The sequence below is a fragment of the Antennarius striatus genome, chromosome 23 (genome assembly GCF_040054535.1).
Source record: "Antennarius striatus isolate MH-2024 chromosome 23, ASM4005453v1, whole genome shotgun sequence".
Classification (NCBI taxonomy): domain Eukaryota; kingdom Metazoa; phylum Chordata; class Actinopteri; order Lophiiformes; family Antennariidae; genus Antennarius; species Antennarius striatus.
In genome coordinates this window covers 11826313-12089518 of record NC_090798.1, presented here as the reverse complement: position 1 = coordinate 12089518, position 263206 = coordinate 11826313, and the positions used below count along the sequence as shown (strand labels likewise).

The window sequence follows — 263206 nt, the reverse complement described above, 5'->3', positions numbered from 1 at the left end:
AATAATTGAAATAAGTTATTTTTTGCCACTTTTTTTTTGGGGGGGGGGCTGTTTTTTTCTTTGAGCTGTGCCCATCAGGCTCTGGCATCATATTTTTCGTGGTATCATTAGTTCCAAAGAAAGCACCAAGGAATGTGGAAAGGGAGTAGTGCTGCAAAAAAAAACAAAAAGTACAACTTTGGGGGTACAGGCGGGGTTGCATTCCTTGTGTTAGGGGGGGCTCGGGACTGTACAGAACATCATTTCAGCCTCTCGGATGATCAAAAGTGTAAACAGATATTTGTCATCCAGCATCTGGTCCCTACATGAGGACGGTGGCAGCTCTTTGACGGCTGTAATGGTTCCTTTGCTTCATCGTATCATCCGTCGTTTCTTTTTCCCCCTCTTCCTCTTCATCGGGGCGGGGGCGGCAGTGGTAGAGCCGGTCCAATGTTCCAAGATCAGCGGTTCATTTCCCGCTACTGCTCAAAAACACCCGGGGTGTGAGCTGACAGTGGGAGGTGTCAGCACACCTCCGAAGCACTGCCGAGGCCCCGTTGAGCAAGGCGCCGTCCCCCTTACATGTTGCTTATTTGGGGTAGTGCACAAAGGGGTTGCCTGCATATATTATATATTTTATATATATATATATATATATATATATATATATATATATATATGCATGAGTTTGATTAAAAGTTACTTAATTTCCCTTCGGGATCATAATAAGTATATAAAATAAAATTACAGTAACTTGAAAAAATCCTTGCTGGAGGACGAAGAGTTGAGCTTTCAACTTATTACAATATGTAATTTCTTTTTTTTTTCCCAGTGTATAATTAGAGGATAGATATACTAAAACAGTCTTAACATATAGATTGTATAAAGAATACAGACCACTTATCAATGGCTTCATTGATTATGGATGAAAAACCTGTCCTTTCAAAGTAAAACCTCAAGTCTGGAGGCTTCTGAAACATTTATGACTACCTCCATGGGGGGGGGGGGTCACAGGTTCATGACATTCATCTATTTTCAGAGATATTGCTAAATGCACATCTTGTGGGGGGAGCTGGCCCAGTATGTTCAGTAATGTTCACTATGGATATAATATCTACAGGGAAGCAGCCAGCGGGAGCTACAAGCTTACTTATCCCCGCTTCCAGGGAGGCCATTGACCCAAAGATGGTTATTTATCGTTCACACTGAATTCTCATGAATAGAAGTAGTAGAGTCTGGATGCTATTGGAGGGAGTTTGTCTCACATCTCTGGCTCATTCCGACCATCCACAGTGTCTAAACACAGCAGCCACGCATAGAGGACAAATATTAAACACTATGAATTAACAGATTAGCAAAAACAGATCTTTCCATGCCAACCTCACTGCGCTTTCACTTTATGCTCCTATAATTTATCGTAAATTCTGTCTATTCTTTCATCCTGGACCCAAAAAATCCAGCGTCCACAACAACAAATAAGCAAATGCTCATTTGGGGAAAGCATTAGCAGAAATAATTACACCTACCTATCTATTTCTATGGCTGCACTGACAGGGGCACAACACCATAATTACCTATTTAGGCTGACTGATTGCACTATGCATGAGGGTATAAAGTGTTAACTTACCGCACTTGTGTCTGTTTGGAGGATAACAAATTCATCTGGGGAGTTTAGTCACACCTGCATGCAGGATCTCGATTCATCTGGTTATTTTTTTTCCTCTTTTATTCAGAGTGGAAGCAAAAAATGTCCTGTACTTGTTCTTTTCTAAAGCTTTTCATCACAATGAAATGTGTGTGTCCTTGTGTTGGAAAAAAGAAGTACACGCTGAATAAAAGTGTACCGTGAACACTAACAGTGGTTGTTTATTGTATTAAAAGTCATAATTCAACCAGGCTGCACCGAATAGTCCTCCGATCACGGGCAGAAGACGCTACGAGTCGTCTGTCAAAGTAATATCAGTGATATCAAGCCGCTCATTTGCAGGTAATTATCTTTAGCGATGCCATACTTTAAAGCTGTGGTAACCCAGCTTCTAGGGGCAAACTGTCAATCATTTTTAGTAGCTAATGGCTCATTCATTAGAAATAAACAATGATGAATTTTAAAAAAAATTATATATTTATTTATATCAGCCCTAATTGGATCATTAAGACACGTCATTCAAAAAGGCATTATATGGAGGATATACAGGAAAAGCTTCACATGTGGCACCTTTCAAATAACTCTTACATCAGCCCAGTTTTACTGTAAATCATTACCACTTATGTAATTTAGCATAGAATGGACTAAAGTTCAAGGCCCTTCCTGCTGTGAGTCAGCAAACAAAGCCCTGAACTATATTTACATTTCCCGACAGCATATTGAACCATGACAAAATGTGAAATCCTTAAATTTCCTCTTTGGCGTAACTCAAAACTCATCATATTAATTCCCTCTCAGTGGTTTTCTTTTACTTTTAAAAAGCAGAAGCAGACTTTGAAGGTAACTTCTTTAAATGCCTACATATAAGTCAATCAGCTCCTGGGGCGCTCCATCCTGATGCAGCTCAGAACAAAAAAAAAACAAAGATGAGTGCTCGGATACCGCGGGCCCGGGCCCCGGACTGGCCTTGGGAGTAACAGAGCAAGCTACAATAACAACAACAACCTCAGCAGAAGAAAGACGGCATCACGGGGGGGCTCAGCTACAAAACACGTGTCTTGTTAGACAAAGCCAACTGTCAAAAACAACCTACCTTCAAGTTGTTTGGTTTTCACCCATCAGCACGTCTCAGGGCCCAGAGGTTCATTCGACCGGTTGGGATCTCACACCTGGCTCATCCCTATCACTCTGACACCGTGCACACCTCTGACGCTCCACTTCCCCTTTTACCTAGAGTCATAAACTATGCAAATGACCTTTGCTGATCCTGTCGTAGTGACTGTAGCCACAGCGATGCCGCTGCTGGGCTGCACACAGGTGGTGTACACGGTACAGCGTGTTCCCTTCAGTTTAGTCCTGCAACAGGACGCATATGTCTGAGTCTTGTAGGCCTTGACTGGGTCGTCTCAAGGCGTCAGATGGGCGAACGGCAGCAGCATTTCACCGACTTTTTGCTGGCTTTTGTTCATCTCGTTGGGGGAATCTCACAGGAAACTCTATATGCTAGTATCCTCTTGACTGAGCATTAATTATTAATGAACGTAATCAGTCCTGGTGTTGTTTAGGAAGGTTAGAGACCTGATGAGATGATAGGGACGAGTGTTTATTTGTGACAGCGATGACCCAATGACCTCAACAGTGAAGGGCCACTTGGAGGTAGCAGCCAAGAGAGAGATTAATAGCATCTATATGTTTGGGAAATAAATGGGTTTAAGAGTTAATTAAACCGGGTCATTAAAAAGAATAGCAAATGTAGTCTGGGAGGGTGAGATTATGTGGATAATGTGGGTGTAGGCAGGAAATGAAGGGTAATCTCGTTTCTTGGTTCATTATAGAGGAGTTCAGCAGATCCTGTCTGTCATTTTTAGAATAATGCTATTTCTAATTAACATTTCCGAAATTTATTGGGAGAGAAAGAACGAAACAAAACAAAACCAAACAACAACTTTCCTCTCCTTGAATGCCTTTGCAGACTAGAGGTCGAAACTTTTTCTGTCCCTCACAATCACCAAGGGGTCTCGCTCATGAGATGTAAGCCCGTAGTCTCAATTCATTACACACTCGCGCTCATGCAGCCCAGGTGAAACCTCGGCTGCCCAACCGTAATTGATTCGACTAATGAAGTGCTGCAGCTCAAAAGACGCCGGGCTGGTGAAGTACACCTGCTGTTCACGGGTCAGTCAGGCCAGTCCAGCCATATTAATGAAAAACAAGGTTTGCATTTGCAAAAGGCAATACCTTGTAATTTGTCTTTCGCATGTAAGGAACAAACTGTAATGGGAACACAACGTGAACCTGTTTAGAAGAAATGAGCCCAGGGCCACAAGCGAGGGGATGAGCAGAGCGTCAAACTAGTGCAAAAGCTATAATAAAAGCAAATATTCAACATAGCAAATGTTTAATTTAATAGTTTCTATCTCCAAAGAGCTCAACATCAGTACATTATTTACTGTCTGCGTGGAATGATGGGTAAGCTATTTCTTATTCTGTGGAGGAAGTCAGACAAACGAAATAATTTAAAAGCTGAAACTGTGCTGCAGCTTTACCGCAGTCTAGATGCATGGTAAATATCACTCCGACATTAAATTCTGTATCCACATGGAAAAAAAATGGAAGATATGTCAAATAAATCAGGGAGAAAACGGCTTATTGTGCACTGCTATATACTTAGACAATCGCACAAAGACACCCAAAGCATTCAAACCTCTAATCATGATTGAGCCATTCCATTTCTGGTGATAAAAATCCAAGCAAACTACTGGAAGGTGTGTTTCTTTTTCAATCCTGCCTGATTTTTATCGTCTTCTCGATGGAGTCCAGGAAAGTCAACTTATTTATACGGGTCAAAGTTCAAGTTGGCACTGGTTTTTTAGCTTGACCTTCATTTCCTTGCATTTCATTGGCGATCGATACAAAAGCAACGCGATCACAGACCTGTATCCGAGTTGAGCTAGCCTTCCCTCTAGAGCCAATTCCCTTTTCACTCCGGCCTTTACGATGTCATGTCTCCTGTTTATAATTTGAGGAGTTCACAGAGTAGAGAACATTGGATGGACTGGACACAGTGACAGATGGTCTGATGGTTTTCCGTTGTGTGTTATCTCCTCCTCGGAGCAGGTGGGGAATCGAGGAGATGACCAGGAAAGCCTTGAAGAAAATAAATGAATGTATTCCTCAACAGATGCCGCTTTCTCTTCCTGATTACTGGCCATGGGAGTGATTGTGTTTTGAAGTCGGCCTTCATCGCCCACACAGATATGCTTGGACGATGTATGAACGGTGGAAACAGTTGATGAAAAAGTAAATAGAAGCTGAATAGTTAAACTTGTGGGGCTAAACAAAACTTGAGGTCATGTGACTACAAAATAAAAGAAATACCAACAAAAAAAAGGTTTGTGTTAGCAGCCTGGCTAAAAGCTACTTACAGCTAAAAGGAAATCAGCCAGTGAGTTTACATTTCATTCTTGAAGCTCATAAACCTCCCTCAGCCAACAATGGGTGTCAGGGGTGACACACTGTACCCCTTTTCAACAAATTAACATATTTCCATTTGGTCTTAATGAAAGGAGATGCTTTGCTCAAAATACCACAACGGTCAAGCATTCTTAACCTTCCTCAATAGCCTCTTTCAGATGGGTCGCACTCAGCCTCGTCGAGTGCCTTTGGCTTCAAATACTTAGGAAACACATCTCAACCGGTCTTGGCTTCTGTGTCGACTCCAAAGCACCCATGAATGTTGAATCGTCAGACTCCAGATGACCAAAAACTGGGGAAAAATGTCATGTTTGAATGAATGGTTAAGGATTAACATCATACTGTAGGTTATGCAGGTGTGTTTGGCCGCATTAGGACCAACCCACTGTACGTGACGTCTGGGTACAAGCATTGTCTTGGAATCTTGAGGTGGGCAAAAGTCTTCTCCTTCCAACTTTCCGTTCAGGGGTCGCCACAGCGAATCAGTTGCCCCAATCTAACCCTGTCTTCTGCATCCTCTTCTCTCACCAACTACCTTCATGTCCTCTTTCATTACATCCATAAACCTCCTCTTTGGTCTTCCTCTAGGCCTCCTGCCTGGAAGTTCAAAACTCAGGTGGGCAAAAGAACATAACATAAAGTATATAACTGACCTCAGCAGCCCATGAAACCCTGAGCTGCTTTCTTACTTTACAGTTTACGGATAGACCCTCCAGACACCCGGAGGGTTTGCCCTGAATAAGGCTGTTCTTCTTAATCTGTCTCCTTTAATCCAGCGTTGGGGAAACTGGACCTACCAAAATAAGGAAGTGAAAAGCAAGATTACTCAAAATGATAAATGGCCGACAAAAGCCGCGGGCCACAGCCAGGTGCGACAACTGCTGCCACCCTGGCAAACAGAACCACAGACACAACAACTGTGCCAATTAGCTTTTTTGCCAGCGATTTGATGGGGCCAAAGACAGCAATAGTTCTCTCTCCAGTCGTTTGGCTCGCTGTTGCTGTTGTATGTATGAACGCTTTCATCACACTGAAAGGTTGTTAACAAATCTATTGGGATCACTGCTGCAATCCAGACTAAGTGTAAGAGTGTTAGCACTGGCAAAAACACAACTCGCGCACACAAATGTGTCTTAAAACTTATCCGAAATGAAGAGCTACCTTTAATAAGTTCAGGAGGAGAAGGAAACAGCCCCTACACACACATTTACAGGCCCAGCTCGACTATTCCATGACCGGGGTGAGTCACACAGATTTCAACATCACCAGGACGGATGGATTGTTAGAAATTGTGAAACAGTTGAAGTTTTAAGCATTTTTTGGAATGTAGCTGCAGGGTTGTCAAACACTACCTGAGATATTCATGCCAAAATGTTAGTTTTGCAGTCTGTGAGCAGATTGAAGTGTTTTTTTTGGTGTGTTTTTTACATGGAGGAGGAAAGACTGACATTTTGAACTGGGGTTGTTGGGTAATGAAGGGACCACACTGGGAGCGCTTGGCCTTGTTTTGACTTCACATTTGAACACTGTCTGTTGATCCTAGTCCATGCAGATACACAGAGGGACCCGGCACAGCATCCAAAGATATCGTTTTAAAGGTGTGAAACGACATGTTTGGTTTTGAATTCATGGGTTGCAGGGCTGGTCTTTTCTTTACATCTGGTGGCTGAATTGTGATCTGGCGGCAGATCCACTCGTAGACTACAATTAATTGAGCAGAGAAATGTTTGGAGACTTCTAAAATATATGCCTGATCTGGATAAGCACAGTCGATTAGTCGACGATGAGGTTCTTTAGGTGGAAAAGGTGAACCTATTGCATTCTTCCCAGGAAAGTTCACATCTTGAACAGATCACTATTTCCACGTTCTGCTGAATCTATTATTCTCATGTGTGGTCAGTTTGCGTCTGGGCTATTGAGAGTTGAGACATTTCTGACTCTGCTGCATAATACATAAAAATTTTGACCGAGTTTGACCTTTCGACACCTCATTCATCAGGTTGAGGCTATGAAACCATTATTTTCTGCTCCGCTTCAGTTGTGGGTAAAAAAAATAAATAAATTTGATAAAATCTTTAACCAAAGATTATTGCAGCTGTTTTCTGTATTTTTAACACATTTAGGTGACATCCATCGCTGCAATCATATCTCACGTGATTACAGTTCATTCTGAAGCCAACATTGAGTATTCAGTATTACTGGGAAGCAGCATTTGCCCACAGAAAACATGAAGCTCCACAACTTTGATGGAATTGTGTTACAATCTGCACCACAGCTGCTGTCGTGGGTTGAATTATTTCATGCTGAATGTTCCAGATACGTCCACCGTCTATACTGTACACTGACCCCCGGCCACGACGACAAAACGTGAAGGTGCTGCAAATCATTTCTTTACAGGGCAAAATAAAAACAACAACTGATTGCGTATTGATCACCGCGGAGGGAAACAATTACGGGGCTGCATCTTGTCGCTGATCTCGCCGCTTCACAGTACCCCAGTGCTCATTGTGAGAAGAGATAAAGGGACCCTTTTCAAGTGTTTCAAAAGATCTTTTAAATGTGACAGGATGATGAGGTCACTGGGAGGCTTTGCACTCCAGAACCTTATTAAAAGTATGAAAAGGTGCAAGGCATGCACTGGAGCCATTCAACGGATGAAAAGTTTTTCCAGAGGTGGCATTTTTGTCTGCAGGAGTCATTATTTGGACAAAGATTGAATGTCTTTGTCAGCGATATCGCTTTGATATCTTTGATTTATTATCAGGTTATCCTTGCAGGTAAATTAGGAGAGCCTTCTCGCGGTACAAATATCAAATTCAAAAGAAAATATCAACCCACCTACATTCAGGAATACCAAGTAGTCATGGACGGTCTTCAATTGGTGAGAAATATATCGCAAAATGTTTGTAATTTCAATTTCTACTCTTTTTCTTTCCTTCCTTTTTCTTTCCATTTATTGTGTAATACGTTTATTCCATTGTGTTTCATTTTTCTGGTTCAATATTCAATCATGCCGAAAAAAACAACAAAAAGGAGTACTGGTTTGAAAAATGGGATCTCATGTTGAGGAGAAAAAAGAAAAATACACGCAGGTCTTTGACATCTACATAAAACACACTCACTTTCTTCTGATTGTATTAAATCCAAATGCAGTTTAAAGGCAAAAACCTACCATGGGGCTTGATTTGCACACCATACACAACTTTGAAACCGGCAGTATTTACTATACAATAAAGCCTTCAAAGTGAATAAGTGTTTTAATTTGGTGAGTAGTGTGCTATACTCGCTGTTTATGGTTGGACGTCAATAGAAATGGCGGGGTGCTAATGGTGGGCCATGTTCCTGGAGTAAGCACTCCACCAACGGAGACACAAATGGACACGTATTAATGTCAATTAGTGCAGCAGTCAAAGCAGCTGTTAACCTGCTTATCAAAGCTTTTAAAAAGTACAGACAAGTTGGTGTTCTTCATAGAGAAGAGCATTAAACCTTTCTGCAGCTGCACGTTTTGCTTTAACGCCTGTCGGAGGAGGTAAAGTCAGAAGGTAGTAATAGCTAAGTAACTATTGAAGACCGAAAAGAGCGTTTTCATATCGCATTCATCTTGATTTATACAAGAATTAATTTGTAAAGTAGGAATTAAATGGCTTTTTTATGGCCACCCTCAGACTTTCAGTAAAAGGGGTGAATATTTGATGTGAACCCAAGCCCCCACCCCCCAAACAGGGGATCTGATCTCCAACTTTAGACCACCTGTGCGAAAGGGATTTTTTAAAAACTTCTGGGTCTGGATTTCTTGGCAGTGCTGCTTTTGTGGTGAACAACAAAAAAGACTTAATCTATCCTGCATGTGTTCTTTGGAACCACTAGACTTTTATAACCCAAGCATTCAAGGCAAAACGTCAGCGTGACTCAGCTTCACTGAGTTCCATCTGTAAAAACTTAAAACGTAAAGCAATCCTGAATAATCAATAAATGTATTTCCCCTCAACCTATTTTTTTTAAGACAATATGGCTTAGGTAACACAGAAGCAGATGTAATAAATTCATCTCAGTGTGATGCTGCAGCCTTGGGCTCGAGATGGAAATACAAGAAATTGACTTGTATCATTCGTTTGCTGTATTCGAGAACAAGGAGCGGCGTTGATTCACCCCCCAGCATGAGGGAAAAGAGTCAATATTAGGTGGATAAACTGGCTGCAGACTCCTAATAAGGACTAAAGGTTGACAACGCAAACTGGAGAGGTATCTGCATGCATGGCCTTTCCCCCTGCACTTCACAGAACAGTGCTTTACTAGCAGAGTGCTGGTGACTCCACATATAAGTCATTCCCTGTCATGTAAATATACGGTACAGGCGTATCTGCAATGCACCACGGCCCTACGCTGCACGGGCGATGGAGGAGATAAAGCATTGTAGAGGAAGGGTTCTTAACTAATTCAATTTGAAAAAAACAACAACAATAACTTTTATGCACACAGTCAGAGTTTCATAAGATCAGATTTAAGCTGTTGTTGCACAACAGCGTCTCTGTATCCATGCAGGTGAATGAACTCATAAAAAGATCGTTGACAGGTTTGGTAAACTGCCATAACAGTGTAAAGCAAAAGGTCGACACAATATATTTTTATTTTCCATTCGGTACCATTACAACATTTCTTTCATGACATATTTTTATCCATCAATCTCTCAGGTTCCGGGTGACCGTGTGTTTCCTGGAAGCTCTGACCTTGCTCTGGAAGAACAAGGCAAAATTCTCTCTCATTTTTGAAACATCTGATTGGTGATAAACTGCTACGTAACAAGCAATAGTCAAACCAAAACTGTGTAAAAGCTGCGTGAAAACACACAAATCGATCACAAGAAATTCAAAAATACCAGCGCTGTCACATCTGATACCGATTACATCCATCCTGCACTCCACTCCGAATCAATGACTGATAATATGCTGCATATTTTGCAGTATAGACTTGCAATAGTTGTCCAACAAAGAAAAACGATGCCATCTCCAAGAGATATGATCAACATTTCATCAACACCATGAAGCCTGGAATCAAGAAACATCATTTATATCTGCTGTTTACATCCTGGTACGAGTCATAATGGAACGATGTGCATTGATCCAACAATACACCCAAGTATTTTATTTATTTGATGCTCAGGTACGACTGTAAAGATTTATTAGACTCCAATCTAGATGGATGGAACCCTCTGCATGATCCATATGCTGCCAAGACTTTTGTGTGATTTCATTGATCAATATTTGGCAATGGTAGCTGGTCAACAAATGCAGCAATGCACCAAAAAAAAAAAAAAGACTTTAAGGAACAAAACTATAGCCTCACCTTGGGTAAGCAAAGAATAAGATTGCAAATAGAAGCGACAGAAATGATGAAGAGGAGTCAGCTGAGGTGGTGGAGGTATTTGTTTAGGATGGCCCTCCCCTGGGGAGGTATTCTTGAGCATATCCCACTGGGAGGTAAACCCACAACACATCGGATGCATCATATTTCAAGTCCGGATTGGGAATGCCTTGGCGGAAAAAGCTGCAGAAGCCTGCTGGGGGGAATGAATAATCTGATGCAAACAATGCAATATTAAAGCATCGGCTTTTTTAAAAAGAAATGTGAATTCAACTCATTTGTTTAGTCTGAATGCCAAGACAAATTAAATTCTAACGCTTTATTTTGGGAACCACGTACAGTATTTAAATTCTTGAGCCATTTTGTCGACAAACTATTTGTAACAGATCTAACATCCAGGAGAAAACCAGCGCCGCTCTTGCCCCTCCATCCGTTCGTTTGTCCTCCTCAGCCGTGTGATTGCCCACAGCAGTGGCAGACCTGAGAGAGGAGTTTAACTCTATTTTGAGCCTCCAGACTTCAGTGTTCCAATCCAGACCCAAATAAACCTTTCATCCACATCTCTTGACAGTAAAGCCGCTGCTCCGACATAAATATTTAGCCCTGCCACTCTCTCAATATTGGATATGTCACCCTCCATTGCCTGTACCATGGACCAATGTCAAACTCATTTTGCCTTTGGTGAATTTTTTGCACCACGAACGGTACAATTGCTTTTTTTGAGAACACGATGCCATCCATGAGAAGAATTTCAAAGAAGCTGGCCGGGGTGCAATTTTTAAGACTCTACTTACTGTGCTGTAAAACTGTCATAAAGGCATGAAGTACATAGAAGCAGACCCATTCTGGAGGGCGCCGGCTCAGCCGACACCTCCCCTTGCCGTTTGTTGAAGTTTGGCGACCTCGCGTTAATCCCATCACAGCAGAGGTATAATCAGCCAGAACAACTGAAAAACACCTGTGCAAGAGTGCGGGGGACTTTTTCATGACAAACGGAAAATAAGCTATTTAACACGCTCCAAAACATCTTTCTGTCTTCACACCAATTATCAGTCTCTTGACTATTTATATGAGAGTGTTTTCCCATTTACCCGTTTTCTGTTTGTCTGGCCCATTATCTTTTCAGATTGCCAAAGAGAAAAAAAATTAAAAAACAAGGTCCTTTTAGCCAGACTGCCAAGATACCAGGACTGACAGGCAGAAAGAGAAGGACGAGGCGAGGAGGGCTTTATATTGCCAAACACAGCGACAGCTAATTTGGCAAAACAACCTGCGCCTTGGCGGAGCACCGTGGTATTTCAACCAGGGGAAGAGAACTTTACATGAAATGTCAGGTTAAACATTGACCATGACAGGCTGACCATCAAGGTAATCTATTACCAGATTCTGATAATGGCGTCGCTCTCTCCGATTCTCCAGCGCCAACCCTTGGGCTTTGGGAGAGGTGGGACGACTCTGACTGATGTGAGCGATGACTGTGAAGATGAATGACTGTTAGCGGAGCCAAAGGGAACACATTGGGATTTAATACACCACCTTCACATTCTCTTCACAGTCCAAGAGCCAAGACGGACCCATCTGCTTCGGTCTTTGTTCCATCAGGTGCTGATACTACTGAGGCTTCTGCAAAGGGATGTGCAATTGATTGCAATTTTATAGCGTTAATACCTAGTTAAATAAGATGTATAAAGAGATGCACCCTGGCAACACTGCTGTAAAAACTTCATTGAGCAATGTTTGTAATAATCATTAAACTTGGACCATTTTTAATGGAATGAAGCGAGGGAGCGGATTAAAATAAAGGTAATTAACCGTCTATGGCATCAGAAGTATGATGTTGCTTCTCTCACTATATATATGTATTCATACAGAGCTTCTCCATCAATGGATGAAACAAATCAAAAGCAAATTATGCATGAAGCCTGAACGCTGCCGGTTACATTACCATGAGACCTGCGGCCAGGCAGTCTATTCCGACAGCTATGGCCCATGCTGGCTTAATTATACATATCAAATCAAGCTTTCAAATGTCTTGAGTTAAGACTTAAATGTCTATTAACATTCCCACACTCCGATTTATGAGGATGCAAAGCGTTATGTTCACACAGGCGTTGACCTCCCTTTGTGCGCCATTTCTACATCCGAAGGACGTGATCATGTGCAGAAACCAGGCAAGTGGAATGGCAGGTAGCTCCATGGGCAATTAGGTGGGGAGATATGGATATAGTTGATAAATGGTAATTCTGTTTTTAAGGTACTGCAGGAGAGAAAATGCTTAATGTGTTTCAACTCTAACTTAAGCAGCACTTTAACATGTCTCTCAAGACATCTTTTGTGCTGATTAACCTATAAAATTTAGCAATGCTCTCAAATCGTGTGATTTCTTTGGTGTTGCAAATCAATCAATCAATCAATCAATCAATCAATCAAACAATCAATCAATCAGGAACCTTGAGCTTTGTGGTGCTTGCTATGTAGTGGCAAGCATGTCACGTCACCACCTTTTTCTCTACTATCCCTTTCCTACTGCTTTTCCGTTGCAAATCTATATTCTGTCATTGATCTGTCCTTTTTCAGCAGTGGTGAAGAAAGTGAACAAAATGTGATGCAATTTGGGTTGAAACTGAGAAATCTCTCATTTAATTTATATGTGGTGCAACATATACGCCGGAAAGTCATTGGCACTTAGACTTAAGATCAGAGGGTGTCCTGAGCAACAGCAAGATATACTGTATATCTCCTCTTACTTTAGAGTCCAGACACTGGTGGTGGTGGCTGATGAACCTGAGGAACTATGAAATTGGAGAATCTTGAAGACTGGCTGATATGCATGAAGGAATCAGAGGAACACAAAGAATCTAAAACGACATTAGCATCACATTTAGATAATTCAGCTTTGCGTCTCAGTACTTTAATCACTCAGGGTTAATTTATTTCTTAATGTGCTTCTGTAACTCGTTTGATTTAAATGCACTGCTTTTCAAGCTTTAAATGTATTTCTACTCTTACTTATGCAAAAGATCTGAATTCTTCTGCTTGGATTTCAGCATTTTTATATTTCCCAATCTCATATGCAAACAGCAATCATTCATTTAGCATTCATCAGAGAGCAAGTCAATAACCAAACACCGTTGGGCGCATCAATATAAGGAGCACGGAGAAAATTACTGAGTTATGAAGGAATGAAAACATTATAAATCCATGCTGCAATCAACTCTACAAACTATTGCCGTTCATTAGTTACAGATGACACTTGCTGTCTGCTTGGTTGGTTACTCTGTCCTTCAGAAAAACAAATGATATAACACCCAATAATCTGTGATCATGCCTTGGGCTTGATCATAATGGATGCCATGTGATTTTTTCCTTTTTGTGCTGTATTGTTAAAGAAAATGTCAAACATGATTGATTTTTATCTGCTGTCTAGAAGCCTCTGCAATTTATTACCAGTGTTCATCCAAATTTAATGTTAACCTAGGGCTCTTTTACATGGCTGGTTAGCACTCTACAGCATGTTCTTCTGGTATTCTGAAAAGAAGTAGCCATGCATGGATGGAATATAATGAAATAACTGAATGCACAATGCTTCTTTCCTTCAGCGCTGGATAAGGACAAGACAAGGATACAATCAGCGCCTCTCAGAGTGCATACAGGCATCCAGACTGGTTGCTACCCATCAACCCATTTGCTCCTAGCATAAAAACAAGTCGATTTCCTTTTCTATGGAGCGATTTGAGCTGTCAGGATGCTCCTCAGGCAATGATCTACATGCCTTCATTATGTGAGGGCACACACATGTTCCTTCCTCTTCTTTTGACGCGCTTCAGTCACTCGGTGAATCTAATCTCTGAATATCTTAGCACATTCAACTAAGCAGGCTGCGAGCAAAACCTGGCTAACAATAAAAGACAAAAGCAGCAAGAGAAGAGAAAGAGGAGACCGAGCTGAAATTCAAACTCCCCAAACCACTTTGTTTCCTGTCATCAGTATTCTGGGTCACTCCGAGACGCTCGTTTATTTATTTTTATTACGTGACTCGCTCTCCATTCACAAGGTCTACAGCTTTTCATATCACTCCATTATGATGGAATGTTCCCATTGTTCCTCTCTGGAGATTAAACTCCATGAATTGTCAATTTGAAATAAAAAATCTGAAAAAAAGAAGAAAAAAAAAAGACTCAAAGAGGAGATGGCAAGTGAGTCAGAGAGGTAGGATATGAGGGGGGGGGGGAAACTGGAGGAAAGATGGGGTAAGGGAAATGGGGGAAAAAAGAGCGTTGGAAGAGATGGGGCGTTCCAACATGTTGTCAGATTTGCCTTGGGTAAGGGAACAAGTAGAGACTGTGAAAATGTTGTGAACGCACCTTGGGAAAAAAAAAAAAAAGGGAAAGAAATATTGGGAGTGGGCAGCCGAGCATATCTTTTTTTTAGTCCTCCAAGCAAAACAGCCACCTTTGGAAGAAAAGTGTTCTGTACATTTTCTGCTACAGGCGGTTGGAAGAACCATCAACCAACACATTGTAAAGTGCCACAGGAAGCTTGGGTGAGGAAGGTTAATGAACCCACCTTTTCCATCATACTAGTGGCCGATTTTATGGGGGAAGAGTTAATTACTTGTGACAAATACACCCTTGCTTGGACAAGCCGCCATTTCTGCCAGGCAGCCTGTGAAGGAAAACATTTTTCAAAATGCAGTTATATTAGCCGTGGACTCGCTTAATCAGTACCCTATACAGAAATTGGCATAACCCAACAGGATCAACATGGAAAATACAACCCTGGATTTGCTAACAATACATGACAGACCATAAAAAATGCAAAATTCACAAGATCTGACACTGATTGCATGCTGCTCCCAGTGCAAACACTATACCACTCGCCATTACTTGCCATTATGCCTCCTCTCTCTGGAGGGAAACAGTCATGCGAAATGACAGACGTTAGTCCTTTTCAGCTCCCATCAACTAAAGCCTTCGTCCCCCCCCCCAACATCCTCGCATCGACTGAGCCAGGGGGGCTTTTTTTCTTTCACACATTGCAGAAAAGGTGGTTGGAAATGCTAATAAAATAATTTGCTTCCATCTCTCCCACAAGCACCACCATGATTAAAATGACATGCTTTCCAGTCCCCCCTGTTAACAGCGTATTGACCCCATTAATCACGTTGCTAAACGCCGTTTCCTTTTTTCCGGAATGGTCAGTTAGATGAACCGTTCGCCGGATGCACGTGTCGACGAGCGGCGAGTCTGAATTAGAATTAAAGAACTAATGAAGAATATGAAGTTTTAATAATTTACACCATGCTGGTTCATGATTGCGTTCAATGTTCCTAGCAGACACCATGGAGACTTGATTGCATATAAATGAGGCATTAGCCGTGTGACTAAATAAATATAAAATCAATGTCTAAAACCATCCGACACCCAAAGGAAACGCCTGTAATGTATGTGGAAGGATGCCAGGAATATAAGGAGAATTGTCCTCATCAAAAAAAAAGTGTTGTGTTATGTGAATGCAGTTTAGCTCAGCCCGTAAGGAAGACTGTTAATCCTCACAGATGATTCATGCTTTTGTGTAATCCAGAGGGAGAAAAAAAAAAAATTATAAAATGTCTGTCTTAAAACAAAATAAAGCAGTGATAATTAAATTCAAGCAGTGTAATGGCTGCATTTGGATTGAAATGATGGAAAAGCAGTACTTTTAATAGCTGGACGTCGGCCTTTTAATGTCTGAGCAGCGCCACTTTCAGCTCCCAGACAAATTACCAAGAAAAACGTAGCTATTAATTATGCATGCGATATTGGATAAAATGTAGACGACAATTGTGGATTTGAGTGATTTGCTCTGACAATAATCTGATGAAAAGGTATCAGGAACAGGTGAAGAGAACAGTTCCAACACGGAATGAAGGTGTTTTTTTTCACATTTTTGAATCCATGCAGCATTTTTGTAGAACTTGAGCTCAAAGTTGCGATGTTGTTGCAGAATTCATTCGTTATGCACATCATATTGCGAGGACCTCTGGGACCAGCGCTTTCGGCTGCATAGAGAGGGTCTGATTCATCTGAATTACCCAAAATGCAAAGGTGTTGATACTACTGATGACAAAATTCCACAGAAACTAAAAAACACCTTACATTTTTGCTCCCCAGATCTCTCAAAAGCATATTCATCTGCCATGAAGAGATGTCAAAAGATTAAATTAGCCCATAATTTCATTCCCGGTGCATCAAACAATCAGAATGCATTCAAATGTACACTTTAATTTAATCAATCCTCTTAATGTCTTGGGGGGGCCTTTGGGGAACGGCTCTTAATTGACACTATTTGTGCAGGAATACTAAATAAGGAAAGGCATAGATTGCCTTTATAGCTCTTTTAGTAGGACAAGCATAATTATGGGAATACAGACACAGATGCTCTGGGTGATATGATGGCATCAGAAGGCTTACTTAATTTAATGCAGGCACATCATTTGTCCTACGGGAGCTTTATCCTAAATGGAGGAGCTTATTGCAGATTTAGTTAGATACTAATTTCAGTCATCACTCATTATAAAGGACAAATGTATAGGACATTCATGAAAGTTTGATGCAACGTCTTCCCAACTTCACGGGGTACATGATTTGCCTGACAGCATTTAGAATGACATGTTATATTAGTTACTATGCAAAAAACTTCACCCAAAAACTTTCATTTTGGAGTAAACTTAGAAAAAAATAGGTTGTCACACGTTCATCTGTACATTCCTCTCAGATATGAGAATCTCTGGACGGACTGAAGCAGGCTTTCCATATTGAAGGCCTTCCATCATCTTAAATTGCACCCAAGACAAGGCCATTTGGTTCACTCATATATGATCTACGGGAAATGGCGCAACCATCAAAGGATCAAGAGACTTGTCTTGGTTAGGTCCTGTAGGGGAGGAGAATACCACAGCTGTCCATAGTATTAGATATAAATAAATAGCTGCACTTCTGAATTGAAATGGGCCATAGTAAGCTTTGGGGTCATTACTTTAAATTAGATGGGAGGGGATTTTGACTTGAACTCATATCTCAAGAGACAATGTAAGGTCACGGCAGTTGAACGGATGTCACGGCGACACGGGAAAAGGCATTAAGATCATGGATCATGTGTTGGTGGTGGTGGATGGATTGGCTGGCAGAGTTTGTTGGTAGATCCCTATGCAAATGCAACTTGGACATAATTTACTTCACAAACTGGAAGTCTGGCAGCAGAAAAATAAAATGGATGATTGGCATCTAGGGAATGGAAGGCGATATTTAAACTCAAAAGAAAAGTGTTGACAGAACAGAACAGATAGAGATCTCAAAGTGTAAGTTATTAGTATCAAAACAGTGTGAATATGTCATAAAATATCCCAAGTTGCATTTATGAGACAAAACATGACATCCATAGGGTCCACTAAGCTTTCAACGCTATTACCAAAATACTTTCAGCAAAGACGGGAGACATTTTTGACAACCTGCTATTTATCTGAACCAACCATTTCTAAAACCTGACAATGACTTGAGCCTTTGCTTCCAGTGTGCGAAAACAAAAAAACCCATAAAGTCTCGCCACCAATGCGGTTGGTGCTGTTAGAGAAGACAGGTGCGACCGACAAGCTAACACAACAGGAACTATTTTCTCAAGAATGAGGCAATTAACTGTGATTGAAATACATTTTTTCTGTAAAGCGCCATAAGGAGTTCTCCCAATTACCTAAAAAAAAGCACAAGTAAAGATACACGATGCCATCCAGAGGTGTTGTATTCAACAAAGATACCTCAAAAAAGACACCATTAAATCGACTATCTTTGTCTGCTTGTTGAACAGTCTGCAGTGGTGAATGTAAAACACATCATCCGTCATCATTACTTCTGTCACAGGGACCCTTAATGGATCAGGTTACATTCATGTGATTATAATTACAACACGGAATAATGATTTGTGTATAAGTGGACAATGGAGTCCCTCCTCAATGTCGAACCTCAGCCATGATAAAATTACAAGAAAATCTGCAGAAGCAAGGCAACCGATTCGGCTGAACTGGATGGTGCTGAGGTAACTTTGGTGGTTTCTTAATTCCCTTCAGTCTTTCCTGCTTCATCCAGTCATGTGGGGACAGTGGTGCTACCTTGCTTCTCCCCATGTCCTCAGTGGACCTGTCAGCATCCACATATCATCTCATTCCTCAAACACAATGTGCACGACTTGTACCCACTCAGCAAGGAGGGGATAATGCGTTGCAGGGTGTCCATTATCAGGAATTAATTAATCTATTATTGCTTAAAAAAAGATACTTCAAAAGGAGCTTGTATCACGGTCATTTGCCAAAGAAAAAGAGAATTAGACCATTAATCCCCATTATCAGGCTTGTCCTGATTTGCCCCTTCATATTCCCGAGCCAAAGCCCAAGGGAAGATTTGCACGTAACTGCCACACCTATTGCTAGATTACCATGAATAACTTATATAGTTTGTCCCTCCTGTAAAATCCAGCATCGACTTTTTCTTTCTTCTTCTTCTCCTCGCTTCTAATCCCAATCAGGGAACAGAGACCTTCTCTCATTTAAGAGCAGGATTAAAACTTTCATTTATGATAAAGCCCACAGTTTAAACTGGCTTAAACTGGCCTGGAGTCATGCTGCATCAGGTTTAGGCTGCTGGGGGACTTCCCACAATGCACAGGGGCTCCCTAGTCATCATTTCCATCTCAAAACGTTCATGCACCATTATTTCATGTAATTCAGTAAATCTGAGTTTTTGCAGGAGTCTTGATAGGTAGTTAGGGTACGAAGGGTAGGTAGAGATATATATAAAATGTATGTGGTTTGATATACGTTTAGATTGATAGCTACATACTGTATAGAATTCAGATAACTATAGATCATAGATCATAGATATGTCGATGATAGATGTCTATACATAGAGACTGATGCATCGATGGAAGATTTCTTTATTCAAATCTAAATCTATTCAGTTCATGATTGATTTATCTCCAAAGCAGATGCCTTATATTTTAACAGTATACTGTACATCAGTGGCTCCCAACAATGCATCACCTTGATAACAGTTAGTTACACAGGAAAATGTATGTCCTCCATTCAAGTGTAGTATTTCATGCAGAATAAGTGCCAATAAATCTAATATTTGCACAAGTAGTTACTCAGCAGGAAAAAAAAAATCAAACCGTGGCACAAACCAGCTCTTCCTCCCTCTCCATTTGTGTGACAGTTCAATTTCCTGTGCAAAGCTTTAATTTGGAGCATCCTCTCTACGCTTTATCTGGAATTTAGATCTTACAAGGTCATCCAGGCATACAGAAGAAAGGGGGCCATTGTGCTGATATTCATCTGCAATGCGATTTCTCATTTTACCCTTGTGCCGCCACACACCCGAGCGGAATAAAGCATATTTGCAGAGGGTCATTATTTAAAAAAAATAAAATAAAAAAATCTGTGTTCTCCTCCAGCTGCCAGTGGGCATTTAGTTTTGACAGCTGTTGTTCAAAATGAACATTAGGCACAGTGTAATAAAAAATAAACCTCATCTCTACGTGACCTACGTCCCACCCGCACAATGAGATTTCAGAAGTAGGCGATGTCGACTTTATTGAAGAAAAATAAGCATTTCTGAATACAGTCGACATTTTTTAATGCTACACCTACTAGAGAAAATCCTAAAAACGCATATCCAAGGTTCAAACACTTGGACGCACACACAACAAAAAAACACACACACACACACACAAAAACAGAAATAGTGTTTTATTGATTGAGAAATGCGCTTAAAGTAATTGCCTTAGGTCAATCTATCCAGATAAACTGTTTTCTTGCTTCATTAAAGGAAACCACAACTTCTCCCTCGGTCATTAAATGTGAGTTATTGACTTCCAGTCCCTTGACATTCTGATACAAAAGCAACGTCCTACAGATTTTAGATAAACTGATTGTGTTTGCTGCCCTTTTGTCTTGTGAAAAATGTCTCTGCCGGACTCTACTCCCATTCGGTTCGGCCACGCAGTGTCCATAAATGCGTTTATTTTCAAAGAGATGGATGAATGTGACTTACGGCTCGATATATTTCCGTTTGGAGCAGTGATGAGTGGCAACTGTTTTATTTTTTTGTGTGTTGTTATGAGTCACATCGTTGCAAAAATCAGGTCATTTGTCTGATGTGGCCAAGGCTCCATCGCCGGCAAACCAGCTGATTTCCATTCTTTGAATCAAAATCAATCTGCAGGCATGACACTGCTCCGGTTCGACGGACCGCAGGGATCGCCATGTCGGCTCTCGTTTTCATCAAAAGGTGTAGTGCTGTCGAAGACGACCGCAGGTGAATTGAAAAGGAAAACCACAGCATATCATAGCTCAACAACAACAACGCAATTTTTTGAGAGCAGTAAAACTGGGCACGGGGGTTCACCGGTGTGTGTTACGCTCAGGTTACCGAGATGAATGGAAATCAATTGCTGCCCTGAAGGTAAGAGAATTTATTCAGCAAGTTCAACTACTATGAAAAGCGACGGGAAACAGTCATTCTGCAGTTATTCTTGATTTTAAAGTATTCCGTGATCCAACAATAGGAAAGAAAATAAAAACATTTCAAGGCTTGTGCTTCATCAGAGCCGTGATTATTCAGTAAAACTTGCTTTTTCCTTTCTCCAACAAACATGTCATTGACATCATTATTATTTAAGATTACTGACAGTTTGACTATTTTAATTAACAATTTCAAAAAAAAGGAGAAGTGGGGAATTGGCAATTTGAGAGCTTTTGTCGAAATCTAACCACATAATCATTGCGCAAATCATCAAACTCAGAAACTAAAAGCTCACTTTTGCGAGCTTTAGTCTTGAATGTCTTGGAGTTCAATACAGGAAGGATTCTTGTTCCCCAAGAAATCATCTAGCTTAACCCTCCTGTTTCCAGTGAGCATCTCTACAATGTCCAGACTCAGCCAGTCGTTATGTAACACTTTACAGCGTCATTTACATCTAATCGTCGGTGGCTACGTGCTAACATCCACAACCCAATATTAGCACTGTGCCCCATCCAGCTTCCTGCAATGAAAGCAGATGTGTACACATTAGTAAGAGCATCCCTTTAGGAGATCTCATTAAAGTTGTGGATCACAGCAGAGTCCAATCAACAGTATCCACAGCCAATCCAGGGGAATTCATTGCTATTATCACATGTCGAGTTTTTTTTCCTTCTTCGCTCTGAATGGTTCTGTGATGTAAAAGCCTTATCTCGCTTCTCAATAGCAATTTTTTAGAAGGAACACTGATTATAATCCAGTGAGACCACGGGATTAATGGATTAGTGCGATCATTAGAGCCACGCAGAGCGATCTCGCAAATTAAGATCAACAAACTGACCACTTCCTTCTGTCACGTTTGACCCAAACATTGACATCAAGTGGGGGGAAATATCTGCAGGTTGGACATGTGAAGAAAAATAAACGTGTTTGATGGGTTTATGATGCCGGGGGTACGCGTGGGACCACCGGGCCTAATCTGCAGCGACACTATCGCCAGAGTCTATCTACAATATGCTGATTCCATCATAATAAAGAAAATTGGCTCGATCCCCGAGAAGAGGGGGCCCTAATAGAAAATAATTCTGCCCTTGAAACACTCAGGGCCATGCTTTGATTAGATGATGCTATCTTTGTTTAGACTTGAGCATCTGGGCCAGCACCATGTGTTCATATATTTAATTAAAATACCATTGCCTGATCTGACAAAGGGTACTTATCTCATCAAAGTGCTCACCCCGGATTTTTTCTCTTAATTCAAAAGATTATCTCCGTTGATTGGCCAGAGTGGTGGGATGGATTGGGGGGGGGCACAGAATCTATTGGCTTGTCAGGATACTGGCTCGTCGGCTGTCCACCTTGACTGCGAGCCAGATATCATCGCTCGGTGCCATCTGGCTCCGAGACAGAACTCTTTTACCTTTATCGTCACAATTTTATCATTCATCGAAAGGCGTTTGAGAGCATAATTATGGTTGTTACGGTTGTCACAACCTTGTCACGACAAAATATGGATTGTCGACCTAGCAAAAGTGACCTTTGTTTGCTTACTGAAACAGTCTAGAAAAGGTAAACGCCCTGGTGGCACAAATGTAGCGCTGCTGAATTAATTTCTCAATGCACCAGTCTTTTTCTGAGAAATTAGGTTGAATACATCATGAGCAGCAGGCTATAAATTAATCAACCAACAGTTCAAAATCAAAGGACAGCATCCAATCCTCACATTGAGAAACTATGTCATGCAATGTTTGACATTTTTTTTGCATTAATAATTTAATCCGCAAAAATGGTTGTTGCTCACTGGTCGCTTTTTCTTTTCTTTTTTATCAACCAACTCATCAATTATTCACATGACATTGCAGTGATATTTGTAAAGCAGTCACAGTTTCAGTTGCACATATCGCCACGCTGGTACTCTTGCAACTAGGTGGTTGCCTTGGAAGCGATGCTATAAATTACTCAGGGTGCATGAAGGTGTTGCTTGGCGCTCACCTTTTGCCTTTGCACGAAGACGTCACTCATCACTCGCAGTCTCCTTGCAGACTTGTATTTATTCTCACCACATAAATTCTTTAATCTTAAGGGTTTTTTTGCACCACGTTTCTATAATTAAATGGTTCATTTTGGCATGATTGTAGGAATGTTGTTACAGCTTATGTGTGTGCATGCTTACAATGTTAGCATGCGAGCAAGAAAGATGCCGTGTCCTTGACACGTGATTCTTTTTATTTTGAAATTTGTTTTGGTAAAAAACAAAAAACAAAACGCAGTGCATGAATCAGCTGTATCTGGGTCTCAAAGGAACCCAAATCGGACAATGGGGTAGGTTACAAAGGCAGGCTATGAGAAGAGAAAAAACAAACAATAAAGGACAAAAAAAACGCCAGTGTGCTACAGATTTTGATCATAAATCAAAAGCTATGGAGTCTCATCAGTGTTTCAAGGTTAATATCTCAACTCACATCCTGATGGCAAATAAGCCTGCAGCTGAATCGACATGCGAGAACATCCAAAAAATTAAGCAAGAGGTGAATTACATTAGTCTTTCTGGTTATGTACTCTGCAACAAACTCTAGCCTGTGACCCGCAGTAACACACACATATTCCCGGGGCGGCCATTACTGTTTTCCTGACCGGCATCCCAGCCTGTGCACCGAAAAATGATCCTCTAAATTAACTCGCTGAGGATTTTTGTGAATGTCATGTAACCCATTTCCCCGTGGCGTAAGGGGCTTGTTTGTTCCTCCGGGGTGTGAGTAAGTGTTGTGATACTGTCAGGTATTAAAGATGTACAATGGGTTTTATGGCTCATCCCTTCTGTCATAAAACAAGGCTGTGATGGGATATGATGAAGTGCATTTATGAGAGGCCAGAAGTGACAAGGGCGACTGGAAGCGGGTTTAAGATACAGAGAACATGGGGGGTGTGGGAAGTTATTTATAATGGAACATGATATATGAAGTATCAAACATATCACATAGTTTTCACTGCAGTTTTATTTAGTACCATATTTATTTGGCAGAAACATGAAATCTATCCATCAATTTATCTATTTTCTTCCCCTTATCAGGGACAGAAAAAGAGCAGTCAAATGCTAATCATGATTTTGTACGATTTATCCGAGTCCTCGTTGCAAAGCTACCTCGCTAATGAAGAAAAAAAATTAGAACAACTCTGAGAGTCACCACAAAACAAGGGCCCAGTGAGTCTATGCAGATGATAAGCAGAGCTACGGGTATAACTTCATGTTTTTACACAGGTTCCAGACACATAATGGGACGACTAAGGGCCACCGAATCTGCAGCGTAAGAAGAAAGATATGAGACTTTTGATCAGGATCTGCCCTTTGACTCCCGGATAAAGCAAATGTATCTCTCAATGATGCCAGAAAATTGCTTGTGACCTGATACTCTGTGGAGATGTGACCACGTGGTATTGGTGCAGATAGAGGAATGAGTGACCAGTTTAGGGTCACCCTGTTTGAAGGCTTAAAGGTAGAAGATGTTACTCCCTACAGATCGTCAAACAGTCAGCGGTGAATTGTCAATTTTGATTGATTAGTCCTAGCTAAAACTAAGATCTGTCAGTCTCTAGTTGGTTTGTCATGTCCTTTAGACCCCTCATACATACATTTATAAGTATATTGCAAGTTTTACAAAGTTCTGTGACCTTTACTTTGTCAGGAACCTTAAGCTGCACTCCGACCAAGCTTTCATATCTCAAGTACAATCCAAGCCCCTGGTCTCGAGAACCCAAAGTGGCAAACATCGACAAAATCCCCCTCTATCTTAAATCAATGTTATCTTGACTAAAAAAGCCTGCCAGGCATTTGCCGTTATGTGCTGAGGCTGTCAAGTTGTCCCAATGCACAAAGCTGCAGATGACAGTGATTCTCCAATCATTCAGAATTCTACCGAGCATTTGACCATTGATTTTCCACCAAGGAGGTGATATATAGAACACTTTATGCATCACATCTGAGGGGCTAATGCTAATGTTCGCATTATTTTCCAACATCATCTCAAACTATTGACTCCTCACAAGTGGACCCTTTGTTTTTATCAACCTCATCTCTAGACTTTCTTTTTTCTGAGATGCAGACCTTAAACCAAACAAGAAACAACTGAAGTTGGTCCAGCAAAATGAAGGTCAAATAATAAAGTGGGTCCATCATAAAAATGTACGATGATTTCATATGGACAAGATCAGGTGATTTAATATGAAGTTATATTAAAGATAAAAGCACATAAATCAATCGAGAATTGGGCGATGTTGGGATCACAGACTGGCTAAGTGCTGGACATGGGATTGAGGTGAGTGGACGTCACCCTTTTCTGTCAGCAGCAAGGATATCTCCCGTCACGTGGATCATCGAATGAAAGCTTCGACCGGACCTCAAAACGTGCCGCTCTCTTTTCATCAAAAGCATGTGCCAGTACCAGTAATTTATGTTTGCGAGTGTGACAAAAAAGATTTGAGCATTGGGTTGCATATTGATTCATTCTGGTTCTCCGAAGTGCTCTACCTTAAGAGCATTGAGCACTTGTCAACACGTTGTGGTCAAGGAGGTGAGCAGAAAACCTTCAGCAATTACGCTTTTCAGTCTCAAGTCGGATGGCCTTGCCAGTAAAATCAATACATGTGTGCTGGTCAGAAATGCTATAACTTGGGTTAACAGCACCGATAACGGATATCTGATGTAAAAAATATAATACTTGCTGCAATCTGGTTAATTTTATGTGACCGTAAATAAGCGGACGGTATTATAAGTAACTCAAGCCAATGGGAAGTGAGTGCTGATTATTCACAGTGGCATTTTGTGCCGCGCAAGCATGTTCCTGAGCAGCAGCGGGGCCCCCGAGGAAGCTTATGAGCTTGTGTAACAACTCATTAATAAAGTGGATAGAGACCAGAGTCACATCTTCAGCACATTTCATGAACTCATCCAAGTTTGCAAGACGCCAGTCAAGATGATGCAGCAGAGATGACCAGAGACCGGACCTACTCCCTGTCCACCCAAACCATATATCCATAAGGGACGGATCCTGGCTCAGAAGCTGCAGACTCTCGCCTCCCCCAACCCACTCCCTCCAGCCAACTTCATCCTCTGACGCAAGACTCCCCACTCTCTCTGGCAGTTTTTTACAATGACTCAACCATCAGTCGCCATGGGATAGAGTCTTGCACTCTTACTGCAATCTACATGCAAACGTGGCGAGTATAGAAAGCCTGTGAGTCACCAGTCACTAAAATGTACTTGCGTGAGTGTGTGTAGGGGGGGTTAGTTCAATTCACTTTCTAATGCATGTGTTTGAATCCATGTGTGTGGCTTTAGAATGTCATTTAATTTGCTCATTCAATCGTGATCACACCTAGTGGTGATCTAGTCGTTGCAGCTTCGTATGCATATCGGAAGACTGGTGGTTCGTCTTATCTAGAGTCACCAACGTCTACTGCATTGGGTTTTTTTTGGATTGTAGAAGGAAGTCAGAGTAACTGGACGAGAAGACTCTTCAAACCCAAGCCATGTGATATTCACATTACTACAATGAAACTACACCAATTTAAACCAAGTAATCCTCCTACGATCAAGCTCCCAAGACTGAGTGAACAAGATCTGAGCCAAAACACGAGGAGTCGACTACTCTACGCGGTTAAACGTGAAGCCAAAGAGCTATTCAGGAGTTGGTTGCTGGCATAAAATTTGCCAGGTGGATGACAACATCTCCAAAGGGAAGCTCATGTTGCTCTCCATTATCTGGAAATTTAAGTTGGAAGATTTTGCTAGCTGGAAAAAATTGGCAAGTTAATAGTTTCCTCTCCCTGGTGGTCGATAATCGCTTAATATGGCTTTGAAATATTTTCCTCGCCCCTCCAGTTTTCTTCTGCAGTTCTGCAGCAAATAACCTCTTAAACTGAAATCCTTTGGGCTCCAACATCTTGAATAAGCATCATTTGAGAAATGTTGGTGCGACCATTGAGGAAGTGAACTTTGCTCTATAAATGTGCACGGAGATTTGCTAAGATTGTAAAAGACTTAAAATGAGAGTATAAAAATATTCAGCTCATTTTCTCGAATGCATTTTTTATTTAGTATTTGAAGCTACATTTATTCATTTTTGGCCAATTGTTGGCATCAGAACAAACAACACTTTTGTACTATAACTTTAAAAAGTTGCATTGGCAACGGTCTGAACAAATGGATGCTATTCTCACATCCAACGTGGAACAACAGCATCGATTTGGTCCACAATTTGCTGCACTTTTAGGTCCACTTTCTGTCTTCACCAACTCCTGAGAGAAATATCTGGCTCTTATTGAATGCTCCATTATGTTCACTAGCTGGCTGCTAACTTGGTGCATCATTTGGTGTTGGGGAGGTTGCAACAGTTCATTTATCACATACCAAAGACTTCCTTCTGCAGATGGGAACGACGCAGTCCACACGATGACGGGTTTTTTGAAAACGCAACTTTTCTGTTGCGTTTACGCCATCTGTCCACACAACAACGCAGATATCCGGAACGAAAATGTAACTTTTTAAAAACGCTGGCCGAGGTGGATTTTTAAAAAAATGCTGGGTCTGCTTTGTCGTGTGGACGATGTATCCGCGACTTTTTAAAAACGCTGACGTCTTGCCTGCGACGAAAACCGCTGTGACGTCATATTTACGGGCCCGTGTGTTGTGACAACAAAACAGGGAGGATTCCTATTGGATAAAATTTGACTCAATACTGCCACCACATGGTTTGGCTTGCTTATAGCCGTCTTCGAAAACACACTGCTGCGTTAACGTGTTGTTGGAGATTTTTTTGAAAACGCTGTCGTGTGGACGCAAATCGTTTTCAAAAATTTGCGTTTTAAAAAAAATCCCTCAGTGTGTGGATGGGGCCCAAGTAAACCAAAATATGAAGCAAAAACAATGAGCTGAAAGACACCAAAACACGATTACTGAAGGATGTTATATATTTATTAGTTTGCAGGTGTTGCCTGGAACAAGGCTTTATCAGGGCTATATGTGCATCTAGTTTCAAAAAATACTGAATAGTAATGATTGTTTTGTCGTCAAAGATAAGACAATCATTGGCGGTCTGGTTTCTTCTCTTAGATTCAGATACTTAACTTGGTTTATTGACTTATCCAAACTGTACTCACATTTTGGCTACGGCACAATGCATCCTTAATGAAAACCTTCTAGCCTGTGAGCACCACATAGCGTCTTTTGTACATTTTATTGATCCCACTGGGAAGTTCCCTCTGACCTCTGTCCTTGCCTTTGACCCACTCCAGACCAGTGACCCACATCTGCATGTACACTGGAGGAAACGGTCCTCCAACCACCAATATTCCTTTACGTCGATGACACTCTCTTTATTTGATCAAATATTAACATCTAATAATAAAGTGGTGCCTCTACTTACGAAATTAATTGGTTCTGGAATAAATTTCCAAGTAGAAAATTTTGTCGTGACGCGTTTCCCTTGCAAATGCCCTAATTGGTTCCAAGCCCCCCCCAAAAAATTCAGACATAAAAGCTTAAAAATGCATCAAAACATGTAACAAATACATGTTGCAATTAGATTATTACACAATGAAGTAGTTGTGCATAAGGAAAAAACAAAGAATAAAGAATAAAAAAGATGGTTATTTACCTTTTAACTGCTGTCCTCATTGTTTTTTGCCCCCCCCATGAACAACAGAGTGAATTCCAGTCCTCCTTCTGAACTTCTCCAACCACCCACACATTGCCTTAAAGTCCTTAAACTTCCTTTTGTTTTAATAACGTGGTGATTGTAGATGCATCAACCAAACGCATCCCTTCCTCATGCTTTTCTATGATCTCTTGCTTTGTTTGTACGGACAAAAAACCTCTTTTCTTCTTTTCTTCTCCTCTTTTCTCCGTCACTTTCTTGGGGTCCATAGTGAATACTCTAAAAGTTAATATATTTACGTTAAACTATCAGAACACCTCATGGGTTCAGGCCGAATGAGGAAGACGCTGCATAGACGCCTATCTAGCACCACAGAGGTCCCTCTTAGCCAATGGGACGCCAGGATGCTAGGTAACAGCCAATGGCAGAGCAGCTATGAGAATGTTGCGTTCAGGAACCTGTGGGAGATTCGAGTATCAGCCGATACAGTGTTTTTACATTACTTAAATCGAAATTTCTTTCGTAACAAGGGGTAATATTTTCCTGTTCAGGCGTTTCGCAAGTAGAAAATTTCGTAAGTAGAGACATTCGTAAGTAGAGGTTCCACTGTACACGCAAAACAGTTCCCAAGACTAAGATGGAGAAGGGATACTCACCTCTGTTCGCGTCTTCTGAGTCCAGGTGACTTTCTGACTCCTGTCTAGCTTATCACAGTCATGTGAAACATGCAGTATCAGCAAAGAATTAAGTGGTTACGCCAGCGGTGATATTGAAATATTTATTACAGCTTATGAAATCACTGCTTCTATTGTAAAGCAGACCAGAGCATACAGAACACATCCACTGTTGCTGGGCCAAAAATTTATTTTTGGCACTAAAATGGACAGAGGGCTAATGAGAGATATTGATTATTAATTAAAAAAAAAAAAAAAAAAAAAGAACAGATTGATCCATCACCTGGAGATCCTTCGCTGTTATTCGTAAAAAATAAAATAAAATTAAAAAAATAAAATTGAAAAAAAAGTTCCAAGACCAAGACAAAACACCAGAACGTTTGTCATAGCTAAGTGATAAATCTTAATCAGCAATTTATTTGTTGGTAAACAAGCTTCACTGTCACAACAAATATTAGTTATGAGGTTATCACCTTGGAAACCATTACAAAAGGAATAAATAAGAAGCCATAATCATAGCCAATAATTAAAACTTATCCGTGTCACTAAACTTACCAGCCTGTTTTTATCACTGTTCATTTCAACAAATAAATAAATGTGTTTTTTTTCGAAGAAGAAAGACATTTTCAGTTTTTTTCTCACTCCAAAAGCATTTTCTTTAGTAAGTAGAACAACAATCTTTCTTTATTCACACAAGCACCTATTACTAATCAATATTCTTTTTTGATTTATCTTCGAGAAGCACAATTTGTTGTTTGAATGCCAATACCGATGCAAAAGAAAAATCTTTCTGAGACACCTCCTGATTAACTTACTCCTCAACAGTCTTTTTATTAAGATTCCTGCTGCCGAAACGGTAAAAAAGGGGTAAAAGAAATCAACTAGAAGTAGAAAAGCGACATGAAAACAAGAGTGAACGTCTGTCTGCACAATAAGAGATTTTTAGATTTGTTGTGATGTGTTTTTTTTTTTGTGTGTGTGTGTTTTTATGCTTCTATTTAGATGGTCATTTCTTCGAGAGTGATAAAAGAGGAAAACAAAAACCAGTCTGGTACCAGAAGCCCAGAAAGGGCAGCACAACAGAACAGAATTGCTCCTAACCACTACATTTACAGAGACAAAAGGTTTTGCTCGGAACAAAAAAAAGCATACTATTATGTGCAATGCTAGTCATCTGTACAATAACATAGAAATATCTCATAATTCTCATTAGTTTTTTTTCTCCCTCTTTTAACAACTGTTATTACAGTAAAATGAAAGAAAAGAATAGTTATGCCTGAAAGCATACGCTCGATAATTCCTCCATGGTATTGTTCAACATGTGTTTAAATGTATTTTTTGTGTGTTTTGTTGTCATTGAAGGTACACTTCTGCAAAAAAAAAAAAAAAAAAGAAAGAAAGCAAAGTGCTGCAACTCACCAAAGAGGAAGAAAAACTTTCAAAAAGTCAATATAGATACAGAAGTATAATAAAATAGTCCTTTTTTTCTTCAATTTCCCATTGATTCTGATGAAGCCTATTGACTAGACTTACAGAGTTTGGGGTTATGCAGTTGCTTTCCAATGTCGGGCTATTTCTCTGAGACCTAAAAATCCTGTGTGGGGTAAATGTCTCTTTTCACATTGAGACAAAACACGTCAAACCACACAAGGTTTGGAGGGGGGAAAAACATCAACAGATTCCCGCAAACGTCTAACAACAGTTACAGATTTTTGCCCCCAAACGGAACGATTATCAACTGGCTTGTGGTCGGCAACAGTAAGAGTACAGTTATGTGCTCCGCGTCCAACTCGGGGGACACAGAATAAAAAGAAAGGCTACCACTGCCAACGACTGATGTAACAAGGGGGGGGGCAGGGAGAAGAAGTGGACTACAGTAGAAGAAGGGACACCGGAGCAGTGGAAGGGTTTTGGGGTCTATAGGCTGGTGACCAGGTGCGAGGGCTCCTGGTGGGCCTCTTCCGGGGATAGATCCTCTTTGTTTGGGGGCATGATGAAGCCGTCGCTGCTACCCCGCCCGAGGTGGTAGTAGGATTGCAGCTGATGGAGGTGGTTACGCGAGCCCAGGTTGGGCATACTCTTGTAGTAAACATCATCCAAACTGGCCTCTGGGCTCTTGGCGTCGCCGCCATCCTTGGAGCCGTCGGCAGATTCCGCGGAGACGTCGGGCAGGCCGGAGAGCATGGGCATGCTGGTGTACAGAGAGTCTCTCTGGTGGCTATGGCTGGGCGACGAGCCCTCGTCTTCGGTGTGCTCGTTCGTGAGTAAGGGGAAGAAACTCTCGCTGTTCTCCTGGGGGATCCTCCGTCGAGAAGACGACGAGGTGGTGGCGGAGGTGAAGGGATGGTGGGGCAGCGGCAGAGGTGGCGGCACTGACTGGTGGAGGTGATTGTGAAGGTTGTCCACCGCCTGCAGCGACGGGGGCGGTCTTTGGGGCAACAGAGGAGCGTTAGACTCCTCACGGATTAGCTCCAGACCCAGCCCTTCGTCGTGGTGCGGACCAAAGCCAGAATGTTCATCCAGGCTCAGCGGGACATTCATGCACATCCCCATCCCCATCCCCAAGCCCATCCCGTAGCCACCGTCCTTGCCACCGTTGCTAACATTGTTGACCAGCTTATTCATCAGGTTACGGTTCTGCTCGGTGGAGCGCTCGTGGGAATTGTTGAGGTAGGAGGGGATATAGTTGGAGGTGAGCTCTTTCAGAATCTTCTTTTCCAGGGTGGTCTCCTTGTGGTTGTAGCCCCGGTCAATGATCTGGACACAATCGCTCATGTACTCAGCACTGGCGATGCTGTAATTGTTGCCATGGTTACCATTCAGTGGTAGAGTATCCATGACACTTGTATCCCGGGCATTGTTCAGGATTCCCTCTGGAATGACAAACATGGGTTGGTTGGGGGGAGTAGAGTGGAAAGAAAGAGTAGGGTGAAGTTTGATAAGATGTAATTGCAAAAGTTAAATGTCAGCCATTTATTTTACAAACACAAACTACACTGTGGCCTTTCAATTTCTGAAATATGTTCTGACCCTGAGGCACTTTCAGCATGAAAATATCACTCGTCCAATTTAAGGTATATTTTAGGGAATAATATCTTGGATGAGACAAGAAAAAAATGTAAAAAAAATTCTGGATAGAGCTAATAAAACTTACCTTGTCACAAAAGAACATTTTCAAAAAGTCAAATTATTCTATGGCAGTGATGAAAACACTGATATATGTGCGGCACAAGAAAACAAAGCTTATGCAGACAAAAAAAAAAAAAAGCATTGCCATGCATTTAACCATGCAGTGAACACAAATCACAGCAACAGCAAGTAAGTCTGAAACCCGGCCATATTGTCCCATATGAGCATCAAAATGTGGCATCATAAAACCAGGGGGTAAAAATCAATTCATTTCATATCTGAAGATGAATGTGTCACAATTTCTCTAAATCGACTCTTTTCTCCTTAGCATGAACATTTAGATTTGGTATTTCTTTGATCCGACTAGGCCAACATCAAAAAGAGTTTCACGATGGTTGAAACTCGCCAAAGATCGTCTACTTTGGTCTGACCTCCCGACAGTTTCGACGAGGCGTGTTGGGAGACCTTCACGGAGTGTATTAGCTTCATCAAAGGGAATGAAAAGCAAAGGATGTTCAATATTCACCAGAAAGAATGCAGATCAATTTCTATCGATGTGTCCTATGAAATGTTGAGGTGAGTCTGAAAGTTGTCTGTAATTGGATTAGCTGACTTGTAGTAGCAAGTAGCAAAAGTGCCGGTTGGTATTCGCCTGTAAAAACAGCCTCTTTTAAAGATCTAATGGCACCGACTACAGCGAGATGTACAATCCTGGATGTGATCCGAAATGATTTTTCCACAGATCTGTTTAAAATGGGTCGGGCCGTCGTGATAAAAAGGATGCTATTACTTCTAAAAGGTACGGCGCTCTTTTTTCAGTACCCCCCCCTCTTTTGTCAGTACTGAGTAAAAAGAAAGTAAAAGCCAAAGTCAATTACATTTGATAAGCAATGTTTAGTTTGACTCCCATACTTGTCTCTCTGTAGGGCTCTTTTAGGGACAGCATGAGGGAAAGGAAAGAAGAAAAACACAATAAGCATAACAGTGACAGGTAGGAGAGAAATGTTGCACAAACAGTATGCCGATGATGCATCAAGAAAATGTTTCTGGGATGCAAATTTTTTTTTTGCATAGCCACAGAAAAGAAATCACAAAATATCTATTAACAAATAGAACTTCTTTGTTCACCCCAAGATCAGCAGCGTAATACACAACCCTGGCGCTTTTCATCAAACGCGCCAGTAAATCTTCAGATGTATTAATATTTTCATCCTTTCGGATATTTCTTTTACATCTAAGGCAATGTAAGTGAATTACGGCCCTCTGTCACGAGCCCCAGTGCAGCGCTCTTTATTGCAAACATAAATTATCCACTGATCTAAGATCAGTTTTACGTGAGTTTCCCAGGTTTACAGACTCACAAAGTTTCCGTGAAGTGAAATTCATGGTTGGGGGGGGGGGGTCGGGAATAATAATAACTGCTTTTTGCAGAGTAAACAGTCGTAATAGTCTCACAGTTAAGTGCATTTCTTGTTGACTGATTGCAGATGTGTTATTATTGGGGTTAAATTCTAGTATTTGAACAAATCAAGAATTTAACACTAAATGAAGATCAATTTTATATGGATTCAAATTTAGAAGAACTAAAAGATTTAAAATTAAGCCAGTGATTTTAATAAAGTTCTATTAAAATACGCAGAAAATGGAACTATAATAAAAATAGGAAATTTTACGCATGAAGTAATCTAGACACGAACAGAATCCAATCAATTGCAACCCTCATGTTTGCTCATCGTACTTAATTGTTAATACAAAAATAAATGATTTTCATTTTAAATCCTAACACAAGATTAGATTAAATAGACACAACATTGTTTGACAATCCCAACAGCAGCAAAATACCAAAACAGACACAGAAGACATTTACACACAAGCTTCACTGACGTTAGAGCACATTTAAATCAAATGACTGGGAATGTATCCGGCTCGCCGAGGCCACCGTTTTTTGATCATTTTCACATTTTATGTGGGACAAAAAGCCTGATTGTGACTCGAAAAAAGTGATGAAGAGCCGAGATACAAGTCCACTGAAAAACGCCACAGCAAAACAAATCTGTGAGGTTTTTTTTGCGATAAAGCCAGAGTTTATTTAAAGCTAACACAAAACACGTAGGGCAGTGTTTTTCAATTGTAGCCCTATAATAAAAAAATGTAAAAAATTAAAGAAACCCAGAGTGAACGGGAGGATTTGGGGTCAGTTTGAAGCTGTTACTTTTAAATCGTCCAATCCCAAAGTTGTTTCAGCGACAGAAAAGTTCACTTCCTGGTTTCTCCAGGACCAGACATTAAAAGACACTGCCCCCGCCACAACGTTAAAGAATGAAAAGAAGCTAGCACACCTTGTGTGTTGTACATGCCCAGAGGGTTGTTATAGACTGCCGATTCCCCAAGCAATGTATTATAGGGATTGTTAGTGCCATGAGGACGTAGGAGTGCATTAGGTATAAGATGGTTAGCCATAGCCCCTGGAGCAGCCAGAAAGAGACAGTCAGACAGAAAAAAAAACAGGAGAGAACAACAGAGTAGAGACAGAAAGAGGGAGGTGTGCAGGAAGGAAGAGAAGAACATACATATCAGTTGGGCAGATGCAGCAGCAATGACAGCCGTTAACATCCAAATGATCATTAATGTGAGACGGCTAAGCTACATGGAAGCGGCGCAGCTGAACCGACATGGCTAATGGAACCCCGATGGATGTCCTGCTCACGTTTAATTCTGTCCATTACTTTTTTTTTTTTTTTTGTGCTCCACATACAGACGGAACATTTGTGCTAACAGACATATGTTACAAACAAGCACGGACACGGCTAACGCAACACATGTACAGATACCTGTCAAAGATTTTGTAGCAGAATCAAAAACTACCAGCATAAATTAGCAATCCTAAATAAGAACAAGAATCCCATGATGCTTTGGTTTTCATTTCGAAGAAAGAAACCATTAAGCTAACTGTTGCTATGCTCTAAATCAGTATTATGAGAAAAAAAAAGCATGTCAGCTACGCCAACAGATTGAGCTACCAATGGCTAATAATGCACATGTGTGAAACTCACGGCCCGGGGGCCAAATGTGGTCCCGTCACATCATTTTATGTGGCCCTCGAGAGCATAAAAGGTCAGTGACCAAAAACTACATTTCCCACAATGCAGTAATTAAGCCAGTTTTACCTTTGACAAAAACATTTTGATCAAAGTTAATGTCCTAACTTGTGTCTGATGTTATTTTTCTTTATTGATTGCAAATGTAATGTTTGTAACTTGAGTAAGTAATGAATTCAGAGTTATTAAACATTATTTAGTAATCACATTTATTTCACTTTACATTAAGTTTGACAGCCCTGCTGTAAAGAAAAAAGAAAGCTTATCCCTGATCTTGTCATTTCCCTGATCCTGGCATCAGAATTAACGACGACATTGAACGGTAAATGGAGAGTTTGAAAGCCTTGCAACCAGCGAACACATGGTCACTTTCTTGTGAGTTTGATTGCAGAGGTCAAAGATCATATTTTGTGTCACCATCTTACGTGGCTTTGCTGAAAAAAAGCGCTGAATGCGGCGACGTGTCCTTTTCTTATAGTGCATGTGGTTTTCTTTGTGCTCTAGGACGGCCTTCGTCTCTCAGACAGAATGGAATCTATATCTTCCACTTACGCTACCCTGAATGAGTCATCAGGTTCCCTTCCATCCACCATGACACCAAAGCCGCCTTCATAGTCAAAGCCCTGTGATTACCTCCACATTCCCTAATGTTTGTTTGATAAAAACAATTTATTTTTGAACCTCTAGATGCATTATGCAAAACATCGAGCGTGCTGAAAATATTTCTGAGTCATTTCCTGTTTACAAGATTTTTTCCCTCCGTGTCAACATGACGCGACGTTATTACTTTAAGGCGGCCAAATCCGAGACTCATGCATACATCTCCACAGATAAACATATTTTATTTGAGGTATGAGTGTGCAGTAATTTTCTTCTCTGGCAGCACGCGGTACTCCTAATGCTACTGCAACAGAGAAAACTTTTTTTACAATGGCTTGTAAAAGTTAACCTTTTTCATAGCAGAAGTGTTTCCTCTATTTGAAAGCTTTCACTTTTTATTTTGTTTGCTTTTAGTATTAATTAGGTGTATAATACTTTTACTAGGGAATAAAAAGGTCCTTCAGATCCAAGAAAACACATCCTGATGACTATTTCCCCACAGATATTGTCTGCATTTAATAAATTTGCAAAAACCAAACTAAGCTGAAGTGCTGTAATAACGTCAAATTCTGGGATAAATTTAACGTGTTATCAAGATAATTGTATGATTCCGCACTCGGCATGAGTGTCAGCTGCAAGGTTTCAGGATATGGTGGGATGGCAGGAGGGGGAGGGGGGATCACCAAGAAATATATTTGCATCTCAACACATCATTCGTTTAAGTGCAATCCAATTTGCATCTGCTTCTTCTGATATTCGTGATGGCGAAACACTTTGAAAACTCTCATCTATGTTGTTTTTTTGAGCAGATCCAGCCTGGTGAGAAACCGGGGGGGTGGGGGAGGGGTGGTGGAAAAACAGCTTTTTAAAATAATTTCTGCCTTCCATCTTCCGCCTTTATGGAAGATCCGTGTTTGCTCGTCTTCGACCCCCTCGCCTCCCCGGTTCCCATCCAGCTTCTCCCACAATGAGTCTGTTGACGGGGTTTTTAAACCGAGTGCTTAATTATTGATATCCCGACACTTCCTCCCTGTGTTGAATATTAATCCATCACTGTAACTACGCATTAGCGTCGACGCAAGCAGAGCGTGTTCAGAGAGGAAGCAGCGTGGAACTCTTCATCAAGAGATGCGATGTGCGAGGAGGGTGTTGGGGTGGAAGGGATGGGGGGCCGCCAGCGCTGCTGGTATGGGAAAACTTGAAATAGACCTACTTGATATTACCTTAAGCCTGAGAAACTGACATTCAGTCACTACTCCTGTCAGAAGCATCACGGTTAAACGCTTCAGTAGATGTTTATTCTGAGAGGGAATTCCACTAAATTGATTTTAGGTTGCTTTTCAGCAGTTTTCCTGAGAGTATGTACACTTTTACGTTCAAGGTTTGCGTTTTCAGATGACATAACGTGAATAAAAGATGAGTGTCTCTTTAAGGTTGAGATTAAACTGAATTCTTGGTAGAAATAATCTGTAATGCCTCAAAAATAAAAGATGAACGAACAATATTTTGTTGCCAGCGCGACACCAAAGGACACTCCTTTCATTTTCCTTCGTGTTTAGGAGAATTTATTTATTTATTTAAATCCAGGCAAAATCTCAGGTGTACGAGCGTTACAGTACTCCAATCACTTTAATATTTGGTGATAATTATCAGCTGAATTGAAGAGTTTTTTTTTTATTTCTTTTAAATTGCAAATTATTTAGATTATGTCAGGAGAAGTTGAACGATATCTCGACATGGGTCGTTTTTTTTTTTTTTCCCCAAGTTGTTGCTGGAAGTTTAATATAATTCTGATACTGATAAAGAGTCTCGAAGTGGAAAAAGTATTGCATCGGTTGTTTGTGCATCCAGGACTCATTTAAATAAAGATCTGCAGCTGGACGGGGGGGGTACCTCTGTTGAGGGACGCGGAGCTGTTGATGTCTCCGGTCATAAAAGACGACTCCGACTGTTTTCTGACGGTGTCGTTCCACATTCGGCGAATCCGGCTCTGTGGAGACAAACAAACACGTCAAGACATGTTTTACGTTGTGACGCAATGAAGGCTGATATATGACAGATAAAGAGCACTGAAACCCAACTCCGATTAAAGATGATCATTAGTATGAGGACGGGTGAAGTCAATAATTATGTCATGTCTCAGGTAGCGAAGGCTCGCTTCATCCTGACTCATTATGATACAAGATAAGGGCGTCCACATCCAACCGTCGCGCTGATGACTTTTTATCGAGCGGCTCAGTGGAATATTCCAGATTATAATAAAAGAAGTTTAGAAATAGTGAAATAATATGCGAAACATTCCCAAACAGCTTCCCTGAAGCAATGATCCCAGTTTAGTACGTTTAGCATCATTTATAGTTCTGTGAGGTCTTTAGTCATCTATTTAATTTAAAAAATAAAATAAAAAATTAAATATCATCTTTACTCCACTAGAGCAGATTTCAGGCCTAAAGGGATGAGTTCAAGAGTAAATACATGAAACGAAGCAGCACATTTAAGAAATGTTTCTTCTGTGATTGCCTTCGACACCTGGAGACAGGTTTCAGTTTAATTAAGTCATTTCCACCACCGTTAACTGAATTGGAGCGGCCCCCGCAGCGACTCGTCTGGTCTATCTCAAAAACGTTACCATCAAAAGGTGAAATGTGGCGTTTGAACCCGTTTCAGCCCACAGAGGCTAAATCCAACGAGGATAAAAACACCCAAGTGAACGGATCAATACCGCATTTTTGAGATCAGAACGTCAATTTAGGCACTTCTACATTGACCTCGGGTGACTTGTTAGCTTCTTATACGTCGTTTTATTCCGGTGCTGGAGGCACAGATGGGTCGCAAATAACACCACGGCTTCTTCTAGTTGTTTTTCAGACGGATAAAAATGATTCACAGTCAACGGATTCGCATGCACTTTGCTGATTACACATTTATTTCAAAATACTAAGAGTTAGCGACCACGTCTCTCTGAGTGTTTCCATTCCGGTCTCGCTCATATGGAGTCTCTGAGTCTTGTCAAGGCGCTGTGTATAATTAAACACTTTGATCTGCAGGCGGAATCCAGCTTGCGTCGTGGGTTGCCGACGAGCGCTCGACTCTAAAGGGACTGTTTATAATTGAACATTGGAAGAAAATCAAACTCTATGGATATGATGTTCAATTATAGTGTATTGTAGCGATCAATGTGGGAGGAATCCATTAACAATTTACCTTACAGGGTGATTCGCCCGTTGTGCACAGAATTTGGATAATTGTGGAAAGACAAATACACATTTATGAGCAAGTCTTCGTGACATTTGAGTGTCGCTCTACTAAAATGTTCAGTCATAATAATCAGCTCACCGGATTTATGAAACAGAGTGATGCTGTGCTTGGCATACCTATGGAGGAACCTTTAAAGGTTAAAACTTGTGACTCAGCATCAGTCCAGAAGAAAACTTTTCTAAAGATGATGTTGAAAAGAGCGGCAAGTCAAAGTACTGTATTTTTCCGCACTATAAGGTGCACTGGGCTATAATGCGCACCTTTAATAAATGGGCTATTCTAAACAATTTCATATATAAGGCGCACTGGATTATAAAGCGCAATGGATTACAAGATGCACTGGACTATAAAGCGCACCTTCAATAAATAACCTACCCTAATGTTTTTTTCGTATATAAGGCACACTGGATTATAAGGCACACCTTCAATAAATGGCCTATTTCAAACTTTTTTTCAAATATAAGGCTGGTTTTGAGAAAATTTAAGGCTTGTAGGTGTGCCTTATAGCGCGGAAAATACTATAAAGAAGTTAAAAACCAAAAGTCGCTGCACCACCTGAGATCCCGTGGAGTAGCGTCCCGGAGCGCGAGAGGCGGTGCCTTTTCCGGAGCCGATGGAGCTGTCCACGCTTTTCCCGCTGCAGCAGTGAGTGCGGAGACATTTCCCGTACTCCTTACGCACCTGCGTGACACCAGAGGGTTAAACCGCGTCCAGCCAGGACAGACTTTGGGGTGGGGGCTTGACTCCGATCCACAAACCTTCTTCTGCAGCACGCAGTGGAAGATGAAGATGAACATTCCCTGCAGGGAGTTGAAGATGGTGAACAGGTAGGCCATGACCACCGTGCTCTCGTTGACGTACATCAGACCGAAGGCCCAGGTCAGCCCCAGCAGGCAGAGCAAGGCGATGGCGCCGATCACCCAAGATCTGGAACGGCAGCAAAAAATCCATCTTATAAAAAACTCCTTCAGACGACGTTAAACACTCTGAGAAACCATTTAAATCTTAAACAAAATGTTTCGTGAGAATAAATGGAGGATTTAAAAGTCACGCCTTTAACTCAGATGTGTGATCCCGCTGAATGATAATTAGTCGCAATAAATCACTTTAAGTTTAATCAGCAGTTGTAAATCAAGCTTTTTCTATGGCGCAAGGGGGCGGTGGGTGTGGGGGTACAAAACAAATGATGGAAGTGAAAAAATGATGAGAAATGGATCAAAGTTTTCATTTTCTGAAGCTATCTTTCTACCTTTCGTTATTTGCCCTCTGTCACGCCACTGACGGATTTAAAAGCGAGCAGACGATGACTGAACAGTGGAGCCGTGCGTACAGTAATGGAGGTCTGTATAAATGGAAGAGTAACAAGCATGGCATTTTCATTACAAGACTATTTACATGAGTATATTACATATTGGATTGTATTGCCTGAGGGTTGGGATAAGTGTCTTGTAAATTCTTACTTGAGCTGAAAGGTTGCACTGAGATAAACGCCCTTGAGGACGCCGAGCCCATTCCGATTGAAGGGCTCTATCTTTGTGGAAGCACCACAGAGAGAGGCAGCATTTTTCTTTTGCTTTCACCTACACCCTTTTGGCATTTTGGCGACCGTCTGTACGCAGCAGTGGACGAGGAATACTGAAGATTAATATCACATTCATCCGCGGCAGCCAGCGTGGGGAAAGATCTCTTTAAATCTCTGAAGGAACCTGGTGTGTTTTCCTCCTTCGGCCTCTAATGTGAGAACAATGACCCACGCTGGAATAACCAGGTTACCTTAATTAAATATTGTGAGGACGATTTACAGCACATGTGTCAAACTCAAGGCCCGGGTGCCAAAAGTGGCCCTCCACATCATGTCATGTGGCCCACGAGAGAATAGAAGGTCAATGTCTAAAAATAAATAGGTCAAAAGTGTGCTCTGACCAAAAACTACATTTCCCACAATGCAGTCATTCAGCCCATTTTAATTCTGACAAAAACATTTTGAACAAAGTTAATGTTTGATGCTATTTTTCTTTATTGATTGATAGTTTGATCCTTGATTGATGGAGTTCTGTGGGTTTAATAACCTGTCAAATTAAAAGGATTTATGTTATAAATATATTTTTTTCTGTGTAACTGTAATGTTTGTAACTTCAATAAGTAATAAATCCAGAGTTATTTAAAGTTCAAGAGTAGTTACTTTTAATTTTACATTACATTGAGTTACATTTAGTTACATTTATTAGTTACATCCGGCCCTTTGAGGCGTCCTTAGATATTAATTAGGTAGAAACCGATTCATGTGTTTCATTACTTGTTTTAGTTACTTGTCTCTAACTGCTAGAAGAAGCTAACCAGTGATATACCAGGAAACAGGTGTCATCTCAAGATAATCCGGTTCTACCTGACCAGGTTGTGTACGTGTTAGATGGGGGGGTTTCACGTTAATGCTGCCTTCAACACGACTGAGCGCTCCACAATAAATCACATTAATGTTTCAGGAAGCGGCGAGATGGATCCGCGTCGCTGACTGATTTTTATTTATTTGTTTTTATAATGGAGGAGTAAAATGAAAGATGGGCACAGATGGAAACGGACCCTTTCAGTTTTTGTTTTGTTTTGGTCTTACTTGATCTCAGGTTTGTGATCCTGTTGGCTGAATAAACGGGACAGGGACAAAAAAAATTAAAAGTCATGTACAAATAAAGCAGAAAGAGGGTTGCATTCCATAATGTGTTGAAAAAAACTTATATACACAAGGGCAGGAAGAGGAAGATGACTTATTTTGCCACAGGATCTGCATCCGTACATCTGGTTCGGACATCGGGGGAGGGATTTATTACTGGTTTACTTGCGATGTGCATAATTATCTCCAGTTCCCGTCATAAACACTGGCAGACCTTCACGTTTAAACGCTATAAATGGGCCAGGTGTGCAGCAAAATAAATGATTTATGAATTCACCGGGGCGACCATTAAACATCATTTTCCTGGGGCCGTCTTAATGACCTGGCGGGAGAGGTACTTCATCAAGGCGACTGCCCCCCCCACCCCCCCACCCCAACCCCCACCCGGAATGGACACAGGAAATGCAAACGGTGAACACAAAAGAGAACAAAAATACTGTCCCTCCAAGCGGGGGCCACTTTGTTCAAAGACAGGTTGAGAAAGGAGAAAGAAGTTCATCGAAGAAGACAAATTAGGAAGCAGATACAACTTATTTTGCACATGGGGGGGGGTGGGGGAGGGCTGAAAATTTCAGTTGAATTTTATCCAATCAGAATGCTTTCGTTACCAAGTTCAAGTAAAATAAATGTAATGTTTAGTATTTTGTAGAAAGATTCTACAAATATTCTAAATATGTCACATTATGAGGCAAGGTTACGTAATGTCACAATTGGGGCACACAGACTCATTTTTACCCATGATTCAACAGGGCAGAGGTAGCTTTCTCTATGGGATGATGAGAAGGGGGAAAAATAAATAAATAAAATACATCAAACACAAATATCAATTCTATTCTACACCCTCTACTGAGAAACGGTGCATCTTACCAGCGCCATTCCACAATAACACATCCATCATAATAACGGTAGCTAAAGACAAAGAGGAAGCAAAACGGGGAGATGGAGAAACAGAAAAAAAAAAAGTTAAAAGATAAACACAAGATTAAAATAAGACAGGATGTGACTGCTAATCAAGAGAGAGTAAAAATACAGTTGAAGGAGAGATGAAATGTTCAAATTAAAAAAAACAGGGCCCCCGGATGATGAAATCTGAACTGAAAATGTGACATCAAACTGCAAAAGGGGGAACAAAATAGCAGGGAGATGAGACAAAAGACACACTTCATTATGCTACGCTCGATTAGCGTAATTAACCCGAGGAATTATATTTAAAGAAAAAAAAAAAAAAAAAGAGTTCACCTTGATGCATTCATAGAAAAAAAAACTCTTTTCTCTGATGATGTTAGGAAGCTTTCGGGACAATGAGGAGAGTCGACTTGGATGTGTTTGTGTACGGATTGTTGTTCAGCCGACCGACGCCTTACGGCCGGCGTTCCGATCGCGTTTGCGTTTTGTTGAGTAATGGGTCTAGACTGGAAAACGGCTCCAGATGAATGAGGCCTGACAACGGCGGCGAGCTTTCTACGATTTTACGACGGTCAACTGAAATATTGCAGACTGTTTCAAAGTCAGTGAGACTCAGGGTGGGGGGGGGTGGGGGGGTCAGGCGGTCAAGTTGTTCGTTAGATTATAAAAGGCCGGGTGTCATAAATCATTTGACACCCGCCGAGAGAGAACAGTCGATATTTTGCCGTGCAAAAAACGTATCTCGCGATATCGACGATGGGAAGAAGAGTATATAAATGTTTCAGGACGTGTTCGCATTTTTTCCAATGTTTAATAAAAGTGATCCAAGAACTCAAACCTACATTCGGTTGATTTTCCACATCAAGCCTCGCCGGGCTAACCCCAAAATGGTTTTTGTCTCTGGAGCGGCTGCATTATTCTCTAAACATAACCCAATTTCACTTTATTTATTTTTTTTTCATCGCTGCAAAGTGCACATCGCTGACATTTCCTTTGTTATATGCCAGAATGAAATAGGACCAAACACCCACCCTGTTATATCACAGAATGTAATGTTTGTTTTTTTAAGTGAAAGAAGTGACAGCGAAAGGTTCCCTACATATTTATAGTCACTGTAAAAGATGTCAAAGTATGTAGGTCTATATTATTAATATTACAGAACAGTACTTGTCGATGAAAAGTCTATGTTGGACGTCTTGGTTGAAATGTTGAACCCCCTTTTCGTGACTGATCAATTTATAGGAAGATTACCCTGTTCCCTCACATGAACACAAACAGGAAGTCGCCATTGAAGTTCAGATCCCACCCATTACAGAGAGTTACAGACCCAACTTTTTTAAGCCACTCTGGCTTAAATGTCCGGACCAATAAAAAACCCTTTTAAAGACTCTATCTTGACGTCATTTTGAAGGTTACAAAACTAAATAATTTTACATCATCAACAACATGATTATTGGAAAAGCTTCCATTTCCAACAAACGCTTAACTTGATCCCAATTTTAAATGAATCTTTTCTTTAAAAGGTAAACGGAAAGCACTCGTGATTCTATAATGTCATCCGGATGTTCCCACTCGTGACATGGGGGGGGGGGGGTAATTACAGTTTCACAGTACTGAAAACTGACAAAACAGAAAGTGAAACCAGGTCAACAAAACCTCAGAATGTCTCTCTATTTGCACATATCATGAGGATTTAATGAAATAAAATAATGCTTCCAAACGCTGCTCGGTCCTTAGCCTGTTATCATAGTCTATTAATATCTTGGCTACCCTGCAAGGTAATTATTTCTTGTTACCATGATAATCATTGTTGTCTTTTTCGGTGCTTTTGTCAGTTGGCATATCGGAGCCCGAATAATTAATAACGGACCGCATTGCCAGACCGATTCAACACTTCTATTGTTAATGCAACCACGGAAGAAAACTCTCAAGTGTGAAGTCGAGGTTGACGACATCCTCAAGGCAACTTTCAGAAAAACTGTGCAGATGTCTCTTTCTTCAAAGAGATGTTAGGATGGCCAGTTCACCTTTAATAACGACATCCAGGTCAGGTGTGTGTGGTCAGGTGTGTGTGGTCAGGTGTGTGTGGTCAGGTGTGCCAACTCACTTCCGATAACCGCGGAGACGCGACGGAGTAGCTGTTTGATTTTTAACCCTTTCCGATGTAATATTTCAGCGTAATGGGAGGCGCTTACCTAGCCGTGTCCGTGTTCACCACGCTAGCATAACGTGTTGAGGACTTTAAGTGCTTTTAATAAGGTTTCAAAACATCAGAGGGGAAGAAGCAAGATGAGCGAATTGCTGAGGTACAAGAGAAGGTACACGAGAACCTCGCACCGGGGGTTCATTAACCAGAAATGAAACAGACATGACGGACTTGATCGGCCGCTGAGCCCCCGTTGCACATACTGTGAGAAAACGTCACAAGGAAGCGCTATTTCTAGAGGAATTAAAAGATCCTGGTGATGAGAGTGTACTTACTTGATGTTGTCCAGGCAACCGGAGTCTGGTTTCAAGATGGCCGTGTGATGGAACATCTTGTAGAGAGCAATGCCCAGGAAGATCACATTAAGCTGTGAGACAGACAGAGGCAGTTAGAGAGAGAGAGAGGGGGGAGTTAAGCTTCCATGTTTCCTGTTTCGGTCCCATTCATTTTAAATCAGAACACTTTGTAGCACAAAGCTCGGTTGCCCACTTTGCCAAACAGAGCGCAAAAATCATAGTAGGAAAGTAGAGTAGGAAAACGGTGAGACAAGACAGCTGCGTCTTTTTCATTCCTCTGATTTATTCACAATTGTCTCATCATATTCACACTCAGAGGAAAACTACAGGGAATCACTACTATGGCATTAGCTGTTTCCAGATCTGGGAAATTAAATATCCAGCAGCGGTTTACAATTTTAAGCAGTTTAAAAGTTACGGGAAAAAAGGTGAGATTTTATTTTCGAAAATGCAAACATAAGTTTGTCACTTTTTTGTGACATTTTAATTAATCTGAGAAAATGTCTTATTTTTTGTCTGCTGGATATAAAAACAGACCAATTCTTTTTGTACCTCATTATTTTTCTTTTCTTGGTGAGTCGGGAATCATAAAAAAAGAAAAAAGAAAAAAAAAAGTCAAATCTAATAACGGCATGGGAGTCTTCTCAGAACGACTTTCCAAAACAGTAATTATCTCGCTTTCGCTCGCTTCGCCGCCGTTTGCAGGTTACATTCACCTATTATGGGGTTACTATAACAAAAAAAAAGATCTTCTAACTGCTTATGATGTATCTTTGTCTAAACCCGCGCCGATTTTCCCAGAGGCGGAACTGGATGCGAGCTTAAGCCGTCTTTTCCAACATAGATATTCTTGTTTGTTGAATCGAAGAAAGAAAAGGAGTGAGTCATGAGACGCATGGAGATGTATTGTGAATGATTAAACCAAACTAGAGCGTGAAAGTGCATTACTCGTGTTTTAGGATTTCGTATTTCAGCTTGGCAAGTGGGATTTGTTGGTATTCCGCGATTCGTGCCCTAAAGGACGGGAATATTTACAGTTTTAAAGCTGTTATGGATATTTAACAACAGAACGGGAAACTCGACTCGCTGATGGCGCAGTATTTATTATAATGATGGCTGATCGGTGTCTTGGAAAATGAGCCAAAGCAGTATTTATAGCCTGGCATTCACTTAAATACTTAACACCAGCCTGACACCAGATTTAAAACAGTCGGATCAATAAATGAGCTGTATTTTTTATTTTTTATTTGAAGTAGAAGAAGAAAATTATGGCTGTCCTATTAAGTCGACACACACCGTGTGTGTCCTCTTTGCCAAAGGAGGGGGGTGATGGAGAAAGGTACTAGAAATTGGAAGTGGTGCAAAATCAATCATAATTGCGGTGCAGGATTACTCCAGCGGTGCATACTGAGCAGAGTTCAGATGCCCCCCCCGTCGCAATATCACCGCTGCACCCCTCATTCGTTTTTTTCCGGACGGCTCCGTGCCCGGAGGTGGAATGTACGCTCAACAGGGCAGAGAAAAGAGGGAGGACAGGAGAGATCTCTTTGGACCATTTAAGCAACGACCCCGCAGGCTAAGTAGGGTTAATGAGCAAAGCGGGGCGGTTGGGGGAGGGTGGCGGGGGGTCAAGCTTACCATAATTATCAAGGTTGCGGGTCCTATGAAACTCCAAATGAAGTAGGTGTCCAGGCGAAGCCAGCAACTGCAATGAAAGAGATGAAAGCGGGATATGGAGTCAGAGAAACGATGGTTAATGTTGGGGCGAGTTGTGGGGGAGTTGGGGGGTTGTAGCTTTATACTTATGCTCAGAGGATATTCATCAAATGTGAGGCTTCAATGAGAGAGGAACCGACACTTCAAAAACACAGATTCACCCCAAGGGGGGAAGACTTACCACGATCAGAAAGAATTTGGCCGTATTGGAGCTCGTAGTGAAAACGACAGCAGTAATGATGTACTTCCACGGCCGCGACTGGATGAAAAATCTAAATTTAAAGGTATAAAGGGATGGAAAAACTAAAGGTCTAAAAAAAATGAACTACAAAAGATTCACAAAGGCCACAATTTGGGTTTGATTCTGCTTGAATCTGACAGGTGAAGGTAGGAAATTACTGTCACAGTGTATTACTACCACTCACATCATTTCACTCCAAAGGAACTAGACTGACCGCTGATCCCGACAGACACGGCCACGCGCGATCATTAAGCACTCAACGTGTACTCCGCTTTCTCGTTAGCCATTCAGACACCGAAGAACTGCTATAATTATACCAGTTGTTAATAAAATCGCCCTCCCGACCTCGCATTTAATATGAAAACATCACGGATGGCCTGATCCTCTTTGCTGGGCAAAAACTAAATACAGAGCAGAAGCATCGGGGGCCGGTGGAAGGTGACGAAGTGTCTTTGAAATGCCTGAAGGAAAAGAAAACTTGATTCATGACCTGCGGTTGAATTATTAATCTTTTAATCTCCGCCCCGGTACAGAGGACAGACGGCTCCATTTTTGGACACTGGAAAATTACAGTTCCTACGATCTTGTTGTCGCACAATGTCACGGTGAAGGGAAATGGTAGCGGCTACAGATCGATTGCGAGACAAAAAATTTGCATCTCCAAAATAAGCGCAGTTAAAAAAAGTAGGTCTTGATTCCGTGAAGACTATCTGGAGACAAGTTGCAATGATCCGTGATATAATTGTAATGTCGGGAAACAAAAACGAGGCATCTCCTGGATCTAAAACCACAAAGCCGACAAACAGAAGAGTCTTTATACCAGAGATGAGTTTGTAAATTCTTCCTTTTTTATTGCCACCATCCTCGGTGACAAACAAGGGATAATACCGAAGTAGATGTGGCGGCTGTTCCTTTGTTGTTCTTTGGACTTGATATGCCTTCTCCTTGCTGATATCAATGGATGAAGGCGACGCAGAAAATACACACATATGGATGCATAAAGAAGTGAACAAGCGCCAACAAAAGACGCACGGAATTCTGGGAGCTCATCAAAGCTCACAGCTCCAAACGCCACTGATATAAATTATGCTGGCGGTTCCATTGTTTGTTGTTGCCTTCGACTTCTTCAGATCATAGGGAGATTTTTAAGACATGGTGGGTGGTGGCAGCTGGAGGCTTTCATTTTTGTTCTGCCTCCTCTAACTTCCCCATCTCTACTCGTGTCATTGTTGTGTTTCTCTTTTGGATCACATCTACTTCAACTGCTCCCTCCCTCCTACCTCCCGATGTGCCACTTTGCACACCACTCCTCAAGTAACTATGCAATAAAAGCCACAATTGTGTGACATTCACACCCCAAGCCAACACCTCAGACTTGATATTCTTGCATTTGCTCCACCAATCTGCAGTGACATGACACTGGGTGTTCTCAAAGCTGGAGTGCTAAAATGGTCATATTGTTGGTATAAGAGTGAACTGACGACTGAATGAGAAGTGAAGCAGTGTGAAAATATTTGTTTGCTGCTTCTGTGGGAAGTCCTGCAGCACAGTCTGCCTTTAAGGATGATTTTCAAGACATTTTGACTGTAAGTCATATCGAGGAGAAAGGCTAAGATGATTAGCTCCCTGGTCTGAACCTATCCTGTGTCCTTTTGCTGATACTACTCATTATGAAGAGGTTCAATTCAAGGCACAAAGGACTACAGCTGAATGCATTGGGAGCCTACCTTTTGAAGACCTTGCAAGCTTTTCTAAGGAGAAAACCAGATGAGGGTAACAGTAACTAGATCATTGGAAAAAAACAAACAAAGGCAATCCTACCAGCTGGGTTTAGAGCACTTTGATATATCACTTTCATTTAAGCTGAAAAAATACACAGGATTTCATTTTTTTCCCCCTCAGGGCAAAACACACTCATTGGAATCGGACAATGGTGACATGCCTTGCTCAAGGGCAGAATGGGAGTGTTGACTGGGGCCTTCCTATTGCAGGTGACTTCAGACTTATCTCTAACTGGCACAAAGCCCGTAGGTAAGTCTTCAACTAGAAATCTTTGACCTTATTTGACTAGGAGTCGTGGACTAGAAGTGTTTGACTAAAAGTCCTCAACAGGCAGTCTGCGACTAGAAATCTTCAACTGAACGTCTTCAACTAGAAGTCTTTGACTAGACATCCTCGAGTACAAGTCTTAAACTAGAGTCTTTGACTAAACATCTTCGACTACAAGTCTTTGACTAGAAGTCTTTGACTAGATGTCTTTGAATAGATGTCTCTGACTAGACATCTTTCATGAATAGTCTTCAGCTAGAAGGCTTTGACTAGAGGTCTTTGACTAGACGTCTTTGAGTAGAAGTCTTCGACTAGAAGTCTTTGAATAGGAGTCTTCAACTAGATGTCTCTGACTAGAAAAGCCTTTGAATAGAAGCCTCTGACTAGATGTATCTGGATAGAAAAGTCTTTGACTATATTTCTTTGACCAGACATCTTTCACTAATAGCCTTTGACTAGATGTCTTTGACTAGAAGCCTTTGACTAGAAGTCTTTGACTAGAAGCCTTTGACTAGGAGTCTTCAACTAGATGTCTTCGACTAGAAGTCTTTGACTAGATGTCTTTGACTAGCAGTCGTTGATAAGACGTCTTCAACTAGACTCGAGCCACTTTTGACAACTAAGTGTCGTATGTTTCTGTGAGTGAGAGTGCCCATGATACTGCTGCTTTCCCAAATCAATTTGCAGCGGGACTGTGTGTCCCTCCCCAGCCTTTCGCTATTCACTACGTGTCACGCCTTGTCTCTTCCCTCATCCTTCAAAGGCAGCGTATAATTGTTCCACCGGTGGCAGGCTTTAATTATTCACATGATGCCAAAGCTCAGACGGTGGCAGCTATCACCTCATCCATCAGGAAGAACTGCCGGTCCACGAATACACACTGTCTGCCAGTTGAGTGTGTGTATGTGTGTCTGTTTGTGTGTGTCACATATTATATGATAAACATCACAGGGGCGAACTGCTGATGCTGGTCTTCATTATTTTCAGTCTGAGATTAAGTGAGGAATGGAGGGCGATCCTCCACTTGTCATTACACTACTTTATAGACCACTTTGTGTTTTAGAGCAAACGACTGGGAAATTGTATCTCACGCTGCCCCCGCGGGAAATAAAAGTCAGTCTCTGTTGTTTCCCATATTTTTGTTAATCTTACTGTCTGTCACTCTCCCGTCTCATTTTGTGTATGCCCGCTCTCCCTCCATCCTTGTGATTTGTGCCTCCCCAAATGCCGAAGACGTTAACGACAACAGCCCGACATCCATCCGGCAATGCTATCGCCTGATGTTAGCATTTTTCACTGTCAAAACAATGTCAAATCAGCAAAGAAGGAAATGTACGGCGCTTGAGTAACTGTTCTGCTTCATTAAAAGTTGATGATAAGTAGTAGCTATCAGAGCATCATCTGCAAGAATGATAACACCCCTCAAATTAAACAAAAAGACAGACTGAAGGGTCTCTAAAACCTCCTAGTTAACTCTCTTTATTTCATCAAACTAATATCCAAATCTTCCAAAATTTCAAAAGTATGTTTGTATTTTGAGGCAAAATTCCAATACTTCTTTGGTAACAATGCCAAAAATTGCAACAAGGAGAGGTAGACAAGCTTATGGTATATAATTTATGAATGGTTTGGTTGGGTAGGATTAAGTATATAAAAAAAGGCTTATAATTATTTCTATAATAGAAGCAGACAGGGGATCTGTCTACTGCTTGGTCTCATCGACTGCCTTTCATCCTCACTTCTCCTCAGTACTGGAAACAACACATCATTGTATGATTTCATTTCACTCCATTTCCCCCTGAGTCCTGTCCAGAAGAAGGATGAAGCTGGTTGTCTGGGTTGACATAGTTCATCAACAAAAACAGGAAAACTTTTCTATTTTGGAGACAGTACACAGATCCTGTGAAGTTCAAACGAACTAATACACTTTTGTGAGCTTCAAAAATGAATGTCTCCAAAAAGATCTTTTGCGTGTTACATCTGTAGAATTCCACGTCGATCACAAAGTACTCACATTCTGTCAGTGCCGTAACTGCGATAGTCCACCGCCGCGGAGACGGCCACGATTAGAGCGGGAACGCCGTAGCCCACCAGGTAGAAGTAACGTCGGCGAGAGTGCTCGCTCTCGAACACCTCCACCAGCATGATGTAGAGCTGCACGCCCTCCAGGAACATCCACGTGAACGCCGCCAGGAAGAAGAAGTGGAGCAGGGCCGCGAAGACGGCGCAAGCAATCTGGGAAAAAGCAAAGTAGGGAAGCGTGAGTCTTTAAATCTTTTCTCTTTTTTTTTACTAATACGACAAAGTGCATCATCTGAGTGACAGCTCTTTCTGACCTCTGTGCGTTTGCATCTTTCCAACAATTAGCATTGCTAAGCTTTGTTTGGCTGAAGCCACTGGATGTTTGCCTGTAGTGACTGGCAGCAGAACGCTGCAGCAATCCAGCCAATGCGGTCTTGTTTGCTGTAGCTGGCATGGACGAAAGAGAGATACGAAGAAGAGAAGTCCAAGAGCCATTTGGAGCTCACTGTATTTTATACTTAGGCCAAGTGCGAGCACATAATGTGGTTACACACTTCCCGGCTGATAAAGATATCTACCGGCTAGGCGAGGAACCAAGGCGACCGTCATTACCATGTACGCATGTTCCCACACACTTTCCAACAATAATAAGATACAGTACTGCCATGAATTGATCTAATTATTGGCACAGTTGAACATAACTAGTGTATTTTGTCACCTAAATGGTTTCAATTAAACGACTAAAAGGTTGAGTGGACATTAATTGCAGTCGAGGAAAGTGATCTGAGAGCCGAGCTGTGAATCACACCCATAAAATGTTATGGAAGGGAAAGGTATAAGCCAAAGCATTATCTTTTAACTTCACAGGGACATAGCCTTGTGGAGGAAGTCTGCCGTGGAAGTTTTCATCCCAGTGGTGACGGTGAAATCCAATGAATTGGGGCTGGGGTTGGGGATGAAGATGTATTTCATTGTGTGTAGATGTAGCATTTAAATTAATCGGAATTCACCTGCTCCTTAAATTACCTTCCAAACAGAGTGGGATAATCTGATCTAAACTGCCAATAGATGTATTTAAACGACTATAGGCAATAAGATATATTCCAGTGTTCCCATTATATATGTGTAGATGTACAGAACATTTCATACTGTGCTCAGAGACTCGCTCCAGCTTCGTTTTTTTTTCCTGAAGAGAGTAAAGATAACTGTCTATTTTGCCTCATTAGCAAGTAAAAATGTCACAACTGAGAATGTGTAAGTTGAATGAAGCCTTCTTCCATCCTGTATATGTGTCACATTTGTCTGCAGCGAGCCCCAACCTGCTAAGGCAGCCGAGTAAAGAAATGTCATCCAAAGTGCAGCCATTACATCCCGAAGATGGTTTTGTATCGAACAGATGACTCTGAATGCATCTCTAGTACTTTGTAGAGGTCCTTTAAGTCGATATGACCGCCTTGAAAACCCAATGCAGATCCAGACTCCAGCTTCTGGCAACGTTTCTGAGGAATATCAGCCCATTTCTCATCGGTAATGACCCCAGAGGTCTGGAATATTCCTGCTTCCCCCGCTGCAGTCACCTTCTTCAGATCACAACACAGATTTTCAATGGAGTCCAGTCAGATGACGCCCCCTAGAATGAGCCAGGACTTGATGATCCCAATTAGACCTCGGAGTCAGAGTCGTTCCTGATCCTCCAAACACCATTGTTAATCAAAAGGTCTGAAAAGTTCCAGTTTGTTTTATTGGCTCCATAGAAGACCATCCCAGAACTTCATTGTTTTAGCTTGACGTGCTTGATCTTGATCAGGTCAGAAGCGCCGAACATCTTGGAGTTCGTGAATGAAGCCCTTTTTGAGTCATCATTACAAGTAGTTACTTTGGTGTAAGTGGGAAAAACACAAATCTGTTGCCATGAGCTTTTTAAAAAATGTTCTTATAATATAAAAATAACATATCATAGAATACTTTGCTAATATGCATCATGAAGGTTAAATAATTCTCCTTCCAATTCCCGGACTACTAAGATGCAAAAGATTTGTGTTGCTGATGTGGAATTAGGAATTTGTTTGCTTTTGGGTAACCAAGGGATGCAGCATTTGTTGAATGAGGACATTCGGTTTTTATTTTCATCAAGTAATTGTTGCGGTGAGCCAGAAAGAATAATAATAATAATAATAAAAAAAGCTCAGGGCTGCAGATGATCCCTGAGATAGACGGCATACAACACAAAATGGAAAGTAAGGTCACATATTCACATATTAGGCTCTTAAATTCACGAGGAAGATGGTGAGCTCTCTTAATAACGATTCATACCAAGGTTTTTGGGAGCTTTTCGGCTTGTTACCAGGGACAGCAAGAGAGTGGAAATGATAATTCGGTGTTGTACAGCATGAGGAAATGAACGAGTCTCGCCTTCATTATGTTTCTTCTTTATCCATCATTGGCTTGAAGATCAAAACCAGACTTCAAATTGTTCTAAATGCTGCGACCAGACGGAACCAAAAGATAAAAAGAATGATGTCAAACCTGAGTGTCCTTTATTGTTTTCACCTTTAAATACAAGAGACTAAAAAATGAAAGAAGCTTCTCGTTACAAACATGATATTTTAGTTTAAGATACGATCTGAAGGAACAGTTTGACAATTTTGGAAAATTTCTTTTGTTCCTGATGCCAATTTACCTCATTACAAACCCTTGAAGCTGTTCGCCTGGCTTTATGTCCACAGGAACAAAACACACCAACCAGCTCTCTATCTAGCATATCCTGTCTTGTTTGCTTAATTCAACAAGCATTTTTTGTTTTGCGGTGATTTTGCGACGGTTTTATAGCCGGAAACAGTTAGCAAACATTGTATTAATTTACCTGATCCACGAAGGAAGCAAATAAGTCTATTTCCCAGAAATACCAACTTTTACCATCACTTCTATTCCATCATACACGGTGTGAACAAATCTCCTTTGAAATCATTTGAGAAGGATGCTAAGTGTAGCGCCGCTACACGAATCAGTACATGAAAGTGATGCAACTGCAAAAGATCAACTGAACAGCGGTCTTACTGGCTGGTCGCCGCGATTGATCCCCACCAGGAACAGAGACTCTGCGATGAAGAGGCTGATGCAGAGGTTCTTGTGGATGGTGTTCCGATCGCTCTGGAGGCCGCGGAAAAAGCAGAAGGTGAAGAGGCTGATGAGGAGGCAGACCAGCGACAGGAGGATGCCCACCCAGGTGATGACGTCGAGGAGCATGTCGTGAACGGGGTCTGTGTTCTGGTGAAGAAAGAATCGGGTCAACAACACCCATCCCCCGCAGATGCATTGTAAAAAAAATGATCACAAAGTATATAATATTGGCAATCTAGAGAATAATTTCCATAGTAAAAAACAAAAGAAATAATCATGGTGACATGAAATGGGCGATCTGTCCAACCAACAAGGAAGCTTTTTATTTTTAATGCAACAATTTTCTGGGGTTGATGGGTATTCTCTCAACCGTCCAATAAAGCTACAGGGCTAAGCCACAGGTGGTGGATATGAATCATAAATTAGTCAGTGTGAATCAATCTAAAACACCCCCCCGCCCTCCCCTTATTGCTTCCTTTTGGACGGGCGACAATGTGAAACAAAGTGAGCTGTCCGCCGGGCAGCAGGTGTCTAAGATCAGCGCCACGAGAAAACAATCAAACCCACAACGCAGTCGATAAATTTCACTGTTGCTCTTGGATAATTTTCTTGTTTTAAAGTAGTAATTTGCCACCACAAACAGTTCAGGGCACTAAAAAAAAAAAAAAAGGTTCTCGCCGATGATAAATTCAAGGCTTTACGGGAGAGATAAGGATCAACGCTGATTCCTTCGCACCCCGTGAAAGAGAATTTACATCAGTCCATAAAAGCCTGGAGCACATAGGGACAACTTGGACAAAGGCAGGAAGAGGCGACATCCTAAAACAGCAGAGTTGGCGAAATGAGTGATTGACTGTCGCTTTAAACAGATTAAAACAAATATATGAGGGCCAACGTCTTCCCAAGAACCTGTCAAACTGAGGGATACCCTGTAAGAATAGGTACATTTTATACGTTCATATACAAAACAAGGCACTGGGCATCAAACTAAATATAATTACTGTAAGCAAACGTTTGGCTGGCCTATGAGAGTTCCTAATTTCCCAAAGGGGAAACTCCTTTTCCAGCTTTCTGGGCATTGATTTTAAATCATGGGAGAAAGAAAAAAAAAAAATAGGAAGGGGATAATATTAAAAGAAACCTGCACACCTCATCACAAACGACTGTCACCCCTGCTGGGGCTCAAGGACTACCAGGGGTGTAACTTTTGAGGTTTGGCAACGACGGCGTCTAAATGCTAATGAAGATCAAAACGGGGCCTTATTGCAACACATTCTTAAATGTTACTGGTATTTAAGAGCCGACAGTTAATGATCGCTGACAGGCAGCTGAAAGTCAGCAAAAGTGAAAGTTAAGCAAAAGTGTGTGTACATCAAATACTGACGCTGTATATTAAATACCAGAGTTGAGGTGCAGATCGGCTCCTCGGTATCAAAGGCTGTGTGAGCAGTCTTGGCCTCGGGCAATAATGTATGACTCAGAGCTATAGAGCAGGGCGAACCCAAGAAAATATTTGCTTACGTTGAAGAATAACGCTGCGAGAGCGTACGATGTGTCTGGTATGTCTCTTAAACAAGCACCTCTTTAAATCACACTTTGACCACAGTCAGCACTATTTCCTGCGGGGGCAGGAAGAGAGGGAGCATCAATATTCAAGGGTGGTTTTTCTTTTGTTGTTGTTGATTTTTTTCCTACCCTTATACCTTCCCCACCACCACCCCAACCCCCCAGTTAAGTTTAAGTGAGGAAACCTGGGTGATGAAGTATCGCCCAGAAAGCCTTGTTTAGTGGCAGCTCGGCTAACGCTAGCAGAGAGGGGAACAGATGCTGATCATTAAGGGGCTCTGGTACAATAACAGCCGCAGTGCTCCTTGAGTCTGGGGAGGGAGCTCTTTTGATTTCCCTGCCTGATGAGCCGTTGTGTATATATTTTCGGATGGGGGGGCTGGCAAGATGTTCTAGTGCACAGTCTGTAAAAAAAAGTGAGTCTGATTTCATCCCTTTACTTTGTAGGGGTGTGCACGCCACGGGTGGCAACAGATGCTGATGGTAGTTGCTTGTGACATAAGTCTGTTTGCAGTCTGCTGCATTATGGATGTATTGATGTGGAGGGTGCCACCGGTGGCGGTGGCGCATCGCAAGGGGACCCTGAGGTCTCCTAAGGTAGGGAAGCTGCGCAGCGGCGGCGGGCGCCATCTATCTCAATCTCAACTTCAATTGGATGAGAGCCGGGACAGAAGGGATACAGGCAAGAAAGGAAGACAAGCAAAAAGAGATAAAGCCATAGAAATAGAGACAGAAGGCAGCACACGGTGTATATACACCTGGGCGATGGATTTACTGTGAAGTGATTTCTTTGTTCTCGGAGGCAGATCATGGCTGAGACGTCGCCAGTCACAAATTTGCTGCTGAAAAGGTTCCTTTTTTACTGATGGGGGGGGGGGGTTGTGGCTGGGGCAGATGGCAAATAATGTGATCTGCAGTGCCTCTGCACCTAATGTCACACCAACAAGCCTCCATGATGGAATCAGTAAAAGGGAGACTCTAAAGTGGGCAGACGTAATTTGCCCTGAAATTCACTTGCCGTGTCACGGGGGCAGCCGAGTCGTACGGATCCATGTTGCTTTGAGGGAGGAGGCGCGTTTGTGCACATTCGATTTGTCTTCCAATCTCTCTCTCTAAAGTCTTTCTCTTATTTCTTAAACACATATTTTTCATTCGAAGCCTTATGCCTTTGGAGATTGGCTTTGCCTCTGATCTACTTGCACATAGCACAAAATAAGTTTTCCCGGGCACTGAGAGTGAACTGACACGGAGGAGCAGATGTGGTAAGGAGACTTTTTTTTTCTTTGCATCTTGCGGTGGTTACTCCGGCCGAGTCATCTGAACCTCGTGTCGCATCATATGCACTTAATTACCATAACACCCAGAGCCAAAATCCCCTTAACCAGTCCTCTGAAATGTATATAAGAGGGTGATGTGGCGAAGTGGAGAGAGCGTCAATCCTTTATACCTTAAAGGACCGCTACGAGCATCGGGCCATGAAGCCAATCCAATTAAAATGCATAAATCTCCCTATATGCCTCCGGAGCCGGGCTTTGACTCATGAAATACGGTCAGGGAGGGCAGACGGTGCCGCTAAGGGGGTAGCGGCCCACTGCGGGGAGTCATGTGACAAGTTCAACTACGGTAGGACCGAGGATTTACGACCTGCACCGGGATGAGGAACAGTTGCAGAGAAGGGCGTATGAATCAGGGGTCTTGGCAAATTTGTCACATCTAAAAGGGCTGGGGGGGGAGAGAGTTTCCAGTCTACGTTGCGGGAGTTGACATTCAACACATGCACCTAATGTCACACTGTGTTCCAAGCTACAATAACGCTAACACGGCGCTCCACAGCCCGGGTTTCGCTTTTTCCGTGGCATTTAACATTGTCTCCCTCTCCGTTTGTGGTTTTAATATATTTGTTTTGAGCGATCTCTATCTCTTTCCAAAGTATCGTATTTACGTGTGATACCATAAAATACATACCCAACCTTGACCGTCCTTTCTCATCATAGTTACTGTCTGAGGTTTCCAGTGCAGAGACGTTCTATGAGGACAGTGATGAATGTTACCCAAATATCACCTTCTCCATCATCCACTGGGATGTGCCATTGATTTATACTTACTGGTCTGTGGGGAATAGTGCCACTTACCAGTTTCTCAATGTTTCCCCGCGGCCTATCTTAGCACACACATTTACCACGGTACGTAAATAATGGCCTGTAGGTGAAACCAGAGCAGGACTATATTTCTTGAGCTAGAGTTTGCGCTTTAGCCCATATTTAATAGATTTTTTTTTTTTTATCTCAATGCCCACCAGCAATCTTCACAGAAGCTAGACTTAAATTCAAAGGAAAGGGTTCAATAAAGACCCTCAGGAGCCCGAATGGGCCCGAGCCATAAGGGAATCTTTAAGAATATCTTTGAAGCAAGCCCTGACGAAATACTCCATCCATGGAGTGTTTTTGTTTTTTTCGCCACCATAACTGAGTTTCTGCATCTGCTGCCGCAAGACCAAATGACCCATGAGAGTTTTTTTTTTACACCAACAGGCTAAATTATTTAATTTCCATTGTGGCAACTGCATGGATTTCCAACAGATTTTTTTAGTATCTTTATCTGCAGCAAAAAACGGCCCCGGACGCTAAATAACGGGACATCTCGAGGTTGAAACGATCAGCCTTCTTAGCACAATCGCATTGGAAGTAAAACCCCATCTCACATCAAGTTGCTTGATAAAACCTGTTTGCAATCATTCTGCAAAAAAAAAAAAAAAAAATACAAAAGAGACATATAATCTCTCGCACGCAGCTGCCATCTGTGAGTACAGTTTTAATTTGCTTATGCGGCCAACGAGCGCCTCGCAGCTCGGATTGCAGGATCAGCCGATGGCGTCGGCTCTGTGGCAAAGAAAGCTCAAAATTAGCAAACAAAGGCCTCAAGTGGCGACGCAGGCAGCCGTCGCGGCGCCCGAAGCCCCCCGGTGAACGTCTGGGTGGAGGTTTCCTGATTACCCTCTGAGAGACGGATGCAGAAGTAGGAAGCTTAATTCAGATTGCCGACGTTAACGACACCGCAACGATAGTTAACAAACCTGCTTGGGTTCTACTTCTGCTTATTCAAACATCTACAGTATAAGAAATTATTCTCAGGAACTAATTGACTTCAAACATAATTAATCCCAACGAGACACCGTTTGGAGTTTCTTGCTGCAGACTGTCTAAAAATGTCACACGCGGCGCGTTCTAGTTCAAGGGAATTCAGTTGGAAAATGAATGTGTGGGTAAACTTTTCACCTCTCCCGAGCTCACTATCATTGTCAGATGGTGCATTATAATAAAAAAAAACCTACTGTAATAAAAAGAAAGTTGTGTGCAGGTAAGTTGTATTACTGTGTCTGCAAATACCCTTCAGGTGATTATATTAAATATATTTGGATTTTCATGATTTTTATTTAGTTAATGAGCTCGGAGATTCATATTTCTTATATTTTTATCCAACAGCTTATGGAATAAAACAATAATGATCTACTGGAGCAAATCTGAATCCACTGGGAGTGAAATATTTAAATCCAGAACATTTCTACAGCTTCGCCTCTAGGGGGCGACTTGATGAAAATCCCAAATCTGAATGTAGCTTGAAAAAAATTTCCAGATCTGAAATTTCCACTGAGCAGCCAAGTTGAACTGAATTGAATTGAGGAATTGTTTTGTGAGTCACAAATCAAGCAGAGCGAGAAAGACGATCCTCCAACCAACCAATCAGTGAGCAGCTTCTGTTAGCTAACCCCGCCCACGCAGACATGGAAGAGGAAAATGAGTTGAAAGAGGTCAAGATACTCTCTCCATCCCTGACCTCAGTCCTCATTGAGTTAACAGATAGAAGTTCACGAGATAAATTAATTTAATCCCATTCATTCCAGCAGTCATTACAAACTGAGGAAAACAGAGATGAGTTAGAAAAACCTTCTCATTTTGCTCCAAAGTTGACATTTTGGCCTTTCAAACCAAGCCCCTGATTGTAACTTTGAGAAATCTGGTTGAAAAGGATCGAGAAGAAATATTTTTAAAAAATGAATAAATGTTGAAAAAAAACATTCAAACTGGAATTGAAAGTGAAATTCTAAAAGGGTCGGAAAAGAACGTGTGAGTTACAACCCGTCCAGCTGAACCGAATGTTGAACATCCGAGTATATCCACTTATATGAAGCTAGAGACAGTCTTACTTTTCACGATTTTTAAAACATAAAGACATCTGAATATGACACCGCTATTATTCCGAGCTGTAGTACACTCGATTCATTCGTCACAAATACAACACGATGAAAGATGATCGCGGCGGCCCTGTAGCGAGCTTCCGTTCTCCAAAGGCAAATTGTAATTACAGCAAGGCTATCCATCCCTTATTTCTTCTGAAATACCACAGAGAAATAAACAAGGTTAGAATATAATCTGTTGCTCTGAGTGTAATGACTAATAACAATGCAGAGATCAGCGGTGACATGTGCTGTTGCCATGGATACAAAAACAGATTTTTTTTTTTCACGTACAGTCTTCAATTTGTATGACTTCCCCTCAGCCTTTCTCTCGACTCGCACACAAACTCCCACTTTGTCTCCACTCACCGTGTTCTCAGATACGACGTGGTGACAGTTTGTCAAATAAAAAGCTTCCCAAATGCCGCCTTTTATAACGTTGAAGTGAAAAAGATGAAAAGTAAGAGGAGGTGGGGTGGGGTGGGGCAGTAAAACCACTCAGAACTGCTGTGTATCTGCTGTCCACTTTCCCTCTGAGGAGGGTGAGGTGGTGGTGGTGATAGAGGTGGTGGTGTTGGTAGTGGTGGTGGGGTTTGACTTGACTGAAAGCACTCCTTTCACTACCATCTCGTTTTCCTGCTTTGCTTTCATCGCGTGAACGCTCCCACTCTCCCTTTCAAACTCGGCCCCCGACATCCGACACGCCGGTGATTTCAGCCCGGCATCGCAACCTGCCATTATCGATCCAAACAGGTTTTATTCAGGGTCGCCACACACTCCAAAGCCCTGATAGGTGAATTCCTTTGAGTCCCCAGTGAGACTGTTCGCAAGCTTTACGTTAACCTTTTTTATCTACCCCTTTCCCGTCTTCGTAAGCGCCGCCCGCGACCATTACTCCGCAGGAACCTCGCAGACAAATTCAATTTTCTCAAACAGGTTCTTTGTACAACAACTTTCATTAGCACCTCCCAATTAGCTGCTCTCCACATCCCATCACACTTACTGTACACGGCAGGTTTCGTTTCCGCGGATAACCTGAGGGCAAAACACCAAACGTGTATCGAGAGGCACCATACGTGGAAGCAATGCAGACGCTTTATTCCACCCATTCTGTCCCATTTTCAAATAAATTAGCAGGAGAAATAAAGGAAGTGAAAGAAAAATGCTCAGAAAATGCCAAAAAAATCTTTGAATGGAGTTATTCCAATCAAAAAATAAGTATCTGTTAATGATCGGCACCTGAACTCAACGGCAATGCTGGTTGAACACCTTCACCTTCTTTTGCAAGACTGGTTACAAAAGTATTTTAAGTCTGTTTGACCAACCTGAAGACTGATGTCAAATAAATCTAAAATTAAACTATTGAGGGGAAAGAACCGACCTACCTTGACATCCACATGGGCCATGAGGACCGCAAAATTGGTTAGATGGGTACAGGAGCATGTGGTGTGGGTCCTGTTGGTTCCTATTAAGCGGCAGTCCTGCGTTGACCAGTAGCCGGTCATGGTTTTCTTGGAGTAACTCCAAAAGGAACAGTTGGGGTTGAAGTTCTCCTCCGATTGCTGTTGGACGGTAAAAGAAATCAAAGTGAGGCCAGGCTGGAGGTGGTGCAGTTCACATTTGCAGATAAAACACCCTCAAAATAGACCCTCTCTTACGTGGCTGGGATCCATATCCTTTTAAAAATGAACAGGAGGTGTTTTTGCTGTCATGCTGCCCCATGTCTGGTTTTCATTGTGTCTTTTTGACCTTTTGTCTTTAACTTTCACTGCGTGAGAATGGACTGCCCCACTGTTTAATGGGCATCGTCACTGCCTGTGTCAGGATGTCGCTCTAATGACCCAAACGCTTTCCTGCTACCTAACTTACCATTTCCTAAAATGAAACCACCACACTGCGGTTGGGTAAGAGTGTCTGATGTCTTTTCCTCTTGATGTTTTCCTTTGAGAGTCACATCTTTCAAGGTGACACACATCTACAAACACACCGAAGAGCCCTTGTCGTTCGCAGTCTCACACTCGCAGTCGTTTAATTGGTTTAATAATGGTCATCCTCTATGAATAGAAATTCGTCCTCTGATTGAGTTTACCCTTCACACAACCAAACCCAAGTGTAAAATCTTCCACAGCAAAGAGATAGGATGACCCCGTCCCATTAATGGCTTTAATTGGTCCCATTAAGTGGCGAAGCAAGGAAGCAAAACAATAACTAGAGGACATCTCATCATCTCAGAAGACCAGTGATCCAAAACCTCACGGCTGAGGGGTGGGAATTAACCGCACAGAGCAGGAGAAATGGAAACCCTGCCGTCATTTGCAAGGTTGACGCACCTGAGGTTTATTTTCAAGGGCAAAGTTGAAGTCGAATCAACACATCGCAGATGAATAATTAATATCGTCTGGAAGGAGATTATGAATACAATTTTCTATCTCGTCGATGCATAATCAAATCCGATTTACCCAGGTCCGCTGAGGAGAAGTTATGACGCAAACTTAAACGTCAGATATTAAGATGTGATAGATGTGATGTGATTTGAATGAGGCAAAATAACATGCTTTTCCTCTCGAATATATTGTTATAATCATTTATTTCAAATGTACCGTAATTATTTTCTGTATAAAAATTTAATTTGGTGTTCAAAAAGTCTTTTTTCAAACTTGAGTCTTGAAAAAGAGGGGGTCGTCTTATAATCAGGGTTGTCTTATATTCGGGCCAATACGGTACTTGTAAAGGTCAAAGATCAAAGCTAGTGCTTTTCCTAGATCAAAGCAGTAGATTTTTCATAGATCAAAGAAGTAGATTTTTCATAGATCAAAGCAGTAGCTTTGATCAATGAAAAGCACTAGCTTTGATCTACAGTCTCACTCACACTGGCCTTCTCCCCCGTCTTTCTATCTTACCCGGTTCCTGAGTGTACAAAAGTTGAAATTTGACCTTGACCTAGTTTTCTCAAGGTCAAGGTCATCATCTCATTTTATCCCCTTTGCTGCCCGAGTAATGTGCTTTTTATTTAATCTTTCTACCTCCAATGATTACGAAGATATTTGGTGGACTAACAGATGGACAGACGAACACATAACGCTGATAATCACACTGCATCAGCGCTTTGGAGCAGAATGTAAAAAACAATCCAGTAACAGTTATAAATCAAGCTAAACAAGAGCAAAAAAACCCACCAAAGTCACATGCAGTACACCAAATAAAACAGATTCATTCCCGCAGAGGAGGCTAAAACATTCCTGCTTGACTTAATCAGCGCCTCTGACCAATTTACCAGTTTACCAGAGAATGGGGAGCTCTTGAACCGATGCACCTCGAGAAAGCGCTCAGCATGCAAAATATCAATATTGCATCCAATGGAGTTTAATTAATTGCGGAAGCCATAATTGTAATCATGATTACTGTGTGATTAATCGCGTAGCCTCGGCGCACAGAACGAGCACGCTGCACTTTTTGTAAATGTCTTTTTGGCGACATTAATGTGATGACAATTCCAGCAACAGCTGGCGGTTCCCTTGGTAGCTAAAAGATGCTAAGGCACCGAAAAGGAACTCTTTTTTTCCCCTTGTATTGTTTTATTGAAGTGAGTCAAGGGTATAAAAGCACCCGTGTCCTAACGTTAAATATAAAATCTGTCCACATTACAAATTACACTTGGAACAGGTGAATGTGCTGACATCCCCTGACATTATCCCACCATTTAATTTTGACGTCCATGAGTTATCATCTCCTTTTCCCTCTATTTCCCCTGAACTGTGAGCTTCCCTCATGTCGTTATTGCTTCTTACCAGGTCTCCCTCCTACACATGAGACCCGCTGCAATTCTCTTACGGTCGCTCTGCATCCCTGATAATTGCTCAAGGCGCTGTTTGTAGACAAAGCAGGAGTATTTTGGGGGTAGCAGAGTGTGGAAATGATAATACAGTCAAGAGGGAAAAGTCCTGACTCCTCACAAGCCTCCAGTGAGGCACAACATGACTGATATTTGTGGAAGAGATCAGGCTGGTATTTGTTCAAGACTAATAAACAACATGCAGCACCTTGTAAATTGTGTTTTCTCCAACTCGTCTTTGAAAAATGTTCTTTGGTTCGATTTAATTTTGGTTGATTTAGGATGGGAATTGCTAATATTTTAGGAAATAGATAAAATTGTGATAAAAGGGGTTCAAAAAAAGCACAATAAATGCCAACTGAATGTCAGAACATTGAAAACGCTAAGGCAGAAAACATTACCTGTAGATGTCTGATGGTGAAAATGACTGGGTCGGACAGATAGACTTTGTTGGAGTCCTTGTTGATGGCGGCCGTGATAACCGGCGAGTTGACGATGACAGAGTAATTCGTAGCCATGGCTTCACTGCCCAGCTTCATGCTGGCATTCTCCGTCGAAAGGTAGACGCCGATGTGTTTGTAGAGGACGAAGGCGATCCGGATCTCACCTGCAAGGATATTGATTGGGGGAAGGTGTGTGAACGCTAATCGGAAAGATCTGCGGATGCAGCGATGTTACACAAAATACTAATTTTTTTGCAAGATTCTCCGATAAAGCAACTTATAACAAGCTGATGTGTGAAAAGACGCCTCGCTCACAAGGTGTCGTACATTACGATACCATATCAGCACGCAAGAGCTGATTATCTGGTTCCGAAATTTAAGACCTACTCACGCCATCAACAGCAAAACAACCCCATCAATCAAAGTTTAATTACCCAAAACATCGTGGATGATTTTTAAATGGCGGAACTTGTTTTAATAATGTTGACATATTGCTAAATCGTTTCCTCTAGGCTAATTCAAGCTATAACCCAATAGTGTGGTAGATAGCAGGAGCCTGCGGTGCAACGGTACAAGTTGTTCATCAGATCAGAGGTAGCTGATAGCCACCGGGAGACGCACCCCCGCTGCCATACAGTCTAAATAAAGAACCTTGACGTTGCCTGGTGGCAGAAACACCTTTAGAAAAGTAGTTCTTCTGTTCCTGATTATCATTCTGAAGCAAAAAAAAAAGTCTTCTTTAAATTGTTTCCACAAATCGGCAGAACTGTCTTTCTTTCTTTTTTTTTAAAACCTTGAACGCTGCAGGGTTAATAACTCCATCACCTGGATGAAGAGAACCTGATCCACAACAATTTCCGTCAGTACAATTTTGATGAAGAGTAGTGAATATAAACGGTAGGTTTTTCTTACAGTATGTGTAAGAAATAAGAAATGAATAAGAAATGGACGGTTTGTTCGAAGGTTTTTTATCACAGAAATGGGAGCGCGTACGTAAGAAAAGAAAGAAATGGAAGTCAAGGTTGATGAAATCGCTTCACGAGAAGAAAAAAAATGAAGCAACAAGAACATCCTTGCAGCATCCGACGTTTATACTTGATATTTTCTTCATCCGTCTCTTAAACATGACTCCTTACCCTCTTGCTGTCTCTCATTTGAGCCACCCAAAACAAAGAAAAAGTCCCCCCCCCTCTGCTGTGAATGGAATCACTCATTCAAATTAAAAGACAACAATTTGGGTGCCATAGCGATGGATGACGGGGATATATCTGACACCCCTAGAGTAGCATTTCCACCTGCGCACGGCTGGACACGGACTTCAGTCATCTACCCCAGAGACGCCTGGCGCAGCTTGAGACCGTTCTTATTTGCATGAGCTTATAATGAAATCTATAAATGCATCGCTTTTGGAGATAGCCATGCATCGTGCAGAGTGTTCACATTTACAGTTAAGAGGGAGGCCTTGAATGCATCTAATTCTACGCTCAATTTTTGATTTGAAAGGTGAGGAAAAAAGTCGAAAGGAAGATGTAAAAAATACAACAGAAAGACATAAAAGTACTTGCATCACAAGTCTGAAACACACACATTTAGACCCAAAACGGGTACATTCTAAGATTCCATGACTCACCGTTTCTCCCGTGTTGCTTTAGCGTGTTCGCTGAGAGGTGGATGGAGTTACCCTGACCTCCAGTTTGAGGGAATTTCAGATCTGGTAAATTCCCATCTGTGCTCATCCTGGCAACCTCCAGCTCTGCAAACACAGAAAAAACCCAAGAAATTCAACGTTTGCTCATCAAAAAGCATGTCTTATAGGAGTTTATGAAAAAAAGGATGTCTCTGCTAAACTGTTATCGTACAAATTACTGTAATATGTTGACATACAAATGCTAAATAGATAGTTTTTAAAAAATATGTATGCAAAAAATACAAAAGTTTTAAAAAATGTTTTTAAAGTTTAAAAAAATAAATAAAAAAGATGATCATGATTAAATATAGCGGCTAGCATTATTGGAAACACCCCCAGTTACACTTTTGTTAATAAGAAGAATCCGGTGCAAATGTACTAAAAAGTGCAGCTAAAGGGAATAAAAGGAAATATTGATCTTGCTGAGCTCATGAGGTAAATATTAGCACATTGGTGAATAAATCATAACTTTTTACTTGATGTAATTTTTTTTAAAAATTTGTTTTTAAAAAAACATTACATTTTTTTTTTCAGTTTTTCAAATATATTCAAAAAAATTATAGTCTTTAAAAAAATAAAAAAAAGATGATCAAGGTTAAACATAACGGTTAGCATTTTCAAGTTACGTTTTTGTTAATAAGAATAATCCGGTGCAAATGTACATAAAATTTCAGCGAAAGGGAAAGAAAGGAGATACTGACAATTAAGTTCTTGCTGAGATCACGAGGGAACTATTAGCATAGATTAGCATAGCTCAACTTGAATGCAAGTTAGCTTGCATGTTCAAGAACATTATGTTTTAACACATTGGTGAATTTTTTATTTGACGTAATTTATTGTCTGAGGCTCATCGTCACTTCTACTCGACAACTTTTTAATTAGCATTCTCGTTCGCAGAGCTTGAACTTTCCAATACACATAACTTGGTGCTAAATAACAGAGCTTCAGACAGGAAACATGAATGCCAAAACTCCATTACTAACGCTAATTAAATTTAATGGGAAGTATGGGCTACACTGATAGTAAACAATTGTTTTAAGCTCTCTGTTTTCTGGGAATGCCTGCAGGTCATAAACATTGATTTTCTTTTTTTCCCCCCTCACCTTTTTGTTGCACATGAACGAGGCGATAGATTTAATGCGCTGCTATATTTGACCCGTTATTTCAAGTTGCCTTGATGTCGTAATAAACCTGAGCGTTTTGCACCAAATGACTAAAAACTGTTGAACAGAGATGCCAGAATATGAAATGTTCCTAGAATTGCTTGAATTATTTATAAGGTACTGTTCTCAAGGAGCCAATAGTGATAGTTATAATCAATGTATCCCAATCAGAATTCTTTATTCTTTGTTATCCCCTCTCAAAACTCAATGTGCAAAGGAGGTTAGTGTCCCACAACAGTCTTGACTCTTGACTGTATAGTTTCCTCTAAAACTTTAAGAACAAAGGGATGCCAATCCCCGCTCCAAATTATATTAAAAAAAAAGAATAAAAAAAAAAGATGCTTTCATTTCAAGGAATCTTTTTTGTTGAGAAGAGCGAAGCGCACAGATACAAAGAGGAGATAAAGATCAGTTAGGGAAGAAAAGTGCTGGTATATTTCTGCGGCAGCTCAACAGCTGTTGTGTCTGAAGCGAGCTCCGAATTTATGGTTCAAAGACTCCGCTGTCATACAGCAGAGGAAAATGAGATGCTGATAGGAGCCTCGCTGAAATAAAAAGCTCATCACATCAAAGTTATTATGGTATGATACAATTCAGTGCAATAAAGCAGTCGAGTGTGCTCTCATCTGAAGTGCCGTGTGACCCGGGTGAAGTCTAGGCATTCCTAAATGTCACAGGAACTCAAAAAAGCGTGAAGAATCTACCGTTGAATTGATAGGCAGCCAGTCAAAAATAAGGGGACTGATTCAGGCGGTAAGCACCGAGAAACAAGCTGCCGTTATTGCAGGAGGCAGCCAGCGTAGCATATTATAATACTGTCGGGTATGCAAAACAGGTTAGCATTTGTGCAGCCTTTACAAATAAACTTGTCCAAAAAAAAAAAAGATGAAATGCAGCCTCAGGATGGAGATTTAATTTTTTTTTTAAGTTATGAAAATTCGAGACGCTGACGTCAACATCTTGGGATCTTTATGTCGAGTTACAACCACCGAGGAGTTCCTATGCAGTTCCTCGAGTATGATGTAACTCCATCTGGCTTCAGAATGGTTACTCCATGGTTACGCGCGGTTAGTGCGTTCCAGGAACCATCCGCAAAAACGAAATTCTGCGATATAGCTGCGAACTATTTATCTTATTATTTACGGTAACTTAAACATTGATGAACCTTTCCCATACTGATATTAAACCACCTTCTATCTGGACAGTGCGCCTTTGCACATTCGCGCATCAAAGTTCACGACTCCACCTCATCACGGATTTTTGGTAGGTAGTCATGTGATACCGTACGCACACTTTATTGGCTGATGGCATCCAGAAGTGCGCTACGTACCCTGAGTCTCAGACTTACGTGAGACACAAAAGTGCTTTAAACAGTCTATCAGAGTGTGGGAAAAGGTGACACAGATAGAAGGTGGTTTAATGTCAGCATGGGGAGGGTTCATAAATTAAATTACCGTATATAATAAGATAAATAGATCGCGATCTCGATCGCGGATTCCTTATTACGTGTGGTTCCTGCAACGCATTTACCGCAAAGAACAAGGGCGTACATTATTACCTTTTCCCACACTCTCATAGACTGTTTAAAGCACTTTTGTGTCTCACGGAAGTGCGTTGCCTTCCGAGACTTCACGTGACCACCTCCTAAAAATCTGTGTGTTGATATACGAATGCGCGAGGGATCACTGTAAACCCTTTCTAACTCTAACAGGAATATCTACTGAACGTTCAAGATGGCGGCTTTAAATCTAACCAATCACACAATCAATGTTTATCTTCTGGTGAAAAGCCGCAAAACACCCGTCGCTGCTGGGCAATGTTCACGTAGACCACCTTCACCTTGAGACGGGACCATTTCTGACCCATAGTCGGTCTGTTCGATGCGTTTCCTTCTACAACCGACTAAGAGACACACAAACTAGATGGAAACAAAAGTCATCAATAGTAAAACCAACAGCTGATCTGACGATGAATGGGCGATGAAACCTTGGTGATTTAAAAGGTTAGCGCTCACGAAAAAAAGGCCGCATTTAATCCTCCCTTTCCATCCGTTCACACAGCCTCTCATACTTACTCTTAAAAAAAAAAAAAAAATCCTTAGAATTAACATTCTCTTGTGCTTTGCAAAGGCTGGGGGGATGTTGGCGATACATTCCTATTCAGCGTAGCTAAGACAATACCCCAGATAGCTTTCCGTTCCCCAGATTCCAAGCCTGTCGTTGGAATAAAGGAAGCATTTTTCTTCACCCTCTCTCGCTCTCCTTCTCCCTGTGTAGTTGTGTAAAAGAGCTTACAATGGGCTTTGGGGAATTTCTTTGATGCCGCGTTGATTGTTGGACCCGCGGCAATGCCTTCAATACACCCTAATCGGCAGAAATCTGCTCATAAGATTGTCACGCTGGGAGTGAAGTGCTGAGAGTCGAGTGTTGTGCAGACAAAAACCCGCGCTGTGACGTGTAAACACAAACACGAGACGCAACGGGCGCGTAAATATCCTCCGTCTTCTGAAAGCAAAAGAAAATAGATCTCATTATCAGCTTGAGCCTAAAATTGGAAGACAATTTAGAAATCGTCTCGATTCTGGCACCGACGAGGCGCAAATACCGTTCGTTTTCAGATGCAAGTCAAAGCCGGGCGTCGATTAATCAATAAAGTGGACGTCATCGTTTAACGGCCGGGGCGTGGCGTGGATCACGACAGCCAATCGGCTGCGAGAAAATAAGCAGAGATAAGCATAGTAAACATGTCACCACCGCATAATTAACCAGGGTATGCGCTATAAAATAACAATGGAGTTCTCATTACACCCCCCCCAAACGAGTCCAGAATGTCCTTAATACCCACATGAATTGTGTGCCAGATACAATAAAACCGGTTTTTATTAATTCTCCTTACACTTGCTTCCTTTTTAAGTCGGTAGACCTATATTTTAATGCTGCCATGGCAACAGGAACTTGAGAAGGAAGGAGGGGGATGCATGAAAACACTTGTTCTCAGAAGAAGCCCATACATCACAAACTATTCTCTAAATCCCCCCCCCAAAACCCTTACTAGCCTCCGTCTGCAAAACAGGTCATCTGATTTCATCTTATTTGTCCTCAGGACTGTAAACGCTTCCAGCCGTAAAGAGCAATTTGATAAATTCCACTCCGGTGGAGGAAGTGATGTATTCCAAGCGCCACTAGAGAGAAAATGTTTGATGACTGAAGCCCCCCACCCCCCTTTTTTTGGCGCTCACTTAGCATTTATAAGATAAATAATGCAGGCTGATCCCCGATCTGCACAGCCAGTGGTTAGTTCCAGCTAATAATCGACACCAAAATGAACACAATCATTTGAGATAATTGTCCATTTACAGCCGACTGCCATCAGCCATTAGTCGCCCTGCCAAACTTAACCTCCTGCGAGGAGGAACGCATTAATCCAGTGACCTTCACACTTGTTCCTTAGTCTCAAGAGGCCTGCTGCCAATAGAAGAGCGCCCCGGATCGATGGCGGTGGGGTGAACTTTGTAACCCCATGCGCCGCTGACGAGACCAGAAGATGACAACGTTCAAACACGACAAGACACCAAACCAAAAGACTAAAAATTTTACAATTAATCATCAGTTTTCCAGCAGATTCCAGATAAATTCATTGGATTATACAATCGGATTTAATCTCAATGCAGATTTCACCAGATTTAATAAAGTATAGATTGATAGAATTCTTCACACCTTTGTCAACTTTTTATCAAATTTTGACTTCTCTCTGTTAACGGTCTTACTATAAATCACATTTGTCAAACTCAAGGCCCAGGGGCCAAATGTGGCCCCGCCACATGATTTTATGTGGCCCACGAGAGCTTAAAAGGTTAGAGCCTAAAAATAAGTAGGTCAAAAGTATGCTTATTCATTGATAGTTTGGATAATTTGATCCTTGATTGATGGAGTTCTGTGGGTTTAATAATCTGAAAAATTACAACAATTTATGTTATAACAGAGTAACAAACATTTTTTCTGTCTAACTGTAATGTTTGTAACTTGAATAAGTAACAAATTCAGAGTTATGTAACATTAAGGATTAGTTACATTTATTTTAAATTACACTGAGTTACATTTCGTTACATTTATTAGTTACATCTGGCCCTTTGAGGACAGCCGTGATGCCGACGTGTCCCTCAGGGGAAAATGAGTTTGACATCGCTGCTGTAAACGGTTCGTGTCAACACGTGTGAACGTCTACTCACGGATGTTGTCGGTGTTCTCTTGCACGATGTCCGTCTTCAGGAGGTTGTCGGCCAGGACGAAGGCCCCCTGCTCCACCGTGTCCAGCAGCATAGTGGCGGCCCTCAGCTGCTCGCTGGTGCTCAGCTCCCTCCACGCCCCCTGGGCCTGTGGCTGCAGCAGGTTGTTGACCGTCTCCACCATAGCCTGGAGAACCCCAATCATTGATTTAGCAAAAAGAGAAAAAAGGCTTAGGCAGCCTTAGGCTACTGTCTTTTGGTGATTGGGAAAATGGTAAATGTTAGCAAAGACGATGAAAGAACAAAAATAAATACGATGAGATGAAGTGTGAAGCATTCCCTGTTTTACATTTGAACTCCATAATCGTGCTTTTGAGCAATTCCATGTCTTGTTTTTGTTTCCAGTTATGCTTTTACATATGTTTAAAGTACTTTCTGCACTATAAAGCCCACTGGATTATAAGGTGCACCCTCAATGAATGGCTCATTTTTATTTCCTTCATATAAAAGGGTACACTGGACTATAAAACACACTGGACTATAAGGCGCACTGGACTATAAGGCGCACCCTCAATGAATGGCCCATTTTTATTTTTTTCCATATATAAGCCACACTGGATTATAAAGCACACTGTCGGTTTGAGAAAATGAAAGGGTTTTAGGTGCGTCTTATGGTGCGGAAACGGGGAACGACACCAAACGCGTTCTTGGGCGGCTTTTTGTTACCTTTTTTATCCACCAGGAGCGGAAATTGTGTAAATGAATCAGAGCGGGCGATAACAAGACTATAGGCCAGTTTTTTTTCCATTATGTGAGGCTTTAATTGGAGTGATTAATGCTCCTCCATGCAGACAATTCCAGTACACAAAAACACATCACTGTGACATTCCAACGGATGCACAAGGTAAGACAGAATCTCTCCCGCTTGTTATTATCAGGAAGCGGCTGTGAACGCCTTTTTTTAATCTTTCAGCAGCGTTTTTTTTTTAGAGGTAGTAAGCTGAGACAAAACAAGATTATTATTATCGAGACAAGATGAAAAATTAGGAACCACTAAAGCTTAAACAATGCCAATAGCAGGACTTATAAAGGTATGCTAATTGGTCCAGAAAAAGAAATTCTGAATGAGAAGAGCTTCATTTCTCGATTTTGTTAATGCATCATTATTATTACAGCTTTTCCTGCAAAAAGCTAACAATAGCAAACACTTCAAAGTGTAAAATGCATGTTTGAAAACTGCTTTGGATTATGATAAACTCTTTTCAAGCCAGTTTACACACACCGATTACAGATCCGTTGGTGTGGTGTATGTGTATGTGTGTGTGTGTGTGTGTGTGTCACGCCACAGGACTTTTAGCATTAGCATGACTCTTAAAGTACAAGGCGATAACAGAAATCACATGATCGAGTCTGGTAAATTAATTTCTGGGAGGAAAAATACAGAAAAAAACGTGGGGGATGAGGGGAGGGCTTTACATTCAGAAAGCTAATGTACCACTGACCCCCTCCCCTCCAACTGAGCAACCCACCCCTCGATTATCTCATAATGTTAAGTTGTGCATTTGCTTTAAATCACTGTGATAGCGAGGGGAGACAGAGGGTTGATTGTGTTCAACCCACCGGCGCTGGCAGAGAATTTCAAACAGCACCAGCTGGCTGTTCCTCATTCAAAACATACCCTGCACATATTAAGTCGCCCACACCCAGACACACACACACACACACACACACACACACACACACACACTGTAAGACTGCTGCAAAGGGTGAAAACACACCTCTGCACCTGCTAAAATGCAACTGACAAATGCATACGTGCACAAAAGGCCCAACACGCTAAGAGCACGTGCACGTGCACGGGCAACCCACCAACTTTGATGTGATTATTCATTATCCGTGACAATCTCCAATCACACCTCCTGACATTCAGCTACAGGCGGCGGTGGATTCACTCTCAATTAAGGAGCTCTTTTTCTTCAGGCACTGACATTTTTCTCTTTCCTTTGTTCAGCAGAGCAATTCTTTCTGCACTTCTTAAAAACACTGAAGCGACGGTTTTTTACCCCGAGAAAAGGATTGATGGCCTCGCGATCGTGTTTGCATACAGGAGAGACAAATGGGAAGGCCGGTCGAAGACGTTGAGGTGGGGAATATTCAATGGATAACTCATCAACAAGGAGGAGAAAAACAGCTAAAATAGCAGATATTATACAGTATATTAAATTAATATTGCAATACACACTTTTTGGAATAAAATGCATTATATTACCAGATCACAATGGTGCACATTATCCATCACTATTATGCAGGCAGCATGTCAGTTCTCCCTCATCGAAACCACAGAATGAAATTTTCAAGCAGAGACCGTGGAGTATTCCGCGTTTCCACGGCGAAAAGAAAATGACTAATAAATAAGACGTGAAAAAAAGAAAAAAGAAAAAGTCCTTGGAATCGAGTCTTAAAAGCGATTTGTCGCCAAATCCGTCTAAATTGGTTAAAGTCAAACCGCGTGAAGTTTTCTGAAGTCGACCAATTATATTTTTTTTAAATCAAAAAAATACCACATCCAGTTGTAATTCCTTTCAAGGCCAGCAAAACGGTTCAACAAATGTCATCTGAAATGTAGACAAAATAACTTTAAAAGGTCATACAGAATGAAAAAATGTCTTTTCTGTGTTATTACCTTGAGTCCCGGGGGGGGGGGGGGGCAGCGGCGTAAATGTGCAAACAACGTAGGATGTGAGGACAATGATATCACCCTTACGACTTTTTCCTTCTTTTATCATAGTGCAAAATTTGAATAAGTACTTAACAATGTTTTCAATTAAAAAAAAAAAAAGTTATCATTCATGTGCATTTACAATAAAAAGAAGTTCTGTATTAATAATTGAAAGCCACAAAAAAAATGAGTTAGCTTTAGTAGTGTTGATTATGCACTGGTTAGGCAAAGTAAAGCTGACTTTCTCATCAAGATCAAACATGACAACAGGCAGTGTGATTTCCCTCCATTAGCACATCCAGTGCTAACTAATTAGCATTTTAAGCTTCTTTTTTACAGGCACGCAAAAAGAAAGAGTCTTAATGTCTGGCTAGGTGACCAGTTGATTGGGTGATCTATTTGAGCTGAAATGCAAACAATAAGTTAATGTATAGAAAATGATTAGTGGTTAAATACAGTATTTTCTGCACTATAAGGCGCACCTTCAATCAATGACATATTCTAAAATGGGTTTCACATATAAAGTGCACTGGATTGTAAGGCGCACTGTTGGTTTTTGAGTATATTAAAGGCTTTTAGGTACGCCTTATATTGCGGAAAATATTGTTATACTTTTAGCTGAATATAAAACCCATCAAAATAAAATATTTCAACAACAAAACAGAGAAGAATTCTGGATTTTTGTATTCCTGCGTTCGTCCAGGCGATCTGTCGCCGTGTGGGGAATCTCGTTTTTTCCTGCTCTCCGTTCACAAAGCGGCATGAATGCATTTTTGAAAACAGTGGCCTCATTCTGCAAAATTTCATCACAACTTTGAGAAGATCATTTCCAGCCGTGGTGGTTGGAGGGGGGAAAAAAAAATGCCTGAAGAGACAGGGAGGGGAGTTCGCCTTGGCATCACAACATCGCTATCATGGTAGCCTCAGTCGCGGGGACGCTTGGTGCTATTTTACTGCTATTAGCACACCGCCACTCCATCTGTCACATGCAGCGCCTCACTCCACTGCTACCCCCCCCCCCAAACATCTCTGAGCTGCTTTTCTCCTGCACTGAAATAATGTAAGGAAGACAAAAAAAATCTATAGTCTAGGTCCTGCTATGTGAGGGAATGCTAATCATTAGCTGGACTCACTGCTGGAATGGTGCAGTTGGACTGGGGATGATGACTGGGCGTGAAAAGCTGAAGTGCACAGGCCATTTATACCGGTGCAGGAGGAAGGAAGGGAAGAAGTGGACATTAGTGTGCGCTGGGCAACAATCCAAGTGAACCCGCGGTGTGCGCTTCTATCTGTGCGCTGATTGATGGAACCAACTCTGGGTCTGGGAAATTGATTCTGGCTGGGCTTGATCTCCCGCTCTTTCCTCTCTCGTTCGCTTTGCTGGTCTCCGTTCCGTGTTCCTCCTCTCGTTTCTCTCGTTTTCTGTTCACCGTTTGGGCCGAGTCACTTGTTTTATGTGCGAGACACAATCATGTCGTGTTGACGTAGGGTAGTTCTCTCTCTGTCCTCGACTATAAACCTGAATTCCAGAGAGGATTTGGTGACCAGGTGGTCATTTGTGGTACTGCAGTACAAACAGTATTGTCTGCACTATATTTGTGCTGTACAGTATTGCCTGCACTATAAGGGACACGGGACTATTAGGTGCACCTTCAATGAATGGCATGTCCAAAAACATTTCATTTATAAGGCGCACTGCATTTATAAAGCGCACCGGATTATAAAACACACTGGATTATAAAACGCACTGGATTATAAATCGCACTGGATTATAAAGCGCACTGGACTATAAGGCACACCTTCAATGAATACCCTATTCCAGATCATTTTCACATATAAGGCACACTGGATTATAAAGCACACTGGATTATTAAATGTGCTGGATTATAAAGTGCACTGGACTATAAAGCGCACTGGACTATAAAGTGCACCTTCAATGAATGTCCTAATCCAAAACATGTTCATATATAAAGTGCACTGGATTATAGAGCGCACTGCCGGTTTTTGAGAAAATTAAAGGCTTTTAGGTGGGCCTTATAGTGAAAATACTATAATCTGTTCTCCCACAGCTCCTACTTTCACAACTGCAGAAATGGTGTTTGCAAAAAAATAAACACTGACAGGAAGTTTCAAACTAAAGCAGTGGGATCTATAGGGGAAAACATTGAGGGGTATAATCCCCAAGAGCAAAGCAGAAACCTAGAAATGTTTTTGTGCAACACGCGAGAAATTGTTGAACTGAAAAAGCTTCAATATTCAATACACCTCGCAGCGTGTGCACTTTCAATCCGGAGGCGCGCGGCGGCGGGTCGGGCTCGAGTTGCCTAATTTGACGGTGCTAAAAAATAAAGAAAAACAGCAGTAAAGCAATTTAAATTAATTTGTGAATAATGACAGTTTTTCTATAAATAGGGGAGACGCTACGCGGCAGATTGGTTGAGTGTGAAATGTTTCCGTTGTTTTGTGTTGTGGTGGAATCGGTGCTGCGAAAATCAGCACCCCATGGAATTTAACATGAGAGGAAATGATTAGGAACACCAGCACTGCTTATACGTTGGCGTAAATGCTTGCTGAACACTTAGAGAATCACACCACCTTCATATAAATGTGTATTAAAACATATATTACATAAAATGGAGCAAAAAGAAAACCTATGAAAGGATTCCGTGTTCCTGAATTCTCTCTGAAACACGAGGAGGTCTTCATCTTCCATCGAACCGCTTCACCAGGAAAATGTTATCACCTCGTTAAAATCATCGAACGCAAAGCCTCCCTTCCTCTCGCCCCCGCTGCCGTGACGACCCCTTCGTCATCCCTCGTATGGAAATGTGTCATCTTAAACGAGAGGTCGGAGATCAATATCCTCCCCCAGCGTTCTTGAGCGTTCCCACTCATTTGGAGAAAGATTCTTTTATGTGTCGAAATAACAGAATATTCTTTTTATTCGTTCCGGCATCTGGATCAAAGTTCGTGACACTGTAAAGTCAAGCTTTAGTCAAACAATGATGGACGTAATCACAGTAATTGGACTGCAACAACGTAAAAAAAAAAATACTGCCATTAAAATGACCGGGAGGCTCAGGCTTCTATTTGGAACATATTTGTTAGAATTCAAAGGAGACAACAGAGAAACATTCCTTCAGGGGGGAAATGTTAAACAAAGGGACTTGATCATTATACGCTTTGTAGCTTTATCAAGGCCAAATCATGTTCGCTGAGATTAAACCGGCTGTGACATGTGGCAGAGAACGCCGCTTATTATTACGAACCGAGAGGAATTCTGAAGGAGTCACGTAATGATCGTTTCATCTGCGCAGGATCAACAGACGGCGCCGAAAAAAGACCAAATGAAGCTCCTTGTGTTGAGATTTCCCGCACAAAGCTTGTGCATTTCTAGTTTTTCCGATTATTAACTAAATGTAGGGACCCTCAATCAAGAACAAAATCACTCAAGCACTTTATTCTGCATGCCATCACTAGCATTTTTCTTAACTGAGATGGTAAATATTTGACCAACTGGGCATCATCTTATTAGCTTTGCAAGCTTACAATTGTGAATGGTAGCATTTAGCTCAAGGGATTTAATAATAATAAATGTAAATAATAAATATTCAAGGTTCAGATTTATGGGTTCTATAAAATATTAAATACCCGGATTGGTGCTCGTATAACTAAACGTATGCATATTGATGTGATTGAATGTTTTATTTGTAGCATCGCTCCCGTACTGGAAGGTATTTCTATTTCTGAATATATTCTTCTCCTTTTGCTGTGCGCAGAGAGAAAGAAAAGCAGCATGGAAATAGAAAAGTGTGATGCACATGTGTTCGCTGTGATGGATGTGCTCTGTTGCATGCACATTGCGGCAGATGTGTTGAGCGTCATCCGCGCTCTATTTATTTCCGCAGTTAGGCTTGTTTGAGTTGTTTTTTCCTGAGCACAAAACAAAAAAAATCTGCAGCCTGTTTTTATTTTTGCATTCTGTTAGCTCCGTTTCCTTATTTTCAGCACATGCTGCTAACAAAAACAAGAATACGCGTATATAATGTTTCTTTCACCATCTCTCGTGCATGATCAGTCTTAATTCTCCAATAAGACATCAGTGCCTCTTGAATACAACCGATAGCAAAGCCGTTATGTGTACGCCCATCAGCCTCAGCAGAGCCATCAGCCGCCGTCGCCACCACAGCCGGGGGCTCTAATGGGGGATTTATCTTGCTGCAGCTCGGGGGCTGATGCCCTTCAGTTATAATCTCACTGATGGGTCTGAGCGCCAAAGACTTTCTGACAGATCGGTTATTGCTTTCCATCTGTTGCATTAAACAATTATCTTGACTTCATCCACTGCTGATTGAAATGATTTTCATTCACCCAGTTCCACAAAAATACATCCATGGACACATTTTTCAGCTTTTTCAGAGTTTGGCTACACATAAAAAAAATATAATAATTGTTGGATCCCTGCTGCTTTTATTTCATCCATTTATTGTGGATATGAAAAATACATTACCGCTAGCATCCTCTCACACTGACACACCCATCTGAGCATTTGATGCTAATCCGTATCCAAACGTACATTCCGCTTGGACGTTGTTTGAGCAATCACATCGCCATACATGGTTAAGTGCTTCCCGACATACCTCAGAGGAACCGAAGCGAACGCGTGTTGGTTAACATACAAGACAACATCTGGCTCTAATGTGAGGCTTTATTGGAACCATCTGTAAGGGAAAGACGGGGACGTCAACTTATTCCCCCAGCTTTCTCGTTGAGGCAGAAATGATTCTGATGACAGCTAAAACGTCACTCTGGGGATAAAAAAAAAAAAAAAAAATCACGCCGGTAGCCCCGAGAAGAAGCTGGGTGAATAGATGGAGATCCTCATTTAAATGGGACACACATGTATTATGCATCTGGGAGAATCATAACACACCCCCATGACTTTGGCTGATGCAGAAGTTAGAAGTTGACTCGCTCGATAATGAGGTCACTTTTCTTGGCTCTTAAGCATTTGTTGAGAATTTTGAAGTGCATCACATGGATGAGAGCTCAATTTTTGGACTGATGATCTCCACTTATGTGGTTTATTTCTCTGTGCTAATGTGACAGTTTTTAGGGGATATCTAAAAATGAAACCCACAATGGCGTATGGAAATTCTCTGCATCATGCTCATGCCAAATGTATGATAGAATGAAAAATACCATCATATATACATGCTTGAAAGGGAAAAATGGTGACATATGACTCATGCTGACACACTGCTTGCATCTGACTCAATGATTCAACACAAATTCTGGCAGAAACACAGCGTGTGACAGTTAAGTGACTTCCATTCCATATGTGTTGCTGCTCATTTTCTCTTCAAAAGGTCAAACGTTTTGACGGATTACGTTAGAAAATGACATGCTAAGGATGGAAACGGAGGAGGGATGGGTAAGAAGGGGTTGAAGTCTGGTTGAAATACCTGTACGTAAAAGCGGCAAGAGCGCTCTCGTTTCTGTAGCTGCAACCGAAAGAGAATGTCAAAGTTAGCAACATGTCAAATAATTTGCAAATACATTTCTGTTCAGTAGATTCTCCTTATGAAAAGATGTACAGTATTTTCCGCACTATAAGGCGCACCTATAAACCGACCGTGCACCTTATAGTCCAGTGCACCTTATAGTCCAGTGCGCCTTATAGTCCAGTGCGTCTTATAGTCCAGTGCACCTTATTGTCCAGTGCGTCTTATAGTCCAGTGCACCTTATAGTCCAGTGCGGCTTAAAGTGCGGAAAATACTGTAATGTATATTAATTTCACACCGTCTTGGAGAAGCACGTGTGGGAGTATACCTAGGATACTCCTAAATATGAGTCCCGATGTTATCATTGGTTTTATGATTATAATTATTCACAAGAGAACTTCATATGAGAACCAGCTTATTAATCCTTTGAATTGCTCCCTACCATCGAAGGGTGAATATCTGCTAAAAACTTCAGCCAGAGGGAGACAGCCAACAGAACCACCGACTGGCTTAGCCGCTATGTTCAGGTACCGCGGTAAATCCCATGCAGATTATCTCCAAAGACCACCATTTCCCCCATGAAGGCGCCTCTTGCTTTACGTCTCTACCTCTCGCCGCCGTTAACAAGCAACTCTTTGATCAAGAAAACAACAATGAACCCCCCTCCCCCGCCCGCCGTTTACCAAACTGATCCTTTTTCGGAGTCGACCGACTGCTTCGCTAACAAAAAATTTAAGTCGGGAATTCGCAAAGCTTTTTGCAGACTGTGTCGTAATGATTGAACGCGGGAGGTAAACACGAGTCGGACCAGAGAGTGGGGGGGGGGTTCTTTCGGGTTTCTTGTGCTTCCTTTGGTGAGAGCTCTAATTAGCGAAGGAAGCCAACCCCCAAGAGAAAGACGTGGGGTCATTTTTCTCTTCATAGCCTGCACGCAAAAATAACAGAGTGTATATATCCGAGTACAGAGAATTACAAATCATATATAAGCCCCTGACCTCTTGAATTAATTATCCTGCCTTTAAAAAGCCTTCTTTTATTCCCCTCAACCTGACAGAGTTCTTTTTTCTTTGCTCCATTTTCTTCGTTTTAAGAGAAACTTACGGCGACAACGGCGGCCTGGACTGCGGCAGCATCTACCTCGGACGTGTTTTATGTGAATCCTTTCTATTTCAAGAGGTATTATAAAGTCTAGTTGCTCCTCAATGTGAATTTACTCATCAAGCTCCCTTCTGAGGCCTTTTGGCCATCTTTACTGCCTCCCCCTCTCCATTGGAGAAAACTGGCACTAAAATCTGAATGGGGACATCTGTGTCTGTTGCGGCAATGAAATAAAAATCCGTCCTGCAAAAAAAAAAAAAAAAAAAAAACCTATCCGAGAACAGGTGTTTGTGTTCCTCCACAACTGAAGCGGCTCCAGCAAATTAACGTCTGACATTTTGAATTTCACTGATGTTTGCTTTTCTGTTGACTGCTCAGCAGACAGGAAGAATCTTTTTTTTTTTTTTTTTTGCTTGCTTTTTTTTTTTTTTTGGCCAGAGAGCTCCTTACCGGCACCAGCAAATCCTAGAATAAATGCATTATCTTCAGGTTCAGCAAAAGTGGAAAAACACACGCTGCACAAATCCAACTCCAACCCTGTCCAATTAGTAAAAATCAAGTGGTGCAAACAGCGTTTCACAAAAAAATGCCTTGTGGATAACAGCTAAATCAGAGCAAAACTTATAGCCTAGCACACGATAGCACAGAAAGCTATCATATGAAACAGAAGGTGTGTTTTAATATGAGCTGGACCACAGGGAACTCATGGAAATGTTTTTATCTGACAGCACTGGGCCAAATAGAAGATAATTAAAAGAGCATCTACTTTAAGTTTGAAGTCTAGCGGGAGTCAAGTCTTCATTTTGGGAAAGTTTCGGAGTCAGAAAAGTAATGTTGACTCACAAACGGACCTTATTAGGTAAAAGATTTCACCTAGAATTCCCTAAAATCGGACTTCTCCATTGCAAAGGGTGATCTGAACAATCCTGAGGCACAAGTGTGTGTTTATTAAGATTATTATAAAGGCTTATTATAAAGATTTTTATTAGCTGGGTTAACTGGATGGGCAGCGTCCTCCACTACCTTATTCAGGCTCCTTGCGGCGCTGTCTTTGCCCCCCGGGGTGAGGTTCCTCAGCTGGACATCCAGGAGATCCACCAGCTGGACCATCGCCTTCACCGTGTAGGTGATGTCCCCCGCCTGGAGATTCCGTTTGGTTTGCTCCGCCAACTCTCTGGCGATCACTGCGGCGGTCTCTCCAGCTTTCAGCTTTAAAGTAGGACAAAATATGTATTATAATAAATAAATACATTGATTTCATGCAGGTGTATAACAACCCAAACGCGCCTCGTCCTTATATCTTACCCCCCTTTACCGCGGTGAGCCTATTACCCCAAACCTGCACACCGATAAACACAGGAGAACATGAAAAATTGCAGCATACAAAATGTGCAGACCCTTAAAATGAATACCATTTAGCCTTTACATTATCCCCAAACATTCTGTTATATTGCACACAATTAATGTGGCTGGATGATACTCAGCTGAAAGCACAATGGGGAGAATATTGTATCCTGAAGCAATTATGAAATCAACTATTGAGGGAATTTCCCCAGGTAGCCTTACACCTTTATGAAACCACTGCAGCGTGGAGAGGGTGTGTATATGTTGTACACAAAGGACCCGTCCTGTTGGATATTTGTTTGTTTTTTTGCTATTTCTGAGCCTTTATATGATTTGTATCTTGGGAGCTGCCGAAAGAAAGAGTAATAATTGTTTGAGATTATTTTTTTAAATTTTTGTATAAAACATATCCACTGGATTATAATCCACTGGATTCAGTGACGTTTAAGGTCTTCATACTCATCCGTTCGCTGATAATGTTAAGAAATTGTTCAGGTTTGCAAAAAAGACGTTAGTTTAAACGCTTCGCGCATGTTAGGATGCTTTTTCAAGGATAATAAGTCAGATAGGAACAAAATGTTAACAAAATGTTAGCCAGCTAAACAATATCTGTTGAAATCTGCCAGAAATATTTATCAGAAACATCAACATTTACCATCTAAAAACATGAACTTTTCTCTGAAACAGTTTGAATTTAAAGATTTAAATATCAAAACATTTGATTTTTGAGAAATTAATTATTTGAAATGGCAAATCTTAAGTTGCTGCAGGTAAATAATGGGGACTACAGTCAATGGTGGGGCTTAAATAAAGTAATTTTAACTTGGATGGTTTAAAAAAAAAACAACCCTTGTTATTTGTCAGGGGAAAACTTGTGAATATCTTACTTGTGAGATAGTGTGCGATGTGTTTATTGGCTAATTAGACTCCCCATGAACCAACTCACATCGCACTGCACATCTCAACCTTTCTAGCTTTGATGTGATAATGCGAATAATAAGGAAGACGCCATCCTATCCTCTCCGACACGATGTTAACCCTTTTCTTTAAATACTCTCAAAATACAGTAAAAAAAAAAAAAAAAAAAAGATGGAACAAGCTATAAATGCAGCTACAAATCAGTTCGTGACAAGTTTTTAAATTGTAGACTAGCACACCGACTGACACCGACTAAAAACAGGCCAAACCCTGATTTACTCTGGCATCACCTGCTATCATCATCTGTGGGTTTGTTAGTCAAGCCAATTATGCTGCTTAAATTGGTCGTTACAGAGGTGCATGCTGGGGGAATATATCTTTGGGAGATGTTTTCCTCTTTTCCCTCCCTGCTCTTGTCTCTTAATGAGGCAGCCAGGATTCACAGAATAAATAGCTTACAGGTCTTTTTTTTTTGTTTTTTTTGTTTCAGTCTGCCTATCTGGCGTCAGTTATTTCTATTTTTATTTCCTATATATTCATGTCTCAATTTGTCAACCTGGCCGTCTGGTAATGAGCGGCGCATCGTACAGGAGAACGTCCCCCACATCTGAAATAATGAATCGTTGGTCTCCGTGGATGATACGTGGGGCACCGCTGGAGGAAAAAAGGTTTTATATTAATGAAGCGTTTGTTTAAAAATACACATTGTTTGATTGTCAAGCAGATCTTTAATAGGTCGCGTTTTTTTTTTTTTATCGGAATTCCGTCCGTTGCTGTCGAATCCAAGCAATAACAGCAGGAGAGCGACGTTCGGAAATAACTTTAATTAATTCCGCCTGTAGTGGAGCTTTTATTGCGCCGCTCAAAACGGTGCTGCAGAGAAATGCACCTCATAATTCCATTTTGTTCCCCTACAGCCATCCCTCCATCCATATCTGCAAACTGCGGTTTGTGTAATGAGCCGAATTTTTTTTTTTTTGCCATTGAGTACATCGTAAGTGTTAGAACACGCACGCCTCGTGGTCCTATGAGTCTGAAGGAGAACATCGCCTGCAATTTATAACCTGGGATCCTGATTCACCTGCAGTAACTGTCACTCTTTCTATTTTATTACATGATTGTAGTTCAGATTTAAACATAGGAGGCTTTTGCATAATAACCTGACTGTGGAGGAGGTGGGGATCCAAACGGCTGAGGCAGAAGAAGTATAGAATCCAGCTGTACTGTGTTATAGCCCAAAAAAGGACTTTAGATTAGATTAGTACAGTATTTCTGCACTATAAGGTGCACTGGATTGTTGGAGCTGTTCAAAATAATTTTTTTATATACAAGCAAACCTTGTTTTTCGAATGCTTTAGGCATCGAACAAATCGTAATTCAACCAAAAAACTTCAGAATTTTTTTGTTTTAGAAGTCCAACAAAATTTGGAAGTTGAGCGCGAAACAAACGCCTTTTTCTCGCCGCCAAGCGCGAGAAAGGATGAGAAAAGTCGAGAGAAAATGTGACGGTAATGTGCTTTTTATTTTAGTTTACTGTATTCCATAATTTTTGACTTCATTTGCGTTCCATTGCCTCTGGTACGAGTTACGGTACCATAAACTTCTGTCCAAAAGTCGACGGTAACTAGTACGTCAGGCTAACCTGATTACGTTGATGTTTTTTCTTTCTTTCTTTCTTGTGTTTGCTTCTTTCTTTTACATTTCTTTGATATGTTTCATTACTATACAATTTGATATATAAATGACATTAAGAAATAACATATGTTGAAAAAAAGGTAGTTTTCTAGCATCTTTGAATGGATTAAGTCCATTTACATTATTTGTAATGGGAAAAATGGATTTGGAATTCGAACAAAATCGCTATGCAGGAACGAATTGTGGTCGGAAGCCGAGGTTTGCCTATATAAGGTGCACTGGATTATAAGGCGCACTTTCGGTTTTCGAGAAAATTTAAGGGTTTTAGGTGCAACATATAGTGCAGAAAATAATATACCTAAAGTACCGTGCTGTGGTACTGGTTTACACCCCGCCCAAATCCAGCCACCCTCATCAAATATATATAGGAGCTGTCCATTGAGGAAAACTTCCAGTTGAGCATTGTGAACTATAGCATGTGCTCTTTGGTACCTTCTGGCTGATGATGTTGACCCAGGGGGAAGTGCAGTTGCTGAAGTCGGGTCCTTGGGGGTCCCAGTATCCCTCTGGAGCCACACACATGTATGAGGCCACACCTTCAGACACAGGAAACACAACGGATTGCTGAGAATAACGTCTTGAAACCTATTATTAACCCAACCAACCAACCAATGGACATATTTTGGTCGGTCTCAGTCCACTTTCCCATCATCCCCCATTGGCAGCACGTTGCTTTCAGTTATTTTGCAAACCTTTAACCTACAAAATTCCTGCAAAAACACTTGCTATTAAGTGATTAACTTTTTGGATGCTGCAAACATTTAATTGGATGTTTTTATCTTAAAGCGACTAAAATAGACTCGTCTCACTCTAGGCAAGCCAGACGGCACATCTATTTAATCATTAAAAGTCAGACAATGTCTTCATGTGTCTGCGTGTGAAAAATCCAGCTCCTGTCTGAAAGGAAATACATGGGCAATTTTAATCCAATACAGCCTGAATTCATAATGAAAGGTTGTTTCAAAAAACTTTGGGGAGTGATGTTTTTAACGATATTCCATCAGGACAAATAAAAAAAGCACATAATGGGCGACATTAGGTTATTTACTGTAGTTAATTAACGCAAAAGTTTTACTCAAGAGAAAAGAAAACAGATTATATAAACCATGAGCTATTTTGTGAGCATCTGCTCTACAGGGGATTTTTGATTTGCTCATCCACACCTCAAATAACATTCGTCTAAAATTTCCAAAGCTGTCATCATGGAGGCTACCCGCTGACATTAAATCGCCCTTGCTTGTACTTAGAGGGAGGGTGCGTTGGAGGGCGAGACGACCGGCATTAACAGATATAAATTTTGATTGACATATAATTTCCTTCCCCAGTCCACCTTGGGCAGCCTTATATTTGATGGGTTTATACGATAAGGGAGTCCGCATTTCCTCCTATATTGAGAAGGAAGAGGAAAAGGGCATGAAAGGAGAGGAGTCTGAGAGAGGGAGTCGGAAAGGGGAGAGAGAATGACGGCAAGAGGAGCGGGGTGGATGGATGGAACGGGAGCGGGGAACTTTCAAAGAGTGGCAGAGGAAGCTCATCCAGTCGTGTTCGGCTTGGCAGTGTTGTCTGAAGAGCAACGGCTTTGAAGAGGTTCTGAGGGGAGACGGGTTATGTGCTCCTCTTATCTTGCGATGTGACTTCTCCTAGTGAGGTCTCGACGGGTGCCGGCACTGCCCATTTATGACGCCTGTACATGAAGTGTGTTTCCGTGGAAAGAAATTGATGTTTTTTTAACGCCTTCGAGACGGGATTTGACGAATCTAGGGTGACTTTGGCTGTTAAAAAAAAAAAGTTTGGGGAAAAAATTGTGCAAAAAACATACTCTACTGATCTCATTTGGTAAATTTTGTATTCTAAAACCCTTAAGCTCCGTTTTTTTTTTCTTCTTTTTTTACGTAACTACCAGGTTGTGTCAAAAAGAGGTAAATTAAGGCGTTTCCAGCATGCCTCCTGGAGGATTTCATATCACACAGGGAGGGGGACCCCTGGTGTCCTGGAGGGATTATATATGTTGTCCGACCTGGGAACACAGTCATTTCTCATTTGAAATATTTCAGTTGGTGCATGTCAATTTTCAATTTTCCATGCAGATGCTCAACTATCTGCAGGCTTATATCAGACAGGCAGAAGTACAAAAGTGGGGAATGAGGACAGGAAGCAGGAGACCCGGTGGTGCAGGGGGGGTGTAAACAACAAACACACCAGCGAGAAACATCAAGGCAAAAATCCCCACAGCAGACCGTGTCTTCAAATTAGACATACAAAATGAAACAATGCTGACATCCCTACAAAGTGGAGAAATAAAGGAACGTTGTATGTAATTCACAAGTAGAGTTTAACAACAAGTGACTTTAATTTTCACCATCAGAAGCCTTGTTAGCAGCATGTCTGGAATCAGCTACAGCTAAAATTGCTAAAAAGAGCACAGGAAAAGCGCAGGAAAACTCACCTATGGTTCCAGACGGACATGGCATCTTGGATACCGTGCCCTGCTTGGTCCTCGGCCAAGAGATGTCCGTCATCACGTGGGGATTGCAGTACTCCACCCTGATGTTGGGAAGTTTTGAAGAAGATGGAGCCCTCTCTTCATCATCCGGTACCAAACCCTCCATTGGCGTCTGGACGGGGGTCGACACGGTGGACGTGGTTCGTGGCCACTGGGCCATGGCTGGCGTCGTCGCGGGCATCTTGGTCGTGGTAGTTCTGGCCGTGGTGGTTGTCATGGTGAGGGTGCTTGGTCTGGTGGTAGTCCTTGTCAATGTCGTGGTGTCCATATAAACCATTACAGAGGAGGAGGTTTCTGGTGAAAGAGGAGGAAGGAAGAAAATGAAAAGGAGACTGACAGTAAATGTCTTTTGTCTTGATTTAAAAATGTACTTTTGGGGGGGGGGGGGGGGGGGTTCAGAGCATATGCAGAAGGGGTAGTGTTCCTATCTCTTTTCCTTGCGTCGATACGACAAAGAAAGGCCTAAGGAGGATCAGTTGGAAGCGGTACTCGTCTACGGCGTGTGGTTTGAGACACCCCTCCCCCCCGCTGGCTAAACTCATAAGCACACATGTATACAGCAGAGGAGTTTAAACAGACAGGGCATATAGCCGCAGGAAAATCTCTAGATGTTGTAGTTACACGCTTTTTTCTGGGTCAGCCGGGACTAACCGGAATACCTATTCTCGCCCCGTGGTTGCACTCCGGGGGGGGTGCTTCCTAATGACGCTGTTTACCAGAGTTGTCGGGGAGATAGACCATCATAACATCGATGTGCCCACGAAGTGGCACAGCAATCGTTTTCTTTCCACACGCCTCCCGGACAGACAGTCATCAATCATCCCATCTTCTCAGACATCCCCTCTCTCCCTTTATATTCTTTCCCGATTGGAAAATTGTGCCCTAAAATTGGGTTAGCTATAGGCTCTTTATGCAGCCGCGTTGGGTCAGAGGACACACAGGGGTCACGCCTCATAATATACCTCGAGGCAGACGGCGTCTCCGAGGTAGTCCTTCGAGATATTTATTAAGGGATATTGTTCTGCGGTCGTTATTGTACAGCTGCACAATATTGTTCAATCTGCCATAGTGTCCTTTACATATGTCATGATCTTATTACTGTGTGTGGCTGGCTGCAGACCGGTTAAATAAGAGTTCACCAGAGTGCATTTTCTCACCAACTCACACACACACACACACACATGCACACACAATCTTGGCCTTTGCAAAAAATGCAATTTGCGTAAGTGTTGTTCCTGCCTGACGCCGAGATACAATCAAAATGACAAGAGTGACAAATGCTCCCAATCAATATGAAAGGGGAGCAAAACAAAATTTAATGAGGGTCAATTTTGGGTTTGGCAGGTGTAATGGACGTCAAACACACACACACCCGTCGAGCCGAGATAAACAGGCGCGTCTGCCGAAATTCAGGCGACTTTCAATTTGCAATCGGATGATGTCTCTCTTTTGGTGGGTTGTGAAAGCGGCATAAATGATGGCATTGGTTTTAGGGATGGCAGACACGCCGCAGAGACTGTAATGACACAAACCGGGTCAATATCAACAGCTAATACATTCGATGGATAACAGAGCGCCCCAGGTTTATTAAACAGGTTACAGTCACAGCAAGACGGAAAGGTGAAATGTTTGTTTTGTCGCTCTGACAAAAGAGCTTGTTTTGAACAACAGCGGGTATCTCCGACGCTCCTGTCGAGACGCTCCATCAGTAAAATAGAACTATAACAAGAGTTTAATTGAATTGCTATGTGAGCTAAAGTCATGCAGAGCCATGGAGAATAACTTTCAACAACTTTCCAATCCTACAGACGGACAATAATAAAGGAGAGATGGGGGAAAAGACACCATTACGCTCTTGTCGAAGAATGCAAACACTTCAACAAACTAGCATAAATACACAGTCGCACGCTGACAAACTGGCAGCCGCACACTCATAAACATAAACTGCCTCCCATCAACAGTAAATTAAAAAAAAAAAAAAAAAAAAAGAAATTCGCAAGTGCGCAAGCGGGAATTTAACATTTCCACCAGCCAGGAAGACATCACCATTTGCATTCTTTAGCCTGCGATTAGACATCATCATCCATCTGCGCCGCCGTAGCCCCGCGGATCCTTTTTGGCGGTAATGATCGTGTTAATACGAGGGGAGCGATACGTTCAAGGACACCAGTCTGTTTATTTCATTATTTATGAAATAACTTATTTATGCATCCATTTTTTTGAGGAGGAGCGATAATAACCTGATGTATGTCACACCCATTCTTGGCAAAAGGGGGGAAGTGGCATCAATTTAAGCGTAATTGAAATCAGCCAGCGGTGCTTAAACTGCATGTAGTGCAGGAGACCATTAGAGCACCTCATGGAAATCTGATCATGAAATTCACTGCTCCATATTGGGGTCGGTAAAAGTCACAGCGCCTGGGCTCAGATAAGCTGGTGGCTCAAAAGGTGTCCAGACGAGCCCATTAGGATAAGGAAATGATTGCGCTCAGGATGGCCGGGGAACTCTAACTGGAGCGGATTTCGAAACTGCAAGTTGATATCAGGAAGCAAACCTCACAAAAACATGTGACACACATTCACATACATACTGTATATCCATATATTAAGCTTTAAGAATAAAGATTGAAGCGTATATTTGACCTTGGAGTGAACACAGTTCCTTAAAACAAGGACATCGTTGGGGCTTGCGACACCTCTGAAGTAAACTCAGGTGTCATATGCATAGAGGGATCATTTATCTAAAGAAGTCATATTTCTAAAGCCAACATAAAGCCTGGACTCCTATATCTGCTCCAGAACACCCTGCACCTTCTACTAATGTCACCTCTGTTCTTTCCTCATGACAGAGGAGAGCTTTAGCACCACGATTCAATTTGGGATTACTCAGCAGCCCAATTGAGAGAAAAGTTTTATTTCTCAGATGTTTCCAGTTCATCTTAGAAGAATGTAGAGCTGCTTAGTTTCACTCCCACTCCCTCTCTCTTTATATACAGCAAGTTGGAAGGCTGAAAAAGAAGGTTGACGTTTATTTGGGTCAAAACACCGTTTCTCGTGCCCAATATGGGATCCATTCGAGACAGGTTGTATGAAGAGGTCGTAAAAAGGTCTAAAGGTGAAAAAGAAGCCTCATTATTAGAAAATAGGACTTTGATGTCAATTGAGGTTGGGTTGCCATTTCTTCAAATGCCTAAAGATTAAGAAAAAAAATTAAATCATCCCAGAGTCATCGTCTGTCGATTCATCCATTATCTAGTTTGGGGAACAAAAGTGAAAATCAACCGTTTTAATGTCAAAACCTTATTTTTTTTCAATTCCTCTTTGCTAAAATTTTCTGTCTGGTGAAAAAAACCGTTGAGCAGATTTTTCTTTCAAGGACCGGGAACCAGTGTGTGCCAAAGCTCAAACGCAAACTTTAAACAGTCGCTGCCGATTTGTGCAATATAATTGGCTGATAAGACGTATCTGAGACTCAAAAAAGCTCAAGAAGTACAAGACTGTTATCCAAGAATTGTGGAGAAGGAGGTTTGGACTTTTTTTCCCACTGTGTTTGAAAATGTTTAACAATTTTAGAGGGTTATTAAATAAGCTCTTGAAGAAAATGATAAATATAAACTCAGCAGATGACCCCAAATTTCTCTTTTTTTAGGTTTACAGTCGAGGTTTACTATTTTTCACTCTCTTGGAAAAATATTAGTGACTAAAATAATATTTAATTAGGCTAAAGAATGGTCTGCGACTTTAACTCAGAAACCTTAGTTATCAAAAGTAAACACTGCAGATTTTATGACATTTCCAGAGCCTGTGGATTAAAAAAAATGTGATGACTGTGGTGAACAAAATGTACATATTTAAGAATAATTTCTCCTCAGCAGGTGTTTGAACTAGCAAATGAGCACAAGGTCAAATCGCAAGATAACAATTTAACAATTTTCCCAAAATGCAGTTGGCTTTCCGTCATTAAGGCAGAGCAGGGACCTTTCATGACGATTAGGTATTTAAATACCAGTGAGGCGCCCATTATGCTGTTGATGGAAATAAATCGAATTAGCTGGTGATTGAGGTAAACATATTTTCCACCGGGCTGCATCCTTGGAGCGGCGAAGCAATCTGATCAGAAATGAGAATTGCGGGCAGATTCAGCAAATTTAAAGGATGTGATGACATAATGAGCAGCTGGGATGGCCATCCTATAATAATACAATGAAGACAGAACAGGATCTCTTCCTGTTTTATCTATTTTGTCAATGTTGACTGAGAAATACCGATAGCGTGGAACCACAATCGTTTCGCTGTTAATAGATAGTCTTGTTTTATTGCGTTATAAATTGGTGCTAATGTCGCTGAAATGCATTTTAAAATAACACAGTGGAAACTGCTGGAAATTTTCTTTTTGAAAGAAAAAAAAAACCTTCCATACATCTCCTTCCATAATCCTAATAAAGTCCTTTGTCTACCTTCTCTGCTGCTCCTGTATTCATAATATGATAATATGACAGTGCAGACATATGTGGACAAAATCGTCGTCCCAGCATGAGGTTAAGTCAAAGGCACCAGGAAACATGTCTAGAATGTAATTTTTATTTGATCCTGTCAAGCCCATGGTTGAATTTATTTAACATGCATCATGTTAAATATGACTGCAAAGGCAAACGGAGAGCAGGGATTGAATAAAAAAAAAAAAAAAAGAAGCGTCCTTGAGCAAACTTGTGTATCTTTTCCATGAGATGAGCTCAAAAAAAGAAAAAGAAAAAAGGAAAAAGAAAGCCAGCAGCCCCGGTCTGCAGGCGCTATCGCCTTGGAGACAACACAAGGACATTTTGTTTTGCTTTGCCAGCTTTTCTATTCTATCCAAAGGGATGAACGAAGCAGGGGAGGGGGGTGGGGAGGTGGGCTCAAGAGCATAAACACGGTGAACAAGATTTTTGTATGCTCCCAGGTACTCCTGAGTGACCTTAGAGAAGATTTCAACGTGAGTTTTGTTGTGAGCCGCGGACAATAGAATATGTGGAAATTTGACTCCGAGTAGATGACCTCTACATTTAATCTTTTCAATTTCTTATTTCAATATCCATTTTACAAGGTCTACCTTTCTTGCCATTTTTTATTGGATTCAGCACAGGGTCCTTGGATATTCCACAACAAAATATCAATTAGTGAATGGGTAAATTTTATTTTTTTTTCTTTATAGATTCATTTTCTGTGAGCATTGATCCTGTGTTGGGTCAATACAGATCAATATGGGTGGGATTCAACTTGGGCAAGCTTCCAGATTATCACAGGGCCAACTATAAAGAGCATAGACACCTTCAAACTTTAAATTAGGAAATTTAGAGTCACCAATTATCTTCCATGATTTTGGAAGTGGGAGGAAGCTGTAGAACCTGGATGGAACCCCCGCTGACACAAGGAGAACATAAGAACTTGACAGAAAAAAGGTTTTTAGGTCCAATTCAAAGTGGATTTGATCCCAGGATGTTTCTGCTGCTCCCTACTGGGCCGCCATGCTGAGAAAGGAGGATTCATCTTTTATAAAGTCTGAACATTTGTGGAGATTGTGACCAAAAGCCGTCAGATGAATTAGATTGCATTTGGAGACCAGGTCGTGTTGGTGGTGGTGGTGGCGGATGAAACTGCTGAGACTAATGAGACCAGTAAAATGATTAAGTCGGTAAATCCGTGAAGAATGGGTGAATTATCTTAGATTTAAATTGAATTTTCGAGACATTATAAAGGAGATTAATGCTAAAAGATTTAGCTTCAGCACATTCATGATTCTGAAGTTTCTACACGTCAAGAAGCAAAACTGTCATTCATAAATAAATAAATACAAACTGAGCTAAAGTTCTGGGGGCATTCAGACCTCCTCTCGACGAGACACCAACTCCGCTCATCCCTGACTTCTGTTGCACAAAATCCCCTGAACGCATGAAGTCTGTTTCCACCACACACACACACACACACACACACACACACACACACACACACACACACACACACACACACACACACACACACACACACACACAGCTTTGCGCTCCATTTCAAAGGATTGATTTCAAACTAATTAGCCTCTCTCTCTGTGTCCCAGCGCTCGAGGCCTCTACAATTAGATAAGCCCATTCTACTTTGCTCCAGGAACCTGCTACGGCATTATGACGAATCTGAACGGATCTAGTTTTATATTACTCATCATTTCAGCTCTGACAAGCATCTGCCAACTAAACCCCCCCCCAAAAAAATGAACCGAGCATCAGACTTTCCCATATCAAAGCTCATTTTAACCGTCACACATAGTAAGATCATCAGTCGTCGCCTCTGAAGAAGCTGGACGGTCTTAAACTGAAGTCGCTCATTGCTCACGATGGCCAAAAAACGACCTCGGCATGATGATTTCTTATCCTCAGCCATCAGCAGTGGAGTTTTAGCTTATGAATCACGCCAGGTTTTATTGGTGATGAGAAATATTTACACTCATACAGAGAAAGAAGCATCATCATCAAGTCAATCCTGAATAATCTGCGTTATGCTCCCAAGAATATCAATTCCTGGATGTGGCACGACCCCATCAAAACATTAAACGTGTTCTGGTGGGAAAAAAATAAAAAGCCAATGTCCCCTCAATTAATAGAGCCTTTGGTGGTGGACCAACAAATTCATCAACATCGGAGGGGGGTGCGGTAAACTACGCAGCCAGATATCTGGTAATGCTTCGCTATCATCTGACATGATGGGAGCCGTAATGGATGGGAGCTGTGCATTGTTTGGCAATTAATTTCTCATTCCCAGCCTCTCTTGCTGGAGCTTCAGAGGGCGTCTGTGGAGGTCATGCTGTGTTGGGAGAAGCATATGAACAGTCCTGATATGTATGCACGTAAGCGCTCATAAGAATATTAACGGATTCTCAACGTTTGAGTTAAATGACAAGGGAGACTTGAGCAGAACCCGTCTAAATTTGCACTACAATGAAGAAGCGATTGTATGATTTCAATCGAGAAATGTGTAAAAAAAACAACATGCAAATGTGTTACACACACATCTGCTTTATGACAAATGTGTAGATGGAGAAACTGTCCGTATCAATAGAGTTAAGAAGCTCAAGGATCCTGAAGGAACCTGTAGGACCCAGAAGAAAAGCTGAGACTACAGAATAATACTCATCAAGTGGAATGCTAATTGAAACTATATGTACAGCATATACATATATATATATACACATATAAATATATATATACACATATAAATATATAAACTGTCTATTTATATACATATAAATACATATTTACTGTCTATGTACATATACACACACATATATTTTCTATATACAGTATATATATACAGTATGTATATATATACAGTCTGTCTGTGTGTGTGTGTGTGTGTGTGTATATATATATATATATATATATATATATATATATATATATATATATATATATATATACACACACATATACAGTAATCCCTCGCTGATTTGCGCTTCACTACATCATGGATTTTCAGTAGGTAGTCATGTGATACCGTACGCACATGCTATTGGCTGACAGCATCCGTGCACTGCGTTCCGTGATTCTCAGAGCGCACATTTATTATTAAAGAAACATTTTTGTTTCGTACAAACAGGCGATTAGAGTGTTGGGAAAAGGTAATACAGATAGAAGGTGGTTTAATATCAGTATGGGGAGGGTTCATAAACGTTTAAATTACCGTAAATAATAAAATAAATAGTTCATCGCTATATCACGGAATTCCTTTTTCCTGGAATTCCTGGAACTCATTAACCGCGAGTAACGAGGGATTACTGTATATACATACAGTATATGTATATATATAGACATACACATGTCTACATATATACATATACATACACTGTATTCAGGACAAGTACTGCAGTATAGTAATACGGTACAGTAGAAAGAAACTGTTTTCCTTTCAGTGGGTGTCAGTGGAGACGGATCGGGTGCTGGCCCTAACAGAGGGATCAGCTGCCGCTCCTCTCACTACAGAGGGAATCTGTATGATTTCTAGCTCAACCAGAGCCACAGAGCCACCGCCGCCCGTGATGGATGCTCATCCAGCAGGAGGGATGATGGACAAAATCATGTGTTCTGCAGCCGAACGAATGCACAACGCTACGAAACACCTGAAACCACGAGCCTGTAGGCTCAAACTGACAGAGGGCCCATTCTAATTCGCTTCCAGACGTAAAACAGGAGCATATTTAGATCAGAAAAACACATGCATGCACTTAGGAGGGGAAATGATTATATTTTACAATGTATTACAAATGATTCCGACATGAGAGAATGTGTTTCTAAAACATTCAAAAAGCCTCTACATCAGCAACAAAGCTCTCCTTGTATCCCTGCTAAAACATCTAAAGCTGCATTGCTAACAGAGACCCACTGTGTTGCAGCATCATATGTTTCACAATTAGCCTGAGTTGTTATGTGTGTTTGCGTGGGGGGAAAAAATCAATCTTAGCTATGATGCGAAATCTTGCACTTTCCCTTGAAAAATATTACCCTATGCAAGAGGTGAACCAGTCTGCTAATGAGCGTGTAGGCAACATATCTCAGCCTCGACATCAAAGTGCAAAAAGATTGTTTTTGAGGAACGTTAGCATTCCATTTGAATTATTAAGCATGATATTTCGTGAAGTTTTGCAATCGAGAAAGAAACAGTTGGAAATGTCTCACGACATATTTTTGGTGTCCCTTAAAATTACGTACTAGCACGTCAACGGGTGGAAGCCGGTAGACAGGCTTGTACCTTTGAGAGCCCAATCTAATTACGTCCACCGAACGTCGTCGTCCTGACTTTAATGCTTTGGCAGTCTCAATCAATTTGGAGTATGTGGGCGCTTCTAGGCAGAGCTGAGATGGACGTGAATATACTGAATGTTTGGGATGCTCCAGCAGGGTTGGCACCGTTCCCTAACCAGACGGCAACATGTGGTAAATTTTACCGGCCTGCCAGACAGGAAAGGTATCTACAACACCAACTGTGCCTCAAATCTTATGCTCTAATCACAAGCCAAGAAAATAATCAACGCTGAAGCGTCGCATTTTTAGTATCAGTGGTCGCCGTGGTGAAATGCGTAAAGAAAGGGAACACCCCCTGCAGGTACTAATTACCAACAGACTGATGGTGATTGCTGTATTCAGAAAACAGTCCTCAGATCCCCACTTGGATCTGAATGTTAATCTTTTGAATTAAAGAAATCTCTTCAAACCTGAAAGGACGGTATTAAACGTAAAGAGGTAAACAGGTTGATTGTCTACGTGTGATAGCATCAGCGTTGGATCATCGCTGCATTAGCAGGTGTGGGAGACTGAACCCAAATTCTCCCATCCTTTCAATTTTCACGTTTAAATGCAGCGAGTGTCTCGTGTTCGGATTTGATTGACAGCTCAGAGGTTATTGATTGAAGACGAGAGTGAAGTCAGAAAAACGACGTCTCGAGTAAATATCCCTTTTGGAAATGAAAATACACCGAAGCGGATGGCCTTATTTGACCAGGACTAAAAGTCTGCAGCCGTGCTGGCAGCTCTTTGAGGCAAAGTGGTGCTTTTAGATAAATACTATGCTCACACACACACACACTCATGCATACACACACATACACACCGACTTGTGTCCAGCAGAATTTAACATTTACAATTTTCTAAGTCTAATTTGTTCAATAGCACTAAGTAGAAAAGCACAGCCGAGCTAATAGGTTTATCATTGGTTTAGTGTTGACCAAGTCATTAATCAAAGTGTGCAAAATATTAAATCCGATGATGGTCCTAGATTAAAAAGTAAGAGGTCAAGAAAATTAATCTTTCAAATGAAGACAACGGCTGTCTGTCCAGAAATTAATGTCAATATATTCAAAGGTCGGTCGGGTATTTCGATCTAAAACAACGTAACCGATTTACAAATCTCTGATCTGATTGGATAGTGACTGAAGATCGCCTTAAATGACCTGTTGTTCCGTGACACTGAACCGGACTTGGGCGACGGATGGATGGATGGCTCATCGAGCAAAACGACATCATTCGAGATGATGCGATGCAACCGATTCTGACAGAACAGTAGGGTTGATTGCCTCGTCATACCTAATTACACCTCGCGCTTTCATGACATGGATTTAATGCAACGTCTCGACTCGGGGCTGTTTGCAAACATCTGTGACTTGCAGTGGAGTGAGATGGTTGGGTCGAACCGCATCAAGACAGAGGTGAGAACACAATAAGGACTTATCAGACCAAATCAGGCTTTTTGTGGGGAAACACTTCGTACTACACACCCCTGGGTTAATTTTGTGCTTGGTGCTTCGCTGCACCGGATAGAGAGGAGAAATACTCTGTAATCTTGCCCCAGACGGAAAAGGCCTTTCTGGAAGAGTTGTAGCCCCCATGCGAGGTGCCGGAAACTAGGGAGTCAAGTTCAGGTGGAGTTCATGGGCCGAACAATGATATCTTGTGTCCTCCCACTTCCCATACCGCTTCACTACCCACTGATAATCACTACAAGGTTCAAGTTGGTCAAACAAGAGTTAAATGGCAACTGGCATCATCCTTCATCAGAACCATGTTCTACCTTATTTAAAGATTTGAAAAAAATAAAAGAGACAGATCAATTTCCCGTCCTTCTATATTCTGCATTGAATGTGCTCAAGTAAAGGAGATTAATGGTAGGACGGCTTTTATATGAGAGCTTTTATATTCGCACACTAATAGCAGTCTGTGCAGCACTTTTCTCTTTTTATTACCAATTTATGGAATTTAATCATCTAAGCATTTGTCGTGAAAGTAAAAGATCACCTAGACTTTAAAATGTATGAGTAAACAATGGGTTCCTTTTTGATGAGAGACTTCACCAACTCCACATGCAGCCCAGGATTGCTGCATTTTATTTCAAATAATCACACTCCAAGGGAAAACTATGGTTATCATGAAATATTATTGATTTTATGTTTTTGTCAGGCGAAAACCAACAAATGCCGGTATTTTTCTGCCAAAAGACTTAAAGAACTCTACATCCTTTGATTCAATAAGTCCCAATTCTACCGATGATCCAAATGTAGCTCTTGGTCATTAACCAGTCCCTGCCTACTGCCTAGCAGCATATCCCACGACCCATGTGTTTTGGCATATGGCACCGAGCCCCAGCTGTGGTCCTGGCCGCGTCTCTCCTTGCTCCGTTACCCATGTAAGCGCGCTCCACTCATATGGCAGGTCATGCATGATCACGGTGGCGGAAGCACAAGTGGAAATGAGCTTGTGTTAGGATGATCACAGAATGACACCTTTTTCTGGGGGGGTGTTCACAGGCGTGGTAATTTAGACACCTGCTCAAATTTCAAAAGGCAGAAAGAAATATGGCGTTTAGCATTGGCTTCCATCTTTTTAAAAAAAAATTTTTATGCTAGTCCACACAAATTTTGCGACTCAATGAATGGTGGGAAAAGATTTCAATTCATGTCACTGGTCAGGATGCAGTGATGAATTTCCATCTAGCTGAAATATCCTAAAAATACACCTTTGCCACGATCAAACAAGATGATAGGACAACAAACACCAAATACTGATGTTGCATTGTAAAATTACCATCGTTGGGATTGTTCACCCAAAACTACACCCTCTACCCCAGATAGGTCCGCATATTCTGTTGGATCTGGCAGTTGATCAAACAAAACTCTTAATCACGCCACAACACATTCAATCACTCTTCCATTTCTGATCAGTCTGTTTAACTGACGTTTTTGTCAGTTCTGTGACTCCATCACTGACTCCAACCTCTTAAAGCGACGTTTTATTATCGACATTCATGCAGCAGGCTGTTTGGAGGGCGGCCGGTTCTGCACAACAGCAGGGAAACGCGCGAGACAACATCTTGACGGGAAGCCTGGTACTGAGAATTAGCATTTGCGAAGGGTAATCATTTAACGCGGAAAACGTGCAACAACACCATTTACAATAAATTATATTACTGTGTGTTATGAAAACTGTGTGCATGCCCCGCGACTGAATGAACACAGTAGTATTTGATTGTTTCCTGAAGCAGGACTCGGTGTCTGGAAAAGATTTGGCGAAGTAACAGCAAGGGTAAAATAAATTAAAACCGGCAAACAGCAGGTAGACGCAGCTCCAGAAGAGGAAAGCAGGGGTAGAGATTTCACAGCCAAACACATGCCAACATGTTTTTGACTAGAGCTGTTGATGAGATACAGCAAAAAAAAAAAGCCTTTGCATGTCAAATAGGTTATTTATTCTGTTTCCTTCTTCCCAACATGCACCGATGTGTAAAGAGTGGATGCATAAAGCTTTGCAGAGTCGTCTCCTTGTGGGTTAAAGATCTAGTTTGTCACAAAAACACTCAATCTGAAATAGTTGGACTTTAAAATACCCTATTTGTCCTGTATTGTGTCAAAAAAGTGTTTGGTTAAAAACTGACGGACCTCGCTGTGGGATTGCTAACAATTTTCCTAACCATTCGCCGCAGTCCGATGCTGTTCGTTATCTTTATATATGTCCAGTATCTGTGTGGGTGGAGAGTGGTATTTCACTTCCTTTGGGGAGACTAATTAAAAAATACCAAAATAAAACATGAGGAGCGTTCCATACAAGCAATTATCACCAACCCACACTGTCTCCAGGTGTTGGATTTTATAGATTCGTCTTCCGCAATTTATGTGTTTTTCTAAAAGCCAAAGGTTACTTTTTGTTGTTGTTGTTGTTTGTTTCTGAAATCAAAATACAAAAGCGTGGTGGTAGGAAAAAACAAGCATGATTACAACATCGTTTTCTTTTCAAGCAACAACTACAATGCAATTTGTTGTACGGGTATGAACGGATCAAATGGCTCATTATCGCAGATTTGTTTTGGTGCCATGAAAGATTATAAATCTCCTCCAACGGTATTTAGAAGATAAATCAATAGCAAAGGTGCTTTAGCCTGCTGGCAATGTCGACCGCAAGCCTTTGGAGAGAGTTGGGTGTATCCCCTGGGGGATAAGAGTTTGCTAGTAAACTAGTAATGTAAAAAATATACTTTGATAGTGTTTTTTATTCGTTTTTTAGTAGGGAGATGGATTTTGCTGTGGACTAATCAGTATTCTACAAGTTTACAACAGAATCTCTTCTAAAAATGTTAATGGATGGATGGACCAATATCACTTTCGCAATGCGAAAATGGAAGCATCGCCACTAACGACAAGATGCAAGGGGTAGAAACAGAATTAAACCTCCTTTGGCACAAAAGATGAGAGAGAATGAGTATTTATCTTACCGAGTCTGTTGTCCAGCACGCCAAAGTCCAGGGAGTACTTGACAACATGGTAATTGTTCCAAACGTACAGCAGGTTGTCTCTGGGATTGTAATCCACTGCAGCGATGTACTGGTATGAGTTGGGGAACGGGATGTCAAGAAAGCCATCTTTGCTCAGCTCGGTGTTGTAGATGTAGTCAATCTTGTTTCCCGTCGCCTCGTTGTCGTCGTCTTCGTACACCGACTTCACCACGTAGAGTATTCCACAGATCATGAAGGCGTTGGACGCCGAGCGCTTGTCGTAAGCCGTGTCCCAGGTCCCCTCGACCCGTAACGTGTAGGGATTGAGCTGGCTTATGACGATCCGCCCGTTGTTCTGCTCGGTAGCATAAATCACCCACAGGCCGTTTTCGTCGACAGCCAAGTCGATGTCCGACTTCCCTCCCCAACGGTAAGGGGAGGTGTCATGGTAGTTGGCGCTCGCAATGATGGCCTCTCCGCTCTTGATACGAGTCCTCAGGTCAAACTTGACGATGTTGCGTGTGCGCTCCTTGTTGAAGAAGAGCGCCCCGTCATAGACCACGAAACCTGTACCGTCGACGCGATGCGGAAGTTTGTAGGTCGTTGTCGGCCTTCCGGCGATGAAGTCTTCTTTGGAGGAGTATTCGGTCAAGGTGTCGGTGCGATAGGGTGTCCAGGGCATGTAGTAAATCTTATCGGAGGCCTGGAGAGGATCTTTGCACCAGGCTCCTGACTGGTGGTCCGACTCGAAGAGGTGCTCGCTCTGGTACACCCTACGCAGAAGCCCTGGGCACAGGAATACTGAGGAGCCAAAATAGGGGAAAGACAAGTACAGAGTTACATTGGCAGGTATTATATGTCGGGAAATTTAAGGAAAACTATTAATAACTGAATGCAAACACACAGAAATTCAAATCTGAGCTTCTCAACAGTCAAAGACTGCCTTAATGAATCCCACCCTCTTCATCAGCATGGGCGTGATTATCACAGATACATTCAGACAAGATGAGTGATTGTTGGATGAGGAATGCAATTAGAAATGTGATTGAATTACTGTGATGAATTTTCCATTGCACAATGGATGTAAATTACAAATTACCATGAAATAGCCCATGAACAAACTCGAGCACCATTTCCACTATTTCAAACTGTGTCTCAGATTCATTAGGCGCTATTTTGCTTTCAATTACTTATTACCGTTTATAATTTTTGGAGTAACGCACTTCTAACTCAGTTAGTCTCTTGGGCCTGAAGGCAATTACTTTAAAATGACACCGAACGACTGTCGGGAGGGGCGAAGAGATTAAAAGAGGGTATCTCTGCTGACATGATGTCAAGATCTTGTAGACATAGTCAGCAACATGTACCCCCATAAGTTAATGTTTTATTTCTCTCCACTGAATGGCCTCTCTGTCCTCATTTAGTCAATGCAATAGATTTGCACCAGTAGAATACACTTTCATTGTTTTTCTTTGATGACACGGTTCTTAATAAGCAGTGTTAACCACACAAGCCCAAAGCTAAAAGATTCTGACAAATTGCAGCAATGTAATTATTGGCCAAGGCAACCCTTTAGGAGAAACAGTACAAAAAAAAAAAAACAGAGTAATTACATCATCTATATAATGATTGCCTGTCCATTATTTAATCCACATGACATTTTTAGTCTGTGGCATGATTTACAGCACCACACAAAGTAAACTAATTACATGTGAACCGGTCTGTAGTCAAATCTGATAAAGCAAGGCCAAGGCAATACAGCTGAAGCAATCAATAGGGAGAACCATTTTGCAAAAGCTAATTTAGGTTCATTATGGATAATCTTGGACTGAGGCAATTATAATTTTCTGTTTTTCTAAAAAAAAAAAAAAAGAAAAAAGATGTCTGGGTTTTGGATTACAATGAACGACAAATTCAGAATGGATTAGAAAAGTACTATTTAAATCCTAAAGCTACAAAATAATAATAATAATAAAATCAAGTCATCATTGTCGTTACTATTATCATAACAGCTCATTATTTGAAGGCAAAATAGAAACAATGGGTAAGTCTGATAGAAAGGAACTAGAAGGTAGTTTTCCCTTCTTGAACTGGTTTTGGGCCCACAGTTTATCACATATAAAAACTAAGTATGTGTGAAGGCTCTTTTCACAGTAATTGGCCAAGGGGTTGATGAAGCGCTGACAGGTTCTAGCCGCAGATCCTCGGAGACGTAAAAAGCTGAGCCGCTCCAAGGAGAACGAAAAGAAAGAGACAGCGAACAGACTTCCTTTCCCCCCTTGTAATCTCCACAGATTAAACGTGTTGTCTACCTGCGGGTGAAAAATGTGGCGAGATGCTTCCCATTGACATAGCACCTCGGCGCATAGCTCAGCAGTTGTTCTGCCAAATACTAAGAGGGGCTGTTGTTTGGGGCTAAAATTGACGCGTTGTGCTTGGGTACAAATCGGATTAGGATAAGATGCAGATTGGACATTGGACTCTCAGGAAGTGGCAGAAATGTGTTATTATAAGGATGTATGCACAGAGATGGAAGCGTTACAACAGGAAGTATACCAAAGCAAGCACTGCTTACATAAGGGATTTGCAAAAACTTGTATATACACAGCTGCTAACACTAAATAAGATGTCATCTACAATATTTCCCAGACTATAAGGCACACCTAAAAGCTTTTAATTTTCTCAAAAATCAAGAATGCACCTTATAATCCAGTGTACCTTATATATAGAAAAAGTTTTAAAATAGGCCATTCATTGGCGGTGCGCCTTATAGTTCAGAAAATACTATAATTGCTGCCGTTAATAAATATACCACTTAAAGCTATTAAGGTAAAACTCTTGACACTTCTTTAACGATTCCATTCTCATAATTTACTTAAGTCTGGTTTTACAGTCCACATCTGACGGGGGACATATTTCAAGCTCATGCATTAAGCTAGGGCTACAAACACAAGACTCCCGGGGGCACGTGTGAAGATTTAGCATACGTTCTATAGCATCATCCAATGCTGATAAGGTGAGAATATGACTGCTATGATCTGTTTCCCTTATTGACTAGTGAGTCCCTGAAGGTTATAGCCATCATCATGTTAGAGCCGTAATCAAAAATGCTGACAGCTTATTGAACAAGTTATTGATTACCCCCATATAGCCTCGCTCCTTTAATATTATGCAGCTGATAAGGCAGCGGAGGAATAATCTTCAGTTATAATAAGGAACACAAATATTGCTAGGATTATTGGATTTTAGTGGATAGCGGCTGTGTAATGGCCTTAGCACAAAAAAATTAATGTGCATGTTTCAATGTCAAAAGGGCTATCTTACAGTACGTGTTGTGCCTTCTTAAAAAGTGGAGGAGAGGTGGATACATAGCAATATTTACCGTTATGGATGCTGCAGGAGAGAATTTCACTGATAATGAATTTTTCTAACACGGTTACTCTGAGTGATTTCATTTTCCCCATGAACGACATGTTCGACTTCACCGATGAACCCCACAAAGCATGGAGATGGAGATGCCAGAAACCCGCCACCAAAAAAAAGCATATGCCGTCATTGAAATGCAGATGAAAAAAGACAAGTTGTTGGCATTTAGTTACCTTTTTGTTCCACTTCTATTTTTAGGCATGAAGAGGAGGGAAAGAAAGAGAACAATAAAGAATACATTATTGATTTGACAACAATGAAAAAGTCTTTATTTAAAACAGCTCTGGAGGAGCGTGAGGTTAGTAGGCAAACAAAACAATTAAGTTGTGAGGTTTCAGGTAGGAAGGAAAAAAAACCCCACAAACCTGCAGGAAAAAGATAGATTAATCAACTCTGAAGTTGGAGAAAAAAGTTTGAACTAATATGCAAACATGACTTTTTCGACAAACACCTTTAATTGAACTCTTGCATATAAATTTCACATTTTATTAGCTCTGATGCTAAAAATTATTTGTTGACTAAACAGACCATATATTTCACTTACCTGTCTAAATTATAGGATACAGCCGGGGGTGTGAAATCATTTTCATGACCTGGTTGGATTGAGATTCTATATATAAATCCAAATTAACTGATTTGATTGGCGTTTGGGGCAGCGGGACCAGCTGGCGCAGCGACGGGAAACTTTAGATTTACACATTTAATGAGCTTGAACAAAACTGGCACTAATTTGAAGTTGTGACCGGCTGACAAATGCGATCATTGTTCAATTTTCCGGCTCTGTTTCCATCTCCATTAACTCCTGGATATATGTAGCTTATTAGCAGCTAAATGCTACACTGTGTCCACCAATGACTGTCAATGAAAACATCCACTTGCTGCAGGATGCTTGGAAAAATGTTGAATCCAAACTGGACTCAAACAAATTAGTTTAATCCGTTACTAAAACAGAAATTCATGCAACTTTAAGTGCATATAATATAATAATTTATGTCTGACCTTGATTATTATGATGCAGATGCAAACAAAATGTAAGAGCTGTCTCCATTCTGCAGCCCAACAAGTCTCAAAAAAACTACTCTGGCTATTACATCTCAACTCTCTCCACAATATATGAATTGCATTCTCAACTGGACAAGCTTTATATGTCAGTTGTGGTATTTTGCTGGTTCTGTCCTCCCTCTCCAACCCCCCCCCCCCCCCAGTAATCCTGGTTGTAATAAGAAAGGATTAACCTCTTTTACCAAGGCTTACAAGAGTCCCCTGCTCCAAATGGAGAGTTCAACTGAGAGATGTAGGGAGGTCAGCGGTTAGGTGAGGGAGGGGTGAAGTTGGAAAGATGGGGAAAAGAAAACTGATGCTAGGCAGCGAGCCAATCGCAAACAGCGAGTGAGGTGAGTCCTGGGTTTGTCAGATCATAAAATTGTACAATGTTGCAGCGTGACACCTCATCAATAGCAAACTCTCCAGCTGTCGTTGAAACACAATAAGTCCATACAGAGCCTGAGCAACAATAGCTCTGGGCTACGTCTGAATCATCATTACTGGCAACTCAAATTTGCCAATAACTCTGAACTACACATGGACCCTATAGATCAAATCAAAGTAAACAGCCCAAACACCCCCCCCCCGATCGAACCCTCGCGAGCTCCCATGAGCAACGGCCACACACAACAGGGACCGGCGGGGACGCCGGCATTTCCGATAGAGCGCTTGCTAACAGTGGCGAGGGGAGAGGAGGGTAATGATCTGTAGAGAAAGGCATTAGCGGTGGGGATGCGAGAAGCGGTACACGACGCAAACGCTGGGGGAGATTGGCGGGAAGAAGGGAGTGAAGGATTCGGATGGAATCCCCGACAGGGAAACATGCCACTCCCGGGGGCTGTCGGGCACTTCCTGGCCCTGAAGACTGACCAGAAGTTGTTGCTTGGCGTACAGCGACGTCCCCCCCGTGTCGATCAATCAGTCTAATTTGCTCACGTCACGTCCCTTTGGGTGTCAGAATACGGGTCTAGGAGATTGACCAAGCTGAGGTGACGGGTAGGGTGAAACAAAGTGAAAAGAAGTGGTTGAGTAAGAAAGCCTCTTCTCTCCACCCCGACACCCTCGTTGTGACCCTAATGAGATTTCAGTCATGGCTGTCGTTGATTCACTAGAATGCACTCTGTTCCTTCGAGTCTTTCTCTCTTCCTCCTCTCGGAAAATCTTACGGGGACCAAAACACACAGGAATTCAAAAAAGGTCCTCATGAAACTACTTAGAGTCCACAAAAGCAATAAGATCTCCTTATGTTACAGAAAACCGTCCTACGAGTGCTTCATGAGCAACACCTGATCCCAAGAGATCCCTGTTATTTACATCATCGCACAAACACTTGTCAGAGTCTGACATTTCAGGACACAACACTGGTGATGTAGAAAATGAATTCTAGCATCTGGTTCCTACATTGGCTTTCTGCCGATAATACATTGACCTGCTCATTTTAAGATGGGACGTGCACAGAAAATACAGTCCACGGAAACGCTTCATGGAATCGTGTCGATGATGTTGAGGGTAATTCCACCACTCTCCAACAACCGCTGTGACTTTTACACAGTGAATGAAGCAGTAGGGTAATTATTTCAATGAGATAATGGTCATTGAGTGGCAATTAAAAGCAGATTGACCAAATATGACAAAAATAAAGCAATTTGATAATGGGCCTTGGTACTGCACCGGGGGTTGTGGGTTGAGGATGAAGAGATTTTTGCAAGCTCTTGACATTTCGGCAACTGAAGTGGCTTCAAATGCAACTTCAATTTGACAGTTAATTACACCATTTTTTGATGAATAAAGTAAAAGAAAGGGTAATAAACGGTCGTTTTACCTTTGCAAGGGGCAAAGCTAGGAAGCTTTAAGGACTTTTTCTTGCGTACAAATGCAAAACAGAAGAAGAAATGTTTCCTGGGGCTTGTCAGTGGACGACATTTTCTAATTGCATGAGGTATTTTGGATGAAACCACTCAAGACAAATGTTTTCTCTTCAACCAGATTTAAAGAGTTGCATACGGACCCATTTGGAAGCATTCCAGAGCAAAAACATCTTATCTGCTGTCCTCTGAGAAGCGATTGGCTCTAAGGCACCTTAATCTCTTTTTGATATTTATCTCGGGATTAGACGAGAAACAGAAAACCGAAACTTATCCTATGACAAGAACGGAAAGGTAATTCCACATTTCAATCATGTTTACCTTTCGTGGTCAATTTACTTTTACGGGAATAATAAAAATAGCCAATCAGATAAGTGTTCTACATCGTTTTGGGCAAGTTGGGATAAATTTTGGCAACCGTTTCGGAGCAAAAAAACAATAATGCACTGAACCATGTATATGCAGTCTGGCTGCTGTCTGGCCCGTCTTGCCAAACACATAAAACCACATGGATAAAGCAACATGGCTGATTTTTCAACTGCCCTAATTGGTAAAGCTGCCGTACCAGATTGAATAAGTTTAAAATACAACCTACATGTACGGCTTCCCTTGAAAAAAATAATGTTTTTTGTTACGGATTCTTGAGTGAACCCAATTCAGTGTCAATAATACAGTCAGACAACACCGGTAACTCCCTGCTGTTCACACATAATATATGCACAAAAAAAAAAAATCAATCGCGTCGCCACTCTCCAATGCTGTCCCCTACTGTTTATTTCGAATAATGAATAATTTCAAATACATTTCTCACCTGGGAAGTTGCTCTGCATACTTATTTTTACCTTTTCCCCCCATTAAGACGCATGCCGAGCGGCTAACAATGGAGGGGAACCTTTGCACTGCTGTGACCCTATAATGTGAGCGGCAGCAGTATGGATTTCCATTTGAATAATTAACACTTCCCAAATTCACACTAATGGCTGAGAGGTATCAGAATGGTATCATTAGCCGCTAATAGAGATTCATGGATGCAATATTTTTTTGCAACAACCCTCCTCTTTTCTCCTCCTCCTCCTTCCTTTCTCTCTCTACCGAGAAACGGCCTAGTGCGAGCCCCTTAACTCCATCCCATCAGCTTTTTAATTAATGACGCAAATTATGGAGCTTTGAATAGCATGTGCCTAAGGATGGGGGAGGACATGCAGACTACCATCCTTCTCTTTCTCCCGTATTCCCTCTTCATTTCCCTCATTTTCATCCCTATCATTTCCCACAGTCGGTGCTCATTCCGTCATTACGTGTTCCATTTCTCGACATCCTCTCTTTTTTCCTCCAACCACTTGTCTGCTCTCTTTCTGCTCTTTTCCTCACACTTATTCAATCTCCCTTCCCTTGCGTCTCCTCCGTGTCTCCATCGCCTTCTCTCTCCCTCTCCTGTTGTGAAGCTGCTGTGATATATTATAACCTTCACAACGCAGAACGCCGTGTGCGCGCTTGTCTTCCCACCGTGAGTACGTATGTGTGTGTTTTTCCCTCTCTTTTGAGGGACAGGTGCGAGGACTTGGCGCTCGCCCTACAAATTCCCACGTGGGACCGACTCACGTTTGGGTGGGGTGAGGTGGGGGGGGGCACGATTTCGGCCGAGGAAAAACAAAATTAAATGCATTTTTTTTGCGCAACACAGCTGCAACTGGAGCAGAAATAACCTAATTGCTCCTCTTAAAATATGACTTGATTTTCAAGGACCTTGAAATTATGGAGTGGAAGAGAAGGATGGGGCAAACAGTGTATGTGCGTGTGTGTGTGTGTGTGTGTGTGTGTGTGTGTGTGTGTGTGTGTGTGTGTGTGTGTGTGTGTGTGTGTGGCTGGATGTGGTGGAGCACTAGTGAACAAAGAGGAAAATGGAAATGGAAAAGCAGCTTTGATTAGTAGGGTGATCATTAAAAGGAGAGACCCCCCGAAGAGACCAATCTCTAATTAGTGCTATATCCTCGACACTTGGCACCCCGACGTGCGCTTCAGACATGTGTGTGTGCATGTGTGTGTGTGTGGGAAGCAGTGAGATAAAAGCTATACTTGTGTTATATAAATGGAAGTGTTTATGAACATGACTACAAGCTTGTTAAACTTGCAAGAGCATTTATTCCAATATGTTAGAGTGGGCAATTTTTTTCCCCTCTATTTTGGTGAGAAAAAACAAGGAAGATCTTGTATGTATGTCAGTGAAAAAAAACACAGCAGCCGGTACAGAACAAGAAGCTGACAGATTACAGCAGTTTATTCTGCTATTAGTGGGGGGAAAAGCGTTCCTACATGTCCAGAGTCACCCCTTTAACACCGCTATTTATCCACACTGGTAATCACAAGCTCCCTGTGCAATTAACTCTCCTCTCAACTGGGAAAGCAAAGTTTTTTTCTTTGGAGCTCGTTGTTAATCATGTCTTTTTTTTTACATCGCCGCAATTTTATAACGCGATAACAAAGATCAACACGCGGTTTTCCGCGAACGACGTCAGGTTGAGAGATGTGAGAGTCGTCCGTAGGCGCCAGAGCTCTCCGTACAGAGTGGTAAACAGTCGATGTTGGCGGTCGTTGCGGAAATGTGTTGTGTTTTTTGGCGGAACCAGGTGTCAAGTGTAGGAAAAAAAAGTCATCTGAAGGAGAAAGGTGATGCGTTTTGATGGGAGGCGACGACGGTTGGGTTTTTGCGTTGTATCTGCAGTCGCGGCATCGACTTCCCACTCCTACTTCTAGTGAATCTGGAAGCTGAACGCTGAACTTCCCGCACAATCTGATTAGTAGATTTCCCGATAAGTTCAAATAGAGTGATCTACTCTTCAGGAAGCTTAAAGGTGCCTGGCAAGATTATCCGGGGTAAAGAGAACTACTGAGGTACTTCCAAGTTCACCAGTTGATGATTCTTGAATACCGAGTGCGAGAACAAGGTCTTTTGCGTTTGAACATTGCTGGTATGACTTTTAACGTGCCATAAAATGACTAAATGCATTGAAATGATTGCCTTACGAGGTGCACAACCAATCACAACGTCCGCATTACAGCCACAACGTCCCAATCCTGGCCTACGCGGGTGGTGTTTTGCCTTAGGCGTGACCGCCGCGTGACGGACATAACACGCTCTGCCCAGCCTGCGTTCCAGGCGATAGCCATGTGCGGAGCGTTAATTTTACCGTTTCACCTGCCAATGCAAAAAAGGACAGACAAACGGCAGCAGGTGCTGAACGGAACATGCCAAACCAATCTCCTTCATCATTTGTTGAGGAGATCTCCCCACACACACACACACACATACACACACACACACATACACACACACACACACACACACACACACACACACACACACACACATAACCACACACACCCGAGTCCTGAGCATGTTTGATCTCTTATTATTATTTGCAAAATGAATTAAAAACCAATTAGGCCAGTTGGAAAGGGACGAATAGGGTCTACATTACCCTTATGAGCTACAGGGAGGGAGGGAGGGAGTGGTGCCGTGTCTTTATAATCATGAAATGTCGACGAAAAGCCTGAAAGATGGTCTAAATATCCCAGAAATCTTATCTATTTTTAGGGGGTAGTCTTTTAATTCCATCAGATTTGGTCCGGTTTGCTCACCCGGTCCAAGATACAGTCAACAATTGGAGGGATTTGGTCGACGCCCGCCGGAAAAGGGCGGGAACGGAAAGAAAAAACTGTCAACAACAGTCTTCCAGTGTCGTGTGTCTCTCCACTGTATCACTGAAAACCAAGGTTAAAGGTCAGGGTGGGAACAGATGGTGGCCATTGGAGCGCAGTCGTGTTTATGAATCATCATAAACGGTCAGCGCAACACGTCTGCTTAGCGGTGGCCTTGATAATCCGCAAAGTGCTTGTGGGACCACAAGCTAACTGAACCTAATCTAATCCTGAAGTTGGAACGCGAGTTCCCTCCTTTTTTTAGTTAGCCGCTAATCGCTACCGTTCCCAGTGGCGTCAAACCTTCCCGACCCAACCTTTATCCATTTAAAATTATGCAAATTTTATAATGCAAGTTCAGTTTTTAAGGTTCAGCTCCTTTATTAAACACAGCACGCATCAGTTTTTTTTTAAAATTGTTTCACCTCTCTGTAACAGTTTTCTCTACATTATTATTTTTCTGTTAAAATTTTTTGTTTTTGGAAGAAAGAAATTATTATAATTAAATTAATAATTGTATTATAAAAAAAAATAAAAAAATAGAATTATTATTCGGAAAGTAGTTCTGCAAACAGGACAGGCAGTGGCGCTATTAGCATGAATTGTTATCGCATTTTTCTCCATTACAACTGATGGAGCGGGTCAAATTGCAAATTAATAAAATCAATATTGTATCTGTGGCATGTGTCCATTGATTTGGCACACTCCTCTGCCAATTTTTCACGGACCATATGATAGTCCGATGTCATCGGGATGTAAAGACTTCGAGGACAGGGTGGTTGTTTATCCCTCTGGGGTAAAGGTGGGTGGGAAGAGGAAGAGTGAGAAAATAAAGAACATTAAGAAGGAGGGGCTTTGAGAACATTTAATGGATGAAAATTAAACTGAAAGTGAGGCAAACTTGGTAGAAAAAGACTATTAGGACCAAAAAGGGTGAGTTTGTCTTTGGAGGAGTCCAACGTTAACGGACAGTTGCCGTCACGGGCGACTGCTCCTTGTATAAAACACTTAAATTCTCAACTGAGCAGCCATTCCACCTCCACCTCATCCAGTGATGATAAAAATACCGATTATCCATCAACCTAAAAGTGAAACATCAAAAAAGGCAAGCTCAAGCTATCGATCGCGATAGCTGTTTGTGAATACCTAGAAAACATCTAAGAAAGACATGAAAGCAAGAAACTTGTTCCATAATCGTGGCAAAAATGATCTAATTACTTTATTTTGGAGGTAAGGAGAGAAACCCCCCCTCAGCTGTCAAAGACGAAACATCCGCAGAATGCATTTTGTGTATAAGTTCATCCCCCCCAACAGACCGTTCACACTAATAAACGGCTACACGACTTATGCAATGTTTATGCATCGCCAGCAGTTTCTTTCATCCTACAGCACAATCCATGGTTACCCCAGACAAGGTGCTCCCCCCCGCCCCCCCACTAATAGGCAGCAGCAGCGTTACCAGAACAAAGCTGCCAGAAGCAGTTTTCGAACAATTGAGCAGATTTTTCCCCTGTTTCACCCTCTTTTGTTAAGAAAATTCAGTATATTATAGGGAAAAATGGAGGAGGTGTACGAGGTGGAATAGGAATGCCATAGGTCTCATGGAATTTATATTACATTGTGCTGCTGGTACTGAAAACTAACCCTCTGCATTGCATGGGATTCTTTATAAATGAATATTTTTTGAAAAAAGAATCACATTTGTAGCATTTCACTAAAGGAAGCTGGGATGAGATGGGATTGAAATAAGCTGGTTTTCAAATTATAACAATCAAGCTCCAGTCAAACACACTCCTGAAGGAGTCAACTGTTCTGAAGTTTATGTAATTTCAATTTGAAATAATTAAGTTCACGTGAAGGACTACAAGTTCAGGCTTTCAACCATTTCCTGACCACCAAGGACTTTGGCAGGTATGATTGCGGTGACTTTGGTGTTCCACTTCCAAGGTCGTCAGAACACAATACCAAAGGTCGAGCAGCGACGTCCGCGTCGCTTCCTGGACTTCCTCGCTGTCCTCATCCTGTCACCACCCCACGTCGATCCTTCCATTCCCAACCCGAATGTTTCCGCTCAAGTTGACGTGTTTCTTCTCCTTTTTTTTTCCACCTGCTGCACTCATTAAATCCTTTTTTTTCTATTTGCTCTCTTCAGAGACGCCCCCGCTGGTCTAAACATTAACTCGTGTGCATCGGGCTGAAAATGTAAGCATGTTCTATTTTGATTTAAATCTTAACAGATTTTCTTGATGTTTCAAAGAACACAAACATGATCAGACATGAAATATTGGAGCAACACTTAAAAGAAAACACGTTAACACCGTTAACAGAGTTTTATTCTCTTACATATTGTTGACCTGACACAGGAGCATTAGCATTAGCATTATTTATCTCTGGTATCAAACAGAAGACACTGCCTGTTATAAATTGTTGACATCAGTGATTAACATTATGTATTAGAATTAGATAAACACCATTTCCTGATACTGTACTGTCTATCAAAGTGAAAATCAGGCCTTAAAAGTAATAAAGGGATACCTACTGTAGGGCACGCATTCATATTGGACTTCCAAGTATTTGTAGGTTCCAGGGCAGGGGTCAGGAAATACGTCTGGTCCGGCAACGACAGCGCACTGCGTCCGATTATTACATCTGAAAATAGACAAACAACAATGTGTGAAACTATTAAAATCCATGAGTTATTCCTTATTCTTCTTTCATTAACTCATATATATTTGGGCAAAGACACAAAAATAGACATTTAGAGTCTACACATTCGTAACTGGAAGCCAGTGTTACTTGGGATTTGACAGTTATTGGCTGTTTCTAAAGCAGTGGGAAGTTATTGGCTTCTATGGATCATAGCAGCGACTAAAAGCTGGACTTGGCTGCTTTGATTTTGCCCACTTTTTAAAAAAAAGCGACTCTGGTGGTTTCCCCTAGATCACTGGAGTCTGGAACACTCCTTTAAGGCTCAGAGAGTTCAGCAAGGACTTACATCTGAGACTGGCTGGACATTTTTCCAAGAGAAATATGAATTTTACTTTTTGGAAAAGATGAGTTGAGCCCGTTTCAAATTCATGACTTTTAATCAAAGGCTTGAGTGAAGAGATGACGCAGACTTGAGCGAGACTTTTTCTACTTTTTGTCATTTTGTTTTAAAAAGTTGGGTTGATAAGGGTTAAGGTTTTAAAATGTTACGTGCTGGAATAGTATATTCAGAAATAAAGGTGTTTATTCTGACAGGAGAGGTGAAGTAAAAGGAATCTAGGCTGGCTTGATGTCCAAAGGTTGGGAAATTCACTACATTTCAGGTACAGGAAGTGCGATCTTGGGTAGTTTCCACTTCCTGTTGAAGGGTTCTGACGTCACAGATGCAAATCCAGGCTTTAAACCATGTATATGTTAGATTATGCTCACAGAATGATGGATGGCGGCGGTGACGGAGAGGAGCGAGGTAGACGCATTCAACTGGGTGTGAAATCAGCTTCGCTATGAAATGTAGGTCTTCATTAAAAAAACAAACAAAAAAAAACACACATTTAAGGGTGCCGGTGGTGTTTTCATGTGCCGTTTTGTTTTTGGCAGTCATCAATCAAACCCCCACTTCATATGCACCAAAGAGCCTCTCACCAGACATAATAGCAGCACTTATCCCACGACATTAACTCATTGAAATGTTTTGACAAGTATCGATCTGTTGGCGCCACGCGTCCGTCTGCCAAACGGAAACGCCGCGTACAAAGTTGCGTTGGAGTACCTGCCGCCGGTTTCGGATTCGGCGTGCTACACTGTCCGCCGCGTCGCCGTCCCATCAAATCCATACTCGTTTACAGACCGCCATTAACTCGCAATGCATAAAAAGGTATTTATTTCCCAGCGAAGACACTGACGGCGAAGGTCAAGGCAAGGTCTGACACGATGATTCATACGCCACAATTAAAGGATTCTCTACACCTTAATTAACATTGATTGGCTGCCGACTAATCAATCGAACCAGTGAGGGACAAGCAAAACGGGGGCCCCCATCTCATTTCGAGTGGACTCAGTAATGAGATATGGTCCGCCGACTCTCTCCCCATGAAAAGCTTTATGGGTTCACGAGCCCCCACCACCACCATCACCCTCTGCCAGTCATTCAATCACACACTCCAGTCAGCTGTCTGCGGGCCGACGAAGAGTTAATTCCCAGGCGGTAAATGCCAGTCAAATAAATAAGGGGTCAAACCTATGAAACCGAGACACAATTACAGAGGCAGGCTTCTCATCTCCTCACCCGGTCTGTTTACTACCACTTCTGACTTATTCTATTTAGGGCTGGGGGTGTGTGTGGAGGAAACGGTAATAAGCAAGTGAGAACGCAAGTCAAGATGGACGTGTCACAAAAGATTACGTGATGGATGGATGGGAGGAAGTGATGTAAGAAGGAAAAGGTTGGAGTAGGACAAACGCTGGACTACTGTTTGTGACATCACGTCGACTATTTCTCCTTTTTTAGCTCCAAAAACGTCCATTTTTGATTGATAAATACCAAAACAGAAGTTACACAAGGACCAAATCTGGAATTTTAATCACAGTTCGGAATAAGTTCCTCTTGAGGGATTAAATATAACGTTGCATTTAGCGTGGATTGCAAACCTAATCCGAGCCTTTGACGTTTATCTCGACCCACATTCAAAATCCCTTTTATAAAACTGCTGTGCATTTTTTTTTTTTAAAAACTAACTCCTGTTTCATTGCCCATCGGCTTCAGGAGGTATCTGACAAAAAAAAAGGGGGGGGGGACTCAAATAAGGTGGAGAAATAATCACAATTAAATTTATCAAGCGCAAATTGATGGCGGCGTAGGAGGGCGATCGATGGTCGCGCCACGTGACGCAACGACTTCACAATTACCAATTAGTAGGGTAATAAGGATTTCACTCGGCTCTGATGAAGACGCTCAAATGAGGTGGGGGGGTATGTAGGCACACTCCTATATATCTGTACAGGGATATGCGGTTTGCATGCTCGCTATAAGAAGAAGACGACAGCAGGTGGTTGGCGCTACCGACGCCTCAACGCTCTAATTGGCACCTTGCTGGAGTGAGTGCAACACGAAAGGTTGAAATGTCTCTCCTGAAAACGCCACGTTAATACAACCAGAACACCCCCCCACCACCACCACCGCGGAAAAAGAAAAGAAAAATGACAGAAAATTATAAAGGATCACCTAACCGGAGGAGAGAGGGGGGTTGGGGTTGGGGACGCCAAAAACTCGATTTTCTAATTTGGCCACCGAGCGCCCCCTTTTATTTTTTTTCATCCCCATTCCCTTTAAGCTTCGTTCCTCCTGTTCCCTCGTCTGCTCTTTGTTATAACTGGCAGATTAGAGCTCAGACTGCCAGCTGACGGGGGGAGATGTGGCACAAAGCACAAGAGCTCTATGTAAGCACAAACTGTAATGACTATAATCGCCGGCTGATCCCGCTGCTGCCTCTGATGAGGGCGGGTTGAAGCCCATCCTGTCTGCTGACCACTGCCATGGGGTGGAAACCCAACCGCTGAACGAAGGGGTGAATAAATTCATCAGTGGCAGATCGAGAAAATAGGGACAACATAGCTCCAACTTTGTCCAAATTGGAGACTAATGTTCGAGAATTGGCCAGTTCTTTCCTTTCGCAACTCAAGATCTATATGAGAAAGGAATAAAACAACACAATAGCAGGGTGAGATTTTTCTTCTTTTTGGAAGTTCAAGCTGAAATGTCCCCTTTTAAACGCAGCGACTAGATTTTGTGATTTTGCCTAGAAACCACTTGTTTCCTGCATTAAATTACGACGCAGACGCTTCGGTTCGGGGCGGCGGGACGTCTCTGCGGAGTTTCTCTGCAGCTCGGGTGTGTTTGATTAAAAAGTTCCTATCAGGGAGAGCAAACTCTCACATTTGTTTTCGGTTAAAAGAGCAAACACGAAGGAAGCGCACCCTCTCTCTCAAAAAAAAGACAAAGACGCAAGCTGGCGCTTGTGTAAAGACCAAAAAGAAAAAGGTGCATCATGGGCTTGAATCGTGTGCACACTGCAGCGTCTGGTTGTGTGTGTGTGTGTGTGTGTGTGTGTGTGTGTGTGTGTGAGTTGTGTGTCAGGCTGTGTCGACCCTTATAGGAGTTTGTCTTTCGTCAGACAGGCAGGGAAGGGAGCGTGGAAAAAAATGTGACAGGCAGGTCAATATCCCCATCCCTCTGTTGGGACCCATTACGCTTTAGTGATGGTCTTTGCCACCCACGGTCGACTTCATTCATTATCTTTCCCAGCTGCACGCCGCAGCATCCGTCTTTTCTCATTCAACCTGTCTCTACCGGTCGCAGCACAAAAACACAACAACCTTTAAACCTCCAGCGGAAAAAAAAAAAACCTAGAGAAAACGATATCGGAAGGGAAGCGACGCCCTCGAGCCTGTACGTTCAGCTCTCGAGCAACAGCAAGAGGTATTAAAAAGGTGTCTGTGGAGTGTCGCTCTTTAACAGAACAGGTCTTATCAGTCGAAGCTGGCGTGAAAGGCCATTATTCGTTAAAGGGGCTTGGGAAAGAGCATTACATATAAGTTCTATTGTTGTAGAGCTGCTGTAGAATAATTCATCATTCCTGCATATATGACAATAAAGTTGACTATGACTATGACTATATGTTCTCATTACAGTATTTTCCACACTATAAGGTGCACCTAAAAGCATTTAATGTTCTCAAAAACTGAGAGTGCGCCTTATAATCCAGTGTGCCTTATATGTGGGGGGAAAAACGTTTTGAAAGAGGCCATTCATTGAAAGTGAGCCTTATAATCAGGTACACCTTATAGTCCAGTGTGCCTTATGTATGAAAAAAATACAATGGGCTTTTTGCCACAAGGGACCGTGCTCTCCCCCACTCTCTTCACCCTCTACACTCGCATACATGCCACATACAGAAGTACTCCGATGACGCTGCGATTATGGCATGTACCTGAATTCATCAATAAAATTGTTACTGTGAGATTTTGACATGAGGGTTTTATAGATGAATGCTATGTATCTATACAATGTGAATCCATTGATCCCAGAACGCAACGGCAAACCGTCGGACGCCAAAAGCTGCCCAAATGCATCCTTTCATTCTACCCCAGTGATCAAGAATACCCCCAGAGAAGATACCCCAGTGTCATAGCAGTATAGACTCGCATCTAATTCCACGAGCTACCTGTTTAACACCCACTCCGTTGATATTACCTGTTTCCGTTGGAGACCTCGTGTAATTTACATGCCATGCTGCTAGCTGCCCACGAATGCTTTCTTAGCAGAAAGGGGTCAAAAAGGCGAGTCCAACCTAGAAGTGCACGATTATGTTACAAAGTTGGTGTCAGGGTTCAGGCGGACACAAGTTAAAAGAAACCTCTGAACCTCCAGGTTACATGGAAATCTGCAGGATTGTTGCATCCATATTCAAACAGCCTACACAGAGCAGCTTCGCTCTCAGACAGCAGAAACGGCCAGATTCCATATGCATGCTGGTAAATTACCTCTAATGGTACTCCAGGTATTACTCTGAAAGCAACAGCTTGTTTCCAAAACATCCAAAAGACGCGTTTGACGAGGGGGAGGCAGATGGGAAATGAATATATATGGCATAAATACAACGAGCGCGCGTGGGCGTGGAGGACTTTCAACACGGCGCTTAAAGATCGCCGTTTCCCGACAGACGGCGGTCGAGGAATGCCGTGGGGGACGGCAGACGACAACGGCGTTGAAGTGCAACACGTGCAAAAGTAAAAGTGGTGTGAAAAGTCGCATGTAAGGGAAACACGTTGCGCGTCACCTGGCTGGTGGGTGGCGACGTCAAACCGGAGAAAAACATGGAGTTCTGTCGCGTTACGGATGACACCACATCAGCTATGTTCTTCTTTCAAGGGATTAACCATGTGGAACTAAACCCAAATGAATGAATTACCAAAGCGACAGAGAAGACGGAGCGTTTTGGGTGCGGGGAGGTAGACAAACGGTCTCTATGGGGTTGTTAAGTTTGGAATGGTCAATCTAAGGTCGAGATTGATCATCCCTCCCCAACGACTTGCACCGGCTACGTCATTTCGATTTTACCGAAGGCGTTTCGAGTTATTTTTTTTGTCTCCTGACAAGCCTAATCCGTCTTAGTTATTTGTACAGATTAGTGTCTTTCACATTGCACCGTTTTCTCTCTCTGTCTCATCCCAAAGCAACAACAACTTGAGAGAAATATGGTGGAGACTACCGGATGTGGAGATTTGATCAACCAGGCTTCCAGCGCATTTTTTGCAAAAATCTGTGCGCCTGCGGGGAAAGGGAAGGGAGGGAAGGGGATTTATACGGCTTCGACCATTAAGTCCTCTGTTGGGCTAGACTCCAGAAGAGTGTTTGATAAACACTTTCACTGTGTCAAAGCTTTGTATGAACACTCCCACTTAGACGACGTCCACGACAATGTACTGGTAAAGGGGATACTGGGTTCGTTTACAGCCCACCATGACGGATGAGACAGATATAAACACAACATTTTCCATCTTTGATTCATTCTGATTATTACATTCCCCACTTACGGAAGCAGGCGGCGAGAACAAATCCCTACTTGGAATTAATTTTTGTTTGACTCCTGTACTTATCATCTCGTCTGGAGATACTCAGTGATCGATAATTCAACAACAAGTCTGCAGCGCACAGATAGATGGATATATAATTCTCCAACAACAGCTTTAAGATGCACAAAGCAGTCATTATCTTTACTTTATCTGCTATTCATATTGTTTTTTTATCTCCAAAATTGTAAAGGTTTGTTGACCTTTAATTCACATATTACAAATGCAAACCCAAATAAAGCTTGAAACCCTCCCAAAATAAGAACAATTAAGATAAGACATAACTTATTTGTTCCACAGTGGGGAAATTTCCAAGATATTTTATTTCCAAGATATTTTTCTGTTTTTTTCTTTTATTTTACATCTTTCTTCATATTAACAGGCATGAAGAGTGAAGTTGCAGGATAGTTTCGTCCTTTGGGCCAAAAGAATAGAAAAAGAGCAGCTAAAGGAAGCCAAAACTAATTTGCCAAGACCTTTCCGGGCTGTGATTTTGTCAGAGAACACGGGGGAGTTGAGGTCAGGCCGAAGCGAAGGTTATCACCTCGGGGGGATGCACTCCTCCCGTGATGAGCATTGCTTCTGATGAGGAATTTATTTACCTTGGGTCTGCCGGTGCTCTCAGGTACCATTAAACTAAATAGAATAGGAAGTTTCATTGGGGCAAACAATGGTGGAGCAGTGAGGATTGAAGATTTTTGTCAACGAATTGGAAGAAAATGCATTTTTTGTATGCATCTTAAACAGTTTGCGGCTTTTGCTGCTACTAATATTTGAAAAAACCAAGCCAATAATTTCATAGTATAACTGTTCGAATGGAAGACGACCCTCCAAGCACCTCAGCAGATGTTACTTCACCTTCCACCTTTCAAATTGCTCCAAACCCCTCAATGGAGATCTAAAACAAAAGAAAAGTGTTTCTGCAGCCAAGCCAGCGTGCATGAAAGCAGTTAAATTAGTAAAATATGCCACTATTTATCCAAGAACTGGGACAGATTCAGTTGGAAGACTGCTGTGATTCCTGCTCTCTCCATTTGGAAGGACAAGTAATTCAGCTGCACACAGATCGAACTTACTCAGCAAGCCTCTTTGAAATTAATCCATCTATTTCAGCACCACAACAGGTATTAGGCGATGCAATTTTTTTTCCCTCCATCTGAAAGGTCAATCCGTGAGTCTGCACATGTTGTCGACATATATCCAGCTGCACGCAACACGAGGAGGAAAAAAAAAAAGATCCAAATAAATTTTGTAAAAATGCCTTTGAAGGGGAATCGCAGCGAGAATTTATTCTGCAAGAGAATCGTCTAAATTATATCGAAAAGCTTACGACCGTGCGCGAATAAAATTCAAATGAATGCTTTAAAATTGCCGCAGTTCAATTGTGTTCATTCCCTGTTAATCTACAACCAGTGGTGTCGTTTGCGTGCGTCCTCAACACAAAATCAAAAAAAGTTAATGAAGAAAAAGACAGATATTATTACAGATATTACTGAAAAGTGTGTGGAGAAGGTTCTGTTAGCTTGGTGCAGTGTCCACAGGAGAAAATATGAATTAAAGCAAAAGAAAACTATTAAATGAAAAGCAAAAGCGGAAAAAAAAAACCTGTATTACATCTCTCTTCATTTCCAAAACTGTTTTTTTAATGACTACCAGGCTTTAACATTTTGATAAAACTAATACATAATTTTACTCCTAATCATTTTACTCTTATCATTGTACCTCTTTACTAATAAAATAATTTAGGTTCATTTAGGTTTTATATTATACTATTGGCTAAACTCAATCCTTGCGTACTGTTTCTACTGTATATACTGTTATTACGTTTGGGATCCATAAACGTCAGGTTGGGATGCACAAATTTTTCTTGAAGCGCATCCCAGGGATGCACTACTTTCCTGAGGTAAAATGAACTCTGGACAACCATCCTTTAAAAGACAAGATAACTTGTAGCCCAAATTGTTCTTTGTCACCAACACTCGACTCGTTCACATGGGCGTCAACACTTGAAGCTAATCTCGGCTTCAGACGAGGGTCTTCTGAGAGGACAGGCGTAGGAATCTGGCATCTGAGCAAAGATGGAGTCCTCAGACATTTCCTCGGCTGCTAGGAAACATATGTTCTGACTGTGGTGCACCACTAACTACAGAAAAGTCGATTTCATTTGCGAATCCAAGCGTCGATATTAGTAGGAACGGATAAATAATGCATCGCCTGAGTGTTTTCTGTGAGGGAATGGAATCCACCGCTTCTGTTCACTGACAGTACATTTTTCAATACGGATGAGAATCACGTCTTTAACACCAACGAATGAACGACAGGAAACAGGTTTGTTTTTTTATGACATCATTATACGTGAAAACACCCAGTCTTATGTTGAAACCTCACCCGTCTTCTCTCATTCAGAAGCGATAAATTGGTGTTTGTGTGCAGCTGAAGTTCATAATCAACAATACAATGAGCGCAGGGGGTGTTTAACTCGGTTATGATGGCCGACATTGTTGGCTTGTTGAGACTTCTGCTTTGCTAAACTGTTTAGGAACCTCAATCAAGCCCTCAACTTGGAACCTGATCTGAACTTAATTTTCTACGTAAGTGGTTTTTGCGTTTTGAGAAAGATGATTCTCAAAGTTATGAGGAGTGAAAAACAACGTTATTGCCGACAGCTTCGGGACAGAAACTAATTATGACATGAAATCTGTTACGATGACAAGAAAAAGGCTCTAATCGGGAAAGCAAGGAACCTTTACCTGCTGATAAAGATATATAAGCCTGATAAAATAATTTGGATTCATCACTATTGGAGACCAGACGGGTCTAATCTCTACGAATGTAAATCTCGACAACAGGAGGGTCTCTCCAGAGGAGAGGGGCGGGATTGAAATATGCAATAACTTCATGAATGGATTTGTTCGATGGGTGAGGCTCATTCGCCGGGGGTCCGCCCCCTCCTATAACGATTTACGATATCTGGGATGAATTTTTCTATTCTTGCCGACAAAAGATGCGGCGCCACATCTTCCTGCTGACGCTTTGATTTATCTTCCGGTGTGACTGCCCCTTGGGACCCGCAGCCTGCCGAACAAACCTCAATCGAGGGCAAAACATGTAAAACTAAAGGGGGGGGGGGGTTGGTTTGTGAATATTAAAGTGTCACATGAGGAAGATATATGATGATTGTGGTGCAGGATGGCAAAGCCCGTGGATGATTGGAGCGCGTGACAATCTTTTTGGGGCGTATAGGAATCCATCCTGAGATATTCCAGCGACCCATTGGATTGCTGACCAGAGTTAACCTCCTGAACCCCTCCAACGGTGATCCTAAGCCCATCTCTGCGAGCGCCAGATTTGTCGCTCAGATACCCAACGGTGCGCCAGCCGTCTGACGGCGAGGAAGCAGAAAACGCAGCCCAGTCACAAAGCAACCGGTAGGCATCAAAGGATATCTTGGGGGAGGGGGGGGGGGCTTTGCTTGGGCCATCATCTAATCTCTGTTTGGAAAAATACGGACGTTTTTGAGGTTTATCCGACTATAGAATAAAAAGTGTTCACAAAAAAACCCTCCAATAGAAAAGCATTCACTGTATTTATAATCTACACACAAATCAATAAGTGCACTGTATCACCGAAACCCCCCCCCACCACCACCCAATCGCTTCTCCCCCTCTCACTTCCCCCCAGCACAAAGATCGCCACACACAAACACCAAGGCCTGCCTTTAAGCACACATTTTTCATTTCCAGTCGCCGTCACCATGGTAACTTCCAATGTCCGACTTAAAGCCAGGATGTGCTTCCAGCACTTTTCTTCTTCTTCAAAGCCCCCCCTTTTTTTTTTCTTTTTTCTTTCAAAGCCTAAAAACCGCATTGCTCCGCTGAACGGTCACGGTCACACAGCGCTCCGCGTTTGGAAGCACGTACTTTCTAATTAAAGCGAAATAATTACATGTCTTAGTCATAAATAAACCTCTTCTGATCAATTTTTGTTTCAAAATCAGAAGCTGGCTGAGCGTGACCTCGCAGGTTTTGAAAAGGAAACCAATCATTTGCTTACTTGCCCCTTTTTTTTTCTTTTCTGTTTTTGTTCTACCTCTTGTTTCCCCAAAGATAAGGACGAGGAGAAGCAGTCGGAGTGGCAATCAAATATTCCCCCTGTTGACCGATCGATGGGAGCCGCCTCCCCCCACCCCAGTGACCTTCTGCGTTCGCATCTCAATAATGAAAGACAAGCAAAGGGGGTTATGAGTAACCTCGGCTCTCGGCGAAGGTCCAGACACGCATCGGCATGCAGGGGATCGCCGCGGGTCTTAAGAAATTGTCCTGAAGGAAGCAGAGTCGGGATTAAGAGCTTCGCTTCTTGACTGAACTCTCTCTCGTCTCATGTGTCAATACGGCCTGGGGGGGGGGGCTGTCAGTCGCAGCTTAAGTCTGAGACGAAAGTAATTTACTTGAGAAGGAACAAGGTTCTCCATAGAACATGCATCATTCATACTGATAGTCGGACGGCGATCTGCTCATCATAAACCCCCTGGACACGATTAAAACGCCATCCGTTGGACGTCAGGTGCTTATCAGGGATGCGGCTAATCGTTTTTCTCCTTATCTTTCATTCTGGTCGGAGCGTGCTTTGATGGATCAATTGTTTCTGTGTCAATAAATAGACTTTTTAAAGTCTCAAACTGAAGTAGATTGTGTACTTTTTTTTTTTTGATAGTTTGCACAATTAAAAGTTGTGCTGCTGGACAGACAACCCTAACTGGATCGGTATGCTCCCGAGGAAACTTTAAAGACGCGTTGATTCTCAGAAAGTCACACCAAATGTCTTCTGCGATTTCTACTTTGGTATTTAGGGGGGTTTAGCAACGAGAATAAAAATGGAATGAAACATCTCAGACAATCACATTAAGACATCGGGCGATATCTTCTGACGCAGCTGTCATTTTTCTGACTCCAACCCGAATTCTTCAAGTAGCAAACGCTTCCATCGTTGCCTCCAAGGGGAGGGGGTGTTGGTCTTATTATGAGGTGTGGTCCTGGCGCATCGCCAACACATTGCTGCCTTAAGGCCGGAGAAAGCAACTGCACCACAACAACATGATCTCAAGACAGTGAAGGAGGGTCATCGCTAAAAATGTAAGGGCGTCTAGGGGCTCGGGCGACGTCCTGGGATCAAAGTTCGTAATGTTACTCGTCTAATGATGCATCTCAACAGCTATAAAATTAGTTATCCTTTACATGCACTGTGTGGCCTGACCTACAGAATATAATCCATGCACATCATTACTACTGTACAGTAATCCCTTGTTATTTGTGGTTAATTTGTTACAGGAACCATCCGCAAAAAACGAAATTCCGCGAAATAGCAACAAACCATTTGTTTACGCACCCTCCACATCCTGATATTAAACCACTTTCTATCTCTATTACCTTTTCCCACACTCTGATAGACTGTTTAAAGCGCTTGCAAGTGTTTCTTTAATACATCCGCGTACGGTATCACGTGACTACCTACTAAAAATCCGCGATGTGGTAAAGGCGTGAATCTTGAAGCACAAATACGCGAAGGATTACTGTCCTGGTAAAGATACGTAGCAGCCATCCTCCTCCTCCTCATCATCATCATCCTCATCAGTAAAATATCTCTGCATTTGCTTGCATGCTTTGATTGACAAGAAGTCTTTAGTTTTAAAAAGTAGAAATATTCCAGACTCATTCTTGTATTAAAGGCTTCTATAGTTTTGAATCAGGAACATTTTGTGTGACAGATTTATTCCCAGCTTTTGTTTGACAGACTCGGGAGTGCAAATGAGGTGAAAAGGTGGGGACAGGATGTACCAAGACAGATAGAGTTCTGTCCCCATCCTGTACTCGCAGAGGCGACAAGGCACTCCTTGCATTTCACCCCACGCTGCACCACTGTCCCGTCGAATTTGTCAAGGGAAGCCAAGACATTTAGCTGTCTTTTAACTCTTCTTCCATCCCAACAGGTCTGCAGAGACTCAGCCCTGGGGGGCAGGGGGAGTCACATTGGGGTGGAAAACAAAGTCTAGAGTGTGTCATCTTGTCTGCTTGTTTCTGCTTGGCTTGTTTCCCAACTATGGATGAATTCGGTGTCAACGTTTGTTTGCAGCAGAAGGAACACTTTGAAAAATGACAGATTTTTGGAATGCACTTTGTTGTGCCGCTGTAGCAAACATAAAATATGTCATCCTCAAATTCCATCATTTCTGGTATGTGTTGTGACACAAAAGTCAGCCTCATGAAGGAGGATTAGAGGGTAGGCGAGCCAACTTAAAGCTCGACCCTGATTTTTTTTTTTTTTCCTATTTCAAGTTGAGACGGAGCCGCGTGGCCGCGGTTGCTAATGGGGCGCGACAGACCTCCGAGGAAATGTTTTTGTCATGGGTCATTGAAGAATTTGTTGAAAGGAATCTTTTTTTTTAAAGTGTTGCCTCCATTTCTACAGGTCAGATATTATCAGAATTGCTTTTGGTTGGAAGTTCAGAGGAGCCAAGAGTGGGATCACAAAGTAATACTTTGAGAAGAATAACTTTTGTTTAGTCAGCAGTTAAAACCAAGCAGTATTTCCTGTATTTAAATTAGACTTTACACAGAAAAATCCAACAATACAGTGGAATACGTCAACTACACTGCTTTAATACCTGAATAATTAATAGATGTTGGCCGTTTTATTGCTGAAATAAGATGCATTGTTGTTATACTTCATGAGAAAAAGCCACAGGCCGAGCAGAACAAGCAGACATTTGGGCACCAAAATAATAAGATGACAGCAGAGGGTAGACTGAGCAGCGGGTTTCGGGTTTGAGTCAACAAGACTTTAAAAAAAACAACAACAAAAAAACGAGACGAGTCAGATCAAGTTCCTGGCAAAGGCAAATTCAAAATTCTAATCAAACAGCGACAGATGTCCGAGCTGCGGGTGGAAAGCCTCTTAAGCAACAGTATCACAGAACAGCTGATGTAAAGTCAATTCAACTTTTCAAGGTGACACGAGGACGGCGATTGTGCGGCGACAGCGTCAGGAGGCGAAAAAAAGGAAGACAATCTTTCATCTCTGCCGCGAGGCTTTGCCCGTCATCCTTCAAAAAAAAAAAAAAAAACCCCCGCAAAAACAGACTCAGTCCTTCCCTTCGACGAGTCTTTATTTGTACGTCCTCATCCACCCACCCCTCCCCCAACTGTGACGCAGGTAGAGCCGCGATAAAAGTTTTCAGCTGTTTTATTGTCCTGTCGTTTGAGTCAAAAAACCAGATGAAGGATAGTCGGAAGAGAGAATTAGCGGAGAGAAATGCTTCCCATTTTTTACACGAGACAGACAGAATTGCTGTTTTATGACTGTTCAGGAACTTGACAGAATACAGAAAAAAACCAAACTACCGGTTAGCCTTTTTTTTGTTTTTTGAGTTTGTTAACTTTTTAATTGCTTTTAGTTACAAAACTTTCTCTTTATTTGAGGTCGGATGGAGGACGTCATTTGAAGAATCAGGGTTTTAATTTAAAGTATAATGTGTGTACAAAAAACACCGTTGGTGGCGAATGCCACTAAGCTAGGTAAGCATCTCTCTCAATTCCACCGAGGACTTTTGAATGGTAAACAGAAAGTATGTAAGGCCACGAACTGTAGTTCACTGAAAAATACACTACAGAAGGGAACAATGATGGAGTTAAGTCTCATGTATAAGAACAGCAGAGGCCAAGTGGGAGCTCTCCCACTGTGCAATATTGGCATGTTCCAGTCAGAAAATAGAGTCATATAATTAGCTTTTGAAAACAGCAGAAAAAAACACTCTAGACCAGGGGTGTCAAACTTATTTTACATCGAGGGGAAACATCAGTATAATGGCTGTAATCCAAGGGCCAGAAGTAACTAATAAATGTAACTCAATGTAATGTTAACTAAATGTAACGACTCCTTAATGATAACTAACTCTAAATGTATTACTATGAATACTTTGTCATTGAAACTATTAAGTCACACAAGGCGAACGGTATCCCTAAAGAAAAGGAGCCCACTTAGTATTTCTATATGGATTATGGGATATGTATAGAGTTTAAGAGGTACAAACTCCATGAATATTCAGCTGCTTGAGTTAGATCAAAGAGAATTATGCAGCCGTTCTATGAAACATTGATTCTGTGAGTGCCATCAGTTTCAAAGCTTAAACAGGAGTGTGATTATTTTAGCTTTCTACTCCCAACAAACACACAGGAGGGTCCAGGTGATGATCAAACAGGGGCACGGTTGCACTTCATTTGCATTTTAATTATTTAAAGTTTACATTCGCTTTAAATAAGAAAGATAACAGTGATCCATCAAGATTCCAGGAAAGTTTGACTCTTTCAAAGTTCTCTTTTCGTTGCTTGACATCCTCAACGTAAAAGTGTGGGGAAGTACGACTTGTCAAACAGGTGCTAGTTGTTCAAGGTCGTCAGTCACAAAGGGGGTAAGAAAACTAGCTTATCTCTGCCCTAACATCGTCTTGCCAAGGTTAAAGGGTAAGTGACAGGGACACTAACAGAAGAGAAAGTAAAAAAAAGAAGTAAAGACGTTGGAAGAGGAACTCCGAAAGGGATCCAGTTAGTCAAAGTCAAAGTCAGATGTACTTAATGTCAAATGTACCATGTATACACGACATACAGGACAAGTGAAATTGTAGTCCTCTCAGACCCACGGTCAACAGGCAGTACAACAGGCAGTCGACTGGCAGTACAACACAGGTAGTACAACACAGGCAGTACGACACAGGCAGGACAACAGGCAGGACAACGCAGGCAGTACAACAGGCAGGACAACGGGCAGTACAACAGGCAGTACAACACAGGCAGTACAACACACGCAGTAAAACTCAGGCAGCACAACACAAAGTATAAGACAAAACACAAAGGGATAATAAACATCTCTTTACACTATCTAATCCCGTAGGGGAAGTGACGTGTGCGCCAGTTGGCCAGTAATGGAAAGGACAGAGGAACAGATTTAATTCTGGAATGAGCAATGATTGGAGGATTTCCTAGCCACGCAGTTGGAGCCATCCGTCCTTCCAGTGCGTCATTACAGCCTAAACAATCCAAGATGAGCTTCTTTCAAGCGACGCTGTAGGCCAACGCCAAACAGCCTTTGCCTAAAGACAAGAGGCGTTGAACTTTAAACATCCATGACAAACTCTTGGAATCCGGAGTTGTTCCAGGGAAAGAAAAGAGACAGAATAACATCTTTTCAAGCCTCTTGAAAGCGCAGCAAAAGAGCTGCAGAGAGTTTACAAATGATTCTGTGTCGCAACACCAAGAGTAAATAATGAGGATTCATCTAAGTTATTTCAGATGCCATGAATCACTGATGATCTCGACAAAAAAATGATGCACAGATGGTTTAATTAAATTCTGAAGTCAATGACATTCAAGTGAATTCCGATTCATAAACATTTTTCATATGTACATTCTCATTAATGGATGGGACGCAGGCAGACGCGAGACATTTTTATAAACCAGGCAAAGCAGCGTGACTTCACTGCTCCATTAAATCTCTTGATAAGCCAACGGGATTGGTCAGGATCCAGCGTTAATTAATGTTCTCCGCTCTTCTATTCATCCTTAAGGTCACACACAGCAGTTCAGGTTGATGATGTAAGATTGTTTTGGAGGAAAGCAGCTGCCTTTCTGACAAATCCTTCCATCAAAGACGACTAAAACCTTTATTTCAGAGGCTAAAAGTTTAATTTCTGTCGCTTTTGAAGTGTTTATTCTGCCGGGTAAAGTTTGCAGGTGTTATTTGGCTTTTTACAATTTTTCAAACCTTCATCCTCTTTCAAGAACTACTGATTTAGAGATCGATTAACAAGGCAACAACCACTCTTTTGAAACCAAACCAAAGTCAGAGCTACTAAAGGAGTACCTGCAAATTTTTCATTCAGCTGCATACGATTCTGAGGTGGAATTAAATAAATTATATTTTCATGCTTGGCGATTGATGAGTTTTGATTCAATTAGATATGCCTAATTTCATATGCAGCAACAACACCAGCGATGCCAAACAGCAAAACTGAAGCAGAAAAAGACGTTTACAAGATGGCTAAAACAGAAAATTGTACAATAATCCTGTTTACATGGCCGACTACAGCTGGTGTCTTCTTCAAAACAGAAACTGCCACGTGGATTTAAACAAATATATTACTGTTGCATTATATTATGGCATTATTTCAAATGCATTATAAAAAACATTTAAATGAATACAACGAGAGCTTTGCCAGCTACTTAGAAGAGGAGGTGACGACTCACGCAGATGGTGGATTCTGGATGAGGATATGGACAGAAGACAGGTGGGAACAAACAACCCAAGGATGGCAAAAGAGACTTTTCAAATGGTTCTCCTTGAACTACAAATCCCAAAAGGCTTGTCGAGTTTAAAACGAGTTAGCATAGGTGCACAACACGGTGTATACATCAGAATCAGAATCTTTGCTACAAATGTGTTTAAAGTTAATTGAACTGTGAGTAGATGCCAGAGAAAGTCAGACATCAGCGACCAAAAACTTATTCAAGTTACAAATATTACAGTTACACGGTTAAAATCAATGCTAAAATAGGCTTTTTTATTGCATTGTGGGAAATGTAGTTTTGATCAAGGCACATTTTTGACATGTTTAAACACTTTGACCTTTTATGCTCTCGTGGCGGGCTATTTGGCCCCCGGGGCCTTGAGTTTGACACATTTGGACTAAACGATAAAGCAAATGGCAAAAATACAAACACCTAATCATTTTTGCATAAAACTGAAACTTTATCTTGTTTTCTGTTTTCCCTACTAACTAAACCAACTATTCTTTCAGAAAGCAGGTAATATAAACTGGACAACATCTCACGTGCAATCCCATCACACCATGTCCCTCAACTCATTTCCTGGATCCCTAGAATTGCAGATGTTGATATGAAATACAACCAACGAGAAAATGTTCTTTTTATGGCAACGTGGTGATGAAAGATCCACAGGAAGTTCTGAAACTTTTCAACGCAAACGAGCCATGAATCAACATCAAAGGATGTTGTTTTTATCTTCTGGAAGAGATGATGAATGGCCAAGAAAGTTTCTAAAGGTCAGCGGGAGTTGCGTGGCCTCTCTACGTTGGAGAGTTGGAAAAAAAAAATTGATCTGGCGCTTCAGAGCAGAGGGAAGAGACAGAGCAGGAGACATCAAATGTGTATGTTGCCTACTCCCACCTGCCAATTAAAAAATGAAAAAAAAAAGGAGAGGCAGGAAAAATAACAGAACAGGGATGAAAGACTATGGAGGGTAGAGAAGGGCAAATATCAGATAGTGGGACGGGAAAAGCCTATCCGCCTCCCTGCACTCTGACTAACCACCTGCTCCGGTCTGAATTAGGCCTTTCTTTACGATTTGCACTCCTCCGAGTGAAACTCACTCCCCCTCGTTGACAAATGGACTGACCCTAAACCCCGTGTTTAGTGAGCCGCCACTGTGACGGCTATTAATCTGAAACCAAAAGACCCGAAGGCCAGACGGAGGCATCCTGAGGGCGATATGATACTAACATTTTCTTTGAGAACTTCCCAACTTTTGGATCCGTTGGCAAAGCGTTCAACTGATGGGGGCATAAGAAAGTCTTATGGGGGCATTCTGCCTCAGAAATCCAAAAAAAACCGGACACAGTTACGGTCGATTCCAAGCGCTGGCTGGCGCGAGTCAATCCTCCCTCTTTCATCTCCATCTCCTGAGAGACACCAAACCGATTCATAATGGGTAGACGTCCTTAAACATTTCCCATTTGCCAACCCACACTCCCCCCCCCCCCCCCACTACCACCACCTAATCACCGCGGAGTCTTGCACAGCCACGTCTGGAGACCCGGGGTGACTGAACAGGCCGCCAGCTTGAAATTTACAGCAACTAATTGGCCCAAATTAAATGCGGCAGGTTCTTCTCGAAGAGGAGTACAGCTGAAGACAAGAGGTGTTGCAAAACCCAGACAGGGTAATGTCATCCAAATGGTACGTGATAGATAGATCCAGTTTGAATTCTAGCATTTGTTCCAAGAACTTATTACTATTACTTATGACTATTCTTTAAAGAAAATGATGTATGTATCTTCTTAATCATATTTTTCCTGTCAAAGCTTTTAATAATAATCTTTTGCTTTATAAAGCTGGCAGCAAACAGTTTGCTGTCAAGTCGGTAATTGTGACGTGCACAACAAATAATTGCATCAACAACATTTATCCATTTCCACTTTGTCGGACGTCTACTTTGGTGTCGTGCATCGCTAAACGTAGCAGCGACAGTCGATCATTCCATATTATTACAAACGACAGAGCTTTCATTACAATCTGCCAAATAGAAGCTTTAATTTACACATGAGCTGCGTGATATTTGCACATCAAATATACAAGTCGAGCGTTAATTCATCCAGTTAAATTAGAGTTGGAGTTTTTTTGTTTTAAAAAGCGGGAAATCATTACAAAACCAGAAAATATGCGTCTAAAGACGGTGGCCATGATCTCTATTATGCTTTACCACCCTCAGAGTTGAGGGCGAGTCGGGACGAGTTTAAGCTGTTCGGAATTACAAGGTAAGCTTTTGTAAATGGCATTTTTTGGTGATAGGTCTCATAATTTTTTTTTTCTTGACAGAAAACCCCCCAACATCCTGTCTGAGATGAGGGGGGATTTAAATGAAGATGGGTTTCAGAACCTATTCTTCGGTTAATCCTGCTCTCCCCGCTAAAACAAACATCTCATCAAATCCTTCAAACTCTAAAATAGGGTCAAAAGCCAAGGATAATGAAAAGAGGAACGTATGGGAAAGATCATCATGCAGAGATGGAGGGATCCTCCCATCTGCTCCCCCCCCCGCCTCTTTATCCCTCAATCATTCTACCCCCCCTTCGTCAGAGATTGTTTTCATCTGACAAGAGGGGAGTCATTTGTCTCTTGCATTCCAACCTTAAGTGTGGCGAAGTAAATAATGGCCTAGAAACATTCGTTTCCCGCGTAAACGTCATTAAGTGGTGAAATGTCAGCTGTCACGAGGCCGGCAAGTTCAAATCACAGGTTGGGCTAATTTAGCTTCATCGTCCTCACGAGACTCATCAAACGGCCATATCTATTAACCTTCGTCGTTAAGTGTCGCGGGCGTCAATGCGAAAAATGCCGGAAGACGGAGAGTATGTTTGGTTTCTTTCTTGCTCCTTGAAATGACATACAGTGGAAACAATCCCACAGAGACCCGAGGAAGGAAAAAAAAAAAAAAGTGATGGGAAAGAAAAAAGAAGAATCTGAAGACAAAATGTGAATCTATCCGCGGAGGGTGTATTGTATGTATAAGGTTGCTCTTTCTCGACCTGCTTTTCTCCTTCAGGGGTCATGCACAAGAAAGCCACAATGCTATCAGCTGTCCCGTTAGGTGTCTGCCGAGGTCTACTGAGATATAAGGTGATATATAGCTTTGATATAGCCTGTAATTACTGGCCGTGAAGGCCACATCGCCTCGGGGAGAGGAAAAGGGGAACACACACACACACACACAAAAAAAAAAAGGATGAGCTAGACACTGACACTTCCCTGATGAGAAAAGGGTCACTATTGTTTGATAGCACAAGTGCCCGACTTCTCCGGAGACCGCATCTTTCTCCGACTGAGGTGTTTTTGACAAACAGCAAACCTCGAGAGATCATTTCCTAAACTCACAAGGTGCGTGCAGGCATCGCTAATAGCCTCGAACGAAGCTAAATTAATCCTCGCTAGCATCTTTTCGGTTACAGTATCATTAGCCCCCGCGGCGCTTGCAAAACGACACCACCTATGGGCGCCTATGTTTACCCAGAGGCTGCGGATTCTGCAGAGCCTTAATGTTCAGAGCACAAAGAGAGCAGCGGCTAGTGAAAGAGCCATTCATTTCATCCCCTCGCAGCGTGGTGCGAGACAACCTTCATTTTGAGATGCATTAGAGCACTCGCGGGCTCAGTGGCGCGCTATCACTCAGGTACAGCTCTCACTTAGGAGACTATAATGGAACCAAACACCTTGCAAAAGTAGCACAGTGTACGCCTTCCTAAGGGTGCTAAGCTGGAAAAGGTAGCACTTGGGTTTGATGGCTGAATATCAATGGGACATTCTCAGGGGCTGGGGGAGCACATGGGGGGGATTGAGACGTCTAAATGTATATTAACAGCTAGTGGGAGCCGGCGACATGGTCGGGAATTTGCCCGGTGATGGATGTGAGGCTGGCAACGCGGACTAAGCTGGCAAGCGGCGTGGCTCATCTTTCAAAACGGGATGTGAATGCTAACGACGGAGCTCGTCCAGTCACGACGACTTAACCAGCGCCAGCAGGAGAGGCAGGTGGTATAACAGGCAAAAAGGGGGGGTAGGGAGGAAAAAAAAGAAAGGGGGACAGGGATCCCACAAGAGGAAAATACCATCAGCACATTCATAAGGATTGCCAATTAGATTTTAAAGGCAAAGATCGGGTTGTTACAACTTAACCAGGTTACCTTTGCGAAATTGAGATTGAAGTTGGGGAAAACACGGCGGCAATCGGATTAGATTAGTCCTCAATCTTTTTAATGGCGTTTCCCAATGCTTTAGTGTACTGAATGCATGCTCTTACGATTGAATGCAACAAACCACTAGACGCAAAATCAAAACCATGTCAATCAAGGAGGTTATATTCTCACTCGTGTCCGTTTGTCGGCAGGATTAGGGAAAACTTTTGTAGCAGATTCCCATGGGAACTGGTACGGATCATTACTCTACGACCCAAACTCCAACACGTAACCAGAACTCACTGCAACCACATTTACAGTGTTAGCTTTGCCTTCCTGATGGGCGGTGGAACCCTTTTGTCTCGTTCCTGGGGGGGGGTTTCATCTGAGTGGACAGCTGTGGAACAAGGCATCGACAGGGTGCGTCAATTATCCGACAGCGTGCGTTCAACTGCTTCTTTTTTTACCATCCGTTGCTTTTCACGCCACTGATTGTCTAAACTCTGTGGCACCACACTAAAAAGCCAAGGGCAATTGTTTGATAAAGCCCAAGAGGCCATTAGTATTCTCCGAGGGTTGGGGTTGGCGCGATGTGGATCTAAGGCTTTGGATATAAAAGGAGGTAAACAGACGTAAACGCGGAGAAACAATTCAAACCTGTCCATCCCTCCTAAGAGCAGCATGGAGTCGACAAAAGAGCCGTGATGGATGATACTTACAGTTTATTCACTCCACTCTTTAACACCCGTTTACAAAACCCGTTTTTGTCCTGGCTAAATGTCAGAAATCCATTACGAGCCTATACATCCAGCGAACATTGCCCATTTCTGGTAAGAGCCTTTTTCCAAGACTATTCCAATATAATTTTCTCTATAACAGGAATGAAAAAGTTTCAATGAGAAAAGCACGTATGGAGGAGAGGCGCATTTAATTCCATTTCAGCAGACCTCAGGTGTGAATTATAGCATCTCTGCAGATTATGTTTTCAAGATTCTCCTAACAAACAAATCTCTCTGAGTCAATTACTTAACAGCGTAAAAGTGTGTCTGGGCTGCGTGTACACGTGGAAATATTCAGTTATTCCAACGGGCCTGCTCGATGTTTCACTCGATATTCCCTCTCGTAAACATAACGGACTTATTTCACTTTGACTAATTGGTTGAACTCCGTGTCGCTCTCCTCAGGCGCAGCCGTAAATATTTCAAACGCTCACGTCTTGCATTTACGTCGCCAACATACTGAAAGACGACGCCGTGGCCGCATCTTCGCAGTATCAGTTAAAGACATGATTTGTAATATTTATACATTAAAGTGTCTGATATGACTTTTTCCATTTATGTACTGCCTAGGGAGCATGAATAAGGTCATCTAATGAATATAATAAGGCAAAAAAGTTAATGTTTGTTATGGATGTGTTAGCTTGACCTTAACCCTGGTGTATCCTTACCTTTGAGACATAATCTTGTACGCATCTGGCAGGTAACACCGCGTGTTCTCCATCTGTGCCGGGTCCGCGTCGCAGATTTTGTCGTCGGTGCGACCGTAGTTGGCGCTCTCGATCATGATGACGTCCGTGCCCGGGCATCGCAGCTCGATGGGGTAGCTCTCGCACGACAGCTCCCTCCTCACCACCGCCATGGGGATGGGTGCTCGACTGAAGGCTGTGGAAGGGTGGGACACAGGAGAAACCGGAGATACGTGTTAGTAATTTCCATTTCTCTTTTTTTGCAGCAGACTTTGCGAAATGAAACCCGTGCTACTCTCAGAGGAGAATGCGAGGACTCGGAATCAAAAGGCATGACTTTCACGCCGGTCGAGAGCACGTAGGCGGACGGGATGCTAGCTGGCGGTTCGGAGTGGGAGGACGGTACCAAAAGGGGCGCTTGGGAAGCCGAGAGTTATAGTCATAGAGAGCGCGAGATTGACACAGATCAAACATAAGGAAATATCCACGCTGTTTGGATTCTGTTGTGAGAAAATAAACCTTCATTACACGAGCACCCAACTGAGAAATTAGACTGAGAAAGCAGGGACGAGGAAATCAGAGCAGAGTGCCTGTAAATTACCCTCCAGAATGGAATCTAGAAATAATGACAGGCGCTTCAGGCGCTCCATTTTCAGGTGACACAATCCGCTTCGTTTGAGCAACGTGTGGAAAAGAGGCGGCGAGTCAAAAGTCGTCTAAAGAGAAATGTTCGCAAAAGATGCGCTGGGCAGAAAACGGACTGATGGGTAAGGGCGGCGGTTTCCCTTTCCTGGATATCAATGCACACACACACACACACACACACTGCATCCATAGATGTATACAGAGGGTCACACTCGCTATAGGAGGGGGGCATGTGCACAACTAGACCAGAGGAGTTGTGTGTTTACAACAAGAATAAAAAATGAGCGACAAACGCAAACACTGGCCTGACTGACTGTAGGAGGTCCGCGGCGGTTATGGACTTCTGTAAACATCCTCTCAGACCGGAGAGACGCCGCAGCCAGACGACGTGCCGTGAAAACGTTCCACAAGGAGGACAGACAGAAGAAGACAGACACTTTTAATATCCCCTTTGGGGAAATAATCTTTTCACTCTTATTGAACATGCATTCAAATGTCATTTTAAAACCACAGTTTTCTCAAATGGTTAATTTTCCTTTAGGTGCAATGGAAGAACGTTGATTCAACAAAAAAAATTTTAATTTAAATGACCAGTTCCTGTGAGTCAAGGAGAAACCTAGCATCTGGCACGAAAAAGAAGATATGCCAAATCTGATGTCTCTATGACATTAAAAAAAAGAAGACAAAAAAGACAAAAAAGACCTGCAGTGAAGCAAAAAAAAAAAAAAAACAATAAAAGAAGCCCCTCATTATCGTTCCATTAATTTGGGCTCACATATCAGTCAAACCTCAGCAGCGCCAAAGCACACTTGCAATTGAAACATCACAGTTTGAAATAATTGTACACATTCTGGTGATGAAAGCCATCAATTATCTTCCTTTTTAATGAGAAGATTTATTCCACCCCTTTAAAAAGCGCTGGTCTGGATATCACCGGATGTCTTTGAAATGGAACACTGCAGGGAAAATGGGGAAAAAAAATAAAAAATTGATAGCATAGGTGAATTCAGACAATGGGGGGTTTTTTTTGTCAACGTGTCTGGAAACGGACAATTTTGCTGCTATTATTGATTTTCATGCTTTTGTGTTCCGCCTCTTTATTTTTAAGATCTTTCACTCAAGGTGTAGAAAGAAAAAAAAAGGAAGGCACCAAAAATTGTTCCTATAGCAAAAAAAAAAAAAAAGTTTGTCATTTGATTTATTTAACTTCTGTGCAAAGCAAAACAAAACAAAACAAAAATTCTTCTAAGCTTGAAATCCTGCAGAGGGTAGAGCACAACTCACATTGGCGTTCCCAAAGGAAGCATTAAAAAACATGGAGCAGCGTGTATGTATGATGGCGTCAACGTAGGCACCAGCAATTTCCCTAATGTAAGCAAGTAAATGCACGCCAGCGACTTCTCCGATTACCCCGCTAGTCAACGACTGTAGTGTAATTACACTTGTGCCTATCGGCGGCGATGGATAGGGCTCATATTCCTTGGATACCACAGCTGGTATCCGGGCCCCACTCCCGCATCCACCTGCACACATCTTTGGAATTAAATACTCAAAAGCCCGTCCTCTTATCGGACATTCCGTGTTATATCCAATTCATACTTAAAAAGAGTATCTATATGCAACACGGATCCCGTTTTCTCCTCCCTTGATAATTCCCCCTGACAAGAGCGCTGCTGAATAAGGGGAAAAAACAGGAAGGGACAGGAGTTTGAGGGGAAATGGTCGTGCCGGATCGGGGGCCGTGACTTTCACACTGCAGAATAATATTTTCAATCATGATGTTCGCAAGTGACAGAATCGGAAAATAAATATTTACTAAAATGCAATTACTCAACAAAAAGGGCAACGGAAAGGTCAGAGAGGAAAAAATGTTGGTTTGGAAAACAACACTCTCCTGCAGAGCTTTTGAAAAGCAGCAAAAAAAAAGCTCTGAAAAAGGCTTCTATTATACGAGCTTTTGTTATGTCTTGATTGGTTTAACCTCCATGGTAGATTTAATTGCGAGCAAAGGGATAAATATTCTCCTTTTTGGGTCAATGATACAAAGTGAAGTGCCGTTACCTTCCCTGAACCGCCGGGCGTTGAAGTGCAGACGGAGCGGAGTAACAATGACATTTAAAAGTCATCATTAGCAACAAAACAGAGGCCTTGGGGCCGAGCTTGTATGTCATTTCAACTCTCAAGGAAAAAACGTGTCGCTGAGAAGGAGTTAAGGTCAAATCACCGCGCATAATTACCAACGAGTCTGATTAAATGAGCCACCGCCGCTCCGATAAACACACGTCGGGGGTTTTGTGACAGCTCTCCACAAGAGAGGCTTTTCAGATCATTTTCAGGCGTTTCGACGTTAGCTCGCACACAATGAATAATTTTCAAATAAATAATAATGCTCTCCTGCAATTAGGCAGCTGGAAAAGTCAAGCAACATGCCGAATGTTGTTCCCGGAATAAAAATAAAAAAATCTAAGAATGTTCTGTGAGAGCGGGATAAAAAAAATAAAAATCGGAGGCTCAGATTCTGCAGGAGATAACGTAAGATGGAAACTTAATGTGTGTGACAGACAGAAATGGAGGGAGAGGAGGGTGTGTGTGGGGGTGGGGGTAGGGGGGTGCATTCAAATAAACCCTGACTTCATTGGATTAATGCGAGATAGATGGAACGGAGCTGAGGAGACGGCGAGGGAGCTGATTCGACAGATCAGATGTCAGTTTTTTCCGTCGAGAATCGCTGGGATGGGTCCGGCCCCCAGAGCTGGTGATTAATTAGCGCATGAATCTAGATGCTGTTATTTAATTAGACCAACAGGAAGCCTGTCACACCCACTTCCTGGTTTGCGACAAATGCGTTTTTTTGGAGGTTTTTTTTTTATCCCAGGGATCAAAATGAGTCATAACGCGCAAAGGAAGGGGAGAAACCTTGCGGTTGGCAACTCGAGGGGGGATAAGAATTTTTTCAATAATGCATGAGGGATTATTTATCTTGAAGTGAGAAACAGTTCAGGCAAATTGTTCTCGCAAGTAAATTACGTTTACACATGGCCACGGGCGAACAAAAATCTCAAAGGCTTTTATGCAGAGTGCAAAATTATCCAGGAACTTCACCGTTAAAGAACTCCACATAGGAGAGCGCCATTAATAAAACAATGTTAGCGCTTTATGAGATGAATTTGTAGCTTCCAGTCGGTTTATTCTCCCTTGCTTGCTTTGCAAAGGTGACTTCTGAAATTTTACCGCTTTGACTAAATAAGTCATTTCATTTGAGGAGCACAGTTGGATGATTTCCTACCTCTGTGATGATAAATTCATGAGCGGACTGCGGGAAACGGTCGTAATAAACTTCTCGAATCGACTTGATGGCTTCTGACACATTGACCAATGATGCTGCTGGGTTTAATTAGCATTACTCATTATGACAGGACACAGATATGCATTCAAAGCCCGCAAATGATGGAGCCATTTGTTGTTGTTTTTTACTTCCGACTTTTGCATTCGCTGACACAAATTTGAACGCATTAATTGGCAACGCACCATGCAGCTTGCAAATTCCTGCAGAGAGAGGGGGGAAAAAAAAAAAAAAAAGATTGATGAGGGGTTTTTTTTTTTTTTCTCTGCCGGACGCCAATGTGCGAACGCAAGTTTTAAAACCGTCAATCAAGCTGCCAGTGATGCCTAAGGGGAAATTAGCTCTTCAATGTTAACAAATTAGTTCAGAAGACGGGGCCTTCTCACAGGGCGAAGGCTTGATCTGTCGTTTTATTAGAGGCTTTATGCAGATTCCATGTGATGGAACTGAAAAGACAGCAGGCTTTACAAGGCAGCAGTGCTGTGCTACCTTTAACCCATAACTGTGAAAGTTAATAAATTACCCAAACCCTCCTTCCCTACCCTCCTATCTCACCCCAACTCAACTATGACATCATGTTTGCGTATATACGAGTAACAAATACAAAGTACGTGGCCATTACTCCATAAAGGCATGATTCACACACTCGGAACAAGGGGGTGAAGTGTCTTTGCATCCAACAAGCACTTTGCTTTAATTAATCACCGCTTCAATTCATTAAGCACAGTCGTGGCAAGATGAAAAATGAGGAAGTCTCCTATCAAGGTCTTATGTTTAAAACCACTTTAGTGTACAAATTACAGCATTAGTTTCTTGGGTCAAATTAAGCGTTAATTCTGTAAGCTATTTCCTAAACTCTTGTGTCAAATGTTTGTATAATTAGTCAATAGTATTCCGTTTTAAAAAGGGAATAGTTGACGGAAATGTTTGGTCAATTCAATAATCTTTCAGTTAAAGTGTTGATGTTTTAGTCTTATCATCATTAATACTTATTTTACCCCTGATTATGTCATGAAAAACTTTTCAAGAGTCGCATTTAAAACTTTAGAATAATGTAATAAGAACAGTGAGTCTGTAAGATACAAGCAGCCACTATCCTGAGGGAAATTTTAGCTGGATTAGATTAGATTAACCTTTAGCCACTACAGCAAGACTATCGAGAGTCTAGAGTCTGCCCAACTTGCCCTAACCAGGCATCGTCCATGGGGTCCGATTGAACAAGCTCGCCTCCTGTCCTCCAACATTAAGGGGGTGGCAATGGTCAGTGGCCACGCCCTGCAACCCCCGTAAATAAAATATCTGTACTGTATTTGTAGAAAAAACAAAAATGACAACAGTTGTCATTCTTCGAAAGTTGAAATAATTGAAAACGTTGTAGTGTGCATGCCAGGCCACCAGCTAACAGAGTTCCTTTTCAAAGTCGGCATGAGAGAATAACAGCATTTATATTGGTAGTTCATAAAAATGTCAAACCCATGGAGGAGTCAATGTGAGGAGTGGTGTTTTGCTGGTTTCAACCGTTAACAGAACTTTGTCAGTTTACCTTCAAGCCCATTCCCTTTCCGTGGGGCGCGAGGAAAGGTACTAAAAGGAAACTTAAAGAACTTTTTGGAATCATTTCTTTTTTTTCTTTTTTTTTTGTGCTGAATTGAAAAAAACCATATTAGTCATTTCCTAAATTTCTTTCCCTTTGTGTAAACACTGCAGCATGTCCTGTTTCCTTTCAGCGACGTGGCGTTTTGCACAAACCAGAGGTGAGTCGGCGGCGTTGACAGCCGGTTCTTGACAGCAGGCTGGGTTTCGTTAAGCTCACATTTGACTGTTATTCTCCTTCCTTTACTTTTACCCCCCCCCTGCCCCCTTCCTCCTTTAGTCCTGTAAACCACCCACCTGTGGCGGCATCACTCGAGGGAACATCTCCACGTAGACTAATGCACCTCAGCTCCCACCTACTGCACGCCGCCTCCTGGCCTACAATCATCACAATCGCACATACACTCAGTTTCACTGGAACACAACTCCCACAAGCAAGCATGACTCAACGCCGTCCTATCGTAACATGTGACCTGAGCGTAATTGAGGTCAGAGAAAAGAAACAACAGACCGGTTTTTTGTCTTCTGCGGAGGGGAAGGAGGTCTTTTCCTCTCTTCTTTTACCACACATCATCAAACGGAATTGCTTAACAGCGCACCGGAGGGGAAAGCTTGGCTAAGTTTAGCACGGCCAACTGAGACAAACTGCTGCGCAACCACGCTAATCCAAACCTCGCAGGAAACGGAGGTTAATCGGTGTTCAGACTAAGAAAACAATGAAATACAGGGGTTAGAGACCTAACACTGAAACAAAAGCACACTTACTGGAAGGGGGCAATTTGGCATCAGTGGGTTGGTGGCACTAATTGCACATTTGACACTAGGAAATTGTCAATAAGAACAGAGGTGCAGTTTTCTTTCTACAAGAAAGATGTGGGGGGTTTTTTCGGCTTTGTTTTATTGTTTGTTAGGTTTACACCGATCAAAAATATGAAGAAAAGATGTTAGAACCGTAAATAGAACCTTCGTCAGCATACAGACAATTACTGAGAACAATTTGTTTTTGGAAAATATCCCACAGCAGTGAAAGAATATGCAAAATGGTGCAAAACAGCGTTTTTGTAAATTTGTATATTTCATGCCGTCTTGGCTTTTAAAGAACATAACGACGCAGTCGGAGGAAGCATTTCAAACTTATAGTGAAGTAAATGCACCTCAGATAAAAAAATGCTTACTTTTGTTCTGTCACAGTTAAAATGCCGTATCAGAACTTGAAAACGGTCCCCGTGGAATTATTAACTTGAATAAACCCACAGTAAAATAACTTTAAAGTAACACAAACGGTGGATGTTTTTATTATCCTGCATTTACTTGGTGATAAATCTGTTTCTGTAAAGCTTCCAAAAAAAAAAAAAAACATATTTGACTAGTTTTGCTTGTCAACAAACATCTCCGAAGACTTTCTCAATTTACAGGCGGGGTGTATTTATAACCACTGGGAATTCTGGGATTTTTTTATTTATTTTTTTTACAATAATTATCTGTTTTGATGACTTTTTTTTAAACATAATTTAGATGTAAGTTTTAATCTAGCAGAGGTTGTCAACAGTCTTTAATATAAAATATTATTTCAACATCATTTCAACTATTTTGAATATTACCCATGCGAATACTTCATTCTATTCAGCCACCAGGGGTTTTCATAACAACAATGACTTCTTTCACATCAAACCGACGATAGATTTTCTTGCAGTGAATAGTAAACCTGTCTTTGAGTCCAACTGAATGGAACCTTGAGGATATTCTTACTGTAGTCCTATTAATGAAACCAGCTGACACATTGCAGAATAAAGACAAGTCACACCAGGACATTTCTAGATACACTCACTATGAATTTGTTGGAGGCTGAAAAACACCAATTTACTTTTAATCTCATAATAAGAAAAAAGCAGAAGAAAGCTGGTAACACAATTTTCATAAATCGGCAGATTGTTTATTGCTAAAGCGCTAAGAAAATTCCTTTTCTCTTTGTCATGAAGGCTGCATGAAAAATTGGACAAAAGTAGGAAGGATGAACATTTTTCAATTTCCCACCATAACCAGACAAAAACAGAGGAAATTGGAGCTCGCTCTCACTGCGTCCTTGTGTGAAGCCTTTTTTTTCCCCCTTTCGATTCTATCAAAACTTCGTCATTTACATTTGCAGTGATTTGTTTTCCCCACGCAGAACACATTTGGAAATAAACCTGAGTCAATTCTCTCTCTTCTGTATTCCTGTGAGTGTCGTTTCTGCTGCAGTGTAATATCTGAGGGGCAAAAAAAAAAAGAAAAAAAAAAAGCATGAATTAATGCCTATTAAAGCGCAGCGCTGTGCCGTTTACTTACATAATGAAGAACAAAACAAAATGATTTAAATGGAAAAAAAATTAAAATGTGATTTCATGCGTATGCATCTTTCTCATTTTATTTGTGCCGGTTGAGAATTATTCATCATATCTCGCTCGGGCCCAAAAAAAACCAACACGTTAATAATCACATATGCTAGCGCCAGCCGGAAAACACTCAAGGTAATTTTCACTTTCCCACCAGATAGTAGAATCTAACTGAAGCAACAAAAAAAAGAAAAAAGAAAAAGGTGTAATCCAAAGGTATTGAATGTGCGTCGATGACAGCCCGGATGCAGCATGGGAATATCTGGATGTTGCAGGTGGGGGGGTGGGGGGTTGCCCTATATACGGTAAAAACCCCAAAGGGTGGCGCCTGTGATGTGGTGGGTGGCATCGACAGATTAAAAGCTGTCTGCATCTGTACTTAAACGCAACCCACTTCTTTTGTTACCTCCCCTGTGGTTTGTCATCTTGCATATGTGTACATGCCCAGTTTAATACATTATGCATTGGACGGGGGGGGGGGTTCTCCCTGGGGAATATTGCTATTTGCTGCAGACACCTACACCGACTGAATCAAGGATGACAATTTTTCCCATCACCCCCTCCTTCCTTGGTGTTTCGCTTTCCTTCTCCCCCGAGCTACGAGGTGTAGCGCCAATTCAATGGGATGTCAATCGTCTTGCGGCGTCACCGTCGTCCTATGGGACGCACCGCGACGTTTCATAGGTCGTTTTCGGCGGCAGCGGGTAGGAAGCTACCAGTTAGCGTTAACACGACGCCGGGCGAGAAGCAAAAAGAAGCAGAAGTGAGCAGAAAGGGAACGTGTGGGTGACACTGTCACCAATCCAAAAGGTGGATTTGTGAAGGGAAAAGAAGCTACAAGGGAAAAAGCAATGGGAAAAAAAAAAAAAAAAAGTTGTAAGTAGAAGAAAGTGGGCACAAAAAGATAAAATGTTAAAGATGAAGTGAAAAATTGCTCAAAACCGCCCACGGCATGAGAAGTAATCTCATTCCGCGTGAATACAATCGAGGCAGAGCCGGAGGAAAACCAAGCCTGGGTGGCTATGCTACATTTGAGCCACACGGCTAACGACGATCTGCTTTGATCGTCTATATTCGTGATGACAGGTATCAGAGGTGTGCTCATTGTGCGAAGCTAAGAGGCACTGAAAGCGCACAAAAAGAAACACGGATGCAGGTTTTACCAAAATCGAATCAGAGCACGACACCTGACGCGTCGACGTCTCGCGGCGCGCTTTAAGAGGAAACCCAACTGCGAAAAAATTTTCTGCAAAAATATGCCACACATTGTTTCACACAGGGTTTAAGAGATGATAGAAACTCACAATGCATAGGTTACCACCTCGAGAAAAAAACCAGCTAATCTATTTAGCAAACCTGCTACAGTTTTCACTATAGCTGTTGTTTACGGGAAAACATATTTCGGAGCATTCCTTTAGTTTATAAGAACACTAGGATCAGTGATTAGAACCAGTGGCTAACTTTAAGCTAATAAAAGCCATGCTGCACGAACCCCTTAAAGTTGAATTATGAAGTAATAGCCAACGCTTAAATGCTAGCGTTATGTTTTTAAAAGCCTTTCTATGAGTATAAAGTACTTCCATTCAATTCTACTCAATTATGAGCTGCGGGTGAATTCCAGACTTCGAAGCGAAGAGTAGAAAATACCCACAAGGGCTAATATGCAGCTGAGAGAAGCGTACAGTAGGTCTATAAAACAGCAGGCCGGGTTGTTAGATGACGGCGCTCGCCCTGGAAGGACATGGCGAGCTCGGCCTATCCGGTTTCAGCCCCTTAACTCAGTCCATCTCCTGGCAGAGAAAGAGGAGTATTATCACGCTGAAAAATGATCTCCTTCCACCCCCCCCTCCCTCCTTTCTCCTGCCACCAAATGAGGGGGCAGAGATAACGGAGACAGCATATGTGTATGTGTTTAATGCAGTACGTGTGTTGGAGAGTGGGAGTGAAGTGGGAGGGGACCCACTGGGGAATGTGCACCTGCAATTTTTATCATTGGGCAGAATTGGTCTTTAGTCGAGATTGGAGTCTAAACAAATGACGGCTCCTGAATGTTTCTGTAAAAACAACAACAAAAAAAAGGAAAATCATTTAAAAACTTGTAATAAGATGCAGTGGAAATTTTTTTGTAATACATTTATTCATATTACTAGTTGCTTACAGACAGATGATACTCCTAAAAAAAAAAAACTGAGTATTTTTAGTATGTGTGTCAGGTGAAATTAAATGTCTCCTTGTTTTGCGTCGAAATGAGAAATGTATTTGACCCCTTTTAAACTTTTGTCTTAGATTTTCTATTGCTTTTACCTGTAAAACTCAAAATTTAGGAGAGGCATGTGGAAAAAAAAAGGAATGGGGTGACATAGGTGAGACTTCAGGGGGTCCTATGGGCTTTCAACCAAAAGTCAGGTGGAAAAACTGTTGTAAACATCCATCATAGTTAACAGGTTTCTTCTTTTGGCCAAATTTTGCTCCAACTCATCATCCGAACTGACATTTTTGCAAAAGGCCAAGAAAAAAAAAATGACCGAGGTTGCAACAAATCAGAATTAGAGTTGAAGGACTGAGGCTGGGCGGAGTCCCCCAGAGCACTGATTTTGGACATCTGTAGATGACAGGGTTTGGGGGGGGGGGCTGTAAAGAAGATTTGTTGTATCGTGTGGAGGAGACCTTGACAGGAAGACGATAAAGGAAGCAAATGTGTGGATACATGCTGAACAAGAGGTACATAAAACACAAAAACTGGAGTGTGTTTTCCATTCAGTGTACATCACTAGACTGGAAACTATTTGACCCTTGGAGTCCATCCAAACAAGGAGGCCAGGCTGAAGACCGACCATTACTCTTACGCTATCTATTCTTCTCTGCACTACCTTTGATTTTAATAAAAGCATTAATAAGGAAATGGATAAAGCTTCCCAAAGGATGTGGTTCCTCCACAAAGGAAGCCTTCTTTTGTCAATAGCTGTATTGAATTCCCCAACAAGGCCACTGGGCCATACCGAAGGCCATCTCCAGTATCGCCCTCACCTCCACCTCTCTTTATTCTTCCTCCCTCTCCTTCTCAGTCTCAAGGTCTAATGGGCTAATCTGTGCCACAGTATCATTTGATCCCCACCCCCCACCCCCTCACCCCCTTTGTTCCGAATGCACACTTTACAATACTTCCTATTGATTAGCTGAGATGAACTCACCAGTTACTGTGCATGGTCGGTTTATTCAATGACAGAGCTGAGGGAAGAGAGCAGGGTCAACGCTCCAGCTTTTCTGTAATTGGCTAGTGTGTCCGCGACGGGCTTTATTTTGGGTAAATAGCATTAACTCTTTTGTATTCCATGTGTTTTTACATTCACCTTTGTAAATTGCTATGTAAAAGAACAAAAGGAGCATCAACTAATTAATCCTTTGCCCAGTTTTTTTGTTATTTTTTCATAGGCGAGGTAAAGGTTGCATTGTTTCACCGGGTCTTTTTCCTCAACGCTTCTCTGGCCTTAATTGTTGCAGAAAAACAAAAAATACTTTGGTGACATTCCCATTATAAACCTAATTGCTTATTTCGATTTTTTTTTTTTTTTTTTTGCAATGACTAAATTTGGTTATCGTTGTTTACGTTCATGATGAAGTCACATCTTGGATTCTTCATCTCTAAGTCCTTCGGTTTTGTCTTTACCTTTTGGACCCTCTTGGCATTCCAGTAGGGTCTTTTTGTGGATTGAATGATCAAATTGTGTCCTCCCCTACAACACGCATACAGCGTGACACGGCCATGAATCCGACATGTAATCACCTGACATCCAACCGAATACCACGTATGAAGGCGAAGCAAACCAATTAGGAGAAACCGGACTTGTGTTACAAGGTAAAACCAACTGAGTCACCTCAGCCTGGTAATGTGAGATGAATCCTTTGAGACTATTTAGACCAAGGTTTAGAGACTGCATGAAAGAAAGCAGAAAACCAGTCATGTAGGCGTGCCAATCAAACAATTTATCTTCCTGTTGGTTTTATTTTGCTGCGGATAAGTCATATGATACACAAATGGAGGTATTTTCGAGAGAGCTCCCTGGACATGTGATCTACACGTGTCAGCATCCACAAACAACGCTAAAATGCTACAAATCGATCAGTAATCTTGATGGAGATGTGAAGACACGAACAGAGCTGTCCGGATAGACTTCTAGTTAGACCAACAGAAGAGAGGTGTAGAGATAAACCATTTCCGTAAACCGATACGAGACTCGGAGGTTGAGCCACAATCGCCAACCTGATCTAAGCGACATTCTGAGACAAATCGATAAGACTGTCAGCAGTTAGCTTAGCTTAGCACAAAGACGGCAAACAGGGGGACACAGCTAGCATTACAAGACAGTCTGCAGTCTTTGTGCTAAGCAAAGCAAGGCTAAGATAGCCAGATGCTCGCGATAGCTTCATGTCTAAGTGACACACAGATTGATACCCACATGATCCGTCTGCCAACTATTCCTTTTAAATAGTTTTAAAATGTACTGTTTTGCAGTAAATGTGTGGTTTTTAATGGACTCAGCCAATTGTTTACTGGCAGGACTCACTGCATTTATACTGTTTGTTACTGGAAAACAGATTGTTTTAAGAAATAAGACATTTGCTGTAATGGCATTTAGAGCTAAATCTGCATTGTGGTGAGAAGACTCATACTGAACATATTCCCATTAACTGGTTTCTGAAAAGAAAAAAAAAACCCTTTTCAATAATTCTCAAATCAAACCAAAGCCTTAACAGACAGATACCCCCCTCCTACACACTCTCCTACGCATTAACACACATAAGCCTACATAAACAAATGAAAACATGTTATTAGCAACTTGTGGCCACAGAAAGAGGAGATTCTTATCTTAATAATTAGCAACAACATGTGTACTGTACTGCAGCCTCGGGGCATGTGTTGTAATCATATGCCGCTGCAGTAACAATTCATCATGTCGGTTGGAGAGGGAGGGGGGTCTGATCGCTTCGCCCGTGATTGTGAAAGCCTCACGTTGGAAACCGAGCTTAAGGGTGCGATCAAGGTAGATTCATTTGCATATATGTCACCGAAAGCATCCGATGCTACAATATATATCTGGCAGGTTTTTGTTTTGTTTTTTTTGCCAGCACCTCCCCATGTCATCAGAATGCAAATGTGTCACACGTATACGAATATGTTGGATTTGCATCTAAAGGGCGAAGAGCAAAAAATAACGAAAATAAAGATGTTGTGTCGTATGGATTTCACACTGAGGCACAGGATGCAAGAAGTAATTAATTTCACAAATTGAATAAAGCGCAGGTCGCTGTATTGTCTCTCTGCGTGGTTGTTGTTTGGCCTTTCCGCCCCACGCGTTCCACCCACGCCCCGTATTACTTGCCCGACCTGCGCCGCTATGCAGTGTGGGAAACCCTGTGATATCGTACGCCAACGGATTTCGGTCTGCAAGGGGTTGCTTAGAGATTCTTTCTCCGACAGTGGCAGACATCACAGAGATATACACGCCGGACGCGCATTATACAGTCTAATGCAAACCAGCACTTGACCTTGCCGTCGATATCTGTCCTCATTAAACACCATTGGACCAGCAGCGAGTCCACTTTAAATGGCATCGTTCAGCGCTTATCAAATTACGCCCGTCCAGCCGGGGCTAAATGAATGGGGGGAGTCCAACTCGTTTATTTGGAAGATATACGCAGGTCCCAGTATGGACACCTATAAAACATACAGGGGTATTTAACCCCACCCTGGCACCCGTAGCGTTGCTTGTCATTCATTCCTCTTCAGTTCCAAGTTCTGACAGCGATTTGGCAATGTCAAGCAGTCGCTACGGACGCCACGGGCGGGAAAAGGCCATTCTTTTATTCTCTGTATTAAGCAGGTATTGATTTTTCACTCATTACACAAGAACATAAAAAGAGAAAGGGGATTTTTGAGCACCGTGCCAAATGCTACACAAAAAATGTCAACGGGATAACACAGGAGTGAGCGCCGAAAGCCAGTACCCAGAGAAGTGGATTTTAAAGCCAATAGATTTAGTTCAAATTAAATTCTAACAATTCTATTCAAATAAGAGAGAGAGAGAGATGGAAACGGCGAAAGAAAATTAGCATCCAGAGAGAAGTTATGGGATAAGCTGAGAGACAGCTGCCGTGGCCACCCTCAGGATATGTATAAAAATGTTTTTTTTCCTCTCCGTGCAACACTATTATCTATTTTCAGGAAACCTTGTGTGGCTTATGGGGAGAGTATAATCCATTCCCAGGAAAAAGAAACGGAAAAAAGAAATATCTGTTGAAGCAGTAAACCCAAGGCGTCTTTAGGAATATAATCAAAAGCGCGTTCAAAGTGGACTTTTATGTGAAAGTCAAGCAACAAAAAGTATATTTTTTGCTTGCAATAAATTACTCATCATTAGCCCGGATCTCCAGTCGGAGCTCTCCAAAAAGAAAGAAGTAGAGGAAAAAACAGATCCTCTCAACGTGTTTATGATGCATTTCATCATGTATGGTGCAGTAACTTTCATGCCCGCACATTAAAGTGCACTGACCGTGCACCAGGGTCACGCTAACGTCAACATGGAGAAGGCGTTCCCCCGGCGCCTGTTGGGGCTTTGGGCGACCTCGCCTTGACATTTACTGCTGCAGCATATGTGCAGGACATTCCGCATCGCTTGAGGCGTGTTGTTGCGTTTTTTTCCAAATCTGAAAGTATTTTCAACAAACATAAGAATGTTTACACGCATGAATCGGAAAATTCTGGGATGAATTAATTCCATTTATAGTCAAATGTTATGGGAAGAGGAGTTGGGACTACATGATTTTACACTTCTTCCTTCCTCTCTGGCATCTGAGCTGTTTTTGTTTTCTAGTGTTTCATTGATTCCTCTGCGTTATGCTTTTTATTTAATTTTATTTTTGCTGGTTGCTGGTTTTTATTTAAACCTTTTATCCACGTGTACGAAATAAACTTTCCAATCAATCCACGAAGGATGGATCTTACTGACTTCGCCGATCACGTCAGTTTTCTCTTGTCTCCTGCAGTAAAAAAACCTACCTCCACACTAGAGGTAATAATACTTTCCACCTGCTTGACTCCCCAAGCCTTTAACCAGCTACTTAATGATTAGCTGCCTTTTTGATTTGCATCTCAGCCACAGTTATTGGTCGGGAATCATTTTATTAGCTGGACGACAAATTAAAAAGTTCCCTCAGCCTATTTCTGCAACTCTGAGGCATATTTCACCTCAAAATATACGAGGTCTGTTTCTTCCTTGCTGACAATTTGCCTGCACAAATCCCAGTCATTAAACCCCCCCCCCCCTTCTGTTTCCCTCCACCAAAGTGAAACCGAAGAGCTGCGAGCGTCGCCCTGACCTGGCGTTCATAAAACACAGCTACGTTTCAGAGGTTATTTCCTTTAATATGATGTTGCAAATGAATGCATACATAATTTAACCCCGTGCCAAGGTACTGCGTCCGCCCGAACGTTACGCCGCTTGCAAATGAATGATTGACACCCACCCACTCGGAAGCCCACTTTATTTTTGACGCTTCAAGAGGCGACAAAACAATACATGCCTCAGTGGCTTCTACAAAGAACCTTCTCCTGCTTTGAAATACGAGCTCAAATAAATCATTTGTTTAATTAATTAAGCAAATTAGGCAAATCCAAGGATGCCTTGGCGGATGGAGTCGGTGCCCTGGCAGGAGGAGATTAATTAAGTGGATCGGGCGCGGAAACAGCGAGGCTGACATCAGAATTCGATGCTAACCGTAATGTATGGGTGTCCTCAGATTTGTGGGGATCAGATTCAGCGTTGGGGGAAGAGTAGAAGGTGGGGACCGGCGAGAAAGGCTGGATAAATGCAGCAGGAAAGGCATCCTGCATAAAAAACAAATTTAAATTCAATGCTAACCGTAATGTATGGGTGTCCTCAGACTTGTGGGGATCAGATTCAGCATTGGGGGGAGCTCTGGAAGGCGGGGACCGGCGAGAAAGCCTGGATAAATGCAGAGGGTTGCGAAAGGAAGGGCATCCTGCATAAAAAACTTCGCCAAACATAAGCGTTTATCTAAAAATGGAAAAATGATGACACGCTGTGGCGCCCCCTAAAGGGAGAAGAAAAAAGGAAGTGCTGTTTTTTTTTTGACATTGTTTCACAAAGTGAAAAAACCCAACGTATGCTCGCCATCGGGAGCGCATCTGCCTCGCTTTGTCTTTCATCCCTCATTACGTACCCATTCCTTCCCAGTAGGATCACACCTACTTTCCAGGTTTGATGTATGCACTAGGATATGACCGTGAAGAATCCGTGTCAGGCTTCACGCCGTCATCCCTCGTTCACAACGGGCCCTCATCCATTATCGCCGCCGCGTCTCGGGTCTCCGTGGGGCGGTATCAAACAGAATGAATTAAAAAAAAATCCTTCCTTGAGCATTTTTACATGCACAGAAACACATGATTAATGTGCTGCTCAGGCATGACCACAGTGTTTGGAACATTGCTCTTTTTTTTTTTTTCCATTGTTATTCATGGCGACCAAAACAATGACAAGGATGAATTTTTGTTATTTTTCAACCCACTGACTGCATCTGTGATGGAACCTTTTATCTACCTTGCAAGACATTGCGGCTACACACACATGCACAGACACACAAAAACAACCGTAAGTCCCCCCACGCACACACTCTCTACTGCTTCTGAAGCTGCATTCCATTCTATCATATTTTTTTTAATTCTGCTCGTCTGATGCTTGTCCGGAAATATTGCTCCTTTTTCTCCGATACGGCTAAAGTGTCTGACGTTTGCGTTCGCACCGACACACAAATAAACACCGGAAAAGACAGAACGCTGTGCGATTTCCCATCAAGACTCCCGAGCTAACGCCGTACACATGTGTTTGCATTTATCTGCGTGCAGCCTGTGATTATTAAACGTGAAACGTGAAGTGTGTCAACGGTTAAATTGCCTTTTCTTGTGTTTGATTCCACTCATCCGTGCACATGCGAGAGCACATCTAATGCACGGATCGTATATAACGAGCCACATACGCCCCAAAGTAGGCCAGCATCCCCCTGGAGTGTGTATTTGCGACGCTCTCCGCGAGAAACCGCACACAATGACACCATGTTCCCAGTCGTGAATATTCCCAGTAAGGCTTTCCCCAGCTGCGGAACAATTCACCAGCAACATCTGGCCTGTGCACACTTACAGCATCAGGATCGCGTTGGGCGTGAAATGATTTGTTTCCTAATAAAACTGCCAAATTATTTACCGGGAGACGACAACCACTTCATCTGTTGTTCGGGCAAACCCAAAAGGGATCAAATTAAGGCAAACTGGAGATACTCCACTCATCGCTCCTTCTACGGCAATGGGATCAATGAGCGATTGACTTTTTTCCGACGTGTTCGTACCTTACTGACGTAAACGAAAAGCTACGGCAGTCCGGGAGGTTGGAAAACGCTTGGAAAAAAAGCGATTATTCACTAATACGAAGCGCCTTGGAATTGTAGGGAAGAACACAATTTATATCTTTTAATAAACTGGTTGTCATGAGGCGTCTGTAACAGATGCATTCCAGCCACAATTCTCAGATCCTCTTTAAACCCCCCTATCCACATGACACTTTCCTATTGACTGAGGCTGGTTTTCCCATAGTTAGTGTTTATCCACCCAAAGAAAGCATCGGCAGACGTCGTCTTTATTTCCAGTTGTGCTTAAATGCTTTTTGTTCTTCTACTTTCTGTGGACAGGGTACTGCTACTTGAAGAAATAATAAAAGCATAATAATAGTGTCTGAAATTGCAGTTAACTGACAGCGGACAGATTGAAGACACACACAAATAGGTTGGGGGAGGCTTTCTCGTGCTCTGTGATTAACACGTTTGCAGCGAGAAACAATTTTGAGTCGATGCTAATCAAATTTAAGGTCAAGAGGTTAAAAAAAAAAAAAAAACCAAACAGCCATACTCACAAGCTATGTATGATTCATGAATAGATTTGCTTAAGTGTGCCACCTCTGAAGAAACTTGTGACATTGAGTTGTTGTTATATCCTTATGAATGGTTTTAACATTTAGCCCATGTTATTAATCACCTTCAAATAAATGTTTGAGTGGAGAAAATAACACATCATCTGGCATTTTCGGCTTCTTGCTGCTTAAAGTCGACAAAAATTCTGCATTGCTTGTGTTTTCTAGTTTGTAAAATAAGGACGCCTACCTGGGAGCTCCTGGCTCCCAGGTAGGCGTTTCTCGTACCCCTGGTGGTCTTGACGTCGTCGCCCCATGTTGTTGTTGTTGTTTTCACCCAGCCCACGTACCATTAGCCGTCAACTGTTGTTTTCCTCCTCTGTCCTTTAACACCATTAAACATTTGGGAGAACCAATCACGTTGTTAAGTTGGCTTTTCACTCGGAAAGTGAAAGCTTAAAAGCTAGGCTAACTAGCTAATCGGTGTCGTCATCTCTGCATCAGTCCGGCTGAGGTGAAAACACAGCGTGGCCATCCATATTTTAGAAACAAGGAAGCCAGTTTTCGATGTTTTCTTGGTGATTCCAGTTATAACGAAAGACAAGACTGTAAAAACACGTCCTATATGTTACCCCATGATTTCAATCTGAGCACGGACTTTATATCCAGAGGCAGGATGGAAGTTTGGGGGATGCACAGATGGGACGGCATAAAACCTGGGTCCCCAGCTGGTTAACTGCCTGTGTAGCCATTGGAAAGGAAGCATTATGGTGATCTGCACGGATTCTGAAACGACGAAATCACCACAGCCAGTCAGTCAGTCGGAACCGAACACTCATACCTTCGAGGACGCTGATGAAGGTTTGCCATCGCGAAAGGAAGTGACTGGGTAAGTTCACAAGTTCAAACAAGCATCATGGATATGTCTTGTTGAGATCGCCCTAATAATATGTGTTGTACTTCACTTTTAGCGCTTTCCACAGATTCATGATCGGCCTCTTTAGAACGGCATTACTACAAAACGATGCCAGAAAGCACACCCTTATCGGCAACGGAGTCCAAAACTAGGTGAAAGATGTCACAGCTCAATCGCAAGTGTCTTCCGTCTAACTCCAGCGATTCTCGATATATCAAATGCGTGTCTCAAATCCAGCACGACGTTTCCTGTAAAGCAATTTCAGCTCAGTTCCTATCATCTGGGAAGCAAGAGACGAGAAAAGAGGGACGGATCTAAAAATAGATAAAGAAAAGAAACAGACAAAGAGTGCAAATAAGAAAGAGCAGAGAAAAAAGTTCTGGGGAGTTTAAAAGCGTACGACAAACTGCTAATTAGCGAGAGGACCTAGATGGATGCCAGGAAGGAGACAGGCATCAAGTCAGACACCTTTTTTATAGCGGTTGGCTGACAGAATCTGGCACTTAAGTAGCAAAAGAATAAAAATCTAATATGGTTTTAAACCTTGTCAGTCATGAAACACAAGTGGTGTGGTGTTTTTTAGTGCCCAAACAGACAAACAGGAAGTCTAATGAGCCAAAAACTCACCCAGAGCGGCCGGCGCGAAGAGGCTGGCGAAGACAAGCAGGCGTGCGGTCCACATGGCCTCCTCTTACCGCCCGCCGCGGGACGTCCCAGTTGGAGTCAGACTTTTCCAGGTGAATGTCGAAGTCCTTTTACGCCAAGGACGTCTCCGCCGTGTCCCGTTTTACACGAGAACGCGAGCCCAGCTGGTGCGATTCCGAATGATGACCAAGATCTGTAGGAAAACCAAAAAAAAACAACCCACAAAAAAAACGCAATTTAGTTGAGCAGATTTTACGGGAGTGACTTCTTTGTTCATTTATAGGAACCACTGATGTCTTTTCCAGTAACAAACACAACAGATGGATGCATCATGTCTTCCATTCTCGCACACATTCCTTATGGCATCACAACTTTGGAGTTGTCATCGAGTGACTGGGTGCGATTGCTCAATCTGCAGTCTGCTGAACTCACAACGGACGTGATCGACCGAAACAACAAATACAGTGTGAACCGCCATTGTGTTGTTGTTGGTTCTTCAAAGTGTTACCTCACCTCCCGCCTTCACCGTCAAATCACTCCCACGGAGAGACGAGGAAGGGAGCGGCGATGCGCATGTTGCTTCGGTTGGAAAGCGACGCGTGCGTAGGGGGGTTTAAGTCACGTAAATCTATGCATGTTTGTCATACGTGTGACAAAACCTCGTGTGCATTATTGCTTGTGAGGTCTGATTGTAGCCGACGAAAGAGAAGCACCGTGTTTTTCTACTCCTGCAGGCAGGGGCTAGTGAATGAATTTACACGGCCTCAGAAAAGACTACAGCGCTCATGGGGTTCGCTCCAACAAAAAAAAAGGGCCTTGCAAACCTCCCCCTACACAGCTCATGGAAGTCTCATCAACAGAGATCCACTAACACTGGATGGAGTTAGCTGGCACAACATGAACTGCGGATATCTTTTCCCCTCCCATCTATATTCTGATGAGATTATCCCAATCAAACCCATATCATGATATTAAGGTTAAGTCAGCTTTAATGTTTATGCAAACCAAACCCCCATGTATTATCCACTATCATCCATGATCTGTGGCGGAAACATAATCTCTACGAAACAACGAGGCAAGCCGAGGAACGAGGCAAGCCGAGGAACGAGCGCGACGCTTATCGTCGCACATTAGGCATTCAGTACTCGTGTTTAAAATTGAAGTTAATTCCATTGTGGGACGCCAGGAAATCTGGTTACAAAAGGTCAAAATGTGAGCGCTGCATTAAAGGACAGGACACTAGGGAACCTGACTGACATCAAATTCTCAAATTATACCAACACTACAATTTAAATACATCATCTTTCTTCAGACATCTCCGCATCCATCCAGTGACATTTTCCCATCTGAGACTCCATGGCTCTTAATCCCTGTTCAACGAGTATTAATAAGATTTTTTTCAGCAGATTTTAATGAGTTTAAAAGAAGAGCAAAAAAAAATCTATGACAAGTCTCGGGATAAACAGACCGTATGGGTATTATTAAGAGGATAAAAGTTGTTATGTTAATCAGCAAAGTCTTGGCAGGAAGCCACAGGCGAACGAAACACAGCATAAAAAACCCAAAAAACTGTTCACTACATGTCTATTATATATAAAATATATATGTATACACACTGTATGTATTTATGTGTATGATGACAGGCCTGTTAGACATCAAAATGGCAATATGAAAGTGTATTTAATCAAAAGAATATCCATGTAAGTAAACAACGCTTTTAATAAAACACTCTGACAGCTGCAGGAGAGCTAAATTAAACCTGACATCAAATAAGACACCGCGTATCCCTTGACAAAAACACACACACACACAAACACACACACATATTATTCCAGAAGTAATCGCATTAGAGTGCAATGTCCAAAGCTACCAATTGGACTTGAAGTTTGTGTCGAATTTCGAAATTAGTTGGAGAGAAATTAGCAAATGAGACACAGGCGCAGCACGTTGGACTACATGTAGCAGGATCCCGAGCATGATTGTTGGCATATGGCTTATTTTGCAGGTTTACACCCGAACTGTCACACAAAAATAGCAGGAAACAAGTTGCAAGAAGTGGAGTCTGGAGACTATGACAAAATACAGGTACGTTACATTGTGTGTCGGTACGTGCGCGAGATTTTACGGCATATCTTACAGCACAAGCGACGCAAACTGCAACTCGCACAGGTGTTACTTGGAAATGATCACGCTATCACAGTTGTTAATTTGCTCTAAAAAAAAAGGCAGAGAAAGAGGAACTGCAATAAAAATGCACACAAACAAAAAATTAAAAAAAGCACATACAAAAAAAATTACAAATTTATGAGAAGGGCTTGGACCCGGTTCAATTCAACACGAAAAGAAAGAAGAAAAGGGAGAGTTAGGAAATACAGAAAGGTAGTCCGGCTTTGCCAACTCGTCTTGTATTCCAGAAGGAGTCTAATGATACATTACGGTGCTGACGTTTCAAGGGTACTTGTTCTAAAGGGGATTTAGTGTAACTCTCTCAGATAAGCTGGCCAACATTTAGCAGCGACCGCAGCTTCTTTTCCGAGCCGCATCAAGGGGACTCGTTCACCTTATTCCCCATTAGCGAGGATATTTCTTTTGTTAATTTATTAAATTTTTTTTGTGCCAACGTTTCTCAGACGAAACACGACAGATTCTATTAATTGACTTTTTTGACTGGTTAAATCCCCCAAAAAATTAATGAAATGATAAAAACACTTTTTTGGAGAGGTGTGGAGTACGCACAGGTTAATCGGAGAAGTCAGCATGAAAAAAAGCTACAACGGACATATTATAGTGAACGTATTTTTACACTAAGTCTTTCCACTGTACATAGCCCTGTTCTGGTTCAAATGAGACCAAATTGGTCTGAAAAGATATGAAGCTTCCATGCAAAAAAGTCCTGTTATTATTATTTTCTCCCTTTGTAATTTGACCACAGCAACATCGACTATAATGTGAAAAAACTATATATATATATATATATATATATATATATATATATATATATATATATATATATATATATATATATATATATATATATATATATAAAATATAAAGAAATGACCTGATCAATGAGATAGATAACAATAAAAACAAATTGCTTCCCTGAGAAGTATTTTTATTTTCTTTTAGATCTGCAGCAAGAAAACTTTCCTCTGGGGTTCCACAGGGGTCAGTGCTCAGACCACTACCCTTTAGTATTCATGACTGGTATTATAATATTATCCCCACATTCATTAAAGATTAAACATCTCTTTTACGCAAGCGATGCACAGGTATACATTTCCATTTTTCTGTGTCCTGCGTTTCTATTAATATATTCAATCTGACTGTTTTCTTTAAAAAAAAAAGATTAAAAATGTCTCGACTACTCAGGGACGATCCTGAACGTTATTTAGAACTCAGCTGTGAACGCACATCATATTTTGAAGTCTTTACGATGACGGATGGAGATTTGCTCGTGTGCAGCGCTGTCAGCTCTGCTTCTCTAATAGAAATGGTCTGATAGCCGTCACGCCGATGCACAGAAACCACCTCAGGACATTTCTCCATCTGTCACTTCCTAACCTGAGGAAACCAAAGATGGCCGTCATTAAGTCAGACGCGTCCCATTCAGCAGCTCTAAAGCAAACCGACACGCGATCCCTACGGTGTCGTCTAATGTGGGCCACGCTAAGTATGATGTTACGAGTCACGCCTGCTTTAAGGCCTCCCGCAGAACAATATGTAATGAAGTGGGATCGTGTTTCCGGGTTAAGAACCACGTCTAAAGATTTTGAACTGTTTCATGTCCAGATGCTTATCGCAGCGGGTGGGGGGAGGACTCGGGTGATTTTTATGAGACAGACAGTGTGTTCATGCAAATGAAGTGTCTGATATAAAGTGAATATTAATCAGGCACACTGTCTGCATACAGTCTGATTGATGAGCACTCACTCGGAAATCTTAGGAGATGAGCTGAGATGATTAATATCGAGATGAGCCTTCCCGTCTGTAGTTAAAGATTATTTTTTTCCACTTGGCTTCCAATCTGTAGTGATGTTGAAAAATTAAAGGGGTCAATTAAAAATGTTAAAATAAAAATAAAATAAAATAAATAATAAAATTATAAGTAATAAAATTAAATAAATAATAAATAAAGTAAATAAGTAAATATTTAATTAAAAATAAAATAAAAAATAAAATTAAATAATAAAATTAAATAAATTAAATAATAAATAAGATTAACATTAAAATACAAATTTTAATTGACCCCTTCAATTAAAACTGAAGGGGTCAATTGTACTGAAAACGGAAGACGTTATAAAGTCGAGGCTTTGCAATGCGAGATCAGAGGTGTGACACCTGAAGGTCCACCTACAGTCCTTTTTAAGGTAGCGTGTGCGTCCCTGGAGCTCCACAATGTGACCGACGAGCCATCGGGTGATACGATTGGTTTTCCACAAGAGACTCCAACACAGCTAGCCGTTGACACGTGGATAATAGCGCTAACTTTACCCACTGCTCTCTCTGAATAGGCCCCTATATGATAGGCTTGTTGAGTGTGACTGATGGCTTTGGTTAAATAATGGGACCATCCCTCCTCCCTTTACATGTGCACAAAAGCATCACAACCCCTCCTGACACGCAAAGCACTTGTGTAAAAAACAATGCCATCCTAATCCATTAAAGGGAATTACTTGCACCCTCAATAAAAAAAAAAGAAAAAGCTGCAAAATAAATAAAAAAAATTAGCATTTCAAATATTTAAAAGCAAACAAGAGCACAATGGAGATGCGTTCCCACAAGGGAGAGAGGGAAATAAAAGAGCGTGAAGGCCTGAGTGGACAAACAGCTGAATAAATACAGAATAAATGCAGATGGATGCATCATTTTTTAAAGGCAGGGCGAATCCGCCTTGAGACGCTCCTCCATTATAATGCAAAGCTCAGACGCTATCCATTCTCCACATCTTCCTTCTTTCTGTCCACCCTCTCTCTCCTTCCCTCAGCACATCCCGCCTCACAAACGCGGCACAAAACGGATCCCGAAGGACGAAGGAGCGGCAAACAGAGAGAGAGGCGGGTGATAGGGAAGGAAAAGATGAACTGTCAAGAAGTGGGAAAGAGAGGATGGAATTTAAAAAAAAAAGAAAAAATAAGGGATGGGATGGGAGGGTGGGAGGACAGACGGAGAGAATCCGGTTAGAGGAGGGTGAAATACCAACATCGATTAGAAAACGGCTCATAAAAGCCAGAAATCAGGAGAGGAGGAGGTCACGAATGCGGTGTGAGTGAAACCGAAAAAGCCCGTCATTCAGGGTGCTGTTGCCGTGGCGGCTCAGGTGGGCAGGTTACCATGGCAACCTCACCTGTTGGCCATTAATCACCTTCAAGGAGCAATCGGCATGCTGTGCCCACAAACACTGCATGTCATTATGTGGCTTGATTTTGGATGTGAGCTAAAAGGGAAGTGTGTGTGTGTGGGGGGGGGGTGAGGGGGGGTGTTAGCATCAAGCTGCTTGTGCTCATGAGATAAAGTATTCCCGGTTACCACCAAGAAAGAGATACGGCGTATGGATTTAATGCACTGTGACCTCAGAAGGTAAATCCCAGGTAGCGTATGGATTTCTCTTCAGACAGCCGCATCAATATATCGCCAATGTATATCGCTGACAAGAGCAATTTTCAAAGAAATGAGTCATCAGCATCAGCGGGGGTTACGGGTACGATAGATATGTGGAGAAGAAAAAAAAACATGATTTCATCTTCGGCTCCACGGTTTTAGCATCGTTTATAGCGTCGTTAGCAACACGGTCCAGACTTCCAACATCAAATCAATGGATTGCTGTTAAATGACATACCTACATGCATGATCAAAGAAAACAACATAATTTCACAAATTTAGTCAATCCGGATCAAGATTGATACTTTTTTTGAATTACTGCTCAGAAAAAACACCTGTCTTTGTTTTTACTTTTGTTTTTATGTATTCAATCTTTTCCAAACATTCTGTTTTCTTTTAACTGTTTTTGCACAATTCTCCAATAAAAGCTTCATTTTCTGACAGATTTAATGATGAAAAACCAAAACAGGAAGTGACACAAACTCTAAACAACAACAACAGCTCAGCCTCCGAATCAGAAGTACAGAAAATTTGTAATGTTAATAACAGTGATCCCAATGGTGCATACATTTCAATATCATTATATGATGCTGAGCCAAGTGCACTGAATATAATGATATCTGAAAACATGAATTTCATAGCATGACCGGCTAAACTAATGCGATGCATTAAAGTGCATGATGTATCGAGCTTCAGCAGCGATCACATTGTTAATTCTGCCTTCCATCTGGTCACACCTGCCCGTTTTGGTGTTTTTGCGTGACCCAAGTTGACATGTTGGTTCTCTGTGGTGTAATGGTTGCAGCATGAGTATTACGGATGGCAAGAATATGTTGTAAATGGACTGGAAACGAGGGGTGTGACTGTGTCAGGAGTGACCACAGCGGTCACGACAGCAGGGAATCCAAATGGTTTCCACCTGGACTCCAATCACAGCTCAATTAGATGCAGCGGAGGGAATGTGGGGGGGGTTGATGTAGGGTAAAAGTAAAGCAATCCAACAAGAACATGAATCTTTTTTTGCAGAATAAGACACTAATAGTTCCTAGCTGATGTTAACCGTCACACCAGAGCAGAGTGTCTTTTAATTCTTTATGCCCTGAGCGTTTTAGCGACAGGTTTTAAATATTTCTCCATTATAAAGTTCATAAATCTCACTTTAAGTTGTGGAAAAATAAAACAATGATCCCATTGAGGTTTAGATTAGCCTCATCAGGCAATTTGTACTTCAATGACATAACATTTTAAATATGTCTCGCCAGACCATCTTATTATAATAACTTACTCCCTCTCAGGAACATGATGACAGTAATTTGTGAGCACATGGAAAAAGATTTGCTCCTCTGCCAACACTTGAAGGGAGGATTTATTGAAGCTTAACTGTTGACATTTCAGCCAAAACATCTTTTGTTCGAACCTGCTCGTCTTGTCATCGTCTGAAATGTCCTGGACCTCTGAGTTTTCCTGAATATGGCGCGTCGAGGGTTTCAAGGCGTTATTGATTCCCTGGAACCCATCCTGAATTATTCTTTTGTCAGCTCTTTCCCTTTTTATACCTCCAATGTCCTTGAATGTGAAAGCAGGTCAAAATAAAAATGATGCAATGCCAGAAAATTCTGGGTTTTTACATTTGATTAACTCAAATAAACGAGGAAATCACACATCTGTATCATCTGTTTTTCTAACGATGTGTTTCCGAGTAAAAGTGTCTCCGACCGAGTTGACCTTTACTCCCAGCACAACTGACGTTCAGCAACTCTACAAAACATCCCTCAGCAACTAATTGTCTTTGCTCTTTTGACCCGCATGAGCGCAAATCAGCCAGACTGAAAGAAACTGACGTTAAATAGCCATTAAATGTCGTACATCTCTACAAAATGCAAAGTCAACTTTAAAAGAGTGAAATATGTAGAAAGGGAAGAAAAAAAAAAGGGCAAACACTCTCAAGTCAACAATGGTCTGTTTTCTCATTGAACCAGACCTTTGTTTTCACCTGGTGTTGAAGGGTAAATAATTATCTAAACATAGTTGACTCAGAGGTTAAAGGTCAACGTGGCAAACGGCTTTGCAGGTTCTTCAGGTTGTCCGGCGGCTTTTTAAAAACATGCCGGCTGAAACACGAGATAGCCGACGCGACCCCCGCCGACCTCGTCTCCGGAGTGGTTCCGATAGCGTGCAAGAATGCACTTTTAGCGAACGGGGGGGTAGGCAGAAAAACCTCACGGTCTCACACTTGTCAAATAAAAACTGAATAGTTCAGAAAGCAGAGGAAGCATGCAGATACCACTTCGAGGTGATTTTTGAGGGAATAAAAAGCACAGATATTTTCATTTTGAAGTGTTTTTCGTGGCAGTTTTTCCATCAGCCCACGCAGACTCCTCTGAAAACATGTAACTCAGATATCGCCGGCAACAGCAGAGATGCTACAAACCATTTCCGAGTCGTTATAGTTCAGGAGAACTCTCCTTTTGGTTCTGTCTTCTCCAAGTCCAACTCAGCAGAGGACGCTGAGAGATAATCATCTGTAATTGGGTGTTCTGTTTTTCCAAACCGTGGAGAGGAACTGCCCGCCGTGTGAAGCATGGATGAAGTGCAGACAGCCAGCAGGCTGCGGCGTCCCTCGGTCCTCCATCGTGTAGAATGGGGTCTGATGAGAGTGTGATTGGTCTGGGCAAACATCCTCACAGGGGTACGTCTCAGGACAAAAGGAGCAATCCTCTCCCCTCTTGTCAAGGCAAATTCTCTCAAGTCTGACAAATAGCTGCTGCTCTTGAGATGCCATGAATTCTAAAACCTGATGAGATCGCCCCGGCGCCCCCCGGGGGTTATATACACCTCAATCTGTATGTCTATTGAATTTCAAGCTGTAAATTTCCTGTAAATGCAGTTTCTTTTTTCCCCTCCGCATCACAATAAGTGTGTTATATTTGCTGCGAGTGAACACAAACGCACAAAAATAGGTGGGATATGAGATTTGCAAACCCGCACCGCGTTAAAACTGCGACTCCTACTAATGTTGTATTTGTGTGATGGACTCAGCAGAGTGGACCGACTGCCATGCTGAGCTATTTACAAAAAAAAACAAAAAAAAAAAGCCATTTAGGATGTACTGGTTTAATCTCACTAGATGCTGACTAATTCTAATTAAGTCATTAAAGAGTGGAGTACAGATCTGCAAACACAAGGAAATTAACAAAGTGGATTGGGGACCTTAAAAATAGAGTCACATCACATTGACATTGTGTTGATGTTATCACCCATTGTTCTATCTGAAGGCCGGCTAGAATCAAATGTAATACTCTGATTAAACTGCAATGCAAACTGGGAGAAATAAACGATTACGGCGTGAATTTTTGGAATGCTATAAGTTTCTCCAGCAATCGGGTATATCTGCATGATTGGACACAAATTTTCTCGCTCTTCCTAATAGTGACAAAAATGTTCAAAAATAAAAACAGCATAGCATTTTCTTTGTCGAAACAATTTGCATTTTTAATTATTTTTATCTGAATTTTATCTTTATTGTTATTATTGTATTTTTATTCCCTTTGATGCCCGGCCCCTGCAGTGTCCCATCAGTGTGTGAGTGATTGTGCGAATGGTTATTGCTCTTGCACAGGTGGCGTACAGTCAATTTAGCGTTTTATTATGCCCTCGGATGACACATTCTTTAATTAGAATTATATACAGGATACACACTGTAGAGTCAGTTATGTTACTGTAAATATACAATAAATTACTGTCCAAACTGTGACCACCATTGTGCTATAAATTCACAATACAGTGAATGTATAGTTCCAGCGCTAGACCAAAAAATAGGAAATAAGCAGTAATTTGTGGATGTAGCTGCTCCTGGGTAATGACAGTGAGAGGTTGTACATCTCGGATGCTTTTATTCCCTGATAAATGCTGGATCTAATGAACACACACATGACCCCGGCGACCTCGTTCCTGTGTTGTCGTGGCCGAGCGACAAAATATGTTCGGGTTGGACTCAGCAGGCGGCCGCTCCCGAATCTAAAAGCGGGGGTGTCCCAGGGTGAGGCTTGGATGGCGTTGGGGTATTTGGAGGATGTCAACACACAGGAAGAGAGTGTCGGAGCTTTATTTTACGGCTGTGATTGAAGCCAACAAACATAAACACCAACATAACTTAAAAGACGTAGACGAGATAGTCTGTTAGACGGTCCTGACACAAAAAACACGCAGGTCATCTGTAAAAATATTATATTGTGTTTCGCAAAAGGGATGACAAGATTGCCCAATCCCGTCTCCTTCGATAAGAAATGTAGTTTGTCTCTGAAACACACTTTAATTGACAAAGTGTAGCGCGATAACAAGTTGCGATGCCGGTCCAAGTCTGAACTACACTCCGGACTGAAGTTATTTGTCCACTTAGACATCAGCCAACCCCACTGCCCCCCCCCCACACACACACAGCAGATGAAGGCAAAAAAGTCAGTAATTGCTTCAGACTTTTCAAAACATTCCGAAGGAGTATAAATTTTGCTGCGTCACTCGCAGGACAGTCTTTTTAATGAGATCGCCTCCTGTTTGTGCAGACAGGATAACACAAGACCCCATTGATTGCATTGGCTGTTCCCCAATCAATATTGAGCCCATCATTTCTGAGAGGTCTCTGGCAGCGAGGTGTCTTTAATTTAGCCCAAAATATTGGCTCAGACGTTATTACAAAGTCATCCAGATTGTTTTTTTAATCTTTTTCAACGTAAAAAAAATAATAAATTGTCGTGCCTTTGTAGCCATATTAGATTGATGGGCAAATTTCTTTACGACCAAGAGGCAAGACTTCGACTATTGATTGGATGATCCACCATTTTGGCCAAGACTGAAATATCACATCATCTCTGCAATGGATTACAATGAATTTCCCTCCTCATTAAAGGCTTAGAATGAATCCTAATCCTTTTCACCTTTTGTCCAACCAGCATTTAAATTTTCACATCGGCGACCTGAAGTCACCTTCAACACTCGAGCGTTAGCATCTAAGCCTTAGCAGAGACTCCCAGATGCCCCTGTGGATGTGGATTCCGTCGGTACCCTGACACCAATCTCTTTTTTGCATCGCCGACAATCCCCTCTGATCCTCACACCCTCTCAGACAGAACAATACTGACTCCATTTCTGGGGAGTCCTGTCGGCCATCTCTAATCCATACTTACATCGAGGTGCCCACAGCTCAACTGAAGGGGGCTTCTACCCGCCAGCCCTTTCTCTTTTCAATTTTTCATTTTGCATTTCTACCAGTCCAGTATAGCAGTATAGGAATGTCATTTGCACATCAGGCATGGGGGAGGGGGGGGAACCCTGAAACACTATCCTACTGGGCCACCTCTTCGCAATCTGTCTCCATTCTGACACCCCAACGAAGCTGGAACTGGAGATTTTTGTTTTATATTTCTCTATATCATGACTGCGGGGGAGTCTGTTTCAAAGCCAAAGTCTTTCTTTTGACTTGGACCAAAAAAGGGGGTCTGTGGGACTCTCCACAATTCTGGCAAGTAATTCCTGGACCAGTTGGTTTGGGGGAGTCTTGAGAAGAGGGGAGGGGAGGGCTCCGCTCTGACAGTCGTCCAATACACACAGCTGAAGCCTCAGGCTGGCAAGCCTAATAACATCATCTTCACTGGTGAATCTCACGTTTATTGCCCAATATGTCCATCGGGAGGAGAGTGAAAAATTACTGCCACAGCAGCCAACGCTGCAATGCTCACGTCAAGAATTTCAGAACGGATGGAGGCCGAGCCATTCTTGGGAATGCTATGCATACAAATGAAAAACAATTATAAAAAAAAATAAAGCAAAATGCCTCAAAACTAGCAGGCGTTTAGTTGTCTCAAATTAACACATGACTCAGAAGTTTTAGTCAAAGGGGTTGCATTCCTTCTAAAAGTCTGTTGCTATCTCCAGTTTGATACGCCTCATCAAACTTGATTAATGATGTAATTCAGCCGAAGGGGACACCTAAATTCATGAGAACCGTCCCACATCAATTTAAAAAATGTAAATGGTATAGCCTTGCCTGAGACTGTGCTTATATTACTTGGCCCATTTTATGAAGGATGTTCCCTTTAATGCAGTTTTGTGTAATTCACTGCAAAAATTCCCATTAAGGGTGATTAAAACATTAAAGCTGGAGTATGGGACTGTTAGATATATAAAATGAACGTCTGTTACATTGGAAACCTTGCAGAAAGGGTTGACATAATGCTGATGAAGCAACCACAGTGATGTGCTTCCATTAACCACAGATAATTGGTTTGCCAGGCTCGAGGAGGAAGCATCCATACCAAAGGATGCAATGGCTTCTGGGAGGACGGCGTAGCCAATGGCAAAAATACGGAAGATGGCATTGGAGAAAATCTCCCGGTGCTTCAAAATGGAATGAAATCTGCATTCAGAGGAAGATTAAAAGAGAGCTGGTATTGTGGGAAGTAGAGACGCTCACAACTTGGAGCAATAAGCATGTCTGGAGTTTTGGTGTAATTACTCTCACGGCCAGAGGGGGCGACAAAGACGATAGAAATTTTGATAAGACATCTATATTTTTAAAATGATAATCTTTATGATTATTAGCACTTTGTTTTAACACTGGTTTGTTTTATATAGATTTAGTTAACATAATTGTTCTTGCACTCATTTCCATTTTACACTTTTTTTTTTTAACCTGTCTATGAGTCTGTAGCAGGGAGAAATTACCTTGTTGAATTAACTCATGTTTTTCCCACCTCCATGCTTGTTTTCTCTTAATAACCTGGATTCCTGTGTGCATGTAGACACAGCAGATCTGAGACCAGTCTCCCCACTGGTTCAGCTCTGATGCCACCAAAACATACTCTTATGCCTTCTAGACAATCATATTTTTCATCCATCTGACACATCACAGTCACTGAGTCTCCGAGGTGATTGATGATGGCAACAAGCGTTGCCGAGGCGCCCTTTCTTTGCTTCTGTTGTCTAAATCGTGTAAAGAAAAGGCCCACGAGCGCAAATCCCAATAGCTTTTGATCCAATCGCTGCGGCCTTATCTGCATATCTGCTTTGACCTTGCACGCTGCCCAGAGCTGAAACAGAAATCAGCCAAAAAATGCTTTCCCAGTACGCACATAGAGTATTCCCACACGGACGGGCAGTACGCTCCACATTAGACGAAATAGAACGTTTCAAACGCTTGTCTAAATCTCCATGAAAATGAGGTCACAAAGACGCATGTAGTTTTATGATAGGGTGAAAAAAATTATCCTCTAAAGATAATAAAAAACAAGCAGATACATCACAGGGTCAAACTGTACACAAAGGAAAACTATGGGAGCTTGAATTCTACATAAGTGTTCAAAAACACCACACGATCAGCAGGAACGAGGAAGCTTCCAGATATTCCTCAGCTGACTTCCAGTCAAATGCGAAAACCCATCAGCAGAACGGAAAAAGGAAAGAAGAGAGGTTCTCCGTTCAGCCCGATTCAGGGAATCATTATTCAAATTGGAGAACACCTCAGCGATCCGAGCCGGTATCTACGCGCTAATGCTTGCCACAAATGGCACCAATAACTCAGCACGTCTGAGCAATTTCCTCAGCGCGAGCTGATGTCCTGAGACGAGGCGCGGCGCGATTGGGTGGGATCACGGAGAGCGTAAGGCGGCCTGGAGCGCTCGACATCGGAATGATGTCACCACAAAACATTCTTTTGAATGTAATGAAACAGTAATTGATGACGTATGTGTCATTATTGGGGTTTAAGCCAACATTGCCACCTGCATACACTTGGATCAACACTACCGAGACCCCTCCATGAACCCCTCAAACCACGTTAAGCCTCAGTTTTCCCAACATGAGGCTGAACAAGAGAATGAAGTAGTTTAGATGTTGCATTAATTTATGATACAAGCATGCTTGGCTGGCTAGCATATTTTGTTCTGCAGTAAACAAGAGCAGAGAGCGCGTCCATATCGACAAGAACTCAAAAAGTTAGTCTTTCTGCAACTAACAACATGTTACTTTGAGCTTTGGTGTTCAGATCTACGAACAGCATATCTTCACAGTAATGGACATTAAAGTCTTATTACAATCCCGCTTCAAAGTGGTGATGTATTGTAATTGTCAGTGTTTGTGTGTTTGTTTGTTCGTCCATCCGTTAGTTAGTCCACCAAATATCTTCACAACCTTTGCAGATAGAAAGATGAAACAAAAAAAATCCATGTATCTTGTTTAAGCCAATCAGGTGCACACTAGGAATAATGATTGTTATCATTTGAAATTAAGATTTCTTTTAAACGGTTCTTGTAACACCAAATCCCGAACCTGTCTTAATTCACACGGGGCAGCATGCACATCAGCGCCACATCGACAGCGTGACCCCCTCCCATTATAAACCTGAACACCGTTATTAAGGCCGGGACAGAAACTTGGCTCGCGCTTGAGCTAGACTGAGTGTGAGAGGCATGCATAAACATCTGTGTTCTTATGGAGCGTGTGTTTAACGGGAAAGGAGCGTTAAGTGCATACCTCGACTCGGTACAGATGTACGTCTGAGCCGTGAGTCAGAACCGTATGCGACGCTTCGCCCGTGAAATAAACACGGCAACACCCCGCAGGTCAAGGCGAAAACAGAACGTGGCCTCTTAAATTTAAATAAAGTGTCACATTTGAATGATTGGAAATTAAATTATTTAGCGACTGCAGTCCTTCACAGCACTCCTTTATTATTACTTCTGCACCGCAATTTATCCATTATTGCTTTCTAATATGGAAACATATCCTGGGTCACATCCTCAAACTGCTAGGAAAAAAATTGAAAACGCCATGGCGTTTTAGCGGATTCAAGACGTCGCAGTTTGTGGGTGTTAAATTGTTCAACTTCGCCTTTAATGTTCCGTCGACTCTGTGAAGCCTGCCCTTCCATTAAATGAATTATAATTACAATGAACCTTGTGCTGGAGTGAAAAATGAAGCACTTAGTCGACTGTAGTTTGAGGGTTCAGAGTGCCATACGGCTGCATATCCAATTTCAATAGTGTGGCTGGTAGATTAAAAGGGCAGAAAACCTATCCTGGCGCTGTGTGTTGGTTTCAACTCTTTAAAGGTCCTTCCTCCGGAGGTTAAAAACACGTCAACCTTGTTTTGTTCGCGACGTGTCAAAGCGAAGTAATTATCACTTTACCTGAAAGTCGAGTATTCAGCGTCAATCATCGCCGATGCGTCACGACCTTTTGAAATGCATCGCAATATCAGTCGCTAAAGATACATCATATATGCTAAAAATATGTTTTCTGAATACAGCGGTACCTCTACTTACGAATGTCTCTACTTACGAAATTTTCTACTGATGAAATTTCTCAGCAGGAAAATATTGCCTCTTGTTACAAAAGAAATTTCGACTTACGAAAGGTAAAAATATAGTATGGGCTGATACTCGCAGCTCCCACAGGTTCCTGAACGCAACATTCTCATAGCTGCTCTGCCATTCGCTATTATCTAGCATCTTCCTGGCATCCCATTGGCTAAGAGGGACTCTGTGTGGAGCTACATAGGTGTCTATGCAGCGTCTTCGTCAGTCAGCCCTCGACCCATGAGGTGTTCTGATAGTTTTGTGCAAATATATTAACTTTCAGAAGAAGAAAAGAGTTTTTTTGTCCGTACAAACAAAGCAAGAGGTAATAGAAGAGCACTAGAAAGGGATGCGTTTGGTTGATCTCTCCAAAGAATATGGCCGTAATGCATCTACAATCACCATGGTATTAGAACAAAAGGAAGTTTAAGGAGTTTAAGGCGTCGCGTGGGTGGTTGGAGAAGTTCAGAAGGAGGACTGGAATTCACTCTGTTGTTCATGGTGGGGCAAGAGGGCATGAACCAAAGAGGGCAAAAAACAATGAGGACAGCAGTTAAAAGGTAAATGACCGTCATTTTTATCCTTTATTCTATTCTTTGTTTTTAACATTATGCACAACTCTCATTGTGTAATAATCTAATTGTAACGTATTTGTCACATGTTTTGATTCATTTTTATGCTTTATTAAACATTCATGTTTGAATTTTGGGGGGCTTGGAACGGATTAGGGATCGTCCAAAAAGAAAGTAAGGCGAAAGAATCGGACGCGTCTCACGTCCAGCTGCATGGAAAACGCGTCTCTACTTACGAAATTTTCTACTTACGTAATTTCTTCCGGAACCAATTAATTTCGTAAGTAGAGGTACCACTGTATGTTGTAATGCAGTTTGCACTCGTTCCTCGTGGTTAATGCATAACGAATTCCGCGTCCAACTATTTATCTTATTATTTACAGTAATTTAAACGTTTCTGAACCCTCCCCATGCTGATATTAAACCACCTTCTATCTGTATTACCTTTTCCAACACTCTTATCGACTGTTTAAAGCACTTATGTGTCTCACGGACGTCCGCACTTCTGGATGCAGTCGGCCAATAGAATGTGCGTACATTATCACCGGACTGCCTACCAAAAATCCGCGATGAGATGAAGTCACAAATTTGCGATGGCGCACTGTATTCATATTCCACAGCTGGAAGTGAGACGCGTCCGATTCTTTCGCCTTACATCCACCTTTGTGGACGAGTCACACATCCCGAGGGGTCGCCTCGCCATCTGAAGCACATCGATCCGTTTTCCTTCAAAAAAAAAAAAAAAAAGGATTGAACAAAAACACATAATAGCAAGCTATTCTGAAAATATTTCTGCTCCGGTGCCCTCGTTTTCACCGCGCCGTCAAACGGTCATTAAGCACCCGGTCGGCCATTTTTTTCTTCTTCTTTCTTTTCTTTTCTTTGTTTACTCCAGCGAGAAGAGATCTTTTTAAAGGTCAAAGGACACGTCTCTGCGAACCTCCATTTCTAGCCCTTCCATTGTTTCTGTCATCCCTGCAACAATTCACATCATGCAAATAACACAGTCTGCTGGGTTATTGATCGACTCCGCAGATGTGAGCAGCAGGTTTAAATGAAAATGCTAAGTCCTCATGGAGAGAAAAGTGATATGATCTGATGAGCTCGGTCTGCATGGAAACAGAGACAATTCAATGCGCCCAATCATTGCAGAGACGACTGTCATGAATCTTTAGCTTCAGCACAGAAAATTATAATTTTTTTCCACAGCAGAGAAGCCACCCAAAAAAAAAAGGTGATTAAATCTATCAAATCCGATGACAATTGATTAGCCTTAGAGGAGCTGATTCTTCTTTACATGTAGGAAGAAAATGTAATACCATAATCAGATTAAAATATCTTAGAGTCAATAGCCAGGAATTCTGTGGATGTAAAAATAGAACAAAGGAACATATGAGTTCAGGCTCCTTTTATGCTCAACCACCAGAGACTGAAACACAGAGGAGCCAGAAAGCTTATTATTCAATCTTGCCATTTACCTCCAGAATTCCAGATAATGGCTTCCAGTCCACTAAACGCAGCCTATTTAAAAATTAAAGGACAAATGCCAATTCTCCATTTTTACAAGACATCAAACAAAAAGAGCCAGAAATAGGGAAAAAAAAAAAAAACCAGCATCCGATCCGCGGTCTGGAACAGCAGATGGATTACATTGACGAGTCAAATCCAAAGCGGTGGACAATGCATTTACAATGAGGATTAGAGGGAACGGAATGGGCAGCGGGACATATGGACAAAGAAGACCAAGAGGATTACAATAGGGAAAGCTTATTTATATTATCCCCTCTTCTTCATTAAAGTAAATATACAGCCCTTTCTCAAGGGATCGCGCAACAACAACGTTCTTTTTTTCTTCTCAGAGGATCACTTCCTGGAAGTGATACGCTGGAAATAGCTCAGGTGTCCTCAGGTAGGAGCCCTCGGGGACACATCCAGAGGAAGTGGGCGGTATGCTACGCACTAACTCTGCATCTGAGAACCTTAAGGATGTCTCACAAAGTATTAGACGTACTTTTTTTTTTTTGCACTGTACAAGCGTTATCCCGATGGGAGAACATCGTAGGCGAAGATGGAGGAGAGAAATAAATTTGTTTGAGCCGGACAAAGCAGCCCTGAAACACTCTCTGAAGCCGGGACTGGTTCAAAGGTTAGGTAAAGGTATAAATACAGTTTTCCATGTTCCTTGTGGTGGTTTTATGTCCAGGCTGAAGAGCATCTATTTAGTTAAAAGCACAAGAAAAGGCTGGGGACATTTTTCAAAAATTGATGACTGCCTTGCATAAATTATGCAAACTTTTGTCCTTGTGCCAAACAGTGCATCTACTGAATAATAATTAGGTGGGGGACTCAGGGATATGAGTGTGTGGAATATGAAACACATGCCAACGCCGCCTGTCGACTGCAGCCAATGAAGGAAAATGAAAGACAAGACGACAATGGACCAACTTTTGAATTCTTTATTGGCTTGTTTGATATTTCTTTCCTCTCCCCCCGGCTCAACATCCTGTTATTTTAAAACACACTCGTCATTTTGCTATAATCCTCCACAGAATTTGAGCTGGTGAAATTCTTATTCCATTACCTAATTGTCATGTTTATTGGACTGGATGTCTGTTTGACATTTACAAGGATTCCATGTAAAAGACTTTATGCGAGATTGATAACCGAGCAAACGGGGCTGTTAAATATTTACACAGAGTTCAGCAAGATTTTAAAAGCAGCAAAGAATGGACGGTTTGGGGAATACGTATTTTTCACTAGCCAATGAGCATAGGTCAGTACTTATATACATTTAAAACAAGCCAAATCAATATATAGATCAATATGCGATCAATTTATTATAATGCTAATGATATAGGATGCTTGAAAACATCCTTCTAACACAGTATTTCAAGAAACTAGAGTTAAAACCAAGAGGACACAAAAGGCAGCAGAAGGATGCCTACCGGTGATTTGATATGCAAATTAAATTACCTTGTTTGCCTTGTCTCCTCCCCCCCTTTGGCGAGACAAATGCATCCAATTTCAGGTGCACCTTCTCACACTTCAGTGACTTTAAGTAGGAGAGTGTTTGCTTGTTTGTTAGTTGTAAATACTTTCCAACACTGATTGTGGAGACATTTTTGCTCCGTCCGCACCATCAGGTAAATCGTTCCATTTGGGGGAGTGGGATTGGTTGCTTAGGGGTTAAATGTTTTCTTAGATGTTAATCCCAGAAAAAACGAAAAAACAGTTTGTAAAGGCTTTAAAATTTGCTTTCTTCCTGAGAAAATTGATTCCACTCACGTCTAAATCTGACACTAAAGCAAGCAGACAATTAAGTTAGCGTAGTTTGATGCTAATCCAGTTTGGTAACAAAATCCAGCAGCAAGCGCCTACATTTGTAAGACATAGGCACTATTATTTATTTCTATTACTATTTACTTCATTTGCTTATTTCAACATATCAAACAGACGTTTAATATGTAGAAATAAATCAATCTCATGGTCACTGGTGAGCCAGGAGGGCTAGGCTAACAAGGTAAGAAAGTTTCTTTGGCGCAATTATTATTAACAAAATTAGTGCTAGTTAGCACATTTGATTAAAACAGTTTGTGTGTGAAAACAACTCCCCCCCACCCGTCTCATTGAATACCAAATTAATTTCATGAATAAATTAGTCTTGCATGTTTGCGTGGAGTGTTTTTATTAGTCGTCTTTGTTTAATTCCATCGCCGATCGGTTTCGTTTTGCTACTGACAGGGGAACGGGTTGATTGATTTCTGGAAATACATTCCGAGTATATGACAGTTTTCAATCTGTTATATCAATAGCAATGCTGACAGCAACAATGGCTCACTTTCCAACATCTCTGATAGACTGAACAAATAAGAAAAGACACCAAAAAAAAAAAAATGGGAAGAGATTTAATTATGTCGAGGGAGGGGAAAAAAAGAAGTTGCTTTTGTCACTTCTTGGTAATTCGGGTAGAGAGCTCGTCTTAATTCTCTTAAAAAGAAGATGTGATCACAAAGTAAAGAGAGCTTGACATGCTTAAATACGCATGCACACACACACACACACATGCACACACACACACTCTTCGTGCACACATCTGCTCGTCAGTGTGCCTGTTGGAAACTGTCACATGCCTGGCAGGTTCTGTGACTTGGGCAGATGGTACAACACAATTAGGCTCGCAGAATCTCTCAATCAATCTTCTGCATGCCATACGAAGAATCTAGTTCAACCGACGTCCTCGTCCACTTTGTTTTCCGGTACCTAGTTTGTGAATTCTCTTTATTCTCACTTAAAAATTATTTCTGTCGCTAAAACCGGTCTTTTTTTTTTTTTAGGTTTTTGCTTCCATTTGAAACCTGAACTTCCTGTTTTTTTTCCCCCTCTTGATCCCTTGATACTCTTACTATAACCACGCCAAAAATGTCCTGCTTCTTCTCTTGGGTTCTTCAACCACTGGTCAGAATGTAAGAACATCCAGTAGACAATAGCAAACGCAAGTGTTTTATTCTCACCCAATTATTGTAAAAGGGGTTTTTCTTTCCAGAAATTCACAGAGGAAACAATGAGAGTGTCACGTAGGAACAAGATATCTTGGGCGTTTTGGGTTCCGACGCACAAAAGGGACGAAAAGCGATCCGGCCTCCGCAACCAACCAGCGTGGGGGTTCAACCGCCTGAGCTGGTTAAATAAAGATAGCTCTAACAGAGGCGTTAACAGATAGGGGAAACATCTGCTGCTCGCGCCGAGGCCCTTGTCGGCCCTTGAGGATTCTGTCCTTTGATCAGCGGCCCTCGCAAAACACCTTCCCTACAAGAGCTGAGATGAAACGTCCTCTCCAACACACACCAGGAGGAGAGAGACACACGGCATTTGGAGAAAAAAATTCAAGTCTTAAAGGTTTAATCTACCTCGGGTAGAGAAGAATAAAAAGTTGTCCAACAAAAACTTTCCTTTTCTATGAAAAAAAATGGTTCCACATTTCAGGCAGAAGCAAAGCCAAACACCTCACTCAACAGCGGGCCAGACGCCACCTTTGTACTGCCAATCCCGCTGTTGTATTTCCCCTACCTGTGACGGGAAGATGATTCACTAGGCCTGCCAGACTGCATCTAGCCGCCGTGTGTACCGGCGCGTACTCGATGCCAGCACAGACGGAAAAGGGTGGTGGTGGGGGAAACACAACCCTTAGCTCTGCATTGTGACCTGCAAATGCAGCTGATAGAATAATGTGGCCTGTGAGCAGATGTATCATACTCCACCTAGTCGGGGCGTAACAATTCGCCGATTCGAATCAAGGCATCAGGCCAAATGATTATGATACGGCAGCGGGGAGAGAAACTGGGACGTCTACGCGGGGAGAATGGTAAAAATCGCTGCTGCTCACCAGCTGCGCTAGAAATGCAATATCGGAATTATAGGTTCAATTGGATTTTTTTTTTTATTTTTTTTTGGAGAGTGCATGTAAAATAGTGTGATATTTAGCCTCTATTTTTAACCGTAGAAACCCACGCTCCACCTGTGCTGTATCCCTCCATGAATACACAAACAGCACAGGAACATTTTGTTTTGATGCTACAAATGGAAAGACTGCATAAAATAAAAAGAAGGCAACACACATTTCAATAGGAATTTACTGCTAGGTGATGCTCAAAAAACTCCCCAGACGGAACAAACAACGGGGTGCATCTCTCTGCAAAACATATTTATGTTTTTATTTAAATTTTTATTTCTGCCTAAACTTTACGATGATGAATGAATTATTTTACGGTCTTGCAGAAAGTACCGCACATGTGTCATTCAATAGTCTACTTAATAAAAAGTTAGGATTGGGTTCTAAACAATAATATGATTATTAAATAAGAGAAATCGAATTAACGCAGAGAGTGAAGACAGTTAAATTAGTTTTGCAAAGGATTTCACTGGCGCTGGGCAGGATTACAATAAATCTAATCTTCATTTAATTAATTTGTTTTCTGTATCTTTAACTATATTACACCACAGATCACATGACGGACGAGGATCGGACTTATCCGACCAGAGAGAAATACCTCCAAGACATTAAAAAGAATTTAAAAAATACTTCAATGTCCAAAAAATTGAAGAAACAGAGTGAAAAAAATGCTGATTATAGAGGGCACAGCAGTTCAAAAGTCTTAATGAAATTACCTGTGCACACGCCAAATGATTTTTCCTCCCCACATTTGATCTTCACCATTTCCAGGTGTTCATTATTCCAACCATGGAGAACATCCTGGGGGTCGTGCCATGTTATAATTCCTAATTAACTGCCCAGAACAGGGAGCGAGGACGGAAATGACCCTAACTAGTGAACATGAACAGTTGGAGTCTTGGGGCATTAGTCTTACTCAGATGTGTACCCGTTTCATTCCCAGGCACCCCCCCTCCCACAAAGAGTTACTGTATATTGTGCAATGGTATGGCGAGAACTGGGTCACGCTTTGAGGAAGACAACCTAAAGTCCGCTAGAGGCTAGACGGCTTAAAGACACAACTGGAGACACCTGTGAACTTAGCAGTCTAAGTGCCATAAAGGATCCCAGTGGGATTATGGGTATTTTTCCATGTGCCACCTTTCTGTCAACCAGGATAATAAAAAAAAGGGGGGGGTTGGGGCAAATACAACAAATGAATAACTCTTGACTGCACGGCTAATCTCGGCTAAAGCTTCATACCTATCTGTGGCATGTTTTTACACCGTCTCCGAGATTAGTCATGTGTGCACTCTCGGTGTGCACAAGTATTGTAACGTTACCGTCACTTACAGAGAAGACAATGGCGACAGCAGGGACTAAAAAGTCTGTTTGCTTTGGAGGGATCAGGCTTGCCCACCGTGTTGCAAAACGGCCCACCTGCAGTCTGGGAAAGAGGTTTCTTGGGGGGGAATTAGACGATTCTGATGAATGAACAAGACAGACATGAGTAACCCGGCCCAATATACTGCTTATCTTACAAGCTTATGTTGCACAAAGGAGGCAGATAAGCTCAGACATGCCAGCAGAATGAAGAATTGGAGAAATGAGTGGAAATGAGGCCGATGGGGGCAAAGAAAGCGTAGCCGGGTCAAGATCTACAGGAGTGCGGTCAGTTGCAACAGGGACCAGATGCTTTGAATTGCCGAGGAACAGTTAACCATTGACGAGGGGGACTAGTCAAGCTACATAGAACGGGATCCATATCAGTCATGGTTATTCTATTCCCAAACCCATGGACACAAACCATAAGGTCATTGTTAAGGCCTCCGGCTGCCCTGGGCAGTGAACGCAACACTAATCACTGAGAAAGAAAGACATTGTGGTTGGGTTTTCTTAAGATTGACGATATTATGGATTGTGTGTGTGTGTGTGTGTGTGTGTGTGTGTGTGTGTGTGTGTGTGTGTGTGTGTGTGTGTGTGTGTGTGTGTGTGTGTGTGTGTGTGTGTGTGTGTGTGTGTGAGGGTGTGTGTGCATATGGATAAGATTATCCCGTCTATTAGCGTTGTCTTTGAAGTAGGTGGTCTGGATGCTAACAATAAGCGTCATGTTGCAATCATTTGTGACAATGAAGGAAGATCACAGATGCTTCATCTTTCTGTTTCCTACTGTTGCAAATTACTGGTTTAAATAATGTTACCCTACTATAATACAGGCTTTTGAAAGCATTTATAAAAGAGTAATGATGACTATACAGTTTTTCTAAACTAGATGCTCCGGCATGTTGATAATTGAAGAGATCACTTTCTTAAAGTGGATTGATTTAAACAGCTTTGGATAACTAGGACCTGGATAAATGAGAACCTACGCAGACATCTTGTGAAGGTTATTCTAACCACAGCCCCTTTGACAACTTAACTTTCACTCACACATTCTGAATCCGCCACCATCCACTGTGGTGCCTTTATTGACGAGACCGCCAGGAGTCTAATATCAACTAGAACTGAGGCAGTCACAGACTACAACGTCCCGTGACACCCATGAATTTGAAATTTTACCCTAACTCCTTGCATAGGTCAAAGATCAACGCTAGTGCTCTGACCTACTTTCATAGATCAACGGCAGTGCTTTGATGTACGGTCTTACGTACACTGGCCTTCTCCTTCGTCTTTCTATCTTATCCAGTTCCTGGGTGTACAAAGTTGGAATTTGACCTTGACTTAGTTTTCTCAAGATCAAGATCATCATCTCATTTTTATCCCCTTTGCTGCCCGAGTAATGTGCTTTTTGTTTCATCTTTCTATCTGAAACGGTTGCAAAGATATTTGGTGGACTAACGACTGATAGTCCACCAATTCAGACACCACAGAATTCTAGGCGCTTGTCAGCACTTTCTAATAGCTTTTAGACAGAACGATCAATCACACAATGAAAGAGCCAAGCTGAAGTTAGAGTCTTTTTGCTTATTGATGTGAAACCAAATTCTACCTCAACGTTTCTGATAAGCGTTTGCTTTTGTCTGGTAGAAAAAAGCCAGACTGAGTTTGGCACAGATCTTCTGGGGTACTCTACAATAAGCCACAAATGACAAAATTGAACTTCACTCGTCAAGTACCATAATTCCATCCCCAGTGTGTATTATGCAATCAATCACCACGGCAGGAAACAAATCCCATAGACTTGAGTCCTATTTAATTATTCCTCATGAAAATCCTTTCTGCTCTCTTGTTTCTGAACCTGGGTGGAATAAAAGAAGCAAAGAAAGCGAATAAATTGCTTTCCCATTGAAAAAAGCCCTACCAATCCAAGAATAGAGTTGTGACTTGTGAGACCACGATTGACGGGACCCTACCTCCAACACTTATTTTATCTAAACCTGAGGAAATGTGGCCCTGAACACAACATAAGTTTTACTACAGGTGAATAATTGCTTAAATACAGTGTGACAGAGGTGGTTGACTGACTAGGAGAAAGCAGTCCTGTTGAGAAACGGGTGTTGACAGAGTGAAATGGAAGGACGGTGAAGAGTCAGCGTACAGATTCCATCACCCGACAAGCCACTGCATTTTTCTTTGAAAGACAAAGTGTTAAGTTAGACTACTCCACACACTGTCAATAGAGACATTCATCAGGACCGGCCACAGTCTATATATTGATTAAACCATCCATCAGTTAATCTCTACAAAGACATTATTTCTAATTAAAAAGTATGTCATAAATTGTTGGGTTTGTTGCCAGTGCCGGGTTGTAAATATAATTCTAGGATTATATTTCAGGTCCTGTCAACGGTTTAAAAAAGAAGGATAGTCGGGTGCAACGGCACCTTTGGGAACCTGGCACCCGGGATCACCAGGACTCACGGCGGGGGAGGCGCTCCCCGTGGATAAACAGATGCAAATCAATCATTTCTCCGGTTATGCTTCGATAAGACAGGCACTTCTGTGCAGTAGAGGTTGATGCATACGGAGAACAAATATGGAAATTGAATTTTCATGAACCACTCGAGAAATATGTGAGAAGAACGGGAGGACTGGTGCACTTGAAAATGGCACATAATCACAAGGAGTCGTGAAAAAATATGAAAGCGGTCCATCACGCCAGTCATTTGGCCGGTTGGCTGGCGGTGACAACAAACTCCCTTTCCATCTGCGTCTCCATTTTCCAGCACTAAATATCAAGTTTGCAGCCAAATTCGGAGTCGCAGGACATTATTCAATTATCCCTCTCTCTAAAGAGGTTTTTAGTAAACCTGTAGCAGCCCCAGGACAGACACCGGACAAGCCAACATAAAAGCATACTCCCCGTCAAAGAAGAGGACACTTTACATTTGACAACTTCTTATTACCTCGGCTTGTTCGCAGGTTGCACGGTGATGAATTCCCTTGACAGCCGGTTGCAAAAGTGTTGGTTATTTCTTTTGACAAATGTCTGATTTCACAGGTAGCCAAAGGGAGGGAGGAAATAGAAGGAATGAGAGGGACGGGGGAGAAAATGAAGAAAAGGCATGTTGTGGGCTCCGCAGCCTCAACTGCCAACAAAAAGAAGCATGTACAACCATTATTCATCTGTCTCCCTTTACCTCTCCTGGGCCGTTTTTTTTTTTTCTTCTCCTTCCCCACACCTGTCAAAGCGGGACTACCTCCGACCACACAAGCATCTTCAAACTTTACAAAGGTATTTGTTTTCCGAGATAGCCGACCAGGTTTTGCACCAATGAGAGAGACAAAAAAGAAAAAGAGAATTACCCTCCAGGGGAAACGGGAACTAATGAGTGAGCTAAAAAGGATAAGATGGAGCGATCCTCTATAAAAAGATCCGGAGTAATCTCTTCCTCTCTTCTCTCCTCTTAATGTTGTAAGTGATGTTTTAACTCCTCCATAAACCTGCTTTAGGATGTCAAATTCAGCTGATTTGGGCTGCACAACTTAGTTTGGACAGAACGCATCCCGGGTCAAAGTGAGGCTTCGTTTCACGAACCAAACAGGACTACCTCAGACTTGCTGGACGATATATATTTTCAAAGATTTCTTCTAAATATACATGTTTACAGGATGCACCTTGGACACCTCTGTCATGTCACATATTAGCGTAGCAAGCATTGCTCTAATCAGATTGTCATCAACATACATTCGTTGGCATCATTGTGAAAGACCAGGGTGGTGGAAGAGAGGAAGATTTGGTAAAAGATGACGGAAAGAAGCTGCAAGCATTGCCATGAGAACTCGCTGTCAAGGTATTGTTTTATTAAGGAGTGGAAACTGTCAGGGCAGGTATCAGGAGAGCAGCAGGGCACACGTCAAGACACTTGTGCCAATTCCTGGTAACCCCTTCGTCATACCGAAATAGCTCCATCCAAATTTACCGGTGTCCCTGTCAGACGAGGGTGAGGGGCACTGTTGTCTAAGGAAGGTTTACCTGCACCAATCAAAACAAGAGATATGTTCACATGCACATTTTTTTTTTAAAAAGTGTGACTGCTATGAGGTGCATTAAAGATATTTCCCGAAATAAACAATTTTCAGAATTTTAAAACACAAAAAAAAGGTCGAGCTGCATCGGAGAACTGTTCCAGCAGACGCCACATTACGCATTTTTTCCACATGACTTGCACACAAATGCCAATCAATCATGACCACCGCACACAGAGTCAGATATATCCTGTAAGGACCTCGAAAACACTGAATAACGAAGGTTACAGCGAACCCGGCCAGAGCAAAAACAGGAAATAAAGGCTTTAGTGTGGTGTGCTGTTGTGTTTATACTCCTTAGAGGCAACCCTTACATCGCCTGAATAATGCGGATAAATGAATGAGTAATTAGACTTGTTTGAGGTTAAAACCAACAATACCGCCCGCATATAAACTAATACTTCTCTGGCAAAGGCGCACAACACATCGTTTCAGCGCAGACATCACAATGTGCTGCTCGACACAAAAGAGAGAACTCATGTGGTTCTCATTTTCCGTCACGGATATAACAAGAGAGGTCCGTCTGAGACAACATCATTTAGTTTGATTTAAATAGCTCTGGTTTGAGGGGGCTATTTTACTTTTATTGTCATTTGTCAGAAGTGACTCTGACTGGCAGCACTTTTCATTTAATAGTGCTACCCACCACAAAAAGATCCCCAGCTAATTAATTCCTCTCAAATAGAGCCGCTCGAGTAAAATGCTGAAACTTCCTGTACTTTTTTTTCCATATTGCAATAACTGTTGAAGGAAAAAAAAGAAAGCACACCCCGTTAGTTTTTCCCTATCTTTTGCACAGCGTTGGTCTTTCAGCATCTGCGGGGGCGTTCATTCATGAACTCTTCACCTGTTGGGACAAAATGTCCACAAACATATCTGAGCTAATACATTTCCGGAAGGCTGCCGTTGTCAAGACAGCGGCAATTTGCGAGGAAGGTCAACAAATGTGCCACCATGAGTCATTCTCCACATCAGGGAATGCATGCCTGTAAAATAATTTGGTCATTTAAAGAGATTGAGCGGTCGGTTCGGTATCCCCGAGCCGGGTTGTTTCGGCGGCTGACCCTCGGTTCGTCGAGTAACTTGACACAACAACAAAAGACGTGCAAAAGTCAACCATCTCTGGACGGGATTCAAATTCAAGAAGTCTGCTGACATCGGCCGAAAGGATTTCACTCCCTTTCCATTCAAATGAACCGTTTTGCATCGCGTCAGAAAGTCCAGGCTACAAAAACAAATGGCAGAGCTTTAAGATAACAGAACCCGGGACTTGGCGGGGTTAACGTCATCACAGGCCATTATGGCCAAGCTAACTTGAATGGCTGATTCGATGGGCAACTGTGTTGGGTATGCAAAGCATTGTGGGATGGTGCTGAGTTCAGAGCTTCCGAAAAGACAGAGTACAGTATTTTCCGCACCTAAAAGTCTTTAGTTTTCTCAAAAACTGACACTGCGCCTTAAAATCCAGTGCGCTTTATAATCCAGTGCGCTTTATAATCCAGTGCGCCTTATGATCCAGTGGGCCTTTTTTGTGAAAAAAGTTTTGAAATAGGCCATTCATTGAAGGTGCACCTTATAATCAGATGCACCTTATAATCCAGTGCGCCTTATATATGAAAACGGTCTCAAATCGGCCATTCGTTGAAGGTGCACCTTATAGTCCAGTGCGCCTTATAGTGAGAAAAATGCTGTTTATTTTTTTGTTGTACAAGTTTCTAGACTTTCGAATAAAAAGTTCAGGCTTCCAACTGTTACTTCCTAAGCTTGTGCAAAATATTAAGCATGTGAATCAGGTTTTACTTTCCAGAAAGGAGAAGAAGAAAAAAAACAACCCCGGAGAAGACTGACGTGATCCAAACTGACCACAAATTAGGAAAAAAGAAGGTGCATTAAATGAACTTTGTGATTCCATGTCTGGGTGCATTAGGATATTTTTCATCAAAAGCAATCCCCGGCTTTTAATTAATTTGACATCTTTCGCTGCTAATGCAGTATCTGATTTCTGAGGGACGCCGCGCAGCGTGACGTCTGGAGCGAAGCAGCGGGTTGCTGAGCAAAGTTTGCTGGAATGAGTTTCTATGCAGAGTAGAGAGCGATGTTTTTTTACCAACGAGCCGGCGCCACGCTTTTGACCCCGCCCGCTGCTCTCAGTGTTATTCATATGACAGGAAAATTCAATTTTCACCTTGTGACTAATGCAACCGTTCCTCCCATGTCAGCAACATTCACTATCGTTTTTTTTTTTGTCAGGAATGTGCCGTCGAAGAAGCAGATTAATCCAAAAATTGGCATTATCCTGGAATTAGGTTTACATTGAGATTGAATTCTTGATTATTCTCCTGTTTTTTTAGGAATAATAGCAATGAAAGTTGACACATGGGGGGTAAAATAACTTGACACCAGCGACATGGGATTGGAAAGAAATGCCAAAAAAATAGAGAGCGAGAGAGAGATGGTTGGAAAAAATGGAGAAAGCAGAGTGAATTTATTGAGTTAGCTGAAGGGGAAACAGGTTGAATGGATGCGGCGGGGTGTGTTTGTGTACGTGTGCAAGCGTCGGAGGTGGAGGAAGTGAGGGGGGAGGGGCGTCGGAAGGCAAAACCATCATCCGTGGAGCCCACCAGTAAACTCTGGAGGGCAAACAATCTCCCTAATTGAATTCAATCCCAGCTCACCGCGGGAGGTACAGAGGCTGGTGGCTTCATTAAGTATGGAGAACATCGCTGGATGTGACGGCGGGAAGTGTGTGTGTGTGTATATGTGTGTGTGTGTGTGTTGACAGGAAAGGGGGGAAAGGGGGAGGGCTGTGGCGAGTGAGAGAAGGACGGGGGAAGAGCAAACACGGGGTTGCAGAAGACGTCGATGACAAGGGGGAGGAGAGGGAGTCTGGTGCGTGAAGGGTTTTCGTGGAAGGTGGAGGGGTGAGCACGGGGCAGGAGGGGCAAAAAAAATGGAAGCCAGCTGCACTTTTGCATGATTACAGTAAAAATATAATTTGCATCAGGGAATGGTTTCCTAAACACGCTGGACAGATTTGCTTACCAACCAAAAAAGGACTTCCGTGTTGCTGGCAGCAGAAATTAAAGGCTTACAGGTGACGTCCAACAGATTTCAATACCAAGACGAACACCTGTCATAGATCAATTTCATGATTCAAAGTCAATCACCTCTGACGGGTCTGACATCTTTAAGGAATAAAAGCTGGACTTTACCCGAGTGTGAGTAGGAAGGCGACTCTCGATTGTTTCTCGTCACAAATCCCTCGATATCACATCCCAGATAATAAAACCATTCTCTGACCTGTAAGGAAACACAGACAGGAAGCAGGTGAGAACAGAAGAATGTCACAAAAAACATGTGCAACTTCAAAATAAAAGACAAGGGAGGCTTGCAGAGTAATCTCCAGCGCATTCAGAACAGTCCCGTCATACGCAAACTACACGTTTGGTACTCTTCTGGGTCGAGCATCATTAAGTGCCATCTTCATAAATTTTTCAGCTGTTGTCTCGTTCTCAAAGTGCTATTCGGGTCACATCAGCTTTTTAATGCCTGATTTATTAGGGACTACCAGGGGCTTGGTGATGGGCTGCAGGACAAAGTGCCTGTTTTAAACAGCATTAACACTCTGCAGTAAATATCCCATGCAACATTAGCATTTTGATGACTGCCTCCCCCCCTTAGTCACCTTTTGCACTGTCTGGTCCCCCCACCCCCCAGCACTGCTTCCTCTCTCCGGCACTGCCTCATCGCCTTTGTATCAACCCGTCTTTTGCCACTTTCTCTCGCGTCTGTTTCCCTTTTCGCTCGCCATATTCAATGAGAACCTTTTGTCGAGATGATGCCGGCGTGCAGGTTTAAGTGGTTACATTTAATTACGGCTGAATTAATGCGCCACATGAACAGTTCCACACAGGTAAATTCAAAAATGGCATTCAACCGATCTGAAAAGCTTGTTTCTCCCTTTATCCGAAGAATCGCCGAGCTCTCTCTTCATTATTGTGATGCAAACTATCTTTACCTGACTTCTAATTAAATCTCACCTGCATTAAAAAAGTGATGAGCGCCAAAGCTTTTGTAACTGAAGCGTCGGTATAGAATGTTAATGGTCTTGAATAATAAGCCAAAGTGAAAAAAGAATTAATCAGCAGCGGCGTTTGCTATGCAAATGAGGTAGGTATCGGATTATGCAAAATGAAAAGATCTTTATTTTTATTTCTTACCTATTTAGGTTGTTTGAAACATCAGCTCTTCATAGCACGACTACATATCAAAACAGTAAACCTAGCACAGACACAATCCAAAACAAAAGGTGTGATATCTTTATCACATTACAGTATTTTCTGCACTATAAGGCGCACTGGACTATAAAGCGCACTGGATTATAAAGTGCACTGGACTATAAGGTGCACTGGATTATAAAGTGCACTGGACTATCAGGCGCACTGGACTATAAGGCGCACTGGTCTATAAAACGCACAGGATTATAAGGTGCACTGAACTATAAAGCACACTGGATTATAAAGTGCACTGGATTATAAGGCGCACTGGACTATAAGGCGCACCTTCAATGAATGGCCTATTTTAAACCTTTTTTATATAAAAGGCGCACCAGATTATAAGGTGCGTCTGATTATAAGGGGCACCTTCAATGAATGGCCTATTTCGAAACTTTTTTCACACATAAGACCCACTGGATTATAAGGCGCACTGTCGGTTTTTGAGAAAATTAAAGGTTTTAGGTGCGCCTTATAATGTGGAAAATACTGTAATTGTGGATCAAGGCCACAAAAGAAAAACAAAGAAATCTCCACTTCCAAAAACTCAAATATAATCTCCGCACAATGGCAAGGCCAATCTTGGCTCTGTAACAAGTGCCGGAGACACGCTGCATCAAATCTGTTGTTCATTATGTTTGATCAAATTTGAAACTTTGGCAGGGGGAACTCGGACGCCATAGGTCGATTCAACCGAACCGCTAAAACATTTGGTCAACACAGCATCTGTCAGTCATTTAACGGGCCTCTGAATGTTTGGACGGGGACACAATTGCACCATATTGCAACGTTCACGACCGCAAACGGTCCCACAAAAGGGATATAGAGTTTACAGACAACGGGAAATAAAACCGGACCGCGTCTGGCTTTTTCCACGTCGGCTTACAGCACAACCAGACTTTATTTACAACCATTACAGCGATTGCACAAATCTTTAGCTGCTAAAAAACTCGTACTCATGGCTTCTCATTCGAGCAGGAACACAGTGAGAGCTCTCTTGTAATCATCTGTGTTACAACGCTGCAAGTCGTTGAGAGCTTGGAAAAATATCTTCAAAGGGATTTGGACTGGGGAAATGTACACCAGGCAGCTCCAAGCACTCAAGGCAATGTTGCACTATTATTACTGAGGATATTCATTCCAAAAGATACGCAATTCTATTGAAGTACAAGGCATGGATGACCCAGTGCGACACGGAGAGACGGCTGCTCCGTACTTCCAGGTTGCTCATTAACGGAGGAGTAGAGCTGCTCAGTCCTTCTATTCTAATGCCATGTAGCTGTTATTAAGGCTGAATTCAATATGAGAAAAAAACATCTAATTGCAATTTCTAGAGCCGCATTATAATTACAACCTCCCATGAATTCAACTGTAATCACAAACATATATCGTACATCGAGCGGCTTAATGAAAGACCTATTTAGCACAGTTATGCGTCTCTTTCCTTGCGATATGAATATTTACTAGATACCGGGAAATTTTCACTCATTGTTGATTGTATAAAATTTCATTTTTATATGACTGGTTTTTTTTGTGACATCACAAATAGTGAACTATGATGCTGAGATAATAAAGTTTTAGGATTTTAATGGTGCTTTTTCCATCATAGGCAGTAGGTGTATTAACAGTAGACAATTGGAGCATTACTTTTAGAGAGTACTTTCACTGCCTGTTGCAGTCGTGTCTTTAGCTAGTTATAATGATAAATTGCTGCAAAATTATGTGTGACTTTTTAATATTAGCACCTAACGCTACTGTTGACAGCTCAGCACTGCCGCTTATTCTTAATGTTAACATTAGGAGCTTAAAGCAATTATGTTTTGAGGTTTAATGAAAAGACTCCCGACTTTTCACCAGCTCCTTGAATGAGGAGTTGAATGTTCAGTCTTCTGTGAATGAAGCTGCCTTTTTCCTGGTAATATTAAAATACTGACATGTCCAGGTTTTTTTTTTGCGTTGACATTCTTTGAAAAGTCCAGAAAGGTTGTTTTTTTTTTTTTTTCGTGTTAAAGAAAGGGTTTGCTGGAGATTAAACTGACAGTTGGATCACGTTATTAACTTCTCACCGACTTCTAAGGATATTACAGAGAGCGGAAAATGATGTGAAATAGTTTTGCTTGACTGCCAAGTAAGCCAGCCAGAATCACTTTGCTATCTGTAAGAGACTGATTCCTCACCAAGAGGAGGTGCCGCGTGTGGAACGTTAGGGCGCTAACGCACACACGCACAAAAATTCCTTGAAAAGAGCGTCTTCGGCCCTTTTATTCCATCGCATTACTCCGCTTCCCATTCCCCACGGTGAAAGGAGTGTTTTCTAAATTACAAAGTGATGAAAGACAGTCCCGGCTATCCCGTTCTCCCTGCAGCGAGCTCGCATCTAAATGTGATTTCACACCCCTGAAGTTGTGCAGTGTGCCGAACATAACTGTTGAGTGGAACGGACCAACGGACCGTACCTCCTGACCGCGCCCGGCAGTAATGTCCGCCGTACTGTACCATAATTAATCACTTTGAGGGCGTGAAAATGAAATTTGGAGTAAGTCCACAGCGGCGGAAGCAGGAGAGGAGCGAGTCATCACTCTGTAATCTTTGAAAAAACGCTGCTTTCGCAGCCACAGAGTGATTCATTGTGGTGCAGTGTGCTGGACATAACTGGTGAATGTCGTCACGAGTGTAAACGGACAATAACTCCGACCGCGCCCGACGGTAATGCTGGGAGGAACAATGCTTTTGCTGCCATGATGAATGTTTCATCATCCGTTACTATGGAGATTTTAAACAAGAACTTAAAGTCAGGTGTTCAAACAGGCTGGGAAAAAGGATTCACAGAAATCAACCCTTGACAACACTCTAAAAATGTGGTGAAAATAGCTACTGTGAACGTCCATCCGCATGCATAATGTATATAAATAAGTGTTTAATGTTTTTAAGCTGAACAAGCAGTTTAACGCCTGAATAAAAGGATGCAAAATAGTCCTGAGTTCTCTTTTTAAAACTACTTAAAGGTATGAGAATCACAAGTAGAGCGACAAAGCTCTCCAGGAGAACAAAGGCGAGAAAGACAATTGAATTGAACCCTTAATTTAGCAGCTTTTCACATTCAAACTAAGTTAAGGTTTCTTTTTTCTGGATCTGGCCACACTTGCCGTCTGCTTCTCCACAGCCGGTGTTAGCTTTGCAGATGATGGTTGGCTTTACCCTTGGGCTTCACACTGCTTTGGGGCAGACGTCTAATCATGATGAATAGCAAGGTGGAATGGATTTGACCAACTGAACAGAGAACAGGGCAAGACATACTCCTCCTGCCTCGAGGCGAAAAGTTGAACATTTCAGTTTTAGGGCCGTTCTTGAAATATATAACCGACTCGAGCGTCGGCTTTTCCATCGCGTATCGAAAAAAAAAGCGCCGTCAGTAGACAAAAGAAGAGAAAGAAGTGGACGCGTGCAACCGCCGTATGACTGATCCAAGTCGACAGGCTGTGGTATGTCTCTATAAAAGCATTTACTGAGGCGCGGCACCGCGGCCCAGCCGAAAGCTCATCAAAGAGTGGCTTATTTTATCAGCCGAGTGGAAAATGTGCTGAGATAGAAAGAGAGACGCAATAGTGAGGAAGTCAGCGAGAGTAACTAAGCTATTGTGCCCGTCGCTGACCCAAACACCCGCGGTACAGTCGGCGCGGCGGCTCCCGACAAAAGCCCTAATCAGGAACCGGGCTTTAAATTAAATGACCCCTTTCGTTGCGACACTGCGGAGATGACGAAGCAGACAGGGCGTGCTGAGGCCACGGGGAGAGGAGATATGACTAATGAGTAGAAATACTGTGGCATCTGCTCGCCGTAGATTTAGCCTTGGCTAACCTACATAGTCGTCCGAGCGAGGTGAGCGATATGCGCTTATTCAACGACTTGCAGAGGAAGACTTTGAAAATGAGGCAAATATAAACCCGGATTTGCACCCTGGGGTAAACGGAAGCTGCGGTATAACATACGGGCGATGTTCAAGGAATGTAACTGCGGCATCGCTCACGTGTTCAGGAAGGTGTGAAATACAAACACGCCCTCCCTTCTGTAATGAAATTTAGACAAATTGGACTGTGATGACATTATCCGGTGAGTTATCAAAGCCGGTTGGAGAGCGATCACTTAGAGCCTAAGTCAATGGGCCAATGTTTAGAATGTGTAGGCAGCATCCCTTACCCCCAAGGGTAACATTAAATTCAGACAAGCTGATAACAATTGACTGAGGTTGCTGGCAACTGCAGGAAGATGATGTATACTCTGATGTTTGTTTCCCCATCCTTTAGTCTCTGCCTCGTCGCTTTCCAGGAGGTTGCAGCACTCAAATCTAACCTTTTTTTTTGTCATAATGTTCTCCCTTCATCGATCATTGTCTGTCTTTTTGTTCTCTCGCTGCTTGTTCGTTGGCATACCAACAAGAGGTGAAATGCCAAATAATGCAAATTTTCACGATTTTCAATTAAAAATTGATGAACCGTGGAACGTGTAGGTTAACGTGTTCTACATGCATGACTTTGTTCGTGTTTGCGTCCATTCGTCTATATGGGAACATACGGTATGTTGAGGGGATGCATGCGCAGAACTTAGAGAATAAATTATTTATTCAAGGGTAAAGGCGAACTTACACCTTTGAATATTTATGGGAATATCGTGTTTTCGTAGTTATTGGCCTCTCCATTGGCATCAAATGAGATTTATGCCATCACATGATCGCGATGATGCAACCAGGCTCAGCGTAAAGACAACTCCTTAAAGGCTTTTGCCCGATGATAAATGCATGAAGTGCAACGCCAAAAATAAGCTGTCAAAACGCCACACACCCGCACGGATCTTTACTTCTCTCTGGGGGCCGAGGAGCTGTTTACCTTAGCACGGGAATATCATTATGATAATCACGCCTGTCATACATGCAGATTTCCACCAGGATGACCAACCTTGCAGCAGAATATAAAAGTCAATAGAGGGGAAAATTGTGTGGGTGACACTTGTGGGACTTGACACTGTAGGTCCTTCATGGGGGGGGGTGCATGTACAAGTCGTGAGCTCGTTACAATCGACCCGTTAGCGTTTTTCTGTGACGTGCAAATCCAAAAGACGCGGCCCGTTTCTGTCGAGGGAAGCCCGGGGCTGCAGACGAGAGGATGTACTCCAGTTGCACTTTGCATACCAAAAAAATAAGACATCAAATAAATAGGATTAGCCTCAATTGGTCATGAAATATGTAGCGCTCTATAAATGTGTCATGCGACTAAAAATAATCTCTGTTCCAAACCGGGGCTCTGACTAATATATTTGCATTCTCAATTAATCCATCCGACGTTTATTCCGATGAATTGAGAGGTTGTTTACTCCATGAGATGTTAGAAAACAAGAATAAATGCCAATTGGAACGGGATTTTTTTTGGCTGCATGGGTAAAATCTTCCCATTGTTCTTCTGTAGATAGAGTGAAGAAGCATCACACGCTCGATGTATTGATTCAAGCCTACAACTAATAATTATCTTCATTATAGATTCATGTTCCAGTCATATTTTCTAGATAATGGGTTGATCGTTGATCAATAAACGTGATGAAAAATGCTGAAGGAACCAAGATTCTCTCATTTATGAAGCTCCAACCGGCCGACGAAAGGCGTTTTCTTCAATGTTCTCACTTTGTGAATCTGATCAGATGATCCATAAATCAACAAACTGAATCAGATCTGACGTTATTGATCACATATGAGGATTTCCATTCATCATTTAACACACTAATGTAAAACACACACACAACCCCCCCCCCCCCCCGCCGGACTCAAGAGCAGAAAAACCTGCAACAGATTGAAGCGGCAGCTCGAGTTACAGGTAGTTTACCTCCGTGCACCTCGACCAGCGCCGTGCAGCCTTGCCCTCCCCACCCCGACAAATGTGGAACTTGACCCTCTCTGAATTCTGCAGCCAACCTACACGCCGAACATAACCTCTGCACAAGCAAGGGGGAATGAGGTGTGTTTCCAATAAAGCCAAGTCTTTGAGCATATGCGTGCGTGTGTGTGTGTGTGTGTGTGTGTGTGTGTGTGTGTGTGTGTGTGTGTGTGTGTGTGTGTGTGTGTGTGTGTGTGTGTGTGTGTGTGTGCTTGTGTGTCAAAGAGCATGCATGCATGAGCTGTGTTTACTTCAAGTTCAATTGTGTGCGTCTGTCTAGCGCATAAATGCCCGTGTCCTCACAGAGGTCTGCACCACCACATGTGTTTATTTGTTCATATGTTGCTGCATTTAAGTGCACATATGCCTGTTCGCACGAGCGTGCAAGGGTTCAATAACCATGTGTGCAGCAGGGGGGCTCTGGAGTGTCTCAGCACCCCCAGGCGCCAAGGACATGGCTTGACAGGTGTGTGTGCGTGGAGGACCTATTGGTCTGCAGCACAATGTGCCCATTCAGGCCTTGAAGGAGACAACCGAGATATTGCAGGACCCCGTTGAGGAAGGGGGCGATCATCTGGGGGGCATGTCAACCTTTCAGTTTGACTACAAAGACAGACATAACTATAACTGCATCAGCGTGGTAATGGGCTGCGAGACCCCATGCGGAGCGTAGCCGTCCACCGGTATGTGACGGATTTAGGTTGTCTAGATTCTGCTGCAGGCGGATTCTTCTGAGATAACCTTGACTGGCAAAGCCAGAAATTGGGTTTAAAGTGCAACCATAGGTCTTAAACAGAAGTAAAAAAAAAAAAAGAAAAAGAAAAAACAGAAAGCAGAATAAGTGATAATGCAGTTATATACCTTTAGCTCGATCAGTTTCTTGGCCGCATGTTCCCGATTTATAAAATCAAATATGTCTGCGAGTGGTTCAGCAAGAGTTTAAACTTCCGTTAAATCTAACTAGCTTGAGAAATCTCCAATTTTTCCATTTTTGATTAACTAGGATTAAAACAGCACAGTGATCCCTCGTTACTCGCGGCTAATGCGTTCCAGGAACCACCCGCAAAAACGAAATACCGCGATATATCGACAAACTATTTTATTATCTATGGTAATTTAAACGTTTATGAACCCTCCCCATTCTGATATTAAACCACCTTCTCTCTGTATTACCTTTTCCCTCTAACAGACTGTTTAAAGCGCTTTTGTGTCTCACGAAAGTGCGCTGCATTCCGTGAGTCTCGGATGCCGTCAGCCAATAGAATGCACGTACGGTATCTGGGCTTGCGCTAGCCATTCGCCACTTCCGCTATTTCCGCCGGCGCCGCTATTTCCGCATGCCGAAGTGACCCAAACGCTCCCGATCATTAAATATGCACTCGGGTCATGACCTCCTCTCGTCCAATGAAAAACAAAAAGATTCTTTTTTTACAAGCTAAACCCCTGAATTGGTGTACGACAAGGCGAGGACGATGGATCTAAATAAATTAAGAATCCAGTGTCATACAGTAGAGTTTGTGTAAAAAATACTAATTAATCAGCAAATGGTGAATGCTGAGAGGGGGGAGGAGTGGTGACCGACCGATCAGAAGGTAAATGAAAGATATTATCAATACTTTTTTTTAGTCTTAGACTTTTGATCCCTATGACCGGTAGGAATAACCAGCGATGCATGTAAATGTGTATTCACCTCGCTTGCTATAATAGCAAGTAAAACTTACAAGTAAACATTGAGTAATATTTTGTATGACTGTATCTTCACATAGTGAATGCAAGCTTTCAATTGTTGAATCTCATATTTATACCTGCATAAAGTAGGATAGAAATAAAGATAGTTAAGTTTGTGTTACGTATGTCAACATGTGTTATTTTGTGTGTACTGTGTGTAGGTGTGAATGTGCATGTGGGTGTTTGTGGGAGAGATTGGCGTGGTGTGTTGGTGTCCTGTGTGTTTTGTTTTCTCTAGGCCCAGAACACCCAATCCAGCTCCAGTGCCTCCCTGGAGCTGTCCAACAAGGAGCTTCTGATTTACCTGCTGATCACTTCACCTGCAGCCAGTTACCACAGTTACCTGAAATTGCATGTCCCGCCCCAAACACACCCGATATAAGTTGTTTGCCATTCAGGAAAAAAGCTACATCTTGAATCTGTCTCATCTCTCGAAGCTACATCTCAGAACTCTATCTCATCTCTCAGGCTACATCTCATCTCAGCTCTCCTTCTGTCTATCTTGGTTTCATGGTTCTGTGTGGTGAGTAACTGCCATTTTAGTTTAGTTATTCTTTGATAGTTATTTGTATGTTGTTAGTCCATGGCCTAGGGGTAGCTAGACAGAGGCCTCTATACATTAGCTCCCTTAGTATTCCTCTGTCTAGAAACACTAGTTAGGAGGATGTTGTCTTTCTAATGTATTTTTGTCTCAGTAGTGTAGGTAGGCAGGGTTATTATTTTCTTGTTTAGTTACCTGCATTGTTTAGTTTGTGTTTCTGTTCTAGATTATTTTTTTGTGTTAATTTTGACAACATCCATTGCCCTAGACCATGTGACATCATTGTTAGTTTGGCAGTCTCACTGGTTGTGTTCAAGTCTTGTTTTAAAATATATAAAATCGTCCGTTGCAATCGAAAAGTGTTTTTTGTTTGCTCCACTTTATTTCCATCCCTGCTGCTCGAGTTCCTGTTTACTTAATATCCGGGTTTGTTAGTTTATGTTGCAGCCACTTATTCACATATCAGTCATATTCAGCAGGGTTGTAACAGTTTGAACTATTGACTTTAGTGTATTTTTGTAGGTAAACTGAACAGAAGATTTTGCCCTCGGAATGCACCAGAATGCAGGAAAACAACCCCACTATCTAAAAAATTTCCCGGGGGAGGCCCCCCGGATCCCCCCTGTGGGGGGATTTTCCCCGCACACACACTCCACAACAGGTATGGTTTTACACCACCCAACAATTGAAAACTTGCATTCACTATGTGAAGATACAGTCATACAAAATATTACTCAATGTTTACTTGTAAGTTTTACTTGCTATTATAGCAAGCCGCTGTCTTGGACACAGAATGTGGCTTTTTGTGGCTTACTCAATTCGTTTACACTGAGCCACAGTGGCTAGTCATACTAGCTCCTGGTGCAAGCCCAGGGTATCACGTGACTACTGACTAAAAAAACTGCGATGAGGTGAAGCCGCGCGTGTTGATGCACAAATGCACGAGGGATTAATGTATACATTAGAGCAAATGCTAGGAAGTGGATAAAAATGGCTGTTTGAGTAGCACATAAGTGTTGATTCACATCCTTCGCTTCAAAGCAACCTGCACAACAAACCACTCTGATGCCCATGTTAATGGACGGATGTAACAGAGATGTCTAATATCTGGAAAGAAAGTGATGCAGTCCACACCTCTTTAACGCACATCCGATGTGAGCTTTTTTTTAAAAAAAACACACAAAAAAACGCGTACTGCGCCACCAGCGCTGTTATCCGTGCAGAAAATAGGCCAGCCGTCCTTTAGCTGCGACATAAATCTGTGCAGCAGCAACACGCATCAGAGAGCAATATAGCTCGGAACGAGTCTCTGCTGAAACCCAAAAGTAATTGAAACGAGGATGAATGCGGATGGGGCGAGATGGGAGCTGAAGGAAAAACATGTCACATGAATGCGACGCTGGGCGAGACAACGTTTCGGGAAAATATGCCGGAAGGACAGCAGATTATCACCGATTCAATAAACTCCAGTAATCTCAGGACTAATGTGGACATTCTGGAGGTTTTGTGGTTCATTTTATTTCCCTTAATGTTGGGGGTTTTTTTTGCCAAACGTGACCCCATTCAACCCTTTTTGTGAGGATTATTTTGCCGTATCCAGTTCCAAGCGAGATAACCTTAACCTACATATGTTGTTTCCATACTCTACACAGCAGAGGTCTCTGCGGCAGCAACCCTTTAGTCCCAAGGCTATCTACCCACTAAATCACATTTGTAGGGTCATATTAAACACGTTGCCCTCAGGATAGTAAAAAGCTCAGCAAAGAATGATAGGCATCTCTCTATCACTGCAAACCTGTGCTGCATTATTCCAATGCAAGTGGCCTCGACGCGATAGCAGGTAGCCATCGACTGCTTTTAATACCCGTCGAAGGAAACGGGCTTAATTCTTTTTGGGGCACAGTAAGAGATAAGGTCTGTGCTCGCGTCAGGTCACCTGTAATGAGCAAAACGCGACTGAGCCAAAGAGATAGGGAGATGAAGAAACGACGGGCGACTTTCTCCACTGCGTAGGCACAACACTTACAAATACAAGGAAAAGGAAATGGATTTAAAAACAGGGAGATTCCACATTTGCTGCTTTTGCTGACAGCACAGAGTAAGGTATGGATAACCTTTACGCACACTCCAAGAGCCCTCCTGAAGCCCCATAAATCCCACCTCTGAAGTCAGAATGTCACCACAAATGTTAAAATTTAGTCATCTGAGTGGGGATTCGACTGCTACGCGAGGACAAAAAGATGGAGGGGGGGTGGCAGGGGAAAGCAGAAGCAATCATAATGGTAAGCAGCCGTGTGCTGTGGTTGCCAGTTCTCAGCTCAGCTGCAAGGGGAGCTGCATGCAAATGAAAACCAGGGTGTCTGAAGCACTGGGCATTCTCTTAACATTCTCCTGCAGGTATTGTTTAATTGGACATCTTGCAAGTACAACAAAAGCAAAAGCATTGCCAGAGCTACGCTTTTCTGTCCCGTACCTTAGCAACTGAATCACTTCATTACAATTACACTTCATGGCCAAACCTTTATTTTTGTCGACTATCTGTTAAATAATGCATTCCCTATAAGCTATAACTGCAATTTTCCCCTTATCTTGGACATTTTGCTGTTGCAAAATAAAATGTAGGTACGTAGACATAAAATGTTAAAAATACTGACATATATTCTGGGTTTTTTTTTAAAGCATTAGTTAAAAAAAAGGTTTTCTGATTGTAAGCTTGGGTTAATTCACAACTAGTTCCTCTTGAAATGTTCTTATCAACATTTTTTTTTTAGCTCATATCACCACCTGACTGGTGAAACTGAACAAATTGCACCTGAATTTGGCATCTTTTCTGGGAGCAGTTAGAGCCATGGTTTGACAGGTTGTTTTTAGGTCATCCAGGGATTGGGGTAAGGAATGTTGAAATTTATTTTAACTGGGTATAATTATTAATGTCCTGCTATGCAGCGCAGAAAAGTGCTGTTATAGTAACAGAAGCAAAACCTCTCCGAATGTGTCAGAAACCGAATACGTAAGAAGTCGGTGTACTTTTCTGGTTTCTATTACTGAGGTCACTTATAGGTCACAAGAGCGGTTTAGCATATTTTGCATGCCCTTAAAATTGTATATGGGTAATGAGTTTGAAAACAAACTGCCGTAGCTTAGTAACATATGCAAGGAGACAGATGGCTGCAGGAGTGGGGTTTCTTATGCATGACAAATTGTCACATCTGCTGGTGTGACTGTGCAAAGTAAAGGGGGCATGGGAAGTTCTCAGGAAAGCGGGGAGGACGCGTAATCTACACAACAAAAACAAAAGAAAAGCAAAAGCAAGGCTGTCATCTGATCCGCAGTGGCCTTTTTTTTTTTTTGTCCGCTGTCGCCGAGTCCGGCATGAATCCTGCCGAGACCAGAGGGCGATCAAGGTGGTCATTTTTTTTCACCCCCGATACCCAAGTTAGGCGACATTCTGCCAAAAAGTTTAAAAAAAGAGGATTGAATTTACTGGAAACAGGAACTGAAATGGTTGTATAAATCCTCGGGGGGGGGGGGTTGCAGAAAGAACTCAAAGGATCCATCAACCAGCCTCGCTACACCTTGTCATCCAAGTTACAAAAATCCACACTGAAGGTTAGCCAAAGTTTGTCAGATGTCAAAATAGATCACAGAAACCATCAAACCGCTATCAAGGTAAAGTGCTTGTGTGGCCCCCTTCCAGACCCGCCCAGGTTCCGTATCAATTCAATGGCATTTCCTAATTGGAAGAGAAAGATGGTTTGATGCAGTTGCTCTTATTGTTATTAAAAATAAAGCCAAAGATACCCACGCGTTGGGGGGCTTTTGTTTAGCTGCAGTGCAGGGATGGAAAGGGGTATAATCGTCTCTCCCTCCCAACTCGATGCATCCACGTATCGTATGTAGGATGGGGAGGGAGGGGGTGGGAATCGATGCACAAAAAACATTTCATTCCTGCTCCATTTCATTCTTTACTGCCGGTATAATTAAACGTGGCTTCAACGGACTTTCCAATCCAAATATTCGCCCTGGGCTGGAGGCGGCCCCCTCAAAGTCATCCACCTTTAATTAAAGGGAAAAGGCTTCTCTCTGGACTGTCTTGGCATCATGTATGCAGTTCCATGTTGATTGTATGGAAAGCAGGGGGTTATTGACAACCACTCTGGGGTAATTCACTGGATTAACATGTGCACTTTGGTTTGCAGTAACAGATATCGTACGGCAGGGAACAAGCAAAAAAAAGGAAGTAGTAATGTAGGGATTAAATTTTAGATTTCAGGTTTATGTTTGTCTACTCTACTGTGACGATACCTTAAAAAATAAAAAAAAATCTAACACAGGAATTGCTTGAAACCAAGAAAAAAAAACTTTCGTTGATTGCCCAGCGCAGTTTTAATATCTGCTGAGGCAACACAAAGAGCATTAATCATTTTTACACAGTTCTACCAAAAACTGTAGCATCCCGCACTGATGGCACCAGCTGAGGGACAGAAATTAGTACATTACCTGTGTGTCGTCCAAGCTGTTGGACCAATTATTTCTGCTCTGTTGCAATTGCAAAGGCCTCTCCAGCTGTGTTTGACACAAAGCTGGCTTAGCGAGGCTTAATACTGACCAAAAACATAAACAAGATTACAAGAGCCTAACCTTTCAGGGGCGACAACAGAAGCTCTGCTAAATGGACTCTCTCCATTGCCTTCCGTATCTCTTTGGGAGAGATTGAAACCAATAAGAAAACGGTGGGATGAAGTCATCTTTGTTGTCCATACCGATCAATAATCTACCATTCATTAGCGGGGACTGCGTCTCGTTCCAAATTAACAGAAAAAAGGCAGAATAACACATTCAGAAAAAGGAATAGCAGATAATGAAAGTGAATTACATCTCAACTCTAGCGTTCCATAGATGGCTTCTGAGGCAATAATTGCCCCTACCTTATTAATCATTATAGGCAGAAATTCCATAAAGGGTCTGACCGATAGTGACCCCGGTCAGCTCATTGTGTGGCGATGGCGTGCTGCAGCTCCATATTTTCCTCGAGGAGGTAGGATGCTGCTGTGTTAAGCTATTTGCTCTATGCCAACCTGACTTTTAGCTACATTTATTATGTATGAGAGGGTAAAACGGGTCCATGAGAAGATTATAAAAGCTTAACATTTTGATGAGATTAATCAATATTAATCTGTGCACGCAAACAGCGGTGAACCAATTATACCGTGGCAGTCAATAAACAAATACTACATGTATATCTCTGTGGTTATTCAAGGGAAATTTATATCTCGGGCATCTCAAGTGCGCTAGCAAGGTGCGGAAGTGTGTATGTGTGAGTGTGCGTGTGTGTGTGTGTGTTGAGGGGGGGTTTCAACTATCAATGCAGTCTTTGTCAGGAGATATAGTATCGCTGTGGTGAACAGGAAGGGAGTGGATGTCAGTTGCCTGGAGAGGACAATCTGACATCTCAACTCCCACTGTCTGTCATTCTGTCCTCTCAATGATGCATGGATGTTATATGGCAGGGCTCACCCAGCAAAGACCAGTCAATACTACCACGCTGTGGAATGCTACAGAGAGACAATGGGAGACTGTGACCCTTGTTACAGAATGACAAAACTCCACCGGGGAGGAGGGAAGAGAAACGGCGCTTAAAAAGGAGGAGGAGTGTGTTTTATTTATTCAATATTACGGGGTCAGCAGTCCCACAGTGGCACATTGACTGATTAAACATGAATGTGGCGTACCGACGGACGCATGTCGAATTGAGGACGGCTGAGAAGAGTCAATCTGGATCCGTCCGTGACTAAAAATGTGGAGATAGATTGGTTTATCGACAGTGTTTCAACGTATCTATGATGGACTTTGTTGAGAACGGACCAACGAACTACTGGACTATCTTTGAATAAAGATTAAACATGAATGTGGCGTACCGATGGACGCATGTCAGATTGAGTACGGCTAAGAGTCAATTCTGACCCGTCCATTACTAAAGATGTGGAGTTAGATTGGTTTATCGACAGTGTCTCAACATATATATGATGGACTTTGTTGAGAAAAGACCAACGAAATTACTAGACTATCTTTGAATAAAGGGGAAAAAAAGGAAAACAACTGAATTGATGTAAGGAAAGTATGAAGATAATCTAAGAGCGATGCCTTAAAACACTCTGGTGGACCTGTATTTCATTAATACTGCCTAGAAGTTCAATTTTTGTGGTGCTGCCTGATCTGGAAAGCAAATTTCTGCTTGAAGCCGTGAAGCCAATAGTCTTTGCAATTAACAGTGAGGATCGTTTTCTCGACATTTCCTCTTTAGACTGCTCTAAGCAACGGCCGAAGAAGTTGTTGCACCCAACGTTACAACAGCTGCACGCAAAGTTCAAACCAGGCCTCAAACCGAGGCGACATCCCTGCCTGGGAAGGCGAGAGTAACAGGCCTTACGTTTTCCAGCTCGCCCATAGGATCTCTTGTTCTCGCCCGCATGCCAGCGCCGTTATCCGTTGCTTATTATCTGGCTGGATGAGCCGGAGAGGGGGCTCACGGGGGCTTGCTTCTGACATAATGACTGATTACAGTCTTGTGGCTTCCCCCAGAAGAAATCCAGTGTTAGGAACCATTGCACGGTGGCGGATCGGCATCAAACACAAGACCTACGTATCAGCGGGTGGAGAGCGTGGGGGTGGGAGACCGGTCTTTTCCAGGGTCCCAACCATTACCCAGTCCTCTAGCTGTCAGAACTGACAGACGGGACACATGGGTCACCAACCAAACATCGTCAGACACCTTGTTAACAACGACCTATGATTATTATCATATATGTATTTAAGCTGGGAAGGTGTCATTATAGAAAGCCTTAGGAAGGCCCGTCCATCCATACAAACACATGCAAGTGTGACAGCAGTTTAAAAACACAGAAAAGACGCCGTCAATAGATACAAGAGAAGTCATTCTGTCAGCACTTCTCAAACGCCAGCTTTCAGGCAGTCAATTAAGTTCAAGGTGAGATAAAAATGTGTTGTCATTTAAACGGTTTTGCTCCACTGAGGCGGTGCATCAATTCAGTCATCTCCATTCCAGGGGTGACAAAGGGTTGGCAAGGAAGTTTATGTTTGCCTGTGGACACACAGTTCTGTTGTGGTTGTACCCAACCGAGATGAAACGGTTAGTTCCGACATTTAAGACACGCCGTTCCCTGAGATCGAGGTGGGAGGGGGGTCCATAACGTGAGCTGGTCTTGAGATGCCTGCTTATAGCTGAGGTGGTCGGTCCTTCCTGAGCCGACCCCTGGCTCCCGCAAACCTAAATCCAATCCCGTGTTATCGATTTGGAAAATCAATTTGGTCTAAGTCGCAAGCACAGAGGGAGATGCTGAAATGCTGCAATACATTTTGAAGTCACAAATAGAACCAGATTCTGACCGACTTAACAAACGCACCCTGGTTTACTGCACGATAAATCTTCCTCCCCTTAATAAAAGGAAAAAGTGGAAACAACCTCACATGATGGAAGCAAAAAATTCCTTCCTTTCAGGACTTTCCACTTAAATAAAAATGGTTCACGCAAAAAAATGTGACAGAAATTATCAAGTATATGGCTTGAGAATCTGAGATTTAATTTAAAAACATCCAAAAGAATTCTGACTCAACACACAAATTTTATATATTAACGGCTTTCATTCTTTGCTCGTTTGAAGTGAGGAAAAAAAATGTGGTAAAAGAATTTCTATTGAGACATTTTGTATTCATGTATTTCATTGAGGTAGTGCATTGTGAGTTCTGCAGAGCATGACTGGATTAGTGAAAGGAAACAGGTATGGGGGTTCAAGGAGGCCCCTGCAAGAGGGCACGGGGGCTCCAGACTCCAGAAGGGTCACATATGCAAGCTTTTGTTGAGTTATAGTTAAACTCGATTGGATTTGTTCCAGCAGCTAAATCTGGGTAAAACGCTATCTTGCATGTTTTTTGATAACCGGTGCAAGATTTGTGGAGCAAAGTCATCATGTGCAAAACCAAAACCTATTATTTGCATATACAGCAGACTGCAAACAAGGATCTCATTTTTTCTTTGCTGGCCAATTAGATGGCAGATCAAGAGGTTCCCAGTGGTTTAGGGTGGTGTAAATTCTAACCGTCATTTCCATTCATTTGTATGCAGCTGCAGGTGCACCACCTTATTATGTATTCAAACCCAAACCTGCCTCCCAAACAGGCCATAAATTAACTTCTTTTAGGGCTTCAGCCTCAGAGAAGCATTGCATCTTTGTTTGAATCCTCCCGAGTGGTCCAAAGTTCAAGCGAAAAAAAAAAAAAAAGAAACCTTCAAAATATCGATATCGTTACGGGAAACTCGATGTAGTGTAAAATGCGCATAGATAAATGAATCACAGTTTTATGGAGTAGTAAACAGGTTGATGTACTGCAGCTCCTGTCAGTTTGATTGCTTTTGGGTATCTTTACTTGCCACCAACTGGGTTGGAAAAGTGTCTCGGGTCGCTTTAAATGCTAAACTGACATTTTTGAGTCTATATCTGGATCCATTTCATGTCTACAGGACTAGGATTTGCTTTATTTTAGATTAATATGCCCCCCATGGGGCCGCCAATCTCACGAGTGCCGAGTTCATCAAGTGTGGAGGAACTCATCTGATCACTGGTCCTGACTAGCAAGCAGCGTTATTAGGAGAACCACTGATGCGACACAACAGCATCTCCCTCTCCATTCATAATGTGAATGCACACCTGCATCCGTGCGAACTATTCAGCCTCACAGGTAGTCTTTGTATCTACGCTTGTTGAAATCGTTTAGTGCCCCGACCGCCTAATGTACAACTTTAGGAAGCTAAGGGTGCAAAGATGGCTATCGGCAACAAACTCCACTAACGGAGGTGTGTTTACATGGCGACCGTTTCACCCACCCCTGGAAACGTTTGTTATATTTTGTTGAATCGTATTCTGTGGTGTTGATTTTTCCAACTACTACCTTGGCATAAATTCCACATTTCCACGGATCTGTGTGCTCATTTGTGAAACGATGAAGGGTTCAAAAAGGCAAAGAAAGAACTTCTCAACAAAGACTCTGTTGTGCAAACGGAGGCCAAAAACATGACGAATTTCGCGCAAACCATCACGTGGTAATAGTAAGTTTTACCTCTGAGCGCCAGCCTTGAACCTCTTGATCAAACTTGAATGTATAAATAAAAAACCATATGCCTTTGGAACTCATAACACATTGGAGGTCAAAGTGCGTGCTGCGATCGTAGCACTAAAACATATCATTTAAACCGATTTCACGGTCAAGCCATGATCTCACGTCCCAACTCCTACACAATTTATTGCTTTTGCTGATGTCCACTCTTGTTTTTTCCCTGTTCTCTGTCAAGTTTGAGATATCTATCGGGAAGTCAAAGATCTACCGCCAGTGAAACATTTCCATGACCTCACCCTAAACTCCACATGCCAGAGAGTCATTGGAGTGGTCTAAAATAATCCCCCAGCAAATCTGTTGGAGATTTAAAGAGACTCGTCAACAAGAAAAACAGTCTTTATCTTTGGATCTGAACGGGGTTTCTTTTTGGTCAGAAACTGGCAGCACAAAAAGAAAAATTAACCGGATAAACCCTTCCATTATCACAGAGGTAAATAACAGGAGGAAACCTCTGTTAGGTCTAAAGAAAAAACACGAATGGACTTTCTCTTTCTCAACAGAAAGCTCTCGCTGCTCCAACTTCTCCACTGTTTAAAAACCATTTGGCGGCCGCGGTGAAAAATATTTTACAATCACTTTTATTTTCTTTGACTTTAACACTTCAAATTCCCCCCCAAGACATCAGGCTCACTTTCGCCCATAGCCAGACAGAACCAGGAAACTAATTGTCTGTTCTTTCCATCAGCGCCGGCTCAAGTCTCCATCTCGACTGCGAACCCCATTTCCTGCCAAGGGGGGGGGGGGGTTGTGAAAGCTTGTGTCAAAGCCTTTGTGTCCAGGCTCTTTATGAGACGGGACAGTTAAAGTGTTGAGAGGCGAGGACCTCGAGGACCTCTCCCTCGGACGCACGCTTTTCCTTTTTATTTTCGGCTTTTTACTTTTCTTGTTTTGACATTCCTGCCAGGGAAGGAAAGAGGGTGGGGGCAGTGTCCGACCTATCTCACTCCCAACAGCGTGATAGCACTGGTATTTGGGACCTTTGAAAAACCCAGGCCTGCAGCGGTGGATGAGATTTAGCTCACAGGATAGTGACGCAGTACAGCAGGTGGCTCTCCTTGAATCTACAAGTATCATCCTTTAAAAGACCAAAAAAGGAAAATATATAAGCGCAAACGCAAACCCACCAGGACTAACCACGTGCCTGTAAAATACAGCCCATCATCCTCATTCTCCGGAGACATCCCTGCGACGCTTTAAATGTGTCAGCAATCCAGCCGCAAGATTACCAAGTCATTCAAATGCAAAGTAAGTTTTAAAACCTGTCACTCAAGACAGCCTGCGTGAGGAATCAGAAAGCTCTCCCCTTCTGTAGCGTCCTTATTTTCCAACTTGTCAAGGTTCTCATGCAGCGCTGCCAGAGATAAGTCAAAAAATAGGGCCTTAATCTTTCAAGAGCAGTCACGTCACGCGCAGCCAGCTTTAAGCGTAAAGCTTTCCATGTAAGGGATCTTAAAAAAAAATGCCCCCATGTTTAACCCTGAAAACACTCTAACTGCAGGGATCAATAACCAGTGAGCGAATTATAAGATAAGACTACAGCAGTTTGTTTTTTTGGTTGTTAATTAGCTCATAAAATTAGTTTCATGTTAAAGCTAGACTCTGTAAACATCCGTATACATTGTGCCCTCGTACCTCGCGGTCAATCGTTTCAGGAACCACACGCGATTAACGAATTCCGTGATAAAACGACAAATTATTTATCTTATTATTTACTGTATTTTAAACGTTTATGAACCCTCCCTATACTGATATTACAGTATTTTCCGCATTAAAATCCTTTAATTTTCTCAAAAACCGATAGTGCGCCTTATAATCCAGTGCGCCTTATAGTGCAAAAAAATACTGTAAACCGCCTTTAAAAAGTCTATCAGTGCTTTAAACAGCCTGATAGATTTTTAAAGCACTTTTGTGTCTCACGGAAGTCCAAGACCGACCGAACATAGCGCACTTCCGGATGCTGTCAGCCAATAGAATGCGAGTACGGTATCATGTGACTGCCTACCAAAAAATCCGCGGTGAGGTGAAGTCTGTATAACATAATAATAGGACACATCTAAATATGTTTCCTCTCTACTGCTAATGCTCATCAAAGGCAGGAGGGACGGTGTATGAAAAGTAAATGATAATCAGCCCCGCGGCCCGCCATCCCATCCCATCCCATCCCCACGGAGACGGATGCTCGTTCAGCCGAACACGTGATGCAGCATGTGCAGGACATGACCTGCAGGCGGATGGATTCAGATGCACAGCAACATGGCGGGCAGAGAGAGAGAGAGAGAGACATTAAAAAAAAATTTAAAAAAGGAAAGGGATGCATTCAGTCGGTGATTCTGCTCCTCAAACCGGGTGTTGATTGGGATTTTTTACATGGTTGTCGGCACCGTTTTAATTTGCTCAGACTACAGGAGGGATTACACTAGTAGTCGGACAGGTTTCATTATAGGGACAGACTTTAAAGCTGAAATTAGTGCCACTGCCGCACAAAAGATGGTGACGGTAGATGAGACACAGATGCAGATGGAGCTGCGACCTCGCGCGAGATAACGAAGAGAAACCAGAGTTCATGTCTCCAATCATACAACAGCAACAAATTAGATTCCTCCTGAATCGCAAGCTCGTTCAAAAAAGGGCAGAGAAAAAATCAAATCAAATGAGGGGAACTGGTAGGAGAAGAAAGAGGAGGAAGAGGAAGGGGAGGTTGGGGGCGGGAGGGGTCACTGCTCGAACAACTACCTCAACAGAAGATGAAGAAAAGCACAGTTCTTCAGGAGGGCAGAGAATGAACCCGTGTTGGTGTCAGATAGGTGGAAATATGTGGCGGCACAAAGACAGAACACACTGCAGAGACAAAGGAAGGCATGTGAGGGTGTGGGACAACAAACCTGGGGTAAAACACAGGTTGATGTGTGGGAATGAAGTTTTTAAATGTGAGAGAAAAATGTTGAAGAAAAGCAGCGACGAGCCGTGGGTTTTATCCTGTAACGGAACAACAGCTCCCAGCAAACAGTGAGGGAACAATTATTTTATTTTCATACAGACCCGTCCCATCGGTATCACACCAGATGTTAGGCTCAGTCGCTGTTAGATTAAGTACAGCCTTAGAATATAATCCACAAGGAGCAGTTAGAGGAATCCAAACGCATGGAAACAGAGAGCAGGATGACAGAATCGTTTAGTCAGAAAGCATCAACTGTCCCTGAGAGGGAAGTGTGTGTGTGTGTGTGTGTGTGTGTGTGTGTGTGTGTGTGTGTGTGTCCCACGACCAATGCAGGTCACGTGACATCAGGGTGACACATCCAAACTGTAACATTCAGCACCATTCTGACAGAATTCATCTGAATTCCAGAAGCCAAACAGGAGCGTGGATTTTTTTTATTTTTTTTTATTCCACTTAAGGTGTGATGGTGCAGGTGAGGGGGGGGGAAACTTCCCGTTTCCGGTTTGACCGTGATGCTGACAGACATGAAGGCGTTTGCTACCGCTCGGCCTCTCAACCCCCCCCCCAGCACCACCACCACCACCACCACCATGCGCATCTCTCTCTCTCTCTCTCTCTCAGACGCAGGACGGCGCGTCTTTCTCATCCATTCTTCTGTGGGTACAGTGCATAAGAAAACAAGGGGGGGAGGAAGAATGGTGGGGGGAGGGGGTTCTGAATGCATAAATTAAAGTAAATGTGTCATAGATATGTGATATTTTAAATTTACGCAATGATTTCGACCCCCCCCCCCCCCCTCCTGCCAGCTTTACCGCTCTCCGGTGCGTTCCGACGAACTTGCCGCGACCGATTACGCGCGGCCTGCGTCGGTGCCACATCTTCCACCGACCCTTCCTCTACTTTGAACTCTGCTTTCACCCCCCCCACCACCACCACCACCATCACCACACACACACACACACACACACACACATCGCGTTGAAATGAGCGACAGCTGAGCGGCGCACACCTCCAAAAAAAAAAAAAAAACGCACAAAACTTCATTCAAGGGTGGGAACGCTCCCAAACCTCAAGTTCCGGCAAGACGCGGAATAAAAACAACAACTCCAAGAATAACCGGAGAGATTTCATCCTAATCCTGAGAGAGAGCGGATTAATTAGTGCGACGGGAAATATTCCTATCGCTTTATCGATGCGTCGCGCGTTGATGTGCGCCGATTACACCTGGAGGCATCGATAGTAATTAAAGAGTGGAGCTCCAGACGAGGCTGACATTTCCAGAGCGCGTTAACGATGCTGCAGGGGCGCATTCACGGCCGCTGTTATCACCCGCCCCGAGCAGAACGCAACGGCACGTCTGTGGATGTGCGCCTTCTTCAGAGGGAAAAGTCGCACTTACCGCGGATTGAGGGTGAAAACGAGGCGTCCTTCCATTCAAAGCGCAGCAGCGACTGTGTGTCTCTCTCCGGGGGGGGGGGGTGTTCGGGTTCCGTCCTAAAAACGCGCTGCGTGCCGGGAATGGACTTGGTAAAAAAAAAAAAAAACCAAAAAAAGGGGGTCGAGGAGAGAGAATGGTGAATCCAAGTAGTTACCTCGTGAAAATCCACGTTTAGAAATACAAAATAAAAAAAAAAGAGAAAGAAAGAAATCGCTTCGTGCGTCAAAATGGAATTTAAAAAAAAAAGAAATCCCGAGTCCTGGCGGTGGTGGTGCCGCGGTAGGAACAGCGGCTTCTCCCCCCCCCTTTTTTTCGCGTCGTATCCACGGTACCGGACTCCTTTACATCCCCCCTCTCTGGCACAAGGCGTCCTTTCTGTGTTGGGGGGCTACATCACGTCCTGGAAGCCGCAAATGCGTAACGCCAGCAGCAGCAGCAGCAGCGCTCGCCAAGCGCGCACCAACACAAACAAAAAGCGCATCCAGTAGAATGTGGTAAAACGAGGGGGTAGGAGGGGGGGGGAGAAATTGAGAAATAAAGGAAGGGGGGGTAGAGGTCTTGAGAGAAAAGCTCCGCAGGGGGGGTTCAAGGAGTCTAAGTTGTTTGGGTCCAAAAAACTGAGCTCTCCGCGACTATGACAAACCAATTGTGCGCACTGGCTGGGAGTAATCTGTATGGAGACCGAGGGTTTGGAGAGCCAGTGGAAGGTGAGAGGAAGAACTCGGATGTGGATTGCCGCTCTCTCAGTATACTCGGGCTCCACCTAGCAGTAAACCGTAGATTGCATTCCATACAGCAGAATCCCCCCCCCCCCACCACCACCACCACCACCAACCTCCGGTATCTCTCGCCTTAGGCTGGAGAAGGAGACCTGTGTTATATTAAAGTCTGTCTGTGCGCCTGAGATTGGAATATTCACAGGAATCCACCCCCCCCTGCTTTCAAAACACATTCCTTCTCATATGAAACTACTTTAATTAATGTCACACCCAAAAAAAAAAAAAAAACATAAAAACATAAAAATGCTGATCCACTTTCAGGAATTGCAAAACTTTTTTTCTTTTCTTTTTTCTTTTTCAAACATGTTACTTATTATTTTCCTGGATGGTGATCAATAAATTCTCATCCAGGTTGTTTTTTTTGTTTTTTTTCTTTTATATGATGCTTTTACATCTTAAAATTACATAAAACATAACACAGTTGCATCATTTTACCCAAGCGTGACGGATAATTTCGAGGATTCGTGATGAATTTTAAAAAAAAAAAAACCCCCGATGAACCTTTGAGCGTCGCACCTGTTGATTCTTCAAATACAAAACAGGAAATCATCCAATCACTCGCCTGGCGCTAGGCTAATGAGCCCACACTAGCACACACCTGGGGAAGTTTTTTTTTTTTTCTTTTTTTTTTTAAACAAGTTCCCTGACAAACACCTTGAACTCTTGGAGACTCCAAGGAGAAATAAGGACTGCCTGAGTTTGAAAAGATTCAGTGTTATCTCTCCCTGGCACTGCTTTCCTCACACCCTCGATGCAAATGGATTTATCCGGGTAGAGCGCTGACCATAGCGGCCCGCCATTACACTTGTGTAACCCGGGTAGCTTCAAAGCGAAAACCTCAAGTGTCAGGCAACACACTGCCGCCATCTCCACTGCATTAAATATACAAGGACGACAAAATAGCAGCGACAGCATGAATAATACAGCAATATTAGAGGTGCAGATGCCTACAGAGTAAGAGGTTACGAGTCCGATTACGATCAGCGCCGTTTTATCTTCTGAAAAACAGACTTCGTTATTAAACAGCTTTGCACGTCCTTCGCTGAGATGGGGGGAAAAAAAGCGTTTCAAAAACATGGAAATGAAGGCAAGGGAGAGTTTGCACTATCTGGTTTCACCAAAGAAAAAGACAGACTATCATGAAAGTGATGGGAAACGTCCCAAACCTGCACCAAGGTGCGGCAGTTTCCTTTTTGAAATGTGGAAGGTGAGCAAAAAAAAAAAAAAAAGCTGGAATTTATCTCTGATACACACTGGAAGTCAATGCAGAACAAAAGAAAATACTTTGATATGACATTAGTTTAATTATAATGAAGAGAAGATCAGACATTTCAGGTTTTATACTTCTAAAATATCCCCATCAGGAGGATTAAAAAATACCTTTTAATCTATCCCTGCCATCCTAACATTAAGTGGATCAGCACAAAGATTTGTTCCTCCCTTCATGCTGGAAAAAAACAAAAAACAACTCCTTCATGTTAACTCTAAACTCAGAGTCCTCTAGATAACATTAATGCTGTCAGATTAAGAGACAGAACTCTCCCCCAGGAGTAAAAACAATTACATTCATTTTCAGATGCCTCTTCCTCAATTCCAGATCCAGAGTGGATAAAAATTTTGGAGGTGAACTGGTTTTTTTGTTTTTTTTTTACCAAATCAAATTCCACGCCCACGCACTCACGCTTATTTAATACAAACTCTTGTCATTAAAATTCATTTCATAAACACAGAAACACAGGCTGGAGACCTTTTCCACCGCAATAACGCAAATGAAGGAACACAGCAATAAAATGTTTTCTACCGGGCAACCCCTGGGCTGCTGTGATCAATATTTTCATATCAAGTTGATCACATGACAACAGGCGTGAGAGAGAGGTTACTCGCCGATGATAATCTCTTGACACATTTTGTTACCCTTAAATAATTTTTGTTTTTGGCTCGCAACTTGACTGTTTTAGACTCTTGTAACTCACATTAGCATCGATTTTAGCTGCATGAAAATCCTTACGGCTACCTGTGCGGTCAACATTTATTGAAACATTTACGACTAAAGAGCCAAATCCAACCGTCGTGAGTTATTTTAGAGGAAAAAAACTGAACCAAAATGATAGAAACCCAAAAATATTGCTCCATAAGAATGCTAAATTGAGCATTAGCTTCGTTTGCATGCAATTGCATGTGAATAAGTTTGCCATAATGATGCGTGAGCTCATCCAATAATGCATTTTATTTGCTAATGTTTGCTAAATGTTTGATTTGTCACTGAGAAATCAGTCCGTAAAGCAATGTTACACCAGATTTTATCTCAGTTTTCATTCTCTTACATTCACTCAAGACAACTTCAGAGCACTTGTGTCTGATTGGATGTTGTGAAAGACACAATGTGCACTACTTGAGAGCCAACTAGGGTGATTGTAGAAGTAATGGCGAACAAATTTAAATTTGTGTAACAGCAAGCTGATTTTAATATCCATTTCCGTGTAAACACCACAATGCCGATTCCATGACAATATGTGTGATGGCCTACATCACATGCTAATGCTAAATTTCCAGCTGCCAACAATGAATTTGCTAAATACAGAGAGTTAAGCACCTGAGACACAGTCATAATTGAACACCATAAAGTGATGCACAGTGCCATAAAACCTCTGTACAGCCACTCACCATGCTGTTGTAAGAAACTACTGCCAAATATAAAGCTGTTCAGGAAAATTACGGCTCATGGGGACAGTTGTTGTGCAAAGTGAATCCAATAACGTACAAGTCATTTTCCCTGTTTATCCATGCTAGCGAGGCCAGGAATTATCATCCCCACAGTGCTGACACTTACACATGCAGCAGTGCTTAAGGTACTTAGCTGTCCGGTTGTGTTAGCAGAACTGTGTGGATGTGCACTTGGTGGAGGAAAGTGGCTAACAGCAAAAAAACAAAAAAACAAAAAAAACAAAACAATATTTAAAAGCAACCAGTTTGCTATTTCCTTCCCAAATTATGCATCAGAGTGACAATGATGCCCCACACTGTACATCATGAAGCCCCTCTGTGATGTCATCATTCTGAATTATTTAAGTTTTTTCAATAATGTTTTCAGATCTGCCACCACTATAGACGTGGATTTATGACATCATGGTTGGCTTCACTCCTCATCCAGGAAGGAGGAACTGCAGGTGCACAGATATTCATCTGCCAACACTCACAAAGCAAAATAATGGACAAACCACGCCCACTTTTGGAGAGGGGTGTGGCTAGCCTCAACACATTAGCTTTTACAGACAGTTTATGAACAGAGAACTGAATCATGGCATCTCAAAATAAATAATCTAGCTGGTATTTTAGGCAAGAAACATCAAAACCAGCTTCTGGAGCGTGATTAGTCTCAGCAGATTCACCAGCCACCACCACCACCCATGTTGGAGGGAGGTTTATCTGTACTGCTGTCAATCAGGATCTCCATGAAGAACAACTTGGAGACGAAAACTATTTGGTTGAACAGGGGATAATCATGAAATAATCATGAACAGAAGAAATTGAGCGCCAACTTCCTGCATCTTAGGTTATAAAAGCTTTCATCAAATTTTTTTTTTTCATGCTGGCACATGACTACCCACAGTCAGTGGGCAGAACACGCCTGCCTACATCCAGCGTTACATCAGCTTCGATGAGCCTCACCAAGCAGCACCTACATTCTTTCACCCACTGCATGTTAATTCTTCAACCAGGGGATGATCTCCTTTTAGGCACACACACACACACACACACACACACACAAACACTTAATAAAAAAAATGACTAACTGAAGGTGTTCTTGTTGCCCATTCCGTCACGAGTCAGTTACAGTTCAACCCGTCAGTCGTGACTTCTCCTGTTGGTGTTTGGGTGTTCACGCACGAATTCTCCTTTCCATGGATTACTTTTTAAACTTTCTCCTTCAAATCTTTTTCATATGACGACTAAGACACGTGTATGTCCACCAGATTTTCTAATTGAATCAAATGTCAACAATACCCCCCAATCAGAATCTTGGCCGCTATGCACTTCAGATAAATTTGTGTCCTGATGAGAACTCCCATAATGATTTCACCAGAAAGAAAAAGGGTGTATAATTCAATAAATTAAAACCCAAACTGATGGCTCTGTGAGAGTGTGTGGGAGTGGGGTGAGAAACACACACCTACAGTCATGTATGCTACACAATGCTTTTGGAAAAACAAAAAAGAAAAGACAATATATATAAAAGCTCTGGGGTCGTTTGAACAATAATGAGCGGATAACACAGATATGCAAACCTCTTCAAAAGCTAAAGTTTATTTTGAATTGAATTCATTTGCAAAACTTGGCGTTGATTACATAAAACATGAAATGCGTTTGTCTTTTTCAAATGATGAGAAAAAAAAAAGGGTCGAACAGGATTAGTGAAATATGTATTTTTATGCATCTTCGGGGAAAAAAAACCAGTGTTTAAAAAGCTGCGATGTGTTGCATGTCTGGTGGTGCTGACAGTCTGAAGGTGATCGTGTGTGTCGCTATGCAAAAGATGAGTCAACAAGCAGACAGTTTTCACTGAGCCTCTTCTTTTTTCCACCCTGTCGCGCAGTCATTTCCTCAGCAATTAAAAAGGCTTTCACTCAAACAGCAGCACATCACAACATTATTTATCATCACGACAGGCATCCTCCGATGTTTGTACTTACTTCAAGGTTTGATGTAAATTTTACTGTGAAAAAAAAAGAAAGAAAGCGCTGATGTAAACACCTTACAATGCAATAATTGGCTGAAAACTATATGGAAATGAGTCAAAGTGTTGCAAGTCATTGTTATTCCTCAACATACACAGGCTTTAAAGTGTTTGCTGTCGCTGCTCAGTTACATCAACACACACACACACACACACACACACACACACACACACACACACACACACACACACACACACACACACACACACACACACACACACACACACACACACACACAGCCTAACTGTTTAATTGAACACCACCAGCATTTATTTCTTCCACTCTGTAAAAATATAATGACTAAAAAAAAAAAAAAAACCAAAAAAACAATGCTGCAATCCTAAATCTGTGTAATTACAAGCTGGATTCGGTTAACAGCTAACCTAACATTATAAAGAACATTAAAGAAATGCATTATCAGCTGAGCTCCCCATTCATTATCCTCTCTCTGGAGAAATATTCTGTGTCAGGCTGGCTGCGCTAATAGGATGCACTTATGCAGCCATGAGAAACACAAAGCGAAGCTAGAGCTTTACCCGCTCAAAATGAGCTGAAGCGCTAACGCTGCTACGAGCTAAAACTTTCCCCCTCAGGGAGACTGGTAGCATCTTGTCAGCTGTGATGCTAATAGGTGGAGATTTAATGATCAAATTGCCTTACAGTTTGTTTTTTCTTGATTGAGTTAGCATTCCATAAGGCGAAAAAACCCAATTTGAACGCGTGTTTTCATGGTTGCATTTGCAACTAGCTCCGACGCGGGAAATGTTAGCTCTGATGCCGTTTCTTTGTTGTTTTCGCCAGGTGGCCATTTCTTTTTTTTGGAATTCTTCTGTTTCTCGCTTCACCTGGTGGTTTGGGTTCAGATGAAATGGCACATTTAGTCTAAACACCAAAAAACCAACAACCCCAAAACAGTCCAAAATTAGCGTCAGGACCCTAATTTGCGCTGTCAGATATACTGAGGTCAATGATTGTTGGGGTACGGGTCGGTTAACTGATCTCAAAGCTCCGATGCAGGCAGTAATTTCCGAGGAGTTTAATGTTACAGGAACTTGAAAAGGAGACGGCGGCAATAAATTGTCTGAAATAAGCTTCCATGCAAGGTTAGCAATCAACGACCTATAACAAGCAATTGCACAGCTGCCAACTCTCGCACATCAGCGGCAATTGACCCGCATCACATTTATTCACACCACACCGAGTATCTATCACGAGGTGTGAGTCTGAAACGCTCTTTTTACCACTTGTTTCAGTCATCGGCTGTTATTAGGTTAATGAGTTAAAGCATGACTCAGAAGACGGAACCAGTCCTGTGTGTGCAATTTTTTTTACCCATGACTCAACACATTAATGCAATAATAATTGCAATGGTATTTTCATTCAAACCAGGAAGTCTACTACTTGTAGGTTAATTAAAATTTCATTATTCCTTAGCCACTGTATGATTATTGTATGAACTATACTATCACGATGTCTGATTCTCTCGGTGAACCCTTTTACATCATCCGGGCTGTTACGGTTTCAAAGGTTATTTGAATGTTGATGGATTTAATGGGAATAAATCAAGACAGGCAGACAATGCCAGCGTTCGCCTTGCCAATATGGCTCAGTCATTAAATTTGTGACTCCTTCAGGGTGTCTTTCTATTACGCCAAACGACTTCCAGCACCCCAAGTCGGTATCTAATAAAGATGATCTCAGACACGTTCCTTTAAAGACAATGTGTGTGTTTTCACGCAGTGATGTCATTTTTACGGCAGGTTTATTGGTTGTCATTTTAGCGCTAAATCATTGTGACCTTGACTCGTGATTTCTGCCATTAATCTCCTCACTAAAATGCAATCAAGCAGTGTCAGCTGCGTGAACGTGACAGGCACAAAATATTGTGCATTAGTGTTCTGTAGGGATAGACATTATGAGCTGTTTGTGATTCTACGTTAGCATGACTTTTAGACCCAACTCTTGATGGTGCGCCCCCTTGTTTGTAGGTCTGAGGTCAGATCTTACCTGGAATCTTCTATGCCCACTAACATATCAGGTTTAAGCTTTAAATCCAACAAAATAATCAATCTAAAAGGGTGAAATGAAAGTGTAAATGAACTGAAACTCTAGCCACGACTTGAGCAAAAAAAACCCCCTGAAGTGCTGAACCCGCTTACGACAGATAATGTCACGTCTCAATTGAGCGTCGTGGGCCTGTGATAGGCAGGCACAGAAATAAAAAAGGCTGAAGCTGCCTACCACTGAGCTGAAATGTTTTCTCTTCTTTTCTTTCTTGTTTCAAACGCTTGTCTTTCCCAGCATTCAGCTGAGTCAGACCTCCCACATAAAAGAGGCTTATTGTCAGAGAAGATGGGAGTTATTGGACAGATAAGAGGGAGGCAGAAGTAAAGATATAAATGGTGAAGGGATTTAGTCATATCAGCTCTCTGAAAGCAGCTTGTATCTCTTTCACCCTCGATGAAACGACTTCTCTCAGAGCGAGTCTGCCTCTGTCTCCTTGACTAAAAATGATGTAGTTGCTAGCTCTGGGGTCAAAGGTCAGATCAACAGCTTAGCCGACCAGCCAACACCAAGGACACAGTCTTCTGTCCCTTAGAAACATTGCAACGATGATCAGAGCGTTGCTATTTTTGCAGCTGAGTCAAACATTAGCAGGCAACAGCGTCCATCCCAGAGGGTATTTGATATATTTCATTTTGAGTAACAGCTCATCAAATCTGATAAGCATAGCACATTGTTGCCTGAAATGAAGTGCATAATCCTATAAACAGGACACAGAGATTTCTGATTCCATCAGCATACCGTGTCCTCGCCAAGCACTTCCTTTGCCTTAAAAGACTTTGCCTCCTACTTGTAATTAAATTCGCACCATATGTTTCTTATTAAATCCTTATTGGTCTAATACATTAAGTATGGGGGTGTGTTAGTTAATAATGTATAAATCCCATGTGTGGTTGACAAATATGTATTGGCTCATTTATGTTTTATGATTGCCTGACCAATTTGTGCAGTTCTCCAACAACTGTTTTCAGTAGCAAAAGCGCAAGAGACATAATGAAACTGAGATGAAAACCAAATTATAACACAAGTTTGAGTCAATTATGCCAAGACTCCCTGTGTATAATAAATACGAAATATGAAATTGGGTTGAATTTCTTAATTTTGTTGCATGAATAACTTGAATAACATTTATTCAAAAAGTAAATTTAATGTGATTTCCCGCTGATCACGTATTACAAATTTTCTGTGAAGCAAGTTAGCTACCATGAAGGCTAAAATACTGTGAAGTCTGGAGGGTTTGAAATATTAAACCTCTGTTTTATTTTTTTTAATAAGTTTCCAAAATAATGTAAAACAAGATAAAAACAGTGAAAATAAAGAATATTTCAATCTTAATATTTTTATAGCTAATTTTTTACAATTTAAAGCTACGACTTTAACTGGACCTCAGTCTGTTGGAGCTAATTCTGTTAGCTTACGCCCGCAGACCCGCCAAATTCAACACTTCCGGTTTGGACAGGAAGTATACTATTCTTTACTTATACATTACTAATATGCTAATAATACAGGTTACCATGGTTTGACCTCGGGCCCGGGATTCTGACCTTTCTCCTGCGGCCGAGAGCAACCACCAAGCGGCGCTTCATCCCCGGCTGGTCCGCGCCGCGGTCCCTGAACGCGTCCGCAGAGGCTCGGGTTACACTCCGCCCCTTCTTTAAGCCCCAGTCAGAGCGCCGGACAACGGACGGCGGAGCAGGAGACCGGCCGCCGGGAAAATAAACCTCCCTTACTCATGTAAGTGGCTTCTTCACATCATTTCTCGCTTATGAAAATATTAGAAAATATTTAACTTTTAAACAATTACTTTAGCTTTTCCAGGAGTCACCATTTTTCAGCACATTTTGAAGCTAACGGTGGGGAAATATTCTGATGTCGCGGTGGGTTCCTGAGGAAGAACGACGGGATTTAATCCGTTTCTATCGCTTCTTTTCGAGTTTGAAGTATTTTGTGTGGCTTTTTAATCAGTAAAAAGGAGAGTGTTTTGCTCCAGACTAGCGGCAGACGCGAACTTGCTCCCCCGTCTCCCTCTCCTTCTCCTCGGCAGCCTGTTGCTTCTTCGCCCCGGGGATGAGAGGAGGAGGAGGAGGAGTTGAGAAAAGCGGATTGTCACAAGAGTGTCGGTGTTTTGACTGGAAACATGAGCGAACCTCAGCTGTTGTTTACTCGTTATTTCTTTATTCATTTGTAAGCCACTCATTATGAATAAAACAAAACAATAATTGGGAATAAACGCGACCCAAGTGTTTAATTATGTGGAAGAACTGCGCCATAAAAATCACAACCTGATATTAGCTGATTGTAGCCACGTAACATCTCAGCTAAAGATTATTTTCAGATGATAATCGAGTTTTAAACTCATGTTTTTGAGTTTTAAAGTAATTAAAATTGTTCTTTAATACATAAGTGGACCAGTTATTCAAACCATTAGTCATGTAAAAGCAAGAATTTACTTCGTATGCACTTGGAACTGGTTAAATCCAGTCCCTGAATGCAACACCATGAAATTATTAAAGCAGTTTCTTTTTCACCCAGCATAAGTGAAAATCAACCAAATAATTAGCAAGATTATCCTATTAATTGCTGTTCTTGTTAATTTTTAAATCAAAGACATGCTTAGCATTCTCAAATCGATTCAATTCCTCAAACTGTTTAAATCCAGTCCCTGAATGCAACACCATGACCTCCCCACCTATATATTTGAATAAGCTCACTTGAAAAAGTCTCACGCTGTCACCTACTCCGCCCACTACCTGTCAATCAAGCGCCTAACCAATCACAGCGCATCTGCCAGAAGGAGTCACGTGGAAAAATACAGTATGGCGTAAGGCATGTTATGTTAGGAGAGGAAATAACTATGCATGGACTTCCCAGTGAACATAATTTTAGTTTTGTTTCGTTTAGCTTAGTTTAATTTATTTGAAGTGCAATTTCATAAAACACATGATTAATAAAAACATAAACACATAAAAAACATGGTTAAAAAAAGCCAGAATTTGCCATAAGGCTAGTTTTCATCTGTAGTCCCCGTGTCATAACTTCCAACAATTTTCGTGTTTTTGAGCAGAGAGTCCAAACAGCAGGAACGAGACAGAAACGACAACGATTTCTGAGTGAAACTGGCTGGCTAGTGTAGCAAGTTTCCCGGCTACATTATTTAAAGATATTAGCGGTTGGACTAGTCAATCAGAAGACCGATTCGGCTCATGGAGGTAGTGATGCAATGAACCACACAAACACAGTACTTTAAGTGCAAATACTACGTTGTATTAATTTGTGGAAAAAAAAATACAGTATATACAGTGAACCCCAATATTTATAATCTGCAGAAGGGATAAAATAAACTAAAGTAAAGTGAAGTGCACATTTCAGATGCATCATGATAAAACTACACACAATATTTATCAACACACACTGATTGTCCAAAATAATCCATTGACAAGATCCAAGCCGTAATTTGTCCGTTGGTAAATGCGCGTGCATGAGTGTGTGTGGGTGTGTCCAGAGCCTCCTACCAGACCAGGTGAAGTTCTCTGCAAAGGTTATCTCTGTTCCGCATCAGAGTCCTAGCTCGCCATCGTTCAGTCTGTCCAGCTATGGTTTCCGTTTGGAATGGGACAATCGATGTACTGTAGTATCCAAAATGCTCCTCTGGCATCTGACAAAAATGCTCTTTAAGTAACTACATACAGTTCTGTTCATGTAGTCAGCTAACAGAACTATCACTTCTCTAAAATTTCTTGTCCACTTGCTGTTTTGACAGGTGCCTTTTCCTTTAGCATTAGCTCCTTTCCCAATCTCACCATTAGTTATCTTTCTTTCTCCAGTTAGCCTGCTAACATTCAGCTACAGCTTCACAATGCCTGCCCAGCGCAATCCATGACTGGCCAACACAAAGTCGTTACGTCATCAGGTTGCTTTTGGGCTATGTTGGGGGCACTTGGTTTATCATACCAATACATTTGTTTTCATATTTGGTATGAAGTCTGATGTATTATTGTTTTATCATGGTATTTCCACGGCTTCCCGCTAGTCTTCATATATCTATTCAGACAAGTTTGTTGTGGAACAGTCACACCTTCTAATAAAGTGAGTGTGTTTGAGTTCAGACAGGAGATCATAATAGATCATCTTGGTCTGTCAACGTGTTCCGTAGTGGTAAAAGACTCCAGAAATCTAATGGATTGTTCCTTGGACCGTGTCCTACATCTCCAAAAACCTTCATCAAAATCCTTCCATCACTTTTTGACTATTTGTGCTGACATGCAGTCAACCCAACACTGCACCAAAAATGCTTTTCTCACACTCCGCGGTCACCCTGTGATGTTGTGATGAAGTCTCTGGAAATAAAAGGAAATAAATATATTTTTCTTTTATGTTTCCCATTTGTTAAAGAAGCTAAGAATTCAGTTTCAGAGGAGAAAGAGCCTTTCCAACTATTCCTTTCTGCTTACAAGGAGTTCAGAATTCAAAAGTCATTGAATGCGTGCTCTCATATTCACTAATGCTGCGTTCGGTTTTTCTCTGCAGGCCTTGAGAAAGAGAAGAATTTAAAATCACTTTTCATGGGGAGAAACTGCTGTCGTTTGGACTTTTAAAAATGATTGAAACTATGGGTAAGTTTTGTTTTTTATTATTTGATGGCAGCCAGAAATACCTGATTCTGTCGTTGTGTTGATGAACGTTAAAAATACACATGGAAATACATGAATAAATAAGAATACAAGGGAAATCATAAGTGGTTCATCATTCATTCCTCTGTTCCTAAATTAAAAGGCTGGTCTTTGGAGCCTCAGATATATCAAATACCCTGTCATTGCGACCATAATAAACAAGACAAAACATGAAATATTGCCTGCGCGCCCTCATTTCGCCTTAATTATTTTTAATCGTCGGTTTCTAAAATGAGCATTTCTTGCAGAAGGATATGAGCGAATCAGTCAAGTGTTGCTGGCTCCGCGTCCAAGTTTTGGCTCCTTCCGTCAATTTTTTTTTTCTCCACCAGCGTAAGAAGCCTTGGATTTCGCTCAAGGCTGGCGTGTCTGCCAATGTTGCCATATCTGATAATGTTGCCATATACTTGATTGTTTGTTTGTTCCCGCCGAGGATCTATTTGTCCAACTGTCAAACGGCGAGCCAAATCTGTGCTGCCAGATTCTTTCTTTAAAAAATCTCAATCTGTGGTCACCGACTGGCCCGCTCATGTTATAGGCAACCAATGAGAGCTGAGGATTGAATCCTGTTTAATTATAACACTTATCGTGTTAGGAAGCGTAGAATCTGGCATCAAATGTGAAATTATTGTTTTTCTCACCGGAATCATGAAAGTAGAAGAATATTGAATATTTGCTTTGTCTCCTGGAACACACACTTGTTTTCCCTCCTGTTGTGGGACCTATTTGTTGTGCAACTGATGAGGGAGGGGGGGGCAATAAAAATGTTACCTTTGCCTGTGTAGGACTAGCGGCCAACGGCAAATAAAAATTCTGCTGAGGCCGCGGCGTTATTGGCTTGTTTACAACCTTTGTTCAGACAACAAAGCTTCTGACTGCAAGAAAGCGCTTTGGCCCTCGCGCGCGCCCTTTTAGGTGTTAGTCACGGTCGGCGGGCTTCGGATATTGCTTCATTTTGGTCCAGATGACGCCGAGCTGGCCCATCCTTCGCTAACAAGCCACTCCGGAGTTGCTCCGTTGTGGGGCTTATGCAGGGTCCAGCAAACAAACTGTGGAGAACCGGCTCCCGTTTTTTTTTTTTTTTATCTCTTCCTACTGGTAGCCGTTGTGTGTTGCTGCGCGTTAACCCTAAAGGCAAGAAAGGAGTCATTGCTATTCTGCAGACGAACAGCGTGTTGGAATTTTTTTTTTGTCTTGGGGTGCAAAACCTGATTTCTTGTACAGGATGGTCTGTTGAGCAGTGGTCGGCTTCAGATGAGCCCGGGGGGCTCGGTACATACATGTGCTTTCTGAACATGCATAAGTAATCCAAGTATGTAGAGGTTATTTAAAAAGAAAAAAAGAATTCAAAGTACAAACAGCTGTACCTATCTCTTCTATCTCTCATCGCCTCCCCGTCTCCCACTACCCCCCCCCCCCCACACACACACACACACTTCTCCTGCTCCCTGTGTCCACTACTTCAATCCTGGCGCTGTCAGTGAAATATGTGGCTGCTTGCAGATACCCAGCGTGCCTTGCAGGCGGTGGAGCGACTCCAGGCAAAGCTGAAGGAGCGGGGGGAGGTGCCCACCGAGGAGAAGCTCAGCCTGCTCAAGTCGGTCCTCCAGAGCCCCCTCTTCCACCAGATCCTGGCCCTGCAGAAGTCAGTCCAGCATCTCAGGGAGCAGGTGAAAACAGTCTGCTTTAAAATACATTAAGAATACATGGATTTACATGTAAACAGTCCAGAAGTGATGAAAATAAACCTGACAGGAAGGAAGTTCATCCAGAGGTCAAAAGGTAATCGTCGTGTGTCACAAAAATGACAGCTCATTTGCTGCGTACATTTTTAGAGCAGGAGTTGTAGCGATAAATGCTCAGTTGTCATCTCGGATGACGAAGGAGGTCGGTCGCCATAGTTACAGCAAAAGTCACCGTGGCGACAATTTTGACCACAAACAGGAATCTCTGTGACATTTTGATGTCAAGATGTCGACTAACCTTTAAGACCGAAGTCTGACAGCGAAGCGAGACGACGAGAATCACAGCGGACAGCAGCCGAAATACAAGAAATGAAGATTTATTTTAGTAGGAAAAGGCGTAACGTTAACAAGCCACCGGTAAAGTGGAGTATCTTATCTCCTCTTTCCTGGGTAACTCAACTGTCCTCTTGTTTTTTGGTTTGTCTCGGGACGCGTCCCCCCCTCTTCAATCCCCCATCCCCAGTAATGTTTCTGCCGTGTCCAAATTGCTGTCGGGGTTCAACACCAACCAGATCTAATGTGGGCACACGAGCACAGAGATAGCTGCTCCGAGTCAGGGGGCTCCCTTTCAGGCTGATCCCCCAACCCCCCATTGAGAATTGAACATTAGAGAGAAAAGTAGCTCTTAAGTCACAGTGGAGAGAGAGCGGAGCGAGCGTTTTGAGAACTAGAGACGAAAATATGCGAGCTATGCGGTGGGAGGCAGGGATGCAGGAGGCTTTTTTTTTTTACCCCCTTGTGGAATTTATATTATGAAAAACCCTGCTGGCATTTTTTTTTTTGTGCGCTGGCAATTTAGCTTATTTCAAAAGCGTACATTCCTGTGTGTGCTGATGCATGTGTGTTTGTTTTAGTAAGCAGCGTATCTCAGGCAGCTTTCATCCCAAAATTTCCCTTCAGATCTTTTAAAAAAAAAAAAAAAAAACGGAAACAATTTCCTGTTTCGCAAATTCAAAGTTCTTCTGTAGAGGTCAGAAACCCCCCCACCACCACCACCATCACACCGGTTTGGAGTGAGAGACGAGTCCGACGTGCGTAAAAACGTCCGCTCCAGTTCTGCTACTTCGGCCTTGCGCCGGGGCCTATGTCGCCATGGCGACGAGCCCCCCCCCCCTCTCCAATGAGAAAGAGGCCGCCGTGTGTGAAGTGGGGCAGAAACAATTTCTTAAATGTGCAAGAAGCAAACTGGAACTTTAATCCTCTTAGCCAGGCCCTCGCTAACAAAGCTCATGCATGAGAGCAGCAACTTAGCCGCATGCTACGCTAACTTAGCCCGATCCATAGGGTTTCTTTTTTTTTTTTTTAGGGTTAGCATCTTTTCCATAAGAGTTTTTTTTTTTTTTCTCATTTGATTGTGAAGTGTTTTTAAAGGAATCTGTGAAAAGTTGTTCAGTCAAACTTCTTAACACAAGTTCACAAAGGACATCTTCAGCTTTTGCAAAAAGCCATATGCCAAATGGTGTGCTTAGGAAGCGATCGTCGCGTATCGCGTTCGTCCTTTTTTTGAATCCGATTTCAGACGGTCGTTAACGTTCTGCCCTTTGGCTAATGAAATCGAGGAAAAAAAACAAACAGTTTTTTTAATTTCGTCGTCTCTTTCATGCGACACACAAGTAAAGTCATTGCGGTAATTAAAAACCCAAACATATTATGGTATCCAGATGGCCGGTGATGCTTTTTTTTTTTTTTTTTCTTCTTCCTCTTCGTGATGGAAATATTGTATTTGGAGACGAGTCGTTTGTTGGAACATCAGCCAAGAGCCATTATCTCCTGAAGGATTAGGTTTGCCGTAGATCCAGCTAATCTAATCGTGGTTTGGATAACAAACTATGTGGCGTCCCGGTGGATTCAGACGACGAGACGTCAGCGTTTTTGGTGTCCAAAATTACATTTTCTAACTGTTTTTTTGCGCTCACAGAAGGAATAATAATGCTTTTTGTTTCATCCTTTAATTGTCTCTGTTTGGATCAGCGCCAGCGGCTCGAAGCTGTTGTGTTTTTGCAAAGTAAAGGAAAACTCACAAGTTTGATTATTTCTGTGTATTTATGTAAGACAACACACATCGGACTTACATATCTCTTGTTTTTTTTTCTAGGGCGGCGTCTCGGCGTCACGTGGGAGCGGTGACCTTGGCGATCATGTCGCCGCGCTCCAACCCAACGGCGGCCATGCCTCCTACTCTGACGCGTCAACCGCGGCTCAGATTAACGGGAAGATGTCACCGGAGGAACTCGAACACATCGTTCAGTCCATGGCTCAGGTTTCTGCTGCTTCTGTCTGACGTTTCGACCAACATTCGGTCATGTTTTAGTCGTTTTAACGCACAAACATCGGCTATAACGTGTGTGTGTGTGTGCGTACGATGCAGGGGCGCTACTGGACCCACGTGGAGCTGGAGAAACCGGCGTCGGGGGGCCTTGGTTTCAGCGTGGTGGGGCTGAAAAGCGAGAACCGCGGCGAGCTGGGCATCTTCATCCAGGAAATCCAACCGGGAAGCGTGGCTCACTGGTACCTAAGAAAAAAAACCCATAATAGATTCATGATGCTTCAATCGGAGGTGATCACCGTGACCAATTCTGCCCCCCCCAGCGACGGGAAGCTGAAAGAAGCCGACCAGATCTTGGCCATCAACGGCCGGCCCCTGGACCAGACGGTGACGCACCAGCAGGCCATCGGCCTCCTGCAGAGCGCCTCCGAGCAGGTGAAGCTCACCGTGGCGAGAGGACCGATCCCCAAACTGTCCAGCCCGGTGGTTTCCCGCACGCCCTCCGCCGCCAGCACGGTGTCGGCCAACTCCAGCGCGGTAAACACACACACACACCCGTGTCTTGTCTCCGCGTCGCGTCTCCGGCGATGGATCCTAGTCGTGACGCGTCTCCTTCCTCCTCTTTCACCAGTGGCAGCACGTGGAAACCATCCAGCTGGTGAACGACGGCACCGGCCTCGGCTTCGGGATCGTCGGAGGAAAGACGACGGGCGTCATCGTGAAGACCATCCTTCCCGGAGGCATCGCCGATCAGGTGACGCAAAGGTGGAGCGTCAGCGTCGTTTTTCTCTGACGCCCCGAGAGCTTAACATTGTCGTTCCGCCTCAGGACGGCCGGCTCCGCAGCGGCGACCACATCCTAAGGATCGGGGACACCGACCTGCATGGGATGGGCAGCGAGCAGGTGGCACAGGTCCTCCGGCAGTGCGGCAACAGGGTGAAGCTGGTGGTGACCAGGGGCCCCGCGGAGGAGACCGCCGCCGTGTCCGCCGTCATGCCCGTGGTGCTGCCCACCGTCAACGAACAACAGGTGCGTTTTAGTTTCACCAGCGGCAGAGGGATGTCTGGTGGAGGCTAACGCGGCTTTAATCTTCACTCAGGACTACGAAGAAGAGGAGGTGAACGCGTTCGATGTGAGCCTCAGCAAGAACGCCCAGGGGCTTGGCATCACCATCGCCGGATACGTGGGAGATAAAACCTCAGGTTAGGAAGACGCGCGGCGTGAGAGTCGTGTTTGGACAGAAACGTCGGATGTGATAGAAACAAAACATGTTTGTGTTTCTATCCGGTTAGAAAATGGGAACGGAGGCAGATCTGATTTTAAAACGTTGGATTTCGAACTCTTGTTCACCTCAGAGACTGAATTCACAACTGCATTAACGTTAACTTGAGACGTCTGTTCGATTTTTCCCCTCGGGTTTCGTTTAGCGTCATGATTTACGATCATCTCTTCTTCTTCTTCCTTTTTTATTTTACCCCTCAGAGCCTTCCGGTATCTTCGTAAAGAGCGTGACGAAGGACAGCGCCGTGGATCACGACGGCCGCATTCACGTCGGAGACCAGATCATCGCCGTGAGTCGCCGCGGTCGTCCTGTTTGCAGCTACATTTTTAAACTATGCATTTTAACAGAACCACTGTATTTATAATGAATGATTGTCCACGAGAAGGACGTGGGTTCAGGTCCCACTCCCCCCCGGGGTCTTTCTGCTCGGCCCCGCAGCAGAAAGACGCTAACAATGACTTGAGTGTAATTTGACAAGGATTTAATAATTCATGCTAATTTTGTGGTGTGTTTTTGGAAACTAAAACCAAGTCAGGTTTTGTTCTGGTGTGTTTGATTGAATAAATGTTAGAAACACAGTTTAAAAAGCATAAGAAAACATTTAATAGACTTCAACTGAAGCTTTCCCGGCTGATCCAAACAAATAAAGTCTGATCATGTGCGCAGTTTTAATGCTATGCTTCCTACTTTTTATTATCACTCTGACGCCACCATAAATTTAAATACGCATGTATCTAGATGTGCATTTCACACAACCTGTTGTAGTCCAAGTTTAATCCGTCGGCTGACAGATGGTCGCCCCCTGCAGGTGGACGGTGTCAACATCCGGGGCTACACCAATCAGCAGGCGGTGGAGGTGCTGCGACACACCGGCCAGACTGTCCACCTCAAGCTGGTCCGGCGGGGCTTCAGGCCTGATGAGATTCCCCCTGTCGCGGCCCCGAGTGTCACCATCCTGCCCCCCATCCCCACCGCCGTCACCGTAATGAGGGAGCCGGAGGAAGAGGAGGCCGCTAGAGGTAGGAGTCGTTTAAGCGAGAGAAATTTTAATGAGGACAGCCGAAAAAAAAACCACACACATTCCTTGTTACTCCTCATCCAGACAAAGAGTGCTGCTTGATGTGCAAATGTGTGTGTTTCTTTCTGGGTTTTTTCATGACGTGTCGTCAAGGTTTCTGTCATTTTATCTCATTAACGATTGAAAGGAAATGACAAGCAGAGAATTTAATGTAAAAAAAAAAAATCTAAAACTTGTGATATATTCTGAATGAGAGCGGCGTCTCAGGCGTCTCCACCTGCAGATGGATTTATAATATTTTTGTCAGATGATCTCTTTTGATTCATTAATTAATTGTTTCCAAGCCTCAACGAAACAACACCAAAAGTCTTCTTGCTGTTCCAGAAACCTGCGTTGTTTTTGTTTCTTCCTTACTTCGTATATCCTCCAGGATGGATTTATATTTTCTGCTGGTTGTCATGATACCGTCGTGCGTCTGCCCCCCCAACCCCCCTGCTTTGTGTGTGTTTACCGTCTCCACAGACGAGAAGCCACTTCTGACAAAGACTGAAGGATCTGATGTCGGCTCGGCCGCGGATCAGCTGACAGAAGACAAACACGGTAGGAGCCTGGGATCATTCTTCAAATACACCGGTGTGGGGGGGGTAGGTAGGCCGGGCACACGCCTGATAGATAGATAGATAAAGGTCATTGTTGTCAGGACCCCACAGGCTGTGAGGACACACAAAAGATGGATGTCAGCACTTTGAGACAGGAGAGTGAAAGAATCCTCCCCTTTGAATCGAGAAACGAATGCTGCGTTTCCACATTTAGAGTGTGTGTGTGTGTGTGTTTTGGAACGTGAACGCTTCACGTCGCGGTTTTTTTTTTAAAGGGACAACGCTGACGTCCTTCGAAGAGGAAGAGCTGACAAAGAAGTGGGAAGAGATTCTGGGTCCGAGCAACGAGGTCGTGGTGAGTTTTTAACGCCTTCGGCTCTACGGCGTGTCGGTGAAGTAACGCTCTGGTAACCGTGACGCGCTCCGTCGTTCGGCAGGTGGCTCAGGTGGAGAAGTTCAGCGAGAACAGCGGACTCGGCATCAGTCTGGAGGCCAACGCCGGGCATCACTACATCCGCTCCGTCCTCCCCGAGGGGCCGGTGGGACGCTGCGGGAAGCTGTTCAGCGGAGACGAACTGCTTGAGGTGCGTCCAGAAGGATGTAAGGATCGTCTCAGAGGTCAGAAAGTTCATTGGACCCGTTTTTCCGTCGCAGGTCAACGGCGTGTCGCTCATCGGGGAGACGCACAAGGAGGTGGTCAGGATCCTGAAGGAGCTTCCTCTCTGCGTCCACATGACCTGCTGTCGGCCCGCCCCCCACCTGCAGAGCGACGTCGATGCACTCCAGACGCAGTCGGAAGCTTTGGCAGCAGCGCCTGAATTAAAGGTGAGCCTGTAAATATATTTAAGTACAGAACTTAAATGTGTGTCTCTGATTGGATAAAACACGCATCATCGATGCGTAGAGGAAGATGCTCCCCCTCCTCTTCATATCAATAAAGGAACATGTTTGTTCTTCTCCCCCCCATATAGAACCCATTAAACATTATTAGCTTAGCCTCGGCTGTCACTCGCTCCGTCGGCTCCGCGTTGCCAAACATGATGAATTAAGACTCGGCGATAAGCAGACGAGTCTGAAAGTTTATTAACTCCCATTCTGGCAACACCTCAGCGGCGAGTCGCCGGAATCGTTTGAACGGAGATACGAGACATCAAAAAGCAGCTTTCCTTTGGGGAAGGTGAAAGGGGGAAGGCGCTCCGGCGTTATCTATGATAATGTAATAAGTCCCTAGCATCCCAAAAATATTTCCCCTTTTATCTGCTGCCAGAATCCCAAGCAAAAAAAAAAAAAACGCCACCAGACGGTAGCAGCCTGTGGGTTTGGAGTGAGCGTGAGGCAGACGTGCCGTCACACACACATTTTTGGGGCTTTTCATCTGCAGAAACAAATCGACCTGAGCGGTTTGATGACGTCTGGAGACCCGGAGGTGAACGCGGCGGCTGGCGCGCCGGATAACGCCACAGACGACGCGATAGGATCTCCTCTGGCCATGTGGGAGTCGCAGATCCAGAATATCGAGCTGGAAAAGGGAGAAGCGGGATTGGGATTCAGCATCCTGGATTACCAGGTGTGATAGTGTCAACATAATACCTGTGATTTCACGAGTTTAAGGCAGTAATCGTTCACCTGCTCACCCCCCCCCCCCAGGACCCGGTGGACCCCGCCAAAACCGTCATTGTGATCCGCTCTCTGGTTCCCGACGGCGTGGCCGAGCAGGACGGCAGGCTGTTGCCGGGAGACCGGCTCGTGTACGTTAACAGCACCGACCTGGAGAACGCCACCCTGGAGGACGCCGTCCAGGCCCTGAAGGGGGCCAAGCTGGGCAAGGTCCAGATAGGAGTGGCCAAACCGCTGCCTGTAAGCAAAAGAATTAGTGTTTTGTGTCAGGGATGTGTCGTTGCATCCATGGGAGGGTTCATCTTACGAGAGCTTGAATTTTTCATGCGGGGAAAACAGCGAGGAGGGAGGTAAAACAAAGCAGCGTTCCTTCAGTGGAGGTGGTGGGCCTACAATACTCTGCCCTTCGTTTCAAAACATCGTATTTTAGAATTTTGAGGAGGGCAGACCTCCTTACGCGCTTAGAAACACCAAGGACGCCTCTCGTAACCTTTGACCCCGCCGGGACCTCGCTCCTTCGGGCGCCTTGCTTTTTGTTGTGCAGGATGTTTCTCTGCAGAAGCTGCACTTTTTTAGCTCGCGGCTGCTTTTCGCCTCGCGTCGGACCTGCCGTCGGACGGCGAGGGCCCCGACCCGACGGCTGCAAAGGTTATAGACGGCCGATTGGAGCCGGAGGAAGCTTCGGCGGAGTCGTCCAAGCTCTCCTGCAGGCATGAGGAACGTACTTCTCAGGAATATGTTGCTGTACTGCCTGACAGAATCGAGTCTGACAAGTTAAATCCTCCGCTGTGCCTTCTTGCTGTTCTAATACCTGCCTGCGCTGCTACGCAAAATCAATAGCAGGAACTGTCGGTTCGGAGTAGGTGTGAAATGGTAAAGAGCTTTTCTTTTAATTCACAGACAGTCCTGATCGTTCCCTGATTAAACTAACTCACAACCGTGGATATATAACCCTATGGAAGGTCAACTAACACATTTTCCCACTCCGTACTAACTTATTTATGCTTCAAAAAAAAGAATAATCGCATCAGAAATCATTGGAGACACTGAAAGAATTTCTCCACTTTCCTAGGGAATATGTGGATATTCCCACTCTCCGCACCCATATGGTGAGCAGGAAATTACTCCATCATCCACCCTCCATTCATTTGACTTCAGCAATATTTTGGTTGGAGAAGGAGAGGAAGAAGGACTGGCTGAGGGCGTCGTTTACCGAGCAGAGCCGGCATTGGTCAGTTAGCTTTTTGGGGGGGAAAAAACTGGAAAAATCAACCAGAGTTTTTCCTGAAGTGTGGAAAACAGATTGATCATTACATGTCATGTTTGCCTCGATTTTAGCGTATAACAAATTGTAAAATAGAAGTAATAAAGGATTACATCTGAGGCGTGAACTGCTCAACAATAAAGGACCCGTTTCTCCCCCCAGTTGCTTTAACGACTCCCCATTCCTGACCTGCAGATCGACGCCAGCGACGACAACCTGTCTGTGGAAAAGATGCTGGATCACTCTGTCACCGGGATGGAGGACGACACTTTCCAGGCGTCGATGATCGCCCTCCACGGCAGCGCCTGCGGCGCCGACCTGGATTACCTGCAGTCGTCCACGCCAAAGGTAAAGAAACCATTTTCTAAATCAGTGTTTTCCGCACGATAAGGCGCACTGGACTATAAGGCGCACCTTCAATGAATGACCCATTTCTAAAACTTCTTCATATATAAGGCAAACTGGATTATAAAGTGCACCTGATTATAAGGGACACCTTCAATTAATGACCTATTTTAACACAGTTTTCACCAGAATAGGGCACACTCATCTGAGAACTCATCTTCAATTTAATGGTCTACAGCGGTACCTCTACTTACGAAATTAATTGGTTCCGGATTGGTTTACGTAATTAGAAATTTTCGTAAATGCCCTAATCCGTTCCAAGCCCCAAAAAATTCCGACTTAAATGTTTTATAAAGCATAAAAATGCATCAAAACATGTAACAAACCAGATTATTGCACAATAAATGAGAGTTGTGCATAATGTAGAAAACAAAGAATAAAGAATAGTAATGACGGTCATTTACCTTTTAACTGCTGTCCTCATTGTTTTTTGCCCTCTTTGGTTCATGCCCTCTTGCCCCCCCATGAACAACAGAGTGAATTCCAGTCCTCCTTCTGAACTTCTCCAACCACCCACGCGATGCCTTAAACTCCTTAAACTTCCTTTTGTTTTAATAACGTGGTGATTGTAGATGCATTACGGCCATATTCTTTGGTGAGATCAACCAAACGCATCCCTTTCTCATGCTTTTCTATCATCTCTTACTTTGTTTGTATGGACAAAAAAACTCTTTTCTTCTTTTCTTTTCCTCTTTTCTCCGTCACTTTCTTGGGGTCCATAGTGAATACTCTAAAAGTTAATATATTTCCGTAAAACTATCAGAACACCTCACGGGTCGAGGGCCGAATGACGAAGACGCTGCATAGACACCTATCTAGCTCCACACAGAGGTCCCTCTTAGCCAATGGGATGCCAGCATGCTAGGTAATAGCCAATGACAGAGTTACCTTTCGTAACTCGAAATTTCTTTCATAACTGGAGGCAATATTTTCCTGTTGAGGCGTTTCGTAAGTAGAAAATTTCGTAAGTAGAGACATTCGTAAGTAGAGGTATCACTGTATAAAGCGCACTGGATTATAAAACGCACTAGATTATAAAGCGCGCTGGATTATAAGGCGCGTCGTCGGTTTCTGAGAAAATTAAAGGCTTTTAGGTGAGCCTTATAGTGCGGAAAATACTGCGAACCCAAAGTCAATCCCTGGTTTCATTGGCTGCGATGTCACAACAAGATGCACGGCGTGGAGTTATTGAGAAGCCAGAATGTCATGAGAAATGTTTGTTTGCCTTCGCTGAGGCAGTAACAACATTATGGACTCTGTTGTTAGATGAGGATTGCTGCCAGGGCTGCTTTTGTTGCTCTGGGTGTCTGAAGAACCGCAGCTCCCCAAATGGATATTAAATTATGAGGGAAAATAAACAAAGAAGAGCAACTGTTTTCCTAGGGCTGTGCGTGTGTGTGTTTGTGTGTGTGTGTGTTTGTGTGTGTATGTGTTTGTTTGTGTGTGTGTGTACTTCCAGTTTTCCCAAAAGGTCAAACCTGACCTTATTTGTCGGGCCTTTCCTTGAAAATTTATGTGATGAAATGGAGGCCTGAGGGTGGGAACGGGGTCAGGACGACTAAGGGAACATTTTACACCAGTGAAGGATTTCACAAAAGAGACGTCAAAGCCTTTGTAGGAGGTCAGAAAGCTTCATCACCACAGAAAGAAGAAAAAATCTTCTCAAAGGTGGGAAGATTCCAGTTCGCTTTAACCGGTAGACGTGTTACCAGTCGACCCGTTCCCTCACGGGACGTCCCGAGCAGGAGTTCTTTGAGCGTTCCCAGAATTCCGACGCCTCTTTTCCGACCTTCACTTCAGACGAAGCATTTGCAAAATCAGTGCAGTTCAGGGGGTAAAACATGAACTCTACTGTCTTTTTACTGTTGAGTTTATTACAAAAAGAATCAGAAAAGTTTGTTTTACTTCTCACTTCAACTGATTTCATATTCTTCTTAAAAATCTGTGTTATTCCGGCTCCCTAAGAGAGGCTCAGACTTTATTGCGGCGGTCTGGTTCTACTCAAGTCTCACTCGCTCTTATAATATAACATTTTGCAGCGGCTCCAGATCGCCGGCGATTCCTTCCCCTCGTCTATCGAGCGCTGATGGCTTCTCCATGCCTCATTACAAGGAGGGCAGGATGGCGGCTGAGCGAGATGAATCCCCCCCAATGGGCGATTGTCCAACTAGCATAGTGGAACCTCATTCGGCTGCTTGTGCTTTGTTTTACCCCCCAGCTGACAGCTCGCCTCGACATATTGGACGAGCATCCCCGATTCGCTGACGACACTGGCGAGTTCTCTCCGGAGAAGCCCGCCTCTTTCGCCGCTTTGGGTTTGAGGGGTCACGTGAGCGATTTTAACGCCCTGCTGAGCGGTTCGGATCAGTACCTGGGATGGCCCCCGACCAGCGAGGAACCGGAGGCGTGGTCCAAGTCGTACAGCCCGTTTGACGAGTTAGGGATCGGATCAAACGTCCTGGACGAACCCGTGGACCCCGGGAACTATCCGAAGGAGCCCCCGGTAAAGATTTTGATGTCGCTGTTAGCATACATTATAATCACACATGATACTCTTTTAAATCTAAGCCTGTTTGTTAAAATTCTTGTTTTCTTGATCACCTTAAAGAACGAGGAGATCGGCACGGCGGAATCAGCGGGAGACGGCGACAAGGAAGCGCCGAACTTGGGGAGTCATTTTGAAAGGACCATCACGGTTGTCAAGGGCAACTCCAGTCTTGGTTTGTGTTAATTTCTTCTTTCATTCCTCCCCCTTTTTTCTTATTTATTAATGTCTTTGCTCAGTCTTCACAGACATGGAAATCAGTTTTGGGACTTTTTGTGGCTTTTTTTTTTTTTTTTTTTCATTTGAAGCACAAATGATTTGCTTTTTTTTAAGTTTGAAAGGGTGACTTTACGCTTTTAATTCAAAACGGCAACTTCTAAACTGTACAGGTGTTGAAAACATTATCTTGGGATCTTATTTCTTGTGCCGTTCCAGAATTCCTCTAAATACTTGAAGTTTTTCCACGTTCGGTCCTGAAAATGTCGCCTGGTAACATCGAGATATTTCATAAAGGATGTAAATTGACGGATATTAAAGAGTCCCAACTGGTGTGTAACACTTTTTCACCATCTGCCTCTCAGGGATGACGGTTAGCGCCATGAAGGACGGTTTTGGGATGCTGATCCGCAGCATCATCCACGGGGGGTCCATCAGCCGGGACGGACGTCTGGGCGTCGGTGATCTCATCCTGGCGATCAACGGGGAGCCCACCGCCAACATGACCAACGCTCAGGCTCGGGCCATGCTCAGAAGACACTCTCTGATTGGACCAGACATGGGGTAAGAGAGGGTGACAGTGGGGCGGGGGGGTCAAGTCGTCTGCAAAGGAAGTAGAAGTCGATCAGTGGTTGATTTTTAAAAAGTCACTGGTTTTTGTGTTTTAAAATCTGAAAGAGACGTTTTTTGAATTCACTGTAATACAGTAAATTAATAAAAAAGGTCAATAAATAAATAAAATGGTCTGATCTGACCCCCCCCCCATTAATGTGTTTCTCTACCAGCATCCCTGGTGACCTTGTGGGGATTCAATCCATTACGTTCCCCTCAGCATCAGTGAAAACACATTAAGAAAAATGTTTCAAAGAATTCTTTACATTCAGTTCAGCTTCTTTAAAATATTTCTTTAAAGCCAAGGTCTGGTGAAAAAGTCTTCTGTAGAATAAAATCTTTAAGATATTTTTCTCACGTGGTTTTAGGAATCCACAACCATGTGGATCCACTTTAAATTCAAAAGTCATAATTGCTTTAAACAGAAATGCTCGAGAATTCGAGCCTTTAGGTGTGGATGTATTCAGTAATGGTTGTTTTTACTGTCATACGTTTCGTATTTGATTTGATTTTTTTTTCCCACAGCTGCTCTTTCTGTATGTTCAAGATGCCACTCATTTTAACACGTTCTTCTAAAAACCCAATCAACTCAGGGTTAGAACCTTTCAGTCTAAACTCATAATAACAAGTCATTCCTGTTAAATCTGCAGAAAAAGAGACACCGTTTGAAGGAATTATCTCACAGTAAAATCGATTGTGATCACAAGTTCCGCCTTCCTGAACTTAAAAACCTTGGCAGTTTGTTCGCTTCGGTGCATAAAAGCCAAAATTCTTCACGTTTCTAGATCTGCTTGTGCGCCCGAGGACGATGTGTGCCCGTTTTATGTGTGAGTATGACTAACTTCCACGCCGGCTGTGTTTTCGGCGAGACGTTCGACACCTCGGCTTCCTTCCTCTTGTTCCCGCCATCTGCTGTGGAGGCTTTGGCTGCAGTTGTTTTTAAAAGAGCTTTATCCAGACAAGAATTAGAAAGTCAAATCCATGCAGGGGGAGTTGGGGGGGGGGGGGTCACAAAGCAACAAGGATGTGATAGATTGTGAGTTTATTTCGGGGGGAAAAAACAAACGTGTTGATGAACACTTACCCTCCATTCTTCGTTTGTCTTCGGACAAAGGAACTAAAAAAATAATCATTTTCTAACACACATGGTTGGAAATAATATCTGGATAAATCTTGGCTGCATCGCGTTTCTAGTTTATTCCATACTTTCATTTCTATCACTAACATATTCAGTAATTACCTGTTTTTTTCTCTTTCTGTTTCACTGTTTCTCACATTAATCTTTTTTTTGGGGGGGGGGGGTTTATCGCTGCATGTTGTGACGCCTTCAATGATCTCATTCATCCCTGTCATTATTTCGCCGGAGCTCGTCCTCCTCTGTCCGCACGCTGTCACGTTTAAAATGCAAATCAGACCATCTGTAGAGGATCTGTTTTCATGCAAAACGTGTAAAAAGCGTTCCGCTTCATTCTGAATTGTTTAGAGTTAGGCTTCTGGTGTGTGTCAGATTTTTTACCACCTGGCTTTTGCGAGAATTAGGGTCCCGCCAATGAATTAACCATTAATAAGCCTTTCAGATTTTGTCACATTTTCATCAACAGGATTTTCTCGGACATTTATGACGGTAAAAAACCTGCAGTAAAGAATTTATTGGCGTCTCGCCTCTGTAATCGTCGTGTTCTCACGTGTAGATTAGCTGAAGAGAGTCAAACTTCTGGATGTAAATAATAATAAGTCCTTGTTTTTAATTAAAGCCAGTAGATTTTCATGCTCTCATACCTGTTTGCACTTTAATTCCAGTCCTTCTCTATTTTTTTGCTTAAATTACCGTGTAATTTCTACGTATACAGGAGCGTAATTACCACCCGGGCGGGTAATGAAGCGTCTGACAATAGAGGTTGCAATATTGTTGCCGTGTTTTTACCGATGTGTGTGTGTGTGTGTGTGTGTGTGTGTGTGTGTGTGTCTTCAGTATTACATATGTTCCAGCGGAGTATCTGGACGAGTACAAAGCCAGTTTAGAGAAGCTGAGCGAAGACGTTTTCTCTGAAATGGCTCCAGTTCTGAAGTAAGTCCTCAAAGTAACTTACGTCGTGTAATTAGGAGGTTTTAACAAATAACACAACAAATATCAAACTCTTTACCTCCGCTAGAGATGTTCCTAACCTCCCCGAAAGGGAAGACGGAGAGGGAGAGGAGAGCGCCGCCTACAGCAACTGGAACCAACCCAGGAAGTGAGATCACGCCAAAACGCCGCAAAGCAGACTCTTCCCGATGAGACTATATATTGATGGAAGTCAACTTTGCTCCCATCCTCAGGGTGGAACTCTTCCGGGAATCGGGCAAATCCTTGGGCATCAGCATCGTCGGGGGGCGAGGGATGGGCAGCCGGCTGAACAACGGAGAGGTGATGAGGGGAATTTTCATCAAGCACATCCTGGAGGACAGTCCTGCCGGACAGAACGGGACCCTGAAGACGGGAGACAGGATCGTAGAGGTGGGGGAGCATTTAAGGACCAACAAAGACTTCTTGTTTTACCTCAAAAGACTTTCTTTTTATAGCACTAACTTTGAAAAGCTTGATGGGCTGCTTCCCCTGATATTTCCCTGACAGGTGGACGGGGTAGACCTCAGAGATGCCAGTCACGAAGAAGCCGTGGAGGCCATACGCAGGGCAGGAAACCCCGTGTCTTTCCTGGTCCAGAGCATCATCCACAAACCCAGGGTAGGCTCACGATAGCCTCAAACAACCTCCGTTTCTTCACTCTATCTTTTTTTTTCCAGCTTGAGTTTATCTCCAAAGGCCGTTCAGGGCACTTTCAAACACGATTGAACAAACCAGCTTCAAGCCCTGAAGTACGCAGCGTTTCAACTTTGAAATATTTGATGAGAGAAACAACCATCCCAGTGGGACACATTAAATACATTAGCAACTTTTAACCTCTGAGCGCGACAATCACAACACGACATCATCTGTTGTTTGAAAGTGCCCCAAGGCTTTCAAAGCACTACTAAGTAGTTTCCTGCTTGGACCGCTACTGGCTCGGAACCAGTATCAAATCGCTCACAATCGGTCGCTTCTCACACATTTTTTTCCACCAGAAATTCCCACACGCTTTCATTAATATTCTAGTTACTCAATCAGTTCATAATGGGAGGAAGCTCATACAGGAAGGTCAAAAAAGAGCGGAAAAGATTGACTTTGGTGGCGTTTAAAATGATCTGTGAGGCCTGATGAGGTGAAGTCACCCAAATCAGTGGGTTTTCTTTCACCTGGTTGTTCCTCTGCAGGCAAGCACTGATAATGCTAATGCTAATGAACAGCTAGCACCCAGGTACTTTTGCGTAGTAAGCTAGTCAAGCCTGTTAGCAAGAGAGAGAGAGTGTATTTGAATGAATATTTTGCAAGTATTAACATTTTCTTGCTAATGCTGCTATGCATCTACTAGGAACATATGCTAGCAAGATTGTTGTTCCAAGTGGCTTAAAAAATGTTAGTCTGATGCAGATTTAGATGTTAAAACAATTCTTTTAGGTCAAAAATCCCAACACAGTTGGTTTAGCTACCAGATCCAAACCTACAATCGTATGCTAAGCTAGGCTAAACTAGCCGAAGTACCTTTTAATGTGCAAACAAAGTCACAGCAGGAAAGCTAGGAAGAATATTTCCCAAAATGTTCAGAAACTTTAATTTAATTTAATTTTAATTTAATTTAAAATTTTAAAAAATGTAGTTTTAAATTAAATTTAAACTTCCCGACAGCAGGAAAGCTAAGAAGAATATTTCCCAAAATGTTCAGGAACTTCTCTGAATTGTTTCACCTTCTTTCACCTGAATATATTTTACTTTATTTTTTTAACGCCGCCGCCGCCGCTCCACCCTTCACTTCACTACTTCCCCAGCCCGAGTCCATTTACCGCCCCGCCATAAAGAAACACGCCGCCGCTTTCGTATGCATGCCGCATCTCACGTGTCAGGTAATCTGTCTTTTCTCTTTTTGTCTCCCTCACTTCTATTTCATCAGCTCTCCATCACAGTTAATCTGGGTTGCATTATCTCTCCCGACTCGTCTCTCTTTGTGTCTCTCACTCCGTTTGCAGGATCTTTTCTTTTTTTTTTTCCTTCTACTTCTTCTTTAATGCGTCTTTGACTTTGACAAACACTTAATGTGTGAAATGAAGACAAACCAGAATTGGAGATTCATTCTGGGAGGTGGAAAAAAAAGAAGAAGCGAGGGCTTTGATTGTAATATCAAGACATCCTATTCTATTTTCCATCGCAGTGTGTTGACACAACCCGCTGTGATGTTTTTAATCAAAAAATGCCGACAAATGGTTAAATCAATTTTGTCACAGGTACGAGCAGGTATTTTAGAAAACATCTCCGCCGAAGGATGCATTACACACGCAGACTCGACTTTAAACGCGATTTAACAGTGGGTGTTATTCAAATGTCGGTGTGTTAAATCCAATAAAGGAAGTCATTAAATAAACAGTAGAAATGGAAATGAGGAAATCATTTATACCTGTGTGGCCACCAGGCTGTCAAAACGCACTCCGCCCCGACAAAGTGGAACGGGTAATCATTTAGGGGGGAAGATATATTTTCACGTCGCTGATATTGAGTTGCAGCTCCTCAGAAATTCATCACAATGAACTGAATAGTTTGGAAAATATGGTTTTGATTGGATGATGTGTCTTAAGTGCTATAGGCGCTTCGGTAATGCAGCCACCTAGAGAGAGCACGATGGCACATCCCTTTAAGTTTCCAATCCGTCTCTTGTAAGTGGTGAATAATCTCATCGTAGCCCGGGGGGGGGGAAACGGGGGGGGGGGGTGGGGGGTGTTTGAAACATTTTTCTTAAATATTTCAGAGATGTCTTCTTCTTTTTTTCTTTTTTGTTTTTGAATCGGAATCTTTTCCTCCTCGAGGGGGGAAGCCGCTCCCTTTAACGGTTAATCATTTAAATAAAGCCTGGATGTTTTTGCCTCCCCCCCCCACATAACCCCCACATCCTCCCTCCCTCCCTCCCAGACGGCCTCTGGTTCTCTTTTGTCAGCCGTCACATTAAATATTCGTCACGCTGTCAGCTTGTTGGTCCTGTTTCTCTGCTTGTAGAAGCCGCCCCTGCCCTTTCTGCAGCTAAATAGCCGCCATGGGTCGAGCGTCTGCGCCACTAATCTCACCTGCTTAGCACCCGCCCTGCCTCAGGTTAGAAAAGCCCCCCCACTCCCTGTCTGTCTGCTGTCTGTGGAAATCCGGAATATTACAGTAATTTCTGCACTATAAGGCGCACTGGACTATAAGGCGCACCTTCAATAATTTTAATCTGAAACCATTTTCACATATAAAGCGCACTGGATTATAAAGTGCACTGGATTATAAAGTGTACTGGATTATAAAGTGCACTGGATTATAAAACGCACTGGATTATAAAACGCACTGGATTATAAGACGCACTGTTGTTTCTGAGAAAATGAGAAGGCTTTTAGGTGCGGAAAATACTGTAATTGTCTCCCTGCAGGTTTATTTTGTTAAAAGCATCAAACCGGTTGCATCAAAGTGTCCAAATTGTTCCAGATCTTTAATGTCCTTCTTTTTTTTTTTTTTTCTGTGGTGAATGAAAATTACCCTCCTTTGCTTTTTGATTTTGTTTCCTCGCCCTGCGTGACAATTTTGAATTTTATCACGCCACGTCGTCACCCGTCTCTTCCTTCCATCGCGCCAAACAAGAACCAATATCATAGCAGAGGCTTTTACTTTGAGTGCATTTGATTTTCCTCTCCTGTCGCCGGTTTTAAGGCACAATTTTTCTCAATTACCCCTCAAACATTGTCCCAAGTGCCTCGGTGCCAATTTAACGGAGACAGCTTGATGCAACCGCCAACGTTCAACACAAACGCAGAAGAAGAAATATTCGCTATCATGTCTCTTCTTTTCTTTCTTGCTTTTTTTTTATTCCAAAAAAAACACAAGACATTCTGGCGACGCATTTTAAAAATGTGTTATTTGGGATAAATGGTCAATCTTGGATCGAAATGTGATGCTGGTTATGTGTGTGTGTGTGTGTGTGTGTGTGTGTGTGTGTGTGTGTGTGTGTGTGTGTGTGTGTGTGTGTGTTTGGTTTTGCCAAGCCTTAGGTTGCCTGAGAGCGCCAGTTCTTGCACATTTATTAAAAATAAATGTGCATTTATTCTCACAAACAGATGGTTTTCCTTCATGCAGCATATGGAGCATGAGGAAAAAAAAAAAGAAGACTTTGCAACAACTTTTTTAATATTTAAGGTGACATTTGAGTGAATGTTATAAACTTGCCTTCGTATCCTCTTCCTCGTGCGAAGCGGACATCGATCGGTGACTCCGGCGATGAGAGGACCGCGGCGGCGACGAAGGACGACAAGGACAAGGTGTGTGTTCCGGTTTATCTGCCGAGGACTTCCACCCGCGTTTTTATTTGTCGTTTCCAGTTTTGTATTTCCTGAAACACTTTTGAAATAGTTTTTTGTGTCTTCTGCTAAAGCCGCTGCCCTTTTGTGTCTTTGTAGGCGGGTGACGGTCACTGTAGACTTTACCTCCGCCTCTCCCCAACTAACCCTTTCACTCCTACCCCGTTTAAGGTTTGTGGGTCTGTGTGTTGTTCTTCCCCTCTGTCCATGCATGACCTCTCACCTCCGCTGTGTGTCGTTTTTGTGACATCGAAATGTTTTGTTTGTTGTTTTTTGTGTTGCTTCCTTAAATAGCGGTTGGCTTGTTGTGTTGTTGTTGTTTTGTTAGTTAAAGTTGATTTTTGTTTTCAGGTTATTGCGTGTATGCATGAAATAATTGTAGGCGCAAATGAAGGCGCACTGGATTATAAGGCGCACCTCCAATAATCTTAATTCTAAAACATTTTGACATATAAAGCGCACTGGATTATAAAGCGCACTGTCGGTTTTTGAGAAAATGAAAGGCTTTTAGGTGCGCCTTAGGTGCTGCACATCCGTCACAATTAAGCCACTAACTGTAGCGTTCATGACTTTACGGCTACAGCTAAGCTAGGCTAATTAGCATTCCGACCGGATTCCCTGCTATTTATGCAAAACCATCATTATTTTCCAGCCTAAATGAACTCGTCCCGCTAAAAAACAGATGAAGCCGTTAATGAAAACCAAGCATATGGCCTCTGTTGATCACATGGTCGTCTCTCATGTGGCTTCCCGTCTCGACGCAAAGTTATACGGCGTAAAGTTGGTTCCGCTTCCAACATAAAGCCTTCTCCTTTCGCTTTAACTTTCACTAATAAACTATCTTCCAGACTCCATCTGCGTCGTGCCAGCCGGCGAAGCGTGAAGCGGCGAAGGCGTCTCCTACCGGCGGCGTCCTCCTCCTGCCAGTGGTGCCCCATGTGGGGGAGACCGATACAGATACGCTGACAGAGATTCCTGGCAGACCCGCTGAGGCAGAGGAGGAGAACGTGGCGGAAAACGAGGAGGAGGATGAGTTTGGATACAGCTGGAGTGAGTTCAGGTTCTGCTTTTTTTAAAGGCTGCACTTCTACTTCCTGTCAGGAACGGCAGTAAAAATGTCTTTAGTTTATTGAATTTCAGCTCGGCCTATTAGAAGTGAGTCCTGGCATTGTACACTCCTGAAAGTTTCACTGTAATTGAATCAGTTAGATGGATGGTTTATTCATCTACTTACCGCCGCGTGCTTTATCGGCCTGCTGCCACTAGAGGTCCTACAAGTTGTACGTTTGTCCCCCGCCTTGCCTGTAAATCCGCCTGGAGTCCCGCATTAATGAGGGTCTGATTCACACGCCGGGTGCCGGTCGTACATCACCGGACTTGAAGGACTCGCCGCCCCTTCCCCCCCCTCCCAAATTAGCCTGTTAGCATCCTGCAGATATCAGTTGTTAGACGACCTCGCCGCGGCAAGGAGAACGGGGTCGGAGTCGGGTCACATTCAGCTCCGGCGCCGAGCTTAAAGGACAGACTTCCAGCCTGGGACCGTGGTGAATGTCGTGTGTGTGTTAGAGTGTGTGTGTGTGAGTGTGTGTGTGTGAGCCCATCCTGCGGGGATAAGATTGATGAGTTTGGGTCCGGGAAGGTGAGCTGTGGAGATTAGTACAGGACTGATGGTTCAACAATGGCAAGGAGCCCAGAACAACGGGAGCCCATTGGTCTGAGCGTCGGCTATCTAACACACCAGAGACAGGAGAGGTGGATGGAGGGGGGAGGTGGGAGGAATAGCAATAGAGATAAAGATTGAGACAGAGAGATAAAAAATAAATAAATAAAAGAAACAGTCTGACATTTAAAACTTTTAGCGTTTACTTTCCGTGACTTCGCATTTAAATCCGAACCCTGTCGCCTTTTTCGGAGCGACGCGACAAGGATCGTTTGCGTCAAGCTCACATCTGTCGTCCCCCCCCCCCCCCCCTCCTCCCAGAGAACATTCTCCAGCGCTACGGCGGCCTCCCGGGGGTTCTGCACCTGATCGAGTTGGAGAAAGGAAAAACGGGCCTGGGCCTCAGTCTGGCGGGAAACCGGGACCGCTCCCGCATGAGCGTCTTCGTCGTGGGAATAGACCCCAACGGGGCGGTCGGGAGAGACGGACGTATGGTGGTGGGAGACGAGCTGCTGGAGGTAATCTGTATTGTTGATCGTGGAGTTTATGGGATGGTTGTTTGGAAGTCTGAACGTAAATTGAAACCATGAGGGTGTTGTTTTGTGTAAATCTTATTTCTGCGTCCCGTCAGATCAACGGACAAGTCCTTTACGGCCGCAGCCACCAGAACGCATCCTCCATAATCAAGAGCTCCCTGTCCAAAGTCAAAATCGTCTTCGTCAGGTATGAAATCACCGTTTGTCTTCTAATTAAAGCGTCGCGTCGTCACATTTACACGCTGACAGGAAATAGGTTTCACTGTCGAATAAAGCCTGTAATGAAAACTGACAAGGAGGAACAATTCATGTCTGATGTAACGCTCTTCGGGAGTCAATAGAGGGCGCTGTTGGAGTTCAGGAGAGAGATGGAGGAACCCAGAATCCAACAGTTATGGAACAACCATAAAGATGTTTTTGGGAATGTTTTAAAGAACTTAATGAATAAAATATTTTCCTGAAAAAGCTCCAGGTTGTTTATAAAACTGGACCATAGCAGCTCTCCTATCAGCCTGTGTGACCTTTGACCTTCAGCCTTCCACTTCACTGCGTTTTGTAGTATTGATCTCCTTTGGTGGACTTTCTCCAGACATTTATCAGTGTTTTACTGTTTTTGACCGATCACGAGATGCTTCAACTGTTCCGTAACCGGATCTGTTTCCCTGACGCTAAAATTCCGTTGATTAATTAATACATGTGAGTCTCCGGAACAGGAACACGGAGGCGCTCAAACACATGGCCGTGGGTCCCGTGAAGGAGTACGAGGGAGACGCGGAGGAGGCTCACGCCGAGGTACGACCACACGACTCACAAACCCGTCTACCTTTGTCCAAACACACATCCTTTTTTTACCCTGGACGTGTTTTTCCTCCTGAACGTTTCTCTCTGTGTGGTCCTGGAGATCCTGCCCTCCTCCCATGACTGTGTCACCCCAGAAAACCACAACCAGCAGTGACTCCCATCCACCAGACAACCAACCCAAAGTGGTTTTAATGTGTTTTAAACTGCATTCTGTACGTTCTGTTCCCTCGCAGCTTGAAGCTGCCGGCGCCAACGGCGACGCCTCGCGGTGCGTGCATCACGTAAAGCTGAAGGTGAGATGCAAACCCTGGGCTATTTGAAAAAGTCTGACACAAAAGGCGATAATAGATGGGAAAAAGTCGGAAATAATGAGGTCGGCGTAGCGGAGGAGGGGCAAAACAGGAGCAGTGGAGCCTGACGAGGAGAAACGGCGCTGAGAAGAGTCAAATAAGAGCCTGAATAAACAACAGATGAATGGAGGAAGGTTGACCTACATTCTAGACATGCAGACACCTCCGGGTTTCACTTCTGGGGGGTTGAAGGTGTCAAACAACCCAAAAAATACTGATGAGAGAATGACTCATGGGTAGTTTGTGCTTTAACCTTGAACGCAGGAGGACGGGGGCCTCGGCATCACCTTCGAGGAGGGGAGCACGGAGAGCGGCGTGGAGATTCAGAGCATATCTGAAGAGGAGGGACACGCAGATAAAGTTCGTATCGCATGTTTTCGATGATCACGCGTCCGATCGGTCATGTGAAGAAGATTTTATTTTATTTGCAGGACGGCTGCATGAAACCCGGAGACAAGCTGCTGGCGGTGAACGGCGAGTCGGTGGTCGGATGCAGCGTGGAAAAGGTACCGCCTTTTCACTTCCTGTCAGTATTCAGTACTTCCTGCTCCGACGAGACGCCGATCGGCTCTGTTTTGTGTTCCAGGTCAGTTCTCTGCTGAGAGAATCCAGAGGTCCGGTGAAGCTGACCTTCTCCACCACCGAGACTCCTTCCTCCTCCCCCCAGACGATCAACCAGGACGCCGGTTGTTCGGACGGCGTCTTCGCCGGCGCTACGGCGGAGGCGGAGTCAGTCATAAGTGAGGCCTCTGACTTCTCATCACCTCCGTTTCCCGGTAACGCCGTGACTCCATTGCGTTCCGTCGCTCCCTCTGTTTCAGGCCAGAGCCGCTCGTCCACCCCTTCCACTCTGACGTGCGACCCGGCGACCTGTCCCATCATCCCCGGCTGTGAGACCACCATCGACATCTCCAAAGGTCGCACCGGGCTGGGCCTGAGCATCGTGGGAGGCTGCGACACCCTGCTGGTAGGAAACCAATACCGATCGCATGTTTTTTGAGCAAATATGCGGTAAAACCTCAACTAGCCGACGCCCACTTCCAACCTCCGGTGGAGGGGGGGGGGGGGTTCAGAAAACAGGAATTTAGGAAGCAATCTTGGCATCCTCTCCTCAGTCCCGTTTATTTTGTCTGCTCAGTCATGCTTGGGGGAGCGAGGCGGGGGCGGGGGTTCTTTTGTCTGGCCTTCGCCGCAGCAGACAATAATCCAACCCTGGAATGTGACCTCTGAACCCCGAATGACACGCAGGCCGGAGCAGAGAGGACGGTCTCGTCTGTGAAGGAAAACATGGCCGCCCCGCGCGACTTCACCCTCCTTGTCTCCTCTCACTCCAGGGCGCCATCATCATCCACGAAGTCTACGAGGAGGGGGCGGCGTCGAAAGACGGCCGTCTGTGGGCCGGAGACCAAATCCTAGAGGTACGGCACCAGCGTGACCTCTGACCCCGAGCGGGAAGAACCAGGAGTTTTAGCTTCGGAGGCCCGACTCAGCTTGGATTTGCCCTCCGTTTGACCTCACGATTTCTCACGGGGGGGAGGGGAGGGCGTGGGTGGAGTTAGGCAGTTAAAATATGGTAGCTCCATCAAGAGACCTGACGTGAACACACACACACACACACACACACACCCTTATGACTTGATTGCCTTCTAGTATTCCTTTCAGCTTCTAAACTGAGCTGCAGCTTTCAGAAAACAGGGTCAGGGAGGAGGGACGGGGGGGGCGGGGTAGTTAGCTGGGGAAAGTCATTTGCACGTCTATGGAGAGAGAAAACGAGGTATTTCCCTTCTTTAGTGCGGCTTAAAAAGGTTCGACATCAACAGAGGCGACGTGACCTCGCTGTGAAATACGGATTCTGAGGTTCTGAAAACACGAAACTAAAAAGAGTTGTAAACGCAGGAAGTCGGTACGGAACTCACGCTCGCCCCCCTCGTCCGTCGCCCGCAGGTGAACGGGATCGACCTGCGCGAAGCCAGTCACGACGAGGCCATCAACGTGCTGCGACAGACCCCCCAGCGGGTCCGGCTGGTGGTCTACAGGGACGAGGCCCAGTACAAAGAGGAAGACCTGTGGGACCTGTTCAGCGTGGTGCTCCACAAGAGGCCCGGCCAGGGTCTGGGCCTGAGCATCGTGGGTAGGAGGTGAGGCAGACGGGGTCGCGTCAGACAGACGACGACACGGAATGAGTTGGGCTTTAACTGTATGGATTTCTTTTTTTTTTTTTTTAATACAGATCACGGGATCACAGGTAAACGTTATGAAAGGATTGCCGTATTTTCTGGACTATAGGGCGCACCGGTATATAAACCGCATCTGCTTTATTTTCTAAAAATGTTTTTAAAAAAGATATACAAGCCACAAATACGAACTTCTTTGTGTGATTTCCGTGAAAGTAGCATAGGTTATTCTTCTTTGCATTGATTTTTCATCTATTTTGATTCTAATTCCAATTAGAGCGCCCCCTAGCGGTGGAAGAAAAATCCACAGAATAGCCGCACCTTTACGTAAGCCGCATGGTTCAAAACCTAGTAAAAAAGTAGCGGCTTATAATCCAGACAATACGGTATTTATAATGTAGAACATTAGAGAAATAGAGCTCTTATAGACCTCTATTGTGTATTTTTTGTGTATTTTATGCACAGATAACTGCCCCTATCCCTGGCTAATGCTAATGCTAATCACCCACCAGCAGTGCAGATATGTGCCGTTTCCTTGTCGCTAAACATGAATGCTGTCGCTGTTTAGCCGTTATATTTTTATGGTGGTACCAGTGGCCATTTGGGAAAATTTACCCAAAAATAAACCGTCATAAAAACAAAGACGAGCAAAAGCTTGTGTTCATCCCATAATGCCCTGCTGATTGTGCACTCACAGCTACCAGATAAAACCCGGGTCGGCAGAAAGCATGCTCCTAATGTTGTTCTAAGTCTTCTCCATTGCAGCGGTTTTGATACATGAGTCGGAAAACCGAATAAAATAGTCCCTGGGGTGGAAAAGGGCGCAACAGATACAGACCAGAAACCCTCGGCTAAATCGGAAAGTGCAAGCTAGCATTTAGTGGCGAGAAGCTTGACAGCCAAGTGTCTCTGGAATGGGAGATCCTGTGGGATCGAGTTGCCTCGCCTCACAGATTTGGCCGCCGTGGGTTTGATCCACGTGGAGAAGTAGTGAGGGACCGCAGCGGAAAAACAAGAAGCTGGGTTTCATCGTCTTCTCTGGAGTTAACTCAGTTGACCTCTGACTGACGACTATCAATGAGATGTTCTGTGTTTCTATGGCAACGCCAACTGCTTAGAGGTTGGTTATTTTTACTTGTCAGACAACGGAGACTCAGGTTTAACAGACACGTCCCAAGATTTTCCATTAAAGATTCATTTCTCCAGAAGGAAACGAGGGAAACTGGGACCTTCTAGATCAAACTCATTTTCACTGAAAGGGCCAAATGTAACTAATAAATGTAACTCAATGTAATGTAACATAACTGTAACTGCTCCTTAATGTTAAATAACTCTGGATTAATTATTTATTCAACTTACAAACATTAAAGTTACACAGAAAAAATATGTTTGTTGTGTTTCTCTGTTCTAACATAAATACTTTTAATTTGTCAGGTTATTAAACCCACAGAACTCCATCAATCAAGGATCAGACTATCAACGAATAAAGGAAAATAACATCAAACACAAGTTAGGACATTAACTTTGTTTAAAAAGTTTTTGTGAATGTTAAAATGGGCTTAATTAGTGCATTGTGGGAAATGTAGTTTCTGGTCAAAGACTATTTTTGACCCATTTATTTTTAGACTCTGACCTTTTATACTCTCGCGGGCCACATCTGGCCCGGGGGCCAAATGTTGCCCACCACATAATTTTATGTGGCCCACGAGAGCATAAAGGTCAGGGTGTCAAAAATAAATAGGTCAAAAGTGTGTTGAGCAAAACAACATTTCCCACAATGCAGTAATTCAGCACATTTTAACATCTACAAAAACGTTTTAAACAAAGTTAATGTCCTAACTTGTGTTTGATGTTATTTTTCTTTATTGATTGATAGTTTGATCCTTGATTGATGGAGTTCTGTGGGTTTAATAACCTGACAAATTAAAAGGATTTTTGTTAGAACAGAGTAACAAACAAACATGTTTTTCTCTATGACTGTAATGTTTGTAACTTGAATAAGTCATAAATTCAGAGTTATATAACATTAAGGAGTAGCTACAGTTATGTTACATTATATTGAGTTACATTTAGTTACATTTATTAGTTACATCTGGCCCTTAGAAACGAATCCCACTGTCTTTATTTTCACCAGGAATGACACCGGGGTGTTCGTGTCCGACATCGTGAAAGGCGGCTTGGTGGACGCCGATGGCCGGCTGATGCAGGGAGACCAGATCCTGTCGGTCAACGGCGAGGACGTCAGGTCGGCCACGCAGGAGGCGACGGCCGCGCTGCTGAAGGTACGTCCGGTTGGTTTAATGGCGTGTCGGGTTTAAGGCGATGCTAAAAATGTCCTGTGTTATAGTGCTGTGTGGGGCCCATAAACATGGAAGTCGGGAGGTTTAAGGCGGGGCCTTTCCACTCTGAAAGACGGCTGTCTCAAACGAGTCAGGTAAACCGATCAGGAATACGGTCGGAAATGCGTTATTAATTCTTTGAAAAGAGAAATCAGAGCAACGCTGAGTGTCTTTATTTCAGGCGAGTGAGCCGGGCGGCACCAAGGTGGACGCTCAGTCGTGTTCAGACTCGGGAAACCTTCATGAAGACCCGGAGAAACCAAGCAGGAGTCCAGATCGTACGTATTTCCCAACTGATGATCATCCTTTTGTTGTTTGGAATCGATTGGATAATTCGATCTTTTGTTTTTCCAGCTCCGGAGCATCCAGACATGAGAACCGTCGAGTTCACCAAAGGACCCAACGATTCTCTGGGCATCAGCATTGCGGGGGGTGTAGGGAGCCCCCTGGGCGACATACCGATCTTCATCGCCATGATGAATCCCGTCGGCGTCGCCGCCCAGACCCAGAAGCTCAAGGTACGACGCTAGCAGCCTTTGTGGAAGATGAAAAGTTTATTTTCTGCAGCGTCATTCCCACTCACTTCTAACCCCACCCTGTGAATCCAAAAACCCTCCCCCGGGGGGGGATCAAAAAGGTCGACAGCTGTTAGCGGCGACCTCCGCGAGCAGAATGACAATCGCGGCTCTGTGTGACGCAGATCGGAGGAGGACAATAGTCGTTGCTAATATGGATAATAAATCTCCCACTCATGCATTCAGATCATTAAGAATACAGAGGGGCTTATTGAATTGAATGGGGGGGGGTTGAATTGTATATTCATGCTGCTTCATCCTTTAACTCACGATGAGAAATGCATAATGGAATTACTCACTGAGTGCGAATTTAGCTTTTGTGTGCCGCTGTAATAGCATTAGTTAGCATCCTGCTAACGGCTGGCTTTTAGAAGAATCGACGACGCCGTGCTTTCGTATTTTCTTTTTCTCGCCTTTGAAGATCGGGGATCGCATCGTCAGCATCTGCGGGACCCCCGCCGAAGGCATGAGCCACGCCCAGGCCGTCGCTCTGCTGAAGAACGCCACGGGGACGATACAGCTGCAGGTGTGACGTCAAACACACACACACAAACACACACACACATGTTCTGTCACCTGAGAGAAGAACGTATCGTCACGCCTGTCGTCTCCCGTAGGTGGTGGCGGGCAGCGACGCCACGGTGACGGGCCCCTCCCAGGAGCAGCCGACCGGAGGTCTCTCCACCAGCTGCATCTTCCAGGACGACCTCGGGTACAAACGTTCTGCTGAGTCATGATATCTGATTTAAACCAATCAGAACGCATGTATTCCCACATCTCCCTTGTAGCTGTTAGCTCAGATAAGGTGGTAAAAAAACGCCGCCATCTTTGTTTGACGTGTCAAACTGGCGTCTAACATGATGCGTTATATGCGTTGCTATGTAAATATGGCAACGACCATCACGGCTTTGTGGGAGTTAGTCCTTCCGCTGCCGGCTCAGAGGCAGAACAAGGGCCCCCGTCACACCTTTGTAATGTCTGTACGGGTGCGCCGGTCCCACCTCCACCCGGCCTAACTGTCTCCGTCTTCCGTCAGCCCGCCTCAGTATAAATCCATCACTCTGGGACGGGGGCCGGACGGACTCGGTTTCAGTATCGTCGGAGGCTACGGCAGCCCCCACGGAGACCTGCCCATCTACGTTAAAACCGTTTTCGGAAAGGTAAAAGTTCGCCGGTCCCGTCGATTTGAGGCAGGACTGATAAAAATCGTCTCATTGATCCAAAACCTTGTCGACGTTCAGGGGGCGGCGGCGGAGGACGGCCGTCTGAAGAGGGGCGACCAGATCATGGCGGTTAACGGACAGACTCTGGAGGGCGTCACGCACGAAGAAGCCGTTGGCATCCTGAAGAGGACCAAAGGAACGGTGACGCTCACCGTGCTGTCGTAGACACCGATATGCTAACGCACACGCTAGTTGTTTTTTCCACTTCCACAGCTCAAACAAGTAGCAACACGGCTAGTAAATGAAGCGACACGCTGATAATCGTGAAGCTTGATCGATTCATTCTACTTCCTGTCTTTGCCGCGATGAAGGTGCCGCTCCTTAAATAGCATCCGAGGTAGATTCATGGATTCATCACGTTTCCTGGGTTTAAAGGAATGAACTGTGAAGGAATGTAGAAAAAAAATGGCGACCTCAACCTCCATCAGAATATTTCACCTTAATGGAATTCTGGTGTTTTAGTTTGGGTTTTTTTATTTCTTTTCTACAGTCAAGGTGACCTCGCTTTTAAATCAGAGCCTGAAACATGAAAACACCTCGGAGGCAAGGAAAAGAAAAAAAAAACGGATTAGCGAATTTTAGCTAATGGAGGTATTATCTGATAATAACGTTATTTCTAACTTCCACTGCTCCGCTGTTTGCAAGCTATTATTTTGAGAAACGATGCAGGTTGTTTAATGAAGTTATCATGAAGTCAGTTGTTTGTTTAAGGAACGTGGCCAAGAGATCATTTTTACACGCTGAAGGCTAGAATTGCAATTTTGTAAATACACCATTTGTTAACACTTCCCTGAAGGTAAAGATGTGAACTTCTTGATATATTAATCCACAAAACTTAGACGAGGAAGCGTGGGTGTGTGCGCGCCACGGACTCACTGGAATCGTGTGCTGCTAAACCTGATATGTGAGGTTTTTATGTCACAGGGTTTTGGATTTTTGTGAAGTATTAAATGTTCGCTCCGTGAAAGAGCACAGAAGTATGCGACAACCTGCTATCTAGGTTGGAATAAATACACGTTTTTGGTTTCTTTCTTTCTCTACCTGAAGTGTTTAAGGTGTCAGATGATTAAATAATTGACCTGAGCTCATTCCCACCGTTTTATTTACCCCAAAACGGAGTCCGTAGGCACGTGTTTGTGTGGTCTAGTTTGTCCATCTCTTCACCTGGAATATACAGCTCGAGTACTGTTAATGACACAGAATTTTATTCACACTGAATTAAATAAAAGTGACCTTTGTATTTACTTACTGTGTTCTACATTTTGATTAATTTTTAATTTGTTATTCCCTTCCTTTTGGTACTGTGTCCGTCCATTCTTACTGTGTGGTGTGGTTGTGGGTTGAAATTGGATGAATGAGCTTTTGAAAAGATGTTCGTACTCTATTTAATTTGAAAGTTACTCCCTAAAAAAATTTTTTTTTCTTAAGTTATAACCTCCGATTCAAATTGCTTTTGCATGTATCTCTTTTATCTCTTTTTGGTCCCACAAAAGATGAAGTGATTTAAAAAAAAGCCAAACCCATCTTGTTAAACCTCACCAGCGTAAAGACAAATATAAAATAAGACATTTACAGTATTTTTCGCACTATAAGGCGCACTTGACTAGAAGACGCACCTTCAACGAATGGCCTATTGTAAAACTTTTTCCATATATAAAGTGCACTGGATTATAAGGCGCACTGTCGGTTTTTGAGAAAATTAAAGGCATTTAGGTGCGCCTTATAGTGCAGAAAATACTATAAATGAATGTCAGTCACGTAAATGCTTGGCAACGCTCCAATCGCACCAGCTGTTATTCAATCTGCTCCTTACTGAATCGTACAGTATGTGCCATACATCACCGAATACATATCGTAGCCAAGAGATAAAAGCAATTTCCTGTTGCCAGAGGTCACATTTGAATTAAAGGTAAAGGCATCTAAATCAAGTTGAAACGAAATGAAATGAAATGTCCGTGAACAGAGATTTACAGACGAAGGATAATACAAGCATGTGCAACAACCGCATGTTCCTGCTTAGATCGACTCTGTTGTCACTAGAGACTTAATAAAGCCTGAATAGAGAGGCAGAAGTCTCCACTTAGGCGTCCCATCTGTCCCTGCACTGACAAGCGCAGCTGCCTCACAGCCTGACACATGGTTTTTGTGAAGTGCTCCGCATTAAGTCCATTTCTTAAGTCGATTTAAGTCAAATACACGGCCTCCCGATTAATCACAGGAATCATGGGAGTCATTTTCTAACAGAGTCTGATAAGATTTATTTAGCAGCTACACAACAGCATCCCTGTTCATTAATGCTGAAGGGTTGGTGATTTCTTCACCCCTGGGGTAGGGGGTGGCCAGGACCTGGCACACCTGCTGGAAACCGCTAGCTAGCTAGTCCCTGGACAGCTGAAGTGTCCTCAAGCACCTGTTGTTTTAAGGGTCCCAGTGGGTTTACATGGTTGTCAGCCCTCCCCCTGGGATCAGATGACGCTGGTTGGTTTAAGTAAGGCTTGTCTGCACAAGACCTTTAGATGTGAGATCAGATGTTACCACGGCGTCACACTTATAGAATGAGCGGCGCCTAAACGAACCACTTTAAAGCACCAAGTTATCAGTTCCAGTCCCATCCATCGTGTATATGTTCTCTAGGTTTTCATGTCAACATTTTTCTTCTTTTACCTCATAAACAAGACTTATGATAAGGACACATTTCATGTCATGTTGCATACAGGACGTCAACTCCATAACTACTGTGGTTCACGCGGCTGCTTCAGACGTCGCCTGTTCAAACAATTCTGACCGCACTATCGCCATGACTCACGCTAGCTTCACAGGGTATCAGAAGGTTAAGGCAACAGAAACCATTCAAAGAACGGCCCACAGTGACTCATTAAACATTCTATAAAGGGACATGATCATGCCGGTTCTGTTAAAAAGAATTTTTGCTCTATTTTTTTGGTTGAAAACATCGTTTGCGCCAAAGGACATTCTGTTCAGACTTGACAATTTCTTTGAAGTGACAGAACTTTTCATGTGGGTTAAATCTGAGCAATTCAGAGGTGAACACGTGTCAAACATGCAAATGTCAAGAGATCTTGTCACGCATTACATGTCACTTTGCAAATAAAACAAATTCAACGCAAAGTATCGCCAGCCGAAAAACAAGCAGAGGAGTAAAGTGAGGCTTGTATTGACTGACATGTTTCGTTCGTAGCTTCTGTAGCATGCCTACCTCCTAACGGTGCCTTACATAATGTTGATTTGACTAGACATGCATGATTGTTGGCAGAACTTTCTCCTAACCCGAACTGAGACTTGAACTGAACCCCTCGAAGCTAGACTCACAAGGTTCCCGAATCCTAAAATAGTTTGTTCATCCCCCTGACCTTTTCCTGAAGCACCACACTCAGTTTTCTTCTACAGTTATCTCTACATCTACCACCAGAAGGCTAGTTAAAGTTGCACAAGCAAGAATTTATGGTGACAGCAAACTCAGTCCAAACATCCCTCTCCCCAACCACCTTCTCCAGCTCTTTGGGGGGTCCACCAATGTGTTCCCAAGCCAGTTGAGAGGTATTGTATATAATCCATTCAGCTCATCCTGGGTTTACCCAGGGGTCTCATTTCATTGGGAGATGCCAAGAAAACGATTTCAGCTGCTTGCGTCCGCAGTATTTTTCTTTCGATCACAGGAACGTAGACTGACAGTTCAACTGAGCGCTTAGCCTCGTGGCTTGGCCCACTCTGTACTCCCAACAGTCAGCATCTGCCCCGATTCATCCATCCAACTCCTGCCCCATTCTTTGTTAACATGGAAAAAAGATCCACTTGGGGTAGCAAGACATCCCAGAGCGAGCAATCCACCCTTTTCCAACTGAAACCTGCGACTTTGGGCTTTTCAGTTTCTGATTTAACCACTCCGTCCAATACTTTGGTTCGCGACAAAACACCATGGAGCAGACAACAGCTGCATCACCTTCAAATGGTCTTTGTGTATAGTGTTAATAAGGAAGTGCACAGGAGATGCTGCTATGCTAACATGCCAGCCAAACTCAAATATCTACTGAACATCAACATGTTAGCATTGTCTCTGACCTTTTAGCCCTTCATAGCATTCAGCTGTGCTCTGACAGAGCCTCCAGCGCTGCTGCTACTCCTAGTCTTGTTCAGAATTGGCAGCTCGCAGAGACAAGTTGTCACTTGACGGTATGAATAACAGCCAGTAGGCTCTGTTTTTGCTTTGCTGATTTTTTTAAAGTAAAAAACCATTTTGCAATCTCAAGCCTGCCCTGACATATCAGACTGTCACAAATAACACATGCAAACTGCGATCAGACACGCTTGGTGGAATATACAATTTGCCCTGCAGACTCTTCAAAAACACGGAAAAGAGTTGCATAAATCTAACCTGTCCTTTTCACGCAAGTGTTTTCGGAGAACACCGTGTCTCAGAAGGTTAGCTCTCTAATCCGTGCTTCATAATGACGCACTTATAGGCATGCAAACTAACAACTTACTTTTGCAGCCCAGCAGTAGCAACATAAAACAGCTATTTGATGACGGTACCGCTCTCTTTCCCTTCACCGGCTTTTCAGAAAGCAGCTACCCAGAAAGGCGACCGCTTGACCTTTCTGTGAAGGGATTCAGTCTTTGCTCAGCTGTAAGGAGGTCGGTGCATCACGGATGCATACAATGCCCATCATTGTTGGAGTCAGCAGTCGTTCATTACTGTTGCACTCCTTTCTAAGCACAATGATGTAATGGCAGACAGACCAGACGATGATCGAGATTGACACTCAGATCTGGAGGCAAAAGTGTCAGCCGATGATTCATCAGGATGATTCCATCTTTGATCATTATCAGTAAATGATAAATGTTTGCAGTGACAGGAGCCAGATAGTATTCAAGATTTCAGATGATTAAACTTTGTTGAAATGATGATTAATGATCACATAAGCGATTTACCTGAGACTGATGAACAAACAAGGATTGAAGAATTATTACCGGTAGAAGACTTGCATGTCAAAGTTTCTCCACCCTTGCTTTTATGGTGTTTTTTTGTTAAATGTGTTTACTCGGGCTTTACGTCAAATACTAACCATACAATCTCCTTTATTTAGATACAAACACTTAAGATGCAGACAAAAACCTACTTCCTGTCTTCACCACAACCTGAAATTATGGGAAAGAAACTGGAAGTTATCTTGATTTACATCTGGGCTACATTCCCAATGAGGATAGCTGCAGCTCTCAGTCCACACACACACACACACACACACACACACACACACACACACACACACACACACACACACACACACACTGCCTGATCTTCCCTTTAAAATAAAAGTGGGCGTCAACTGATGCGGTGATGACATCATGCGAGATCGGATGTCCTCTTCACCTTTGGTGTGTTTGCTCAAAGCGGGGTGTACAGGCTGACGACCGTTGAAAGAACATGTTCAACAAGGGAACGCCAAACACTGACTTTAAATGTTTGTCGTTGGATGTCTCGCTGTAGGGATTACATGTTAACAGTACAAACAGTCGACTTGGCTAACACGATGACCCGTCCCTCACACAATGAGTTTGCACTCTATCTATATCTGCTTGACAACAGGAAACTGCTGCACCACGAGGTTCGTCTTAAACACACCTTGCGTGCATCTCTTGGTATGTTTGCATTTCAGTTACGGCTTTGGATTACATCACCGCGGCAAAAGACCTGATAGTCCTGAGTGTGTAATCATCGTTTTCATGAGCTGTGTACAAAGTAATGCAGTGACACAGCCGCTGGGAAATGTTTGCAGAGGGGAGGGTGGAATCACCTACAGTATATTTGCCTTTGCAAGGTGCGTGTCTGACCTTGTGGAGGAGTGTAATGTAGCTGCAGGGTCGTCAAACCGGCATTTAAAGCACCATTCATTCATGTCAATGTACTAAAATAACAAACTCCTGAACCTGTGTTCACATCTGGAACAAAAATGACTCAAGGTTTCAGCATATGGACCTAAATGACAACATTTCAAACGATGTTCAGGCTAGAATTGTGACATTTGGTCCAAGGGATATCATAGCCGACAGACTGATGCTCTAACCTTTCTCAGATTGGATCTAAAACAGTACCCTCACTTCCAAAAGGTGTGGTGTCCTTGCTCCACATTGGTTAACAGTCTGTTTGGACGCTCGTCTCCCTGCCTTTGCTCGTTTCAAAAGGCCTTGTATTGATTTTAAGGCAGGGTGGAAAAATGAGCCACTGATTGAAGGCCATTTTCGCCTCCAGCTCTCGATGCTGTTGGGGCACATTTTCCATCTGTGTTCTACGAGCCTGCCTCCGCCATTATAATGGAACGAGTGTCAAATTAAATGAAGTACCATAAATAACCTTCTTTCTGAAAGTGATACAAGCCCAGGCTTCTGACATCTGATTTGTGTTAGGCTCCCTTTATTATCCTGAGAATGACATTTTTAGAGCCCTTTTATTCCAACCGCAATTACAAACCAGGTTTAAACCCTTTTTACCAGTTGGGAATTTTACTGTTTGGTGGGAGGGTGAGGCGTTAGCCCGAGCTGCCAACCCTGTCATATTCAAACCTGTTGTCCCAGAATGTTGTGAAGTCATGCATAATGCAGCCATTATCTCACCTTAACCTAGAATAGCACTGGATAAAAGCCTTCAAAGATAAACTTGAATATTTTCTCTTCTTTCATATCATGCCATCCACTGAGTAGGGCATCTGAGATGACGCCAAATGATAGCAGATGTAGGACATTCTTGAAAGGTTATATTCTCAGACAGACTTTAGATTCCTATACTTTAAATAGTTCAGGTTCCTGAGACTTTATCTTGTTTTTAAAGTTAGCTATTGATTTCTAGATGAACCAAGTTACTTCAGGTTCAGTTGTATTGACCCGCTGTCTCCTTAGACCCAGTGTTTGTTAGTTTTTTGCCATCGTTCCTTGAGACCGCAGATCTTCGTATCTTTGCTGAGTCACGGTCTTTTGAATTCCTGAGTGGATTCCAAGCTTCAGACAGGTGTACCTACGTCCTCCGGTCGCGAATATAAATGAAGAGTAGAAATGCGTTCCCCCTCCCCCTGCCATAGAGTCCAGGCAAACGACAAGAAGCTAACGTGGTTGACTGTCAGATCGGATAGATGGCTATCTGACATGCCTTTGGTGTCACTGTCACAACAGTTATGAAGACAGAAATGCTACTGGGTGACAACGTTGTACGTTCTCTCAAGATAAGAAGGCATGGTTTAGGGAAAATGTTGTCAGCAGGAGAGAAGTTCCGGTTGACTTGCAAGAACATGCTATTAGCAGATGTGTGCATGCCTGGTATTTAGTTGTGTAGCTAGTTTCCATCAGGCCAACACAACCGGAGAGGTGTTGCCGTTTACACAATTAAACCTCATCAGTTCTGCTTAAATTGCCACCTTGCATGGAAGGTTTACTTTACAGCTTCCAAAATGACATTGGGAGGGTGGGTGTGGAAAGTGAGCTGCCAATGCTAACGGCTGCAGGGCCAAACACATGGCATCATTACAAGAGTTTCATGTGACTCAACAGGCTTCAATTAACATCGGTGAGGTCATGGACATCCTTTGTGTGCATGATACTCACGTGTCATCGCCGGTATTCTCTTATTGTTGCCTTTCGAGGAAGGATGCACCGGTTTCGCCAGAGTGTGGGATTTTTTAACGGGTTTATTAAGAACACTGTTACAACTTCCTTTAACACCAAAGGAAATTTTAATTGTTGGTTTGAACAGACCGCAGATGGAGAGGTGAAGAAGATGAGTCAAGTTACTTTAGAAGAGTTGAGGAACGAGTGTTCCTTCCAATAATGGACTGGGATTTACATAACCGTTTGTGTCGTGTTTCTGTAAACCTTATCTGTTTTCATATAAATGTAAACTCGGGAACGAACTTGTCTTTGTGTTTCGAACTGTCCAGCCAGTTTCGGTTTTGTTCAGCTTGTTTGACAATTGACAAGGGACTGTGAATTCACAATGAAACGAGCTATAACGGATTGACAGAACTCTATTGTGTACATTCAAAGGCAACCTCCGCCTCGGATGCAAATAACCCTCGGTAAACATTTACAGCAGTGCATCATATGATTGTCTCAAGATAGAGGATTCAGGGAGAGTATTCTGCAAAGCCTTGCAGCCATGCATCTGTTCACAGTTTTCAGAAGTGTGCTGAAGTGGAATCTGTGCTAGGCTGCATTGTTTTCCAAGATCCTGAGGTCTCCAAAGAATTTCAGTTTCCAGATGAAAGATTTTTTAGTTGCAGTTCCTTGATTTTTAAGTTCTATATCCGTTTCATTGGAAATTTAAGACAAAAATCAATTCTCCAAGGGGGGAAGCTGCTTATCCATATTTCATTGCATGTATAGGTAAAACAGAATGTTTATTTTCTTCTATATTCTGGGCTCAGTCCACTAAGTCTAGGACTGGGGACCAGATTCTTGGTGGTTCAAAACCCGTGTCGGGCAAAAAATTTTTGCAGTGTCAGTGCACTGCCGGGGCGCCCTTGAGCAAGGCACCATCCCCTTTATAAGATGGTCATCAGAGGCGCAATACAAAGGAGCTGCCCGCCACTTTACCTCCCCCTCACCTGCATGCCTACAGGCCCCCTATTTTTGTGTTTTAGGGGCCTGTACACACTATATACAGTATATGCATGTAACTAATAACCAGTGTGTGTAGAGTGGACTAATGATTTACATACAGGGATCAATACAGTTAATAAAAACTACAATATCTTTGCTTTAATCATCTAAATTTGAACAATTTCAGAATAAATCTATAGTCTATAGTCTAGGCTATAGTCTATCTACAGTCAAAAGTCTGTAGTCTATAATCTATGTAAATTTTACAATTTGGGATCAATAGAGGATATCTTATGGGACTAAAGGTTCAAGTTGGAGGCCATGGAGTGTACAACAGGGGCTTGTCCTTGAATATGAATATTGGACACCACATGGCTCAAACATCTGTGAGTACAGATACAAACAGAAGCTTTATAAAAAAGAAGCACATTTCAAAATATTCAATGTCTTTTGGGTCGGTTTAATGTAACAGGTTCAGGACTTCTCCTCAGGCGTGAATGGATGAGGAAGAGTTCCCGAAAGCCATTAGCAGAGTAATTCACAGCCGAATGGATTCACAGTCTCACAGGCCAGGAAATTTATCTCACCCCTTCCAGCACTTTTTACCCTATCAGCAATCTGCTCAATCGTTTGTCTTCATTAGTCTCGACGACATCATCACCTGTGTGCGGCGGCGGGGAGGGCGGGGCCAGGGACATTTGACTACACAAGCAGACAAGCTGTCGGCGAGTTGCGCACCATTGATTCAGATGATGAGCTGCGCTCAGGCAATCATTAACGCAAACTGCCAGTGGCCGGCTGTTAGGCGGGTTATCCGTCGCTACATTTGCTGAGTCCAGCTTTACTGTACCTTTAATTCATGATCGTAACACCCAGCCTGCAACAGAACATATACTGTACCACTGATGATTTAACAGGACCATACTGGTTAATCACATCACTGTAACCTCTCGCCGGCAGTCTCCTGAGTCCTCTCAGAAACAGCCCACTAAGAGGCTTTACCACCCCCCACCCCTCCCACCCCTACAACACAAAGAACTGTCTGTTAGGCCAGGGAGGCATCTCGGGAGTCAGGAGACAGGTGGCTATCCCCACAGGGTATGTATGTGGGGGCTGGGAGACTGAATGCTGGAGTAATCAGAGACAAGTCAAGACAAAAGCTCTGCGTTATTTCAGCGGTGTGGGTTTCCAACTGTTAAGCGTTGGGGTTAAATGTTTGGTGGAGAGGAACAGTGCAGCAAAGGAGGGGAGATAATTATCCTCTGAAGTCCGTTCTGGACGTCTGGACGCACAGAAGTAACGTCAGAGTATTTATTAGTTATGTATGAGTTTAATTGGGAGGTGTGCTGATTTAATTTGTGGGGCGGGGCTGGGAAATTAAAAGTTTAAATTCTATTTATAAGACTAAAAAGATGCAAAATAAAACATTCGAACGTAAATGAATGGATACCTTTTTGAGGATATACCAGACCGTTAGGGTGTTGATCCAAACATTTGCAAAATAAGAGGGGAATTTAAGTTTGAATATTATGAAGAGATTCAAACCCTTCCCCTTCCCAATAATTTTATACAATGCTTTAAATAAATAGATATTTTAATGAACCATTAAAGTTTATGTCTTAATCCTTCTGTTTAATTGCTTTGCGTCTGTTACAATGAAACTACACTTAAAACTGAACATTGGTTCCTAAACCAGTATGTTCCCCGACATGAATACCCTGACACTCAATCTACCTGCTCCATGCTAACCTTCAGGGTAGCCGAGGCCCGGTGGTAATAAAACCCTCCAGAATACCATCCAAAGCCCTCTCAAGTAGCGACGATCTTGTGTTTTCAACAAAGCCCTCGATCTGAACGAGGGGCTCTGAGAGGGTTCAAAGCAAACGTTACCAGGTTTGCATCCTAATCCCCCAGATATTGGAGGTCTTTTACCTCTCAGACCAAAGCACTCGAGTGCAATCCACTGTGTCCTGATGTAACAGCTTCAAGATGAGACTTCTAATGCAAATTCTGAGATCTGAACCTGGACAGCCTTTTCTGTCCTCCCCTCCTTGCAGGCAGGATATGTGCCACATTTTATTAGCACACGAGGGCTGAATGGATTTAGAAGACCAAACATATCTACAACCGATTCTAAATAGCTAAAAAGGAGATAATAATCAAGTTATAGGTGTTAGATTCTGGGAAATAGGACATCACTCACTATGACTGACATGCAAGGATTAAGGGAAGCTCCAGCCTTGCGGTTATAGATGGGAGTGCACTATTTGTTCTTTCCCATAAGGATCCCATCTCATTCCCACAAGAGATGGCAGTTTATGAGAGTCTGCAGACAAAAATGATTTGGTCAAGAAGTCTTCAATAGTCTGTCAACAGTAGTAAGAGGCAGGAGAGCAAATTCTGAGAAAGGCCCAGGAGTCAGAGGCGCAGACAACTTATTGAGGGAGGGACCACACTTTTCCCTCAAATGCAAGAGATTTCGATAGTACATGAATGATGGGATTCCTCTGCAGAATTATTTCCGAACCTGGAACAAAAAAGGGAAAAAAGACCGATTAAAGTTCGTATCGTTGGAGTTCGTATCTATCTGGGTTTACATTGACATTTCTTGACCCTCGTGGCTCGGGTGATTGTAATTCCTTCCTGTTGACCCTAAACTGTACTCAGTTGACCCGAATGAGTATCCAGGGAATTACAAAGCAGACATCCATAGGGAAACATTTTGGTCGACTTTGTTTGCCAACCACAGGGCCCCGGCTCATCTCCTTTAATGGCGTGGGGTCCTCTTGTTGCCAGGAAACACTTGAAAAGGCTTTTGACCTTTTGGCTCAAAGCAGCCTGTTGCTCAGGATGGTTTCTCATCACATCGCGTGAGAGAATCGGATGATTTATTTGAAATCTTTTACATAACAAATCAAATGTAAGGACATCCTAAAGACGAATATGCAATGGAGCCGAGAAGTCACAACCTCCGTAAACTCTGGCTCATTGATGACTAAGTTCAAAAGCTTCAGTGCTTTCTGTAGAAGTCCCTGTCATTCCTAATATAGTTACAGAGGAGCTCTCTGGTCTCGATACAAAGGAAGAAATGGACTAGCGAGGGAGAGGGGTCACATGAGAAAGAGTTTTGTTCGTTCCTGCTATCTGTTGACGCCTCCTGGATGTTTGATCTGAGTGGGTTCAGTGGCTCAATTGCGATGGTTCGGTCAAAATGCATCTACTGAAAAACACATTAATGATGTCCTCTATCCACACCATGATGTCTCCAACTGTACTCATAAGTAGTTTGACAGTGAAATTTGCTGCTCTTCAGAGTGACGTTTCCACCCTTTTAGTGATTAATAAGGTGATTCTTCGCTCCCAGCAGTGGTTGGGAAATTGACTAGTTACGTAGGACTTCATTACTCATCACAATGAGAAACTGGTTTGACACTCAATATTTCACAACCAGTCACATCTTCCTTCATTTGGAGTCATGTTTCTGGCATTTTAGCTCAATGTTTGGTCTCAGGCAACTTTTGTTCTTTTATTGCTAAAGGCTTAGTATTTTGCCAATCACGTTTATGACCATCAGGAAATATGTACAAATACGTTAGTGACAAGGATGACACACTAAACTTTGCTACTAGCTATTTTCCATCTCAAGTGCTTGGGTATGTAAAAGAAAAGCAAAATATAAGATTAACAAAAAATGCCCAGAGACTTGAATTCAATTACATCCGGCCGTCTTCTCCTTTTACTGTGAGCTTAACAGAATTAATTTTGGAGGAAGCACAGTTGAGTGCTGTTTGGCTATTTAGGCTAATATCATTGTTATGCCAATTTGTTAAAGATATAATCCTTTCAGCTGTACTTGATTTCTTTGGGTCAGATGTCCAATATCACCAATTTTCTTCTTTTATTCATTACCTGACCAAGCCTGCCTGGTAGCTTAGTTACGCTAGAGTTAACCTTTATTTAGCAGTAACTGGTCAATATTTTCTTAACAAGTGAAATGAGAGCTGAAGCTGAACTATCAATAAACAAGACTTACTGAGCAGGAGTAGCACTGAAAACTGAAGAAAATCACATGTAATCAGTCATATCTCTTGAGATTCCCAAATACTTGCGGACAAATGACCCAGAACAGGTCCGATGAGGTGATGTGAGCTTTGGTACATCTGATAAACATTCAAGGGTTCATTGGGTGATTTGAAATAACCTCAAGCACTATGAATGTTTTGCAGGGCAGCCAGTTGATCTCTTTCTATTTTTGGGTTTCTCAGATCTTTTCTGTGTTTCCAAATGCTTTTTTTTAATGAATCTAAGCCGACATATGAGAGCAGAGGCAGCCATTGTTAATATTTTATAAATGTACAGACAAAAACAGATGCTGTCTTTTCCCAGGAACCACGACTCTTGAGACGGCTTGGCAGAAGGCCATTTGAGCTCCTTCAAGATATAATCTACTGGAAACTGATGTTTCCCACCCTATAGCGTAGACATACATGACATGGCCATTTATGCACTGTGACTACTGCTAATAAGCATTTACTTAAGTCTTAAATTGAAGATTATCTTCACATCATCAGCGGAAAGCATTTGGTTTGCGGTCATTCTGGACTTTCAAGTCTTTTCCTGAGACGAAAGGAGATACTCATTCTTAAAGAGAGTCTATATTAAGTTTTCCACAGCTTCATAAATCTCCCACCATGAATCGTCTCATCCCTGGAAATCTAATAACGCTGACACACTTGATCTAATGTGCAGCATCCATCAAATGTATCAGAATGAGTCGACCGACCGGTACGCCGAGCCTTCATGAACAAGTCGGACTTCTCAAGCACACGACTTTAACAGTAATGTACGTTCTGTTTTGTTTAGCACTCCTAGTTTTATATGAAAAGCTTGAAACTAACCAGACACCAGATGAAGGAAAATAGAATTGAACCTGAAAAGAGTTGCTGGAAAGTTGTGTTTATTTACTCAGCTTCCTGTCTGAGGGGTCCTCTGTGTCCCCGGCTCTTTTGATCCCTCCTAAGGCCTACTCCAATGACCTATATCCTGTATGCTCATTTAGTAGCGTGGTGACAGTTTCCCAGATACCAGAAAGTATTGGATTCCCTTCATCCTGTGGCACAGGTCAGACCCCAGCGTCTAATTTGCTAATGGATCCCTGCTGGAAGCCACTTTCACGAAATACCCAGGTACGATTATTCACGAGTACAAGCCACCCAGGACTAACTGAGAAAATGAATAAATCATTGTTCTGCC

General features: G+C 42.6%; 2 protein-coding genes across 12 annotated transcripts; one reads left to right on the top strand and one right to left on the bottom strand.

Annotated features, from left to right (window-relative positions):
- Positions 1–29029: 29029 nt before the first annotated feature.
- On the bottom strand, positions 29030–207868 carry LOC137590367 (adhesion G protein-coupled receptor L3-like). 2 transcript variants are annotated; one of them, XM_068307945.1, is made up of 22 exons: positions 207388–207868; positions 184607–184694; positions 154958–155168; positions 135467–135680; positions 113428–113537; positions 100855–101655; positions 87520–87870; positions 85506–85609; positions 82140–82325; positions 79979–80017; positions 71798–71981; positions 66350–66472; positions 64678–64883; positions 61830–62006; positions 54582–54791; positions 51517–51737; positions 47135–47201; positions 45476–45567; positions 40179–40347; positions 39976–40101; positions 38056–38152; positions 29030–32208 (listed from the first exon to the last, which is right to left on the bottom strand). In XM_068307945.1, exons 3-22 carry the CDS (start codon positions 155010–155012, stop codon positions 31253–31255), a joined length of 4488 nt encoding a protein of 1495 aa, XP_068164046.1. In that variant the 5' UTR covers positions 155013–155168; positions 184607–184694; positions 207388–207868; the 3' UTR covers positions 29030–31252. The 2 variants fall into 2 exon arrangements, with proteins under 2 accessions (XP_068164046.1, XP_068164047.1); XM_068307946.1 differs by lacking the exon at positions 79979–80017.
- An 8786-nt stretch (positions 207869–216654) lies between these two features.
- Positions 216655–250590, top strand: LOC137590179 (multiple PDZ domain protein). Of its 10 annotated transcripts, none has more exons than XM_068307625.1 (49): positions 216655–216739; positions 219533–219618; positions 221179–221345; positions 223516–223680; positions 223789–223928; positions 224010–224223; positions 224318–224440; positions 224515–224715; positions 224786–224888; positions 225169–225257; positions 225777–225987; positions 226509–226586; positions 226861–226940; positions 227023–227169; positions 227240–227410; positions 227967–228152; positions 228233–228442; positions 229275–229433; positions 229662–229814; positions 232090–232374; positions 232480–232591; positions 232998–233196; positions 234030–234071; positions 235217–235312; positions 235398–235478; positions 235564–235741; positions 235859–235969; positions 237148–237222; positions 239587–239652; positions 239791–239862; positions 240540–240741; positions 241673–241869; positions 241983–242074; positions 242601–242679; positions 242922–242981; positions 243303–243398; positions 243470–243544; positions 243625–244005; positions 244373–244456; positions 244983–245176; positions 245269–245283; positions 247347–247494; positions 247560–247646; positions 247733–247829; positions 247906–248069; positions 248548–248652; positions 248744–248838; positions 249163–249286; positions 249368–250590. In XM_068307625.1, the coding sequence occupies exons 2-49, from the start codon at positions 219603–219605 to the stop codon at positions 249512–249514; spliced, it is 6372 nt and encodes a 2123-aa protein (XP_068163726.1). In that variant the 5' UTR covers positions 216655–216739; positions 219533–219602; the 3' UTR covers positions 249515–250590. The 10 variants fall into 10 exon arrangements, with proteins under 10 accessions (XP_068163726.1, XP_068163724.1, XP_068163731.1 ...); XM_068307623.1 differs by having other exon boundaries at positions 232090–232591; positions 243625–243778; positions 243860–244005; XM_068307630.1 differs by lacking the exon at positions 229275–229433.
- Positions 250591–263206: the final 12616 nt, after the last annotated feature.

Bases quoted from the DNA above. Each gene is read 5' to 3' on its own strand.
- LOC137590367 (XM_068307945.1), bottom strand. From the start codon at position 155,012: ATGTGGACCGCACGCCTGCTTGTCTTCGCCAGCCTCTTCGCGCCGGCC. The intron at 80,018-82,139 runs GTAGTGGAGGAC...TTTCGGTTGCAG, and splicing joins CCGCAAGGAGCCTGAATAAG to CTACAGAAACGAGAGCGCTC. The intron at 45,568-47,134 runs GTAAGCTTGACC...TCTGTCTCACAG, and splicing joins CCGCAACCTTGATAATTATG to CTTAATGTGATCTTCCTGGG.
- LOC137590179 (XM_068307622.1), top strand. The intron at 242,075-242,600 runs GTATGAAATCAC...TCTCCGGAACAG, and splicing joins GTCAAAATCGTCTTCGTCAG to GAACACGGAGGCGCTCAAAC. The intron at 244,006-244,372 runs GTAGGAAACCAA...CTCTCACTCCAG, and splicing joins GAGGCTGCGACACCCTGCTG to GGCGCCATCATCATCCACGA.